Genomic DNA, 288358 nt, shown 5'->3' on the forward strand with positions numbered 1-288358 from the left:
AAGTCAGACTGGAGGGGAGGAAGGAGTGAACGCAAATTCATAAATGAGCATGCTTGGGTATAAACTGCATGCATAGTTCAGGAAGAAAAAGAAGATGGAAGATAGGGTGACCATTTCCAGCAACAGTGGGGTCAAGGTTTATTTTTTAGCATGGGTATAACCACAGAGTGGTTGAAAGAAGTAGTGAAGCAAGAGGTGATGAGAGAGATTTTGAGAAGACAGGTTAAATAGGACATTAATTGGAGTTGTGGATAGATTAAATGAATAAGATAAAAAGTAAGGGGAACAAGAGGAGACGTTGTGGGGTGTTCTTGGGTTAAGAAGGAGTCAGCATCAGAGTTGGTGAGTGCAGAGAAAGATGATAGCTGGACGGGGGAAGAGGAAGATAGCTCATTAGAGGGGGGAGAGCAGGTAAATGAAGAGCATAGGGAGGAAACCCTGGAAGTGAAGTACTCAGCAAAATCAGAAGAAGAAATGGGAGGATAGCAAAAGGTCAGGAGGGAGCTGCGAAAGACCATTGTGAAGAAGATGACATAGTGAGTTCAGAGAAATAGCGTTTCTTGGCCACAAATAGAGATGAATCATAAGCTGAGTGTATAGAAGAAAAAAACAGAATGATCAGAGGGGTACCTCTGAATATCAGTAACGACAAGGGGGCACCTGTTACTGAACAGATGATAGGGGAAGTCTGCACAGCCCCTAAAATACAACAGAGATTGCAATGCCCACACCACTCTCAATCAGCAGGTGCAATAGAGAGACAGAAATGGACCATCAAAAACAGACTGGCCAAGTTTTATACTGAGGCGGATATAAAATGGCCAGATGCCAACCACCTGTACTTTTTAGCATTTGAGCAACAATAAAAAGCAGAACAGCTTTAAGCCCACGTGAGGTTTTTGTGGGCCAGCCCATGCCTCGTCGCTCATGACTACCACTGACTGCATCCTATTTGAATGTTCATCTGACAGACAATACGATGATGGAATATTGCAAAAGGCTAATCAAATGCATTAGGTCTATCCAATCATAGGTCAAAAAAGCATTGCCAAAACAACAGCGGGGCGGGCATGTCACTCAATAGAGCCTGGACACGACACTTGTGAAAGTTCACTAAAGCAAAACATCATTGGCCCTGTGGTGGAAGGAACCCTTCCATGCAAATTTTAACCTCTAATACAGCCTTAAAAGTGTACCTGGGGTACATGGCAACAACTGTAAAAAGGGTGATGCATCAAGAGATAAAGCCCTGGTTGCTACAAATTCATGCTTTATGGCTTTTCTGTTATCTACTGATAGCATTTGAGAATAAATACTTGGAGTCCTGGAACAAAAACACTGGTTTAAATAAGGAAAACTAAGAAGATTGTCTTTAGCTATTAGTCTGACTAATGTTTAGCCATGGCAGAAGTTGTGATGTAAAAGAGACATGGAACTGTGGGTTTCCCACATCATGATATTGCTGAGTAGAGTATTTGTTCGGTTTTATTGCATCTGCAGTGGAGTGTAAGGTGGGCCATGTTCCCCTTCACGTATAGCTCTTCCTAATTGGATGTCAGATGAAGACTATCAAAAGGCAATCTCTTCCCCTACTGTGAAACCACAAGCACTCCCCAGGAAACCCAAACAATTCCTGTTATTGTCACTAACCAAAAGAACCAAACCAAATGTAATGACTCTATGAAGGTCAGGCAATCTCGTACGAGCGATCTTGCTGGCTATTGTGCTAATACTTTGTATGTTTCAAATTATAAAACACATTACGAAAGACTGATAAAATGGTATAGGAATGGTAAGGTTCAGGTAAGTGTTGGGGACATATCACTTCATGTTGTCCTTAGAGAAGTCACATGTCTTAACATCCCTTTCTATGAAACAGTAGACACAGGGGCACGCTGGGCAGGATGTCCATGGGACTGGATTATCCAGAGATGTGTGGCAGATCAAGTGTTGCAGTGAACACAACAGATTAGTGCTCATCACCTCAGAGATAACTCTAATGTGTCTGGTTCCCCTTGTAACTGATTGTCAGCCATGGACTTTAGAACCTCGACAACACCAATGTGTCAGCAAGATGAAACCAGGTCAGATGGTAGTAGTAAGTGGTTGAATATGCTAGGAGGGATTTGTCATGGAATTTCCTTAGATGAAAGAGTCTGTTAGTGCCAACAATAGCTATATTTTGGTTATTGCTAATGGGCCTCATTACGAGTTTGGAGGTAGCCTGCCTGTAATGCAGGCAGGCTACCTCCAAACTTGCAAAAACATCCGGCACCCGCGAATGGGCAATTACCGGGACATGCCGAGTGTGGCAGACCCGGTAATTGCCTATTCGCGGGTGCAAGTAATAACTCCCCATCTCCCCATAGGGCTGAATGGGAATGGGGAGGTTTGTAGCACCGGTACCGTTAATAATGGTACCATCATGTTGTGCTCGCGGGTGCCGGTACGGCCACCAGGTCAGACCTTGTAGAATGGCGGTACGTTAGCAACGGTGCCGGTAGCGATACCGGCGCCGTTGTTGCCTTACCGCCATACTTGTAATGAGGCCCATTGACTTTACATTACAAACTTGCAGTAGGACACACCACATATACTGGCCGGCTAAGCGGAAAAGGTTGGCAGGTCTTGATTATGAAAAACCAATTAACTGAACAACTGTTTTGCCACATCGTTACCTGAACCGACTTAATATAACGAGCCAAATACAGTAGATACCTAATATAGACAGGCTGATACACACTATACAATTTTTGAAACAGAAAGAAATGCCTTTGAAAGTGTGTAATGGACTGCCACCAGCTGCCATGATGATTACATTTATGGTGGTCACTATTTTAGTTTACTGTTGCTTTAGTGGCTGTACTAATGAAGGATCCGTTCATGTGTACACTGGTACTAAGCAACCTGAAACCGTTGAGTATAAAATCTTCTATTTTCATGATGAAAATTCTGTTTATAATGATGAAATAAATATATAGCTTGATGCCCAGCTGAAGTGAAACGTATTGACACTGTACTAAGTGATTAATAAAGATCATCCTGCTTCCAAGAATAAAACATCTCGTTACCTAAAGTATGAGAATGCATCTTCCCACACAGTCTGTCATGCTAAACTAATTCTGTTGCATTACAATGTAGTAAAGTGACTCTTTCTTTTGTTGTACTTTTCAAATTTGTTGTCTGGATTTTGTTTTCTCTTACAATTGGAAGGCGCGCAATGCCACTGAGCAATCACAGCACTGCTTAAAAAAATGTAGCGGATGAGTAATGGCGCAGCTGGGCACTCGTGAGGGGCAGAAACAGGTACAAGCTCACAAGCTAAACAATTACAACCCTACTCTGGTAACAGAACAACAGTCATTCTCTTTTGAGCAATATTGCCACACCTCTTACCTGTCTCTCCCGGGTCCCACTGGTCCGGACTTAAAAGATCACCCAGGGGTTTGCAAAAGGGAGGTGGCGGGTAAAAGCAGGAAGGCAGGGGAGCAGGATGGTAGGATAATTGACAGACGTCCCCAAACTCCACAAAGGTATTTGGAAAAGTTACTTGTCAGACTATATATATCTATATATATATTACACGGCCACGCTAGTTTCCATAGGAAGAGCACTTTTTGGGTGGCTTATAACTTCGCTCCCCCTGGACGAATCTTCACCAAACTTAGCAAAAAAAGTATATGGCCCACTCTGAATTTTTCCGGAACGTTTGGTGAGGTTTGGTCCAGGGGGGGGAAAGTTACAGGGGGGTCCCAAAATGTATTTTTTTCCCATAGACTGAATGGGGGAAAAATATGACGCACCGCTACAGGTCAAACTGCTGGATGGATTTTCACCAAATTTGCGGCAGGTGCAGGGGCTTGGTCTAGAAAGCGTGCTTTTGTAAATTTGGTGACCTTCCGTACAGTACTTTTCATTAAAATGACCAAAAAGTAGGTCTGAAAAAATTTGTGATATTTATGTCCGCTTCGTGGTCACACTTCCCTGTTCGGTCCACGGACAAGATACCGATTGGCTAAGGGGCTGGCGTCATGACCGCGGATACACGACATCTCTGCCAATTGGCTGCAGCAAGACGTGTTCAGCGTCAGATTGTTTGGATGCGCCCGACATCTTGGATCCGCCGATAGCGGAGCGGCAGCCAGAGAAAACATGCTATATTTATAAAACTCTTTTGCTGTGTCATAGAGCGTTGGGAAAGGTTCAGACAGTAAGACTTGGGTGATGAATGTATTTGTTCTAGCGGTCGGTCTTCATGATGTATTTTCTATGGCCACCTTGTACGCAGGGAAAATGAGGGGTCTAATAATGGTAGTATTTTAGTCCATGCAGTGCACAGGGAACTTGTAACTGTAGTAGGGAAACGCGTGTTGTTAGCGAACATTGAAATTGACAACATGCCGTAACGGTATTACTTTTTCCAAAGGATATTGTATTCTTTAGTACGCCGCCATGGATGTGACATGCTACGGTGGTTGTGGCCAGGGCCTAGAGTCTTGGATGCATGGCCGTCGGCCGAAGGCCTTACTTCCAAGACTGTAGGCCCTGGCCACAACCACCGCAGCATTTCGCACCCATGGATACACCCGTAGCATTGCATATCGATTGCCTGGTTGTGGGGAGTGTGTACCGTCTTGGGTGCACGGCCTGTTTCCTGCATCGCTGCTGATCTGTAACCCAGCTGAATCCAAATGATGTGTCCATTTTCTAAGGGATTTATGCCTCGACGCCGATCCGGTGCCGGTCGGGCGAGGAGTTGAGGGGGTGGCTCCACCTGGGCCCTACATGTATCCGCAATTCTTCTACCCTCTCCCCTGACACTAGCTGGCGGCGTGTGCATTACTTGGTCCCAACCTTGGAGCACCGGGACACGGTCATTCTACGGTGGATTGCCCTAACACCCACACCTCTGCCACGTGTCTATAGGGGGTGCCTCTCCCACCTACTGATAGCGCGGCGCACCCATTGGAGCCCCCCCTCAGCCGCCCTGCCATACATTGCTTGGGAGTTGTAACCTCCCCAGATTTGACACCCTCTGCAATAGAGAATGTGATGATCCATTTGGCCTCATACTTGGCTGAGCTATATATTTAGACTTCCCGCGCACAGGGCCTCCTCAATACCTGACTCACTAGCTGGAGTGGCCACAGGGGGCTGTGTTCTCAATTTGCCGGGTTGCTCTCGTCGAGCCTGTAGCAGCCCCTAATGCTACCGGAGCCTGCTCCCTCCATCTTATCATCTTCCCCTCTGGTTCTGGCCATGTCGAGTCGCTCCAAAGGATCTGCTAAAGGGGGTGCCATGGACAAATTTACTAAGGCGGTCCCTCGGCCTGAGGTGGGCCACACGTCGCCCCCACTGGAAGAACTTGACAACGACCCCAACCCTGGGGTGGCGGCGCCAGACCTTACTGCCATGATGGAATCAATGGCTAAAAACTTTGCCTCCTTCCACGAGAAGCTTGACGACATTAATGTGAACGTTGCCTCACTTAAAACCCGTGTTGACCAGGCTGGATCTAGAATTACTGAAGCCGAAAACCGGATCTCCACCAATGAAGATGCGATACATGCACCTCAGGACACTGTGGCCACCTTATCGCGCGACATGAAGAGCGTAAAGGCAAAATGCGATGACTTGGAGTCCCGCTCCCGTAGAAATAACCTGCACATCATTGGGGTCCCTGAAACTGCCCTGATGGGGCGCATGGAGGACGCAGTCGAACAACTACTCAAGGACTTGCTGGGTGATCCGAGCCTCTCCCCTTATTTCACGGTTGAGCAGGCTCACCGGGCCCTTTCCCCGCGACCCAGACAAGGCGATAGCCCCAGGCCCACTATAGCCAAGATTCTTAATTATCGTGACAGGGACCTCATTATTCGCCTGTCACAGGAGAAGGGGGAGCTGCGGCTGGAGTCTCACACTATCAGAATCTTCCCAGACTTTTTGGTGGCGGTGCAGCAGGAGAGACGTCAATTCCTAGGCGTCAAGAAAATGCTCAAGGAATGCAATGTCCCATATGCCATCTTATTCCCTGCACAGCTCAAAATCACCCATAAGGGCAAACTGTACTTTTTCACCGTCCCTGACGAGTCGGTGAAATTCATTGAGATGCAAATACCGCTACAGGGTTCTGGAGACGGCTGTGCTGATGATAATTGATTACGAATGGCACGGATTGTAGACATATTATTGAACTTGTTAACTTAATCTGCAATGCGTTACTGGTAAGGTTGCTCTGTTCACTGAAACGTTCTGGCTCCCGGCAGCGCACACCTGGGCCATGTGTGGGCCACGAAATGTCGGTGTTGGCCATTTCCCTCTCCCCCTACCCGGGTCTGATCGTTCACATCAATTTCCCCTGAATCCTTGGTCGATCTGGGGGGTGGTGGCTGGTTCCGGGGTCGACCGCGCAATCTGTTAACTAAGGTGGTGCGCCCCACTCAGGGCACGCTGGCTCTTGGCTTGCCCATAAGGCTGATTACATTGGGATGATTTACACCGCCCCCCACCATGGGGTTGCGCTTGCTTGGGAGCCGGACGTCTCACTGGGTGCTGTTTGCGCCTGCGATGAATCACGTCTCTGCAGTTTTTACGAGCTACAGCGTTAATGTGCACATCCTTCTTGGCGTGTTAGTGAGGCACTCCACAGAGCTAATCTTGCATTGTTTTGTTGTCCTACTGCAATTTCTGTCTTCCTGTTGTTCAAATGCAGGTCTTTAATCTCTCTGCGATAAGCCCTGTTCCCCATATATGGGACATAGGGGTGAACACTATTTAACTGTTGAAACTGTTTTGGTTTGTTACGGATCCGCAGGGGCTCGTGCGCAGTCCCCGGTTACCCGCTCTGCGGGCGGGCCCTGCGTCATGTGTCCGCAACCACTGTTCGTTTTGCAACAGAGCCATTTGGCCCAAAGCGTGCTAGCGCACGGCAACGGCACACCCCATTGCGATTGCACTGTTTTTTTCAAACCTTTGGTATGTGTTGGCCCCAGTTGGGCCTTTGGGCAGTTTGGGCCAGGTTGGGGATGGCCCAACTGCGCGCAGTTAAGGGTGGGCGATGTTTACACTGCTGATCCATGGTTAGTGGTGAGGGTGGGGGTGGGAAAGGGGTGGTTTTTCAAAAAGGCCCACGAGGTTTCACGGCGCGCATACTGAAGGGCCACATGCCCACTTGCTGTTCCAACTCTGGGAGCTCATACCATCACTGGAGCTGGGATGTTCACTGACTTGACGTCTATGTGTTTAGGAAGAGAATCGCAGTCGCAGAGGAAAGAGCACTTCATATCAATTTCGGGCTCTATCACCCCATCTAGCACAGCAAAGTCCCGAGCAGCAGTGGCACCATAAGAAATCCTGACGCAGCATTGCTCCAAGCGTCTGTGTCAACCTAACCATCTGTGTCCCAGCAAGAAAAATCCATTGAAGCACTTGACCCAGTCACACGTGCAGGTGTGATGATATCTCAGCGGACTAGGACGCCCTTTTGAAGTGTTTTGGTTTTTCAATGAAGAAAAACTAGCTTATCAGTCATTTATCGACGTGCATTGAAGGTTCACCATTTTTAAGGCTGTTTGCCTGAAACTACCCATTCAACATGGTGTTGAGAAGAATAGTGGATGTTTTGATGTTTTAAAGTTTCCCCTGAAGAATGTTCGCCCGAAAGGGGCATTGAAGAACAGAAACATGTTGGGATTATATGTTTTTTATTGACACATTTAGGTTTTTTGTATTGTGTTATGTGATTTCATTTGTGTCTTGGGTACATGGTTATTTTGAAGCCTAGCTTTTTAGACTTTGTTGGTTTTAGTGTTAGCATTTACACTGTGTTAAGTGTGGGTAGTTTTTTATGTTTCAATTTAAATCGTTTTATATGTTTCAATTAAATACTTTGAATAAAACAAGAATGTTTTTTTGAAATTTGGAATGTCGCACACAGTCTATGTTGTCAAGACTTGTAGTGCCTGTAAAAACTTTTCAGAGGGGTCTATTTGATGGGGGAGAGAGAGGGGTGCAAGTAGAGAAAGTGTATCATCTTATCCTTCTTTTATGAAAAAAAACACTGAAATATGGGTACTGTGTGTGTAGATTCCTACCTCTGAAATGGCTACTGTCTTAATGTCCTGGAATATTCGGGGGCTGAGCAATCACACTAAGGCCCGTAAGATCGTGGCCTATGCCAACAGACACAAGTGCAAGATATTGCTTCTACAAGAGACACATTCCAATGGACCCATCCCGAGGGCTGTTGCCCCGTCATGGGGTTCCGCCAGGTTCTTTACCTCCTATTCCACACAATCTAGGGGCGTTCTCACGATGATCCACAAATCAATTAAGTTTGTGCTGCATAAAAGCTACATCGACCCTGAAGGTTGTTATGTCATATTACACTGTACACTGGTCAATAAAGAGTATCTGCTGGTTAACACTTACTGTCCCAACGTAGATTCTCCGGAATTCTTTGACACTGTATCTACCATACTGCTGGGCTTCGTAGGGGTGCAGATTATATGGGGTGGGGGGTCTGAACCTTATTCTGGACACTGTCCTGGACAGAACTGCCACGGCTGCCAGAGTTCTGTCTGGTGCTGCGCACAGGATGCATGGCCACATGCAGTCGCTCAACATCTGTGACGCCTGGAGAACACTTCACCCCCAGCAGCGGGAATGCACCTATTATTCATCTGTACACGATAGCTCATCCAGGATAGATTTGTTCTTGGTCTCTAGGGAGGTCATGGGTAGGGTGGAGGATACATGCATTTTGCCCCGCACACTTTCGGATCACGCTCCAATCACACTATCTTTAGGACTGGGAATTCCCATCCCAACACTCAGCACCTGGCGCTTTATGTCCGAAGCCCTAAAAGACATTGAGCCTGATCACGACTTGGCCGTTACCGCCGGCGGTATTACCGCCGGCGGTAATAGCCCTACCACCGAACTCCCCGGTGCTAATAGCGCCGGATCACAAGTTCGGCGGTAAAGTAATTCCCCATTCCCCATTGAGCCCATTCGGGAATGCCCCATTCCCCATTGGGCTCAATGGGGAAAATGTGCGCTCTTACCGCCGGCGGATTTACAGCCGGCGGTAATAGCGCAACTATTCAGCGGATTTCCCCCCAGCTAAGAGCTGGGGCGAAATCCGCCGAAGTCCTTATTTGGCGGACCCTTGAATCCGGCGGTATTAGCGCTACCGCCGGATTTAAGGGTTACCGCCAAAGTCGTGATCAGGCCCATTGTGTTTAAGTCTGAGATACTAGCTGACATTGAGTCGTTCTTTGAACTTAACTCTCTTCAGGACACGTCCTCCGCGGTTAGATGAGAGGCCTTTAAGGCTTACATTAGGGGTATGTCTATCTCCCGGGAGGCTGGGGTGTTAAAAGCCATTAGAGCCGCCCTTGGGCGATCTGAGGCCAAACTGAAAGGACTGGAGCAATGTTGCTCCACCGGTACTGACCCCACCATTCTTGCCCAAATCTCGGATGAACTCCAAGTATTTAACACACTAGCTACCAGCGAAGTTCATTACTTCAGCCGCCCGCAGGCCACCAGGAAATATGGAGAGGGAGAAAGACCCGGGAAAACGCTTGCGACACTTGTGAGGGGGGAGTTGGGCCGAACGCAGATCATTTCCATCAAAGATCGACATGGTGACACTCAATGGGCGGACCAACAAATACTGGATATATTCACTGAGTTCTATAGATCCCTTTACTCCCAGCCCATAGAGCACACCGAGCAACATATGCGAGAACTCCTCGATCAGATCCCCACTACGGAAATTTCCCCACAGACCCGGGACCACTTGAACGCCCCGTTTACGCTAGACGAGATAGTAACGGCTATCTCAGACTTACCCAAAGGCAAGGCGCCGAGTCCTGATGGGCTCACTGCGGACTTCTACCAAGAGCACATAGCTATTCTGGCCCTCCGACTGTTGGAGGTCTGTAATGAGGCACTCCGTGCCTCCATCCTTCCCCCTTCCATGCGGGAAGTGGTCATCACAGTGCTGCTCAAACCGGGTAAACCTGATGACGAGTGCGGGTCCTATAGACCTCTCTCCCTCATGAATCTCGACACAAAGATCTTTGCTAAGATCATTGCTAATCGCTTCCTGCCTATTATGACGCACTTGGTACAAGAAGACCAAGCAGGCTTTGTTCCTGGCAGGTCCACCTCCCATAATATCAGGAGATTGTTCAATGTAATGTCCCGTATAGATCAAGACGTCCAGGCCGTAGCGGTTACGTTGGACGCTCAGAAGGCCTTTGATATGGTCTCTTGGAAATACATGTGGCTGGTCCTCGAAACAATGGGCATTGGCCCGAACATGATAGGGTTCATCAAACTATTATACACTTCCCCTGTTGCGCGAGTACGAGTTAACTCACTAACATCCGAGATGTTCACGCTATTCAGAGGCACCAGACAGGGTTGCCCCTTCTCCCCGATCCTTTTCGCGTTGGTGATAGAACCAATGGCGGACTTTGTCTGTGCACAACACTCGCGTAAAGGAATAAGACTGGTAGACGATCCTGAAATTATATCTCTGTATGCTGACGATGTCCTACTATACGTCAGAGATCCCACAACCCACCTAGATCCCATACTGAGAGATATCACCCGTGTCGGCACCCACTCCGGATTTACGATTAACTATTCCAAATCGGAGATCTTCCCGCTCACTAAAGCTACCCTACAGCCCACCACCGAATATCCCCTGCGCTGGGCTCCGGAGGGTGTTAGATACCTGGGGGTGCAGATATCCCTCACTAAACCCACCTTGCTTGCCGATAATTACTCAGCTGTAGCACAAACAGTTGAGATCAAAATCTCGCGATGGCGCACTCTTCCGTTATCCGTTGCTGGCCGACTATCTCTTATTAAAATGATTTTGCTCCCCAAACTCTTATACACCTTTTGCAATATACCCATATGGCCTGGGAGGGCATATTTTACTAAATTGCATACGCTTTGTGCACAATTCCTTTGGCACTCCGGTGCAGTGCGCAAGAAGTGGACTGACATGGCACTTTCATACAAACGGGGTGGTATTGCTGCTCCGGACCTAGCACTATACTGGATCGCGGCCCAGGCCCAGCATGCTACTTATTGGTACCCTGGCTCCCCAGTGCGCCCACATGTCAAACTGGAGCGGCTTGCGTCCGCTGGTATCAATTTAATGTCCTTAATACTACATCGACACTATGCACCTGATTCCCCCATCGACCCCATTGCTGCGACTCTGTATGCCTGGTCACGTCTGCTATGCTCGACAAGTGGGCCCTCCCCATATTACAAATGGCTTCCCGTATGGGCCTTCCCTGGCCTGGAGCCCACGCTGGCCATCGCTTTGGCCCGACACTGGGGTGCACTGGGGTATCGGGCGGCATCCGACTTCTATCCTGAAGGCAAATTCATAGATCCCCAAACTTGGAGACCGGGGCACACCAGATCCCCCCTAGAGACTCTTCAATACTACAGGCTGCGCGTCGCGTTCTGCACCATGTGGCCCTCCTTTCCTGATGAGCCCCCAGACAACCCGGCAATAGCATATATCGCTAACTCGGGCGGTGCACGGGGCATCGTCTCTTCATTGTATCAAATCCTACAAGACACCATCCCCACTCCGGCTCTCGGGGTGCGCGACGGATGGGCGGCTGAACTGGGCCTAGAAATACCTGATGAATTGTGGGAGGATATGTGCTGTCACACCCAAAAAGTCTCCCTCAACTTCCGTTTTCGTGCCCTGCAATATAAACTTCTTAACAGGCTCTACTACACTGCACGCAGGACTTCGGGGTTTGCTCGCTCTGAGGTGCACCTCTGCCCGCGTTGCAAGGCAGTGGATGCTGATCACTTACATATGTTCTGGACCTGTAACAAATTGTCCGATTTTTGGGATGGTGTTCTAAATACACTAAGTGCAGTAACTGAAACTGTAATTGACTTTGATCCTTTGGCAGTTCTGTTTGGGGTCTGGAGGACTTACGAAACTAAGCGCCTGAAAAAGTTTCTGAATATATGATTGCCAAAAAATGTATACTCCAGAGCTGGAAGCGCTCCTCCCCACCGGCCTCTCAGAAATGGCTGGGTATGCTCACATGGTCACGGAACTGTGAGGAGGAATACCTGACTATGCCGCCTGCCCATTCTCGCCCCAGGATAATCTGGAGCAAATTTAATACGTATCTTGTTAGGAAAGATTTCTTAATTGTGGGTAATTTTCCTTCCATGTGGCAACCCCTAATCTTTTTGCTGTTGTTTTCACCATGATCTAGACTTTACCAGAGAAGTACAGCCTTCTGCCGCACTCCTCTGGGCTTTCGCTCCATTCTTACGGGGAAACTGACATGCCCTTAAGACAGTCAGTACCGGGAAACGCTGTTTTCCGTAGTTTCTTTATCATGTTGCAGCTTTCGTGCAACATGACACAAGAGGGCACTGTAAGCTATGTTACTGCTCTCTTGGGTCTCTAGTCTTCTACAGGCCCTAGATACTCTGTTTGGTTTGTAAATGATCGGTGCAAGTGAATCACGGACAGGAATAGTGGCAGCAATCGTTTCTTCTGTTTTTGAGCTCCTTTTGGCGTTTTAAGCGCGTTTCTCGCGCTTAGCCCAAAATGGTGGCCTGGCTCCCAAAATGGCCAGGCCACGAGGCTCTTTGTCCTGTCCGCTGACCGTCTTGCCCCCTTCACCTTCCCCAGGTCGAGCCGACCCGGGGCCTTCCTTATTTGGGCATGTACTTTCCTGCGAAACACAGATGCTTTCGCGGGCTTCTACAGGCCTTGTGTGTGCCTCCAGGATGTGGGCTGGGATGTCTGGTCCCAATACACATCCTGGGTGCCAGAGAGTCTAGTGTGGTATGAATGCCTGGGACCACAGTGGTCCGTGATAGGTCCACGTATGGTGTGAGTGTTTGATGAGCGGATCTCTCATTGGGTCTCCTCCGTTTTGGCGCAAAGGGAACCGTGGATAAGAGGGGTCTAGAAACGCCACTACCAGGTCGATCTCCTGAGTTCTCACGAACAAAGGAATACAGGAGCCAAGTATCCTGCAACCACGAGGCTGAACCGAGGAATCGCTGGTGACCCGCTGAAGGACTGCTCCTCTGCACTGCTGTCGCTTTGTGAAACCCTTTCTACCTCTGATCGAACCAGAAGGCCTGTACTGGTACTTCGACCCTTGGAATAGCGGGGACAGCTATTCTCGGCATCTTCACCATCTCCTGCACGTAAGCCTTCGGAAGTGTCTCTGGGCCATCCAGCAGACTGACCAGCCTACCCAGGAGTCTTGCTCTGTAACCGCCGTCAGGTTGTGTTGTATTTCGAGTCCTTGTCACTCTCACACGATTCGTACACTTGGCATTCCCAGGTCTGAAGTGAGTAGTGTACATTTGGCTGAGATACACACGGCCGCTCCGTTGCCCTGCTGTGGAAACAAACTGTGCGGGTTCACTGCGTTTGGGACGCCCTCAACTCAACTCTGCTGCTGCAGAATCTACACGACGACGAGACGTCCCCTGATCCCCTGAACCGGCCAGCACTGAAACTGACGCGCAGAAGCCTGGGTCTGCTTGCATCGGGGACCGGTGAGTAGCATAGCTAGGAACTGGTCGCCCTCCTGCAGGAGCCCATAGCTTTTCCCCGCTGTGTCAAACAGCACACCTTTCCGTACTCGCGCTCTGCTTCTGCCCACAGTGGAGGCTGCGCTTGAGTCGCGGAGCTCTGTTCATATTCTTTTGTGCACCGAACTGAACTGCCTGATTCCCTCGAAGAAACTCCCCTTTTTGCCCGTTAGCACCAGCATGTGCAGGTACTTTTGAGCACAAGGCACCACTCTTCGTAGGGCTTGGACTTCCTTTTAGTTAGGTGCCTCTGAAGGTGGACTGGGCCTAATTATTATTTCGCATTGCCTGTTTTCCTCCCCTTCTAGGTGGACTACACATTTCGTGCGTCTCACTCTTTAGACTCGTTTGTATTTGTATATATATTGTATTGGTTTAGTATGTGTTGGTTTACTAGAGTTTTATTATGATTTCTCACTACGGTCATTGTTGCAAAGGCCTTGGAATAAATGTGTATATATTTTTAATATAACACCTGTTTGGAGTAATTTGGAAGTGTCCTTGCTTTGTGTGCTCATTGCGGGCTTTCAGTCACCCTCACCCCTCTTGAGACCTAGTCTTGACCGCCGCGATCGCTACCCTGATTGATCTGGCTTGTCCAGAGGTTACCCTGTTCCAAGTAATTAGGTTGGCCTTCTGAACCTGTGCGCCTCCAGGACAGAGTTCAGAAATCCGTCTTAACATATCTCAACGACCAAAGTGACAGCACGCCCGGATCTGGCTTGTCTCCAGTCTCCATCCATGCATCGTGATCTCTTTTGTGTCCTTCTTTATTTGGTGATGCTCTGAAACCACTGTTGGAACTAGGATATTGTAATCATTATGATGTTCTATGCTATGCCTGGTTCATATGCTTGTTGCCTTGATGTTTGTGCCTTGTGAACCTCTGCCGACAAAAATTAAAGTTTTTTTTAAAAAAAATGATCAGACGGTTGTGCAGAGTGCGTACAGTCTAGGGTGCATGGCTGAAGGCCATGCACTCTAGAAAAACTTCTAAGCACTGGAGTTATAAACTACTCCACATCCATATATTGAAATGTATGGACATACACCTAAGATTTTAGGCCCTGCCCACAACCACTGCAGCATTTCACAGCTACAGAGACACCCCTAGTATTGAACATCAATCAGGTGGCTGTGGGGAGGGTCTGCAGTCATGAGTGCATGGCTGCAGGCCATGCACTCAACAGCACAGTTATATGTAGTGTACTTACAAGTCACAATGGGTCTAATATGGTGTGGTAGTGCATCACTCAGGCGGCTGTGGGGAGGGGCTGCAGACATGGGTGCATGGCCGAAGGCCATGCCCCCAAAAGCAAATTTGTACATAGTGTACTTAGATGCCCCAATGGATGTCATATGTTGTGGTAGTAGTGTCCAGGATGTAGAGTATTTGAACAAAATAATAAGCACTGCAGTTGTAAGCAACTACGGATTTTATATACTGTATACCCATACATTGATAAATATGTGGCCTCACTCACGTCTGTAGCCTGTGGCTACAAACTACTGCAGCATATCACAGCTATAGGTACACTTGTACTATGCAACATCATTATGAAGGTTGTGGGGAGGGCGTAGCGTTTTGGGAGCATGGCCAAAGGCCATGCTCCCAAAACCAACTTTGTATGTAGTGAAATTACAAGGCACAATGGTTCCGATATGCTGTGGTGTTTCTGCCCAAGACCCAGAGTCTTGTCTGCATGCCCAAAGGCCATGCACCCAAGACTGAAGTCATAAGCAGTGGGGTTATAAGTGAATATGGGTGTGGTGTAATGCGGTAGTTGTGTGCACGTCCCTAGCGTCTAGGCTGCATGGCTGCAGACGATGGTCCCAAAAGTTAAGTTATAAGTAGTTAATTTACAAGGACCATGGTTTTGATATGCAGCGATGGTTGTGGGTAGGAACTATACTCTTTGTACCTTGGTCATAAGGTGTCGGTGGTAGGTTGCACAACCAAGATGCAAGGGCCAGCCTACAGCCACTGCAGCATATTAGTACCATAGATTAGACGTGTAGGTTTGCATGTGTACAAAATGACTGCCAAATACTTACTCCTTATTTTGTTGAGAATCCTTATATGTGTTAAATGCCTTTAGTACTTGGCAGAGGTATCCTTTTTTAATTTCTGTGATAAAAGAAAAAAGTATGTTAGTCTTTGCATTTTATGAAAACTTACTACATTGCATAATAGACATTTTACCTTTTTTTTTACCCTCATATTTAGTTTACAAACCAGTGTACTGTGCATTCTGCTCAGTTTCTGTGTTTGCTTTTCTAATCCTTGGGTCTGGGGAAGGAAAAAAATCCATGCCGTATAAAAAAAAAACTTTATTTGCTATGGTACTAACTACTTCCTTGTTTCCTTTGAGTGTTTCCTTCATCTTTCTGAAAAATGTTATGTTTGTTGCCTTGCTACTGATTTTTAACAACAGTTAGATACCTGTAGGCGTATTCTAACTGTGCTTTTGCTCTTACAGTTCTGTGACATCTATTTATTTGTGTTGTTATTATATCCTCTTGGGCAGTTAGATACCTGTTGGCGTATTCTAACTGTTTGTAGTCTTTTCCATAATTTCTTGGTAGTCTTGAAGTACACATTATTTCTAAAATTTTGACTTTAGGAAGATTAAAAACGCATTTGTAAGATTAGCTGGCAATCTCTGTTTTAGAGTAATGGTGCTATCATTACATTCGAACCATCCACATCTCTTTTTAATGTATGCAGTCTAGTGACCTGCATTGGTTGTAGCTCCTGCATGGTAGATTATACCTACTGTTGTAAAGGTTTTCTTTCCAAGTGACACTTGACCGTGTGTGAATCCAGTCAGTTTGCAGTTGTTTTTGGTACCATCTGCATTATAACATAGAAGCATAAGTATTATGTAGGCACTATGCGGTTGTACCAGTAAAGTGGAGCGATTGTCTGAAATGCAAAAAGTACATAATCTGCCATGGTTTGCATTCTGTACAAGTTGCTGAAATGGAATGGATTCACAATTAGGTATGAAACATACACAAATCGCTCATTTGGGATTTGTTCCTGTATCACATTGTTACAGAGAGTGCATGTATTTATTTATTTATTTTATTTTAATATTTGTATAGCGCACTGCAACCCATGGGCATAGAGGTGCTGAGAAGAATATGAATGCAGGCTTGCTTAAGGGTTACAAGATAGCGGCCCAGTAGAATGAATAAAACAGTTACATCGATTACAGTAGGTTACAAGTCGGGTGCAGTAAGCAGAGACAGTCATAAACTGAGGCGATGGGGGGAGGCAAGTAAGGCAAAAAAGCTCAGTCTTCAAGGCTTTACAGAAGGTTGTGTGTGATTCGATCATCCTGAGTTTGGCAGGGAGGGTGTTCCAATGAGTTGCAGCCAAGGTAGGGAAACTAGAGCCACCGGCTCTAACTCTTTGTGTATGAGGAACAATGAGGCGATTGGCATACACAGACCTGGACGGTCTGGAGGGTGTTTTCTTGGTGATCCTCTGAGCTAAGTAGGTAGGTGCCAATCCATGGATGCATTTGTGTGCAATGGCCAGTGTTTTGAAAAGGATCCTTTCTTTGACGGGCAGCCAATGGACCTGCCTTCTCACCCCAGAGATGTGCTCCCTGCAATCTGTACCAGTTGCGGCCCTCACAGCATTGTTCTGAGCAACTTGAAGTTTTGACAGGTTCTTTTGGGATGTGCCGCAATAGAGTACATTACAGTAGTCTAGCCTAGATCCTATAATGGCCCTTGCAATGGTGATGCAGTTTTCTTGTGACAAGAATGGCCTCACTACATTGGTTAGTTTGGAGTGGTAAGCAGCTGAGGAAGTGATGGCATTAACCTGTCTGTCCATGGTCATGCTAGGTTCCAGGTATATGCCTAGAGTCTTGATGGCTTGGGACACGGTAATGGGGATGTTGTCTATTGTAAATGCGCTGTACTGTGCTGCAAGTTTACTGAGTGTGGCTGTGGATCCAATTAGCAAGAGTTTCGTTTTCTCGCTATTTAGGCACAGCCAGTTTTCAGCCATCCAGGACTGGATTGTGGAGTAGATGCGATTGAGAGTATTCATGTGTGTATGGTAGTCACCAGTCAGAGGGATGAGCATCTGTGTGTCATCAGCATAGTTGGTATATGCGATGCCCATGGCGTCAAGAAGTTGGAACAGTGGCCTAGTGAAGAGGTTGTAGAGAGTTGGTGATATGCAGGACCCTGGAGGGACACTGCATTTGATAGGGCTGGGGGCAGCACTCGAGGAGTCAGAGAACACCTTCATCACTCTCTCTTTGAGGAAGGATGATATCCATTTGCAGGATTTCGGGGAGAATTTGGCAGTGGAGGACAGATCATGACATAGGGTATTGTGACCTACCAAATCGAATGCAGCAGACAGGTCTAGCAGGAGAAGGAGAGCAGGCCTGCTGGCATCTCTTAGGTCATCGATTTAATTTTTGAGATCCAGTAGGGCGGTTTCCACATGTACGATGTCTGGAAGATTTCATTTACAGGTATGCTTTTGTTTTCCAATACCAGTAGTAAGTACATTAGAAATTCTTGTGGATCTTCTTGTGAGTTCATAGTGAATCTCACCATTCCAGCACAGTAGTCCAATTCTTGCCTTATTCCATGAACACTGTATGTGTTGTCAGGATTGTTTGTTGCATTTCTATGAAGCACTAACATTTGAACACACAATTGGTCTGTACTGTGTAAGTAAGTATTGTTAACAATTGGTGGCAATTGAAATAGAGTATTCAGTGTTACATTTGCATAACAATTTACCCCAGTTTTATTTGCAAATTTGAATGGACCAGCTAGTTCTGTATCTGAGTGCATTTTTGAGTTTCTGTTCCTTCTTTGAAGACGTACCTGGTTTACATTCCCTAATAGGTTCTTCTTTGTTTGTGGTAATTGATGAAGCTTTAGCTTCTTTTGTTTTCTTTGAGGGATATGCAGTTGGATTCTGTTGCATTTCTGTTTGATTTAGTTTTCTTTTACCACGTTTCACTTTATCTGGAACAGGATACTGTTTCAGATGCGGGGTGTACAATGAACGCAGTCTATTGTATTCTAGAATGCAAGGAATATCAGCTTTGACTTTACTTGCATCAAAGTTCATTAGCAATAGACCATCAAGTGTACGTAAGCGTGATAATGCTACGTTGCTCATGCCTTCTTTAAAGACTGTGTTTCCTATATCTATCAATGCTTTGTCTAGGGTAAGACCTTGGGGTTTATGAATGGTAATTGCATATGCAAGAGTTAGAGAAAATTGCTCTCTACGTACATACATGTCTTTGAAGAGAAGGAATCGAGCAATTGAGCGTCCTATCATTTTCACTTCTGAAAGTTTATCAAAGCTAATATTGATATACTGAATGTTGCTGTCACATGGGTATGATTGAAAGCCACAACTGTACCCAGTTCTCGATTAACTAGTCATTGCTCGACGTCAAGGTTACGTTTAAGCTTTACTCTACAATTTAAGGATCATTCTAATATTTTTTCCAACCCCGCTGTGTTGGAGATTGAATTTTCTAAACTATTTAGTCTTGTTGTGGCTTCCTCACACATGGGTACTGTGTATGTACCATGTACGTCTAGTATGTCTGTGGCGCTAATTTCAATTATTGGTTGCATTTCTTTATTTAACATTGTTTCATTCAATTTGAAACAGCTGGCAAGAGTTGGCATTAAGGCCATACAATTGACATTTTTGTGCGCAATTTGTTCCATAACATCAGTTACACATGCATTATCGCCATAAAGTGCATGAATGTGCTGGTTTCTCAATACTGCTTGGCTTCTTGGGATAGTACACAAACTCTAATACTTTTTAAGATGTTGGCATAAGTGAGATCTGCAGATTGCTACATGTTCTCTGTTAATTTTCTGTATTGGAAATATTGCCAAAGGTTGACACTTCCTATGCTGACAACAGTTGTACGGCAGAGTTTGTGGCCTACGGTTTTAAAAATAGGTTCACCTTTCACTGGTGTCAATTGTAGAAGATCTCCGAATACGATAATGTGTTTCCCTGCAAAGAGTTCTTCGTTGTTACTTTTAAGTACTTTTTGCATTCTGAGGTGAATCAAAGCCAACATTAGGTTGGAGACCATGCTCACTTCATCTATTTGTAGCATTTTCATTTGTTTTAATAATCTGCATACTTCCATTGCAGCTTCTGGAGAAAGTTTGTAATAGTCCAATTTATTTTGATGCTCTACTGGAAGCAGTAGTAATCGGTGTAAAGTGACACTGCCTATGTTGTAGGCAGCTAAACCTGTGGGGGCCGTTACAACAGCTGACAGTTTGTTGTTTGTCAATTGTTGAAGGAACCTGCTGATGATGTTAATTAAGAATGTGTTTCCTGATCCAGCTTCACCACTCACGTACAGCAGTATAGGTTTGTAATTTTGGCAGGTACATTCTTTATTTTCATGTTGTTCACCATGTACAATTTCTTTTGTTACGTCTTCAAAAATGGTGCGCTGATCTTTGTTAAGTTTTGCTTGTTGTACAGTTAAGTCTTCTGTATCTTCTTGATACTGATACATGGTGTTTTCTACTTCTGCCATAGCTTCTTCTGCCTCATTTGCTATTAGTGTTTGTCCTAGTGGTTCTTGACTTCCTGCTACAGAAGGTTGACTACTGTCGGAAGAGTCCTTATCTAGTCGGGCCTGAAGTTCCTCGTCCTGTTGCTGCTCATTGTGTAACATTGTTTTGTACTGCGTAAAGTTCACATCGGTGATAGCGCTTTCATTTGCTTTAAACGCATCTTCATAGCAGTCATAGTTATCTAGTATGTCTTCCTCTTTTCTCCATGGTTTAAAAAGTTGTAACAGAGACATGTAATATAGTTCTTTCTGTTGAGGAGTTTTTAATGATAATTTTACATGATTAATTAAGCTTCATTTGGTAAGTTTCACTAAGCTCCCTTCACAATCGGTCACTCTATATCTACCTTTGCTTTCATCAGGTTTAATATTATTTTTGTATGCAAAGTTTTGAGCTATGTGGTATAGACACATGCTTTCCAAAGTGCTACTCCTATTCGGATAGTATGTGTCCAGTAAATTGTTTTTTAGAATGTCTTGTCTGTTGGGATCATTTCTGGCAATTGTTTCTATGTCCTCATATGATTTCAGAACTCTTTTTCTAGATTTAGCAGGACCAAGACTTAGCCATACTATGTTGTCTGATTTCCCATACAAAGCAGTGCCGGTTAAATGATCTGCTGGTTCATAGGCGCCACATTCTCTATGAGATAGCATTTTTATGCCTAAGCTGTATAATTTCTGTGATAGTGTTTTGTCTGATCCTAGGTCATCCCAAAGGTCTTGAAGCTCTGTTTTTTCTGCTTTGTTAAGTAGGCTGTAACATATCGTGCAACAGCAGTAGAATTGTCTGCAATGTACTGCACATCTATGATTGCATTCCATAAGAGGGCAGTGATTGCATTGTAATCATTGATATATTTGGATTCTTCTGTTCTTTTTTATGTAATACGTGTTCCTAGGTGATTTACCTTTAACACTATGTCGAACTGAAGACATGAAGTTGTTTACTTCACCTGTTTCTGTAACTGGTCTAGGGAACCCAAAGCGGCATTTGGTTTAGTATTGTTACTCACCGCTCCGAGTAGGCCGAAGCTACAGAGATAATGACCTTGGAGATGTTGGTGGTATAAGATTCCAAACTCAGCCTTCCATCCCAGCTCCCCTGAGTACAAGACTCAGGCTTCCTCAAAGAGGGGCTCTTTTCCGCAATGTACCTCTCTGCTGTTTTAGTTAGAACAGACAGAGATGTCAATTGAATAAAAGAGCGGGGAGAACACACACCGCCAATACCAATGCTGCAAAGGAATACCAAGATATTAGATAGTGTTAATATTGTGCAAGTAATTAGAACAGATGAAATGATGGGACAACTACCTACATAGATATTGGAGTGGAGTTGAATTTCCCCAGGAATGATCTAAATAAAGAATAACACAAATGAGTGGAATTGAACTAATTCAGTATTGGTTCCCACTATAGCTATAGGATTGATAACCACTGACCTGAAATAAGATAGTAGAGTAAGAGGAGTCCAGGATTCTGAAGACAACGACAGGAGAAAATAACAAACAGGGAAGTTAGTACAGGTAAGTAACCCCGAACGGCACGAGGGACGCACTAGTGCCAGGTTGGTGCAGTTCAGGAGGGCGTTCATGTGCACTTAAGAGCAATCACAAGAAAAGTCAGTCAATGTCCCAGAATCCAACAGAAGACAATATCCAAGGAAGGCAATAGGTATGTACCTGAGTACACGAGTATAGCTGAGTAGCTGTTGAGATGATCCGGATAGAAGATGGCAATTGAAGAGCAGAGCGGCAGCTGGGAAGAACCGCCAAAGAAGAGAGCCGTAACCAGTAGCGTTCCGAGTCCAACAACCAGATGAGCACGACAGGAATAAAGGATGAGACAAGTTAATCCAAAAGTCAGGCAAAGGCTCAAAACCAGGAGTTCAGGGAAACGGTACAAAAACCGCATGTAGCTGGTAACGCTAATTAGCAGCAACGAGCCCCTTGGAAGACGGTGGTTTTATAGTCGTAAGAGGGGCGTGGCTTGCTGTATGTCTTCCACGTACAAGACGTGTCAGGTGACCTGGAGTGCGTCGACATTTGTACAGACGCCATGGTAGCTTGTACCTGGACCATAGAGGAGTCTGTAAAGAAGTTGTATTTTGCAAGGATGCCCGCGGGGAAGTCTGAAGTGTAACAGCATCCTCCCCTAAAGACACCGGCAACCCCCTGGCGGAATGGAAGCTCTTCAGAAGAATCGGACAATGCAAATTGGAGAGTGGCTCCCAAGTACGATCCTCAGGCCCATACCCCTTCCAATCCACGAGGTAGAACAACATACCCCTAGACACCCTGCAGTCCAGGATACGCGAGACCTCATATTCCTCCTCACCATCCACCAAGATCGGCGAAGGACGAGTAGGCAGACGGGTCCCAGGGATGAAAGGCTTGATCAAGGAGACGTGAACGACTAGATGTATGTGCCAAGATCGCGGCAGAGAAAGCTTAACTGCCACAGGATTGATGACATCAGTAATGACATAGGGTCCCACAAATTTGGGCAGAAGCGAGCGTTTGCCTCCAATTCGCAAATTGTGTGACGATAACCACACCTTCATGCCACTGCGATAGACTGGAGCAGGTGATCGATGTACATCGGCATACTTCTTGGCACGATCTTGAGCTCGGAGTAAATGACAGCGCACGTCCCGATGAATCTTATCGAGATCTCTGATGCAATCTTTTGCTGCAGGATTAATGGCCGGTAATACCGGATCAAGTGGAAGTGCCCTAGGATGACCACCATACAGGGCAAAAAAGGGAGAAACTCCAGTTGATGTATGCATAGAGTTGTTATATGCAAATTCTGCATAAGGTAAAGAAGTAAACCAAGACTGTTGGTACTGAAGGCATAAACAGCGTAGATACTGTTCGATGGTAGCATTAGTTCTCTCAGTCTGCCCATCCGTTTGAGGATGGTAAGCCGAGGAATACCTGTCCTCAATACCCAAAGAAGCTGTAAGAGCCTTCCCGAATCGTGACGTAAATTGCGTGCTACGATAGGAAACAATAACCGAGGGTAAGCCAAAGAAACGAAACACATTAGTCAAGAACTGTTTAGACAATTCTGGAGCTGCAGGCAAACCCGAACAAGGTATGAACAATGCATATTTAGTAAAGTAATCAACAACTACCCAAATAGTGCCAGAGCCCTGAACGTCAGGAAGTTCCACAATGAAATCCATTGACAGCATCTGCCAAGGTTTGTACGGCACAGGAAGAGATTGCAACAATCCAACTGGTTTGGCTCTAGAAGTTTTACACTGAGTGCATATGGAACAAGTCAAAATGTAATCCTTTACATCACGAACCATGGAAGGCCACCAAGCCCAACGCTGTAAGGTTTCAAGAGTTTTTTGACTTCCTGGATGTGCAGCAATTAAGGAATCGTGAGACCACTGAAGAGCTAATTCTCTAGCTTGACCTGAGTGTATATAGATGCGCCCTTGAATGAATGGCATACCTTGACTGATTTCTAAATTGAGGTCAATGATCTCTTTTGGATGTTTTGAAACCCAATCAAGGATGATTGAACGCCAAGAGGGCTGAACCGAACAACCACAAACAACCTTGTTTGGTAGAAGAGAAAGAGCTTCGAGCTGTTGAGACTGACCATCCGCATGTAAGCATGAGAGAGTATCAGCCGGAACTTGGGCTTTAGCAGGACGGTATGTGATAACGAATTGATATTGTGAAAAGAATAAATGCCACCGTGCCTGTCTAGCCGTAAGACATTTCATAGATTTGAAGGCTAACAGACTGCGGTGATCAGAGTATACAGTTACAAGGTGTTTGGCCCCCAAAAGATGATGCCTCCATTCCAAGAATGTGTCTCTGATGGCTAAAAGTTCGCGTTCTGTGATGGAGTAATTCTTTTCGTAAGCTGTCAATTTACGAGAGAAATAGGCAACAGGATGGATCTCTCCCGAATGCGGACAGGTTTGAGACAATACCGCCCCAATGGCATAACCTGAAGCATCAGCTTCAACAAAAAAAGGAAGCTCAGGATCAGGATGTTTGAGGACAGGAGCGGAAGTGAATGCTGATTTTAATTGATCAAAGGCTCTCTGAGCTTCTGAAGACCATACAAATGGTACTTTGGCACTTGTCAGAGAGGTAAGTGGTGTAGATATTTCAGAAAAGCCATTGATGAAGCGTCTATAGAAGTTTGCAAATCCCAGGAATGATTGTAATGATTTGAGTGAATTGGGCACAGGCCATTCCAGGATCGCACTAACTTTGGATTGACTCATGCGCACACCATTGTTAGTAAGGTCATATCCCAGACATTCCACCTCTGAGGCATGAAATATGCACTTTTCAGCTTTAACAAACAATCTATGTTCTCTCAGACGTTGGAGTACTGTCTTGACATGTTTTTCGTGGTCTTCCTGGTTTTGAGAGTAAATCAAAATGTCATCCAGGTAGACAACAACAAATTGATCAAGAATGTCGTAAAACAGATCATTCATGAAAGCTTAAAAGGTGGCCGGGGCATTACATAAGCCAAAAGGCATGACAAGATACTCAAATAGACCGTAACGTGTTTTAAATGTGGTCTTCCATTCGTCCCTCTCTCTCATGCGGACGAGATTGTAAGCTCCTCTGAGATCAAGCTTAGTGAATATTTTAGAAGAACCCAATTGATCAAGAAGGACAGAAATCAGAGGAAGAGGATACTGTTTTTTTTATGGTTGCTGCATTCAAAGCACGATAATCAATACAAGGACGTAGATCCCCTTCCTTCTTAGGAACAAAGAAAAGTGGTGATGAAATTGGTGATTTGGAAGGACGAATAAATCCCATGGTCAAAGCCTTATCCATGTAATCTTTAAGGACTTCGTCTTCTTTGAGAGTGAGGGAGTATACTCTGCCGGATGGTATTTTTACTCCCGGAATTAGGTCTATTGGGCAATCATAAGCTCTATGTGGGGGTAGAGTCTCCGCCATCCCTTTGTCAAAAACATCTGTGTAATCTGCATATTGAGAAGGTATCACAGAGGTAACGTTTTTAGAGACAGCTCCAATATGCATCGTAGGCGAAACTAGCGCCCTGACTGGACTATCATGTGTAATACCGAGTAATGTAGTACATCGGGTGTTGCACATATTGGAAGGAAACTGAATCTGGGATGTCGACCAGTTGATGGCAGGATTATGAAGTTTCAACCATGGAATGCCCAGAATGACTTTGTAAGCTGGTGCTTTAATGATATCAAATGATATGTCTTCAGTATGGCCTTCATCAGTACTCATATGTAGTGGAACTGTTTGGTGAGTAACCATTCCTGAGACAAGAAGTGAACCATCCACTGCATCAACTGTTTCAGGTATAGTTTTACGAACCAGTGGTATTTTTGACATGGCGGCAAAACATTGATCAAAATAATTACCTGTTGCACCTGAATCGATCACAGCTGTTGTCTGGAATAAAACACCATGATCTAAGGAAAATGTAACTGGTAGGCGGACTAAATGACTCAGATTCTGTAATGTAGAGTCCAAGGGTGAGTTTCCTGACATAGGGACTCTGTCTACTGTCGGGATTTGGCGTTTCCCGCCTTTCTTTTAGGTTTTTTGGTACACTCAGGTAATAAGTCATCAGAGGCCCCACAATACATGCAGAGATTGTGTGATCTACGATATTCTTGTTGAACAGGGGTAAGTTTCCCCCTAACCGCCCCAATCTGCATGGGTGCAAGCGCAGGAGATGACGAAGACGAGGCCTCTGCTGAAACCGTGCTGAATAATGCTGTTTTCTTTTCACCACGTCTTTCGGACTTGCGAGCATCAATCTGAAGGACTAAGTCTAGCAGTTCCCTGAATGCTGCGGGAACTACAGGAACAGTGGAGAGGATGTCCTTTAATTCATCTGAGAGGCCTTGATAGAAGACTGCTGTCTTCTTTTCTTCAGGCCAGTCAGTTTCTGCTGCCAACTGATTGAATCGTGCCAAATAAACCAATAAAGAATTGTTTCCTTGTCGATGTTTTAAAAATTCCAAATCAGTAGCTTGAGTAGTATAACGTGTATCAAATACTTTACTCATCATAACAAGAAGGGCATCACAATTGTAAAGAAAATGACTATTAGATTCAACCAACGGGTTAGCCCACGTGGCTGCGTTGCCTCCCAAATGAGACAAAACAAAAGCCGCTTTGGTTGTAGATGTGGGAAATGAGGCGGGGCGACACAGAAAATGTAATTTGCATTGATTAATGAAGGTTTGGTATTGTATAGGGTCGCCTAGGAAGCGTTCAGGAGGAGCTAGAGGGAACTGGGTGGTAAGCATGATCGGGTTTGATTCCTGCTGTGGAGGTGGAAACCCTGAACCTGATGCTGTAGCTCCAGCACCAGCCATCTGTGACGCTGGTGTGGTAACCAAAGACTGAATGGCGCCCATGCGTTGACGCAGTGCTTCTTGTGTATTGGTCAAGTCGGTACGTAGATCCGTGACAATTTGCACGATTTGATTCAAAGCATCACTGGCCTCTGTGGACATTTTTTAAGGCTGCTAATTCTGTTACTCACCACTCCGAGTAGGCCGAAGATACAGAGATAATGACCTTGGAGATGTTGGTGGTATAAGATTCCAAACTCAGCCTTCCATCCCAGCTCCCCTGAGTACAAGACTCAGGCTTCCTCAAAGAGGGGCTCTTTTCCGCAATGTACCTCTCTGCTGTTTTAGTTAGAACAGACAGAGATGTCAATTGAATAAAAGAGCGGGGAGAACACACACCGCCAATACCAATGCTGCAAAAGAATACCAAGATATTAGATAGTGTTGATATTATGCAAGTAATTAGAACAGATGAAATGATGGGACAACTACCTATATAGATATTGGAGTGGAGTTGAATTTCCCCGGGAATGATCTAAATAAAGAATAACATAAATGAGTGGAATTGAACTAATTCAGGTTCCCACTATAGCTATAGGATTGATAACCATTGACCTGAAATAAGATAGTAGAGTAAGAGGAGTCCAGGATTCTGAAGACAACGACAGGAGAAAATAACAAACAGGGAAGTTAGTACAGGTAAGTAACCCCGAACGGCACGAGGGACGCACTAGTGCCAGGTTGGTGCAGTTCAGGAGGGCGTTCATGTGCACTTAAGAGCAATCACAAGAAAAGTCAGTCAATGTCCCAGAATTCAACAGAAGACAATATCCAAGGAAGGCAATAGGTATGTACCTGAGTACACGAGTATAGCTGAGTAGCTGTTGAGATGATCCAGATAGAAGACGGCAATTGAAGAGCAGAGCGGCAGCTGAGAAGAACCGCCAAAGAAGAGAGCCGTAACCAGTAGCGTTCCGAGTCCAACAACCAGATGAGCACGACAGGAATAAAGGATGAGACAAGGCAATCCAAAAGTCAGGCAAAGGGTCAAAACCAGGAGTTCAGATAAGGATTCGTGTAAGGAAACACGAAGAGGAAACGGTACAAAAAACGTGTGTACCTGGTAACGCTAATTAGCAGCAACGAGCCCCTTGGAAGACGCTGGTTTTATAGTCGTAAGAGGGGCGTGGCTTGCTGTACGTCTTCCACGTACAAGACGTGTCAGGTAACCTGGAGTGCGTCGACGTTTGTACAGACGCCATGGTAGCTTGTACCTGGACCATAGAGGAGCCTATAAAGAAGTTGTATTTTGCAAGGATGCCCGCGGGGAAGTCTGAAGTGTAACAAGTATTTACCTTTGTTTTTGTATTTGCGGCGACAATATTTGCCACATTTGTGTCTTTGAAATTGTAAAATCTGCCCATGCAGCTCACTATGTGTCTGTTGTGAAGGGATTTCACAAGTGACATATTTTTGGATAAACTGCAAAACAGTGCTATCACTGTCGCAATCAAATTTAGGTGCACCCTTGATCCATAAAAGCATGTGAATATGTGATGCTCCTCTCGCTTGATATTCTTTTCTCCAAAAGAAGTGTTGCACTTCTCCAAGGGGAGGAACAGTTTTATTGCAAATAAAGTGTAGCATGACAATGAAAAGATGATGGAAATATCTTGACATATTGACTGGATCTAGAGAGCAAAGTTCTCCTGGTGTTAATATATCTATGTTGCTTTTTTTGCTGTTTGCTATGCGTAGGAACTCATGTAAATCTTCCCATGCATATTCTGCACAACTTAGTGTAACAAACCAAGTCGGTGGTCCAAGGTTTCTGATCATAGAACACACGTCTCCTTGCCGTCGGAACCAGTATTCCTTTGTACCACGCATGTTTGCAAACAAATTTGTTATACTTGATTGTAAAACCTCATCTTTTTCCTGTACTTTTTGTATTAACTGCGTAGCTGACATATTTTGAAAGTGGGTTCCAGATTTAAAAATGTGTGCAACTCTGTAACATAGCGTTGCTAATTCACTTTCATAGAGTAGGTGGAATATGTATTCCACATTTTGTCTAAATCTGGGATCTTGCGAATACATTCGTAATGAGCGGTATTCTGATGCCCCAATATGAGTGGGTCTATCATCGTATCTTCCACCTTTGCCAGCAGGGAATAGCAGTGGAAAAGCACGTGCTTCTATACTTTTTTCCATATACTCATTGGTGAACCTTTGATTTGTCGCATTTAGTAAGTTTCTTATGCATCATCTATGCTTTCATTGGAATGCAATGGATGAATTGTGCACTGGTCCAAAAGAGTGGATACTGTAGCAGGACCCAGAAGTTCAAATTGTCCAGTTTCTGATGGCTCTTGAATTATTTCAGTTGTTTCCCTTAAGCTTTCTTCAATATTTATTTCCTTGTAGTACTCGTTATTGTCTTCTAGATATTGCAATGCTTGTCTAACTGTATGTAAGTCCACCAGTTGTTGCCAAATTTTTTTGTCTTTTCTTGGTACACCATTTACCAAGACTATTAAAGAATGCTCTATTGACGTTGCACTCCTAGAGTGTGTACATTTTCGGTTAGATCTAATGGCAAATAAACTACTTTGCCACAAATGCCATTCACCAATTCAGAGGGAGGTAATTTTGCTGTTTTTGGATGAAGGCGTGTAATTGCTTGAAATGGGAGAACTGTTTGAATTATGATGCTGTCATACAAATTGAGTTGTTGCAGGATTTTTGGTAGTGGGAACAATTCCATATTGTTTGTAATAGCATGTGAAGGAGTGTGGTTGTTGCCTATTTTTGTAGTACAGTAACTGCAACATATTAGGCGTTCAGTTACTTCATATTTGTTAGAGCTAATTCAAACAATTTGGAATCTTCATTGTCTTCTATTTTGTATGTATGCTATGTCCACATTTTTTGTGTTCCTTTTGTAAAACGTTCTGCGGCAACACACACATACATGGTTTGGTACTTCAGCCGATGCCCTTTTAAATTTTAGTATTTCTTTTCTGTATGTGTGTAATAGAAGGTTGCTATGTGCAGATTTGTTGCTACTATGCTCTAAAACTATTGCATTTTGTAAGTGGCTTTCACTTCCAAAAGACTTTCTCTGAATACGGTCAATTTCTTCTTGTAAGTATTTGGGTGTACCATGCAGAAGAGTGTTATTCAAATTGCCTAATTCTGAAGCTGGATTTTTTGCATAGTATATTTTATACACTAGATTTCTTACATTTGAATGATGTACTGATATCCTTTCGATATCATGGAATGTGCTTTTACAAATAGGCCCAGAAATGCAGGCTAATGAATGTCCTTGTAGTCCTGTGTATTTGCGCACTGAACAAATATCCATATTTTGCAGCACTTTCATTTTACTTTTGTCTTTCCCTTTTACATACAGATTGACGAACTGACGTAAAGATTTGAAAGCTTTGTTTGGAATGGTACACATTGATGTGCACGACCATTTGTATACTGGACAGTGTGATTCTGTCAAATTGAGATGTATTTTTGAGTTTTCAGGGGATACTTTTGTAAGCAGTGTTTCTTGTTCCATGATGGTACTATTGATTTTTTCATACCCTCGTCCACTGCTATTGATGGCAATTGTGATTGTTTGATTTTGTTTGTATGCTTCCTCGTTAAAATATGGTTCTGTGGTTGTCGTGTGACTCCATTCACCTCCACACACATTTAAGAAATTATTTTTGTTCACATTCCGTTTATTGCTGAGTTTCTTTTGTAGTTTGGTACTTACCTTTGTTAGTGCTTGCATCCTACTTAACACTAATATAAACAATTTCCTTTTGAGAAGCTTTGCACTGTCCATGAGAGCTGGTAGGATTAACTTTCTACAGTAGGTTTTAAGGGGTGAGGATGATTTTGGTCCTCTTCTTAGTAAATTCTGAAGCATTCTGTGACGAAACATTTTTGCTAAAATACTTTTTTTACTATGGGTTCTTGTTACTATATCAGGATTATTAGGAGCATTGTTAGCTGTACTGGTAGCTGATTTTTTGCCACGCTTTTTGTGTTTTGTGACACATTTTGATGGAGGAGGTAAAGTTTTGGTAGTTGAAGCTTCCTTTGTTTTGCTAAACGACTGCATTAGCTGGTTTGTTCTAACATTCTCTACAAGCTCTACTACAGATGGATACTTAGATTGAACACTTTTATTTTTATTTTCTCTACTTCTGCGTTCCTTTCTACAAAGTTGCTTTTTGTTAGGCATTCTTTGGTGTCTGTTGAAAAAAAGAAGGCATGCTTTGGTCTGTTGTTCAATGTATGTGTGCTGTGTGCATGTTTGCATGAGTCTGATGGGGAAGCTCTTTGTCATGGTGTGTGAACGTGCATTGGACTATGATTTGGTAAGGCTAATTTACTGTTTGTATAGCATTACAATGTGCTTACAATGAGTACAAAGTGGCCTAGTGGTGACGAGAAGCATTATTAGTAAACAAAATGCCATAAACTTGAAACCGCAACTTCGTTTCTAGAACGAACCTTCTAATGATTCTGTATGTTATTTGAGTTCCAAACACACAGGGATTTGTGAACCATTCTGCCTGTTATTCTGTGTTTAATAAATGGGTATTTGTAGGTAGAATGGTTCAGAAATCAATGTTTGCTTTGGTGTACAAATTAGATAAATAACCTAGGCAGCCTCTTTGAGGAATAGTTACAATATAAAATTAGTACTGTGCTTACTTTTTTTTTGCGAAATGACCAGGTTTCTTCAGATATGTCGTTTGCAGTGTAGATGCTGTTGATTCTCAGGAGAGTAGTCTTCACTGCGATCGAAAAAAAAACATTAATTACTTTGTGTGTTTACAGCAGTGATGATACTGCACACATTAATTGTGCATCTTTCGTCAGAGCAGTCTCCTTTCATATCTCAACCCAGTGCACGTGTGCATTTCACTTGACTCTGCTTTTGTATGTTACTTGCGATATGTTACTTGCAAGTCCTTCTGAATTGAGAACAATTTTAAGGTTATGGTAATGCCTTGTTTTTGAAAAGATATACTATCTGTAGGAGAGAGGTTTGTAAGCGATAGGGCATAATAGTAGACGTGAAAAATGTTCTACTTTCAGATTATAAGCACGATGCAGACACATCGGAAGATCCTCAGAGGGAGATGTCACCACAGCAATCGGGAGCACTTATTGTTCTCATACCATCACATTGCAGGTACCATTACTGTAGGCCATACACAGGAGACAACTCTGACATTTTCTAATGCAAAATCGAGTTTAGCCTTAAATAGGCATGCTTGTAACGTATGTATAGGTTATGCGGAAGACAGTAAGAAGGCGTGCGGTTTGTCAATGATAAATCAGACATCTTGCTCTTAAAAGAGGGAGCGTTGGTATGTATTGCATATGCACATTTAGCAGCATTAATTTATTTAAATTACATCATAAGGGTTGCACATGTTCTCGGATTAAAATATGCATATCTGTACTCTACACTCATGCATGTGAGCATGCATGTAGCTGCACGTAGAAATCCGCAACACTTGCACAGTAATTTATGAAGTAGGTGCTTTGCAATGAAATGCAACTTCCAGTCAGAGTCATCGACAGTACATTTGAAGTGCGCAATGTTGATGACAGAGTTACATTTAGCGATGTTCAATGTGATTGGTGGATGGTTGTGTGACTGCTTAGTTGTGTCCAATAAGGGACTCGATTTACTACCGATGTGGAAATGGTAGAAGGACTGGGTAAGAGCTACGTGCCACACGTAGGCGACACTTGTCCGTGGGTAGGGCGTGTCACATACGGGTTTCTACAGCAAATCCTGCATGGAAAGGGGACTGTAGGCATCAGCCAATCAGATGTTCACATTACTCATTATGTGTCAAAAGACTGCGTATACTGAAGATGGCAGAGGTGGAGAGGGTCAGGGTTTTGGTGCTTGGAGACATTTTTGTCCATGGCTTACAACACTATGCCGAGAGTAGGCATGTGGCACACCATTTTGATGTGAGAGGAGTGGAGGTGGTGTGGAGCGCTGACACTGATGCCAATGCTGCGGCAATTCTGCAAGTTTGCAGAGACATGCGTACGATGACCACTCCTCATGTGGTCATTTTGCACTATGTTGCTTGCAATTTGGGCTACATGAGTTCACGTACTTTGTTGGCAGATTTGGGACAGTTGGTTGACGCACTCATGAACATCTTCCCAACAACAAAAGTAATTTTTTCTGGTTTACTCCCTAGAGTAAAATGGGAGAACAATTCTGTTTTCTGTCCAGATCAAAGTATTGGGAGGTGTATCATCAATCGCAGTATGTGTGCTTTCATGTTACGAGCTGGTATGTTTTTCTGCAGCCACGATAACATTGTTCCAAGTAATGCAGATTATTTTCAAGCAGGTGGTTTTGCGCTATCTTCTTTGGGAAATGCCATGTTCTTTTGGAATGTAAGGCTTGCTTTAGAGAAGGTTCTGTAATGGTTGTAGGAGTACAGTAAGCACAGAAAATACAAAAAAAAAAAATAACAGATGTCTGTAAGGCATCTGCCCAAAAAACAAACAAAAAAACGCTCTTTTCAGAGCCCGCCTTAAAGGGGAGAAAGGGGAATAATACTTTAATGTACCGTCGTCACGCTCTGATCCCATACATGTCCGCGGATATGGTGGTAGTTTGCAGGCTGCGCACATCACCAATGGAGATTCTGGGGTGGAGACCGTAGCCTCAAAAGCACTTGGAAAACTCTCCCCCCTGCAGAGTACTGCGTCACAATACATACACACTATTGTCACCTTTGAAAGGTAAGGGTCAACAGCATCGCAAATGGCTTGTGAGGCAGCTGGAGGGAGCCGCTCACCCACAGGAGTGTCTCTTGTGGTGGGAGCATCGGACACGAAGGATGCTGTGGAGGAACTCAATCGACTACGCTCTTCACATGGAACCACCTTGCAAATGTCCGCACTGTGGAACGAAGTGAGGTGTCGCTTCATGGTTGTCGTACCAAAGCTGTACGCACCAGGTCTCCCGCGACTCAGCACCACCTGGCACTGGTTACAGCTCACCAGGTTCACACATGCTTTTGGTACGTTCCCATACACGGAAAACAACCACCACACCCACGACTCCCGGCGAGTGCTTGTAGTGCAGAGTTCCTCCACCTCATTCTCTTCCTCCTCTTCTTCCTCGATCTCTACATCCTCACCCGTATATCTCTCTGCAGGCCTTTGGGGAGGTGGTGGTGGTGGCAGGTTTGGGGGTGGTGCAGAGGCTAATGAAACAACTGCAGCCATGGATGCCATACCGATTACTTTCCTTTTGGTCACTATAGCAGTAAAGGCAGTACACCTCAATCTGCTATAGCTAGAAGGACAATAAAGATGCGCTCAGGGTTGTGGCCATTTACAGGGGTAGACGGGTGCGCCTTGTGACCTTCATCCTCATTGAAAAGCGTTCCGAAAATCTTCACAACATGTCCACAGGTAAGCTATTGTCTGGGATATGTGAAATTATATTTTTAGACTGTACAATAAATTGCCTTGTGTACATAAGTTCCTTTTGTACTGTTGCGGAAGCACACTAACTGCGCAAATTAGTCCACACGCTCAGCGGGTATCAGGTAATAATATCGCCACATATATGGTTGCCGTAAATAATATCGGCGGGAAAATGTTGTGGCGATATTATTTGGGTGACCATATATATGGCGACAGGGGCAAAAAAAAAAAATTGGGGGTTGCGGGGGTGTCCCCCGCATGTTCCATGCAATAATGTCGCCACAAAAAACGACCATTTTTCGGCGATATTTTTGTATGGCGATATTTTTGTGGCGACATTATTACATGGAACCGCTCAGTGCGGTCACATGATGACGTCCTGAACACATCCACGACAGAAATGGGTGTCCGCTGGACAGCAAATGCAGACTAACAAAGTTGCGCATGTGCGCAAGTGTCCTAAGGACAGTGTTCAGGTTCTCAAAGTAATTCAATGTGCGACACAAGTGAGACGGACAGTTAAGGTCAGGCGCGATGTTCGCTGTACTTATGGTTGTACTGCGCATGTGCGTACATGATATGCTCACTGTACGGACAGGTCCACTGTCCTTAGGACACCTCTATTTTGTTTGGCTACGAACTTGCCGGCCACCGCGCCTGTTCTACGGATGCCACCATCTTGCCTGCAGACCATACGGACAGATATACTGTCATTAAAACACTCCTATTTTGCTCATTCACTTCCATCCTGGACACCTGGTGTATTCTACGAACATGTTTTATCTCGTTTGTCAGAGGTACGGCGAGTTATAACGTCCTTAGGACGCCCCTTTCTGTTCATATATGCACAACTTGCACAGATGGTGCCGTCAATCATCAACTCCATCGCACTTGACATTAGTAAGGGCAGGCGCACTGCCTTCACAACATCCACATTCCATTCCTTACGGATGGGTCGAACAGGCGCGCTGTTCGCGAACATTTTAAGTCTTTTAAAAAAAATGTATTCCTCAACCTCTGTAACTACAACTACTATACAAAAACATTCCAAACACACACACACCTTTAATTCCAAAGAAATACTGGGGGAAGCAGATACTGACACAAATAAAGGGGAATTAGGATTCAACACAGGCTGGTTATGAGGGGGAGATTTGTGAGGGGAAGAAGGGATGGATGTTTCATCGAAACGTCTATTTTCTCCTTGAAGGTTTGGGGATGGTTGACTAGGGAATGGAGAAGGGGGACAGGTACAGGTGGGACAGTGGTAACATACTTTCCCTCTCACACAGTCCTCGACAAACTCCCTTAAACTTTTAAAATTCTCATTCAACGTGTCCATTTTCAGCTCAATCCTTTTCATCCTGTCTTCTTCTGTCTCATTTGTTGGCCTTTGTTCTTTTCTTTCCTGGTCTGTAAAAAATAAATATATGTATATAAAATGCCCATAAAATACTGCCCATTACTTTGCATACGCAGAGTGCTGTGTACCATTGCTATCGCTCTCTTCTAACATTTCCCCATGCGTAAAGTACTCTTCCAACCACTCCAAAGTACTCGTCATTTCTGTGTCAAAACAACAGAAAGGAATTATTATTTCTGCACCACATACCGAAAAAAATACACACACTTACAAAAAAATGACCTTCACTTACTATTTTGATGTTCTTTCCCTTCGTCCTACTGCGTCCGTCCACTGTCGGTCCAGGCTGCAGAGTTTCTGTGAAGTAATTACGGTGGAGGCATCCTGTTTTTTATGGTACCATCCATTTCATTCTGCATGGCTATTAAATGCATCTTTTTCATTTCACACGTTCAGGTTTCCTTATTTATTTCTTTATACTTATAATGTCTTCCTGTCCTTTTTCTAAGTTCAACATTTTTTGTGTAAGAAACTAGTACATTTTCAGATACACCCTACCTGTTTGGGTACTGTTGACCTCGTCCGCGCTCAGTCCGTCCCTTTCTAATATCAATAGGGAGGGGGTTCTGTATGTTCTATGATACATGTACATCAAGTACGTGCATTATACTACATTTCTCCCAAAATCACATGCCAAGCACATTCAGCACACCGACTTCATTAACACAATCTTACCATTAAGTTCCCCTTCCAAAAACCTGTAAAATTGACTACAAAAAAAACTTTGTTAAGGGGACGTTATAGTTAAGTTGCCCAACCAAAAACCTGTAAAATTCACTATAAAAAAAACTTTTTTAAGAGGACGTTATGGTTAAGTTGCCCTACCAAAAACCTGTAAAATTCACTACAAAAAAAACTTTGTTAAGGGGACGGTATGGTTAAGTTGCCCTACAAAAAACCTGTGCACTTCAATACAAACCACTTTTCAACCTCCCCCTTGTGCTTCAAAGTAAAACCGAAAAACCCCTGAAGTTCGCCAGTTATGGTACAGTAAGCCACAATACCTGCCATCACCACTATGCGCTGCTAACACTAACACCCAGACCATGCAAGATGGCATCTCAAATGTCATTGATGACATCACTGACGACATCACATGTTTAGCCCCTTTGTTCACGTTCACTGCCATATACATATATGTACATTCAGTAAAAAAACTTTATTAAAGGGATGTTACACATCACAGTGAAACCAAAAAACATTGCACATTACCTAATTATGGTAACCTAAGCAACCATAACTCACACCACCTACGTGCATTGCTAACACTAACACCCAGGACATCAAAGATGAAATCACAAATGTCATTGATGACATCACTGATGACATGACTGATGACATTACATGTCTAGCTCCCTCATTTTTTTTTCACTGACATATCTACGCCAGGTGCCCTTCGCCACTATTAGTCAGGAAGTAAAAAGGTAAAAGGTGCTATATTTGTACTTGTAACCCTGCTTAGATGTTTTTAAAATACTTTCCTTAGGGTAGAATGACATCATATTTTACATATACATAGGATAAGAAGGAATCCTGAAACACAGCATTTTTTTCTGTACATGAAGGTATTAAGGATGGTTATGAACAGGTGCTGTTAAAATAGGAGGTTGTTGTGCTTATGTTACGGTCCCTGTATATGCCTCTATTGGTATGCATTGTGGTCTCTGTGTGTTTTGTGCGTAATAGTACAATTATGCAGTAAGGGAAGCATGCGTAGATGTTTATGTTGCACAGTATGCAAAAATCTGTAATGGAAGCCCATATCAATGTAGGGGTGGCGCGGCGTGAACATTAAATGCACATGTGAAGTCATCATTGATGTCATCAATGACATTTGTGACGTCATCTTTGATGTCCTGGGTGTTAGTGTTGGCAATGCACCTAGGTGGTGTGAGTTATGGTTGCTTAGTTTACCATAATTAGGGAATGTGCAGTGTTCTTTGGTTTCACTGTGATGTGTAACATCCCTTTACTAAAGTTTTTTTACTGAATGTACATATATGTATATGGCAGTGAACGTGAACAAAGGGGCTAAACATGTGATGTCGTCAGTGACGTCATCAATGACATTTGAGATGCCATCTTTCATGGTCTGGGTGTTAGTGTTAGCAGCGCATAGTGGTGATGGCAGGTATTGTGGCTTACTGTACCATAACTGGCGAACTTCAGGGGGTTTTCGGTTTTACTTTGAAGCATAAGGGGGAGGTTGAAAAGTTTTTTGTAGTGAAGTGCACAGGTTTTTTGTAGGGCAACTTAACCATAACGTCCCCTTAACAAAGTTTTTTTTTGTAGTGAATATATATATGTATATATATATATATATATAACAAAAAACCTTGGTTATGGTGCACTTAACTTGCATAGATTTAACGCAACAATACCCTTGAAATCCAGCGAATGTGGGAAGTCATGACCAGCTTAACGCGGCGCATTCGCGTTGATGTCCCCCATAGTGCCATGTCCCCCATAATGCCATTTTGTATGTCATTGTGAATCCCTTCTCTTATAATATCTATGTGCTCATGGGCTTTGCAACGGGAGTACGCTGGGTTAAGCTGGTCATGACTTCCCACATCTGCTGAATTTCAAGGGTTTTGTTGCGTTAAATCTGTGCAAATTAACTGCACCTTAACTAAGGTTTTTTCAGTGAATTTTAAACGTTTTGTTATACCAGTGTGGCGTTCAAGACACCATCAGTCATGCCTGCACGCAGCACGCGAATCGGGAACTACACCTCCCACAATGCTCGCTGCTTGCACAGACACATAATATTAATGTCAACAGCAACAAAACGGGTCTCTCACTGCCCATCAGTGAACGTCGAAGCCAAAGAAACAAACATCACCCTCAACAACGGACAGTGTTAAATCGCTCCCATACCTGCCATGAGCACTTTGGAATACATTACTCACAGCTTTATTCCCAACTTAACAAACCCCTTTCAGCCTCTATCCTCCCCCAACACAGATCCATCAGCCAACACTTGTGACCCTTGTGCTGACCGGCCAGAGAAATCAGAGACTCTGATCACTCTTCCAATGCGCTCCATCCACATCTGCACCCCCTAAGCTACTCACAAGGTATTCCTCACTTCGCACACACGCACCCGCCCTACAGCTAATAGCCTGCAATCCATTTGCACTTTCCAAGAGACTGCCACACCGGATATAAATGACCGCATAGTACCACCCATTCTGCACTTTGTCAAACAGGACTATGGGCCTCATTACAACTACTCCGGTCCAGACTTAACGCTGCCGGTATAACCATACTGGCACCGTTTCCACATGTGTCCAATCATGACCTGCGGACCCGTTAATAGCACCACCATAAACCGCCACCGCGGAGTTTAAAAACAAAAGGACCACACCCAGCCCAACTCAAAACAGAGCCATGCAGGCAGCAGCTCTAGTAGCATTGGGACTCAGCCTACTCAACCAACAGGGAGCACTGCACATGATGGCAGTAATGGTGCAGAGGGGGAGGCGTAGGAGGCGCAGGCACCAACCAGCTAACCCTGTACCCATGGCAAACCCCATTTTCCAGCCGGCAACATCCGGCAGGCAGCCTGCAATACCACGCATCAGGGCCTCACCCTGGAACCTAACCCCAGGACAGATCCACACATTATACCGGCTGGACCGTCCAGCAATCCTGTACATCACCGCCATGATAGAGGACAACATCAGCAGGCACAGAGATACCCCCACTGCCACCCCCCCTCCTGAAGCTAGTATCAGTATTGCATTTTCTTGCCACCGGCACCTATCAACACACCGTTGGTGAGCTGCCCAGCCTATCACAACCCTGTTTCTCCAAAATACTGGTACAGGTACTGAATGCCCTGTTGCGCCATGTGTCTGAACAGATTGCCCTACCCTGTACCCTCCGCCAGGTCATTGCCACCAAGTTGGCCTTCCATGCCATTGCAGGCATGCCAAACTGCATAGGTGCAGTTGACTGCACCCACATCGAGCTGACAGTACCACTTGCAATCGAGATGGTGTTCCGCAATAGGAAACAGTACCACTCACTGAATGTACAGATGATATGTGATGCCACACAAGTGATAACATATTGCTGCGCACGTTTCCCGGGCTCAACACATGACTCAATGGTCCTGTGGAATTCCACATTGCCACGGTACATAGAACGCTATGCTGGACAAAGCACATGGCTATTGGGTGAGTACAGCTGCCAATGCACTGGCCCTCTGCAGGTGTGTGTGTGTGTCCAGGGCAATGAGCAATGTGAGTGTGCTGATGCGACTGCACATGCATCCCGCCCACCCATTAACTGAATAGACAGCACAACCCAAACATCACAAAGCAACACCTGACAGGTTGCCAAAGTGTCCCCGTACACACCCTGCCACATGACACACACAGCCTGAACTGCTGCTGGCACATACATCTGGAGCCACTGCATACCCCCACCCACAAAATGCAGCACTGCCCTCCCAATTCACATGATGCCTGTACATGAGACATCCAGCATTGACAACATCATCACAGTGGACTGACTCTGCCCTGTGTGCACATCACTGCACAATGCCATACTTACAAGCCAATGTCACCCGCAGGCACACCAATGCGTTGGGCAATGTCCAGTTGCCAAAGTCCACTACAATGACCAAAGAACGGTAACACCCACCGGTCCAACCCCTGAATGCCACTTTTTCATGAATGAACAATGACACAAGATTGCACTGCATCTGATGAAGACATGATACAACAAACACTGACATGTGCCCCACATCTACGTCCCATGTAGGTGATGCTGGATATGCACTCACTAGGTAACTGTAGGGTCAACTCATAAACAAGTGGAAGGACTTAAGAGCTAATGATACTTGAAACAAAAGGGATGGCGTCCTGCCACTTACTTTTAAGTCTCTTTACATATACATTTTAGTAAAGGCTCGGTTATTCAGCATGCTTGATATGACAAAAGCCATTTCACTAAGCTAACTGTCATACGTGTTCAACAAGACGAGCAATTAAGCCCTTCAGGGGTGCACTGTAGCTTTTTATTTAGCCAGTGTTAGTGAATGCAGAGAGAATTTTCTGCATTCAGTTTAACAGGAAACTTTTTAGTTTTATAGTGTACATATAAATCAAAGTACATTCATCTTATTTAACAAATGCATCAAAGAAAGAATAGTAAATGCTTGAGAGAAATTAACAAACAAAACATACAAATGCACAATCATTGATGGTTTGCCTAGATGTGCAATGAATGCAAAGAAACATCGTATAGTGTTTAAACACAAGGCAAACAATTATATGAAGTGCTTGGAGTCAAAACCATGTGTCAGAGAAAGGGCATTATTCCTTTCTAAAACTGAGTATGTTGTTGTTGGCTTCTAGAAAAAAGGGACCTAGTCTTTGGTCTTCTTTTTGAACACGTATGACAGTTAGCTTAGTGAAATGGCTTTTGTCATATCAAGCATGCTGAATAACCGAGCCTTTACTAAAATGTATATGTAAAGAGACTTAAAAGTAAGTGGCAGGACGCCATCCCTTTTGTTTCGGATATGCACTCACGCCATGGATGATGACGCCTGTACGGAGGCCAAGGAACAGGCATGAAGAGGCGTACAACAGGGCACACGTCCGCACACGTAGCATGATTGAGAGGACATTTTGGACTACTGAAGGCCCGGTTCCGCTGTCTGCGCAGATCTGGCGGATCACTGCTGTACAGCCCAGTGAAGACGGGTAAAATAACACTTGTGTGTGCCATGCTGCACAATCTGTTCCTGCGCAGGAACGTTCCGATGCCCCAGACGCAGATGATGAAGATGGGGATGGGGATGGAGATGGGGATGGGGTTGGGATGGCTCAACCTCCTCCTGGGGGTCCACTAGATATACAACGAACACAGGATGCACTGATTCGCATTTACTTTTGAGATACTGCACATTCACAGCGTTGCATGGATATAGTGATGACAGTAAATAAATTGTTGAACTGCAAATGAAATGATGAATGTCCACTCATGTTAGTGTTTTTTCAAATGAAGATATATTAATGAAATCCCAACAGGGGTGGAGGTGCAATGGTTAGGGAAGCTGTACACCCGTGCCCACTCACCACCCAAACATACCCACCCCCTACCAGGCCCCAAGACACAAACCCCCTAATGGACCACCCCACCACCCAAACGTACCCACCACCTATCCGGCCCCAAGACACAAACCCCCTAATGGACCACCCCCACCACCCAAACGTACCCACCACCTCACACCCTTCGAGTCCCCATGTGTCCTGCAGTGCCTGACACACATGCTATCATTTCCGTGTGCGCTTAGGCGCTTGTGCATCCTTGCCCGAGGGCCCTGTTAGCCGACTCGAGCCCCTCTGTGGTCTGGCTGAGGTGGAGCTGGATGGAGTGGATGCAGTGGATGGCACTAAAGCTAGGATTGGTGGCAAATGTGCAAGATATGCCTGTTGGCCGATCAACATGGACTCAAGAATCCTCGAAGTGTTGTCATTGCCCTCCCGCACATGGCGTGCTAGAGTGACTATTGTGCTGGCAAAGCGTCCAATGGACCTTGAGAGGTGACGTACAGATGTGCTGTAACACTCCTGCTGCAGCCTGGATTCCTCAAGCTGCCTTTCCACCAGCTGGGTGAGGGTAGCCTGCTGCTCCTCCACCCGCTGCCTGCGGGAATTGAGCTCCGCCATTGAGGGGGTAGGTAACCTCATAGGACTGTGGATTGATGTGGGGCTGAACTGCAGCTCATGGAACAATGCCAAGTCATCCAGGGTGGGCACCTCCCCCTGTGGCCCTGTATCAGACTGCAGTCCCGGGGCACTGTTGTCGCTACATGCTGCCTCCTCTGCTGTGCAGATGCTTTCTGTGGAGGGTTGGATGGGCATGATGTGTGGCACCTGTGTTGCATCAGGCAGGGTGGAGATGGTGGAGATGTTGGTGATGTGGCTGGCACATGTGTGGCAGGTGCTACTGGGGGCAGAGATGCAGAACTGCTGGCAGCATCCTCCTGGGCAGGGGCGCTGGCTTGCACACGTGCGGGAGCGGATTGCCTGGGCTGTTGTGCGGTATCACTGTCACTTGATACGGCTGTGGGGACACAGAGGGCATGCAATTAGTTATGTGGTGGTGCCTTATGGGTGCATCACATGCATCATACAGGTTGATCATTTAATAGTAGCATTTACATGCATATGCTTGTTGCCGGAAATGCATTGTAATGATATGGGTCACCATCTGGATCATGATGGGTCCTTTGGGCCAGTCATGCGCTGCCTGGGGGGGTGGGGGTTGGTAATGGGTCCTTTGGCCCAGTCATGCACTGCCTGGGGGGTTGTTAATGGGTCCTTTGGCCCAGTCATGCACTGCCTGGGGGGGCGGTTGTTAATGGGTCCTTTGGCCCAGTCATGTACTGTCTGGGGGGGGCGGTTGTTAATGGGTCCTTTGGCCCAGTCATGCACTGCCTGGGGGGGGTGTTAATGGGTCCTTTGGCCCAGTCATGCACTGCCTGGGGGGGGTTGTTAATGGGTCCTTTGGCCCAGTCATGCACTGCCTGGGGGCTGGGGTTTTTGTTAAGGGGTCCTTTGGCCCAGTCATGCACTGCCTGGGGGGCGGGAGGGTTGTTAATGGGTCCTTTAGGCCACTCCTGGCCTCAACTTATACTCATATGGCATTCATATTTGCGCACTTACCAGCATCTGCAGGTGGACTCACTCCTGCCTCAGCATCCCCGATCCCATGGATGCCCTCAAGGTGAGGACACTGCTGCAGCGCTCCTCCCATATTTGTAGCCTCAGTGGGGAAGGGGGTCCTCCACCTGTCCCACTGCTGCATTGGCGGTGTGTGGAGATCAGGTTCCGCACCCTCAGCCTGAGGTCATCCCACCGCTTGTGGCAGTCCTTTACGCTCCTCACAGTCACGCCCAAAGCGGTGCACTTGCGTGCTGCTTTTGCCCACACTTCCTTCCTCCGCCCCTGTGTAGCACGCCGTTGATCGGCACTGAACAGCATCTCAGCATGCTCCACTATGTGCTCGACCAGAACAGTTAGCTCCGCCTCACTAAAGCGCTGTTTGCGCTGCCTCTGGGCTGGTATCCTGGCAGACATGCTGGTGGCCCCTTTTGGCTTCTCACAGTGTGGATTCTGCTTGTGCTGACTCTGGATGGCAATGGATTATGCTTTATATGATGGCCGCCTCTCTGTTTCCTGTTTTGGCGATCATGGTATTTCCGGTTCCGTGGCGACGGTGGCGGACACGGTTTTTACGCTAATTGTGGCGCTGCTATGTCCATTTCCGTGGCGGTGGTTACAACGTTTCCACATCCGTGTGGTGCGTGCGACCGACAGCACGTAATCGGCCGGTCTTTCCGCAACCTTGCGGACGCGGAAACTTTGTTACCGCCGCCGGTTGAATCACCGCAGTCCGGACCGGAAAAGGGAGTGAGGTGGCTATGTATGGTTTGGGGGTGTCTTTTGTGGAGCTATTAGAAGGGTGATGGAGGAGTTGTGCATGCTTAAAGTGTTTATTGGCAGATTTTTGTGCAGATTGGAGCGTTTCACCGGGACAAGTATGCATCAGCGATACATAGGGCCTCATTAGCGGTGAAACGCTCCAATCTGCAAAAAAAGCTGCCAATAAACACTTTAAGCATGCACAACTCCTCCATCACCCTTCTAATAGCTCCACAAAAGATACCCCCAAACCATACATAGCCACCTCACTCCCTCTCACTACCCCTCTACCCCAGCTCATCAACACCCACAGCAATCCCAATTCACCAAAAGACACAACTAAGGCTGCACCTCCACCAGACACTAGCCAGCACAACAACCCTCTACCTATTCACTTGACACCTAGCCCATCTCCACACATAGCCACTCCCCTGCAAAACACAAGCCCCAGCCCTCTCACCCCAGCATAGCCACTCTAGCCCTCCTGATGTGTGCCCTCATTAATGCACACTCGCTGCCAGCCCATGCTCTAGACATCCACGACCTTATCACTAAGCATGACCTTGACACCCTAGCCATCACTGAAACTTTGCTTCACGACGCATCTGGCCCTGCACTATCCCTAGCCATCCCTATAGCTTATACTATCTTCAGGAACGACAGACCCACATCCAGAGGTGGTGGTGTCTCTTTGATAGCCAGAGATGTACTTCCCTTAAGAAGGTGCAAACCATCCGTCGAAGGCAATTCGGACATCTTAACACTCAAATTCACACCTTCACCCACCTGCATCATCACTATCCACCTTCTCTACCGACCAACTGGCCCCACTCACAATTTCCAGGCAACCCTTATTAATATCCTCCAGGATAATTTAAAAGCTTCTTCCAAAATCCTTCTGTTAGGTGACCTCAATCTAGGCCTACTTTACCCAAGTGACTTGCAAGCTTCGTCTCTATCCAATGCCCTAGATACCCTAGGCTTCTGCCAGCGTAGCACCAAGCTCACCCACTGCAAAGGACATATGCTAGATTGGATCGCCGACCACAACTGCCAGGTCACCACCAGCACAACGACCCCTTGTCCGTGGTCAGACCACTACATCGTCCACTTCTCCATCCCACAACCCACCACACCTAAAACCACACCTAACCCACTACTGCCAGCCATGACAAGAAGCTCACAACAATTCACCAGAGAAAACATTCTGCCCCTACTAAATACCCCATCCCTAAAGCCCCCTTTCACAGCCAACCCCAATTCAATAGTGGACACCTGTACCTCCATTTTCTCCAATGCAGTGAACACCATAGCCACCCTAGCCTATCAGAAATCCAAAAAAGTCAGACATTCTAACTCCTGGTTCACCCCCAAACTATTAGAACTGTGTTCCCAGAAACAACAAGCCCAGCTAACTTGGCTAAAGGACCCGACCGACTTTCTTAAAAATGACTTCAGTATAATAGCTAGACGCTACAATTCTGCCACTATTGCAGCCAAATCCAATTCTTGCAACTCAAGAATCAGCAACGCAAACTCTGATGTAAAAGAAATCTTTAACATCATCAGAGAACGTGAAGTTCCTGCCCCACCACCCACCTCACTTACTAAACATGCCTCATGGTGCACAGATATCCAGACAACCTTATTAGGTAAAATCGATACCCTAAACGCAAAAAGTATTGCTCAACACACCATTTTCAACACCCACCAACATCTGCTGCATCCCTCGCCCCCTCCCTCCATCCTCCACACAAGTTTGTTTCAGAAATCTCTCTGAAAGTGAATTCCTTAAACTGATTAAAAGCCTTAAACGTTCTAAAGGCGACATCTGCCCTGCAACTGTCATCAAAGACTGCACTGACGTACTAGCACCAGTCATCACTGCCTTTATAAATGCATCCTTCACTAAGAGTATCACCCCAGTCAGCCTCAAAGAATCATGGGGCCTCCCTCTACTAACAAAAAAAACATTTGACCCTGCAATTCCATCTAACTATAGGCCAATAACCATTATCCCTTTTCTATTAGAAATTTTAGACCGAGCAGCCTACCTGCAGGTTCAGCATTTCTTGGAAGACAACCAAATTCTAGGGAAGCGCCAATATGGCTTCCGCCCAGGCCACAGGACTGAATCAGCCCTACTCGACCTAAATAATCAACTTGACAAGATCAGAGATGAAGGAAAGTCTGCCTTGCTCCTCCTCCTAGACCTATCCGTGGATTTGACTTGGTCAACCACCAAATCCTTTGTCACCACCTAACCACACACGCCAATTTCTCTCCACCTGCCACGGCTTGGAGTGCCTCCTTTCTGGAAGGAAGAGTCATGAGGGTCTTCTCAGAGATTGCAAACAAATGGCCCTCTCCCATTACCTGCAGCGTCCCTCAGGGGTCCTGCATCGCCCTTTCCCTCTACAACATATTCACCAGACCTCTGTTCAACATCCTTGACTCATTAGGAATAGCCTACACTAACTATGCTTATGACACTCAGATCTTAATCCCACCATCCGGCAACTAGACAGCTGATTCCACCTCCCTTAACAATGTCTATAAACAGACATACAGGCATGGATGGAGAGCAAACCACCACTGCCATAACAGCGAAAAGATGGAAATCTTAATTGTTGGCCTTCCAAATGCCCTGAAGTCTCCTGACAAACAGTACTCTTCATTCAAGATCGACAATTGCACAATTCCTGTGTCATCCACCGTGAAGACCTTAGGAGTCTACCTTGACGCCTCACTTAGCATGTCCAGGCAAGTAAGCACCATTGCCCCCTCAGCAGCCTACTCTTCCAAGGCCATTAATGCAGCCAGACCCTTCCTCATAAAAAAACCTGCCCCATAATCGCCAGCGCTACCATTGGCTCAAGGATCGACTACTGTAATGTCCCCTTCACAGGAACCTCAGCGAGAAGCATAAACAGATTACAAGTGGTCCAAAACAACGCCTTGAGAGCAGCCCTCCACATCCCTAACAGAGAACATATATCCAAAGCGAGAAGAGAAGCACACTGGCTCCCCATCCAGGAGCGCATTAGTTTTAAAACTCTCTCCATCACGTACAAATGCTTATCCAATACAGCTCCCCCATACCTCAGACAGAGAATCACCAAGGCACACTCTTCCAGACCCACCAGGTCCACCTACACTGACTGCATAGTCATGCCCAAAATCAAAAGATGCACAGCAGGAGGCTCAAGCTTCCCCTACCTTTTGGTGAACCTTTGGAATAACCTCCCCACCTCCCTCCCAGGGACGTCATTTCACCAAAATGCCAGGGGTAGCGGAAGTGACATCACAGTGCCACCCCCCCAAGAGTGACACCACAGGAAGTGATGTCATTTGACCACACCCCCACAGGAAGTGATGTCATTTGACCACACCCACATGACGTGATGTCATTAGACCACGCCCCCACCATGACATCACAGGAAGTGGCCTAATAAAGCATTATCCCTCAGTGCATTAAGGTCAGTCCTATCTGTCAGGGTAATACTTTACATGTGAGAGATTAACAGTTGCAACCTGTTCAAACTCTGCCCCTAAGAAAAAAGGAAACCTGTGGGTCCCAAAAAACTGAAGTTAAGCATGCGTTCAGTGTCATACAGTTTGAAGTTAATTTTGTGGTGTTCCCTGATTAAATGGAAGAGAAAAAGCCATATTTAGTGTTGAAACAACTAGGACAAGGCTGAAATGCATAAATAGATATGGACTAACAGATCAGATCATTAACATATGCTGTACATTTTCAATATGTTGCTTCACGTTCATTTACCTCCCACAGCGGTCACAGATAAGGCTGGATGTCAGCTGCTCAATGGTGGTACTGTTTGCTGGCGTTGAGAACACAGAAAGGAAGGAACCCCCGCACGAAGATGCAGGTCTGAAAATAATAACAAAATATCAGAAAGATTAATTTGTGCAACACCAGACCATATTAATTTTTAATAGAGTTTTAGAGTTCTGGGGCGCACGCATCATGCAAAGACAAACTGGACCACAGAGGCTTTGCACATGACAGACCTAGAGAATGACTTCAGGCCAGGCAAAGATTCATCATTAACCTTCTGTAACTCAGAGGGATGCATGTTATGCACCATTGTCCTAGGATCTCTAGGAACTAGCTCTGTAGGCCGCAGCAGGCCCATGCTGAGTGTGTGGCTCGGGCAAGGAGCAGTTTACATAATGTCGTGTCACAATGTAAAATCCTAGTTAAATGCATTGCAAAATGTATAGGCTGCAGGCCACAAATGACTTGGATTTCATCTGCCTGTGGTTAATTTAAGCAGTTTAATTTGCATAAACTGTTGCTGTAAGCTGGGCTCAGGAGGGCACATGAGCACAGTGGCAAGGGGCACATGGACACAGTGACGAGGGGCACATGGACACTGGCTGGGGTCGGGGGCACATGGAACCGGCGATGACTTATCTTACAGCAGGAAGTAAAAATGCCTCGAATCCCGCCCCAACATGATCTATAAAAGACAAAATGTAACGTTAGTAAAACGAATTTGGTGCTGCCGGCATCAGTGGCTTGCTTACTTTCCCTAATGTAAAGCCGCTGCCGTGCCAGCACTGAATTCATTATACTAACATACTTGCCAACCCTACAGATTTAGGCAGTAGGCTACTGCTTTTTAAGCAGTCCTACCGCCTACAGATTTCAGTGACAGATCCTACTGCTTTTTACAGTGGCAGGTAATGTATGTGACTCTAAGGCAGGCTGCAGGACATAGCATGCAACACATTAGTCTGTCTGTACAGTGGCTGGTAGGTGATTACTTTGATTGGACTCAGAGCAATCCAGTGACCTGACAGCTATGTGACTCTGCCCTGCCTCTGCCCTGCCCTGCACTCTGGCCGGGACAGGCCTTAGTGAACCACTAACAAAGGCAAGTGGCAGAGCGTAACACAATCACACCGCATCTGCCTATCACGTAGTCACTTATTCTGTACTTGAGTTTCTTTCTCCTGACCTTTCTGCCTAAAATGTTCCTCCTTACATATACATTTTAAGTGTGAGTGCGGGACATGCCTAATCGCGCGTCTGGTCCTAGGGGCTCTAGCTAGCAGGGATGGCATGACCAGGCTTCTGCGAGGATGGGCATTTGAGCTCAGCAGAGTGGATAAATGACACACTTTGATGGGGAGACCAGAAAGGGTTACTTAATCTTGGTGGTTCTTACAGGTCCATATTTCTAAAGGAGTAGGTAAAGGCAACTTTTTTTTTGGCAGAGCCAACCTCTGATTTCTGGATGGGCTCATAGGGTTCTGAGTGATCCTAGCAGGTGTTGTGAGTACAGCCAGAAGGAAAATGTCTTATTGCAATGGCAGAATACTGGCCTTTATTGTGGGCAAAGGAATCATGAAAATGCGTTAGAAAATGCTACCGTGCACTGTTGGTGACCTGACGATTTTTTCACGTTACCCTACAAAACCGATTGCCAATTCCATGGCTTTTTGCCAAATCTTTCACAAAATGTGTGCTGTAAAATGTACCATTGTAGTCCTGGATGTGTAGCTCCTTCCTACTAGCCTGGGTTTATGAGGCGCGCTGTGCATTTTTATTGCTGGGGATGCATGGGGTGGTTTGGTGGGGAGTCCCTGAAAGCTGTCACACCGAGACGAGTTTCTGATGGGTTTAATGGATTGGCACATGAGCTGAGGTCTGGAATGCTAGCAGGCTGGAATGCTTCCCAAAATACACAGGACAGGACACCTATCAAGCAGTGGGGGTTGCGGTCCGATGAACTCAAGACAGTTTGCGAAGTCCATTGAGGAAATATACAATGTTGTGTTGTATTTCTCCAGGGTATGCGAGTGCACTGATCGGGAGGTCTTCCATGGGAAATGGGCTTCTTGTGGGAGGCAAGTACCTCCCTGCACACTATGTGTGTTCAGAAAACTTAAAAAAAAGAAATAGCCTAGAGTTTGAACATCTGTAATAGTGAACGTTAATGTAGCATGCAAAGTCAGCATATGCGACGTCTGTAGACACACGGTAACACTATTTAGACTGGTTAGCCTTTCATTTGTGAATCTTGTCACTTGCTGGTGCTAATGTCTTGGGCTGTGCACTCAAAAATCCATCTGTTCTTGTTTCCACTGGAGGAATTAGTCCATGGAAACACGAAACGGCAGGGGGACGGGATTCCGTGCGTTTCCCTTGCAAGTGTCTCTGGAGGCAGGGTATGACACAAGACGTGCACAGAAAGGGCACACATCTGCACCCACAGCACCACACCACTGTGTGGGCATTTGGGGGTGGTCAACAAGTGTTTCAAATGTCTTCACAGGATGGCGCTGCGGTGCTTACAGTTTACACCTGACCATGTTTACATGATCACTGCAATATTATATGTTTCATAATATTCACATCCGTTGCAATGTGCCCATGTGAAGTGTCTTTTGAAAGTACTTCAACTTTGCAATAGGGGGAGAGGAATATGTTCAGCCGTCTGTTCAAGCGTTCTCTCCTATAAAACAAGCTGTTTGCCTTTTCTTGTCAAGATTTTTTTTATAACATACTGGCCGTCAGCACTGGCTCAGTAACAGGAAAAGAGGCAGGGAGAGTAGGACGGGGATTATAGCATCAGAAGAAAAGGGCAGAGAAGGGAGGAAACGGGAGATTACAGAAACAGAGGAAAGGGAGCAGGGGAGGACGGAAGGGAAGGATTGCGGTAACAGACGAATGGGGGATATAGAGGGAAGAGGCAGAGTACAGTAACAGAGGAAAGGGATACGAAAAAAAGGAAGGGAAGATTACAGTCGTAACAGAAAAGTGGGACGCCGCGAACCAGGACAAAGAACTACATGTAGAAAAATAAAGGGGGAGAGAGGAAGAGATGGGAAGGAAGAATGCGCAAGGAGGTTTGTGGAGAAGAATAAAACGGAGAGACGAAGATGGGAGAATGGTGCGTAGGAGGGGGGAGGAGATAAAGAATAAGAGCAAGGAAAGCGGAAGGTTTTCGACACAGATGCAAGAATGACACCTTTCATAGAGCGCTTGTTGCCACAGGTCGTGCCGTTTCGAAGCGCTGTAACTAAGAGGAGCTGTTTTTCATGATAATCTACAGGCGCAGGGAGGATAAAAGGCTGAGTCGTTTTTTAGGTTTCCAGCACCGGACTGGCAGATGGAATACACATTTTACGTTGAGGGCTGGGGGGGGTAATTTACGAGCTTTCAGAAGGAAAATTCAAACAGAAGCCATCAAAAGGGCGGGGTGGGGAGCGAGAAAACAATTAGGAGGACGCGTAAAGGCAGAGTATAGGAAGAAAGGAAAAGGCTGAAAAGAAAAAATAAACACAGTGAAGGAAGATGAGAAGGACACGAAGGTGAGAAAGTGGGGAGGGGGGCAGGGCAGGAAGTACCAGGCCGAGAAACAAACAAAAAGAAACATTATAGGACGGGAATAGAAAACAAATTGAAGAAAAATAAGAAGACGGTGAGGAAGAGAAAAGTAACGAGATAAAACGATAAGAGGGGCGGAGAGACGAGATAAAAACCAACAAGAGAAGCGGGGGAGGGCAGGGGTTTAAGAGGGGCAGAGAACAGAGGGGCAGAGAACTGAGGGGCCGAAACAAAGGACGTGAGAACCAGGGGAGAAGGGAAGACCAGGCGACAGGGAGAGGGGACACGAAATAACCGAGGGGAGAAGCTGGCGGAGGGGGGGGCGGAAGCAAGCAGCAAGTCGGCGGGGAAGGGAGAGAGCCGCGAGGAACAGGACCGGGATAAAGACAGACCCGGTGCAAGACAGAGAGGCCGCTGAACACGGACACAGAATAAGGCACCAGAGCCGGGCTCTGGCCCCCGCGTAATATAGAACACACGGTGGAGTAGAAAGGGAAGAGAGGGGGCGACAGAAGAGCCCCCGGGAACCTCCAGTACCGGCATCTCGTTAATAACAGCACGTGTCTGAGTTTCCCCCAGGTTTCTCTCTAATGGGACGGGGAGGCCGGCAACTCAGAGTCACCTGCGCAGGCAAGACCCAGGCCGAGTTGTGACACACCTCAGCCTGGGCCTTTGGCTAGCGGCGCCGCGGCCGCAGGGGAGTTCAGCACTAGAACCCGCCGCGGCAAGGACGCCGCATTTCCGACCCCACTCACCAGATCCCAACCCAGCAGCACACTACACGTGACGTGACGACCTGAGAGACAAACATACATAAATCTAATAACTTTAACTGACTTACCGTGTTTGTTGTTTGTTGGACAGCGTGAAGCAGGAGCGCCGTGCCACACCACACGTGCTGCTCACAAAATGGAGGAACGCAGCACGCAACGCTTGGTGGCTGAAGCCACGCCCCCCTCCCAGAGGTCGCAAGAGAGTGACAGAGGTCGCTGTCCAATCAGCAGAGGTCGCTCTTGCGACCTCTGGCGACCCCCAAATGACGTCCCACCTCCCTCAGGGCTAGGAAATCATATTGGCTCTTTCGCAAAGCTCTCAAAACCCAGCTCTTCTCCTGACCTATCACACATCCCTCATTCCTGTAAATATCTTCAGCATTCCTATCACCTACATGTATGATACTACTTTCTCTTCTATGCAACGGTTCTTTGTTCTTACTACTGGCGTAATCTGCTAACTGTATGACAAATGTGCTTCCTTGACTTGTACCTGTACCTGCAACAGCGCCTCAATGCCTCAGTGTTGTTTGTGCACTTTATAAATAAAATAAATAAATACATAGTTTATTCAAAGCCACTAGCCATGACCTTCTTCCGTGACCACTGTGCATGTTGCACCAATAGGATTTCTTAAGGGCACACTAGCCGTGGTTTTCTGGCATGGACAGTGGCCACCGCAATCCACCTTTCAGTTTCCTTGGGGCCCACTGATCCTCGGGGCCTCTTTGGCCATGGACAGTGTTCATGATCCACCTATAGGTTTCCTTGCGGGCCACTAGCCACTGCCTTTGGGCGTGGCCATTGTACATGTTGTACCAATAGGTTTCTTTGGGGCCCACTGGCCAGGGCCACTGGCACAAATACCCATTTCCCCTTGCCAAGTAGACGTGATCCCAATAGATGTGCCCCCATTTATTCTTTCCCCAGTTTCCATTACCGGATAATTATCGCAGTAATTACTGCAATAATCTGTTGGCAATTAGGCAATTACCGCAGATTTATTTAGTCTCTTCTTGAGAAAAAACTGCGCCAACATTACTGTGGTAGCTACCTTGGGAAACAGGATTACCATTGTATTACCATGATAATTGTGAAAATGTTCGAACTGCAACTAGCTCCCCAGACGACCCCTAACTCCCCAATGTCACGGGCTATCTTTTTCCCCCCTCGCCACCCTTAGCTGTGATAACATTTCATCCTTTTTCGTCCTCCAAATAGCATTTTTTCCACTTTCCATTTTTGTATTACCCCAGTAATTACTGCAGCAATTGTTCCTATCGAGCAAAAAAAATGGCGGCTTTTCCTTTACTGAAAACCCTTGCTTATGCATTGTGCGATACATATATAGCTATAATTTTGGGAGACCTGGGTACCCCCATCTCTATCAAATATTTTAACTACTGGATGGAATAACCCCAGGCCCCTCTAGGAAACTGAGTCAACGTTTTGTGTCCGAGTTGTTTCATACCTAGTCCAATTCCGTCCAGCGATTGCTGCTGTGCGCTGCGCAGAACTTCGGACTGTTTATCTCTGGGGAAATTAATGGGAATAGACAGGAAACAATGTTTTTTTGGTGTCTTAACAACGTTTTCATTTTTCCCTAAATATCAGTGGGGTCGAGGAGGCGTGAACATCTTTTGGTTTGTAAAATATCAGCCGAATCCATCATGCAAGTCAAAAGATATTAGCAATTCAATGTTTGGGTTTCTTGTGGAACTTGATACTGAACTTAACTATAGTGCAGTGACTGCCACACTATAATACTTTACAACAGGAATGAGATGCGCACAATAACTAGACCTGCCAATAAAAACTCTGACAATGTTACTATCTGGTTTATTGGCCTTTTTTATTTTGGATATATATACAGTCACTAGCATTACCCAGGACATAGCAGGGCAAAGCCACAGCTTAATGTACCCAGATTGCTGTTTTATTTTCATTGCCAAACCACAATCCTTATTATATCGACAGGGAACAACAAGCCACAGAAGGCATGTTTGTATATTTTCTTTCAAGGAAAACACTTTAAATGCTGGAGCGGTAAGGTGAGAACTTAACACAACAAAACCCCTGAAATACAGCTAAAGCCACCTTAATCACGCCAAGATCACAACACTGATGACATCACTAATTACATTACAACAGTAACTGACATTAAGCGTGGGCTTCAGCAATGGTCAGTGTGCATGGCCAAATATATGTTAACACATGAATGGGTATTAGTCATGGCCTTCAGTTATGGACAGTGGTCCACACCTTCACCCATGTGCACTGAATATTTTAAAACACTAACAGGCTACCAACCATAGATGTTGGCCTTTACCAGTGGATACAGCATTCAACAGTGTCCACTGTATATTATATACACTGATCAGGCCCAAGCCATGGACCTTTGCACAATACTGGCCAGTGGCCACAATCTTTGGATGTGCCCACTATATATTGTAACAAATAAATGGGCCAATAACCATGGCCTTTGACCTTGAGCAGTTTGTACATCTTTTGGCCATGTCCACTGTATATTTTTAAATAATAAAATGCAATAAGCAATGGCCTTCAGCCGTGCTTACTGTGTATTATTGACCACTAACAAGCCACTAGATATGGCCTTCGGCCTTGCTATTTGTATATTATATACACTAACCAGCCACTGTATATTCTAATATATTAATGGGCACTAGCTATGGTCTTTAGCCATGGCCACTGGATAGTGATGGGCTACTAGGCATGACTTTTAACCATGCACATTGGTATTTTTGACCACTAACCGACCACTAGCTATGGCCTTTGGTGCTGGCCAGTTACCCCAACCTTTGGCATGACCAAGTACACAACCTAAATTGCTATTACGGTAATGAAAGTTTTCATGGGCTAACTTATAAATGATGTTGTGTCTAATTCCATTATTGATGTAATCCGTTATACACAATGGGGGTCATTCCGAGTAGGGCGGTAAGGGTTAATGGTCACCGGTAACGAGACCGGTGCTGTTGAACGCTTACCGCCCTATTCCGAGTTCCCTTTGCGGGTTGGTACTTAACACCTGCTTTTTGCAGGCGTTAAAAAACCAACCCGCAAAGGGACCTAGGAGCTAATTACGGCACCGTAATTTACGGTGCCGTAATTAGCGCCTTCCCCATTCCTATTAAGGCCCTATGGGGCAAAAATGGGAATGGGGAAGGGCCCATGGTGAATGGGGAATTACCGACCCCGCCAACCTTGGAATGGGGCGGTAATTCCGCCATTCACCATGGCGGAGTCGGAAAAATAACGGCGTCAACCAAGGCGCTAATAGCACCTTGGTTAACGCCAGAGTCGGAATGAGGCCCAATGTAATTAGTGTTGTCATCAGTGATGGCACCAGTGATGTGATTTGTAATGTCAACAGTGTTCTCATACAACATGTAATTAGTGATGTCATCAGTGATGTGGTCTGTGATATCATAATTGTGGTCAAAACTGTGCAACATGGGATGCGAAGTTAAGGTGGCTTTAGCTGAATTTGAGGGGTTTTGTGGTGTTAAGTTCTCACCTTAACATGCCTGCAACTAAAGTTTTTTCCTTGAATTTCAAAGGTTTTGTTACAATGTATTGCTCACCTTAACAACCGTGCATATAAAGTTGTTTCCTTGAATTTCAATGGTTTTCTAATTCCATAGATTTTTAGATTGCTTCCAGACCACTAGCATGGTCTTCGGCTGTGGTCAGTGGGCATGGCCTTGGGCTTAGGCCATGCCCACAGTCCATTTTGAAAACACTACAAGTCCACTAGCCATGGCCTTCGGATTGCAGGCTTTGAGAACTCACAATGGCCCTCATTACGACCCTGGCGGAAAGGGGAAAACGATGGCGGAAATGCAATACCGCCATCGAAAAGCGCTCGGTGCGACTATGACCCGTCACCGCAAAGTACGAAGCCATTAGCGACACCGTAGTGAACGCCAACGCTAACTGCACTAAGCACGCGCGCGCGCACCATGCCAAACCGCAAACACCACCATGGTGCAACGGTACGCCAATTCCGACCCTAGCGGACATGTACCTAACGCCATCAGGCATGGCGGAATGGACCATTCCGCCATGGCGAGAAATACGGCATCGTGAACCAACCGTAAATGGCCCACTGAGTGCCTGTACTCCACTCCCTGGCCACATTGCACAACTCCTGGCAGGCGCAATGTACTCACACCATGCAACCAGTGAAATCTACAATTCACCCATGCATGCCAACGTAGAAATGCATGCAGGTGTTCGAAGCGCCCCGTGAGTGGGCATCCATGTACGGCATTTCACCATAGCCGTACTGATGCAGCACAGGCATGTGAAGGTACAAGACATCAAAATGGAAATCAAGAACACATGACACAAAACAACAGTAGTCCCCCATCGCTTGCCACCAGCGCAAGGCAACATCCAAAACAGCATCCTGAGGGGGATTGCACCAGACCTGTACTCTTGCCAGTAAACAAACCAACCATCAGCAGAAGCATGTACCACACAAGTTGGCAGAGTGACTGAGCAGCCAGGCACATCCCAAGAGGGGCCGATGGGAGCTGCAGGGCACAGATGGCATGAATACAGAAGCTATTCCAATGGACATGACCCCAGTCCCCCTCCAACAAACGCACGCAAACACAGGCACCTGTGACCAGCCACATTCTGAACATCCCATCATACCATCAATCGACCTGGCTGACAGGCACCAGTCGGCCAAAAGCCAATCCCCCGCCCCTGAACAGCACATCATGTAAACAGTCACAATGGCAGCCCCTATCCGTGACCACACTGTGCTACGTAGGCAAAAGCGGCCAGTACTGTACCACACAACTCAACTCAGAAGGCGGAACACAATGCAGATCATCTCGCAATACATACCGCCACAAATCGAAAATCGCCACATCACCTGCAAAGAATAACGCAACACGCCAAATATCGGAATACAATTTAAATGCACATCCAAATGACAAAGGCCTCACAGCAATTTGTAAAATAACACCAAAACATCCATCATCACCGAGGGCTGCATCTGCAATAATTGACCAGCTTCCACTTGTGTGACGCCCTGTACCATCATGGCACACAGGGCCAACATCAACGTTCCAAAAGGCAACATGGAAGCGGCAAGAACCGCAGGTCCGTCCCATGAGGCAGGCACTAGTCCAGCTGAAAGGCCGAAATGTTGCACCTAGCCACCAGAACAGCGTAAGGGCATGTGGCCCATTGGCGATCGTCCCATAAGATCGTAATGCTGCTCCACTGATTCACCCGAAGCAGCAGGTGTCGAGAGTAAAAACCATCTGGAGGAGTGGCGTACAGATGGCATCTGCAATAGGGCAGGAGATACCTGTCACCAAAATGAAACACAAATTAACCGATTGCACTACATGACACATGATGCATCACTATCTTCATTCAACACACCAAATCCACACCCATATGCATGCTAGCCCACTCCAAATGAATATACACACCCCTAAATCAGTATCGATACATAACGAAACCAATCGAGGTTAATACACCATTGGCAACGTCGGTTACTGTGCATGCGTCCGTCAAGATAGAACCCATGACATGGGATTAGTAACGTGCCTAGACACAAGTGTATGAAGGCGCGTCGAGACAGGGAGGATCCGACAAGGGCAGATAGACGTAAGTCCCACTATGGCAGCCTTGCATCACATAGCGCAGGGGAAGGGGATTGAATCAAAAAACACATGTACATGGCAGACCCTAAATGGAATCATCTGTCCATGCATCCATTCATCATTCCCTCATCCCGCAATGAAAACGCATGAACATTCACTCACATAATATGTGAAACTTCCATCGCGTCTGTGCGTAATGCAGTCTGCAAAAACCACTGTGCTCCTGGCCGGATCTGTAGTGTCGTGAAGCTAGATGGACTTGGGAACGTCCTGCCTTATCGTCCACTACGCTATTGCGCATCCCATTCAATTCATGTCATTCATTGCTTGCTCGTTATGGGCCCTGTCCCAAGGACATTCAACAATAGAACGTTACATTTCCAGGCAGACCTGTGGGCGTCTCCTCACCGCTACTTCGCAACCAAAAATCCTGGCCTTCGAATTCCTCACTTGCAACATTACGTCGAAAAGGCTTCTGTGAACGCTTGCATTCACAATTACATCAATGTAGTGCGGCTGTGTGTCATAATGCTAACTGGCTGCAATCACAAATGGGACGCCACGCCCGTCGGTGAAGTACGATACTGTGCTGCATGAGGGTCGGCCATCGATCGAGCCCTACATACCACTGACTCTTCACAGGTATGTAAGCGGCTGCAATCATAGCATGTGTAACAATGGGAGCATAGCATGAAAATCAGTCAAAGTACATCACACTGCCATCGGGATTTGATACATGATTCCAATCCCAAGATGCCATGCGGCCAAATGCAGCCTTACGTGCGGGACGTGCTCGGCCAGAAGGGATTGCATCTGCCACAGATTCATTCAATCAGCACAGGTGGAGGCCATACAGGCCGACAGCACATATATAGCAGACCCAAACCCCTCCCACAACCACTCCCACTCCAAAATGCTACCGGCAGGACTAGCGATGTTGGGCCTGGGGCACCAGATAGCACTGCAAGTGCTACAACTACAAGAAGACGACGAACAACAACAGGTACAACAACCGGGCGCACAGGGGAGACGGAGGAGAAGGAGGAGGAGGAGGGCAAGGCAGGGTCAGCAAGGCCCACAAGCACTGCCACTACCACCACGCAGGCGGCCCGCAATCCCACGCCTCCGAGCTGATCCGTTCAACCTCACTGCTGAGCAGATCCACACCCTCTACCGTTTGGACCGGGACACCATAATCGCCATTGTGGACATGACACATGCTGACCTCGTGAGCATGATAGATAGCCCAACCGCCATCCCACCCCTACTGAAGGTGGTGTCTGTACTCCACTTCCTGGCCACAGGCACCTACCAGCACACAGTGGGACAGTTGCATGGCATTTCACAGCCACTGTTCTCACGGACACTCTCCCAAGTGCACGATGCCCTCCTGAAGCACGCCGACGACCACATCACACTACCACGCACGTACCAGGAGATTACCAACGCAAAGGTGGGATTCCATGCACTTGGCGGCATCCCGGGTTGCATTGGTGCCATCGACTGCACCCATGTTGAATTGGTTGTCCCACATGCCATGGAGGTCCAGTACCGCAACCGGAAACAATTTCATTCAATCAATGTGCAAATGGTGTGTGACTCCAACAAGATCTTTACGCATTGTTGTGCCAGATTTCCAGGATCTACCCATGATTCTATGGTCCTGAGGAACACAAGAATACCACGCTACATGGAGCGACACGCAGGGCACAGATCCTGGCTACTCGGTGAGTCTCATTCCATGCATGACATCGTGGCCCATTTGATGCGTCAATGACCTTGCAGGAGGGGGGGGGGGGCTACTTAGCACTATCATTCCACTGACACCCTTTATTCGTCCCATACAGGTGATGCCGGGTATCCACTGAAGAGATGGCTCCTTACACCAATCCGGAACCCACAGAACCAGCATGAGGAGGACTACAACCATGCCCACTCACGTAGCCGTGTGGTCATTGAACAGGCATTCGGCCTACTGAAGGCTCGTTTCCGCAGCCTCAGCAGGTCTGGCGGGGCACTCATGTACAGCCATGAGAGGGTTTCTAAGATGGTCATGGCATGTGTCATGCTGCACAACATGTGCATACGTAGGAATGTGCCCATGCCCCCTGACGCTGTACTGCATGCACCTGAAGATGATGATGATGAGGGTGGGGATGTGGAGGCACCCCAGGGAGTCCATGAGGCACAGGATGCACGTGCAATCCGACAGAGCATCATAGATGCATGCTTCTAGCAACCACGCATGGTGCCTATTACACGGAAAGGGGACCTGTGGCACTGTGTGTGTGTAGTACAGGCACATAGTGGACTGTACGCCTATGAAGGCCTCGTACGCAAATATCAATGTCCACACATGTCATTGGATGATAATGAAGTGCTGTATTGTTAATGTGATTTGATTCATACACCCTATGGACCCGCCACCCAGTGAAGCCCAACACACCCCCTCCACCCTACTTCCTCCCCCCCCAACACCAGTGTCCAGATATGCATGCTGCCCGTGGGTAGACGCTATTGCAAGCCCCCTCTACGGGTATCAGGGGCACCCCTGCCCGTGGAGCGCAGGTTCCTGCCAGATCTGCGTTGGGGGCTGCCCTGGACGGAACTTGCCACGGATGACGTCTCTGCCTGCTCGCGTCCATGCATGTCTCTGAGGGTTTGTGAGAGCTCCGAGAGCACACGGCGCACAGCAGCAAGTTCAGCACAAACGTCTTTGGACGTCGCATGCAGTTCCCCCCTCAGGCTCTCGGTGCTTTTCTCCATTTGTGCTCTCAGGCTCTCGGTGCTTCTCTCCATTTCTCCCCTGAGGCTCTCACTACTTTTCTCTATTTGTGCCCTGAGTGTCTCGGTGGATGTTTCCATGGCTGCCCTTGAACCCCCGCATTCATTTGCATGGTCCTTGAGTAGCGTGGACGCTTCCTGCTGTTGCTCGATCAGCAGGTCGAGGGACTGTTGCCTCTGCTGGGCCATGGACATTTGCGGTGGTGTGACAGGGGGGCTGCTCAACACATGTTGCCTTGGCACAGGACTTGTGGGGGTTGGCCAGTCGTCGTCTTCAGGGTGCCCCTGCGTGGTTTCGTCATGGTGTAGGGGATGGAACATGCAGGGGGATTGGGAAAGGTCATGGATGGTACCTACGTCGCCAGCACTGTTTTCCGTGTCGGAGCATGCTGGCATGACAGCTGTGTCACCTATGGTGCTGCTACCACCAGAGGCAGTGCCATCAGATACGTTCTTTGGGGGGACCTGTGGTGCTGGGGTTGTGGACTTGCTGGCTGCTGGGGTGCCTGTTGCAGTCCCCTCCAGTGTGCTGGCACTTGATTCCTGCTGCTGCCGTGTCTTGATCCTTGCACCTGAGGTGGAGGCTCTTGGGACGTTGGTCCTGGCCCTCTTTGCAGGCGTGCTGGTAGGGGTGTCCTGCAGCTCGTCGTTGGTATCGGACCCTGTGGTGGAGTAAAGAGGGGCGAGCGTTAGTTATGGGTCTGTCGGATTTGGAATGGCAACGTATCAAATGCATTGGGGTGGTACATGAGGCTGATATGGGACTGGGCCTTGGAGGTGGTCTCATTTTCGTGTGGATTGAGGATGCATTCATTTGGCTGCCTGCAGTTAGGGGGTGCATGCTGCACATGTAGGGGTTGTTTATGGCATCTTGATTCATTTGTTTATTCATTCTGACTTTTAGAGGGCGCTGTCAGGGCAAAGTATGTATTGCACTATGGGGTCACATGGTACTGCACATGTTCGTGGTTTGTGGATTTCGCATTGTTTCTCTTGGCAAACCTACCTGATTCTCCGGATGTCGGCACTCCTTTCTCCATCCCTCCGACTCCCTCTATGCTCTCCATTCCTATGGTGGAGGCGCAGATCTCCTCCCAGGGGGTCAACTTGATGGGCGACTCTGATCCCCCCCCGGTAGCTGTGGCGATGTTCCTGTTCGCAGAAAGTATGCTGCGTACGCGGATCCGCAGGTCGTCCCACCGCTTGCGACATTGCTGTGGCGTGCGGGGTGTTGTCCCCACCGCACTTACGCGCTGTGCCACAAGGGCCCATATGGCCTTCTTGTTGGCAAGGGCCGTCCTGGTCATTTGACTGGAGAAGACGACGGCGGCATTTTCCTGCAGGGTCTCGGTCAGCACGGTCAGTTCCTCTCGGGAGAAGTGGACCTGCCGCTTGCGATCACACGCTTTCTTGGCTACCTTTCCCATATTTATTTTTTTAACTGGGGTTGCTAACGGGTTGGGATGTGTGTCAGGGTCGGATTTTTAATGGTTGTGTTGGGATTCGGATTTTATAGTTGTGCGGCGTGCTGTTTCCCGTTCCGGCCACATGCTTTTACTTCCGTTTCCGTATATTTACGGTGCCCGTAATTTGCGGTGCCCGCTCATTACGGTGCCCGCTCATTACGGTGACCGCTAAGATGGGTGGCGGTATTGCACCTGGTGCAGCGTACGGCGGCGGTAAGGGCCGTTTTGGGGTCATTTCCGCCATCGCAGCCTTTCGGATTCCGCCATGGCGTAATGCTCGTGCCCGATGGGTCGTAATTAGCCGCACTTTGCTCCTTCGTGCAATGGCGGAAACGCTATTTACGCTGTTGCGGTCCGGTCAGTCAATTTCCGCAAGGGTCGTAATGAGGGCCAATGTATTTAGGCATTGTGCAGTGAGATTAAATTATTTGCCATGGACCACACACTTTGGTTAAGCAGCGTGCTCCAAGCCCCGTGTTTTATGGCTGGTCTCTTGGTGACTGTTGTGATACATCGCACAACCCCAACTACCCATATTTAGGTTGCCGGGAAATGGGAACAAAATGACCGGCTGCAAGAATAACATATGCCCAGGTACTTTCTGCACCCATAGCGAAAATCAAAAGCTAGCACCCATGAATATGCGCACAGTACTGCTTAGCTTCAAAGTGAGTAAGGGGCTGGCCCCCTCAAGCCATGTTGCTCTAAGTGGTCTTGTAACTTTGCTTCACTTATTGGGCACCATATTCTGAGGGGGCTGGCCTTTTCCTCACTTTGAAGCTAAGCAGCGTCGGTCCTGGTTACTGCATGGATGTGAGACATGGGTCACCAGTGAAGTTTTACCCCAGATGTCACTGTAGCTGTAAAAATATAAAAGAAATGTATTATGTATAAAAGATTGCAGGCTTTGAAAACTCACTTTACATTATTTGCTGAGGATCACACACTTTGGTTAAGCAGCATGCTACAAGCCCCTTGTTTTATGGCCAGTCTCTTGGTGACTGGTGTCATACATCACACAACCCCAACTACCGCATTTCAGCAGCATATAAAAGGGAAAAAAATGACGAGCTGCAAAATAGGCCCACTTAGTTTTGCCTCATAGCGAAAATCAAAAGCTGGCACCCATGAATATATGCACAGTAATGAACATATACCTGAAAGTGAAATATACAAATGTAGTTCAATAGACCTACTCCTTAGACAAAAGTGCTCAAGACAAAATAGCATTGAACTTTAAAAAAAAGTAATGAACACCAGAAAAATAACCTGAGAGAGGAAATGCTCCAAAGAATAAGATGGCGAATCTAACAGGTGCTCACCTTTTAAATCGAGCAATCTGTCGTGAAATATTCCCAGGAAAACTAAATCCCAATATGAATCAAGTGCTTGTGGTCTTGTGAGTAAGCTTCTGCACTGGGAACATGACAAGTGAGTAAAATCCTAGTAGCCAAATACTTGAGGAAGCTTGCCAGCCTCAAAAAAGCCCTAGGAGTTGCATCCACACTCTGAAGGAAAATGTATGTTGTCCACCCACATGTGTCCTTTACTTGTGCCCTGAAAAGCAGCCACAATTAGGGGAAAATAACTGCACCAGTGTCGAGGATTGCAAACTCCCTTGCCACATCGTGGGCAAATACTCATGACTTACTTGCCCTCTCATCATTTACCCTGCTCACCCCCATATCTGGCTTTGAACTATACTCTGCTTTATAACGATAACTTGAAAATTACACATGCTATAGTGTCACTAAAATATATAAATTCTTATAGAACCATGTTAGGCAAAAAGTGTACAATTGTGGCATTATTCCCCCATCTTGACTGGGAGACTACAAATACCAGAATGCAATTTAGCAAACGGCAAAACAATGGTTTCTGAGTGCAAAACTTTCAAAGACTGACAGTAGCAGGGTTTAAAAAAAATAATGAAGATGCTGTGTGTTGTGCGATATTTAAAACAAGGAAAACACACAACATTTTGACGGTGGAATGTCAACCAACCGTGCATTCACAGGGACAGACTCTGCTTAGCTTCAAAGCGAGGAAGGATCCATCCCCCTCAGGACATGCTGCTCTAAGTAGTCTTGTAAGGTGGAATCCTTTATTAGGCAACATGGTCTGAGAGGGCTGGCCCCTTCTTTGCTTTGAAACTAAGCATGGTCATTCCCTGTAACTGCATGGATGGGAAACCCACTGCAGTTGTAAACACATCTATTTTTTTATTATGTATGAAAGATTGCAGACTTTGAGAACTCACAATGTTTATAGTCAATGCGCAATAAGATTACATTATTTGCAGATGATCACACACTTTGGTTAAGCAGCGTGCTACAAGCCCCTTGTTGTATGGCTGGTCTCTTCATCACTGTTGTGTTACATCGAATGACCCCAACTAACCGCATTTAAGCAGCACAGAAAAGGGTAAAAACGATCAGCTGCAAGAATTTCATATGCCCAGGTACCTTTGCCCCGATAGCGGGAATAAAAAGCTGGCACCGATGAATATGCACACAATAAGTGACCATATATTTTACATTGAAGTATACAAATGTAGTTCAATTGACATTCTCCTTAGAAGAAAGTGTGCAAGACAAAATAGCATTGGACTTTAAAATAAGTAATGCACACCAGAAAAATAACATGAGAGTGGAAATCTTCCAATAAATATGCTGGCAAAGTAAGCAAAGGTGCTCGCCTTTTAAACCCAGCAATCTGTAGTGAAATATTCCCTGGAAAACTAAATCCCAAAATTAAACAAGTGATTGTGGTGTTGTGAGTAAGCGTCTGCCCTGGGAACATGACAACCTGTGTAAAATCCTGGTAGCTAAATACTTGAGCAAGCTTGCCAACCTCAAAAAGAGTTGAGTCTGCCGTCTGAAAAAAAGTTACACTGTCCATCCACATGTGTCCTTTAATGGTGCTGTGAAAAGCAGCCACAATTAGGGGGAAATAACTGCACCAGTGTTCAGGATTACAAACTCTCTTGCCACATTGTGGGAAAATACTCATGACTTACTTACCCTCTCATCATTTACCCTCCTCATGCCGATGTATGGCTGTGAATTGTACTCTGATTTATAGAGTTAAGCTGAAAAGTACACATACCATAGTGTCACTAAAATATGTAAATCCTTATAGAACTATGTTAGGCAAAAAGTGCACAATTGTGGCATTATTCCCACCCTCTTGACTGTAAGACTACAACTACCAGAATACAATTCCGCAAACGGCAAAAAATTGGTCTCTGAGGGCAAAACCTTCAAGAGTTGACAGTAGCATGGTTTAAAAAAATTCTGCAGATCCTTTGTGTTATGAGATATTTAAAACTAAGAAAACACACATAATTCGGGACTGTGGACTATCTCCCATGATGGCAGTAACCGAGACTGACGCTGCTTAATTTCAAAGCGAGGGAGAATACAGCTCCCTTAGGCCATGTTTCTCTTGTAAGGGAGGCTCATTTATTAGGCAACATGGCCTTAGGTGGCTGACCCATTCCTCACTTTGAAGCTAAGCAGTGTTTGTCTCAGTTATGCCTGGATAGGAAACCCACTGTTGCTGTTGTGGGATGCGTTTAAGGCCCTAAACAGAAATCTCTTTCATTTGAAAAACTGCATTGAAACTCTGCACCAAAAACGGCTGTGCTTTGCTTTCCCTGTCACATGCAGGGCAAGCAGTTGAACCCTGCAATCCAAAAACGGCCCTGCATTGCTTTTGTTTCACTTGAATGACATGAAGTTATGCACTGCATCAAAAATGGCCTTATTGTGCTTTTCATTCACATGAGGGGCAAGAATTGCAAGCCTACAACCAGACACAGCTTTTGCTTTCCATTTTACTTGAACATCTACCCTTTAAAACATTGCAAATGAAAAACGGCTTGGCTTTTTCTTCTATTCAGTGTCAACTCAAAGATCCCTGTGGAGGTGGGCCTACCCCTCATTGTCAAACGACCAACAGCAAATGCCAACTCACTAAAAAGGGACAAATGAAAGAATCCAGTGACATACAAGATGGGAGTTCAAACATCAGACGCAGATACTGCTTGCACATGTGGAAATAATAAATAAAGAAATTACTTTAGAAAGCCACTGTGAAAGGACAGCTTTGCTCGCACAGAAATCGCACAGAAATCGCACAGAAATGCCAATAGAAAATGCTGTGGGGAGGGGGTTGACTAAGCAATGTACCTTAAGTTTCCACCCACAAGACTTCGAAAAGGCTCATACCGGAAAAACCTGTTTTTGGGCTGAAGCAGGAATCTTCTTAATTGAAAGCCCTGCTCTCCACTGAAAGTCGCACCTACTAGTGAATGGCCTGCAATGACATGTGATGTACTGAGGGCATTATAATTCCCTGCTCTGCCAAACTTGAAGGCAGGGGCTCAGGGATTTCAACGCAAGCAAGTGTGGCTAAACACTTAACTGGGAGGTGTGACTTCCTCCTGCACCCACTACCAAGGACAACCTGGCAACTTCAAAGAGGGTAATCGAAATCTCTGGTCACTAACTGTGGGGGATAAAACACTCCTCCCCCAGAGGGGGACATCCAAATTGACATAAAAGGACTGAGTCCAATTTAGGCATTTTTGTAACAATTAGAATGAGAAATAATTTCATTTTATGCTATGTTTTTATGTAATTTTCAGGCAGTTTTTAAGAGCTATCGTGCATTTTCCTAGGACTTTGAGGACTGAAATGGCTGGTTAAGACTAGTGTCTGGCTGCTCGGAAGATGTGAGATTTGATGGAAAGATGGAAGGTGAAATTAGGAATATGCTTGATCATTTGCAAAGTCATAACTATTATATATTTTAAGAAAATTACAAAAATGTGTCAAAGGGCCATGCTGCCTCGTACGGAGTTGGCGATCAGCTTACCAAATTCCCTATGACCCCCTGAAAACGCATATCTAATGCATATGTCAGGGGCTAGTAGAAATATGAAGTTATGAGACATAACTGGGTTTTTGTCAAAAAGTGGCCAAGAGAACAAAGAAGGGTAAGAAAATGCCAATAGACAGACAGTGCTCTCTTCCCTTGGACCAATCATGCCAGGGGGGCGGAGAGAGGAATGGTAAACTGTCCTATCCGAGGGGCTAGGGGTAATTATAGAGTACCCGCTCTAGATTGTGATGTGAGTGATGTCATTTGGGCTATATAAGGGGGACTGTACTAGGTCAGGGGACACACAAGAATCCGGGAGACAGGAGAAGGAGGACGGAGAGGAGGCAGCTGAACCATACCAAGGAGAGTGCGTGACCACACCCCTTGCCTAGCTGTCCAGAGTGTCCTGAGATCCAGCTGGCTGTCCAGAATCCCCAAACCAAGGGGAGTGCAGTGACCAGACCCCTTGCCTAGCTGTCCAGAGTGTCCTGAGATCCAGCTGGCTGTCCAGAATCCCAAACCAAGGAGAGTGCAGTGACCAGACCCCTTGCCTAGCTGTCCAGAGGGTCCTGAGATCCAGCTGACTTTCCAGAACCCCAAACCAAGGCTTACTCTGTATGTAGCAAATAATACCAGCCCTAAATTGCATAAACCCTTGCTTTTCGTAGCACTGAAAACCCATTGAAACCCCAATTGAAAACCTCACATTGCTAGTGTATTTCAGTCACCTTCCCATAGAGGAATCTGTGCTTAGCCCGTGTTGTTAACATATTCCCTTTGGTAAACCTCTCAGTGTCTGTGTAAATCCTTAGCATTTTCTGAAGTAAATCAATTAATTCCCCCATTGAAATTCACGATACAGGTTGGTTAAAATTCAAAATTAACCCCCTTGTTCCTAGTGTCTTTCTTTAATAATTATAGTCATTAAAGTATTGCCTCAAAAGACTCAGCCTCCTTGTAACTCAAAATCGAATTTGCCCATGTATTGTGTGCATTACCCTACAAATTCCTATTTGCATCCGTCCCATTGAAAAACCCCAAAATGTAGTCCCATTGAGAGCAAACCCTTTTTCCTACAAGTTTATCTGTCATGTGTCTCTGTCCGTGTCAATGAAAACCGATTTTCCTATTCTGAGCTATACCCCTTCCCTGAGCTACCTCTCATTGTAAATCAAGTGTAAAACGAATTTCCATTTATTGTTTGTATTTTTCCTTTTGCCTTTGCTTTCTCCGCAAGATTTTACTACTTTATTTCCACGTTGCCCTGGTGTGCTGATTAGTAGTCTCTAAGCTTCCCTATCTCCTCAAGTGTACCAACACGAATTTCCTTTTTTTCTGTCCCATAGCAGTTGTGAGTAGCCGTGTTAGTAATAATCAAAATCCGATTCTGCCGTTTTTCTCCAAAAACAGGTTTTTACTTTCTTTGCTGGCCTCCCATCCTGGAGTGGTGGGCTTTACTCAAAATCCAATTTTCTTTCTCTAGCCCTACTCCTTGCCACTGCCTTCCATTCAAAGGAATCAAGTTAGCTAATTTTTGGGGTGAGTGTTGCAGGGGGGAGTGCTGAACCATTGGGGTATCTCTTTCTAAAAATTGCTCTTTTTCTGTCTTGCCATTAAAGATTGTGAGAATTGTAAACAGTATATCTTTTGGTGCAATTGTGTACCACAACAGTAGTGGCTGTAAGATTGTTTGATTTTCCCTTTCCTTCAAATAATAAATTAATACATATCTTATTGATACACACCAGCCTGTTTCCTGGTCCATTGTGACATGCAGTGTTTGTGGAGGTTAGGTTCAAGACGGGTTGGAGGCCTACTCAAGTAAAAGAACCTGTGGTTTATTAAATATAAAAGTGCTTTATTGGACACCACATTCATTGTTGGGGAAGGAGTCCCTGGCTGGAGTGTGCTGTGTAATAAAACTGTGACAAAGTGGGGGCTTGTGCCATGATTGAAGTTAGAGTTTTCACCCATGACAGTGCAACACAGCAGGCTAAACCATTGAAGGTAGTGTTACTTTTAGTGGCTAAAAAGATGGATAACACTGTAAAGGTGCCATCCAAAAAACATGTACTCTTGGTATCAGATCTGTGACTCAAAATAAAATATTGTGACCATAAACTAATCAGGAGCAGGGTGGAGATTTTGTCCTTGCATAGATAACCCACCAGAGGTAGAGCATTCTTCATAATGAGCACTGTGGAAATTAACATGACTAGGCAGCACCTTCTGTCCAAATTATTCATTAGAGGGGAATGGGCAGAACAAAAACCTGAAACCTGGCTATCTAGTATGATGCAACAGGTGACCTCTATAAGTATGGATGTGTGGCAGGACAGTGGCCTGTTACATCAAGCCTTGACTGCATACATATACTTCCACATGATAGTCCTGGAAGAAAAGTACCAAGAAAGTGTAACCTATTTGAAAAATAAGTCTGAGCTTTTAAATCAAACACCGCGTGAGTTAAGGCAGGTAGAGGAGAAAATGCGAGTGAGCCAAATTCCTGAGTTAGAATTTGGAAACCTCAGTAAGCAGCTAAAGGAGGAGTTGGCAGTACAGCAACAAAATAATTCAGAGCAGGAGTCCCAATTATCTGCACTAAAAGAAGAATGACAAGAAAGGGTTGATTCCTTGAAAGAGAGTCAACTAAAATTGAACCAACAAGTGACATACAATAGAATCTGCTTAGAGGACATGGACGCTTTACAAAATCAGATCAATCAATTGGAAGAGGAGAATAGCAAGTTAATCATAAAAGAGGTCCATTCGCGAGCAGATTTTGACCAAGAGCGCCAGAAGTCAAGCGCTATGAAACAGCAGAGAGATAACTTTAGTGAACTGAATTGCACACTGTATCAGGAAAAAGAGGCCCTATGCCAGGAAGTGTGCAAATTAAAAACAGACCTGGAGAGAAGTGAGTCATGCTTTCAGGAACTGAATAATATAATATAAGAGAATGAAAAAGTAATGGGGCACATGAGACAAATAGAATGTGATCTAGAGCAGAGAACACATACCAAAAATGTGCAGAGTTAGGAGATGCATCTCTTGCAACAGAAATGGTCTGAGTACTCCCAGACAATACAAGAAGCACAGAAAGAAAATTAGGCCCTTTGTGATGAGAACAAGGGACTCCAAAGCCAAGTAGTAGCACAAGGGAAGGTCATAGAAGCCAGTCAAGCCTTGATAGCAGAACACAATGCTCAGGCCTTTGCATACTATCAAGAAATAGGGTCTGAGAAAGAGAAATTCGAGAGGTTAGAAAAAGAGTGTGCAAGGTTTAATAAGGACTTGAGGAACCCCGAACAATTAGAGAGTGGCAGGGCAATCCAGAATCATGGTGTAGGGCCCACTCTACCAGGGGCTTCAAGCCAACTTACCACCCTTTATGCGAAAAAAGCGCTGCTAACTTCATGTCCACAGGGTCACCATGAGGCAGTCAGACTCAATTAGGACCAGCATGATTGAGCTGGCAGGCCAGCATCCATTAGAGATTGATGGCATGCATCTCTGTTTAGGTTTTAAAATATTGTGGCCAATGTATCTGACCAGGAAGACTCCTACAAAGTGATAATCAGAGAGTTACACTGGCAGATATATCAACTTCAAAGGAACCACCTGGTCCACTTTGCAGCTAAAAAGGAGTCTGAGTTTAGACCACAAAAGAGCAGCTTGAAAACCTTCACCCAATCAGGGAAGTGGGAGGAGTTCTCCACCAACCCCGGAAGAAGGGAGAAGTCAGATGAGTACTCTCCTGTGCGAAAGAGGGAGCCCAAGGGAAGTGACCCAGCAAGCTCACAATATAACAGGGGAGAAGAGACTAGGCCCTGTCATTCTGGGAGAGACTACCAGGCTCAAAGAATCAAGTAGCACCCAGAGGATAGGGATTGGACCTCAAATAGCAGCAGCTCTGAGTCTGAGGGTGAATGGACTCAGGTGCAGCAGAAAAAGAAAGCTGCCAAACAAAGAAGGATAAATAAAGGCCATTAGAAACTTCATGACCTTGTACCATAAAAATGCCAAGTACTCAGTCTGGGAGCATCTGGATCTACATGACCAGAAGATGACATCATTTGGCATTAAAAGGTGGTCTACCTACAAGGCGGCCACCTTGAAGCACTTCACAGTGCACCGAAACCCCCAGGAGGCTCCCAAGGTGACCTACAACCTGCAGTGCGGAGAGGATCAGGCCCGAGGGAATTTGTCCAGGAATTAAAGCGGGCATTTGCACACAACACTAGGCGGGTGCGCACGAACAGTAGGGAGTTCATCAATACCTATTTCCATGCACTTCCTAAATACATTATGACGCAGCTGGTTAGGGACTTCCACGATGAAAGGACCCTGGACTGAGTAATAGAGAAAGCTACGAGGATCTATGAGGTCCAAAAGGCAGTGGGAAAAAAAGAGCTCCTCCTAAAATCTCAAACCAACCAGCACCCCCGCTGCTGCCAAGGTGGCGGAAGTGAAGGTTACTCCCATTTTGGATCTAGAGATGCGTGGTCGTAAAAGTACACCTCCCACTAACCAACCAAACCAGAGGCAAAGAAGACCCTCTGACCAGTCCCAAGCAGGTGGTAGCCAGGCAGGGTACCCCAAAAATGCATCACCTCACTCTGCCACCTACATCAGCCCGAGGTACAAGGGGAATAGACCTATCTTGGGCGATGTATGGGCTCCCCCGGCTCAGGGGAGTGGATCCAACTAGGTAAGTACGCCCCAGGAAATCTTCCTTTCAACTTCTCTTCCAACCTTCCTCCAAACTTCCCTCAGGAGGGCAGTAATCTTCCACCCTCTAGTTTAATATTCTTCCCCAGGTAACCCCAACACCCAACATTCAGAACAACCCTTCTTTCTCCCCCCGCTTTCAGGAGCCAAAACCCCCAAATCAGGGAGAAGGGAGACCAAGGATGGAGGGCTACCAGGGAAACCCTCCATATCAAAGTTACTCGGGGAGAAGGGACAGTTACCCTTCCCGAGAGCAACAAAGATTTGACCCCAGACCTCTGTATCAGCCAGAGAGGGTGTCACAACTGGAGCGTCAGGTCCAGAGCTTGACCCAAAACCTGAGTCCAATGTTGAGAGCTGCTGAGAACAGCTCAAACCAAGGGTCTGGCACCCCGGAAAAATGACGGAGAGAGAACCCCGACAACCAGCAGGTTCTAGAAGAGGAGGCTCAGGAGGAAGGGGGATGCAAAGCCCTAGAGGAAGCATCCTTCCTCAACCGTGAAAAGCCCCTAGCAACCGCTGAATCTGAACCCAAATCTCCTAGCCCTGAAAAACTGCAATCTAGGGAACAGAGGGTAAGTAGGAGAAACCAAGGGACAAAGAAGATGCATTTTGTGGAGGAAGTCTGTTTCCTCCATTTTGAAGGGGAAGAATCCTTGGAGGATTCTGGGAAGAAAGACATCTCTTTTAAGGATCGGGGGATTCCCCCCAAATAAAAATGGGTCCCAAAAGACCATAACTCAGACTGGGTAGCTATGGGGACTGACGTAGAACCGCCTATCCCTGAACCCCAGAAATGTTATCCTGAGAAATCAGGAATGAATGAGGGATCCTCCCCCCGAGAATCAAGGGAAAAGGGGGATTCACAAACTCCCCTAATATCAGAATGCAAAGTTGGATTTACAGATTCCTGAACTCCGACAGAAACCTGCCCAAGATCCCACAGTGTTGGAGTCCAAAATATGATATGATATGATTTGATAAGGCATTTGTAACGCGCCTATACACAAGTGTTTCAAGGCGCGACGAGGCAGGGGGGGGAACAAGGGGAGACAGACAACGATCATACTAGGCCAGGTGTCATTCAGATCGCGCAAGTGCAAGGGTAGAGGGGAAGGGAAAAGTGCATGGGGGAAAGGGAGAGGGGAAAGTGCAGTACAGGGTTCTGAGCATACAGCATACAGGATAAATAACAAGGGCCAGCTGGTGGCAAGTGCGAGGTAAGTGCAGACAAGTGCTGGGAAGGGGGGCTGTATGGATACAGACACAGTCCCGTAGTGCAGGGGTTGCCGTGGAGGCAGTGCAGGGGAGAGTGGCTGGGCCGAGAACGGTGAATGGCCCAGTTGCAGATTCAGTGCAGTTTCAGTAGTATTAGCAGGGGAGAGGGGGAGAGAAAGCGGAGGCAAAGAGGAAGGTTTTGAGGTGCTTCCGGAACCGGAGGTGGTTCTCCTCAAGTTTCAGGGAGGTAGGAAGGCTGTTCCAGAGGGAGGCCCCTGCAGTGGAAAGAGATCTGCCCCCAACTCGTTGTTTGGAGAAGCGGCTGACCCTGAGGGAAATAAAGAAATGAACTACCCAGCTGGCCCAAAATGCCCATTTCCTTTGCCCCCTGGAGGGGAAAGAAGGTAGGTTTTATGCCCTCGTCCGGGTGCAGGGGCAGTGTGCATTTCTAGCACTGGTGGATACCGGATCCCAAGCCAGCCTCCTGTCTAAAAAGGCATTTGAGCAAATCAATTCAGGAAGGTGGGTGAGTCACCAAATTCCCCCTCACAACTCTTCCTGGATCAATCCAGAACTTCGACGGGAATGACATTCCCGTCGTGGGGACTGCGGATCTGGAGATCAAAATTGGGCGACACTAGGTGAAAAACCCAGTCATAGTCGTTATTACAGAGGGAACCTCCTGTATCTTAGGGAATTGCCTCCTTCAGAGGTTGTTACCACTAATAGACTGCATGAGCAAGATCCTCTGAACCCAGACTAACCGGCCAATCAAATTAAAAAGAGCACCAACTATGTAAGCCTAAATGGCACTCGCCACATGGTTGAGCAGCGGTCTGACAAAACTGAGTTCCATTTAGGAACAAACAAGTCCCTGACATCACTGTAATTGCTGTAGGACAACAAACTGGTGATGGGAACCCGTCTCCATTCCTGAAAATCAGCCTTCCTTCCAGTTCCAAGTGGCATTCCACACTGGAAAGAAATACCCTGAAATTGTATACTGATCCACAATTTGAAAACCCAAATCCCAAAATAAAAAGTGGTGAAAAACCAGATCAAGGCTTGGCCTATATTCAGAAAAAGGGTGAACAGCTGTTCCTCCCCATTCAGGTAAATTAGCGGGGGGAGCCTGTTCTCACCAGAGTAGGCCTGAATACTGAGGAAAGCTTCATCAGTGAAGCGGTATTCAGGAAACTCCCAAAAGATCAGACCACTCCCACCGTTGAGTTGTTTTGCCAGTGGGTATGGGGTCTGGAAATTCCCTATTCCAAACATCTCCTGGTTAGCAGGTGCATGCTAAAAATGTCTATTTGTGGTAAAAGCACAGAGCATAATTGTTGGGTTGTGCAAGATGTCCCCTCTGCCTTCTACTTAGGCAGTGAAATACTCAATCGACTCGCAATTAATTTGGACCTTATTAATTGCCAAGCCTGGTCCCAACTGGAGGGTAACCCCAGGGGCTTCGACAATCCTGAAAAAGCATTGCTGTCAGCTCCATTGCTACCGTAGGCAGTTAAAGTTTAAAAATGGAGAAGAGGTCACCATCCCAGGACTGGCTCGACAATTCACCATCCCCCTAAAAATTAAGAAAGCAGGACTTGTGGCTGGTTGAAGGGCCCGGTGAGGGTAGAGCTCAGGGATCCTCCCAAGAATACCGGTAAGAAACTGGAACCTGGATGGAGAAAATCATATATATATATATATATATATGTCGATATAAAAAACAGAGTAAAATGTCTATAAAAAGTACTGAAACTTGTTTTTTTAATCTTCTATTAGAGAACTAACATCCTTAAATTCCAGCCCGGTAAGGACCCCGGGGACCTGAAAGGGAAGGAAGAAAGATGGTGCCGTGCCACACTATCCAACCCAAAGATGGAAGGGGATACTTTAGTGCCTGCTCCCAAAGGAACGAAGGAAAGGGGGTGCCATGCCATACCCCCAACCCAGAGCTGGAAGGGGATCTGGAGTGCCCACTCCCTGAGGAAGGAAAATTACGGTGAAGGAAACCCCACTCAGCCCTACTCTTCCCCAACAAAAAGTCATGGAAGAGCAGGGGGGATATGTGGGGTGCATTTAAGGCCCTAAACAGAAATCTCTTTCATTTGAAAAACCGCATTGAAACTCTGCACCAAAAACGACTGTGCTTTGCTTTCCCTGTCGCATGAAGGGCAAGCAGTTGAACCCTGCAATCCAAAAACAGCCCTGCATTGCTTTTGTTTCACTTGAATGACATGAAGTTATGCAATGCATCAAAAACAGACTTATTGTGCTTTTCATTCACACGAGGGGCAGGATTTGCAATCCTACAACCAGACACAGCTTTTGCTTTTCATTTCACTTGAACATCTGCCCTTTAAAACAATACAAATGAAAAACGGCTTGGCTTTTTCTTTTATTCAGAGTAACATCAAAGAGCCCTGTGGAAGGGGGCCTACCCCTCATTGTCAATGGACCAACAGCCAATGCCAACTCACTCAAAAGGGACAAATTAAAGAATCCCGTGACATACAAGATGGGAGTTAAAACATCAGATGCAGAAACGGCTTGCACACGTGCAAAAAATAAAATAAAGATATGACTTTAAAAAAGCCACTGTGAAAGGATAGCTTTGCTCGCACTGACATTACAGTGGAAAATGCTTTGTGGAAGAGGTTCACTAAGCAATGCACCTTAAGTTTCCACCCACAAGACTTCAATCACCTTGGAAAAGGCTCACAATACCGCAAAAATTGTTTTGGGCTCAGGCAGGAAACTTCTTAATTGAAAGCCCCGCTCTCCACTGAAAGGCGCACCTACTAGTGAATCAACCTGCACCAGCCTGATTCCTGGTCCATTGTGACACTGGGTGTTTGTGGAGGTTGGGTGCAAGAAGGGTTGGAGGCCTACTCAAATAAAAGAACTTGTGGTTTATTAAAATTAAAAGTGCTTTATTCTACCACACATTCATTGTCGGGGAAGGAGTCCCTGGCTGGAGCGTGCAATGCAATAAAACAGTGACACTGTAGAAATATCTAATTTATTTTTTGATTATTGACTGAGACACTGCAAATACCAGAATGCAATTCAGCAAAAGGCAACAAATGGTCTCTGAGTACAAAACTTTCAAGGACTGACAGTAACATAATTTCAAAATGAATAATGTGGATGCCGTGTGTTATGAGATATTTAAAACTAAGGAAACACTCAACATTCAGGACTGTGGACTGTCTCCCATCCCAAAAAAATGCGTATGCCAATTCAGTCGCCCATCCATGCAGTAATCGGGACTGACCCTGCTTAGCTTCAAAGCGGTACTGACCCTGTTTAGCTTCAAAGCAAGGAAAGGGTCACCCCATTTCTCTAAGTGGTCTTGTAACGTTGGTTCATTTATTGGGCAACATGGCCTGACGAGGCTGGCTCCTTTCTCCCTTTGAAACTAAGCAGAGTCTGTCCTGGTTACTGCATGGGTGGGAGACCTGGATGGCAATTATGCCACTGGCCATGGCCTTCTGGTCAGTGATTTTTCAGCCCAACGACACTATAGCTGTAAACGTTTAAAAATGTAACCACGGGTTCTGAACTACCCTATCCGTAGTCCTTTATAACCTTGAATATCGGCAAAAGGGCTTCCAGCCTCTCACCAAGAGGCTAGCTCCCTCCACTCCCCAGATGTCCTTCTCACCACCCCTGCTCTCTACCTTTCCCCCACAACACACGCTGTTTCTGTGACGTAGTTTGCTTTGAGATGTCAGCTATTCAAGGTCATAACTGGGGCTGCAGAAAGTGTTGTGTTGCAAACTCAGTCCCTAGACCCCCTCCAACTCCCAAATTTCACTTGCTGCCCTGTAGCCTGATGGCATTTGCATGTTTTTTAACCCGCAAATAGCTTTTTTCCTGCGTTTCATTTTTCCATATCTTTGGCTATAGCCACGTTATCCCTCAAATTGAGAGAAAAACAAGATGGTGGTCATTTCATTTCTAAAAGCCTCAGTTTCATGTAAATCCCTGACATATAGCTATCTATTTTTGAGAAGGGTGCCCCCCCTTCTCCATCAAACATTTAAATAACTACTGCACAGAATAACCCCAAACCAAGCATTGGATCGCAAGTCAGTGCTGTGTGCCCAAGTTGTTTCAGACCTGGTCCAAATCTGTCCAGCGGTTTGGGCTGTGTGCTTAGGCAAAAACTGACCTTGTTTGTTACTGTCCTTGTTTGTCTATGGGAAGTAGGCCACACTTTTGGGAAAATATTTTTTTTTGTCTTCTTAATAACTTTTACAATTTTGAACAAATCATTATGAAACGTTGCAGTCTGGGGGCACTTGAGAGTCCGTAATCACTTCTGAAAATGTTGGTCAAATCCGTTACTCGAATCAAAAGCTATTAACGATAGAATTTTGAGGGGTTCCTTCGGTAAGCTGACTCACCTTAACTATAGGGCGGCTATCGCTGCCCTATATAATATATATATATATATATATATATATATATATATATATATATATATATATTAGACACAAGAAGGACTGAAATCCAGTCTGGGGCGCAACGGCACTCCGGCATTGATTGTGCCGAAAAACTCCATCACTACTCATCAAATCCACACGTAGACCGTGAAAAGAACGACGTGTTTCACCCTAAACGGGCTTCGTCTGGTATTTATATACAATATACAATAGGTGTATATACCCAATTTGTACTAGCTGCTGCTGCTGTACAAAAACTAAAATAAAGTGCACAGTACACTTCATATATATAAAAATATAAAACATTATTTTAACATTCAAATGTTATCAGTGTGACCTGGGATTATTTCAATTCCAGTTTCAATAATCCAAAAATGACTTGTGACAGTGGGTGGTGTTGGCAGAGATCCCAAACACTCTTTTAGATGTATCTCTGGAGTGGATTGCTGTAATATGATCAAAAATACAATATGGGCAGAGATCAGGGACAAGGTGGTGGCCGCAGACCAGGTGCAAGGTGACGTGGAGGAAGTGAAGAAGTGATGGAATTACCCGAAGGCCAGGGTCCAGAGCCTAATATTCCTCCACCACCAGGAGTTATCTGCCACTGGTGGAAGTACAATCGAACCGCTGCAACTCACACCCTGGTAAGACATGATTAGTAGCATCCTCCACATGGCCGGGATCGAGGGTGTGGGCACAGTTGAGACTGGAGTCAGCAGCCAGGGGGATCTGGTGAGTACCTTAGTGAAATATGGTCCCATACATGGTCAACCATGCAGGTATTAACAAACACACAGACCGTCATGCATGCATGCAACGTCATCCCCAGCAAGCATACACAATCCATGTGAGGCAGCAGGCCACTATGACATGAGTCAGTAAAGCCATGACACCCTTCACATAACACTGAGGCACGATGGGGAGGGGATGACGTAGCCAAGTATCACCATTGCAATGCAAGTTAGAAGGTACAATGCACATCCACGTTGCACATCACAGCCACCCTATGCCCGCACACTGGTCACCCATGCACAGGCAACACAACCATCATGTAATCATTTGCTAAGCCCATGTCCATGAATGCACATCAGTGGATGTGTGTGCCAGACCCACAAACCCATCAACTGCAACGCTCCTGAATGGACTGTGTGCGACATGGCAGTGTTTGGGTCGGAAACATATATATGGTATGATTTACCCCAATGTGCGCAACTCAGTACATGTATAGGGTGCACCTTGTGTGCATTGAGATTGATGGGAATTGGCCGCATGTCACCCATACAGTCATTCACATTGTGGAAGTCGACAGTCATCAAGTATCTGTCAATGCAATGTCATCAACAATCCACTTATCACTTATGATGTGGCAGTAGGCCATGTACGAAACATGGCCATGCTTTAATGGGCTTGACAGGTGCCTGGATTGCGTTCTGCTGCCTTGCATGGCAGGATGTCCTGTGTCATCTCATGAGTTCATTCTGTGTACTGGGGTGGTTCAGTCAGGGCTCTACGCCTGTTCTGCGCATTTCTGTTGTTGCTTTATGGGACACATTGCTACTCATTGCTACTCATTACGTACCCATGTGTGTAACAGTGATTTCTGTAATCAGATCTGATTACTATTTACTCAAAAGCCAGGTACGCTGTCCTCTGTGTCTGTCTACGTACGCTGGTAGGGTGCTGTTCCGCATTGTCATGGCATCATGTGTGGAACCTGGGTATCGGGCGCAACTGTGGCTGATTGTAAGGTTTCCATCACATGTCATTTCTACATTCATGGAATGGTGCTGTTTCCTTTTCCAGTACGCCTGTCCCATTGCCTGGGCGGTGACCAATGCCACATGTGTGCAATCCACTGCCACTAAGGTGTTGGGAAAATGGGCAATGGTGTAGAAACATGCCGTTGCTGCATGCAGCTGCACCTGGGTGATGGGCATGGACATCCAGGACTTGGTCATGCACCGATGTGGTGCCTGTCTCCTTCCCTGCTGCGGTCTTGCGTGTTGCTGTAGGAGGTTGTGGATCCCATAATCAGCGTCTGCTTGTGGCTGCATGTTGCTTGGATGTATGTGTGGGGAAGGATGTTATACTCCTCCTGAGTGATTATGGTGCCTGTGCCTTGATTTCTGCCACCTAGATGCATTTACCTCCACTTTTCTGGTGGCAGTTACTGTGCAGTGTTTTTTGCTGAATTACTGCTGATTCTTTGAGGTAATTACGCTGATTTTGGACTTGTAATGTGGCGGAAATGGGTTTTTGTGTTTTGGCGGTAATTTCGCCCACAGAATTAGCCCCAGCGCTAATTCCGCCAGGGCAATTACCAGCAATTTTTCTGCAGGCCATGAATTGGCATAGTGGTAAAGTTGGCGGTAACTGAACTAACACCAATTTGACCACTTAGCGCCATACTTGCAATGAGGCACTATGTATTGTATAAAGGGTGTTTTAGCTGTCTTGTGAACTGTGTTTCTCTGTTTTATTTACTCTGTGCATCCTGTACTAGTTTAATGGATGTGTGAACCGAAATAACATATTAATTGAATGATTGGGGAAAAAAAAGTATTTTATGATGGTCTAATTTAGAAACATGGAATTTATTTGCAGATGAAGGTAACATTAGGTCATTCAATCCGCCCATTTTCCTTCTAAGTCTTGACCCTTACTGCACGGCCCTGTGTATCCTCAGCAGAGAGCAACCGCAACCAGGTCAAAAGGCCGCGGGCTACCCGCAGATGCACTGAAAGCGCCCTCGCTCGGATGAGTATCCGCAAAACAGATGGGAATAGTGATGTTTTACACTGAATAGGGATAGGTGTTTCAGATAACAGGATAATTGCACACTCCCTGGATTTAACAATTTTCTCTTTGTTGCTTGTCCTTTCAATTAGAAACACTAATAGGCTCTCTGACACAGACGTCCATTAAAGAGTGTATTATGAATAAAATCGCTTTAATATTTTTTTTTTCATTTTAACTAAAGTATAAAAGAAGGTGGCCTGCAGCAAAATTCTGGAGCAATCTGATCCAGAGAATGAAATCAATCGGCTAGCACCGAAAAAACATGTTGAATAATATGTGTAAAAATCTAGCTGTGAAGATGTTAAATTATGCATGCCTCCCACCTTCTGAAAGGATTCTGCAGGCTCCTTTCTGACAGCAGTGACAGTAGCACGCTAACGCTTTCGCATTCCGTTGCAATGCCTATTGATATGTTTTAGGAGAGAGAGAGAGAGAGAGAGAGAGAGAGAGAGAGAGAGAGAGAGAGAGAGAGAGAGAGAGAGAGAGAGAGAGAGAGAGAGAGAGAGAGAGAGAGAGAGAGAGAGAGAGAGAGAGAGAGAGAGAGAGAGAGAGAGAGAGAGAGAGAGAGAGAGAGAGAGAGAGAGAGAGAGAGAGAGAGAGAGAGAGAGAGAGAGAGAGAGAGAGAGAGAGAGAGAGAGAGAGAGAGAGAGAGAGAGAGAGAGAGAGAGAGAGAGAGAGAGAGAGAGAGACCTAGTCCCGTTGGTGGCCCTCTCAGTCTAAAGTTGTACCCCTGCTCGTCTCCATTTTTATAAAACACTCACTTTCCTCATTTTCGACATTCGTTTTCAACATCCCTTACTACCGAAATGAAGGCGCAATGAAAACACTTGCACCGCCCTAATGTTTGTTTGTACCTTCTACGGGTTCTATGTGATTACAGAGAATGTTTTTCAGTGAAAACAGTAACAGGGAAAAAAAAAGCGTTTTTTTAATTTTGGGTTAGGGATCCCCCTCAAAATCCCAAATATCTCTAATAGCTTAAAATAACCCCATTTCCACCCATTTTACCCTCTTACCCATATCTATTTTTCAAAATGGTCGATTTTTTTCTCTGTTTTTGCTTCTTTGTTATAGCATTCTTTGTAATTGTATTGACTCCGTAGGCCCTGTAAGACAAGGTGGCGCTCTTATAGGAAAGATGGGGATGCAGAAGTTACTCAAACATCGATAATAAGATTGACTCAGGAAGTTGGCAAAAGGTATGCTGTTTTATTAACAAATTATCTAAAACAGGGAGTACAACGGACATTGATGGGTTGTTTCATGGCAAGGTCTCAACGATTTACATAAAAAACATCCTTTTATAGTAAAAATGTGTCATCACTGACGTCACACTACGTGGCAAACTGTAAAAACTTAAACTGGTTTGTGGTAGGTCTATGGGAAACATCTACATATACTTGCTATGCGGTTTGGGGTTGGGAATGGATCTCTACTGTCAGATGGGCAACTAAGCCCACCTCTAGTACAAGTCATGCTCATCGTTGAAATATACACAACGATTCATTGGGTCTGAAACTATAGGGCTCTTTGATACGTAGCCCTCTATAATTGGTTGGCACGCTTGTACCCTTCTGGAATATTCCACTCGCTAGCATATCTCCCCACACAATTAGCCCATCATCAATCATCACTCAACCTGTCTGCCATAGAATTAGCCTTTGAACATGGCCTTGCAGGCCTTACAGCTCCTAGAAATAATAGGGAATATGAGCATGCTCTTATCGTCTGGTCTCTGCTTAGTCGGCTCAAATCTATTTCCATATATGCCATGTGACTAACGACCATGTTTCGAGCTTCTTCTCTGTATTTAATGGTATTAAAACAAATAAAACTTGGCACTCATTGTTTTTTGCTGTACCTTGCCCAGAGCTTGGCTCGTCTCCTGCATTCATTGTAGCTCTTGACAACCAGTTCTCGGCTGCACTGGCCTTTTGACACTGGGCCCGACAAGCCTCCTTGATTCTTTCTTGCTCGTCAGCTACTTTTCTAACTGCACCACACTTTCAGCACCCCTGCTCATGGGATCCCAGTTTGTTAAAACTAGATATGGAATGTCCAGATGCTTTCATGCATACATACCTTGGCGGCACCGCCTGCAATCTATTCACTACGTATAGCCAGCCTTTACGAATACTTGGTATACTTGCGTTACAGCATCTGTACAATTATAAAACAGTTTGCATTTTCTTCCGTGCTCTTTACACGTGTAATCTTCATTTTGCACGTAAAGGTCACTCGATTCTTTACTTCGTCATTGGATTCTATATGATCTCTTTACTTTCTCTTCTGTTATTTCTTCTCGGTGTGTCACTTTACGTCATGTGACGTCGCCAGTCTCCTCTTTCATCCATCTTCTCCCGCTCTTCAGGAATCTTTCCCAAGAGGCTGTCAGCTCTTCGCGGATACATAAAGAAAGGTTTTCCTAACTGGTACTTTGCTTCAAAGGCTGCTCGTGTTATTGTCATCATTACAGGTGTGTCCTTTGTCACTATTTCTGGTTCCCAACATATAGGCAAGTTAGGGGTGGGACTTCTGGTAGGGGCTTTTGGCTCCTCCTCTACAGTATTCTCTATTATCACTGGATAGCCTTCTAAGACTTCTAAGAGATAACCAGACTTCTTTGTGTAATGCACTATTATTTTAACAACACAATAGTCACTGGTCTTGATTCACAGAAGCATTTTATAATGGTGCAATCCCATAGGAAAACGTTCTGTGAATCAAGCCCACTGTTTCCAAAAGCATTTATTTATTTTATTTTATTGTTTGCTTGTAAGGCGCTTATACAATAAGAAAATACAGTTTCAAAGTGCCCACAGGGCAAGGGAAGGAGCAGGAGTGGGACATACATTAAAGTACATTAAACACACAATATATATGAGCAGTGGGGGTAAGGGGAAAACAGGAGGAACATACTATGCCTTGTGAGTATTCACAACATGTAAGTGCAGCAAGGAAGAAGGTAGGGGGTCATTGCTATGGAGTCTGAGCTCATGGGTGAGCCACAGATGAAGTGCTAGGAATGTTGAGTGCTAAACGGCCTGGAGCTGTGAGGGGTGCAAGTGCGAGCTACCAGGGCGGAGGGTGTAAGTGCAAGTGCAGATAGACATGAGCTGGACCAATTGGGTGAGGGAGGTCAGGGCCCTGAGTATGCATAAGGGCCCAGGACAACAATCACAGCTACTGTGGGATTAGCAGGGCGGATAAGAAGGGAAGGAGGAGGTAAAGAGGAGAGACGTAAGGAGCTTCTGGAATTTAAGATCATGCTGCTCAAGGGGAAGAGGGAGGGGGAGGTTGTTCCATCGGAGGGAGCCAGCTGAGGAAAGCGAACAACCACCTGCCCTCTGGTTAGCAAAACGCTTTACACACAGAGAGTTAGTGCCAGAAGAGCGTAGTGGTCTAGAGGTGGAGTATTTAGTAAGAAAACGTTGAAGATAGTGTGGTCCCCAAGCCCAGACCGCCTTGTGGATAATGCAGAGGGATTTCAATTTAATCTGTGCAGCAACCCGGAACCAGTGAAGACTTTTAAGTCCAGAAGCGATGCAGTCCCTGGTCTTAAGGCCAAGGATAAGTCTTGCTGCCCTACTCTGGATTAGCTGGAGGGGCCGCAGAGTGGAAGATAGTAGATTCAGGAGGAGGCTATTGCAATAGTCAAGCCTAGAAAGAACCAGTGATTGGGTCACATTGAGCCTCTGGGGAAAGTGAGAACATTGAGAATTCCTTTCAGCAGGAATAGCTGAAAGTGGGACTTCTTGGCAATATTCTGAGTGTGAGAGAGGAAGGAGAGAAAGGAGCCGACGATGGCTCCAAGGTTTCTAGCTTCAGAAGAGAGTGCAGGGGGTGAGCCCAAAGAGGAAGGCCAGAGTGAAGGGAAGAAGGATGGAGCAAGGGGTCCCGATGGAAAGGATCTCAGTTTTACAGGCGTTGAGGCAGAGATCATTGGCGGTGCACCAGGATTAGATGGCAGATAGGCAGTCAGGGATGATGGAGGGTGCAAGAGGGTCAGCAGGGAGTTCGAAAAAGAAGTGTGTGTCATCTGCGTAACACTGGAAGTTGGTAGAGAAGATGGAGATGAGGCGTGCATGCAGAGCAAGGTAGATGTTAAAGAGCCAGGGGGAGAGGATATAACCCTGGGGGAAAGTGCCCAGGATGACTTGGGAAGAGCAGTCAGTAAGGAAGGGTGTCAGCCAGTCGAGTGCTCGACCATACATACCAAGGGTATCGAGGAGCCTTTGTATGAGGATGGAATGGTAAACTGTGTCGAAGGCAGAGGAGAGATCGAGAAGGAAGGATAAGGACAGCTGGGGAGTTGGGTCGAGAGATGTGAGAAGTTCTTCACAGGTGTTCAGAAGAGCAGTTTCTGTGCCTCTGGATGCTAAGAATCCAGATGGATGGTCGTGGGGAGCACCATCAAGTTCAGTGTGTGAGTTGAGGTGGGGCTAAACCAACTTCTCCAGCAGTTTCCCCAGGAAGCGGGTGATGGAAATAGGGTGGTAGTTGGCAGGGTAGGTAGGATCTGATGAAGGATTTTTCTGGAGTGGGCCCACATGGGAATGCTTAAGAGATAAGGGGATAAAATCCTGTGATGAAAGAGTGATTGCAAAAATCAGCGAGAGCTGGGACAAGAGAGCCAATGGTAACCTTGATGGTCCTGGATGAGCAGGGGGAAATCAAGTTTGAATAAAGTTATGAATGAAGTTTGCAAGCATGCAATGCATTATTAAAATACTGTTTTGCTAAGTAATAAAAAAAACAGGTTCATGTAGTGGAGGTAAGCACTGTAGAGTATACACAGGATGAGGGGCTTTGGGGTGGTGATGACCTCTTCCCAGTGAGCTGTAACTTCACAGAGAGGGGGTTAGTAGCACTCTCCATTTCACGCTTGTGTCTGCACCAGTCCAACCAGTAATAAAAGATAAGCCATGAAAGAAGCAGACATGGGGAATGCCCTGGGGCCCGTGAAGCCAGGCTATGACTTTGGCCTGCAGTATACTAAAACAGCCCTTTTGTTAGGATTTCACAGAGGCAGACCTCTGCGTTTTACAGCTCAAAACAGCACCCTTTCCCGCGTTTTTAGGGACGAGGATACATACAAATCATTTCAAGTGCCACGACGGGAGCTTGGTTCTTTTATGTGTCGGTCACTGAGGTACCAGTGCCCGAAGCCGGACATTCCGAGCAGCGCTTTCAGCACTGGCCGTTTCGGCACGGCGCGTTGGGCGCAGGTCCCTTTTAGGCGCACAGTTTGGCTGCGGCCAGCTGGGAGCAGGAACCTGTGCACCTGGGTAGTGCTGTTTGTTTAAATATATCATCACACAAAGCACCCAAAAATGCAGTGCTTTCGGTTTACATTATATTCAAACAAACACAAGCAGCTCGGTACATGGAGCGGCCCTTTAACCGCACGCTCCATTCACACATCGGCACTCAGCAACCTCTTTGTGCATGAAGTGGTTGATGGAAGTGTGTGGTCTTTGTTTCGCAGGAATCATTTTTCCATTTAAAGGTTCTCTTGTTGGTCACGGGCAACTCAGGCAACTTTGTGAGTGCAAATTCATCTTTTCGTTTCTCTATTTACCTGAGCCATCGCAAAGGGATACCAGCATGCCAAATTGGTAAGAACAGCAAATTCGTAGACACACAAAATAGCTGGTGAATTCTCTGCTCTGGAACTAGGGCAGAGAGGCAGTGGGATTGTCACTTTTGAGTTCACTGGTCCTAAAAATTTAAGTGGGGGGACTCATCAACAAAGGCAATGGGATGTGACGTCGCCAGAAATGAGCATATCAAGGTGAAATATGCACATTTCATTAAACTGGCTTTGCATAACCACTCAAATTGAACAGGACGAATGGCATTTGCCCTTCATAAAATCAACACCCACACAAAACCAAGAGAGTATATTTTCTTCTAATAGTGTTTTTGAAAACTTTAAAGGTGTGCATATTTTAAACTCCAAGAATCAATAAAAAAATGTTTTCCCTGGGACTTGCAGTACCGAAATGGGGCATTTCAACTTTAGTTTGTTATTTTTCATTAGGTTATATACTGTAGTGGTGAGGTGTCCGGCCTGCAAATCTGCAGACTGCGGTTTGGTCCCTGAGTTCAGCTTTAATTCATAAATCCAAAGAGGACATTCAATGTTTCTTATTTTAGCTTCGAGGGACTGGGTCCACCCTCTGAATAAAGTGGGTGGACTCCGCCCCCCCCCGCTTGTACCCTCGACCTGAGCCCTGCATATATCGCACCTTGGGGAGTACCGTATCGGTAGCGTTTGAGTGGGCAAACTCAAGCTGAAGATACCTGGAGCAATCACCTATCAGTAATGGCTGCTTTCCATTCCGCAGTGTGCAAATCTCCACACTTGCCTTGCCCCATGGTTGCGTCCCCCTATTACAGCTGGTGGGCCCCTTTCCCACCATAGATGCACTAGAGTTTACACCAGCAACATTTCTGACCAGCTCGAAGATCTCCAGAAGTGTGTGCACAGCGGTTCGCAGAGAAAATTCCCAGAGGACTTGCCCCTGATTTGAGCTTCTGCATCTGGCAGTTTGGATGACTTTGCAAGGTGCCTGACTCCCATGGGAGAAATTCATGGATTTGCCAGGGCGCTGCCTGGCCTGCCGCAGCCTGCAGGCAGGGGTGGACTGGGAACCAAAAGAGGCCCTGGAAATAATGTTCAAAGTGGCTCCAAAGTACACATTTGCAGTAGGCCCAACCCTTTTCTTATGAGAAAATGTGGAAATAACTCAAAAAGAGGCCCCAAGTGCTGAGGCCTACTGGAAAATCTGCGGCGTTTCCTATAGGCCAGTCCACACCCGCCTGAAAGTGGGACCTTTGGAAGTCAGGGACAAAAATAAACCGCATAGCTCTCAACCATTTATGTTGCAAAGGCGGGCGATTTTATTTTTGGCGGGTGAGAGGCCCATTGAAACGAATGGGCGTGAAGGTGGCTTGGCAGGTGAGTCAGCTGTTTGCAAGGCGGGTGTCACCCGCCAAAAGCATGTGAGTTGAGAGCTATGAAACCGTGATGGCCAGAATTGCATGTTCATGACAATCATCTTCACCAGTATTCTGCAGGGCCGCGAAGAGTTTGTGTATAATAATTTGCATTTTTTATATAACTGCTTTGAATCTTCAGGCATCTGAGCGCTGCTGACCCACAATGTGATGCTCATTTATCGAGTTCGGAAGGATGAAAGGCTCAGGTTAGCCCTCACGTGATTCGAAAACTCATAAAAACAGGTTCTTCCTTGTTCTTTCAAAACCATCAAGGACCACATTGACACCCTTGACCCAGCCTTGCTGAAACCATTCTTTTTCCTCTGGAACCTTCCCCTCTCCCCTGAAACACTCTCTTGTGCACCCTCTTCTCAAGACACCCTCAGCTGACCCCTTCCTTCCAGCTAATTATCATCCGATCTCCATCACTCCTTTCCTGGGCAAACTCCTGGAAAAGCTGGCCATCTCCCAGCTTAATCTTCACACCAAAACTGTCGGCTGTATCCATGACTATCAGTCTGGCTTTGAGCAGCCAGAAGCATGGAAACTGCTCTCTTGAACCTCCGTGAAGACCTGTTCTCTAACCTTGATTCTAACCTCCCCTCTGTCCTCATCCTACTTGATCTCTCCTCTGCCTTTGACACGGCCAACCATGCCATCCTGCTCTACCAGCTCCATCATAACCTGAGTATCACTGATTAGGCTCTGGCCCGGCTGACTTCTTTCCTCTCTGACCGACCCTCCCAGGTCCAGCTTGGGTCCTTCCTGTCCTCTCTCTCTCTCTCCACCTGCAGTGTTGCCCAGGGGTCTAACCTTTCTCCCTGGTTGTTCAACCAATACTTGGCACCTCTAGCCCACCGCATTGCTGCATTCTGTTCCAACTTCTAATGCTATGCGGATGACACCCAGCTTGTTTTCAGGCTCCACTCTGCTGCCTCCTCTCCTTCTTTCATCCCTGTTTGTCTGTCTGCAAACCAAGATTGGTGCACCGCCAATGATCTCTGCCTAAATGCCAGCAAGAAGTAGATCCTCCTTTTCGGCACATCTACTCCTCTCTTTCTCTGCACTCTCTGACTGGCCTCCCTTGCCCCCCCTCCTGCTCCCACCCGTGTGGCTAAGAACCTTGGGTTATCTTTGACTCCCCCCTCTCCTTCTCTCCTCACATCTCTATCGTCTCTAAGAAATCAAATTACCAACTTCACCTCCACAGAGGTATTCTTCCTTTCCTCTCCTTCCCCCAGAAGCTCATTGTCTGTAGAGCTCTGGTCCTCTCTAGGATTGACTGCTGTAACAGCCTCTTTTTAAATCTGCCTGCTTATACTCTCTGTCCTCTCCAACTCATCCAGAACAGGGCTGCAAGTCCTGTCCTTGGCCTCAAGCCCATGGATCTTATCTCTACAGCACTGAAATCCCTCCATTGGCTCCCAGTGGCTGCATGGATCAAATTCAAGACCTGTTGCATTGTCCACAAGGCCTCTTGGGGCCTGGGACCAAAATATCTTCAGCTTTCTCTTCTGAAGTATCTCCCTACTCGAGCTCTTCGCTCTTCCACCTTCAACTCTTTGAGGGTCAATCGCTTTTCCAAGCAAAGATCTGCAGGCAGAGCTCTTTCCTCAGCTGGTGCCTCCTTCCTCTCTGAAACTTGAGCAGAACTATCACAGGTTCCGGAAATTGCTCAAGACTTTCCTCTTTGCTTCTGCCTTCTCTCTTCCTCTTCACTGCTAATCTGTCTAGCATTGCACTGTTTACTTGGCCACCCTCTGAACCTCGGGCCCATGTCCCTGCCCCCCAGTTGCACACCTGCACTGCCACCTGACAACCCCACACTTAAACTGTATCTGTAACCTTACAGTCCCCTTTGCTGCCTGTACTTAACCCTGCACTGCCACCTGCTGGCCGCACTTCCTTTTCTTGATTTGCCATGTGTTTTGTTGATCATATGTCCTGCACTTCTCCCCCTCCCTTCCCCTGGTACTTCTCCCCCTTTCCCCTCCCTGCACTTGCGCAATCTCAATATCACTGGGCCTAGTAAGATCGGTGTCTGTCCCCACTTGTTCCCTTCCCGTGCCTTGTAGCACCTTCAAACACTTGTGTATAGGCGCGCTATAAATAAAATTTAAATATTATATCATATCATGTCAAGGTAAGTAAATACCCAATCCAGCACAGTACCTCAGCACAGAAGAATATTTTGTAGCAGGAGAACTTCAGGATCAGTAGCCAAATACCCAGTCGTTGAATGCCTTCATTAAGAAGACAGACGACAGGACACTTGAATGACATTTGCAGCAATCGTCATGGGGAAGGCTCTAGGCAAGATGATCCTCATGGCTGGATGAGGCTCTGTCGATTTGGAGCCTTTTTCAGGAGCACTGAAGAAGTCAGGATATCGCTGGTCGGATTCTCCTTGTTTGCAAGGTCGAGCACTCTGGCGAGGGGATTTTTCATACATCTGGAGATTTTTCGTACTTCTGGAGATCAAGCAGGATGCCACAAAGTTTCAGCGAAATTCGGAATTCGGAAGACTGTGCACCGCAAAATGGCTTGAGGTCCGAGGGTATTGGGGTAATGCAGCCCCGCAAGGGTGCAGCATGGCGTAAGATGGCTCAAAATGCAGGTCTTCTTGAGTTTTGTGTGTCTATCCAGACTCTAGGTGGGGGTCCTTGTTCCCGGAGCCCCCAGGTTGATTGGAAGGAAGGGCTACAGTAGGCTCCGATTACACAGCAGGCTCTCCGGTCACTGGAAATAGTTTCAGTGTGTGCTTTCTCAAGGTGACTCCTCTCGAGTTGCTGTGATTTTCTGTTTCAACTACTGACTATTTAAGAACATTTTCTAAGAAGAGAGCATCAGAACTTTGAACTGGCCCATTGACTTTTGCTGTCCTGGCTCCCTAAAGGCCTCCTTTTGAACCTATTGTCTTAGGCAGTGCTTGTTCCCTTACACCTTTTAATTGTTGAACACTATTGTTGCTGGGATAAAAGACTGCCTTCATCCCTCTGGGAGAATCTAACAGTTTTGATAGAATACCAGTATGTTCTGATCTAACCCCAACATTTCCCTGTATTATAACTCAATGCTGCAAAGGTGAGAAAAATAAGTGTTATTACTGACCTCAAATGACGTCACTTAGTCTGCAGGAAAATGTATAACGCATGAAAGAATTACTCAACTGGTTTATGGTTCACTTTTTAAAGTGAATCCTAACTTGGGATTAATGTTACTATTAGTTGCTGCTTTTTAAAGAATGCTTTAAATATCTTTGTGTATATATAAATAAATATGTATACTATAACTTTAAGTGTTTGAGTGTTTAATTGGATACCTGTATTTACTTACTTCATTGTACAGCTCTACAGCTTACTTTACCCTCTTAAGATAAGCCTGGCTGCTCCGTCACACTACCAACTTGTGTAGTACAGGCCTGTATTAACAGGTGGGTTACCTAATAACAAGATATACGTTTTATGTAGTCCCACACCAGTTGGACTGCATCAATTTTTACCTAACAGTGATTTTGGATATTCTGATAGCTCTCTTGACGTTAGCCATAAGTCGCTCTACGGTCCCATTAACCTGGGGCCATAATGGTGTAACCTTTTTGTGTTGGAAGCCCATGTACCTTGCAAAGGTCTGAAAGTTATTGCTGGTGAACTGCGGGCCCTTGTCAGACTTAACTATCTTTGGTACTCCGTAGGCTGAGAATATGAGATCTAATACAGGCATCACTTCTGTAGCGGCTGTTGATGGTATGATTTCAGCCTCTGGGTATCTCGAGTGGTTGTAGGATGAGGCATATGTGGCACGTTTTGAAGTGTGCTCTCAATGGTCTTGTCCATGCCAGGGAACAACACTTTCCTTCAGAGCATGCGTTTGGTAGAAACTATCCCTCTGTGACTCTTGTGTGCTATGTCTACCGCTCTCTGGTGTAGGGATAATGGCAGTACTCCTCTGTCCCCTTTGAGGATCAAAGCAGAAGGTGTCACGTGCAGCTCTTCTTTCGATCGGGCCAGTGTTTTGAACAGTGTTGCTTCTAGGGCCTTGTTGTTCGGCATTGTCGCCTCTGTGGGTTTCCATCTGCCATTCTGGATGCAGGTGGCCACAAGGTCTAGGGTCACGTTATCAACAGTGTACTGCATTAGGTCCCTCATGGGAATTGCTTGTGGCATAGCGTGGTGGATAACGTAGTTAATGTATCCATCGGCTCTGTTCCTTAAGGAGTGTGTGTTTCCTAGAGGATGGTGGGATAGGAAATCGGCAGGGTCACTTCTTTTCCTGGCTTATGTAGGATGTCAAATCGGTATTCCCGCAGGCGAAGCCCCATCTTGCTATTCTGGGAGGCATTTGTGATGACAGTTTACCGTACATGGTGACGAGGGCCTGGTGGTCCATGATGACAGTGAACGGCTTGACGTATAAGAAACAATGAAATTGATTGCAGGCCCATACCACTGTGAGTGCCTCTTTTCCAGCCTGCGAGTATCATTGTTCTGCCTCCCTGAGGCTCTTGCTAGTGTAGGACACGATTTTCCACTTTGCATGTTCACAGCCTGAATGTTGTGCTAAATGAGTTTTGATTTGTTAAAAGAGCACTTCTCCTTGTTGAGCACCAGGCTTGAGTCACTGTTATATGATATGATAGTTTATTTATATAGTGCCTATACACAATGGGCCTCATTACGAGGTGGGCGGTAAGGGATTACTGGCACCAGTAAGGGCACCGGTGCCGGTAATCCCTTACCGCCCTACTATGAGTTTCCTTTGAGGCTCCTTCCTTAACGCCTGGTTTTACCATGCATTAAGGACGGGACCCGCAAAGGGATACCGGGGTCAATAACGGTACCGCAATTTGCGGTACCGTTATTGCCGCCTTCCCCCGTCCCATTGAGCCCTTTGGGGGCTCAAATGGAAATGGGGAATGGCTCTGGTCAATGGGGAATTACCGGTCCCGCAGACCTCGGAATGGACCGGTAATTGCTCCATCCACCAGACTAGAGTCGGAACGATTTTGGAGGCAGCTATGACGCTAATAGCGCCATGGCTTCCTCCAACCTCGTAATGAGGCCCAATGTGTTTCAAAGCGCTTCAAGACAAGGGAAGGAACAAGGGAAAATACAATGACATTCTTACAGGCCATGAACAGTAAAGATGTTAATTTAACTATCGTACTCGGCCTGACGACATATCAGATAGTGCAAGAGCTAAGACATAGGTAAGGAAGGGAGGGGAGAGTGGGAAGGAAATGGAAACAGACAGGCGACTACCTTACTAGGCCTGACGACATTTCTCCTAGAGCCCGAGAAAAACAAAAGGTGAGGGGGAGGGGTGCAGAAAGGGAGGGGTGAAACAAAACAAGCGACTATCGTACTAGGCCTGACAACGTTTCAGATAGTGCTGGAGGGAGGGGGGGAACAGTAAGGGGAAGGGAGAGCGACAGACGAGGTTGCTATCATACTAGGTCCAGGGACAATTCAGATAGAGTAAGTGCATAGGAGAAAGTAAGGAGAGGAGGGGAGAAGATAGGAAAAGGGAGAGGGAAGTAGAGAACCGAGTGTAAACAGTCAAAAAGAGTGGAGAAGCAAGAGTGCAGAGTGAATACAACTGCAGAAGTCGGTAGTAACACATAATGTTTCAAGCCAGGGTACAAGATGAAGATGGGATGGGAACAGCATGATTCAGGGCCACCATGAGTGCAAGATGCAAAGGAATTCCAGCATGAGAGCTGAGAAAGGGTAACGCACCGTGAATCAAAAGTCCATAAAAGTAAAATCCAGCATTGGCCAAAAGACGGTGATGGTGAAACCAGAAGGTATCAGGACAGACTCCTGTGTGCGGGAAGGGGGGGGGACAAGGGAACAAGACAGGGGTTCCATAGAGGGTGGGGATGGCCTGTGTGGACAGAGGGTGTAAACACATGTTGGTGCATGCTTACCTGCTGTCTTAGCAGGGGTTCGGGCCCTGGATCCTCCTGGTCTGAACAGGTCCAAACAGGAATTTCCCTTTTCTTTGACTGCCCTTCACTTTGGACGCCGGGCGAAAGACGCCCTTGATCTAAGAGTTAAGAGCAGGAAGGAAGAGGCAGGGCTAAGAAGGTGGGTGGTGCTTAGGCCAGATGACCTAGATCCATTACACTTGCTCCCCAGCTGCAAAGGAAAAGTAGGGAAAAGAGCGGCAAGCAGGAAGGTACCAGGTGGGCGGGGCTTGCTAAGTGGTGAAAAAAGAGCGGCAAGCAGGAAGGCACCAGGTGGGTGGGGCTTGCGAAGTGGTGAAAAAGAGCGGCAAGCAGGAAGGCACCAGGTGGGCGGGGCTTAGGCCAGATGACCTAGATCCACTTACACCTGCTCCCCAGCTACAAAGTAAAAGAGGCTGGAGGGCTCCTTAAGTAGGGAAAAGAGCGGCAAGCAGGAAGGCACCAGGTGAGCAGGGCTTGCTAAGTGGTGAAAAAAGAGCGGCAAGCAGGAAGACACCAGGTGGGCGGGGCTTAGGCCAGATGACCTAAATCCACTTACACCTGCTCCCCAGCTGCAAAGGAAAAGAGGCTGGAGGGCTCCTTAAGTAGGTAAAAGAGCGGCAAGCAGGAAGGCACCAGGTGGGCTTGGCTTGCTAAGTGGTGAAAAAGAGCAGCAAGCAGGAAGGCACCAGGTGAGCGCGGCTTGCTAAGTGGTGAAAAAGAGTGGCAAGCAGGAAGACACCAGGTGGGCAGGGCTTGCTAAGTGGTGAACAAGAGCGGCAAGCAGGAAGGCACCAGGTGGGCAGGGCTTAGGCCAGGTGACCCAGATCCACTTACACCTGCTCCCCAGCTGCAAAGGAAAAGAGGCTGGAGGGCTCCTTAAGTAGGGAAAAGAGTGGCAAGTAGGAAGGCACCTGGTGGGCGGGGCTTGCTTAGTGGTGAAAAAGAGCAGCAGGAAGGAACCAGGTGAGCGGGGCTTGCTAAGTGGTGAAAAAAGAGCGGCAAGCAGGAAGGCACCAGTTGGGCAGGGCTGGCTAAGTGGTGAACAAGAACGGCAAGCAGGAAGGCACCAGGTGGGCGGGGCTTAGTCCAGGTGACCTAGATCCACTTACACATGCTCCCCAGCTGCAAAGGAAAGAGGCTGGAGGGCTCCTTAAGTAGGGAAAAGAGCGGCAAGAAGGAAGGCACTGCATACTTTTAGGATTGTTATGTGGGCTTCCTGCGACTTGCAAAAAATGACGATGTCGTCGCTGTAATTAATATAGTAGGATATATGGCAGATTGTTTTCCAGATTTCCTCCTGAAATATCTCTGCGGCCGACGATATTCATCAGATGCCTAGTAAAGGTTGTGATGTATCGGGAGTCTTCGTTCAGTTCTAACTGATGGTAGCCCTTGTTTAAGTCCAACCTGTGGAAAACATTGGCCCTATTCAGCAAGTGTATCATATCTGTGATACGTGGGGATTGGTGATGCTCCCTCATTATAGCCTGGTTGGGTGTGCAAATATCAACACACAGTCGTATGTGTCCTTCCGGGCCATTTTTCATCACAGGCACGACCGGTGAAACCCAAGGGGTATGGCCAGACGTTGGTTCCATTATGTCTGCCTCAATGAGAGCCAGGAGTTCCTTTTCAGTTTGATGTTGAATGTTGAAAGGTATTCCTCAATAGTGTTGTGTGACGGGTTTCACTTTTTTGTCTATGTGTAGTTAAATCTGGCGTCCTTTTAGTTTCCCGATCCGTTTGAAGTGCTTTGCGGCCAGTGAGACATATTTGTCGGCCATGATGTGATATATTATGTGAATGAGCCCCTCTGGATCACTGCTCTGAAGTTTAGTATGCACTCGCAGGATGCCTCGGTGGTGAGGACATGGATGAGAAAGCGGTCTTGTTTGTCCTTGTGCCGCCACATTGTTGTGAAGGCCCTTAGGCAACAGGAGCGGTTGTTTTGCACCGTAGTGTCATGACGCCTACCCGGCGGGTGGGTCAGGGTGGCTGGGTTCTGCGGGCCCCATCCTGGAGGGATTACCCTCAGTTTTGTATATGGAGGCTGCGTCTTCTCGTGGCCCCCGTTTCCTTGGTTACCAATGCCCCCGACTCACGCAGGCACTGCCGGCCTTGTTCGGCCTTCCGCGCATGCGCTAACCTTTCAGGACACAGAAGCGCGAGCATGTGTTCCGATCCTAGTTGTGGCGACGGTCCGTGCATGCGCAAACTGAAGGTCACAGGCTTGCGTTCCAGGCCTCATTCCCACAACAGCCCCTTATCTGGGTGCTCTATTCAGGAACAAGCCGTGTCTCAACGTGGTTTGGTTCCTGGATCCTCTACTTCACCTCCAGCATTTTTTGCCTGATTCCTGTTGCTGGTTCAGCTCTTGACCCTGTCCCTAGTGGTCCTTGCTTCCCTGGTCCTGGGGGTTGGACTTGGTTCCCTGGTCTCCCTGGACCCTTGCCTTCTTGGTTCCCTGGTCTCCATGGGTCCTTGCTTTCTGGTTCCCCGACCTACCAGGTCCTTGCTTCCCTTTGCTCTCTGGTTTCGCTCAGGTTCCTGCTTCAATTCTCCTGCCTCTGGATCCCACCTGTCTGTCGTCCTCTGCTTGGGGGATTGTTCTTCCTTTCCAGACCCACCTTTCCCGGCCTCCTGTCTGTGCCTGGGTACTGTACCTCAGAAGACGGTTCATCATCACCTCTTGTCTTTGGAGAATGAATTTCGACTACCAGTCCAGCGTACCACGACCAGTCAGAAGTCGGCCTTCCCTGTCAGTGCTTGCACTGTCCTGACGCCATGGTAATCAGGGAAGCACCTATTTGTGGCATTGGGAACCGGTTCCCCTCCAACCTCGTGGTTGTGTGGGTAGGAGTCGGACTGGTTCCTTGCGTTATCTTATCTTCACGTCAACGATCTACCGGACATACTGGCTGCCTCTCCACATCCATCTACAAGAAGCGCAGGTGCGCAACGTGCACGGTACGCTTTCCTTAATACCTAGGCATAAATGTCTACCTGGGCTTCTTTCAGTCTTGGGGCTTGTGCCAGCTTGCGATATTCAGATTCCGGCATCACATAGACAGTCACTCCTGAGTCGAGTAGAAAGTTGAATGTTTGCCCTTGTATGTTGATGGGCAATGTGGGTCTGTGTTCCGAGGCGAGAGGGTTTCGCAGGGCATACAGGTATCCTTTTCTCCTTTGTTCTGTGCTTGACTGAGATTCTGATTCGCTTGTTGATGGCGTGGTCGTTCGCATGTGGTGAACTCGCCATCTTCCTTTTCAGCAGGTATCAGGGGAGGGGGAGGGCTTTGTCCTGGTGTTGTGCCTCTCTCGGTTGCATCTCATCTCTAAGTATCTGTTCTTATCCTCTTGTGAGGGTCACAGGGGTGTCTTGAGTCTGTGCGACCATTGGTCTGACTGATATGGTCTGGATGTCCTGGGGTTGCGGCACATTTGTCTAAAGTGGTCTTCACCCCCGCAAGCTGAGAATATTTGGCTGATGGCCGGGTATGTTCCTTCATGTGGGTGATCAAAGCCACTTCAGAGGCACAGCTGCTTTTCATTCTTAATGTCATGTTTCGTGGTTGGTTGGGTTGAGAGTTTGTTAATTGATTCCTCTTTTATGTCACTCACTGGTGATATGTGAATTTTGCTCATGGAGGAAATCTGGAGGTCCAGCGCCAAGGTCGTCCTTGCTAGAATGAGGATCTCTGCAAGGGTGTGAGATGTCTGTAATAGTGTCATCCGCCGCCGCCGCGATTGGCGGATTCTTCCGCGTTACAGGTGGCGGCACAGGGGTGGTGTGTTTCAGTTCTCTTTCTATGGTCATCATTCTCGGCCATTCTTTGGGTGGTGCCTGACGGGAGTTTAAATACTTCCTCTTTCCCAGCAGATTCCGCGTTGCAACCCGCTTCGGAAGACTCTCTTCCGGGTTTATGCGCTCCCGAGGCTTGGCACTCCTTGTTTTGCTGCAGCCTTTCCTCGCTCCTCTGTCCACCACTTTGCTCTTCTGGTGCTTTCCTTTGAGCGTTTATTCAGTGTTTTTCGTTAGGTCTGGTTCTTTATTTTCTCTGGACCTACCTTTCTCCTTCTTACCTGTTTCTTCCTCCCTTCTCTCCGCCTCCTGGCTGTACTTCCCGGATTTCTCTCTGCCCTCTCTTCCTTTCTTACCAGATTTGGCTCCCTCTTGCGGAGCTACTGGGCGGACTCACCTGTTTCCGGCTAGCCTTCCGGAGGGCCCTTCTGCCAGTGTTGTTTCCTTCATTGCCTCCTTCAGAGGCGCTGCCCGATCTTCAAGCCATCCTGCTCGTTCACTTCCTGCTCAGCCTTCACCGACACCTACGGAGAGGAAAAAGAAGTGAACGCAAGTGCTACGAAGGGTTTTTTCTTCCCGATTGGGTTTTTCCCTTCCTCCGGCTTGATTCCGGAAAAGGGGCCATGGAACTGCTGTTTCCTAGCGGTAACTGTGGCTTCCTTCCGTGACAAGCACTTTCATCCAAGAAAGGAGAAGGATTACCTGGCCAGGCGGAACCTACAGTCTACGAACAACAATTCCGGCAGCTCAGGTGAGGAGAGTGCAGAAGGAGGGAAGGAGGAGGGAACGAAGGGAGCAAAGGGAATCAAATTAGCACAGTTTGCAACGCCAAAGAGTAATAAGATGTCAGCTGAAGAGCAAGTCCAGGAATTATGGAAAGCCTTTCAAGCCATGTCCCAAGAATTACAGGGGGTGAAGACAGAAAACACACTCCTCAAACAAATGGTAACAGCAAGAGAACCCTCACCGCCAGAACTACCACTTATGGCACTTTCCTTAGGCAAATTCGACGGCTCTCCAAAGAAGGTGAAAGAATTTTTGGAAGCGTGCACGGTATACTTCACCTTCAGGCCCTGTACTTTCGTAACGGACCAGGCCAAGGTTGGATTTCTAATTTCTAACATGACTGGAAATGCACTAACTTGGGCTATTCCACTGGTTACTAGCGGCAATACTATTCTTCAGGATTATGTAGGGTTTCGGAACCTACTCAAACAGACCTTTGAACGCCCTGAACTGTCTTTCACGGCCTGTGAAGATCTGCTGGACGTTAGACAGGGAAACTTGGATGTCCTGTCATATATCTCTTCGTTCAAGACTCTGGCAGCCGAAGCAGGATGGCCTGAGACAGCGCAGTAGGGCATTTTCCAGAGGGGTTTAAAGGAAGAGATCAAGGATGAACTGGCCAGATCTCCACGCTCACCCACTTTTGTGGACCTATTAGCTGCCGCTCTTCACATAGATTATCGGCTTCAAGAACGAAAGTTAGAGCGATGCAAACAGAGAGGTTCCGGGTCCTCTTCAGACTCCTTTCTGCACTCTCTCCCTGGTCATTCCTCAGCGACAACCCCAGATGAACCAATGCAGATCGGTGCCACCAGGGCCCCTTTATCCGCGGCAGAGAGAAGGCAAAAAAGAGAGAAGGGTCTGTGCGCGTACTGTGGTTCTGATCAACATCTTCTCAAGGACTGCACTGAACTACCAAGTAGGAGGTCGGGAAACTAACTCCCTCGGCACAAATAGGGACTAGTGTCCGAGGGTTACCAAGCTCTTCTCAACGTCCCTATGTTTCCTTATCCATTTCCTCTCCTGATTTCCGAGAAGACTCCACACTTATGGTACTTCCAGTGATCCTAGACTTAAAGGGAAAACAGGAGGAAACCTTAGCCCTATTGGATTGTGGTGCCGCAGGCAACTTTATTGACACTTTATGGGCCGATAAGCAAGGGCTAAGTCGGATCGCCCGCAAGGAGGGGCAGAAGGTTGAAGGAGTAGATGGGTCCCCTCTGTCTTCAAGCCCTTTGACGCATACCACAGAAGATCTTTCCATGAGAATCAATGAACACTCTGAAATGTTGAGGTTTGACATCATCAGGGCTGCACACTTCCCTATCATCCTGGGCATCACGTGGCTTCGCAAACACAACCCCTGGGTCAATTGGACTGAAAACCAGTTGAGTTTCCGTTCCTCGTTCTGTGCCACGAACTGTCTTCCTGTGGAAGGCAGGGAAGACCTTCAGCCAGTAAAGATCTTCACTAATCACCACATTGGTATCCATGCTCTTCCCAGCTATTGCTCCACCTTTACAGAAGTGTTCCAGGAACAGTTGCATGCCAAACTGCCTCCACATCGGCCCGAGGACTGTGCAATTGATTTGGAACCCAATGCCCTGGTTCCGTTTGGAAGAATGTTTTCCCTCACGCAGACGGAGAAACAGGTGTTGCGTAGGTATTTGGATACCAACATGGAGAACGGACTCATCCAACCTTCGAAGTCCCCGGCTGGAGCTCCTTTATTCTTCATAAAGAAAAGAGACTTGGAAATATGTCAAGTCATGTCCCATCTGTGCTAGGTCTAAATACCAGGCTGGAAAACCTTTGGGTTTACTGAAGCAGGCAGAGGTACCTACTCATCCTTGGGGACATATTTCTACTGACTTCATTGTGAATCTTCCTCCCTCTGAATCCTGTTCTTGCATTATGGTTACTGTGGACTCTTTATCTAAACTGGTGCATTTCTCCCCTCTTCCAGGTCTCCCAACTGCATCCAAAATGGCAGAAGTGTTTGAGAGGGACATCTTTTGTCTCCATGGCCTACCGGTTAATAATATTTCCGATCGCGGTAGTCAGTATGTCTCTAAGTTTTGGTCAGCGCTCTGTCACCGATTGGGAATTGAACAAGCTCTTTCTTCTGGTTACCATCCGCAAACTAACGGACAGACCGAGAGGCTGATGCTACATTGGAACTATACTTGAGGTGTTATGTCACTACTCATCAGGAGAATTGGGTCTCTTTACTTCCTATGGCAGAGTTACTCACCTTTCTTTTGTACGTATGGAGTTCGCCCAAGATCCATCCTGCCTTTGATGCCCAGTTTTACCAACTCCCCAGCAGTTGAAGATGTGTTGCAGAATATCACAGAGACTCATTCCACCACCTTACGCAGCCTGGAAGCTATCAAGAGACGTACCAAAAAGGAGGCGGACAAGCATCGCAGGGATTGTCCGGATTGGAAGCCGGGTGACAGGGTGTGGCTGTCCACAAAATTCTTGCCCAAGTGGGTCTGTCCTTCTAAACTGCCTCCTCGTTTTCTGGGACCTTTTCCCATTCTCTCTAAGATTAATCCAGTGGCTTATCGTCTTCGACTTCCCCCCACTCTCCATCGCATACACCCTGTCTTCCATTCCTCTCTTCTCAAACCATTTTTTCTTGATCCACATCACAGATCAGTGCCTCGTCTTCCTTCCTACCCCAAACCAGACATGAAAGAATATGAGGTCTCTAACATTCGGGACTCCAGATTCTATCGGGGCCGTTTGCAATACCTCATTTCCTGGAAGGGTTACCCTGAGTCAGAGGACTCTTGGGAACCAGCTTCGCAGGTGAATGCCCCTCGGTTGCTTGCCAGATTTCATTGCTTGCACCCGGGGAAACCTGGTGTTCCACGCTCTAAGGGGGGGCATACTGTCATCTGCCGCCGCCACGATTGGCAGATTTTTCCGCATTACAGGTGGCGGCACAGGGGTGGTGTGTTTTAGTCCTCTTTCTATGCCATTCTTGTGGGCGGTGCCTGACAGGAGTTTAAATACTTCCTCTTTCCCAGCAGACTGCGCGTTGCAACCCGCTTCGGAAGACTCTCTTCCGGGTTTATGTGCTCCCGAGGCTTGGCACTTCTTGTCTTGCTGCAGCCTTTCCTCGCTCCTCTGTCCACCACTTCGCTCTTCCGCAAAGTGTTTTTCTGGCGCTTTCCTTTGAGTGTTCTTCAGTGTTTTTCGTTAGGTCCGGTTCTTTATTTTCTCTGGACCTACCTTTCTCCTTCTTACCTGTTTCTTCCTTCCTTCTCTCCGCTCCTGGCTGTACTTCCCGGATTTCTCTCTGCCCTCTCTTCCTTTCTTACCAGATTCGGCTCCCTCTTGTGGAGCTACTGGGCGGACTCACCTGTTTCCGGCTTGCCTTCCGGAGGGCCCTTCAGCCAGTGTTGTTTCCTTCATTGCCTCCTTCAGAGGCGCTGCCCGATCTTCAAGCCATCCTGCTCGTTCACTTCCTGCTCAGCCTTCACCGACACCTACGGAGAGGAAAAAGAAGTGAACTCAAGTGGTACAAAGGTTTTTTTCTTCCCGATTGGGTTTTTCCCTTCCTCCGGCTTGATTCCGGAAAAGGGGCCACGGAACTGCTGTTTCCTAGCGGTAACTGTGGCTTCCTTCCGTGACAAGCACTTTTATCCAAGAAAGGAGAAGGATTACCTGGCCAGGCGGAACCTACAGTCTACGAACAACAATTCCGGCAGCTCAGGTGAGGAGAGTGCAGAAGGAGGGAAGGAGGAGGGAACGAAATGAGCTAAGGGAATCAAATTAGCACAAATAGTTTCCTTTTATGGGGCATTGACTCACAACCAGCGATTACTTGGGATTTACTTGTTTCTTTGTTGTTATAGAGGTGAAATTCACAGTGTTTCACTTTGGACCAGAGGCGCATCATGAACGTATCCATGCTCTCACCTGGGAATTGTGTAGTGGTGTGGAACACGTGTCGTTCATAATCCACGCTCTTGTGGTAACAAAGTGTTCTCCTACTATGCGTCTGAGATCTGGGTAGGTGTATTCAGCGTCTTCTGGAAATTCAAAGATAATGTCCCGCACTTCCGGGCCTGCTGTGAGAGTGAGTAGTCCAATAATGCATTTGTCCTCTTGTGGGCCTACGGCATTCAGGTAAGCGTTGAATTATTTCATCCACCGGGACCATCTGGGACCAAGGTTGGTTGAATCTGCCATGTCGAGCGGCAGTAATGATGGTAGCAGGAATGTATTTCTACTCTGTGGGGCCGACGTGGCAGGCTCCTGGGGCGCTCATCCTGCGGATATAGGACGGTGTGCCGGGCATTTATTACGTGGGACCTGGTGAAGATGGTCTCGTGATAGATAGGCCAGTGGACCTTCGTGGGTGCGTCGGATTTGACCTCCCGTTGGATGTTGTGGGAATTCGCCCTGTAAAGTTGTGAATGGCGGTGGCCACTTTATGTGTTCACTGTGGAGTACTGCGTTCATATGTCCTTGGACCACCCAATCCTTGTATGTGGCTGGGGTCCTTACCTCCAGCTCGTCTGAGGAACCAGCAAGCAAACGCTCAGGCCTGAGTCATGCCAGGCAGCGGGAAGCTTCTCTTCTCACTAGCACGAGCAGGCTGTTTCTACTAGTGAGGCTCCGCCTTCCTTGGGCTCGGCGAGCTTGTGAGCCACAGTGCGGGGCTTGGCTCCAGTGACCGGAGCATGTTGGCACTGGTGCAAGCTGCTAGGGCGGTCACTGGTTGCTGTGCTGGTACTGGTCTTCTGACTCGTTGCCAATGTCATGTCCTAACTGACCAGTGGCGCGTGACCTGAGAGGCGCCTAAATAATGATACGACTGCCGGTGTTCAGTGTCAAACAGGAACTGCTTTTATTACCGCGCTGTTGCCGCTTACAACAACTCGGGTCACTTGACCCTTTGCTTCACGTGCGTGCCCGAGTCACCTGGTGTGGTGGGCGTGAGCATGCTACATCAATGACCGCGTTCTTTGATTTAGAGTAACTTTTACATTATGTGTCTCATTTGATAAATTATAGTTCAATTGTAAAAGAAATGTGCTATGCCAAAATTGGTGATGCGCAGCAGCACAAAATCAGTCCTACAAGGAATCACACAAGAAGGACGCAAATGGTTTATTTGAAATTTTTGAATTTGATTGTTTACAGCGCAAGCTTAGCTGAAGAGCAGCGAAGCACTATGCATGGGAAGGGGTGCCAGCTTTGGGCTTGGCATTTTGCACAATAGCGCAGTACTATTGGTGGAGAGAGGGAAGGATTTTTATTTGTCTTGCAGGTATTGTTGAAAGACCAAACTTTTCAGTGTTTTGTGGAACTGGGGGATGATGGGGGCATTTCAAGTCTCTACTGGGATTGAGTTCTATACGACTGAGGTGTGGCAGCAGAGGACTGTTTGTAAGTCTTCTGTTTACCGGCTAGCTTAAACTCCAACCTTTTGATAGTTTTGTTGTGTGACTCTCCGGATCCCCTAGAGGTGTGGAGTTAAGCTGAAAAGTATACCAGTGTTCCGTTCAAGAAGGCTTCATAGATGATACATGGAATTTTAAATATGATCCCAGCGGTGAGAGGGAGCCAGTGAAGCTTGTGCATTGTAGGAGAGATCTGGTCGAATTTACAGGTGCTTGTGATGTGATGGGCCTACAGTATGGTTGGCTGCCCTCAGGTGGGCAAGGTGTGCAGCTGGAAGCCCAGTAAAAAGGGTGCTTCCCAGTCGATATGTGAGATCACAAAAGCTTATGCCACAGTGTGAAGGTCATTTGGGAGATGTAAGGTTTCATTTCGCAGCATGTAGGGATCTTTAGCCATGTGCTTTCCACATTTTGGACTATGTGCTTTTGTAAGGGAAGCTACTGTCAACAATAAAGCACAGGGATTTGGCTAAGTTTAACAGCTGCAGATTGAGTCCTTCCAGGTGCAAGTTTTCCAGTCATTGTTGCATGAATTGTTTGTTGTTTGGCAGGGGAACCAATGAGGATGAATTTGGTCATGGCAAGGTTTAGTTTGAGGCAGGTGCTTGATAGGCATTTGAGGAGGCGAGTAATGCCCTGGGGGCCACTGACTTTAAGGTACAGCTACGGGTCATCAGCACACTGATGAATGGCTATGTTGGGGTCATTTAGGAGAGTTCACAAAGGTTGCATGTGTAGACTGAAGACAATTGGGTAGAGGATGGAACCTTGGGGGACCCCACATGCACCTGGGAATTGGTTGGATCTAAATGAGCCCATCTGTACATCTGATGCTTGCCTGAGAAATTGGATGCAAACCATTTTAGCATGGTTCCAGAGAAGCCAATCTTGTAGATGAGGAGTTAGAGGACTCTTAGGTGGTCCACTGTGTCGAAGACACCCACAGGTTTTAAGAGGACTAGGAGGCACCAGTCCCAGTATCTGTGATTTGCAGCACATCATCCACCACTTTGATGGTTGCAGTCTTTGTGCAGCATTTGGGGTGATTGACTGGACTGGACTTGTAATCACAGAAGAGGCCAAGCTGTTACATTTTGGGAAGTAGTTGGTCAGAACTACTTCCTCAAAAGGTTTCCTGATAAACGTAAGGCTCATGATGGTCTGTAGTTGGATATGTCCTCTGGGTCAAGCAAGGTTTTTTGAGAAGGTTCGTATGAGACCTGTCTTCAGTGCATCTGGGAATTCCCCTTTGCTGAGGGAGGTATTACTGGCACCAGACTACTATAAAAGTATCATTGTGCAATATGTGGGAATAATAAGGCATAGATGTGGTAGCACTGTGGCAATTGCTGCACAGCCACATAAATATTTTGATTCATGTGCCACCTAGCTAGTGACATTTAGCGATGAAGTCATCTGCAACACATAGAAAAGTCATAGCAACCTTGTAGTCACGTAGCTGCTCCTACACAATGGAAGGGAGCAGACCCCACACAGCGCCAAGTAGTCCAGAAAAGCCAAAAAGTCCAAACGAAAGCAGCAGTTGCAGTCACAAGTGGGACAAACAGGGTTTTGCTCATTTTAGTATTGTCTGTGCCTACTTCTGTGTTCCGCTCCCTTTGAGTCTCATTTCCACTCCCGCCTGGGGTCGCCACATGAGAAGGCTTTGAATCTTTCCTTTTACCTTGTGAACTTTCATGCACACTCAAATTATATGTAAAATTGATAGCCTCTTTTAACCTCGCTCTAATCATCCCTCCATTTGGACATCTTATTCTATATTGTTGTTCATAATACACCAGTGCCTAAGTGGGAATCTTTTGTCTAGCCCCTTCTTTTAACCCAACTCTTGCTGTGTTCCGGCTATACCTGTGCCTCATTTCAGTACACTGTTGGCGTTTAGCCACTTGGGACGCTACTCAGATGTTACGCTCTTATAATGTACTCGAGGTTGGTTGATTGAGTGACAGTTGGTCCCTTGCATGGTTGCCTGATCAATTTCTTTCCGAATGACATCTGTAGCAGAATAGTCAGTCCCGAGTCCCTTGTCTCTGAAATGCCTTTCTTGTAGAGGGCTCTGAGGCTTGTGCTCCCATGCTTTACGTTTTCCATTGTGGTGTTGGGATTCATGATATGATACGGCATTTATAACGCGCCTGTACACAAGGGTTTCTAGGCACGACAAGACAAAGAGGCGAAAAAAAAGCGAGGACAAAAAAACGATCTTACTAGGACTTGTGTAATTCAGATCGAGCAAGTGCAGGGAAGAGGAAGGGGAGAAGTGCTGAGGCAGTGGGGGAGGGGAGAAGTGCAGGAAACTCAAAGTGCAGTCAGCAGGTGGCTAAGTGATGACTTTATGGACTCTAGTAGTTGTGTAATGGTGTAATGGGATTAGCTGCCCTGTACTTTTTAGGTAGCATTATCTTCACCGAGCACCCACTCCTTTGACAGCCTTTGTATTACATGGTGTGACAGGCTTTAAAGTTAGCTATGTTTTTCCTCTAATATCTGTGTATCTTCCTTTATATTCGCTATTCCTTTTTTCTTTGTGTTTTTCAGTCTAACCGTAAAACCTATCTGTTATCTTTTTTTTCTAAAAATTGACTGATTGTTTCTCCCCTCTTCTGATTTCTTATTTTGGAAATGCATTGTTCATGTTGATTGTACCATTGTTATTTTAATTTGTAAAATTCAGTAAAACAAAATACAGTACCATTGGTAATCCATGACATAAACCCTGCCTCCCTCTTTCCTGTCCCAGTAATCAATCTTTTAAAATTTGACTTTCTTTTTTTATTAGCATTTAGTTTATTAAAAGCTTTTTAGCTATTGTACTTTCCAGGTGGTACAAATAATTAAAAAGCTATTTGCGTCCTTAGGAGCAGGTATTCTCCAAAGCAATTTTCAGGAAGTTCACGGATGCATAGTTGACGTTGCGCTCTTCCGCTTGATATATTCTTTCCCACCAACTATCAGCGTCAATATTGCCATTTTTCCCTTTTCCTGGCAAGAGATGTATCGATCTTTGATCCTTTAGACCTGGGCAAAATAAACATATATGTCTCAAGGTTTCATTTTTATATTTGCATAGCCTGCATTCACTTGAGAGGACTTTATTGTATCTTTTTTAAAGTACTTTTAGTATGAAGAATGTTCAGTCTTAATCGCATTAAGTTCCTTGCGAAGTTGTTAGGAAATTTAGTCAAGTATGACCTTCTTACGTGTATGAATTCGCCTGTATTATTCGATAACATGTGAGTTTTTGACTCGGCTGTGTTTTTTCCTGTTATTCTCCATTCATCTGCCAACAATATCTCCTTAACAACTGTAGGATTCCTGCCTAATACTTCTTCAGATGTTCCCAATTCCCAAAGAATAGAGGAACAATCTGATTTCCAATCGGCCAGCATTTGATCATCTTTTAAGTTTTTTCTTTTCTTCAGAATCTCATATTGAGGTGTGCTGGATTCTTGTATGACTTTCCAGTATAGCGAGATTTTGTTCCATGTAATCCTGGCTTTTAGAAAGGTTAACCCCAGTTCGTGGCGAATAACAGCAACTGGGAGTGATTTTGGAAGCTTCAAGAGGTTTTTCCAGAAATAATCTTCACACCATTTCCAGATCTCTTCTCCAGGACCAATGCATGATTCTGCTCCATACATTACAACCAGTGTTACTTTTGATTAAATACATTTATTATCAGGGACAGTGTAAACTTGCCGAATCGTTTATCCAGTACTTTTCCCTGTTAATTGTTCTCCGTCCAAGAATTCTCATTTTTAAACTGATTTATTATTACTCCGAAATATTTCTGCTCTTGCACTGGGTACAGTTTTTTTGTGTCCCAAACCCACAATTATTTGAGGTTTTTTCTGCTGTCTCCAAAGATCGTAATAGCAGATTTAGCAACAGGTCTGATCTAATAAAACAGCATCATCGCATATAGTAACCACCCTACGCTGTTTCCTTTGATTTTTGGCGAAAATGCATTCTGATGTGATAGGTCTTCATTGATGTCTTCCAAAATAAAAGTTAAATTGGGTGGCAGAAAGCGGGCAACCCTGTTTTAACCTTCTGGTTGTCTGTATTTTTCAGGACAAGGTACCCCTCTGGTTTAGTTTAACCTGAATGTTTGTTCCAGAATAAAGTTCTCTGATTATCTCTATCAGGTCAGATGTGCATCCCTTATTTTTCAGTTTTTCCCATAGAAGTGAGCGGTTTATGCTATCAAATGCCTGACTTAAATCTACACTTGCCGTGTATAGTTTCCTCTTTGTAGCTCCTGCCTGTTGTTTCAGCAGGTGTGGAATCAAATGGTTCAGGTTACAGCCCACACTTTTAACAAAGCCTGTTTGTCTTTTGTCTATCGAGTCTGAAGACTCTCTCCAGGCTTGCAGGCATTGTCGAATAACACTCGCGAAAGTTTTTCCCACCACGTCAAGTAACGTAATTTTTCTTTTCAAAAATATTCCCGAGAATAATATTTCACAGAAATCTGCCCATGTCTCAGGGGCTTCCTTCATGAGGGCGTTGGATACACCGTCCGGGCCAGGGGCTCGGGATTTGCTGCTTTCTTTGATCAGACATAGAAGTTCCTCGTTGTCACAATGTACTGCCCATTCACTCTTGTTTGGGTTTAATTTCTCAATCGTATCACTGATATGTTTGGTCTCTGAACAGTTTTTAAAAATGAGTTACACAAACCTTTTCAGATATTTGGGTTAAGCTGCCACGGCTCTACGCTGTCACTTTTGTCTTTGGGTAGTTGCCAAAAATGTCTCCCATTTTTCTCAGTGATGGCTTTCAGCATGATATCAGCGTCTTTCATTTCAGTTATTATTTTATATTCTTTCAGCCAGTTGTTATATTTTTGTTTCCACTTTTTTAGTAACATCTTTACCTCTGCCGGATTGGATCTGGTTAGTATCAGAAGGTCTTTTCTCAATATCTTTTTTTGCAACATTATATTATTGTTGTAGGCATACAGATGTCTAAATTTTGGTTTCATTGGGCCTTTGTGTATTTCTTTAAAGGCCATTAAAGTGTTAGTATAGTCGACAGAGTCTGGCTCCTTATTTAATAGTACCGTGAGGTCTTCTATTAATCTGGCAATTTCTGAAGATTTTAGGCTGACCCGGTTCATTCCTTCTTCAACTTCGATCTTAATGCCCCATTTCCTTTTTGTTTTTTGTTTGTTTTTCTGAATGTCATGATCAAAGGATCATGATCGCTATAGCACACTTTTACTACCTCCATTCTTGTTAGCTCTATCAACAGATTTCGAGAGATAAAACAATAGTCCAGAGTTGCAGACGTGCTTCCATTGGTCCAAGTAAAGGCAGGGGTGCATCGCCCTCAATATTGCCAATCACTAGGTGGAAATCTCTCAATGACATTTCTTCCAACCATTTCAGACCCCTGCAATGTTTTTTCATGTCGTGTGATTTGCATATAGTCTTGTTGTCGCCATCTATAAGGCAGTTAGTATTTAAATCTCCACAGATTATCACTTTGAGATTTGGAGATTCAACTAGCTTGTTGTCAATCATATCAGTCACAGCTGTTAAGAATCTGTCATCTTCCTTTGTGACTGGGTGAAAATAAAAGTTCACTATTAGCAGATTGTCTTCATTTATTTTGTTGTTGTTAGTCTGTATCAAAGTTGTTTGAATATACAGGTTCACGTTTATTGATTATTTAACCTTCCAGTTATTTTTAACTGGAGTTAGAAGTCCTGAAGAAGGTCTTCCATTTGTGCCTCCCTTTGCCGGATTTAGATGTACCATATATCCATCAACCAATGGTGGCTCTTTTAGCCACGTCTCTTGGAGGCAAATAAGGTCGAGATCCGGGAGGATCCATGAGGGTCGTTAAATAGGTGGCTGAATCCCCAGGCATTCATCTGACTGTCTTTTCTGGCTCGAATTCTTTCCAGTCAGCACCAGCGATCGTGCCACCCAATCCCAGGCTTGACTTGGATCTTTTTCTTCTTTATTAGATATCTCCTTTATATTGACTTCATTTGTCTTACTACACTGGAAGGTCACCTTTATGTTTCTCATGGCTTCTTTTTCCTGAGTGTCGTAGTCAGGCGTTCGACTATTTTGCTTTGTATAGGCTGCTCCCTCTCCTGGCAGCTCTGCTTCAGATGAGTACCTAATTCGCCCAAGCCCAGAAATATTCTGCTAATATGCTTAGTCGGTAGAGTATCCTGAGTTTATTCTATTTGGACCAACTTCCTCACTTGCTTTGGATAACTGTATAGGAGTTGGTGTCCGAATTTCCAGAGAGCTGCTTGTTTTCAGACTAAAGCCCAGGGAGCTGAGATCTGCTGTAGGTTCTTTCAAGATTACTGCTGCTATAGCAGAGGACATGATGAGGTTAACTTTGTCATAGATTTTTTTGTCCGAAAAACTCACCACTTTTATGTCTTGGGAAGCTAACACTCAGAGTTTTGGGATGCAGTGGAATAAAATCATCAGATTTGCAAGGTTTAGATTTAGTCCATCTTGAGTTTTTTTTCGATCTTTATATAAAAAAGTGCTCTTTTTGTGTGTGCTTTGGTAATTGCTTCTCGGTTTCATTTATTCCTTTAATGTTTTTGCCTCTTTGGGAACATTTTGCTGGGGTTTTTGGTCTAGGGTTTAAATTGAATTTGACCCCAAGGGATGTAGAGGGAACTTGGTTGCCATTTGTATCCTCCCTTTTTATGGCAACTTTAGCATCTTTGATGAGACTTACACCCTTTCTTTTTTCACTCAACGTGTGAAATCTCTGGTGAAAAAATATCCTTTGCAACATTTTGACTGTGATTAGTGGATGTCTCTCTTTCTGGACTGATTACAACCACTCTCCGGGCTTGATTGATTGAAGTCGCCAGATCATCCCCATATGTTGATACGTCCAGTAAATCCATTATACTTGTGTCATCCTCAACTTGTGCGGTAGAGTTGGAATTTACATTTAGAATGGAGCTGGGTGTCATTGGCACTTTGCTTGCTTTTGCTGTCCTCGCTATTTCGTGTTGCTCCAAGGTTGTCAATTTTTCTTCTACTTCTTTCACTCTTCTCATAAATGTCCTTGAATTGCAAGTTTTGGCTTTTGACCATTATTCTATATTTTGGGATTTTTGTGTTTGGCTGGAAATCATTTTTTTCCCCGTCTTTTGTAGATGGCTTAATTGGATTGAAAATTGAAAACGGATTGGCCCGAGTGGCGTCAGCTGGGCACTCTTTAGTACACAAAATATTATTTGCGTGTCTGTTTTTATTGGGATCTGTATTTTTGTCAGCAGTGTGAACCATAGCACTTACTACCACCTTCTTGGCAGCAAAGCAGGGTGTTTGGGCAATTTATGGTGACATAGCCGTGTCCTCGCAACTTGGTGTTGCCGGTATGGTTGTTTCTCTTTAGTGCATGTTATCCAGACATGTCTCTTCAGCCTTGTTGTCAATTCTCAGCTCTTTTGCTTGAACATCGTTCTTTGTTAGGTTGATTCTTGTGTTATCCACTGTTAGGTTTTTATTACGGAAACTATCGGCAGTGTCTGGGCTCTTGCGTGGATCAACACTTAGCGTTGTCACAATCTCCCGTACACCTTCCAATAACATTCTTTTGTCAGATGTGAAGGGCGTCTATTAGAGATTTTAATATGACGCAATTAAGTTCTCGTTCTCTTCCTCTCTTTTCTCGTGATAATTCTACAAAGCTTTCTATTGCGATTAATTTGGAGTTCATGAGAGCTATGAGAGTAGATTGGCCTTTATAGTTGTCGCTCAACGTTCGGTGGCAAAGTTATTCTAACGGCTGAGATCAGCGACGTTTGTAATGTTTTTTCTCTTTCCAGTTCAGCTGCCTGTCTTAATGTCAAGTTTGTGTCCAGTGTATCCTTTTTATACTTTATGTTATTTCTTTGTGCACTGAGAAAAGGTTGTTCACCAACGTAAGAATACTCAGTGCTATCGACTCACTACTTGTGGACAATTTACTGCAACCTTCAATATTGTTGCAAGCTGTTTTGTTTTGTTTCATAACTTTTTTTGGCACCTGAGAAGATGATGTTTCTCTCCTGAATTTGCTCTGCCTTTTTGAAGGCGTGGATTTCATTTGTGCACCGTTTCTACAGGCAGAGTTGTGACTAACCAAGCTGTCTTCCAATCCTACATTTGGGTCAGAGTTGATGTTCGACACAAGGAAGAGTTTGTTCTCAATTACCGGCATGTGAGAGCCTGTTGACATCTTGCGTTCAGTGGTGCCACAACAACTTCGACTTTTAGTGATATCGATCTGACTAGGGTGTCTCTTCAACCTATCTTCGGTAAGGTCGACACTCAAAACACTGGTGGGTTCATCTGAGGCCCCAGTCACAATCCCTTTGGGCATTTGATTTTGTCTGGAAAGTGTGCAATCTCCTTTTTAATGGTTCATTGAGACATTGGGCCTCATTATGAGTTCGGAGGTAGCCATGCCTTCATTACCGGCATGGCTACCTCTAAACTCATGTCCGGGTCCCGAAAAAAGGGAATTACCGGGCCATTCTGACTTTTGCAGGCCCGGTAATTCCCATTTTCGGCACCCGGTACATCCCCATTCCCATTTGAGCCCCCACAGGGCTCAATGGGAATGGGGAGGATGCTAACAACGGACCCGTTAATGACGTGTCCGTTATTAGCATACTGGTCTGCTTGCGGGTGCCGGTATGCACGTCTGGCCAGACCAGACGTGCATACCCCAACCCGCAAGCAAACTCGTAATGTGGCGGCCCGGTATGAACCCGTTCATACCCGGCGCTAGGGTCGTAATGAGGCCCATTGTCTATTGTCAAAATAAGCAATGGTATTGTTCTGCTTTGTTGCTGACATCAGGGTTGTTGGAAAGCTCTGGTATTTCCAGAGGGATTTCGGCGCACTGCGCAGTCAAGTTGTTTGACATGCCTGGGGGTACACTTTCGCTCACCCCACTTCTGTCAAAGGGGACCCCACTCCAAAAAAGACTCAGACAGTTGGTCAAGTCATTCATTTATTCAATTTCAGCATTCGCGAATGGGCATGACTTCCTGCACATTCAAAAGACTGCGCAGGAGTGAGCTGATAAGCATTAGGTCTGCATGGTTTATATACATTTTCAAATATCATTGGTTCCAATGCACAAAGAAGGAGTTTACATAAGCATAGCAGTTAGTCACGTAATCTTCCTCCCCCCCATCCCTCCTTCGTGCAGAAGAGTTCCTTGTAAACACACTCCTGGGGTGAGCTGATAAGCCTAAAACTGCACAGTCATTACACCCTTCTCGGCATCTCAGGGGCCCTCTTCAGGGAATCCACTTCTGCTGTTCATGACAATCTTGTATCTGTCCTGTCAGGCCTTTACCACCCTCTGACCTTCTCTTCTTCTTGGAATTTGACATCTGTTAACAAGAAAACAAATTTTGCAACACTGCCTAGTCGCACCTAATCTCCCTTTTCTACTCTGGGGCTCTATAGGATTCATCTTGCTACAACATGTGCATGGACTTACTAATTTTTGTATCCACAATTGGCCCCTTTTGCTCATGTTGAGCAAGATTATATGTCAATCTTATTCCAATCCTCCATTTCCTTCAACCACATTATCCGCAAATGCTCCTTTTCCTGATGAGAGGGGGTATCCTGTACCTTGTGGGCTGTCCTGCTACAGCAATCCATACAACCTCCAATAAGCATTGGAGAACATGTATGCACAGGCAGCAAACCAGGGCTAATCCTATCACTACAACTATTGGGGTTAGCAACTTCCAGCCAAGATCTTTCAGTAACTTCACCCACCAACTATCTCCGACCCCCTCCTCATAGTGGATTGCCTCGGCTATCTTATGTAACCTGGATATCGCGGACAACACTCACTTGCATCGGGAATATACATGCAACATTGGGAACCCACCATAGTACAAAACTCTGCCCCTTTTTGCTGTCAACACATCCAACAAGTACCTATTCTGTAATGCAACTAACCGTATGGCCTTCATCTCATATGTAATATTAGTGAGTATATCAGCTGTTTCACTAATCGTGGTCTCCACTGCCTTACTTAGTCTGCGTACCTCTTGGGAGTTCAGGAATATTCCTACAGGGAGTGTCATTGCTTTTACTATGTCAATAAATATATCCAGATCAGTGTCTGATTGGTCAAGCCCTTTCCTCGTCTCTCTCTTATACCTGTGTTTAGCATACATTTCTTTAGGGGTATAAGTCATAGCAGCAGGTATTATCCTTGCAAAATAACATGTTCCCGAAAAGTTCCTGGGAAGCCATAGATAAGCCTTTTTATTACAAACATAAGCATAACCTTCAATCTCACCTATACCCCTACTATACCTAGAAAGATCGTATATTATACCACATCCCAAAATAGTTTCTCCTTTCATTCCCTTGAAACAAATATTCTTCCTTGAGTACTCTCTGGTTACCATCAAGGGGGTTGGAAGGAATTTCCCTACCCTTGCCTGACCTACAAGGTCTCTTAAAGAGTAGGTTATTACCTCCTGTTTCATATTATGAACTATACCTGCTGATATGTCTGACCATTCCATTGTAAAGCACCTGGAAGTATTTGGCATATACTTGTCTAGTGAGAGAACCCTCATCCAAAGCAAAATACACCTGTCAACTTCTGGTACTGCAAAAGCATACATACGTATTCCATCTCCTGCATGGCGGGGAACATGACTACATATCCAACAATTTGACAAATTCAACGCCTTCTGTGTTGCATTCATTAAGCGTATATATGCATTCCTACTATACTCTTCATCTTCATGACCATCATGCTCATGCCTGTCTCTACTATATACATAATTGATATTGGTATCATTTGAGGAGTTTGCAACGGGAAACATATTCTTAAATTCATACATTAAAGGGTGTTCCAGATACCATAAAAAATACACTAAGCCCTGTTACCACCAAGATACCTGCCATACATAAAACAGTCTTTTCCTTCCTTGTACACCCATATTTGTCCACCTTCATCCATGCTTGTGGGTGGGCAGGCAGAGCTAAATCCTGCAGTTCCATCTCACTTATCATTGCTTCTGCCACCTTACCTCAGTTTATGCTGACACTTGCAGGTTAAGTTCCGTGGCTTGGCTGGGTCCTAGCGCCTAGCGTTCTACCCTAGTGAGCAGCCTCTCACTCTTACAGCTTATGTTCCCAACCCTATTTAAAGCTCCAGTGTCCTTGTACCCTAAATGTACAGGGCGCACGAGCGGCCCTTTCACCGATCTGTCCCACGCCTCGTTGTGCCTTGTCCAGGAGGGACGCCGGAGGCCCGTCAAGCAACTGCTCGTTGTCTTCGGCAAGGCTGTGCATTGCTCCTGTCTCCCCATCCCAGTACCCATTTAGTAATCTACTAGATTACCCCTCCCTGGTACTCCATTAGTAATCCATTACATTACATTACCCTCCCCTCCCTCTTCGTCGTCGTGGTACCTCATTAATAATTCATCACATACATTACCTCTGCTTCCTGCATCCTCATCCAGGGACACCATTAGTAATCCATTACATTACTTTCACCTCCCTCTTCTCCATCCCTGTACCCCAAATTCAATCCATTGCATTACACCCTGCCTCCCTTGTCATTGTCCCAGTACTACATTAGTCTTCCATTACATTACCCTTACCTCCCTCTCCCTCGTCCCGTACCCTATTAGTAATCCATTACATTACCCTGCCTCCATTTTTTTCATCTCTGTACCCAATTAGAAATCCTTGACATTACTCCCACCTGCCTCTTCCTCATCCTGGTACTGCATTAGTAATCCATTGAATTACCTACCTCCCTCTCCAATGTGCCAATGCACCATTAGTAATACACTGCATGGACCCCACCTGCCTTTTCCCAGTACCCTACTATCAATCCATTACATTACCCACACCTACCCTTTCCTCATCCTTATACCCAATTAATAATCCATTATATTGCTCCTGCCTCCCTCTTCCTCGTCCCTGTACCCCATTAATAATCTATTCATAATAATTATTCCTGAGTCTCTCTTTTCTTATCCCCAGTCCCCATTAGTAATCCACTGCATTGCCCCATCTCTCTCATCCCAGTACCACATTAGCAATCCATTACATTACCCCTGGCTCCCTCTTCCTAATCCTGGTAAACCATTAATAGTCTGTTACATTACCTCGCCACTCGCTTTCTCAGTAATCCATTAATGTACCTCTGCAATCCATTTTCCTCATCATGGTACCCCATTAATAATACTTGACATTACCCCCTGCCTACCTCTTCCTCATCCTAGTACTCATTAGTAATCCATAAAATTACCCCTGTCTCCCGCTTCCCTGTCACAGAATCCCAAGAGTAATCCATTGCATTAACCCTGCCTCTCTTTTCCTTGACCCGGTACCCCATTAGTAATCCATCACATTACTATTGCCACCCTCTTCCTCATCCTGGCGGTACTACATTAGTCATCCATTGCATTACCTGTGCCCTTCCCATCCTTGTTGTGGTACTCCATCAGTAATCCATTACATTACCACGCCTCCATTTTCCTTCTCACTGCACTGCATTAGTAATGCATGACATTTAGTCACCTCCCTCTTCCTTGTCCTAGTGTCCGTTAGTAATCCATTACATTGCACATTCCTCCTTCTTACCTGTCCTGGTACCGAATTAGTAATCCATTTAATGACCCCTGCCTTCCTCCTCCTCCTCGCACCAGTATCCCATAAGTAATCCATTGAATTGCTCACTCATCCCGGTACCCCATTAGTAATTCATGACACTCCTCCCTTCTATGTTATGGTTCGTTAGGAATCCGTTACATTACCCTCGCTTCCCTCTTCCTCATCGTGTTACCGCATAAAAAATTCATTACATTACCCCCGCTTCCTGCATACTCATCTCAGGACACAATTAGTAATCCATTACATCCGCCCACCTCACTCTTCCTCACCTCGGTACCCTATTAGTAATCCATGTTTACCATGTAAACAGTATGCACAACTTCAGAAATACATTTTTTAATTCATATGGCAGAATACAATCACCAGGTTTCCAAGAAAGGGTTTTCTTAGATCTACCATAAATGGAGGGCGTGAGGTTCTCAGCTTTGATGACTACAATAATTCTTCCGAGCTGGCCCCAACATTTGTTTGGATATCAGAGGATACCACCAAGCAAAGTGATGGGCAGAGCTAGTGTATATTGTTGCTGACCGGGTCAGACCCTGGCCAAGCACCCTCCTCCAATCAACTAACACAACCCAGAGGTTTTGGGATCAAGTAGCCAAAAAAGTAGGATTTCTCCCTCACCAAGGAATTTTATCTCCGGTGTTTAACAAACCTGACTTTTCTGCAGGTCACCCCAGAGTCCTAAGAAATGTGGAGTAAGGAAGTTTGGCTCTGCTCTTTCCATTACTCTCCAGTCTCGAGCCTTCTCTACATGCAAGCTTCATGTTCCTATAATCCAAACTGATCTAATGGGCATGGGTGCTTTTAAACTGTGTCTGGCCCCATGATTTATATTTGGGTGAGGGGTGAAATGTGTTGCTCTTTCTGAGCACACCTGGGCTGCTTTTGACTCAAATGACTAGCCTAAGCCTATATCTGGCATGTACATCAACGTCAAAGGTAGTTATCCTCCTCTCTTTGGTACTGCCTGTGCTGAGCTGAAGGCTTCGGCTTTTCCAGCATTGGAATTACAACCAGAAAACACACTGAGTAAAATCTTTGTGCACTTCTGATTTTACAGTGTGTGTGTGTGCGTTATTGTATTTTGAAACATTGTGTTCCTGGTGTGAAAAACTCTTTCTGAGGAACAGTGGTTCCTAAACTTTGTTTCCCGTGCTTGAGATGTTGGCCGGCAAACTTTCTTAAATTACCCTTTTTTGAGTGACGAAAATTGACTTCTCTTAAAGGCAAACTTTTCTATTTCCCTGCAGGAGCTTTGGGTCTGCTCAGAGGGAGGTTTAGACTCCCTCAATAAGACTCCCTTTAGCATCTCCGTGTGACCTAAGCACTCAGGACTTTTAGGGGTATCCTGCCCTAATGGAGTAGTGGTGTGGGAAGAGCCCAGACCACCTAGGCTGGCAAGTGCTCTGCCTCTATGATTGTCCCCTGTCAAGTGATGGGGTCCAAGGTTCGGTGACCAGGTGATCCATCCCAGGGCCCAACGTTGACTGGCATGGTTTGGCATCTATCCCATAGAGTCACTACCTTGACGGACTATGGAACCATGCAGGGCACTTCATCACAATACAAGAACCCTTGCCATGATCTTTATGTCAAAATGTATGAAGGGATAACATTCTGTAACACCAGCAACCTACAGGATCTTGCCCAGGTTCAGTGATCAGTACAAAGAGAGCCTCCTCTAATGAGTTGAACAGCTCCCCCCTTTCAATACAAAAGTCAAAGAGGTCACACAGTACAGCGGCCAAATAGTCTGTAACTGTTTACAGAACTCAGTGCTGTATCCCCCCAGACCCGGGGCTTTGCCTGGACTGATGGCCTGAACGGCTTTGGAAACATTGCAGCAGGGAATTTGGCATCAAGGCACAGCTTCGCAACCATTCTGTGGCAGGCCATGTCTAAGGTCCCAAAAATGATTCCAAGTTCCTCATGTCAGGTACCCTGTCAAATGTATATAGGCAGTGAAAACAGTCTAAGCAGCCCTTAATTTCCACTGAGTCGGTCACTAAAAGCATTCTCAGCTTTCATCAAGTCCTCGACTAACTCCTGCAACTTTCAACTCTATACCTTATCCAAGAAAGTGATAGGACTAATTAATTTTCCCTCCATAGGCACCTTAAAAGAGTCCCAAAATATGCCCAGTAGAGCATAGCCACAATTCTCACTAAATAGCAATCTACTTCTGTCTGGCACTCTCTCGACTCCTGGCCATCCCTAAAATATAGGAATGTGGGCACAACCTCTTCCTAATTCAAGCTGAACCAATTGTGTCCAGACCTAAGCAAACCCAAGAGGTGGTCTGAGATTGATAAATTTGTTATATTCATGTCCGATATCATGTTCATTACACTATCAGATACTAATAATTAATCACTGCTTGTGTAGGAATCATGAATACCTGCACGAAAAGTAAATGCATGCCCAGTTGTTGAAGGAACTCACCACTCATCATTCAATCCATCGGCCTCTGAAAACTCATGTGACTCAATCCCCTCATCCCATTTTCTGGAAGACCACCTAATAGACTACCATGGCCTTCTTATCCAAATTGAAGTGTCTTCTCAGTTTTAACTGTATGTCCCAAATTCTATTTCAAGCTGTTGCAATTCTCTGAAAAAAAAAACATTTGTGTTGATGTTCAGGCCAAACAAACTGCCGAGAGTCAACAATGTCCTCAGCAATTAATTGGCAAAACACATAGCAGCCTTCTGGGTTCATTATTATGGTTGCACTTTCAATAGTTTGAGCTGCTGAGGTGAGCCCATCTAAATTCATTCTTCCCACTCTGCCGGTTTAATCATTCAGACTTGTTCAGCAACCTTCTATCCATCTAATTATTTTGGGTCTCACTAATATCAAATGTGCCAGCCTAGAGGAAGACCGTGAGGTCATCACACGTTTTACTTAGTGTATCCTACCAATACAGCTGAATATTACTGTTGAGGGGGTATCAACCTCCCCTGCCCCTCCAGCATACCCCCAAGATGATAGATGCCACCCACTGAAGCGGCCTCACTGACCATACCCGGATGACATCACCAAAGTATTCATGAAAAGGCAACATGGCTGGACACACCAGCAGAGACTTTAGCCAGGTGCAAATCAACACAAATTAACTGCTTGCTGATACTGAAAAAGCAATTACCATGAACAGCCATGAAAGCAAAATGGAAGCTGCAGCTGCATTGAAATAAATTGAGAAAGCTTAAAACTGAAACACACAGCAGATCTGACAGAGCAGACAGCATGTCCAGCCCTGCCAGGGACCCTGTGAGAGAGTTTGAGTCAGCGGAAAAGATACAGCACCTACAAGGACCGAAGACTGAAAACCCTCATAAATGCAAGCATAGATTATCACTTTTACGGTCCCTGAACATGTAACCTGGAGCTGGGGAACAAGGCCCATTCAAATAAATAATGTTGTTCCCATCAAACGGAAGACAGAAGATGGAGAAAGTGTCCTTGCTCCGGGCTTGAAAAGTTGGAAGTGGCAACATTAGGGGGAGACAGGCAGTGCTCTGAGATCACCTTCCCCACCCATCATTTTTTGCTCACGTGTTGGTAAATTCGTAAACTGACAAGGCTTGCACTGACCTCCTGGGATTGGTGCCAGGCAGAGCTACTTGATCTGGCCAGACCAATCAGATTATTTATCCCCTACAGACTTTAATTATGCATATACTGTTCACCCAATCCGGATCTTGCTTAGAGCCCAGGAATGTAACTATTGGTTGTGATGTCAGACCTGGTTAAAACCTCACTGCCCACCTGTAATGAGCCGAGGGTGCATTTGGAGCTGTAGAATCCGTGTGCATATCCCTGCTTGGATTAATAAAGCAGCAATTTGTCATATTGCTGTTTTTTCTAACTACACTTCAAGTGGTAGCAGAGGGATGGCTGCTCATGCCTTCGGCAACAAAGTCCACCACTCCCCTGCATTCCTGCCTGCTCCAGAGATCGCAATGTGGGGTTGGCAGGCTGGGGGATTGACAGTGAGTCTGAAGGCTGCAGCAGACTTCGGAGCTGGTGTTAGTATGAGTCCAGGAATCTGACATATACAGGGGGGAGGGAACTGGGGGAACAGCTATGTTTTAGTCAGTTGTTTTGTCAGCAGATTATGGAGTATAACTAAGCTGTATGGGTGTCACGTCTCCGTTCTCCAGATGGTCCTGGTGGCAGATAAATCGCCGGCGCTATGTCTGTGCCCGAAGCATTATTTCTGGGACTCGTAATACTCAAAGTCCTCCCAAGATGGCGGTGATTCACAGACCTATGTTGCTCCAGCCTTCTAAAGTTTCTTGCACAGTGGAGTCTCCACCCCCGGATGGTCAGGTGACCGTATTTCAATCAGGCACACAAACGCTTCCATGCGTCGCTACACTGTTGCCAGACGCTCCGTAAGTTCGTACCTAGGACTCCTCTGTGGAAGCTTCATTATTTCTGTCTACTCCCTTATCTCTGTCTATTATTAATCTTTTGTACATTCACAGAAATCTACCCCTTCAACACGCTTCCCTTCTCAGCTCGCGTTCCAGGGCTCCTCCCGCTTACACTCCTCAGACGCCGGTCCTTCCTCTCCGCGGCGCACTTCTCCTAGCCAAGAATCACTCTTGATCCGAAACGACTTAAAATTCGAGCCGATCAGCAGAAGGAAAGCATATCTCTTAAATCCCGATTCTTCGAACATATCCATAGTTTTCCAAGCATTCAGACCCTTCTCCGGGTCTGTGGAAGAAGAAGCTGGGCTCTCCCACTTTATGCATTTCACGCATCCCCAGACACCAGCCTTCACTCGCGGGAAGATCACCTTACCTGCCGGTCTTGCCTGAGTTGGCCCCTCTACGCACGCCATTCCAGTGATGACATTCCACCCGTCTCCTGACAAGCAGCTTCAGGGTTTTTTACCCCAGAGGGCTTCCCTGGGATTTCTACGGTACCCAGTTCATCCGCTCGTAGGCTGGAGGCAGTAGAGATCCTATGGGGATTCTCACAATCTTCACAAGACATCTGCTGACCAGGTTAGCGATTCTGTGACAGAGTTCCTCTTTGTGGTGTATATTGAAGATATCTGATTGACTTGATAGATAGCGACGCCCCAAAAAAGATATGTACCAATTAGGAACTATTGTCACAGGCACAATGGAACAGCAGATGCAACAATTAATGTACACCATGCAGACCTTGTTGCATGAAGTGCAAGGGGTTAAAAAAAAACGCTCATCTCAGACAACAAGTAGTCAGGGCTAGCACAGAATGACCTCCATCCTCACTACCCACGAGCAAATATGACGGTTCCCCCCATAAGCTAAAGGAGTTTTTGGACAGTTGCACAGTTCAATTCACTTTTAAGGCCAAATATTTCCCGACAGACAAGGACAAGGTAGGGTTCCTTATCTCCCACCTCACAGGTGCCACTCTAACCTGGGCCACACCATTAGTTACATCTGGAAACGCTATTCTAGAATCCTACACTGCGTTTATTAACGCCCTCAAGACCATGTTTAACAGACAAGAGATTTCGATTTCCTCACAAGAACAATTACTTGATTTGCACCAAGGATCTCAAGAATTGTTGCAGTATGTGACCAGGTTTAAACAACTGTCAGCAGAAACTGAATGGCCAGACAGTGCCTTGGTTACTTTATTCCGTAGAGGGCTGACTGAAGAACTACAGGATGAGCTGTCTAAAGTACCTAGACCGGCTAATTTAGCTGATATGATTACGGTAACATTACAAATCGACTACCGTATTCAGGAACGACATATAGAACGTAGAAAGAGTCGGACCACCAGAACTATCAGACCAAGAATGGAAGGAACAAATGTCACTTTCAAAGAGGAATCCTCGGAAGAAGAACCCATGCAACTAGGTTTTACTAGAGGACCATTGTCCCCAGAAGAACGAGAACGGAGACGTTCCGGAGGATTATGTATGTATTGCGGATCATCCAGTCATGTAGTAAAGGACTGTCCAATAACTCCTCCCAGAAGATGGAAAAACAAGAAATCGGGAAACTCCTGCACCCAGCAATAAGGGGAACCTCGGCTTGGGTGAGACGGAATGGTACCCAGAATTTACCTCTGCTTCAGAATACCAGTCATTTAAATACATCTATGATAATTGTTCTTGTAAAACTCTTTCTTGAGGATCACCGAGTTTGCGATGTACCAGCGTTGATTGACAGCGGATCAGCGGTTTGTTTCATTGATGATCAATGGGACAAGGATAAGGGATTAGGATGAATCACCAAGACTTTAGCAGTTCCCGTCCAAGGAGTTGATGGCAGTCCTCTCAGCTCCGGACCTATAAAGGAACAAACTCAACCAATACTCTGTCATATTTCCTCTCATCAAGAAACACTGAGCTTCGACTTGATTAAAGCGGCTCATTTTCCCGTTATTCTTGGATTGCCATGGTTGCGAACACATAACCCTTACATTAACTGGACATAACCCTTACATTAACTGGACAGCTGGTACCCTATTTATGGGATCTGAATATTGTGTCTTCCACTGTTTTCCACAAGAAACAATTCCAGTTCAGGTCTCTTCACAGGAGCTAGAGACCGACTCTCTCACTACTATAGGCAGTCTATGCCATATCCCAGAGTGCCACAGAAAACACCTCTCAGTTTTTGATCATCCACAATATTCTTCTCTTCCACTTCATTGGAGAGACGATTGTCATATTGAATTGTTGCCCGAACATCCCATTCCTTTTGGCCGCATGTATATGCTATCCCAAAGAGAAAAGTAAGTTTTGAAGGAATATCTACAAACTAATTTAGAAAATGGACTTATAACCGAATCAAAATCTCCTGCAGGCGCATCGTTGTTTTTTATCCCAAAGAAATACTCGGACGAGCTATGTCCTTGTATCGATTATAGAGCATTAAATACGATAACCATTCTGGATAAATATCCAATGGCACTCATTCCCGATATTTTAGAAGCAGTCACGGGAGCTAAAATATACACAAAGTTGGATCTTCAAGGTGCTTACCATCTCATTCTAATCGCTCCAAGGGACGAGTGGAAAACCGCTTTCCGGACACCATTCGAACACTACGAATACCATGTTATACCCTTCGGTCTGTCAAATGCCCCTGCAGTATTCCAGCGATTCATGGACCATTTATTCGCTGATGTATTGTTACATTTCGTAGTTGTCTACCTGGACGACATATTGATATACTCCTCAGACAGGGATCAGCAAATTGAGCATGTCAATTTCGTTTTAGAGAGATTACAAGCCAATCGGTTGCATTGCAAGACAGAAAAATGTGTATTTCATCAGCCTCAAGTTACCTACGTAGGTTTTGTGCTTTCCGCCAATGGAATTTCGATGGACCCACAAAAAGTCACAGCTGTGATATATTGGCCTGCTCCTGTTAATGTGAAAGAAATCCAGAGGTTTTGGGGCTTTGCAAACTTTTACCAGAAGTGCACCCCCTGATTTTCAGAGATTGTTCTTCCATTTACCAAACTTTTACGAAAGGATGTACTATTCAACTAGAATTCTCAGGCTCAAGAATCTTTTGACTTGTTAAAAAATCTTTTTACCACGGCTCCCATCCTCTTGACACCAGAGCAATCAAAGAGGTTCATTTTGGAGACCGATGCCTCACATTAAGCAATGGGATCTGTACTCCTCCAGGAAGACTCAGAGGGTACTGAAAGACCTGTAGCATTTCTCTCCAAAACGTTTGGGCCGTCAGAAATAAATTACTCTATCCTGGAAAAGGAGCTTTTGGCCATCAAGCAGTCCTTTGAAGAATGGAGACATCTATTGCTTGGATCACTTCACCCCATCGAGGTTCGCACAGACCAGCAAAACCTTAAAGTGCTACAATATGCCCAAACAGTCAATAGTTGTCAAGCCCGCTGGGCTCACTTCTTCTCTCCTTATAGAATCCTTTTCACGATTTTACCAGGACGACAAAATCTCTGAGCTGATGCATTATCTAGAAGGGATCTCCCCAAAGTTCAATTTAAGACAGACCGAATATTTCCCTAGGCAGTTTTTGTACAAGTCGTTACAGACTTTCTACAGGAGATCCGACAATCCACCATTGACAATCGAGAATTTTGGCAAGGTTTAGTGAGTACCTATCACTTGGTTGAGGAACAGGGTTATTACTTCAAAGATGAAAAGGTCCTAGTCCCTTCTGCAGATCTTAAAAAAAAACTACTTTACATGTGTCATGATTCTAAGGCAGCAGGTCACTGGGGAATACGGAAGACGCTGGATCTCAGACAAAGGCAATTTTGGTGGCCTTCTGTGTCTCTAGATGTACGAGATTATGTGACCGCCTGTATGACCTGTTTACAATCAAAATCTTCACATCAATTTCCTATGGGTCTTCTTTCTCGGATGCCCATCCCTACAAAACCTTGGCAAATTATATCAACAGACTTTATAGTGGATCTACCAACCTCAGAGTATAACACAGCCATCATGGTCACCATAGACTACTTCACTAAAGTGGCACATTTTTCCGCTCTTCCCGGAATTCCCCCCGCATCTCAAATGTCTCGTATTTTTATTTCTGAAATATTCTCTTGTCATCGACTTCCTGAAAGAATTATTTCTGACATGGGATCACAATATGTTTCGCAATTTTGGAAGAAGATGTGTTCCGTACTACAGATCCAAAGGGCCTTAAACTCTAGATTTCATCCACAAACGAATGGTTAGACTGAGCGCCTTAACCAAACACTGGAAGGTTATTTGCGATGTTTGTGTCTGGCGCACAAGATGATTGGTTGGAATTATTACCCTTGGCGGAATTCGCGTACAATAATTCCACTCATGTGGCTCTAAACTCGAGCCCTTTCTAGTGCTCATATGGATATCATCCGTCATTCCTACCTATTGCTCTGACATCAGCTTTGCGATTTCCCGGGGTGGATGCTTTGATTACAAACATTCATAGAAGTCAGAAGTTGGTACAGACAGCCTTATTGGATGCCCAGGAACGTGTCAAACGTTATGCGGACGGAAGACGAAGAGCAGCACCTGCCCTTGCTATTGGAGATCCTGTATGGTTATCTTCTAAATTTCTACCCCGGCATCTGGTGCCTTCCAAGTTATCTCCAAAGTACTTCGGTCCATTCCAAATCTCTCATCTGGTGGGTGATGCTGTTGTGAGACTTCACTTACCTCCCTCTTGGTCCCGTGTCCACCCAGTGTTCCATCTCTCTCAGATAAAACAACATATCTCGGACCGGTTCTCGAGGTCGGCGGTGCCTCGCCACCCCCGGTAGCCATGTCTAAAGGGCCAGAGTTTGAAGTTTCAGGGATCTGTGATTCTCGCTACTGTAGGGGTAGATTACAATATTTGGTCGACTGGAAGGGTTACTCTCCCGCCGACCGATCCTGGGAACCTGCCTCTGGGGTTCATGCCCCCCGGTTGACCTGCCGTTTCTATCGGCTTCATCCAGGCAAGCCGGGGTGTCCGCCTCTGTGGGGGGGGGCATACTGTCACGTCTCTGTTTTCCAGATGGTCCTGGTGGCGGATAAATCGCCGGCACTATGTCTGTGCCCGAAGCATTTTTTTCTGGGACTCGTAATTCTCAGAGTCCTCCCAGATGGCAGTGATTCACAGACCTATGCCGCTCCAGCCTTCTACAGTTTCTCGCAGAGTGGAGTCTCCACCCCCGGACAGTCAGGTGACCGTATTTCAATCAGGAACACAAACGCTTCCATGCGTCGCTACACTGTTTCCAGATGCTCCGTAAGTTCGTACCTGGGACTCCTCTTTGGAAGCTTCATTATTTCTGTCTACTCCCTTGTCTATTATTAATCTTTTGTACATTCACAGAAATCTACCCCTTGAACACGCTTCCCTTCTCGGCTCGAGTTCCAGGGCTCCTCCCGCTTACACTCCTCAGACGCCAGTCCTTCCTCTCCGCAGCCGCACATCTGCTGCCCAAGAATCACTCTTGATCCGAAACGACTTAAAATTCGAGCCGATCAGCAGAAGGAAAGCATATCTCTTAAATCCCGATTCTTCGAACATATCCATAGTTTTCCAAGCATTCAGACCCTTCTCCGGGTCTGTGGAAGAAGAAGCTGGGCTCTCCCGCTTTATGCATTTCACGCATCCCCAGACACCAGCCTTCACTCGCGGGAAGATCACCTTACCTGCCGGTCTTGCCTGAGTTGGCCCCTCTACGCACGCCATTCCAGTGATGACATTCCACCCATCTCCTTACGAGCAGCTTCAGGGTTTTTTACCCCAGAGGGTTTGCCTGGAATTTCTACGGTACCCAGTTCCTCCGCTCATAGGCTGGGGGCAGTAGAGATCCTACAGGGATTCTCACAATCTTCACAAGCCATCTGCTGACCAGGTTAGCGATTCTGTGACAGAGTTCCTCTTTGTGGTGTATATTGAAGATATCTGATTTACTTGATAATGGGGTATAGAAAGTTCTGCTTGATGTTTATGATAAGGTTTTGGTTTCATGTGGAATGTTGTTACATTTTTGTTTTGGTTAGGGAACATTTGGTCTTAAGTGATCAGTTTGGGCAGTGAGCTTGGACGATTGACTTAAAAGTACAGAGGACAACAGGTATGTACATATTGGATTCCCTGTGAGATACATGCTTTAGATTGTTTCATGGACGAGGGTTACCTGTGAGTAGTGTTGGCAGAAATGGATAGCTCTTATCATGGAAGGTGAGTTTCTTTGTTTTTCCTTACGGAGGTAGACCTCTACAGGCGACACAGTAGATAAAAGAGGACCACAAGAATTATTGGAGAATTATTGGAGTTCCCTGTTAGGTAGACAGGAAGGTGGCCACAGATTGTTATTTATGTATTGTTCAGTTTGTCAGTGTGTGAGGGAAGTGTTTAGGCTGACTTGTAGTGAAGGGGAAGCTGTTGACTATTTTATTTGCCTTGCTGTAGGATTTGTGATGCCACAAATGAGGTTGTTGAATAGGACTTAAAGCACTTAGAAGGTGGCAGACTCTATCCCAGTGAAGTGGTGCTTGAATTGACTGGAGGAGCACATGACAGAATTGTATATTGGCCTTTTGGGTCAGAGAACACAAAGAGAGTTTAGGAGATCTGGAAGGGCTGTTGTTATTCTGGGAGAAGTTGGTTTACATGCATGCTAAATGCCACATGCATCGTGATACAGAGTGGAGCATGGATTTGGTGGACAACACATTGAGGTTTTCAAGCTTTGCAAAATGTGACATTATTTGTGTGAATTTGAGAATTATATGAAAAAAAGATGGACTGGCCTAGAATGGAGGTTAAAGCGAAAGTGGGTTGTGGGGTGTACGTGTTGAGAGCATTTAAACAAGTAGTGGGTGTGTTTTTTGTATTTGTCATGTGTGAGTGCAGTTGAAAATGTAGGGTGTGGGGAGGAATGCATAAAATTGGGTGTGTTATGTGTTCAGAAATATGGTAATTGTGTGCATTGATTTTCTTTCTTTCTCACATTCTCTCTTTTTGCTGCAGCAGCTAAGATATGTTGTTTTCTGTCTTTAAATGGACGGCTCAGCTTGAATAGTTTCTTTTTTCAGAGTTTTGAAGATTATACTCCTGCCAACAGTCATTGCCAATGACCAGCAGTGAAGTCGGGGAAGAAACCAGGTAGGCAAAGCTGCCTTTAGTTAGCATGGAAGGCGATGGGGCATTCAGCAGATTTCTGTTTTAACCTATATCTTGGACAAAATGAAATAAAATGAAGTACGGAAATTGTGTTAAGCATCGTGGTAGGCAATTGAAGTGTGATAAATGGAGCAAACACCCAAAGAAGCAATGGCTTTTTAAGACTGACAGGAGTCTTCAAGAAGCAGCACATGTAGGAATTGTGAATGTTCATTTCCATTAAATGACGAAAAAGGGCACTGTGACTTTGTGCATTGGGGAAAAAGGTAATGGAATTTAGGCATTGTAAAGTGCAAAGTAACAGAGGCACGGCTTGTTTGAAGGGATTTGAGGTAACTAGAGAGATGACATAGAGGCGCAGAAAGGGGAAACTATGGTAAAGTGGGATTTTTGGATGACTGGAGCGTAGTGTGGCGGGTCTTATGAGATGTGACGTGGGGAGCAGAAGAGGCATGGGGTGTGCAGTGAGTTAAGTAAGGAAAGAGTTAACATAATTTAGTGATTGTGATTTGAGGCGCATAATACACGAGATTGCACATTTATATTTGGATAATGAAAAACATATTTCTTTTTTTTTTTAATTACATTTTAACACAAGCATATGTTTATGTTTTAGATTTTTCTTTCTTTTTTTTGGAACAATTTATCAGTGCAATAGTTGTTGCATTTGTAAAGCTCTGCCTTACAGAATGTATTGACAAAGCATTAGTTTGCGTTTGCGGTTTAAACATTTACTTTTTGCAGCGCTTTTGGCCCACTTAAGGGTGAGCATCACTTTTCTCTGCATGTAAGACTGCATAGGAGAATGGGTGTGCCCATAAATAACATATACATATAAGGGTATGTAGGTATGTGAACAGTGTATGGTGGCTGGAACATGGAGACCTTTTTCGGTTCAACAATTTATTTGGGTTACCTCTGCAGCTCTGCTGCTTTGAAGTTGACACTGTACCAGAGGTTTGTAAAGCATTCTTTCAGGCACTGCATAGAAACACTTTAGGGGGACACTTTGTGCCTATATTATTTAGTTTTTGCAAGCGCTTTTAATTAGCAATAAGTGGACTACTTTAAGGTATATAAGGCAGGCACACGAAGCAAAAGGGAGCAACGCTTTGTGATTTATGGGGAGGGATAACACTGGAAGTTTCAAATGCATTTTGCGACCATGGGCTGGCAAAGGAATGTTTCCACACACACATAGTGATGCAGGAATTTTCAAGGAGCAAGATAGGGCTGTGATGACACAGAAAGGAAACATTATGGGAATTACGAAGCCACAAATATAAAACAGACATATTTTAGCTGCGCAGCGAGCGAAATGTGGGAGGAAACTTACAACACATTTTTCAATCATGCAAGGACGAAAAGACCACAAAAGACAAAAGGAAGTTGGCAAGACTTGGGAGGGGGGATACACCCTTCACAGTACAGTGCATAATCACATGAACAGTAGGCACCAGATCACAGTGTTCGGCGCATGCGCCTCAAATTTAACACACATCACAGACAAATAAGGCCACTGCAGGCACCAAGGTAATGCAGATACACACACACAGACAGGAGGGGGTGCGGATCATGTTGAGGGGGGACCCATTTCAGGGGAGCATAGTGATTTCTATTTGAATCATTTATGTTAGCATTTTATAGCCAGAGTAGACACACAAGTACACCATTACAATGGGAGGTGATTCCACATGAAAAGCACACACAGCAAATATGACTGGCAGAAATGAAGGGCACATTATCGCGATACTAACAGCAGTTTAAGTGAAAGAAAGGGCACAAACAGAGAGGGTGAAATTGACAAAGACCTGCATGGGAGCTGCAGAGGTGCGATTGTGATGGGGGCAGAGTGACTTCACTCACACGAGATAAGGATGAGGGGGTGAAGTGGAAAAGAGAGACAGCTCTTAATGAAGTGGGAGGAGGACCCATTAGATAGCAAGGGGCGTGTTTATACCAGGGTAATGGGTATTTAATGTAAGTTTACCATGTTGAGTAAAAACAAAACCAGAGAAGGGGAGGATATGACATTAAAATGAATTATGCTGCGAGCTGATAGCAGTCACCATATTTACACATTAAAGTGAACTAGTTAGGAGGCACATTGCAGTGCTCAAAGGGACCAGAGCAGTGTCACATGGGTTTTTGTTTCCTGTCAAGTTTTCTTTTTGGCTGAGAGGGAAAGGGGGCAACTGTATCAGACAATATTATGGCAACAAGGGCATAGTAACGCTCAAGTAAATGAAATGACACAAGATAAAGACTAGGAAGGAGGGGCTGCAGAAGGAAACACAATGTGAAAATATAGGAATGCCCAGCCAGTAATGAATGAGCGTATTAAGGTAAGTAACGCATTTTGGATATTATTAAGGGAATTGTGAATGTTTCAAGGGTCTTTATTTTGTATAGCGCCATTGGGCAAAGTAGCAATGTAAAGAGAAGGAGCAACGTTTGAGGTAGGTACTTGTAAAAAGTAAGCGGATAGAGATGGCAGGTAAGTGTTGGGGGAGGGGAAAGGAATTTGGGAAGCCTCATATTGATTTGTAGTGGAGGGGAAGGAGCAAAAGGCAACAGGTGGAAGGTGAGGGGGTTGTAGAAAGGTTTTTAGTGGAAAGCTTCTTTTTGTACAGGACAAGAGGCACAGATGAAGCATGGAACCTGGAATGTGACCTTCAACAAGAAGAAGAGTATCCTTTTTATGAGGTGTACACAACATAAGGGAATACATGTGTTCTATGATTTGAAATCCAATGTTTATATGAAATGTTCTTCATGATTTAAAATGTAATGTGTATATGAAATGTTGGTGATTTGAAATGCAATGTTTATATGAAAGGTTTTTCATGATCTGAATTCTAATGTTTATATGAGATGTGTAACCCTATATCGAAAGGAAGCAGACATGCATGTGCAAAAGATGCTAGGCAAACTTGTGTACACATATCTCACACCTGCATGCACTCACCCATGACCTGCGCTTGTCTCAGTGTCAAGCAAGGGTAGGGAGGTAGCAGCAAGGGTTAACAGGAACACCACAGCACAAGGAAGATGGGCAAGGGGAGAAATGCCAAGAAAGAGACAGCTCATGCAGGCCTGCCAACAAACAAACAAGAGAGAGGGGGTAACTCGGGGCAAACTGCTGGAAGAATCAAGCAAGATAAGTAACCATCAATATGAAAGCCCAAATGATGGGATAGGCCAGGTCAAGGATAATATAAAATCTAATAATCTTTATTGTTCACATATTAAATCACATAACATATGGTGCTGAAACCATGGTACAGCATAAAAACAGACAATAAATATGGAATATGTACAGATAAAGTGCTTGTCGCCCACCTGAGCTCCCTGCAATGCAGGATGAGTACAAAGTGCAAAGTGCAATCACCCCCCAAGAGAAAAGAAAGGAGAAACAGTCTTGCGGGAGGGTCAAAGCAAATTGAAAGAAAGGGGGGAAGAGAGGGATGGGGAGCATTAAGGTAAAGAGAAGGCAATCTTGATAGGGTCGTAATCGTGACCCTGTCTCAAACTGCATGCACAGTCCAAAAATCAATTCTAAAACTGGCTGCCAACAAACAGCAATCCCAAAGATAAGTACAGCGTAATGGAAACAGTAAAGCATCTTGGACATTACAAGTAGGAAATCACCATTACATTGGCCCAGGGTTCAGAAATTGCCAACTCATCACATGAAGGAATAATACAGCAAAAAGGCGAAGGCACCACACGCAGAATAAAAGAGAGCTCATCAAAAGGGGAGTACCGCTCTGTCCATTACTTTTTTGTAACTTTATGTCCTCATTTGGTTTCTACAGGACAGTTTAATTCAACCAAAGGATGTGCCCAAGAAGAGAAGAGCAGAAGTGGCAATGGTTGGAAAAGGACTATGTTATTGCCTTATGTTGTGTTTCTTTTGTCTCTCTCTGTCCCTCATTCATGTGGTTAAGAAGGAACAAATGGGGCAGTTAATGCCCTAGAGAAATTAGGAGAGCACCAACATAATGAATGACATCTGGAATAGTAATGGAATGGTTAGTAGGCCTCAAAGATGTGAAGTAGATAACAAGGAATAGATAAATAAAAGGAAATAGTTGCAAGCATTTAGGAAATGATAGAACGTGATAATGAAAATGTTTATACATTTTTGGAAACTCACCAAGTTTTCTCAGAGTTTTAGGCTCAAAGGAACTTTCACGGGCACACCAGAGTGATGCCTGCCAGCAGGTGACCAATGCAAACGAGCCGATGAGCAAACGAAGAAGGCCTATCACCAGGAGGGCCTGTGGGACCCAGTCTAATGCCCAGATGTCACGAACTGGGACATAAGAAAAGGCCTCTGATTGTGTGCTCCCCAGCCACTCTGTTTCCTTAACTATTAACATTCTCCCCATGCAGAGACTGTCCTACTACCTGGTATTTGGACTTAAGCTTCTTAGAGATGGAGCAATTCATTGTAAACATGGTGCCCAAGCAAAGGACAAAGCAGACAGGAACATGAAAAAGAACTCTGCGGAGAGAAACAAGTGAATTTGGGGGTGGCAACTGTTAAAAGGAAAAGAGGTAAACATGTTTTTATTTCAAATGGAATCATGGGTCAACTGGGAATGGTGGAGGGTCATTTACTTGGCCTTCCTGGCTCGTGGTGGCAATGGTCACCCGCTGTGCATCGAATAAATACAATTTTGGGTAGCTGGGAGATTACACATTTGCAACCTGTTGAATTGCACCGCTGGAAAAGATTGTGGCTTTGATTGTGTTGTACTCTGCTGTCTCTACTTCTGTCCTCTCTTAGGGCAGTAACAGGGAAACATTAACCTACTAATTTTCTGTATTTAAAAGAAAAGTAGTGCCTTTACCCCTTACTAATATAAAGACATTAAGTAGCTTCAGTGGAACATTATTGTTGATTTAAAAGAGAAAAAAAAAGAAAAATATATGTATATATACATATATATGTATATATGTATATATACATATATGAGTGCTAGTATGACCAATTTGGCCCACACCACTAACGATATATAGTACCAGCACATGACCAATGTGGGGAGGGAGGTTTTAGGGAAGGGCTGCCATGTGAACTCCCCCACTTCCCAGGCCATGAGCAACTACAAGATTTCTATGGCGGTTACAGAGGAAGCAGGCTACACTACGGTGAAAGACACAGGAGAAATGACCGCATGAGGATAAATATATGAAAGCATGGACAATGATAGAGGATTGCTCCAATGCAGATGACTTGACAATACATACCAAAAGGCCCAAACAAAGGAAGTGCAACACAAGGGGTGCTGCAGTGCCTCAATAGTGCAAGAACAGAAGTGGGAGGACTGCCTGAATGTGCAAGAAACACCGCTTATGCAAATATGGACAGGAGTTTGCAAGGGAAGAACGAGTTGAAGGCTGTAGGGATGCAGAAGACAAGCACTCCTGGCAGTTCCAGTGGATATGGTGCAGAGAGAAAAGGATGGGTACCAAACCGAGGGGCAAGAAGTTCAAGCTGCATAACTAGGTAGAAAACAAGGTAGGCCACTGCCCAGAATCCCAAAAGAATCACACCCTCATGTTGACAGAATGAAGATTCAGTAAACAGTGGAGAGAAAAGAGGCCACAGACGCATTCCAAGGGTACATGGCACGAGAAGAGCAACAATATCCGCAGACCAACACTGGGCAGGAAGCTCACATACATGTGCCATCCAAATGAAGAAGAAAACGTACCATAATGCCACCGACCACACCAGCCTTGATGGTGCCCCAGAAAGACAAAGAAGTGAATGGATTCTCCGAACTGGACACAAGCGGAGGAAGAAGAGGGCACTGAAGCTGAGCAAGGTGAAGAAGAGGAAATGACCTGGAACACAAACCAACCCGGAAGGAGATGAAGTGACCTGAAGGGGGGTGACGAAGGTGTGAGAAAACAAGACACCCATCTGTGGCGAGGGGCTTTGAGTTTGTGGTCCAGGCTTTTTGGCTGGACCAGAGGGAAGACTGTTGAGGGTGTCTCGACCCCCGCAGCATACCCCCAAAATGACAGATGCCACCCACTGAAGCAGCCTCACAGACTATACCCGGATGACATTACAAAAGTAATCATCAAAAGGCGACATGGCTGAACACACGCGCAGAGACATTAGCCAGGCGCAAAACAAAACACATGAACTGCTTGCTGATACCAAAAAAGCAATTACCATGAACAGCCATTGAGGCAAAATAGAAGCCACAGCTGTATTGAAATGAATAGGGAAAGCTTAAAACTGAAATGCAAAGTAGATCTGACAGGGCAGGCAGCATGTCCAGCCCTGGCAAGGACCCTAGGAGAGAGTAGTTCAATTCAGCAGCAAAGATACAGCACCTATAAGGACAGAAACCCAAAATCCCTCATAAATGCAGCCAGAGAAAATCACTTTTACAGTCCCTGAACATGTGACCTGGAGCTGGGGAACAAGGCCCATTCAGACAGAAAAGGTTGTTCCCATCAAACTGAAGACAGACGATGGAGAAAGTGTCCTGGCTCCGGCCTTTAGAAGTTAGAAGTAGCAACATTAGGGGGAGACAGGCAGTGCTCTGAGGTCACCTTCCCCACCCATCATTGTTTGCTCACATGCTGGTAAATTTCCAAAACTGACAAGGCTTGCACTGACCTCCACAGGATGGTGCCAGCCCGAACTACCGGATCTGGCCAAACCAATCATATTATTTGTCCCCTATATACTGTAATTCACCCAACCCAAATCTTGTTTAGAGCCCAGGAATGTAACTTTTGGCTGTGATGTCAGACCTATTTGAAACCTCACGGCCCGCCTGTAATGAGCTGAGAGTGCATTTGGAGCTGTAGGATCCGTGTGCATAACCCTGCTTGGATTATTAAAGCAGCAATTTATCACATTTATGGACTCCTCCGTTCTTGGGCATGAGGGGATTTCCCTCAAGCCAAACTCTAACTAAACTTCATTACTTACTATTTCTGACGTGCGCAGTTGGATCAAGCTTCTTTGCTCCAAACACTTCACATTTGTTTATGTATACAGTTAACTGTCCCATAACATGTTTGTTTATTACAGTTGACTTTGATACCCTTAGAAAATGCATTTGTTATAACAGATATTCATAACCATTTATGGTACAAATACAGTAACTTATGGTATAGAAATAATCTATATATATATTTGTGAAAGTGTTTTTGTATGTTCGAGGTGGCCTGAAATGTTGGCCCAAGGTCGGCATACCAGTCTGGGGTGTACTGGCAATAGTGAAATTTGACCAACCGCACCTATTCACCCTGCACAAGGAGGGGAAGATATTATCTTATGTTATGTAGATTTACAGAGTGCACGGTGGCAGAGGCATCATGGCACTAGAGAGGGAGAAGCCAAACACAGAACAACACAATATGGTCATGAAGCAAGCAGCTCAAAACAGATATGTTTTGCGCGGCTGTCCACCCAAGTCAGTCGAAATGAAGGCACACACAGTATGCCCGCCGCCGTGGACCGCAGGGGGCGGTTAGGAACATAGCGCTCAAATTTGACACACAGATACTCTGCGCCCTGATCATGTAAGGTGCAATGTACAATGCATAGGCAGGACAGGGGATACATGGGACCCATATGGGGTACAAGTTGCCATCCTAGTGGCCAAATTCTGGGGGCATTGTAATCAGGCTACCAACCCCTTGTGCTATCAGTATAGGTGGTTTTGGGAGATTGGCGTTTTTGCACTTGTTGGCTCGAGCCCCACAACAGTTGGTGGTCTATACATTTTGCTAGAGGTCGGCATACAAGTCTGGGTGTACTGGGGAAAGTGAAATCTGACCATCCCTGGGTCTGGCCCTGTGCTATCAGTATAGGCGATTTCGAGAGATTGCAAATTCTGTGACTTTTCCAAAAATAGAAAGTTAGGACACAAGGTTGGCATACCTGCCTGGGGCAATAGTGGCAATAGTGAAATTTGACCAACCCCACCCATTCACCCTGCACTGGGCGGGGTCCAGCTCTGTGCTATCAGTATAGGTGATTTTGGGAGATTGCCAATTTTAGATTTTTCAAAAATAGTAAGTTATGACACAATAAAACATACACAAGGCTATACCAGACACCCACGTGCATGTCAGCTACAGTCCCGGGCAACAACGGGTGGTACCGCTAGTAACCTATAGACCAGAAATGTGTAAATAATACACCTGAGAGTAGTGTATATATAACACACCTCCCTCTCTATAAACAAGGAGAGCAAATTTATTTCTTAATTCACCATAGGCCTTATGGCTATTCTGCCTTTATTCCATGTGCGGCCATCACTTAGTATTACTGCATCATCTAATACTTTGTCTAGTCTTAATGGCCCATAGAATTTGCTCTCACCCTTTAAAACGCCACCTCGTCTGCAAAGGCAGACCTGATCTCCATTCTCCACTGTCGTGAGTCCGGCATTAAACTTTTTATCATGTATTCTTTTTGTATCTTTATTTTTCAACCTTAATCTTTCTCTCAAACCCTCTTCATGCCATTCTACAAATTGCATCCTTCCCAATCACGAAGAACACACTGTGGCGGCGGCCTTCCTTCTCCTTAGAACTTCAAATAGGACTATACCTGTGGTTGCATGGGGTATTCAGGAAAGATCCTCACAATCAAGAGGGTATTTTATTGAGTGCGCTATATTTGTGAATGAGGTACAGCAAACTGTTACAATTTCATATGTATCCAGTATAGTTAAATGTGAATGGATATGTTACTTAGTGTTACCTTTTGGTTAAACTAATACATATTAGCTTTGCATGCCCGTAGAAAGACACATGCTAAAACCACCAAATGAAATATAAATGCAGTTCAGACATAATGTGCTATGGAGTGCCCAGAAGCAGGCATTGAGGAATTTGTATTATGGGTATGCAAGAAAGGGGGCCTGTACTGAATAATTCACTGCAAAGGAAACATAGTATTTATTAAACATGCATGCACACAGAGAAAACAAAACATACACAGGGGATTTATGAATCTACATGTAGTGGGATTTTTATAAACAGATTAAAACACATCAGTTGGAGGTTAACTTTTGAGAAACTGGTTCTGTGGAGTTTCAGAGGCCACAGGATGGATAAATAGTAACTACACACTTTTCTATGGTCAGCTCAGCTCAAGGAGCCGGCCATGGTTTTTATGGTCTGATAAGTACCGCAGAAGGCAGATGTAATCTCCTGCTATTTGTTCTGACAGCAGTAAACCATGGGGTGAATCAATGCCCGAGGTTAAAGTGATTGAAACCCAGGAGTTTCAATGGTGTTTCCAGATGTGCTGTGTGGCAGTGAAATGGCAGTTATTTAGATTACAATGTTCCAATGGAGGCCAGTGCATCGGCGGATGAGACAGTTATCGCTAATTCAAAGACAACCTGTTTACTCAGCCTTCTTCATATAACTTGAACCATGCGCAATTAAGAGTTAAGTTTAAAAGGGCTTAGGCCAGTTATTACTAGTAATGAATTATGTTTCCATAAAGTGTAACTGGTATATGATGTCATGATCTACAATGGCCAAATCCTAAAAAGAGGTGTGTTCTACATATGAGCTGAAGATGGTAGTTAAGATAACAGCTACCAATGAGAATGTAGAAGTTGGTGAAAGATAGGATTTCTTTGAAGAGGGTTTGTCCAATCACATGTGGGGTGGATTGCAATGAAGTATCTGGGAGTGTTTTAACTGTTGCACACAAGAACATAAGGTGTCAACTGATGTGATGTATTGAGACTTGGGTTAGTTTGGTTCCTCAACACCATCAGACTGCTCCCCGGACAATTTAACAATAAACTTGCTTTAATTACAAAACGTGCACTCATTCCTCAGGCGGCGGGCCTGCTTGGGTTGAGCTAATTAGGGGCTCTCCCCCACAAAATTGGTGGCCACAAAGGGACCCCAGGCTTTCCGAGATTTTGGGGGTCTTCTGTCCGCACCACTCTGTTGGGCGGACCAGTCTTCCTTGCACAGTGAAAGAGAGATCTGTGGATGCAATATTGGTTAAATGTTGTCTGCTCCCTGGAGGCATGGTGCTGTGGCCCAGCTGTGCAGGACGACTTGACAGAGCACCACATTGGAGCGGTACGGGTTCACGTCAGTGCACCTTTGGGGGATTAAGCAAGAGCAGAAATAGGGGTAAAAAAAGGGTTGTTTCATTGATTATTGATTTAAGTGGTTTGGTAGAGGTAGACTTGGAGTGCATGTGCGAAGTTAATCGAGGTTAGAGGATTGAAAGGATGAGTTCTGTGAGTGAGTGAACTGTCTTATGTTGTAAGTCCTTTGTATATATTATTTACCTATTTTGGTATTTTAGAGGTGTGAGGTGGTATCCTACCCGGTTTATAGTCATAATGTCGACAACAAAAATGTCGACAGTCAAAAAGTCGAAAAAAAAATGTCGATAAAAAAAATGTCGACTTTTTTTTTCAATGCATTTTTTTTTCGAAATGGGGGGGTTCCCCCCCCAGCCCCCCTTTTTTTTAATTTTTTTTATTTTTCCCTTTTTTTTTACTCCCGAACCCCTAAAATAAATATATAATTAAAAAAAACGAAAGTCGACATTTTTTTTTTCGACATTATTTTGTCGACATTTTTGTCTGTCGACATTTATTTTTCGACATTATGACTCCCCACCATCCTACCCAGCACGCTTATTGTGAGGTTTGTCTTGTTACCTTTCAGTTTGCTTGTCTGTTTGGCTGGATCCCTCACCTGAAGGTGGGGTGGCATCTTGTGGTAAGTCCAACCATAGATAACTTTCTGAAGTATACCTTTGGCAGTCTCCATTGTGTATTGGAGGTGCGGGCATAGCCCTCGCCTCGATTTTCTTGGTTAGTCAAAGTAGTGAAGGGGAAACTTCCTGTACCCAGGAAAAGACGGTTCTGTAGTAGAGAAAGCCGTACTCGTAATGAAGAGAGCAAGAGCAGCAGTGCTGTAGTGAAAGGCATTGCGCTTCTCCTATACTTGAGTAAGGGAGACATCTTAGAGATATTGGCCGGCAAGTGTTTTTGATAAGATGCTGTCTTTTGTGTGAGAGTGAAAAGTAGAATTAAAGCAAGTAGCTGAGCGAGGTAATTGCGATAGAAATAAGTATGGTGAGTAATTGTGGGGAACGACTAAGAAACTGGAGAGGTGTAAAAAGGAGGTTCTTTGGGTGGCCATTTTTTGTGCCGTGGATTCGGCTTGGTATTGTTTTTGTGAAATTATCTTGCATACATTGGGTTGGAATATGGAGACTGTTGAATTATTTGTGTCAGGTACTTCCTGGCTATAAGGATAACATTCAAAACTACCATAGAGAATGGCTGCGGGAATCTAAGAGTAGAATGATACATTCTTGGCCTTTCGAGGGAACCTATGATACAGGGACATTGGAGAACTTGTACATTTTCTTGACTACAAGGCAAAAGGGCTCGAAACTAGAGAAGTGGTTAAATATCTTAGAGTTATGGGGGATGGTTGCGAGACGGACACAGGTGATGCCTCCATCAGCTGCTATGTCTGTGAAGTGGGATCTCAAGGGAAGTGGAAGGGTAACTCAATCAATTTTCGAGAAATTTGAGCCCTAATGGGGGAGTAGTCAGATGAGCTTTGGAGGAGATTGGGGTATCCAGGAGTTCAGTTAAGATACAAATGCCCACGATGGAGCAGCTTTTATTAATTGCAGGGCACAGGTATTAGGGGCCTTGCCGATTATGTATCCCGATACGCCACGAAATCTTGCATTAAGGAAGGTGAGTTCCCCTTGTCAGGCAGAATGATGGACACACAGGGATTCCCTGGGGCTATCTTGTCTGAATGCTAGAGTGGCACAGAGTGCTGTGCATCGATTCAACCTTATCGCTGAGCGACATCTCTGATGAGTGATTGTTCGAAGGCACCAAAGACACAAGGATGATGTGGAGCTTCTAAAGAGTGTTGGAGAAGTGCAAATAAAATAAATATTCGGTACGATATTACCATGGTTAAGCGGGACTCCATGTTTAGGCAGGCGAATGAAGGGATTTACGAGAACATTATGGGGTTGTTGAAGCAGGGCATAATACAACCTACCAGAAGGTGTTTCACCTGCTAGTCCCCGGAGATATGTCATCCAGGTGGCCAGGACATGGCCATCGCTTTTGGATCCATTTCCCACGGTTGGATCAGTGCTCACAATCACTGGTCCATTCAAAAGTGCAGCCTTTTTTTGCATAGGGCCCTAATGTTTCTGCATTTATCAGAAACGTTGTTTACAAATGTTGCGTAATATTCATCCACCCCTAAAAGTGACATTACCTCATGTTTATCTTTTGGTGGTGACATTTTTAAGATGACTTTAACTAATCCCTCCCTGGGTGATATTCATTCACAAGATAAGCAGTGCCCAAGGTCATCAATTTGAGGAGTCCTAGAACAGCATTTGGATTTCTGTAGGTTTAGACCTGCCATGTTAAGCTTGTCCGGGACCTTCTTTAACTTTAGGTCATGGTCACTGATCATGGTAACTGGAACAGGAGATGAACAGGAATGGGAATCAGATGTCGAACAGGGAAAGCAGGGTGTAGTTACCTTACCTCCCACTCCAGTAGCAGTGATAGAGAGCACTCCATGGAGCCATAGGACGTGCCAAGCTACTCGCAAGGCTGTAGCAAGTAGTAAGGAAGGAGATGGGGGAAGCCCCACAAAAAATGGGTGTAACTCAGTTTCCGTTTCTCCAGAAGGGTCTGTGAAAGGCATATTATTTCCCGTGGTCAGACATGGACCGGAATAACTGAATGAAGACACTCCCTTCACTCACTGCAGGGGTGGGGAAGTGCATTTATGCATTAGAGAAACACACTACCGGTGTGATGTTCTCCATAGCAGACATGAAGAGGTTATTCATATAAACTTTTCCACCGTGGACTTTTCCGTGATGGAAAAATCACACAGATCCAAGCATTCAGGTTTTTTTGTAAACAATTGGACATTTTTGTTTCGGGGTGAAGTAACAGTGGCGATAGAACCAGGAACCATGTGATTGATTGCCAAGCTCATGTCACACTGCTGGTATCACCCCAAAAGGCATTCCCCTCTGTAAGCCACATACACCCTATCTTCGGTGGTTTCTTGCATTCTGACGTTGCCAAAAAACATGCTAACATGGTGATTCTTGAGCAACCATAAGCAACGGCCTTAATATGAGACGGTTTCAGATGGTTTCAGACTTATATTGGAGAATTTGGTTTGCCAAGTGTCCCTATTAATAATAGTGTAGTCAGACCATGAAACAATGAAGCATTTTTACAGCTACCCCATCAATCAGCACCACCGAATGAAGTTTTTCATCTAGTTTTGTGGAAGGACCCACTTGTCACCCGACCAACTCAAGCCACAGGATCCATCATCAGAAGTGTTTTCCTCTAGGCATTCTTCTCAGCATTCTCATGAATCTCCTTTACAATCTGTTGACACATATTCTGGCAGCATTTAGTGAAATTACCCTTTTTCCACATTTGCTACACTGTGCTCTGTGACCGGGACATTCGAGGTTGTTGGCTAGGTGAGAATAACTGTCACATCTATAACATTTTCTGGGGCCTGAGGAGGATGAGGCTCTGTTGTTGCCCTTTTTGTGGTCCACTTTCTCCTCCCGTTCATCCTGTTTAGAATGAGGCTCCTTTTTTGCAGGTTTCTTAGGTTTGCGCGAGGCTACCACATTAATGGTTTCTTTACATTCCTTTGCATCTAGCTCGTTGACACATGCCAACCTGTGTTCTAACCTTTTGGCAATTTCTAATGCATCATCTAGATTTGGGTCACCCCTTGCCCAGATTTTTTCCCTGATTTTTGCTTCCCTTACCTTCAAGATAATTTGGTCACAATGGCGCTCATCATAGGATGAGCCAAAGTTACACTTGTGAGCAAGCTCTCTAAGAGCAGTAATGAAACATTGAATTGCCTCATTTTTAGCACGGTCCGTGGTACTGAAATGATAGCACTGTAGAATAATGGTGACTTTCCTCTCATGTTTGTCTAGCTTTTTCCAAATTACATCAGGTCCATACCTTCACCAGATGATTGAGAGGTTGGAGCCAGATCAGGGAGACTCTTTAGAATGCGTCTGCCTTCTTAGCCCAAAGCAGTGCGTTAACAGAGCCCTGCGCCTCCCCATGTTAAAATAAGGACCATGGATGGCAGTAACATAATCAATAACACATCCCTTCATGTGTCCCAGGGGACCCCAGGTTCACCAGGCGCCTGAGGAACGTGTGGGGGTAAGTTAGACATGGTTGGGTTACCCTTTGCACTTTACACAATAAGGGAGACAACATTAGATGAATCCGGAGAACAGAGGGGTAGATACTGGGCCACTCAATAGTGCGGGGGGCAATAGAATGCACATGTTTATGAAAACCCCGGCAAATGGTGCAGAACATAACCTGGTAATTAAGGGAAACAATGTATTTCAGTCAAGATCCACGACAACAGATATGATATAACATGAACATAATGCAATATAAGGCAATCAAGATAAGAGGTCTGGAGTAAGTGGAGTTCAATTGTAGAATCACTATGGAGAGAATCAGATGTGCGCAACCTGCAGGAAGTGGAAGATGCGATGGTTCAGCAGGGAAGATTGCTTACCGGTGGGTAAAGTTTGTTGAAGTCCACAACACTTAAGAGGGAAGGTGGTGCCTCCAGGTACCCAAATGTCCTTGCTGCGCAGGGGTAAGTGATGTGGAGAGGTAGGGTATTGCCTCCGGGGACCTAGAAGTTCTTGCGGAAGAGAGGCACCTCTGGGCACCTAGATGTCCCTGCTGGGCAGTGGCAAGATGTGTGGTGAAAGGAAACGTGGATCACCGTTGATGTTTTGTGTGCAAAGATTGGCTCTGACGAAGTGCTACGACAACTGTCTATCGTAGAATTGCGTTGTGTTAGGAAAGGGGCTCATTTGGCAGGGCAACGGGCGGGGAGCCAGCGTAGGAGCACTGCTTGGTAGGAAGGCTTGTCAGAGGTGCATGTTGTGTGCAGGGCTATGCAAGAAGCATAGTGGGCTGGGTAACCAGTCTAACCAATAAAAGGACGTGGCGTAGGAAAGCGGCATGTTGTGGTGCACTTCAGGTGATCTACGGAAGAGGTCCTTTCCTTAAACCTGGGCTCCGGCAAGGCACTTCAGCCTTCAGCCAGCACTTCAGCCTCTCGTACCAAAGCCAATGGAAAGGCACAATATGTCAGAGCAAGCCTAGGAGCAGCGCAGGTCAGGCAGAAAGCCAGAGAAAACGATCTGGGGGGCAAAGTGTGGAAAATGGCAGAAGGGTGAGGCAGAACCAAGCACAGCAAAGCAGGCGAATCAGCAGGAGAGCGTCCCAGTGTTCAGCTCGTCGCCATTCTGAAGCAAATGATGTCCAGAGATCCAGGTACGTTTTCTGTAAGTATTTATTCATTAAAAAAAAGGCCTCCTGTCCAGGATGGATCTTTCTTCTGACCAGGTTGTCAGCCTTATATACACACTGCTTGAGAATCTTTGTAGGTTCTAGGTTACTCAGGTAACCCAATAACATGTTGTTCTTCCACTGACCACCTGAGTGGCAACTAAATAAACAAATACAACTTTGAATGTTAGACTCTCCGTTCTGGGCGTGCTTGCCTAGTCTCAGCCCCTAAGTTCTGGGTTTCTAGGGTAGGGGGCTGTGCGTTCTCAATTGCCTGTGGCAAATTGTGGAACACTCTGCCCTTTGCACTCAGGCTTATTCAAAACCACCTGGAATTTAGACGTTCATTGAAGACACTTCTCTTCTAGGTCTAGGTATTGTGAAGTCTTTCTATGTGCCTCCAAGTGACAAAATTCCCATTGGGTGAATGTGCGATATACAAATTCAGCTAATATAACATAACAATGTAGCAAACACCATAACATGTTTATGTACACAGTCAACTGTCCTACAACATGTTTGTTTATTACAGTAGAAAATGCACTTCTCATAAAAGATAATCATAACCATATATGGGACAAATAGAATAATTTATGGTATAGAAATAATAACCTATATAGCAGCAATGTGTAAATAACACACCCGAGAGAAGTGTACATATAAAAAAAACCTTGAAATTCACTGAAAAAACCTTAGCTAAGGTGCAGTTTAATTGCACAGATTTAACGTAAGAATACCTTTGAAATTCAGAGCATGTGGGAAGTCATGGCAGCTTAACTTGGCACGTTCACATTGCAAAGCCAGTGGAGTAACTTTGCTGAAAATGTTGGGTGAGACATGACATCTAATGAAAATGTGCCCCAGCCAAATGAATGGGGACAAAACGGTGTGCCATGAAAGTTGGGGGGGGCAAACACCCCTGTTCCCCCCTAAAATGACGCCCATGTGCAAAGCCCATGAGCACATACATATTATAAGAGAAGGGATTCACAATGACATATAAAATGGCATTATGGGTGACATAGCGCTATGGGGGACTTCAAGGGGAGCGCACCGAGTTAAGCTGGTCATTAATCCTCACATCTGCTGAATTTCAAGGGTTTTGTTGTGTTAAATCTACTCAACTTAACTGCACTTTCACTTTGGCTGTGGCCACTATACATGTTCCCCCAATACGTTTGTTTTGGACCCACTAGGTCTTTCGGAAAACACTTCGGCCCCAGTCACCATGGCCTTCGGCCGTGTCTACTTCCCATATTGCTCAATTTGGTTCCATAAAGTAACCCAGTATCCATACCCTTTGGCCACACCCATTACTCTCACCTCACTGTAGCTATAAGATTTAAATTTTTTTATTGATCCAATTATATTTGTTTTATTATTTATTAAGTACATTTCCATTTACAAGAACCGTTTTACACTATGGTCAATACATTTTTTAAACATTAACATACAATGGGCCTCATCACGAGTTTGGCGGTAGCCCTTAAATCCGGCCGTAGCACTGTTACCGCCGGATTTAAGGGTCTGCCAAATCACGGCTTCGGCTGATTTCCCCCCAGCTCTTTGCTGGGGGGAAATCTGCCGAGATTTTGCCAATTTTCGGCACGTTTACCACTGGTGGGAAATCTGCCGGAGGTAAAAGCGCAAAATTTCCCAATTGAGCCCAATGGGGAATTCCCGAATGGGCTCGATGGGGGATGGGGATTTCCCATTCCGCCAAACCCGTGATCCGGCGCTAATAGCACCGGTGGGTTTGGCATTAGGGCTAATAACGCCAGCGCTTTTAGCACCAGCATTACCGCCCAACTCGTGATGAGGCCCAATGTGTAGAAATCAGTTTCAGTATAAGAAATGTATACAAGAAGTTCAAACACAGACATAGTTAGGATCCCAATAAAACCTAAGTAAAACCATTTCAGTTCCAAATTGACAGAAAATTAATTTCCAAGTAACCAGAGTGTTCTTCAAAAGTGTCCCTCAATAAATTACCAATCACTTCAGTGCTTTTAGCCGTCCCAAACCAAACTCAGATCATATTCCCCCTGCTTCATTAATTTATTAAGTGCAGAAAATACATCTCCCAATAAGTTGCCTAAGGCTAATATGAGAGATTGATTAGAAGTTAGCATTAATCTACCCCATAAACAGTTATTCAAGAACTGAGTGGTTGAATGAATAAAAGGAAACCAGATATACGATCTTCTCATTAAAAAAAGCAGGACATTCCAATACGCCATAAAAAGGGATTGCAACGATGCCGGCCCACACGAGTGACATTCGCAGAGTTCCTTCGATAAGCCTACATTAGGACCAATCACATCCAGGGTTGGTAAACAATTAAAACTAAATCTAAGATGGCGTTCCCTAGATTTCTGAGAAGGACATTTCCATAAGTACAATCTCGGTTTGTCAATGGGAAGGTAGAAATTATTTTTTTCTTTAAACAAAACCCATCTCCCCAGATCCTCGAAATCCATATGCATATCCCAGTGTTTTATTTTTTTTTCAGTACATAATCTGAATCTAAAAGATCAAGATCAATCATTTTATAAAAGGTCAAACATCTCCTATGAAATTGAGTTGATAAAAGTCTAGGGCTCGACTTCATTGACAATAACTAATAAAGGTAAAAACCTAGGGCCTCATTACGAGAATGGAGGTAATGAAAAAAGGAAGGTGGAATGCTAATAGCGGCATCGTTAACAGGTCCGGGTCATTACGACCCGCCAACCCGCCAACACCGGCACCGCCCGTACCGTGCCCCCTCATACTGGCATGGGCGCATACACGCGCCCCTTCGGGGAGCAAATGCCGGTAATTGGAGGACATCACAACCCACACGGGCATGAAAATACCGGCATCCCGAAGGCGGTAATTAGGGGCTGCATGATGGCGGTCATACAGACATCGCGGACCAACCGTACACAGCAATCAGCAATCAAGGCAACTGCCAGAGGTGCACACAATCACCACAGGTGGACTCTATGGAGTCTAGCCCAGTATAAAAGGAGTACACCCACACACCACATCCCTTCCTGCACCAAAATGCTACCACTAGCTGTTGCAATCACGGTGCTGGAGGACATGCCTATACTGATACAAGTACAGCAACAACAGCAACTACAACAACAACTACAGCAGCAACAACAGGCAGCACAGAGGAGACACAGGAGGAGAAGGAGGGTGAGACTGGCCCAGCAATTACCACCAGTGCAGCCAGTAGTTCCTCGTAGGCAGCCGCCAATCCCTCGCATCAGACCCAGTCAATTCAATCTAACCCCTGAGCAGATCCACACCCTGTACCGGTTGGACCGGGACACCATCACCACCATAGTGGACATGATACATAATGACATTGTCAGCTTGATAGAAATACGCACTGCAATCCCCCTGCTACTAAAGGTGGTGTCGGTGTGCCACTTCCTGGCCACAGGCACCTACCAGCACACAGTGGGCCAGCTGCATGGCATTTCGCAACCACTATTTTCATGCTTGCTGAACCAAGTGCTGGATGCCCTCTTGAAGCACGCTAGCACCCACATATCCCTACCACAGACTTCCCAGGAGATAGCCGACACCAAAGTAGGCTTCCATGCACTGGCAGGCATGCCCAATTGTGTCGGTGCCCTGGATTGCACCCATGTAGAATTGGTAGTCCCCCATGCCATAGAGGCAGTGTACCGCAATCGCAAGCAATACCACTCCATCAATGTGCAGATGGTATGTGACTCCAGCAAGATTATCACGCATTGCTGCGCAAGATTTCCCGGATCAACACATGATGCCATGGTGCTGCGTAACTCCACGGTACTCCGTCACATGGAGCGACATGCTGGACCATGTGCCTGACTGCTTGGTGAGTTGCCTGAGTGGGCCATGGCAGTGCATTGGGTTAGGGATGTTTTGCGATGCATACCCCACCTGGGTGGGAATGGGGGGATGCATACCCCACCTGGGTGGGAATGGGGGGATACATACACCACCTGGGTGGGAATGGGGGGATACATACACCACCTGGGTGGGAATGGGGGGATGCATACACCACATTGGTGGGAATGGGGGGATGCATACCCCACCTGGGTGGGAATGGGGGGGATGCATACACCACCTGGGTGGGAATGGGGGGATGCATACCCCACCTGGGTGGGAATGGTGGGGGTGGATGCATACCCCACCTGGGTGGGAATGGACGGTGATTAGAGAATACACGCAGAGCTAATGACACCTGACCTTAACCTCCCATTTCCAACATGACACATCATTGGCACACATCTGACCATTAATGCATATCAATGGCCACATGTAAGATGCACGACCTGACCACCATGTGTATGTCAAGCAATGCATGAATAAACAGGATCGCTACTGTGCCAATTTGGCTAGTGTGACCATGAACAGTGTAGAATAAGCAGCATACTTGGGAGGGTAAACATTGTCGTACAACCACAGTACATCCGCCTCAGCATGCATCATCTCACCCTGCATCATCTATTGAACACCATCCAGACTACCACACCTCAAAGCAGTATAGTATGCATCTAGATAACATTCGTGCATACGTATAGGGACATGTGCATGTCCACACCAAATAGCTGCCGGCATGACTGTGCTTCCTGAAAGTGGCAGCTCAGAGTGACACACACCTATTTGTATTTGCTTGCAGGTGATGGAGGATATCCCTTGAGGCCGTGGCTACTTACCCCTGTGCAGAACCCGCAGAACAGCCATGAAGAGGAGTACAATTGGGTTCACGCCCGTACCCGTGTTATGATTGAACAGACGTTTGGCCTGTTGAAGATGCGGTTCCGCTGCCTAAGCAGGTCGGTGGAGAACTCCTTTATGGGCCTGAGAATGTGGCAAAGATCACCATGGCATGTGTCATGCTGCACAACATGTGCGTCCAGAGAAATGTACCACTGCCACCTGACATTGACATGCATACACCGGGTGAGGATGATGAGGATGGAGAAGGAGGTGAAGCAGCACCCCTGCCAGTACGTCATGCACAGGATGGCCATGTAGTACGCCAATCGCTGATTCACGGATATTTCTGAACCACAGGGACTATGATAGACATGTGTCAGTGACACACTGGGTCCATGTGGACATGCTCACAGGGAATGTTGGGATTTGGGCACTGAACACTGTCATACATTAAATGGATATACACGAAATGAACAATGTCCAGGCATTCAATGTTTTTTCTCACAACGGGTGTATTGGTTCGAACTGCTAATATGTGACAACCCTCCTAATCCCCCAGTGAACTTCCAAACACCCCCAGTAAACTACAAACCCCCCCAGTGAACTCCCAAACCCCCCAAGTAAACTACAAACCCCCCAGTTAACTCCTCAGATGCTCCCATTCACCCCCAACACAATGTGAGCCACTCCCATTGTCCTCCCACACTATTTGCAGGACTTCTTGCTTTGTGGGAGCAGCATTTCAGTTTTCCTCGCACTCCTTCTGGTAGGACGCACAGGGCTGGTGGGGACAGAGGAAGCAGGTGTGGTGGCTGATGAGGAGTCGGTGGGGATTTCCACGCCGGCTGCAAGTCGTGGCTGCTGCATGTGCAGCAGGATTGATGTTAGTAGCTGGGTGATAGCCCCCAGACAGTCCCTCATCAGCGCTGCCGAGGCATTGACTGCGGCTGTGTTGGCTGTAATGGCGGCTGTGGTCCCGCTAGAGCTGGGGCTATCTGGTGTCCTCACCATCCGCTATGTATTAGCTCTGGAGCTCCAACATCGACTCCTGTCGTGCCTCCACCCTCACCAGCCGTGACTCAAGGCTGTTGGTGGGAGCAGGAGTGGTGGGTGGTGCTGTCACGCAGGCTGCATCTTCAGTGCTGTCCTCGGGGAAGGGGCTCAGGTCAGAGTCATGTAGGCAGGGATCAGCACTGCTGTAGGTGGGTGAGGGCTGAGTTTGGGGCGGGGGGTTGACACGGGGCTTGGGGTGCCTGGACAAGCAACATCCATGACTTCTTCCTGATCCACATTGTCCTCAAAGTCATCTTCAGTGGTGGCCAGTGCTTCTAGGGCCTCCCCTTCCACTGGTGTGCGCGAGGGCAGCTGGGTGTCGACGGTGTCAGGCGCACTGGCTGTAGGGGTGGGCTGCGAGGCTGACCCAGAGGCGGTGGTGTCAGTTGCCCTTTTCTGTGACCGGGACGTGGATGGTGTCTTGTGACACCTCGTGGTGGTGTCTTGGCTGGCATCTTCTCCATTGGTGCTTGGGGGGTAGAAGAGATGCTGGGCATCATTGATGGTGTTACATGCCAGATGCATACTATGGTGCTGTGCAGTATTTAATTAATCATGCATTCATGTCTTACGGGTGTGTCACACAGGGTAGTCTGAGGGGGCATTTTGGCATTTGCTGCATGGCAAGTGGCATGCTGTTGTATTGGGGTTTGTGTGATGTATTACCCGGGCACGGTCCATGTGTGTTGGCTGTGTGTTGATTATGGGATTGGCACTAAGCATGCATTTCTGTCTGGCAGGGTTTGGCCCTCCATCTGGACTTGAACATGTTCATGTGGGTGTTGGGACATGCATTGCCTTGCCTAGACTCTCTTCCTCATCACTTGCTCTAAGTCATGGTTTCCACTACAGGGATCTGCAGGGTCAATCAACTCCTTTTGGTGACGTTGCCACACCCATCTCCATCTCCCCAAATCCCTCGATGGACTCAGGATTTATAAAGGTGCTTGCCGTCTCCTCCCAGGTGGTCAGTTTGGCTGGAGAGTGTGGACCCCCGCCTGTGGCCATGTCCTCCCTCATGTTGCTCGCAAGGTTGTTGCGGACCCTGATGCGGAGGTCATCCCACCTCTTCCTGCAATCCTTGACATTCCGTGGGGTGGTTCCAACAGCAGAGACCTTGCGGGCTACCTCCTGCCAGATGTCCTTCTTCCGCTGCTGCACCTCACGCTTCAAGTTCTGTGATTTGATCACGTCAGCATGTGCGGCAAGGGTGTCCGCAAGCATGTTTAATTCAGCGTCTGAAAAGCGCTGTTTCCGCAGGCGGGGGGTGGTCTTACGGGTTGCCTTAGACATTGTGAAAGTATTGCCACTGAGCTCTCCAGGAAACGACTGGTGGTTTGGGAGGATTGCAATGGATTGTGTTTTTAAAGATGGCCGCCAGCGCATTTCCCGTTCCGGCGCGATGACATTACCAGTCGTAATACCAGACATCACTACTTCCAGGTCTGGTATTACGAGCCCGTTATTAGCATGTTCTTATTACCGGGTCGGTATTAAGGGGTTTCTCCTAGGTGGTGGCGGTATCGGCGGGTGCCGTGTTGGCACTATCGGGGGGATGGAGGGCCTTTAGCGGCATGCCGGTATGGCCATTACCGCTCGTACCTCCATGCCGGTAATGACCCCGTTTTTACTGCGCTACTCGTAATAAGGCCCCTAGTGTTGGTTTTGCAGAGTGCATATGTTTGTTTAGATGAGAGACACTTTGCTTGGCATACTATACCCACCATGAAGTTAGTCAAAATTCCGATCTAATTACACTGATTGGGTCTGAGTTTGGAAAAGCCATGGTGGATCTCCAGATTGTGTCTTCCAGGCGATCCAGACATTTCCTGTTTTTCATTGTAACCAGTTCACAGCATACATAACAATTGAAGGGACTTTCAGCCATTTAATCTCTATTAAGGAAAGTAAAGAATAAGCACATTATTTGCATTTCACCACCTTCATCAGAGAAATACGGGAACCATTCTCTCTTTAAGATTTTTCAATTGTGTTTTTGCAGCTATAATGCAACCCAAATAGCTCAATGAGTTAACTTTCATAATTGGAATGTTGTTCAATTTGCAAACATATGTTTTCGTTTTTTGTTTATTTTTTTTAACTCTCTCTTTTAAAAAAACGTTTTTCCACAACAACAGTTATATTAGCAAATGAACGCGGTTATTCGTAGGTGCCTGCAAATAACTGCAGTTGTCCGTAAAAAGTGTGCAAATTCCAAAACCCTTCTCTGCCAGGCACTCACCAAGTGCCCCCCTCCTCTTGCCATGTGCCCCCCCACCACTCCCCTCAAGTCCTTTCTCCCTCCTTAGCCCTCTCCCATTCCCCCAACACTCATCGTTTTGTATGCAGGGATATCATTTAGTGGTCACCAGGGGTCGCAACTGTGACCCCTGAGTTCTCCCTTGCTACCCTTGTGGTCTCCCTTGCCACCCCTAAAAAATGCAAGCTCCTGGGCTGTGGCCAGTGCCATGTGGCTCTTTGCTTTTGGAGTGGCTGGCTTTCTTGTTCAGGCCTCTTAAAAAATCAAAAAGACAAAAAAAGAACAGGTGTTCCACAAGTCTAACACTTTCAGAAGTGACCCTAAGTAAGAAAGAATAGGAATACCAAATCATTTTTCTTTCTGGAATTCTATACAATAATTGCTAGACTCATTAAAGGTTCATTTCAGGCACATTTCAGGGGGTGAGTAACTGATTTAGTCTGTTCTTAACACATCAACTCAGCCTTTCATCCTTCTGTGGTCGATAAATGAGTATTAGCACAGGTTGGGTGATATTGTATGTATATTTGTTCTATATAAAGCGCTTATGCGTAAGTGCTATGTAATAACACATAATTTTAATTTTGCCATGCACGTTTGCTTGCATTCACAGTAATTTGGTAATATGGGCCTATACACAATGATCTTAACGATACGTTGGTGATCCATTCTTGTATGAAATGTATATCACATTGTAGTGATATCATGACCACATTTTTCGTACTGTACTTAGGAACAATCCTATGTGATGCCTCTTCCTGTTTTGTCAAGGGGTGAAAGGTTGTGTACCATCGCTTCCTGTGATATCACTTCGGAATGGGGTCAAATGACATCACTTCTTGTGATGTCATCAGAGGTCAAAGGTCATGTGATGTCATCTCCTCTACCCAGGGCATTTTGGTGAAATTACATCCCTGTTCGTGTGGCGCTCATTGGTTCCCTTTTGTTTTTTCTATTATAGCCATGGGTATCCCACCGAATAACTGCGACTATGCAAAGACATTCAAGCTTTGAACTTGGTTTCCAGCCGCCTGCCCAACTCCCCAATTTCACATGGTGTCCTCTTTCCACCTTCTTACTTCTAGCCTGATGCCATTGCATCCTTTTTCCTCCTACAAATGGCCTTTTTTTTCCACTTTTCGTTTTCGGCTTGCCGTGGCTATTCATGTTATAAGGCAGTTATCTCTCGCCGCAAACAAAATAAATTGTCTCTTTCCTGCAAAGCACATGGGAGACATAGTTATAATTTTTGGACAAGGTGGCGCCCCCTTCTCCTTCAAATATTTTAACAACTACTGGATGGAATAACTCCAGACCCCTACTGGAAATTGAGCCCACGCTTTGTGCTGAAGTTATTTTGTACCTGGTCAAATGCCATCCAGTGGTTTTTACTGAGCCCCGCGCAGAGATTTTGACTTTTTCCTGTATGGGAAAATGAATGGGGAGTAGGCCAAAACAGCGGTTTATTGCTTTCTTAATGGCATTTTCATTTTTTAAATAATCTTTCTGAAAATGTCCATACTGGAGGGTGGCAAACCTTTTGTTTGCAAAATGTCAGCCAAACCCGCCATGCGAGTCAAAGGTAAATAGCAATTCAATATTCTGGTTTCCAGTGTCCCTGGATACTCAACTTAACTAAAGTGTGCCAACTGACGCACTATAATATATATTTATGTCATGGCAGAACTTAGATGATCCAATTTATTGCTACAAAACTGATTAAATTCAACGGCTGTGGGACGTTATGACCGTCTTACCTTGGCGCCCCCTTTGATGTCTCCCATTATGTCATTTTGCCTCTCCTTGTTAACCCTGCTGTGATGTCATATATGTGCTAATGGGCTGAATAACAGGGGGAGTCTCTGGGTTTAGATGGTCGTAACTTAACACACACAGAATTTCATGGGTTTTGCTGCAATAAATTGGATCATCTTTACTAAAAAAAATCACTGAGTTTCAAGGGCTTTGTTATGCTATTTCTTCTTCAGGGCTCACTGTACATGTTGCAGCAATTATTAATTATTTATCAAAACGACTGAAAGCCAATGCTTACGGCACAAATCCCACTCCCTGGTAAGAACCCAGATCCAACTGTGCCGCACCTCTGTCCAGGCATCATGTTTCTAAGGACCCACTGGCCGTGCTCATTGTACATATTGAACCAATTTGGGCAAAAAGACTTTGGCCGAAGCTCAATGGTCCATAGGCCATTGGTCTGAGTTCCCCCTTTGGTTCCCCTTCCATTTATTCTGCCAATAAATGATTGCGCTAACAATGCATGGGTACAATGATGTCTTCCATTTCTATGCTAATCATTCCCAATCATGATTCCCAATCACCATTCCTACAGTAATACATCAAATGCCGAAAACACACAACAATTTAAATATCATCCCCATCCCCACTGATACTCCCAACGTGTCCCCTTCTCTTTTTTTAGGTCCCCCACTCCCTCTTATGTAAATCCTCCCTTACACTTACCCATTACCCACTTCCACTCTCCAGTTTGAGTGAGTGAAGCATCTTTTCAGAGGGTCTTGTGACATTGCATCTGCTTCCTGTGAGAATCCCATGGGATTTCCCCAGTAAGACAAAGGTCTTGTGGCACAAACCAGCTCCCCAACCCACACCTTACTCTCCAACTAAATATGTGGCCCTCTATGTCACGCCTGACCTTTGGTGTATGTAACCACCCATTTCCCTCCTGCAAATATAATTTTGAGCACTTTTCTTTTTCGGCTTCCCTTAGGATTACTACTGGAATTGCTGCGTCGAGCAAAATAAAGGCTGTTTTTCATGTCGGAAAAGCCTCACTGCTGCAATACGCCAGGGGAGATATATATATATAAAGGTTTTTGGGATCCAGGGACATTCCCTGTGGGAAGTTTTAAAAACTACTGGATGGTTTTACACCAAACCAACAAAAAGCATATCTGTGATGCGTTTCCGTCCAGTGTTTTTTTTGCGCTACACATGTTCAACAGAATCACCTTATTCTCTTTGGGAAAATTAATGGGAGTAGGCCAAAAACGGATCTTTTTGTTTTCTTGATAACTATTGTACTGTTTAACGAATTTCCCCTGAAATTTCCAGTTTGAAGGGGCTTGGGCCAAAGATTTGCTTTGGAAATATGTCCTGCTTATCAAAACGTTTTTAGCAATACAATTTTCGGTCAAATCAAGGCAAACAGCTTTAAACTTCATTATACAGTATACATAGATACACATTGATCAATGTGATTGCACAAAGAACTATTTACAGATACAGTTGCTCATAAAGCAATCACTAACCATAATAAACATATACATACCGACAAACAAACCAACCAATTTCTAACTAAAAAAACAACATTTTAATCATCAAGTTATTGTTATGGTTTTAAAATAAAATAAAAAAATAGCCTATTGTATTTGTTCTTATTTTTTTTCTGGAGAATTCAAATGACACACTATATTATTACATGTTAATTTTCACACTAGATATAAAATAAATCGTACTGTTCTAATTTTCACATCAAAAAGCCTCCTGGTTTCAGGGTACAGTGAGTACAGACAATCTGAGAGAAAGGTTTACTCATGGCCAATAAATACAGGGTACAACTTCCAATCATCAAAACAATGTGTGTTACTCAGATTTGCTCCACAGTGGAAGTTCATAGTGCATAGTAGACACCATTTAGCAGCACACCAACAACCTAAGTCTTAACTTAGCATTAAGGACTATATGTATGTACAATACCTCGCATGGTCTCCATACAAGGAGGGACAGATACTTTCTCTGGATGACTGGGCAATTTAGAAGTTACAACTGTATTAATGTTTTTGTCTTAAAGTACCGACTTAAACCTCTGTAAAGCTATAGTTTCACAGTGGCAACATAGGAGATCATTCACTCGCTTTAATATCTGTTACTTAAGTGAGTATTTTTAGACAGGCAGGTATCAACGACTACTTTATCTTATGAGATCCACTTTATCTTAACATGTTCTTGAATTAATGGATAGAGGTGAAATGTATTTTAAAAAGACTTAGTAAAGGCTCTATCTTGTCCCGGAATGAGATACTATGATAACTAAGGGTTTGATCATTCGAGATATAAAACCGTATTTAAATCTTGCTTGTATAAATTCTGACTATATTCAAGTTTCAACGTACTATCTTATTTAAGAAGTCATTTCTTTCTTCATTGTATACTTCCTGGTCAGTGTTCCCAAGTGGGAGAAATTGAGCATGGGTGATTATTAGCTGTAAAGTCCTCATGTCAATTACAAAATGTTCATGTGATCATAATGCAATGGAGCACCCAATTAACGTGCTTCCATGGAATGTCTTGAACAAGGGAGACGACACTAGGTGGAATAGAACACAATCGACAACCCCATGAGGACAGAAATGAGCAGTCATGCCCACACTAACAACAACATTACCCACTCAGAAAGGACATTAGGTACGGGTGTAACTCGCAAGTAAAATCAATCCAAAAAGCTAGGTTACAGCAAAGACAAACTGGGATAAAAGGGCTGACCGAATACCAATTTGGAAACACGAAAATAACTAAGTTAGCATAATGACAGAGAGATGAGACAGCCATATCGTGCTGAAACTTAAATAAATAAATAAATAAATCACGGAAAGGAAACAACCTTCTCTAAATCATGAAGGAGACTCAATAGAAATATGCATATCGTCTAACAACAAGGATACTAACCAACCCAAAAAACTACTAAAAACCTCACTATTTCTCACACAGCTTTCAGACTCTAACCTAACACAACCACAACTCTTAAAGCCGCAGCAACCCACACGCACTTCACCACACTGCAACAACAACCACACCACACAGACCCCCAAACAACAGCACACAACGGACTCAGAACCGAATAACACACCAATATGCTCAGCGAACTGTGTTAGCCGAACTGAAGCGGCCAACAGTACTTCACAGCTCCCTTGCTCTTCTCCAAACTTTGCCCTAGTAACACGCCAAACCTACCCCCCTTTGTTGCAGATCCGCAAGAGCACCGGGGGACCACTCCGGTGGTTATAGTGCACGGTACAAACATCCTTTAACATTAACATTAACCTGACAAGTTTGATGCCTGCTGACTGAGCGTGACTATGCTATGTTTAACATGATAAGCAAAGATGAGGACACAGGCCTCTCCAAATGGAACATAGTGCACTGTTGCCCCTATGTATCTCAGTAGAACATCTAATTGTTTGTTCAGTCTATTCTGGATAAGTGCTAGGTTATATGCAGGTGGTGATGTGCTGGAGGAGGAGGTGACAATTTATACTCTGGAGATGGAGGAGCATCCATCAGTACAAGGTCAGAGGATTCCATCATCTCACCACCACTACCCCTTCCACCACTAGTACCAAGAACACCAGCATCACTGCCACTACCACCATTATCGCCATGGCCACCACCACCACCTCTGCACTACCAGAATCACCAGCCACCAGCAAGGCCAGATACAGTCGGTCATTGCTGTGTCCCAACACCAAAGCAGGTGTGAATAATGACCTGGCAATAATACGAACTATAACTGGCTCCACTGGATGTGTCTGATGCACATTTTATTTTCCTGTGGCTTCTCCTGTGTACTAGTGACGTCAGCAGGTACCTGTATATGCCTCCTTGTGGCACTGTGATGCAGGTGTGATTCTACTGATCATGATCACCTTGACAAAAAGTTGATGATAATGGACCAAACTCTGGTGAGGAAGCTGGCATGGCAGGAGCTATGATGAAAGTAGAGGAACCTCAGATCTTTACAAATGTTAGAAATATGTCTGGGTGCAACTAACTCAGACATACAAATGAGTACCCATCCCCTTGCAACTATGAATATACCATTGTGAAATTGAAAAGTATGTTTTTTTATTTATACATCTTTTTCTATGGCTCTGATTTGTTAAATATATATATAGCAACTTCTCTCTGAACCTCTTGCATTGATTTTGGTGCAGCTGATTACCCAAACCTAGTATTATAATGTCATACAGTGCTCGTATTAGATGCTTAGCAAACGGCATTAGCTATCAAATTCATTTCGACGATAGTGGTTTAGCATTTGCCTCTCATCTTCTCCAACATGTTCCTTTACCTTTTGTAATTCTTGGAAATGTCTCTTGGAGCACACATTTAGAGATTTAGGTGTTCTAGGTTGTGACACTGAAGTGATAGCAATCCTGTCTTAGTGCTTGTTTAATTTATTCTTGTCATTAATGGTAAAAGAATAGGACAGGGGTCTGCAACATTTGTCTCTCCAGACGTTTTGGACTACAACTCCCATAAGCCTGAGCCAGTATAGCCAATGGAAAGGGTCCCCAAATACAGTCAGGTAAACCCTCCAGGGCTGTCCTTCCCCACAGATAACCTAGAGACTCTAGTGGAACCTTCGGCACTGGCTCCCCGCAGAAAGAGCCTCAAGGATGCAGAAAGGTCGGGAACTGACAACCAATCCGAAGAATAGACAACCCACATATAATACAGGAAGAAGAGGTCTCTAATGGGGATATCATGATAGCAGATAAGGGTGACAGTATCGTATCTCATTATCCTCCATCACCAAACCACTCCCAGGTATGTTACTCCTGCAGAGAGTATGGACACCCCAGGGGGCAATGCCCATTAAATTCACCCATGTCTCTCCCAAAAGCATCAGTACAAAAACTGAAATCCGACATGTGAAGTAAGGAACAAAATACCAGGCAGTTCTATACCAATATCCTCCATATCCAAGCAGAGGAGATGATACATTCTGGGAAGAATATCACTAGAGGGAAGAGAAAGAAAAATACCAACTCTATATACAGGGAATAGTACCATGTACCGAATCCCCGCCACCCTTCAAAGAAAGAAAATATGGGCCTAATTAGATAGTGGAAGCATTCTGTGTGCCATAAAATTGGAGCTACTTCCCAGAGGGTAGAAGAAGAAAGAGTTGGCTGTATCCAGGGGCGCTGCTAGGGGGGGGGGCTAAGGGGGCTATAGCCCCTGATCTTTTGGTTGTAGCCCCTGATAGAATCTCAGGAGCTACAGCCAAAAGACTAGCTAGCCCCCAGTCCCAACAGTTCCAACATCAGAATTAGCCATGGGTCTTTTCCAGACCTAGCAACTCCCCTGGCTGTATCCATGGCTCTGTGGAAAGGTACCCACAGACAAAAATTCCTCTGGCCTACAGTGACTGTAATTCCCAATTTACCAACTCAATTGGTCAGAGGCAGCAAAGTGCCACACTTTAATCAATGGGTGTCCCAAATGGCAAAGATAGGGATGAGGGCATAGAGATAGGAGGAGCCTGTTAAAACCCTGATCAAACCAACCTCCATCAAAACCCAAGACACCCTGCCACTCGCTTCAGAAGGGGAAGCTACCATCACAAGTGGAAGGGTATGGGATGAATCCCATCATGCCATCCCTTCTTCCCTAGGGGAAGCCCCTTCTCATGAGGGCAGGGAAGTGAGTACTCAGCAGGTGAATCTCATGGGGTAGGGAAACCCCCTATGAGATTAGTATTGACTGGGGAAGAACTCACCCTTATCACTGCACTGTATAAAGGTGCTCTGCAATATAAACGAGATAAAGTCAGTAGTAAATTAGTTTCCCTATCTAGAACTATCCTCAGGCAGTGAGTAAATATGACAATTTACCCCTGTGCCAATAAAGTTGCTAGTTACATTGGGTAATAGAAGTTTCTCAGCTATTCTCCAAATACTGTGAGGAATTAACAATTAACCTTAGCATCTTTGCCAAGCATAGACCTCTTACTACCATGCACATATACTAGTATAAACAACAAACTAAAATGGCACCCGCGTGCTGAGACACGCTGGTTATCGTTATGACACATCTTCCTACTCTTTTCAAACCAACACTTTCCCTAGTGTTCCTATATGTTTAAGTCAGACTATTAGTATAGGAAATAGTAGGTTGAGAAAGAGTGTCGACTCCTCAAGGGAAGTGCATTTCTTAAGTACTGGGACGAAGAAGAGGTGCAGAGCCATACTGAAGGCCCTGCAGAATCAGAGAGTGTGGTCTAGTTGCCTCAAACAAGATATGTGGCAACTGGAATAAAAAATGAAAGAAGGACAACTTAACGTGTCAGACCCTCCGTGGAGGAACCAGGAATTGTAAAAGGAGCTGGGGGAATGGAGAAACGTCCCTGACAGCTCTGACATGGTTGGACCAAGGAAGGAGGCAGGGACCAGGGAGGCCAGCCAACTTTGAGAGCCGGGGCACGTGGAGAGCTGGAAACGTGCAGTCCAGGAGCTTCCAGAGCCCATGGCGAGAACGTGAGAAGCCTGAGATGGGAGAAGAACCCCACAGCCAACAACAGGTCACTGGTAAGCACCCTGGTCTGGATTGCCTGGTTGGTTGGTGGGAACCCCGAAGTGCAGAAAAGTCACAAAGGACAGGCCTGGGACCTGCACTCAATAACGAGCAGCCTCCTAAGCCATCTTCCTTGTGATGGTACCTGGAAGGGTAGTGAACCAGGCCTGCCAAAACTCTGAGAAGAGGAAAGACGGGTCTGGGATCCGCACCCAAAAAAGCAGAATCTCTTAAATCATCTTCTTCCTTGCAGTACCTGGCATGGTAGTGAACCAGGTCTGCCCACAGCTGAGAGAGAAACAAATACGGGTCTAGGAACCACACCCATGAAATTGAGAAAACAAAAAAGGAAATAAATAGTGCAATGTTCATGGTTTAAAAAATAGGACAGAAAATGAGACTACTCCTATATTATGATGTAGCGTAGTCAGCAAATACTCTTGCAGTTATAAGTATTTGGCATGCACCTGCAGAAATCAAGATAAGCGCTATATATGAGGGCAAGGAACTGCTCCCTATTAAATTGTTATCCAGCATTCCCATATCTGATGCTTTTATGGGGCTACCCTGCCTTCCTGTTAAAACCTGATATATCTTCAAAATGGCTCCCCAGACTTACGAAGCCATTCGCCTTAACACCACAGAATACTGAGCCAGCAAGATCTCCCCCTCACGCCTGCGACTTTCGATTAAAGCGAAACCAGTACCTGAAGGGCAAATGCTTTTAGATTTTGCCTCAAGATCCCAGGGCAGGTCTCCGATAGTTTTATGAGACTGTTAATGTAATTCAGCTTAAGAAATGGAACATGAAGGGCGATGAGTGTAATATTAAATCGTTGAATTAAATGTGCTGGTAATGGCTTAGGAGGGTGTAATTATACGTTATTAAGCATGCATCTAATTCCCTCCAGCTGTGCTTGTTATAACCACTCCCCCCGTGCATGGGTGACCTGCTCCTGGTTTCATCTGAGAACCGTATTGAGTCTGCTAAGTAGTTTCGTAGGAGTTTATCAACGCAATAGGATTGTATATTGTTAGTGCAATACACATTGTAAGTGCCAAACAGTATTAATGGAGCTGTTGCAAACGACTGAAAAGAAAGGGCACAATTATTGTGTGCCATGAAACACATTTGTAATAATGCGCGTGGTTTTGTAAATATGATTAGGAGTTGGACTACAGCCTAAAAATCACTGTTGATATCTGCATCATTTACCATCAGCCAAACTGTGGTAATAATGACTATCACTGGATTCCAACTCATGCACAGGTGCACCCTATGATACGCAATGGGCAGTCATGTGCCTAAAAAATAGGAAGATACCACGACAAAGCTACGGTGTGTTGGAGTGTTTAACCCGCACATGCATGGGTACAGGAGGAGAAAAGGCAATTGGTGCCTGGGTGGAAGAGTAGGCGATCCACTGTCCAGAGGATGAGGCCATCGTGTACATTGGTAAGGAAATGCTCATCTAATATTCAGTGAATGCACCATCAACTCCACCCTAAGGCTTGTAGAAGTTGAAATGTAGGGGTGAATAAATGTGTACTTATTGCCATAACCTCGGGAGGATAGCTCATTGGCAATGTGCTTGCCTTGGAGGCAAGACGACACAGAGCAACACAGGTTCGATCCTGCTCTGCGCTTAGAAACCTCTGGGTATTAAGTGCGTTATAAATAACCTCTCATATCATAACCCCTGCCCTCGAAGTGGTTGCTCTGCTATATGTTTGCTCCACAGGCCCCTTGAAACACATGGAGTAAATGCTGCAAAAAGACGGTATCCAGTCATTGCATTGAATGCAATTTTTTCAAAGGTAAAGGTTTTACTTTAATTATAATGGGTTCTAAGGGGTAAAAAAACGGGGGTTGGGAAAAAAAATAAAAATCAATGCATTCAATGCTTTTTTTCGTTGCATTTTTTAGATGCTTAGGCATTCGATTCTTTAGCATTCGATGGAATCACTATAAACCCTGTTAAACATGTCCCAGACCACTTTCTAAGTCCTGCTGACCTTGGTATTGGATGCCCTGTTGCTCCATACCCATAGGCACATTTCTCTGCCCGCCACCCAGGCTATCATTTGATGTGGCATTTATAACGCGCCGGCACACAAGTGTTTCTAGGCTCGACAAGACTACGAGGGGGAAACAAGGGAGGACAAAATAACGATCTTACTAGGCCTTGTGTCATTCAGATCGCGCAAGCGCAAGTGCCGCCAAGGCGTATCCTAATACAGCCACACCCAGGGCGTGTACCCGCGCTCGCTTGCCCCGTGCAGTGGATGCCCTTGATAGTTAGTCACATGCCTAAGGTCCCAAGCAAGGGACAAGCTCTGCTAGAATCCGAGGAAGTAGCACACAGTCAACATGCAGATGTCATGCAATGCAAGCCTCTGTATCGCCCAATGTTCTAGCCAGTCACCAGGACCTTCCCATGACTCCATGGTCCTGGGTGACAGCTGCCTAATTAGAAGCATGAAGTTGATCATGGAAGTGTCTGCTATGTGTGACTTAACCTCTGAAACGTAACAGACGATAGACATGCAGGAGACTTGGAATACAACCGCCCGCAATACCCACTGTTGTGGCTATATTTAGCTGTCAGCCAGTCAGTTCACGGATCCTTAAAGGGCACAGTTCCAGCATGTAGCCTTCTTTTCCATGTTGCATGTAGCTACAGCCTCCCTGTCTATGGCATAGGTCACTCCACTGTGTCCATGGCATTGGCAGCCTGATGCATAGCCGTCGTCTGCTGCCTTGCCGAGTCTTCCTAAACACTCTGGTGTGCATGAGTAGCCTGCACATGGCACACAAGGGCTTGATGTGCATTTGCAGAGGTGAAGGGTGTGTTTGTACAAAGTCCCACTTGGACACCAACCACTGTCATTTCCCCATGTACTCTTCCATACAAGACAAGTAAATCCTATATGCCCTTGTAACTATGAGCTGAATACCCAGTCACACAAGCAGTCCACTTTGCTGTTTCTTGCTCACAACTTATAATTAATAAAGCCTCCCTCTATATGTCTCTTTTCTGATTCATACTGAACAATGTGTTAGGCAAGAGGCATAACACCTCATTCAGTCTAATCTTTCAGGGCATGTTCACGGGGTGTCAGTCTCCAACAATCTCCCCCTCTACATCCGTCTGAGGGGAAGTTCCTGTGGACAACATACCTTAGGTACATTTCACGCCACGTTGTATGATTTGCATAAAACACTAGCTACATTAGGTTAATAAGCAACCATATTAGGGCACAATGATGCTGCAAGGCTGATTACGCAGTATTATCTCTCGCTAAGCGGCGCGGACGTACTCCGTAAACGTTTTCTTCTATAACTGCCTTAAGACCCTCTGCTCTACCTGAATCAACGGGTTTCTTTAAAGCTGCAGATTAATCAGGCCCTTCTGTTAACCCTAAAGTTATCCCCTGTACAAGTGACAGATTCTTCTTGGGAGAAGGGTGCGTCTAATGTCAGAGTAAGATATGGACTTGAGTGGGCACCGCAAGTCTAGTTTGGTTCTGACTTCTTTGTAGCTGGTAGATGGTATTATAGTGTCTAATGTTTATTTGGTCCTGGAGCCAGAAAGGCCCCACCAGAACAGTGGGTGCAAAAAGTATCCAGAAAAGTTGTCTTTCTTGGAATGTCCTAGACGTCTGGAAAGACCCAATGTGAATATATCACTCTGGTTTGTTGATATATTTATATGTTTTTTTAAAAACATTATTGTGACATAATTAATTCGTAATTCACTTTTTCATACTTGTACATACAGTATTTTACAAAAGCATGGTTTTGTATTAAAAGAAGTATTTGTATTTTATTAGAGACATAGGTTTTCGTAGGATGTCCAATGCCTTTCAGTCCTAAAGACCATTTTCAGGGATCAAGTTCTAAAAAAAGAACAAGTCTCCAAGTCTCCACTTCTCAAACAAATGAAGATCAAATACAGATTATTCTGGCACTGGCCCGTCCGTTTTACCCTTCACCACGTTTGAAACATTGAACACAGAATGCTACAAACTTTATTAAGTTATGCAATTTAGCTGTATTTATTCAGATTTCAAGGATGGGGAAATTGTAAAAAGCCCTTTACAGAGTCAAACTTACCCTATCAATCATTGGGTGTATAAAATTAATAAACATGATTGTGCTGTCCTACTTTGACTTTTACTGTAAGCCATGCTCTGTTCATCTCTGAGCGTATATTCACTGTATAAGGAGCACCCACACCCCACAAAGAGGTCTTGTGGCACTAAAGAATACAGTGAATGGGACATGCTCCATCCAAATGCCAGCAATGAAACAGGAACTGGTTGGTTTGAAGGTGTTTTCTGAAGATCCTTAGATAATGTCTTAAGGCTGGTGAGAGATAAAGGGGCTTCTAGAAGGCAGATTCCTGCTCCCAGAAAACGTCTGCCACATACTCTACAAAGGATGTAGGCAGAATGTATGGGTTTGGAGTTGCAGAACATAGACATCTGCAGTTTGTATAGCTCTTAAGCATGTTTTGGATGGCTATAGGGTCTTTGTCATGAATGGCTTTATGAACAGGCACCCAGATTTAAAAGTAGTAATTTCCACTGGGAGTCAGTGCAGTCTTCTGGGTGCTTGAGAAATGTTGATATATTTTGGATAAGCAGCACGCGATTTATAGATTTTGAATACAATAGTTAAAGAGTGACCTGAATGAGAAATTGTTAGGCACATTCATTAATGGGATCAGTTTCAAATCAATCCCAGAAACTTTGTGCAACTTTGTACTCAGTAGCGGACTACCTGGACGGTACTCCTACAGGACCACCTCCACGCGCCGCCACACCAAATCCAACCACTGCAATAAAGGTTGTTCCTTTCTTAGCAAGTAGTAGGCTGTCTTCCTACATCTCATCTTCCTCAACCAATACTATAACCACACAGTCTACTTCTGTGGGAGGGTTTGCTTTTATTAAGATTAAAAATATATCATTCATTGCAATTTTATGAAATGTATTCAGAACGGGTCAGCGTGTTTTTTGCAGCTTTGTCCTTTATCAAGAACAACATACTATAGTATCATATTAAATAATTAAGAAACATTTTATTTATGAAGAAGCAAGCATTCAATTTAGTGTGTCGTGCTAGGCATCAACACAAATGTTTTGCTTTCCATAGTAACTATCCAGTAAAATAAAAAGTGGCTTGTTATACAAGCAAACATTGTCCAAATTACTGAAAAAAAGTACAATTAGGTTGATAAGTGGTGTTCAAAAGGAGTATGTCTGTATGCGGCTACCATGGTACAATTGACATTGAAAAAGGACTAATTTAAATTCTCTCAAGTCAGATATTGAGAACAGACTCATTCACCAAGCTACATGACATATATCATATAGCTTGTGACTTAAAATAGAAAACAGTCTTATCTTACTTTGCACGTTGAAGTAAATAAAGGACTACGTGTGACGAAATATCTACTGCTTTGAGTACGATGCTTGTTAGTGAATTCTAACCTCCTAACCAGCCTCACACCACTACTAAACCAGCAGTGACCTCAGTGATGAAGGTGAAACAGGGCCTAAATGAATGATATACCTGTTTCACCTCTTTAAGGTAGCATGGACCGAGGGAAGGCTATACTCTTCAAGAAGAATGTGAGCCAGCAGGGATGCATCCAAGCAACAACAGTGCTGTGTTTGCACAAAATATAGGGTATGTCTAATCAACGTCTAAAATACAAGCACACTATTAAAAACACAAACAGCTCAACAGTAAAGAAATGCACAGGATATGCAGATATTTGGATGAGAGGGGCACTTTGCATCCAAGAGGGTTTGTAAGCAATTGTCTTGGTAGCAAAGTTCAAGTTCAAATACATGTTTCTTAAAAAGGTGTAGAGTGGGTTCTTAATTGTCACTAGGGCCCTTAAACCAAGAAGGACAGATCTGTCGAGGTATATCTTTAAATCGTCTTCTGGGGGCTCGTCAGCATCAATCCGGGCTTCTGAGCACTTTCTGTAGTGTCAAGACTGTTGAGTAAGTTTGACAAGAGGTAAAAACTGTGCACTTCAATAAGTGGCAGCCGGTTTGAGACGCAAATGAAGCTTGGAAACAGCCAATGCATAGATTCTCCGAGTTGGACAGCTTGTGGGTGTCTGTCTGGATGCTTTCATTCAACTGTAGCAGTGCGCTCGTTTGACTTGGTCCAACAAAGCAGTGCGATTTGATAGTGGTGATCGGATCGAAGACATTGGAGAACAGGCAAGCGAGGATGAGTTGACAGCTGGAAGGGGATGAAACAATTCAAACAGTGTTCAATATCAAATGAAGCTCAGAAGGGTCTTGTAGTGGCTTGAAAACAAATTGAAAGGTTGAATCGACTTGAAAGCAGCCAGAAGCTGCTCCTTTTCATTCTGTATTGCTGTGGGACCCTGTCCAGGGTGTCGGAGGAAAGGTGTGTCCTTTGTCTGAACTTCCCAGCCAGGATGGGCGCCAGAAAATACTTGTAGGGGTGCAATCTTTAAAGGGCAGAGTGCTGGGTGCCAGTGTTTCAGCCACAGTCACACTTTCCAGCAGCAGGTCACTCCTTATCGTCACTCCAATGGCAGGGGAACGTAGACAGACTGATATTCGAATAGGGTTTCGGCAAAATCCTTCTTCCTCTTGAGTCAAAGGAAGATTTTGCTAAGCAGGCATCATCCCTGTATCTCGTTATTTTGTGACAGCAGATTGGTCCAAAGCAACCCTCCTGTTAGGGGCCAATCGTAGCAGCTGTAACAAGAGTTTTGCCGTCTTATGTCAACTCTCAAAGTGTCTTGTCTGCTGGAATTTGGGAGGGGGCACATGAAGAAGTGAGGTCTAAACATTTTCAAGATGGCTGGACTCTTTCTCTAAGCTCCACTGCACTTAATAATAAACTTGCCCCTCTCACTTCTGACTGATCAGAGAAACCCCTGTAACTATCCCATTAGCGTGACTAACCCGTATGTCCTGTTCCTCTGATAATTGTCAAGTCTTCACAGCAGGAAACAAAAGAGAGCCTCCAAGGCTGGGCCCAGAAACCTGATGTAGGTGAAAGCAGCCCAAGAAAATAAAACATAAAGCTCTGACAGTTGCAGGAGTCATTGGAAATCAGCTGATAATCAAGTGATTGGCTATGGCAATCGTGACTGTATTTTCCCAAACACCACTACATCAAACCATATATAGCTTTATGTTTACATGTTACCAAATAACTGTTACCTGCCCGTAGGGAGGCACACTTACACGTGTCATTTGAATCATGCGCACCCACTGTTAAGGGTCGCCCATGGCTGTTGGAATAGTTTAGATTCCAGCATGCTGTTTCAGGAATGTACACGTTACTCTGGGGCTGCCAAAACATCTAGCAGTTTTTGGAATGCTAGTAGAGAGGATCCAGCCAAGAGCACATATGCTTCCTATACTTTTTTTTCTTATCTTCAAATAGTCCTTTCTCTCTTCTTCATATACGCACTAATACATGTAGCTACATGCATAAATGTTAGTATCATTGTCTAAAACAAAACCACATGGCATACTGGAACTAACAGTGAAAACATTAAAAAAAACAAATTTCAAAGGATAAGTTGGTATTCTATATAATTGTCACCGACCCGTTACGAATGGCTGAATGGCTGAATGGCTGAATGTCATAATGCAAATATATGGCAGCAGGAGGAATACATGGGGGCGGGGGGAGGGGAAGGGGCAAGTGCTTTTCATAACTTTGGTGTTCTTCATTTTAGCAATTATAATGTATATTATAATTGTATAACTGGTTATCTATAACGCACTTATTACCCAGAGGTTTCTAAGCGCAGACTGGAGACCGAGCCTGTGTTGCTCGTGTTGTCTTGCTTCCAGGGGGAGCGCGTTGCCCCAGAGCTATCCTCTCAAAACCAATGAATTGTATACATCTCAGTACGGATGTATGTGCCAATAAAAGAAACTATTTGTTGTTGCTGAAGCCTTTGCTTATTGCAGGGATACATTGTATGCATAGTTTTCTCCTCATCTCAGGTGTAATGTTCGATTGTCTACCATGGAATCCTGTTTAACATGCACAGTCCCACATGATCATGTATCTCATGTTGGTTCTTTTGCATGCCGTTCTTGCTATCGTGTTGCCAATTCATGAAAGAAGTATGTTTGTCGGGCATTAGTGTACTGAAACTCATTTGTGCCAATGTTGGCGTTATTGCATTTCACATTTATAAAGACCTGCTGGTACATTATGCAACCAAGTATAAAGGTATTGCTTGGGAGGATGTGGGTGGCTTGGTGGCATGATTTTCTTCTTTCACGCAGTGCAGAATAACATTTTGTATTCATATAATTGAATGTATCTGCCGATGTATGTATATATGGAAGTGGGTCTATGCTGCACTGATGAGCACTAATAAGGGTGAAACCTGTCTGCAGTTGTCTGCATCCCTGAGAACTGCCTGTCTTGGGTTGAAAACGATATGTATAGAATAGCACTGCCATATGAGTCAAAGACAGGTTCCTGTAGTGGAAGTCTTGCATTTGAGCTTCTATGCATAGCCCCAATGCTAGGGTTTGCTACTGGGAGGCCCTGCGGCGTGGCTGAACTGGCGTATTCTAGTTTGACATTTCAAGGGGAAGGTTTTCTTTTTCAAGCCTTTATAAACCCACCATAACTTTGCTGGGGTTTGCTTACCAAACCCTAATGCTCCAACCACAAGGATGTCAGGCTGTACTGCTGCACATGATGATCCTTAATATGGGGGAAATATGTGAGCAGTTATCTGTAGCCTCGGGATGGGTGTTGGTAAGAAGCCCTGTTCACCCGGGCGCTGGAATACTGATACTGAGGGTTGTGAAGTGACATGCATTGTCAGGTAATAACTGAGCAGTCTTGCCACTTGTTTCACAGATATGACAGTGATTTGTTACACATTTAAAGCTGACACGTGTTTTGACCCCACATGGGTGATGCTCCGGTGGGTGCGATTTGGCAGAAAGGGCTTTTAATGTGTATTTTCATGTGAATGTGTAACAGGATGCTTAAAGAAAATGTAATGTCTTGAGTTGTTGCTCAAGGAGCTCCAAATATGTTCTGGATTAAAAACTGGCAAGAAATGTCATCACAGCATATCTATACGAGGTATACATTTCTTTGGGTTTGAACATGTTTTTTCAATAATAAAATGGATGCACACTATTCCATGTCATGTCATAATATCTATACAGGTCTTGATACAGAGCAAATATGTGAAACATGTATCAGACAGTTCTGAAGCCAACTCATGAAATACAAAAAACGACTTTATTGCAAGCTTTTATCCCTAATATAACGAGTGATAGGAACAGCTTCACTGCTGAACCAAGCTATACATTTTGTTCAATGTAAAATCGTCAGAACTGTTTAGAAAATGATCATACTTCGTATCGTCCCATGACACATTTAGAAAAAGTTACTTATTCAGATGTACACATAGGTTTTACTTAAATATAACCACTATCACCAAACTAAGCATGCAGCCCTGGCCCACTTAAAGTCTTGGGCATCAGCAGGCATCCCAGCTTTCCCAGTTGAAAGCAGGAAGAGGAAGTCAGAGACAGAGATAAATGGAGACAGAGAGGATTGCTTATCCAGACCGGCCTCTGCATCCTTACAAATACAGGATGCGCACACACATACAGTGCAGGGAACGGGCTGGAACAAGATGCAGCTGCGCTCAGCAAAACATGTCTTGCTGGTGCGCCACTCCGTCCCCCAATTCCAGCAGCCATCACATGACTCTCATAGAGCAGACCGCATATAGCAGTGGTCTTCAAACTCCTATGACCTGGGCCCCCTCTGATCAAAATTTGGGCAGGCCGGGCCCCACTCAAAAATGCCAAATGGACAGTATGTACAAATGCTATCAACTATTGCGTGCCGTCACTGCACCCTACTCTCAGTATAGTCCCTTGGCTCCCCCACCTGCTCCCATCACAGTCTCTGGGCTCTTTCATCCCACTCCTACCCAGTCCCTGAGCTCTCCCCACCCCATCACAGACCCTGGGCTCTCCCCACCCTGCTACCACCACTATCTCATAGCTCCCGCCCATCCTGCTCCCACCACAGTCCCTGTGCTCCCTCCACCCCGTTCCCAACACAGTCCGAGGGCCAGTGGCGACTGGTGAATTTGTTAAGTGAAGGGACATATTTCCCCCCAAAAAGCCACAGCGACCGAGCACAGTGAGGGAGCCTGAACCAATCAACGGTGATTTGGGGGGCTTTCCTCCTGTAGATTCTTTTAAAATAATGTTTTAAAATGTTGCATTGTAGAGCATACGTTAAAACAAAATGGGTAAAAAGCCGAACAGTTTGCAATTGGTGCTGGGGGGCCCAGTGGGCAGGCATGACATTTTGTATACCATCCCTGCCCCTTGGGCCCCACTGGGCCTCACACAATCAACAGGATTATGTGTGTATGCAAGGCACTGGGGTGCCAAAGGGGAAGGCCTGGTATTTTTGACTGGACATCTATGATGGATATCCAGTAAAAAAAATACCATCACTGTCCCCTGGGCTCCACAGCGCCTCAGAAGGAGAGCTGATATTAGCAGGTGGGTAGGGGGATTGTGCAACAAAGGCATTTATACAATGCCTCTGTTGGGTAACCCTCCTTCCCCCCTCCACTCCCCACTTGCCACCACAAGCCGCTCAATGGACCAAAACAAACACACGCACACACATTCACACAACAATCACTCTATCATTCGCACGAGCACCCATCACCATACACTCACTCATAACACAAGCATGCACGCATCCATGCACGCATCCATGCACACATTTTAACAAAAATTAAATGAACATACACATACCTTCTGCAGGGGCCTGCGTGCGGGTTCTGAAACGCCCCGCTCCAGGCAGCTCTGACCATAAGCACGAGTAGGCGCAGGAGCTCCCCCTCGCACATACAGACATGCAGTGCCCCAGGCAGCATTTCCAATGAGCTATGCCAGGCGGGCGAAGCAAAACGCCCCCAGCCTTGCATGGCTCAGTGAGCATGTGCGTCTGGGTGACTCAACTGAATTGTCAAAGGGAAACAATGTTTGCCTTTGACATTTCAGCCAGCCCAGGAGCACTGCCTCAGATGGAAAAAGCAGCTGAGGGAGTGCTCAGTGTTTCACTGGGCTGGCTACTTGGCTCCTCCATAATGACCACTGGGTGGACGCCTCCTCGTCATTATGGATGAGCTGCCAGGCTCGGATTGGCCTAAAATGCAATGCTGTACCAAATTGCTAGTGTGGGCCAGTCAAAATAGTGACTTTTTTCTTTCCACTTCATTCACAGCCCACAGTTTGAAGATCTCTGGCTTCTTCTAAAAGCAGTCCAGGTTTTTGAAGACTGAGCACTGCAGGCAGAAACTATCAAAGCCTCACATACAGTGTTGCACCTGTCCAGTTCTATATGTCCTGCAATTTACAGACATTTGTATATTAGGGTGCATTTTATGACTAATCAAAACAGAAGAGTCCATTATTCACTTAAAAGGACTTAATAATGAATCACTATAAGACATGTTTAACATTTAAAATTGTGAACATTATGATGTTCCCATAATGCTCTTTGCTTTTATGCAAATCACTGGGATTGGGTTTTATGAAGATATACTGTGTTGTGCAACATTGCCGGCGTCCCGCCCCCCTCCTTCCCACAGCCCCGTCCCTCCAAAGAGGTGACAGTACCTCCAGTACATTGTTTCCATTTCCAGCACTGCACATACTACTACCGACTGTACCAAAGCGTTTTGCAAATTTTATTTGCAAAATTTGCCAATGTGTCCCAAAGATGGCCCCACATGTCAACTTTCATTTGTGTAGTGCATTAAAGAGTCTCGGCATAGATTGAATATCATCAGGGAATGCCTGTTGGGACAGGAGGAGAGCTCTGTGGCAATGTGTGGGTCTTGGAAGCAAGACGACGCTGAGCAAATACCTGTTCAAATCCCAGACCTGTGCTTGAAAAAAACAAAGAAAACGAGTGTGTTATAGATAACCTGCCCTTCCACAAGGGGGGCCAGGGGGAACGCGAAGCGTTTCCCCCCGGGGAGTTTTTTGGCGCTGCAAACGGCCAGCGAGTGGCCGTGGGGTGCAGAGCGCCCGCTCCCGAGCCTTCCCTGAAGCTAGCTGGGCCTTTGGTGCGGAATAGTGTAGGTGAAGAGGGTTAGTTAGTATTTTGGGGGTGGCGCAGGCAGTTAGGAGTTATTTAGAAGTTTAAAAAAAAAAAAAAACTTTGTTTTGGCGAAGTTCGCCCAGTGGGGAGTAGCGTAAATAAGCTACCCCCTCCCCCCCTCCTTACCTGAGCTACCGGGGGAGTCCGTGCACGGTGGGGCGGCGGGATCGTGGGGGCGGGTTTGTCTTCAGTTGCGCAGTCTTCGGTCTTCGGGGGAACGGGGTTGTGTTGCGAGAGACGGGATTTTCTCCTCTTCAGTCCCATTTAGGGCTTCTTCCTCCGTCGCACGGGTGGGGGAGGAGTGCAGGCTTGGCGGGGGCTGCACATCAGGTGTTTCTGTTGGGGAGCTGCGGACACTCTCCATTTCTCTCTCCCCACGGCGCCGGGTTTAGCAGAGCCCAGGCGGCCCGGTCTTGTGGGGAATATACGGCGCGGTGACAGCCTCCTGTCAGAGGGGGCAGGGCAGGCGCCTTAAAGGGGCCGCGCTGTTTTTGCTGGGCTGCCAGTAGTGCGGTGCAGCTAGTGGGCCACCAGGGGGCAGGGCGGGCGGTGCTATAGTGGGCTACCTGTTTTGGAGGGTTTTGTTTAAAAAAAAAAAAAAAAAAAAGGGTATAGGTTTAAGGGAATTAGGTGTGATTATCAGCAGCAGTAGCAGGGGGCTCCTGGGTGGTGTGCATTTAGCAGGGGAGGAGGGAGAGGTAGGAGAGGGGGGTTTTTCTTTGGGAGAGGGGTATTTTTTAGGTGGGGGGCAAATATAAATAAATAAATAAATAAATAAATTTTTGTTTTTCTACAAAAAAAAAAAGAGAAATTTCTATTTTGGGGTTATTTAACCCCTTTGTGTTATTAGGGTTATAGGGCATTTTCTGCTGGTTTTTCCCTCGGCTAGTAGTAATTTTCCACGGGTAGGTAACGGCTCGGGGGCATATTGAGCTAGTGAGCGTCGGGGTGAAGTTAGTGCGCTCTCTGAGTAGTAGTGCACGATGGTGGGCCAAGGAGTTAGCAAGAAGGGGCTGGTTGATGATAGGGCTCTTAGGGAGGCCCTGGAAATCATCAGCAGGGCATCGAAGGCCCAGTTGGAGGGGGCGGTGGGGGAGGTCACGGGTGAGGGGGAGATAAGGGGCGGTAGACCGCAGCGTAGAGCGGCAGCTGATTGGGTGCTTGCGGCAGTTTTGGCTTGCACCCCTACGGCGGGGAGGGGGGAGGTTTGGGAATCCAGGGGCAGGAAAATGAGGAGGGAGATAGACAGAAAGGCGGACGGGGGAGCAAGGATGTCGGGTGGGCAGCCAGGGAGGGAGGAAGGGAATAATAGCCCGAGGGAAGAGGGGAATGCTCAAGAGGGAGGGGCTCAAGGGAACGACAGGGGGGGCAGGTATGGGGCACAAAAGGGGGTGTCAGGGCAGAGGGGAAGAGGGGGTAAATACCTGCAGAAGAGTGCAGAGGGGAGAAGGAGGGAGAGGTCCCCTTCAATTGAGGAGGGTAGGGTGGGGCGCGGAACGGCCCCCCGGGTAGGAGGAGTGCGGGCGGAGGGCGCTGCGCAGCCCCCGCTGTTCAGGTGGAGGTTGAGGGTTTAAGTACGGCCCCTCCTCGGTCAACGCAAGCAGAGCCTAGAGGGCGCAGCACAGCCCCTAGCAATGAGGATTACAGGGTGGAGGTCAGAACGCCTCGCCCGAGAGAAGAGGACCAGGCAGGGGATCCCACAACCCCGCCGAGAAGACGTCAAAGGAGTGGCGGGGCGGACGCCCCGGGCTCGCAAGAAGATCATCAACTCATCTCGGGCATGAGCTCGCATCCACAATGGTATTTAAGGGGTGATGAAGTTGGTTGGGAGGAATATATGGGGCAATGGGAATTGGGAGAGTACAGGGCGGAAAGGGAAAGGGGGGAGGAGAGAAGAAGTGCAAGGTGGGATAGGGAAAGGGAAGTGCAGGGTGGACGGGGTGAAAGGGGTCAAGGGAACTATTGGCTGGGTGAGTGTGCTGACATGTTTTGTCCCCGCAGCAGGAGCCCTCTAAGAATGGAGAGGAGGAGCACCGGTGTGGACGCCAGGCCGCAGGTGGCAGGTGTGGAAAGAGGTGAGCGGGAAAGGGAATGGTCATCTGCATGGCAGAGAGGGGTTACAAATAGGTGGATAAGGGATGAACGGGCTGGTTTTCAAGGTGTAACGAAAGAAGTTGGTGTGCAGGCCATTGGAGCCGAGGGGGTTGAAAAGAGCATTTGCTCAGTGGAGGTCCAAACGGACAAAGTGGTGGAGCCATTGGGGCTCGAAGTGCAAGCTGGTTAAGATAAAGAGTTGGAAGTGAAAGGAAAGGAGAAGAAATTGCCATACATGGGGATAACAAAACCATTGGGGGCGCACTTGATGGCAGCGACCAGGGAAAAGATCCAGGCAGGGGAATTTGTGGATGTCTTCAAATTGCTCCATAGAGCGAAGGAGGGGTCTAAGGAGGAAGAGAGGGAACTGGCTTCACGCCCGAGGGTCCCGGTGACCATTGAGAATTGGACGTCGGCGTTTATCATTTATGCCAGTGTGTATTGCGAAAAATTCCCGGAGCGTTGCGTGGCCCTGCTTAAATATATGGATGTAATAAGGAAGGCTTTTACGAGCTTTGGGGGCTTTGCCTGGGTAAGGTATGATGAGGAATTTAGAGCGAGAATGGCAGAGGACAGTCAGGCGGTCTGGGGGGAGAAAGATATGGATCTTTGGCTGCAATGGATGGCCCCAACGAGGCCTGCCCCGACATTACATACAGCAAGTGGGCTGCAAGTGCCTTTCCGGCCCTTTCTTGGTCGCCCCGCCCATGAGAGGGCAGGGGGAGGAGGCAGGGGCCAGTACTCAGCAGCATGCTGGGGGTACAATAAGGATAGCTGCGCAAGGACCATGTGCAGGTTCAAGCACGAGTGTAGCAAGTGCGGGGGAAAACACCCTCTCACGCAGTGTTTCCAACAAGGAGACAGGGGGAGGGGGGGAGGTGCAGGAAAAGGGGTTGGGGGGAAAAGCTTTTACTCCAATTAAAGTGGGTGTGTTGGAAAAATTGTTGCAATTTTATCCGGATAGGGAAGGGGCTAAGATTTTAAGTGAGGGGTTTTCTCAGGGGTTCAGATTAGGTTACCAGGGTCCAAGGGTACGGCGGTGGGCGGAAAATTTGAAGTCGGCGAGAGAAAATGCGGAGGTGGTAAGACAAAAATTGACCAAGGAAATAGCGGCAGGAAGGATAGTGGGCCCATTTGATGACGTACCGGGTGACTTAGTGATATCCCCATTGGGGGGTGGTGCCCAAGAAAGCTCCGGGGGAGTTCAGACTGATTCATCATTTGTCATGGCCGGAGGGTATGTCAGTTAATGATTTCATTGCCCCGGAAGAATGTGGGGTTGTGTATGCGAGTGTTGACCAGGCGGTTGAGCTAATAAGGAAGGAAGGGCAAGGGGCCTTCATGGCCAAGTGCGATATCAAGGCGGCGTTTAGATTATTGCCGGTGCACCCAGAGGATTTTTGGTTGTTAGGTTTGCAGTTTGAGGACCGTATATACATAGACAAAGCATTGCCAATGGGGTGTGCAATTTCCTGTGCTTTGTTTGAACGGTTCAGCTCTTTTCTACAGTGGGTCTTCTCATTTAGCTCGGGGTGGGAGAGTGTGCTGCACTATCTGGATGATTTTCTGTTCATCAGCGGGGCAAAAAGAGAGGAGGATTGCAGAGGAATGCTAAAGTTGTTTCAAGACTTGATGGAGGAGCTGGGGGTACCATTAGCCGAAGACAAAACAGAAGGGCCGGCAGTGGTGTTAACATTTCTAGGAATTGAACTGGATTCAGTGGCCATGACCTCACGCTTGCCGCACGACAAGGTGAGCAAATTGGTGGTACTGTTGGAAAAAGCGGTGGGGGCCAAGAAAATGATGCTGGTGGAGATGCAGAGATTGGTTGGGCATCTGAATTTTGCATGTAAGGTGGTGGCCCCGGGGCGGACGTTTTGCAGGAACATGGCAAGGGCCATGGCGGGAGCGAAGTGCCCACATCACCGGATAAGAGTATCGGGGGCAGTGAGGGAGGATTGCAGGATTTGGCTGCGCTTCTTGGAGAGTTTCAATGGAGTGTCAATGTGGTTGCAGGGAGACCCGGTGACATGGGAAGTTCAGATACTCTCGGATGCAGCGGGGGCCGGTGGTTTTGGAGTGTTTTGGGGGGGGGAAATGGTGTGCGGAAAAGTGGCCAGAGAGATGGTTGAAGGAAGGGAGGAGTATAGCATTTCTTGAATTTTTTCCATTACTAGTAGCATTGGAGTTGTGGGGGAAGGAGTTGCGAAACAAGAAGGTGAATTTCAATGTAGACAACAAATGCGTGGTCCATGTGGTAAACAGGCAGTCAGCGAGGGATCAGAGGGTGGCAAGGCTGATGAGAGAATTTGTCCTGCGTTGCATGGAATGGAATGTGGTGTTTAAGGCAACACATGTGCCAGGGAAGGATAATGGCATCGCTGATGCATTATCTCGTTTTCAATGGCAGAGATTCCGTGGATTGGCTCCGGATGCAGATCAGGAGGGGCAGCAGATCCCAGAGGAGCTGTGGAAGATAGGAAGCTGAGAGCGCTTGCTCTGGTGGAGGGTTCATTGGCCGCGGCATCTAAGAAGTCATACAGGAGGGACTGGGAGGATTTTATTGGAGGAGGAGCTTGTAGTTGGAAGGGTAGATGGGATGCGGAAGAGCGGAGGAGGGATGATGTCATGAATTTCCTGCTGAGGTGCATGGACAGGGGCTGGTCAAGGGCAACGATAACAGGAAACCTAGCAGGGATTTCCTTTTACGGAAAATGGTTTTGGGGTTTTCAACCAAGTGGGGGGGAGATGGCGAGTAGGATGTTGGAAGGATGGGCAAGGGAGAGTAAGAGGGACAAGGATAAGAGGAGGCCGATATCGGCTGAATTGCTGCAGAGGTTAATTGAGGTTTTGGCGGGAGTTTGCTGGTCGGTATGGGAAGGGGAACTGTTTGCGGCTTGTTTTACATGGTTATTTTTTGGGGCCTTCAGGGTTTCTGAGTTGGTCACGGGAAAAAGGGGGGGTAGGGGGTCTGCAGTGGGAAGATGTGCAAATTACAGAAGAAGGTTTAGACATCAAGATTAAAAGGTCCAAGACGGATCAGAAGGGAAGGGGCTCTTGGATCCTGCTGGGTCGAGGGAGCGAGGTTTTATGCCCAGTTCAGGCAGGTAAGGTGTGGAAGGAGCGCTGTGGGGTTAATTCAAGTTTGGTTTTCCAGCATTCGGATGGAGCGCCGGTTACAGCAGCACAGGTGCTAGGGTTATTGCGAAAGGCGCTGGACACGGTAGGGGAAAAGGCGGAGGAGTTCGGGACTCATTCTTTTAGGATGGGCGCAGCATCTGAGGGTAGCAGACTGGGTTTTTCGGAGGATAGAGTGAAAAGTTTGGGGCGTTGGAGGTCGGGAAAATACAAGGGTTACGTCAGGGATTTTGGGAAAGGGAATTGTTGAAGAAAGATGGTGGAGGACTTTGTGGGCAAGTTGTTGTTGTTTGTAATAAGTTGACTTGTCAGTAATTTTTGTAATTTCTGTTTCAGATGCTGCGCAAAGAAAGGGGGAGTTGGCACAAGTTTGGATTGTTGGACATTCAATTGTGAAGTGGGCCGGTAAAGAGGCGGAGAAAAGGGTGTTTGGAAGGCAGTTGGGGTGCAGTTACAAGGAAGTGGTGGTGAGGTGGCACGGTTTGGGGGGCCTGCGGTGGGATCAGCTGCTGCCCATATTGGCAGGAATGAGGGAACGCTATGGAGTTCCACGGGTGGTGATGCTGCATGCTGGGGAGAATGACCTGGTTAGGGATACGGGGGTGGCTCTGCTAAGGAAAATGAAGAGGGACTTAGGGTGGATTAGGGATATGTGGCCTCAAGCGGTGGTGGTGTGGACTAAGTTGTTGCCGAGAAGAGTGTGGAGGGGAGCAAGAAATGAGGGAGCAATAGAGCGGGCCAGGAAGGGGATAAACAGGGAAATGGAGAAATTTTGTGCGTCAGTGGCGGTGAGGGTCATGGACCATAAGGAAATAACATATGAGGGTTTTCTTATCTTTAGAGAGGATGGGGTACACTTGTCCGTGTACGGGAATAGTCACTACCTGGCGGACTTGGGTTCTTGGCTGGGAGACTGGGTGAACAGTTTGAGGTAGAAAAGTGGGGGGGGGGGTTGGGGCAGAAAGAACTCCTCGGGGGAGGGTTTTTCTGGTGCCGGGGGCATGGCCCCTTTTGATGTGGGGGGAGGGAAGCACAATGGGGGAATGACACGGGAAAGGAGGGGGTGGCGCTGTTTGCACAAGCAGGTCACCCCGGGGGAACAGGTATTGAGCCTGGAGGGGCATGGCCCCTGGGAGAAAGCGGGACGCCTGGAAAAGGGGCAAGGATACGGTAGGATCCAAGGGATCTTTAGGGAGGAAATTGGTTATTTAATTATTTAATGGTTGGGGGGAAAATGAAAATGTTTAAGTTATTTAATTGATTGTTCAAATATCTATTTAGCTGTTAGGCCATGGAGCCAGTTAAGCGTTTTGATTGTAAGCTTTGGCCTGTCACATTAAAGCGACCTTTTCCACTTTTAAATGAGTCTGGGTTTTTGTGCAGTAAGCCAAAAGGGGGGCCCTGGGGGAAACGCAGAGCGTTTCCCCCCGGGTAGTATTTTGGCGCTGCACACGGCCAGCGAGTGGCCGTGGGGTGCAGAGCGCCCCTCCAGGGGTACTTAAGGGCTCAGGGAAGGTTCGGGAGGCAGGCGACGGTTAGGACTTGGTGATTGTCCTGCCCTCCCACCCCTTCATTTTGTTTAGGGTGATGTCAGTTATGGAATAGGGGGGGGGCATTTTTCATGGGATTATGCGGGGGGGGGGTTTCTGGACGTCGGGGGGGGTTTTATGGTTTTGGGGGTCTGTTAGGAGGGTAGGGATGGTAGTTTTGTGTGACAGGTCAGGGCATCGTAAAAAAGGTGTGTGTAATATATGTTGCTGATGTGGCAGGTCAGGCTGGCTGCAGGTCACAGGAAGGGGGAGTTTGGTGTAGAGGGGAGTTTAAAAGGGGTTGAAGTGGGTCGGGGCGCCGGGGGCATGGCCCCTTTTGATGTGGGGGGAGGGAAGCACAATGGGGGAATGACACGGGAAAGGAGGGGGTGGCGCTGTTTGCACAAGCAGGTCACCCCGGGGGAACAGGTATTGAGCCTGGAGGGGCATGGCCCCTGGGAGAAAGCGGGACGCCTGGAAAAGGGGCAAGGATACGGTAGGATCCAAGGGATCATTAGGGAGGAAATTGGTTATTTAATTATTTAATGGTTGGGGGAAAATGAAAATGTTTAAGTTATTTAATTGATTGTTCAAATATCTATTTAGCTTGTTAGGCCATGGAGCCAGTTAAGCGTTTTGATTGTAAGCTTTGGCCTGTCACATTAAAGCGACCTTTTCCACTTTTAAATGAGTCTGGGTTTTTGTGCAGTAAGCCAAAAAGAAACTGGTGCCTACACCCCCAAGCAGGTCTGTCTCTTAATAACAGCACACTATTCGCTGGGGTTGTAAAACTGTGAAGAACGTTGGTCAGGCTGTGGCTCCTTACATAGCTTTGCGTCTTTCTAGGAGGCAGTATTACAGAAAATCTGCGTCTGCAGAAGGCCCAAATTGCCCTGGCGCACAACACATGCTCTTTCAATGTTTTTTCACACAAGGGCAACGTTTGCCCTGTTACTTATAGAGTTTCCTATTAGAACTACGGAAAACATTGTCCTGGTGCATGGATGCATTAAACAAATACGTTTTTGTATGAGGGCAAGGTTTCCTCTAGTGCCAATACCGAGCAAAATTGCACCTGCGCCAGTGCAAACATTTTGTATTACGGGCCCAGTTGTAGCAGAGATGATCCAGGTGAGAGGTTTACTGTTGTAAATACACACAAAGTATTGAACCCTACTGATATATTTCAGCAAAATAATAGTCCTGGAGCCAAGGCACTGTGACACAGCCCTGGTCCCTAATGCTAAGCAGCTTGAAATTGTGATTTTTGATGCCTGTCACGCGGCAAGAGCACACCTGCCTTCTGAGGGATCTGAGGAGGCTGGTGGCAATATGATTGGTCCATGCAGGCCGCAGCTGCTCTCCCAGTGGTGTGTAATAAGCATCATCTGGCAGGGTTCACTTCAATCAATGCAGGCAGAAGCTTGCGCCACTCAGGAAGACGTTGCGCGCTGCAGGAGTAGCTGTACCATCACCTTGCGGACAGGTTGAAGGCAGATGAGCCTCACAATGTGGCTGCTAGGTGGAGTGGCATGAAGAGGTGGTTCAGCTGCCTTGCAAGAGCTCGTATAATGAGGGAACATGAGAAGATCCCTCCGCACCTGAGAAGAGTAGGCTGCGATGGCACTTGACTCCTTTTCTGCTAATTGCGGTCTACAAAAAATCTCTACACCATCCATGACGGTTACGACAGCTCCTGTCATGTGTATAACTACACACAGACAACAGTGAAGAGGTCTCAGCACTATGTAACTCGATCCAAAGTGCGGCCACTTGAGCCGGTTCCTGCAAACTGCATTTCACTGGATTGCCCAAGGCAAGACAAATCTCAATTCTTAACCATTATGACTTTGCATTAAATGTATTTATTCATTTATTGTTTATTTGTATAGAGCCTATACGCAGAAGAGTGTTTCAAAGTGCTCAAGGGGTGGGGGGCAGTGGGAGAAACAACAGTCATACAGAGGCCTTGAATTTCTGAATGATAACAAGCCTGCACAAAAAGCAGGGAAGTGCAGAACAAAGTGCAAGTGAAACGTATTTGTAAATAACCCTTTCTTCTCTAACGACAGTGCTTAGTTTTTTCAAGTGCCTTACATAAATGGGTTAAAAAGGGATGGGGACAGGGAGAGGAACAGACAGCTACTATACAATGATACATACACTGATATAGTGGCCCGGACCTAAAACAATGGAAGGGTGCTGGTTGGATGGGGGGATGGAGGGGGGAACAGGATGTTAGACTAGTGGGGATTACTAAGATCCAGGATATGAGGTTAAGGTATGAGGAGGGGGGTAGAACAGGAGGAAGGAATACATTGACAGTACTAGAGGATAGAAGAGGAGGGTAGGGTGGAAAGGGAGGGGAGAAAAAAGATGGCCGGAAAGAGGTAGAAGGGTATAGGTAGGATAAGGTGCAACACATGAGGCGGACAGGCAAGACGCAGTTCGAGCTATGAAGGGAAAGGCGACATCAGATGGGCAGATGAAACAACATAAACATTGGAATTGTGACATCAGCAGGTGAATTAATGAGGCAGATGGGCAGTCTTTAAAAATGCATTACGTACCGCACAGCATTTAGTATCGCCAAGTGCAACAATGCGCAACAGGGCACATCAAAATCTCAAATGATGAGACTGAATCACATGAAGCATATGAGCACATTTGAATCCGTTTTTATGGAGGGGCAAGGAATAAAACGTGAAACAGATGAGGAACAGGAAAATAGTGGGAGTCCAGATGCGAGGGAGTGAAAGGTTCGAATGGCTCAGGTCTGGGCAGGGGTTAGAACGATGATAGTGGAGGAACTGACCTGCGTAGAGGTTAAGCATACCTCGACCTCCATGTCCACATAGAGAGGGTAGGAATGGGCCCTCAGACCCGGCCAGGCAACAGACAGGGCCTTGATAGTGGGCCTTGGAGAGGGAGCCAGCGTTCACCTGCCGGCTTCGGATTGGCCACTTTTAGGAGACGAAACGCCAATCACGTGGCAGCAGGGGGAAGTGCTGTGAGGAATCGATTTTTCGGCCGCCATGTTTGAGGATATTCCAACAAAGAAAGAATATGGCCAAACATGTGCATTTGATCCCACGTCATGCATTTAAAGCACAAAAATATGGTTTGATGTAAAGCGGTGGTGCAGCAATGCGTGCAGCGATGAAACAGGCGAATTATAACCGTTCCTCCTTAATCAAAGATGCAAATCAATATTTTTCAGATGTTTTTAAAGTACATGTGTTTATTAATGGTCAAAAGTGTGAATCACACTAATATGGGTTTCACTCCTCATGGTGCTCATGGTGCTTTATCAAGGCAAAAAGGAAGGACATTTTTGTAATGAAATCAAAACGTGATTTATGTGGTTATTTCGTCCCACCTGTGATACTGAAACATCACTGATACAAACCAGCCAATAAAGCCCTCGCCAAGCTCCATGTAGTCCATAACCGTGTGAACTGGCTTATTTTTGGCATAGAAGTCCCTTCGTTTGCCCCAGGCCGTTGGAAAGATCATTATTCAAACCTCGATGGGCCTGGTTCACAAAGCTCTGCACTGGTGCAAATCAGGAGGAGCGTGTAGCTCATATATGCATCTTGCTACCTGACACCTGATTCCCAAACTCTACAACTAGAGCCAATGCGAAGATGTCTGGAGCATTTCTGCGATGTCCTTGAGCAAATCTCTGTGATTCTCATTTACTCATGAGCATCTCGGAGATGCTCCAGACCTTTACAGACAACTCTTTTTTCAGGCTTTGAGAATCAAGTACAAACTTGGAGATGCAAGTCAGTGGTGATTACAGGCATCTCATAATGTGTTCCACTGCAAGCCTTTGTGAATCAGGCCGAATGTATAGGACACAACCCATCACATGGTCTGAGCTTGGATTACACATCCAGGGTATGTTGCTGCAAGCTCACCCATCCGCCTGAGGCCTGCCACTCTGCTCACCAACCCTGAGACCGAAAGAGGTGATTGAACAGTAGAACAGTGGATGCACATGGATCAAATGATCCCATTCCCGCCTCACACCTGAGAACTGAAAAATAGGTATTGAAGTTTGCCATTTTCTGAAACATCCTTCACTTGTATCCCAAGACATTCATCGCCACCTCATTGCCGTTTGCTAGTAACTTACAGCCGACTACTAATAGCTCTCTATCGTATTTGATAGCACCAGGCACATGCATTTGGTGAACACACAGTAATCCATATTTCGTACCTATGCATGGTGCACCACTCACCTGCACGAGAAACAGAGTGTGTTCGGCCATGTTGCCACCTGAGTGCCTATATATTCTTGGCATTCCCATTGAAGCCCAGACTGATATCCTTAATATAATACACATAGCCATTTCCTGGGTTCATGTGATTATTGACACTGTCTGCTCTCATCCCTTATATGGTCCAGAAATCAAAATGAAAACCAGGATAATAAGTATTAGTACCCCGGAGGGGGGTTATGGTGGCCTCCCAGCCAATGAGGGGGCTTAGAGTGAGGGCTTTACCACATGGTACAGCCCCTGCTCTGAACCTCCTCAGAGCAGGCAACACCATCGTGCCCCTCGACTTGCTTCCTTTATGCTTCCCATGTGCCTCCCACGTCCTATCCACTCACTCACACCCACCTTTTCCACACATTCACCCCCCTACTCCCTTCTCACTTAGCTTCCACCTCCTTGTTGGTTGCTGGTGGTGGGAACAGTAGTGTTCCCGATGCAGCTCCGACGTCCGAATGGCCGCCATGGAAAGCGAAAAGGGACTACGTGAAGTCCCTTCACCCTAATCCATGGCGTCCATCTTTTATTTATATTTTAAGTTGTGAAATGACGAACCTATCGTTTCACAACTTAAATGCTGTTAGCATGCCGGTACAACGTGTCAGGACACTAATAGCAATAAACTCCATGCTGGGGGGGGTCATTAAGGCATCAGGTAATGCCCCAGGCTTTCGTTAAGGCCCTTGCTTTGCTGGGGCCTGTACCTATGGCCCGGGGGCATTACCTGACGTGGTAATGGCCCCCCAGACCGGGGTTTATTGCTTAAGTCATATTAAAATAGCATTATTAAAGAAAGATATTAAACACAGCCCATACTCTATCGGATGGTTGTTGACTGATCAAATGGCTCAATAAGTTACGTGCTCACTGTGAATATTTGTATTTGACTTGAAGTCACAGGTTAAAATTCCAGCAGGGCGGACTCCACCCTTCACTCATCCCAAGTCTATAGATTGAGTACCAGTAAACTGGCGAATAATAAAAGGTATTGCAGCGCTTTGAAGAAGGGATCAAAATCAGAGGCCTATTCACCAGCAAGGTGAGGCCAATCACTGTGCTGGTGAGCCGGTCTCTGCTCTGATGCAGGAAATCAGAGGCCTGCTCGCTTTGATCTGATTCATCCAAAATCAAAGGCTCACTGAAAAGCACATTTATGCTAGTGAGTGGGCATCTGATTTGGGGGTATTCCCTCCCCCCCGTACCTCCAAAGCAGAGGTTGATGAGTGGGCCTCTAATTTTGGGTCACGGGGAAGAGGATCATTTGTTTCACACATTCCATTATACACAATCATTCACACACCCATACACATTCACTCTCCCACTCACACACGGTGCCATGCACACATGCACATTGTTTTTTCTTACCTGTAGACCCAGACCAGAATCCACTCCTCCAGTCCCATCATGCATCTTCGTCTCTGCGCTGCATTGACAGTAACCAGGATTCTGGGATCTGCTTTCTGGTTCCTGGACATGCGTGCAGGATCCAGAGCCCCCCCTCCCTGGAGTACGCCCAGCAGCTCTGAATGTGCGGGGTGGCGCAGGTATGCCCCCTCACACATTCAGAGCTGCAGTACCCAAGCCTGCATCCACAATGAGCCAGGCAAGGCTGGGGAAGCAAAAGGTCTAGCGTTGCATGGCCCATTGGACATGCGTGCTGCAGTACAAACTGTCAAAGGGCAACCACGTTTCTCTGTGACAGTTCAGGTCACAGCTAGCTTTTAGCAGCAGAGGGAGCGCTCAGTGTTTTCACTGGGCTGGTTTGGCGACTTGCCCAAAATGGGTGGTTCAAGCCAGCCCTGAGCATTCTTAGTGGCCCATCATTGGCCATTTATGTGGCCTCCAGGAGAAACAGAGCAAGAAAGAAGACAAAGACAAAGCTGCTAAGATGACCTGAGATGCAGGGGACAAGTAGAATGGGAGACAAGTGTCAGAACTCATAGGATAGTTATCCACAAGATGGCCGGGAACCCGGGAACCCCAAGAAGTTAAAGGTTTAAAAAAAGGTTACCCCACAGGTAGGTATTAATCGAGAGTTGATTGACGCTGTGAGATTTGTTACTACAGTTTCCAGAATGCAGCGTTTATTTTAGGAGTTGTGGTAACAAATCTCACATCATTACCAATATAGAAAGGAGAATTGAATAAAGTGCATAGTGCTGCATCCTCCTGTAGTAAGAAATCCCAAAACATCACAAGCACAGAAAAGAGAATTGAAGCATCTGGGAAGTGTAGAAAGAAATCCCAATGGCCATTAGCTCTGAAAACAGAAGTACCAAGGGGGAAAGCAGTGCATTTTGCGAATTATACTAAGAGATCCTAAAGCATCTTTCAGAAGGGAAGAGACGCAAACCCAATACAGAAAAACTGCATTCTGGGATTTGTAGTGAGAAGCATTGATTTTTATGCAGGTAGAAAAAAGAATATATTCTTGTAGAATCCACCTCCATTTACCACCTTTACAAAGCGATACATTGGAGCTCATGTTCCAATGACCTGTAACGTGAATGAAAAGCGTAAAAGCCTTGAGTAAGGCTTTAACACCTTCCATTCATGCCACGGCTCATTTTCAATCATTTGTATGGCCGAGTGGAGGGACGGAATGCAACTTGTATTTCCAACACCTTCCTTCCCCTCCACCATACAAATGCTGCAGCAATTTCACTGGCATGTATTTTCATGCCAACATAAATGCTGGAGATCCCCATAAAGCAAGCCGACCCCGTCGGGCAGGGTTTAATTTCAATTGTGAACACTGCTTACCATGCACACATGGTAAGCAGTGTTTACAATTACAATTAAAGCCTGTCCGCCACGCAAGCATGCCAGGCACCGTTTACTCACTTTGCACAGCGGAGTGCAAAAGTGCAGAGCATAAGGCGGTATAAATGAGCATGTACGCCACCTTTTGCCCTGCACCCCTCCCCTCCCCCCCCTCCCCGCTGCTCCCCCCCCCGCCGTGCAAATGATAACAAATTTGGCGGCGTGGACCTGGCTAAGCCTGAGTGCAAACGTACTACCAGGTCCCTGCCGTCAAATTACAACAAGGAGGAACATGAGCTCTATTGTAAATGCTGTCTGCAAAGTGATACGTGTTAACATTGGCGGTTTCCTGTACAGAATTAACACTTTTAATACAATGACCCCCACTGTGACAAACCCCATTACCTTCTCTGCAACTGTTCAGCCATCAAGAAACGTGTACTGTGTACAATGATTTAAAGCGTAACTCTGACAAAATCTAAGTATTCAAAGTTACTGCACTTAGACCATGGTGCTAAATGGTAATATTTAGTGAGAACTAATTTTGCGTAATATCATTGTGTACCATTGACTTAACCTATGTTTTTCATTGGAAATACTGTTATGTACCGCAACGTTTTGTGCTGGAAGCATCCACCATGGTTGGGAATTCAGCCCGTGGTAAATCTGCCATATTATGGTTGGCAGTGTTAACCCCCATTCATGGAGTCAAAAGAACCCCATGAGAGGCTGGAAGCATCCACCCTGGTTGGGAATTCAGCCCGTGGTAAATCTGCCATATTATGGTTGGCAGTGTTAACCCCCATTCATTGAGTCAATAGGACTCCATGAGAGGCTGGAAGCATCCACCACGGTTGGGAATTCAGCCCCTGGAAAATCTTCCTTTTTTGGAGGTAAAGTGGAGGCAAAACCTCCAACCAAAAGTTGGAAATTTTGCCTCCTCTTTACATCCAAACTCAGAATCTGCCTTTGGGGTAAAGTATTGGTAATGAGGTGATAACAGATCAACTGCCACTTTACTATAATTGTTTCTGCACCACCAGACTAGTAATGAGTCCCATTTTATGACTTTTGTTTCCCTTTTTTTGTCGAACATGTGAAGTTGATTTTACTGAGAGTAGTAAACCTGAATAGAACCAACATAGAATATTAGAACCTGGAAGTTGAGATCTGTCAGCCTTCCAGCCAATAATGGAGCTTGGAAGGTGGGCATTGCCTGTTGGTATTGTCGCCTTTGTGGCCCCCTAAGCAGCAGCAGGCAGCTTTCTATTTCTTGGGGCCGAACATTATTCTTTGCCCCCACCTCCAAATGACCCCACCCACTACCCCTCATCCTCCCCCCAAGCACCCAATCACCTTGCTTTCTTCTCCCAGCTAAGCGACCGGCTCACCTCCCCACCCCCGTCCCAACTCCAATTGCCTCCATGGAAATAGAGTAGACTAAGAGTAGTTTCCTTCTCTGTTTTCCGTGGCAGCCATTTTCTTCTCTTTTTTTTTTACTTTTAAAAATGGCTAGTGTGCCATTTGTCAAGAAAAATAAAACCAATAAGCACACTGTAAATTATGCCTAGGCGTTAATAGCCATAACAGCCCTGCTGGGGGCATTACCATCAGGTAATGGGCCCCAGACCCTCGTTAATTCCCTTGCTTCCCTCTGCCTTGTAACTTGGGCTCAGACCAGTACCAGTCGGCAATGCCCTCACCTCGGGCGACATTGCTTAAATAATCACCTAGAAGGGATTACGTGAGTTGTGTCTTTTTAAAGTAGTTAAACTGCGTAGTTGCATGACAAGCACCTGAATAGAATTCCTAGCGTAATTTATTTTACCGAATGTACTCAGATTACAAGTAATTTGTTACTGAAACATTTCCTTTTACACTTTTATTGGTGCATTCTATTCTGTCCCTGGCCCCTTAGTGCTGGTACATGATTGACCAACCACAGACACTTTCGCAAGTTCGACAATTCCTTCACTGTTATCAAATATAAAAACAGGATCTTCTGGTGCTCCTCCCAATCATCTCCAAGCTCCAAGTGTCAGAATCGCATCCAGGGAAGACATGCGAAGAGAAGAGCAGTCATTATTTACGAGAGGGGGATAGTTGGGGAGCAAGCCGGGTAGGGTTTAGAGAAGTGGCGAGTAGGAGGGCACCCCCGGCACAATATCCAGGCTAGACCCATAACTGCAGAGGTATCAGCCTGCTTTAATGTGTCCACGGGACACAAGGCTGAGATGCTGGAGTGCCACTGTTAAGCATACAGCCGGGTCCGTCCATCTTGCAATGACCAGTCACTTAAGGAAAATGAAGATTCTGCTTCTTTCAATGACCCATGCAGGACTAGATGTAGGCTGCATACATTTTAATTGCCACTTTCACAGAACAACAGGCGAGCTCACAAAAGTGGAAAAGGGAGGCCTCTGGTGGGGAACTCTATGAGACAGGACACCATCTCCTCCAGCCATTCCCATGACTGCGAGAAAGTACAAATAGAGCATTCTAGCAGGATGACCGCTAAAACCAGTGGTTGGAATTGGCAGGAGACGTTGGAAGTGTCCTATACTTTTTAAAATTAAGTTTTATTTAATAAAGTAAACGTTCCGGAATGGTTTTGTTCTCAAATAAAAGTGTAGGAAGAAGTTGAAACTTGCACTTCAGCAGGAGCATTTCTTTAGGGGTTTGGATGGCACATTGGAGGGAGCATGGTGATGGGGTTTGTGGGGAGCGGGGAAAGGGCAGCAGGAAACGTAATTCCAATACTTTGTTTCATACACTTCGACCACTGCCTAAGACAGGCTGCCAAAACTCATTGACCTTCAGTCTTTAGTGTAGTTTGTGTCCATGCTACGACCACAATTAGTTACTAGGTCTATGGCATTGATTGATTGGCTCCCTCCTCTGGAACAGCCTCCCCCTTTCTCTCCACCTTGAGCTGGATCTCCTCAAATTACAGAAGCTCCTCAAGACTTTCCTTTTCACCTTGTCCTTCCTCCAGCCTCGCCACTCCCTTGCTAAACATCACAGTCGCTGAGATTGGTGACCAGGGCCCTCATGTATCCTTCGGGGACCTGGTCTCCCCCCCAATCGCTGTCAGCCTTTCGCCCACTCCCAGCACTTTCCTTTGGGTGCCCTCTGACCCGTGCTGTTTCAAAGGCCGGCACTTATTAGGGGCAGTTGAACACTCTCATCAAGGGATCTCTGCCAGACACTTAACGACTGCTTGCAACTTACTTCCTAACACTACCAGTTGAACTCCTAGCACTTAGCCTTTCCTCCGTCCCTTCTTCCCTTTCTGCACTTGCACGCTCTGAATGCTCACAAGGCCTAGTAGGATCACCTCTTTCTTTCTCTTTTTTATTAGTATATTTGCCTTTCGTTCCCATGATCCCTACCTGCTTCCCTGTGGGTGCTTTGAAACACAATTTACTTGATGTATGAGCTTTTACAAATGCAGCAAAAAATAAAACAAATAGATACATTCCCAGCAGGAGGTGGTACAGGGGAATTATTGTAATTCCACCACAGATTAAAGATTGGCCGCGCTTTCTGGGGTAAACTTGGCAAGTATTGTTCACACCTGGTCTTCTCTTCACTGAGTGGCCGACTGAGGTTTCCACAATCAGAAGGAGAATGAAGATTACCCCTCCTAATAGCGCAGGGAGCCTTGATTCTATTAAAGACAAGGAGGCGAGCATTTTGCTTCAACTTCTATTTATTCCTGTCTTCAGCAGTTTCAACAAATTAAACGTTTCCAACTTTTGAAAAATCTTTTTTGTTAAATATATTTAACAAACTACTTTTCCCTTCAAAATTAAGTCCTTTCTGTAGTCCATTTTGTGCCCTGGCACGTGGTTATAGTCCTTCTTTCCTCCTCTTCTTTGAATACTCTGAACTGCACTCCAACTTCAAAACCTCTGTAACTGAAGTCTCAACTTGTAGACCCATCAAGTCTCGTCCCTTCTGCTGGGCTGCCCTGTTTTCTCTCTCTGCTTGAGATCGGACAATCTTGCCGATCTCCTTAACCTGCGTTCACGCTAGCTTGGCTCCATTGCTATTCTGGTCATCTCCTATCAAGATGCAAAAAAATGCATTAGGGAGGTGGATATATCAACCCAATTCCACATTGGAATCAAATATTTAGCACACATTGTATATTTCATCTCTCCCCTGTATCTCGGGCGGGAAAGTAGTGCTCGCCTCTTTGTCTTTAATACAATCAAGACTCCCTGCGCTATTAGCAGGGGTAATCTTCATTCTATGTCACGACCGAAGGCAAGCATTATGCTTGTTCAAAGCTTCTCATCACTTTTGCTGCTATGGATTGCATAGGCTTAAAGTTAAACATTCTAAATGTATTATCGCTGGCCCAGTGGGCCGCTTGCAGAATCTCTTGTAAGCTCACTCCTTGCACCAGCGCTTTCGATGCCATAGCTCCCCTCACATAATGCTCTCCATATCTGGACTGGACATATCTACCCCTGCTAGCTGGATCACTTTGCGCACCCATCTGGCTATGGTAGCCGTCGCTACTGCTTTATGTGGTTTCCTACGCTCTATTAGCAATTGAGTTGCTCCTACTGCTCGCATCCCTGCTATCCTACTTTCGTACTCTCTTATGCATGCTGCTACGCACCACTTGGGGTGGTTGTGCAGGTAGGGATAGGATACCGATGTGGAGCAAGTCTTTGTCCTCCTGGTGCAGTGAAGGTGACCCTTTCATGCCGTATGCTTTTCTGTTCACATCTAGAGCTTTAACGACTACTACTCTTCTGCATGAGACCAAACATAGTAGCATAGCTAGCTTCCCTGACAACTGTTTCAGGGACAGATACTTGTTCGCCAGCCAGCTGGCGAGGAGTCTCAGTACTACTGACCCAAAGGTGTACGTATGTTGGTTCCAGCGGTTTCCTAAACGAACTTCCTTAATGAGTCTTATCACTGTCACGTTCTCTCCTACGGGCATACCATCGATGGGCAAGTGTCCCGCTGAGATGGTGGATCTGTACACCCCTATAGTCCTAAACACCTTCCCATCTTGCAGCCCTTCCTCTAGGAAGTTCAGTACCGCCACTTTAGGGGCAGAAACGGGATGAAAACTTTTCCCTTTGCACCATTGCAACCATTTATTCCAAGCTGCATCGTAGCTCCGTCGAGTGGACGGAGCCCACAATTCCGCGATGAGTTGAGCAGCTTGTGCTGAAATGCCCGGGAGCACCCAGCATCTCCTGCTTTCATGCATGCCATTAGAGGGAAAGTCCCTTTCACTCTCAGAGGATGAAATGACCCACCTGGGTCCGTGAGCAGGTGTTCTCCTGCTGGTAGTATTCTCGGGAGGTCTGTCAATAGTTCCATCGGAGTTGGGAACCATACTTGTGATTTCCATATCGGTGCCACTACGACCAGACTCGATACCTCCCTGCAAGCTTTAGCTAGCACTCCGCTCATCATTATGAATGGGGGAAAAGCATAATGCAAGTTCCCCCTCCAGTCTTGAAGGAAAGCATCTGCTCCTGTTGCTGTCGGGTCTAACCTCTAGCTGAAATATCTGCTCTTCTGTGCGTTCAACCTGGATGTGAATAGGTCTGTGTGGAATGGTCCCCACAAATGTTCTATTCACTGGAATAATTGTACATCTTGCTTTGAGTCGCTGGAACCTGACGAATGTCTGGCGTTCCAGTCTGCTACTACTTTGAGCGTTCCTGGAAGATATTCTGCTGTCACTGAGGTTCCTGATTGGAGACAATAGTGCCGGAAGTCCTCGGATAGCTCCGCTAGGACTCTCAACTTTGTTCCTCCTAGCTGGTTGATATACCTGACTGCTGAGATGTTGTCCATCTTCAGCAGAATGCTTGAGTTAACCTTGTCCTTCGTGAAGGCCTTGATCATGAAGGACCCCACCAACAGCTCTAGATAGTTTATGTGCAGCCAGAGCTCTTCTGCGCTCCATCTTACTCCTGTTTGTAGTTGCCCTCAGCGGGGCTCCCGGGCCCACCCTGCTGTCATCTGACTCTATTATCAGGTCGGGTCAGTCTCCGGCTAAGGCTTTGTTATTCCATGCATCCATATTCTGCAGCCATCATCTTAGCTCTGTTCTCGATTCTGGATCTAGTGGAATTGGTTGGTGATATTTTAACTCTTTTTGTAGGTTTCTTATCTTTAGTCTCTGCAGGGCCCGATAATGTAAGGGCCCTGGTAATATCACCTGAATTGATGCTGCTGAAAGCCCTACTACTCTCACTAGTGTCCTCAGCGATATAGCGCTCTTGTCGAGGCAGCTCCTGATCTCTCTTTTGATGTCCTCACTTTCCTGGCTGGTAACTGCAGCGTCGCTGCCTTGGTGTCTATGATGAACACAGAGGAAGTCTATTCTCTTCCTGAGGCTCGTGTCTGATTTGTCCAGATACACTAGGAATCCCAGCGATGAGAGAAGCTTCTCTACCCATCCTGTCTGGTATGGAAGCATCTCTCTATTGCTCGCTTGCAGCCAAATATCGTCCAGGTAGATAATCATGCAGATCCCTTTCTCCCTGATCGCTGCTATTGGTCTCATGAGCTGCGTGAAGGCCCATGGTCCAGATGCTAGCCCACAGGGCATTGTTGTGAATTGTCAATATCGCTCCTCCCAGGATAATGCTAGAAAGGGTTGATATTGTTCCTGAACTGGTATTGTGAGATATGCGTCTTTAAGGTTGATCCTTGTGAGCCAGTCGTTCTGCCGTAGTGTGTCTCGCAGCTGGTGGATTCCCTCCATCTTGAAGTGCTGATACATCACCCAGCTGTTGATGTCGTTCAAATTTATTACAGGCCTTACTTTCTCTTTCCTGTAAACCAGGAACATATTGCTTATACATCTTGGTGCTGTGGTGCATGGCTCTCTTCTGTGTTAGGTGCTGAACTCCACTGTGTAAGCCTATTCTCTCTGACTGGGCCATGTGTATTGGGGGGATTTGGCTCTGGTGGGGTTTGTGTATGAATTCTAACTGTAGCCCTTTGGCTGTCTGCAGCACCGAGGCGTCGCTGGACAGGGTGCGCCAGTGTTGCCAGAATTGCTTCGTTCTCCCCCTACCGGTGGATATGTAATATGGCTCACCTGTGGGGAAGTTTTGTTCTCTTTCCGGTCCCCTTCCTCTGCGTCCTCTCAGGAAGCAGCTTCTCATGGGGAAGAAGGTGTCTTATTGTTTATTGTCCCAGTAATGGGCTCTGTTAGCTTGAGGTCTTCTGTTTCCTTGATAGTGCCGGGCGCTCGACCTCAAAAGTGCCCGGTCCCGGTAAAAACTCTGCTTGGTAATATCTTCCTAATGGAAGCTTGTGCCTTCACTAGTGAGGTAAATGTCCCCACAAATCTCCCCATCTCTTTTCTGAAAGTTTCGCTGAATAGGAGACCTTGGGCTGCTTCGCCTGCCTCATACGAGGCTAGATCCCCTAACTTGGAATCAATTTTCAATAGGAGCCCTCTTCTCCGCGCTGAGGAGATAGCGTAGTTTGCGTTGCCCAGCGGGCACACTGCTCTCTGTGCCGAGTTCGCCAACACGTGTGGGTCTACTTGTTCTCCTGTGTCTCAGGACCGCTCTGCTAGGTCCATGGTTTTTCTCCAGAGGCCCTGCTAGGTCGAGGACTTTCTCCTGGCAGCTCTTCCAGGACCTGTCTATTCCCTTCCGGGGGTCTCTGGACATCTTGGATACAAAGGCTAGCATTTTGGGATCCAGTTCCGGCACTTCTGCTACTTTTTTCCAGGCAACTCCGATCTTGGGCACTCCGCTCTCATGGGTTGCCTTGCTTCATTTTCTAGCACCTTGCTCAGCCTCTGGGTCATATATTTGGCTACTCCCGGCAATGGTTGCCAGTCCGAAGACTTTGGGTTTCTTATGTTCTCTGGTTCGAACATATCTGAAATTTCTATGCTCTCTTCTATGTTGTTTTCTTTTCTTAGCTTCTTTGCTGGGGGTGGTTGTTCACCCTCTTTCATTCTGTCCTCTTCTTCGTGTGAAGAGTGAGGGGTCTCTGGTGACTCTTCTTCCTTCATTTCCCATTTTGTCTTCCCCTGGGTTAGGGGTCGTGAGGCTTGGCAATGCCGTCTTGTGCATAAATGCTTCTTTAAGCTTTTTGATGGCGTTGAGAAGCCTTTAGGGCCTCAATACCGTAAGGTTGACCCGGGGGGTCAGAAGAGGCCTTTCTCTTCCAGGTCTCAGTACACCCCTGAGGGTCTCCTAGGGTACCCTTCGTGGACGTGCTTTCTTTTTCATCGGTGCTCTTATGTTTTTGGCTTAGTAAATACACTATTGTCACCAGTCTTTCCTGTAGGGGCCTCACCCCGTGGGCCACTCCCTCCACTAGTGAGTTCCCTAGAACCTCTCTGAAGCTGTGGGCCAGGTCCTCTGCCTGCTTCTCCTCACTCCACTCAAACTCTGACATTTTCTTCACTGTGGGTGCTTGTGCCTTTTTTACCTGGACGCAGGTTGCGTGGCACGTCCACTGCTACACTGTGGGGTCTTGTTTTGTGGCCTGCACCGTCTGGCTTATCTTTCAGGTGCTCTCTGCAGTCTTGGGAGTGTTTATCATACAGACTCTGCTACTGGTCAGTGATTGTTCTGGTCGCGTGCTGTTGGTACTTTGCCTCATTATTATTATATATATTATGCAACCTCTCCCCTGGTGAGAGAGTTTTATTGTGGGATTAGCCGTGTGTGGTGTCAGTGCTTCTTTCTTTGCTATTTTTGGACGAACACTGTCCCTCTGAGTGTCTCCGTCTCTTAACATGTGATTGAGGCCAAGTGTTATGAGTATATGGCTCCGCCCCCCCCAAGGGTGGGGCCGCTACTCGTTAGATCTCGCCAATAAGCTCACGCTGCTGATCCATGTGACATAATCTCTCTGGTGACGCCCGGGCCCATGTGTTGTGGCGGTAGCTCAGCTCCCTGTGGGTGGGGGCTGGTGTACTCTCTTGGCTCTGCCTCCCTAGTGGAGGGGGCCTTTGCTCTATTATCAGAGTGCTGGCAGGTCCCTGAGCATGCCCATAGTACCGCAAGGGACTGCGTCGCCTCCATTCCTCTTTTATGTGGTTTCTATCTCGTTAGATATCGGTCTCGCTTTATGTAATTTCGTTCCTAACGCCCTTGCATTATGGTACTCTTGTTGTACGTGCTCAGACATTTAAAAACATTAACCTACGCACTTTCTGCTGTGAGAAAAAAGGGTACTTATCTGCTTGAAGAGCAGGAAAAGAAGAGGACGAAGGAAGTAACAGGAAGGTATATAGCCACGTGACCGGGCCGAAATGGACCAAGAAAGGACTTGATTTTGAAGGGAAATGAAGTTTGTTAAAAAAAATAATTTTAAAGTTGGAAATGTTTCATTTGTTGAAACTGCTGAAGACAGGAATGAATAGAAGTTGAAACATAATGCTCTCCTCCGGTCTTGACATAGAATTCAATGCCTTCCAGTAGGAGGTGAGAGGCTGAGGAAAGAGCTTGGGGACAGCCTGCTGCCCATCTCAGAATTTGTATAGTTCTCAACTTGTGCAGCAGCCTTCAATTGGAAGTGACCAGAGAATGCACACCGGCCCTCTCCATTCAAGTGTGCTGCCAGCCTTTCCTGTATCATGGCCAATAGGACAGTGATAATGAAAGTGATGCATTAGCTTTCACCAAAGTGCTTTACATAGAACATATTTTCATACAATATCACCCAAACAAAGTTGGCACTCATTTATCGACCTCGGAAGGATGAGAGGCTGAGGGATTTGAACCTGTAGATCGCAGCAGCAAGCACTCAATTTGCTGAGCTAATTTACCAGCGGTGCTTCCCAACCCACCTGTAGTGACGCAAAACTCCACACATTGTGTCTGATGTCACAAGGGAGTAAAAAGAAAGGCATGTTGCATGAACAGGAGCCAGCGCTTTTGAGGAGCGTGAGCCTAACAGGCAGGATGATTCAGAGCAGTGTTTATGTGAAAAATACTTAACAACTGTGAATAAAATTAAGCAATTCAAGCAAACAACTTGAACGTGTGGGAGAGCGTTATTTACATGTTTAATGAAGTGCTAACTCCACAAGTGGAAACGAGGGACGGAATCTTTGAGAAATCCAAAACAAAGCAAGCCATTCAAGCAGAGGAAACGGCTATGAGGAAAAAACAACCAAAACGAATTGACAATACAAAAGGCTGCAGCGACCGCACCTGCAGAATTTCTACTAAACCCAGGTATGCCATTAATACCCTGGAAGCAATGGCTGTACACATTACCCAGGTATGCCATCAATACCCTGGAAGCAATGGCTGTGCACATTACCCAGGTATGCCATCAATACCCTGGAAGCAATGGCTGTACACATTACCCAGGTATGCCATCAATACCCTGGAAGCAATGACTGTACACATCACCCTGCTAAACCCAGGTATGCCATCAATAACCTGGAAGCAATGGCTGTACACATTCTGCTAAACCCAGGTATGCCATCAATACCCTGGAAGCAATGGCTGTACCTATTACCCAGGAATGCCATCAATACCCTGGGAGCAATGGCTGTATACATTCTGCTAAACCCAGGTATGCCATCAATACCCTGGAAGCAATGGCTGTACCCATTACCCAGGTATGCCATCAATACCCTGGGCGCAATGGCTGTACCCATTCTGCTAAACCCAGGTATACCATCAATACCCTGGAAGCAATGGCTGTACACATTACCCAGGTATCCAATCAGTACCCTGGAAGCAATTGCTGTACACATTCTGCTAAACCCAGGTATGCCATCAATACCCTGGAAGCAATGGCTGTAAACATTCTGCTAAACCCAGGTATGCCATCAATACCCTGGAAGCAATTGCTGTACACATTACCCAGGTATCCCATCAGTACCCTGGAAGCAATTGCTGTACACATTCTGCTAAACCCAGGTATGCCATCATTACCCATAGGTGCATCAGGGAGGCCAGAAAAAAGAGGGGAAAAGAAAGCTGCAGTATTTTTTTTAAAAACATTTATTTTCAAAAAGTTCACCTCATAGAAACATATGTACAATAATATAACATCATGTAATAATCATAACAGAACCAACAAAACTATATACATCTGAAAAACTCACCTCCCCCCCAGGAGTCACAAAACAATCAATAAACAGGTCTAATACAGTAAAAGAAATGTACCCCAAATCTTGTTAAATAATGCATTTTTCTTTTCTCTCCGATACAGCACTCTCTCCATATCCGCTAGAGAATGCATCTCTGCAATCCATTCCTCAATAGTAATAGGGTTAGATGCTTTCCAATGTCTCAAAATTAATTTCTTCCCCACCATTGCCCCTCGAAAGATCCATTTCCTCTGAGAAGTAGTCAGGTCGTCCAACAAATCCCCACTACCCAGCACTATGGTCTTAAAATCCATATGAACCTTCTCCTCAAGAATCATTTCACAGATCTGGTCGAACTCAAACCTCAAACCTCTCACCCTCGAGCACTCCCACAACATATGCTCAAAGGTGCCCACCTCGTGTAAACATGCCCAACATTCAGAGCTGTCACTCATTCCCCTTTTCATCATTCTCTCAGGTGTCCAGTATGTTCTATTCGAATCTTTATTTGACGCAACCTATCAGTAAGACTCAAAGAACACAGCTTCACATTCTCACAAATACGCGTCCAATCATCCTCTGTAATATCTTCACCAATTCTCCGATTCCAATCCAATCTCAAAGCATCATTCGCCCAATAGTTCGACACAACCAGTCTATAAACATAGCTGACTAGGCCACATCCACTCACCTCAGGCACCCAACCAAGCATATCTATATGGATTCTCTTTTCCAAATCCACATCCCCCACCGCCCTCCTGATCGTCCGATAGTCTGCCAAACAAAACGTAGGAATTTCAAACTTCAACCGTATCTCCCTAGCCATCATCCAATTCAAACCATTGAATAGATCACTGATCCACTGCACCCCAGCTAGGTACAAATCCTGCCAGAACAAAGTTTTCCCTTCATGTGTAATACTCGGATTCAGCCAAATTGAAGCACTCGGATCTCTTAATGCATTTAAACCCAAACACTCACACAAGGCCACCCACGAGTTCCTTAAACTCCTAGTCAGTGGGCCTTCCATCTTTGCTCGAAGTGGCTTACTGGTCAACATAGCCCTAGGCGACAAAGGGCCTACATGGCTAGACTCTGCACATATCCAATCCTCATGTTCCGATTTGAGAAAATCAAATATATTCCGCGACATAAAAGCCAGATGGTATCCTTTGAAATTAGGGACTCCCAGCCCACCCTTAGACAAAGGCAATTGCAATTTGCTAGTCTTCAGACGAGGTGGTTTATTAGCCCACAAAAAGTCCTGAATGAGTCTATCCAACTCACGCCAAAAATGCTTCTCAATGTCTAATGGGATCATATTCAGAACAAAGTTTACTCGAGGAGTCAACACCATTTTCAAAGCATTCACCTTCCCCCAGAGGCAAAGGTGCAACAAACACCATCTTTCCAAATCCGATTTGAAAGTAGTGCACACCATCATCATATTTTCTCTCACAAAATCAGCAACATTAGACAAAATCCAAACCCCCAAGTACAATAGTTTATCAGCACACCACTTGAATCCCAACCGGCTAATAAATTGTTTGTCACACAACGGCACCAATGGTAAAACCTCCGATTTCGCCCAATTGATCTTGTATCCAGAGCACTGGTGAAAGGCTTCGAGAATGTTCATTGAACCGGCACCGACTCACCAAGGTTCTTGAGGAGAAATAACAAGTCATCAGCGTATAACCACATTTTTTGTTGCATCCCCCAACAACTAATGCTTTGTAAACCCTCCTCATTTCTCAATGCTATAGCCAAAGGTTCAATACTAAGTACGAATAACAAAGGAGACAGTGGGCAACCTTGTCTCGTGCCACGTTCTAATTTAAAAGGTGTTGACCTCTGACCATTAGTTTTGACATCAGCTGTAGGCCTAGTATACAGCAGTTTAATCCAAGAACAGAACTGAATCCCAAAACCCATCTTTTCCAATACTTTAAACATAAATTGCCAGTCAACTCTATGGAATGCCTTTTCGGCATCAAGTGATAGGACAGCTGAGTCTTCAGACAACTCCGACGCCTTCGTAATAGTACATAGCAGTTTCCGCATGTTACTGGACGTCATCCTACCTTTAACAAAACCCGATTGATTCTGATCTATCAGCCCCGGCAAAAGATTTTCCAATCGCAGAGCTAGAATCTTGGCCAGAATCTTATTGTCCACATTGATCAAACTAATCGGTCTGTAGTTGGACGCCAGTGTTTCATCCCTGTTTTTCTTCAGAAAGACAGAGATAGGTGCATGTCTAGTAGTGTCTGGAAGTATACCCCTAGCCTTGGAGGTCTTATACATGTCCGTCAAAAGTGTCAACGCTGAATTAGGCAACCACCTATAGAATTCTACTGGCAGTCCATCAGGCCCTGGAGACCTACCAACATTCAATTTTGAAATCGCTAGCTTGACTTCATCCACCGAGATATCTTCCTCCAGTAAAGTAGCCTCCTCCCCTGAAATTTCTGGGACCTGAATTCCTTCCAGGAAGTCTCATTATCCACATCAATATGGGATTCATTCTTATATAAATCCACATAAAACTTTCTGAATACATCATTTATACCATCTGGAGTGAATGTAACCTGACCATCAGAATCAGTAACAGACATGATCGAGCGCTCAGACTCTCTTAGCCTCAATATATACGCCAACCAGCGGTCACATTTCTCCCCATGTTCAAAATAAGAGCATTTTTGGTGGAAATACTTCTTATCTATCCTATTAGATATTAACTCCCTCAACTCTCTTTTCAGCCTGTTTAACTCGGGAAGCAATTCCACTCTCGTAGGATCCACCATCGGAACCCCTGACAAACCCCTAATCCTCAGTTCCAGTACATTCTGTGTATTGTCCCATTTTCTTTTCAAACCACTCGCCAGACTAATAAACAAACCTCGAACTGTGCACTTAAATGCCTCCCAAATCGTGTCAGATCCAACTTCTCCAGTACAATTCTCCTCTACAAAATAGTCTATTTCGGTCGCAATTTTGTCCATCTCATCTAGATTGTCCAACAATATGGCATTTAGTCTCCAAGTGTTTTGTCTATACATACTATAACTCCAATTCAAATCCACTGAAACATTAGCATGGTCAGTCAGCACGATATTACCTATACTACTTGTTTTGTAGTTTTGCAACATATCTCCTGCCATCAATACCATGTCAATTCTGGAATATGTAGCATGTGCACCGGAATAAAAAGTATATTCCCTCATTGAAGGATTTTCTATCCTCCAACAGTCTTTCAGATTATGTTCCTCTAGCAGATCCTTCAATGCCCGAGACTGCATGTTTATCCTTCTGCAATGTCTAGTAATGCTCCTATCCAAAGCTGAATCCATGGTTGTGACCTGGTTTATAACAGCTCCCATTACAATTTCCTTGCCAGGGTTCAGCTTTGGGGTGTGCCGAGAGAATGTATATTGCTCAGATGTTTATAGTGGCATTTGTTTAAGTTGCCTGTTTGATGCGAGAGGTTGACATGCGCATTTCACTTTGGAGTTCCTTCTGTGGAGGATGAGTCTTTGGGGTGTCTGCAGGTGTAGATGCGCCATAGAGCACGTTTTCCACTATATGTTTGTTCTCGTTGCTTATAACATTGCAGTTGACCTTTTATTGCATTCCCTGGGTGTCCACACCCAAGATTATGTTACTAGTGGTGCATAAACATTACAAAAAGTCACATCCTTGCCTTGAATATTAGTTAAAATAGCAACCATTCTACCCTCCTTGTCACATATTTCTCTGACAAACTTGATCAGTGCATGTTTCCTTATAAGAATAACCACACCCCTAGACCTTGACTCAAAAGATGAGCCATAAACCCTCCCAACCCAACCTTTCTTCAAACCATCCAAATCTGCTTTCAAAAGGTGTGTCTCCTGGAGAAAATAAGCATCCCCTTTTAAGTCATTCAGATAGGCCAAAACTTTCCGTTTTTTCTGTACATTGTTCAGACCATTCACATTCCACGAGATAGCTCCCAGTTGATCCCCCATTTTCAAACACAGATGATCCCCCCCAAACCAATTCAAAGGGGACCCCCTCAACAGACCCTCAAATGTATTTGTGACCCCAACCGAAACCCCTAATCCCCCCTTCTGAAACAGATGCAAAACAACAAGAACAGCGTATAGAAAAAAATTCTAAAACACATTCCATGAAGTCCAACATCCTGGACTCCTCTCCTAAATAACTTGAACTCCCCAATAAGTCCCCTTTAGCCCAAAAACAGGAAACCATAAATGAACTCGGTTAATTTAACATTTAAAACTTAATATCCACTGCAACTACATCACAGTAAATCCAAAACCATACGAAGTTTCAGTTCCACCACCACATCCCAACCCACACAGATACACAGACTGTCTCCCCCACAAGACCTCTCAAATATCTTTAGACGTAGCCCCAACGGTGTTCAATGGCACATATCGAACGTCGAAACAGCACAACACAACTGAAATCTTAAGTATTCAAAATTCTCGACGAGCAGGCTAACACCATACATTTCCCATTGACTGTAGCATAACATCTGTGCATGAAATGTGTTCCTGCATGCCCCACACATGATCCCAATCCATCCCCAGGCTCAGTACAATACATGTGGTGCCGCCCAGTGTGTGAAACACAATGCAAAGAATAAGTAACAGAGTTCTCCAACCAAAATTAAACGTGTGAAAGTCTTTGTGGTGTTGGTATAATTACAAAGGCATTGAGCAGAAAACCATTGAACGTAAGGCTCTACTCTATATTACGCTTACACCCCAGAATAAGCGTTTCCTTCCATATTTTCCATATTGTGTGCACTCTTCAAATGTGCCTTTCTTCTGCATGTATTGCTTCCAGCATTCTGTGCGCAAAGGACGGAGGCACGTGCATGGCAAACAGCCTTTGTTAAGCATTTTACCAATATACCTGAATTGGACGTTATTTAAAGAGTATGAAGGTGTCATTTATTCACCCAGGGAATGCAATAAAAGGTCAACTGCAATGTTATAAGCAACGAGAACAAACATATAGTGGAAAACGTGCTCTATGGCGCATCTACACCTGCAGACACCCCAAAGACTCATCCTCCACAGAAGGAACTCCAAAGTGAAATGCGCATGTCAACCTCTTGCATCAAACAGGCAACTTAAACAAATGCCACTATAAACATCTGAGCAATATACATTCTCTCGGCACATCCCAAAGCTGAACCCTGGCAAGGAAATTGTAATGGGAGCTGTTATAAACCAGGTCACAACCACATTCAGGAGCCACCAATGCAGGCAGCTGTGGACATGCCAGTGAGAGAGCATAGGTGCAAACACAAAGCACACAAGGGAGCAACAATATAGTGTGGAAAGAGGCCAGAATTAATCTGGAAAGTGCAGCAAAATGCAAAAGAAAAGTAAAACATGTCCAAACTAAAGAGAAAGAGCAGCATTGTACTCAGAAGATTGTGAGAGGAACCAAAGCATAACAAAACATCACATATTTGAATGTAAAGAAACATTACCCCTTCATGAGCATTCTACCTTTGAGCATTACCCTCTCATCTAAGTTCTCATTCCTCCCACAGAGCACTCCATTACTCACCAACCAGATTTGCGCTACACCAATATCTATGCATAACGTACAAGGAGATTGTACATTAAAAAAAAAACAGCAGTAATATGAAAACAGAGAACACACTGTCTTCTAACTAGATAATAATAGTCTTTTGTTCATAACTGTCACGTGAAGGAGAACGAAGAAAAAAACACATACAGTCAATAACCAATTTGCTCTAGTTCTGTTTATGGATGCCCTGCTGTAGTATAGAGTGACATAAAAGAGGCCACTTCTGCAAAGCTCCAATAGGCCAGCTCAAGCACTGCCTCACAACTCCGAGAGCCGTGAAAACGCTACGTGATATAGCCGCCCAATGCCCAATACCCAGCTGACATGAATAGGCCAGCCGGGGTACAGCAAGTAAGTCATGCTGGCACCACAACAGATGGACTGTGTTGTATGCAGGGAGGAGGTCGAGGGATGTCAAGGGGGAGACGTCCAATGCACAATTTATGACTGTGTTCCAAACGTGCTGTGGAGAGGAAGCCGTGGATGACACCCGCTGAAACACTATCATGTTTCATGTAGGCAGCAGGAGCCGCGTAGCGCTCAATCCACAACAGTCATTGACCCGATCTCACCTGAGGTACTCCATGACAGACGAGCAGCTCCAAGCCCCGTACCATGATATGCGGTGGCGCCGCCACTCCCCCTCGTATTTCCTGTTCCGGATCAGCTGACAGAGCACATGATGCCACAGCCGATGCAGGTCCTTTCCTCCAAACACTCCAATCATCGCGCTGCACATCCTGGAACATGACGGTGAGAACGCATCATTTAAATAGTAAGCGTTCAACCGAATAATGCAATTGGCGCCATTTTCTAGCATTGTATTCACAGTGGCAAACAATTACATATATTAAAAAGTCCAAAAAACACCAAAATAACATTGTACCTCCCAGTGCAGCCCTAGGAACACACACAGAAATGACATCATGTGGCAAATTAATTATCCATCATCCCAGAAGGAGTATCCGTGCTGCTTTTAACCATTTACGGGCTTCATTAGGATCAGTGGTGATCTTCTCTCCCTCAGGAAACATTAAACTTACCAGTTAGCCCTGTTGAGGATGGCCTTCACCCCCAAAGACCTTGCCAGATCTTTTGGTTCCTTAAAGGACTTCCTGATCTCCACCTTTGGGTAATCGGGGTAGATAGAAATCTGCTTCTGCTTGTAATAGATCATTTCAAGATGTCTCGTTGCTTTCAAAACTTATTCCTTGATCCTGGTGCACATAAAGGAGATCAGGACTTGCCTAGCTTTACTTTGAGGGCCCAATTTCTTGCCAATCCTGAAAGTATTGTCAATGTCCATTAATGTAATCTGTCCATATTTGACTGAGCTCTTCAAAACATCCAGTAATTTTTGGGTCAAATCCTAATTTTCTTCTTCCTCCAAACCAATGATCCTAATGTTTCTGCATCTAATCTTCAAATCCAGCTCCAATGTTTTAGCTCTCCCTTTATGGAAGTCATCTTTCAAATTATTGTAGGCCCTGAAGCTCCCCAAAATTTCTGATGACATGGAGGCATTACTGCTTTCTAAAACCGAAGCACGGCTATCAACTTTGAGCCACCTTCATAGCTAAGCCTTCCATAGATGCTTTGACATCTGTCACATCCTGAGGAACTTTACCCAAGTCTTGAGCCACCTTTAGAAGTAGAGAGTAAATATCCTGTGGACTTGGCACTTCTGCCATGTCAGTAGCGGATTTGGTCTTCTTTGGTACAGGGTTATCAGCAGTTTCAATTTTCTTTTTGGATTTCATTATCCTCAATAATCCATGTAAAGGAGAGGGCCAGGAGCTGCTGGTTTATGCTGCTGCCTCTGCTGCCTGCATTCCGGAACCTCCCAAGAAAGCTGCAGTATTAATAAACGCACTGGGAATAGGACACTGTATATTTCAAACACTATGGACAGAAAAAAAAAATGTTTGCTCAAATGTTAAAAGTCCTCATGAAGAGGACCTTAAAAGAATGAGCAAGAAAATTGAGAGCAAAGGGAACGAGATGGGACTACCCAATAAGAGAGGAAGCTGGGATCAAATGAGCCTGGGTATGACTTGCTCATAGCACGGACGGAGCTAGCAAAAAATACCTTTTTGGAGAAACATTACCGCCATGTTGACAGACTGCTTGGTAGTTGGCGACGATAGTGCTAATATGCAAGACAAAATGCTACAACGCAAGAACCCTGCCCTGGAAGGAATATTGACGGTAGCACATAATGTGGAAGAGAGAGTTTGCTCTACAGGCAAGAATAACGCATAGATAAACGGACAGAGTGAATGTTGTCAAGAGGAACGCAACAGGAAAAGACAAACCTAACAGAAGCTGAGAAGATCACGAAAAGAGAAATACAGAAACCCTTTCATACGGGGACACGCATGAAATCAGGTTCAAAGAAGGACGGGTGGACTGGGAACCAAAAGTGGCCCTGGAAATGTTTTTTTAAAGTGTCCTCATATTTCATTGTGAAAGCGACCCCAACTCCTCTATGTAGAGTTTGGATGATTGCCCCACAAGAAAATATTGAGGAAATGGGTATTTTGAGTGAATCTTAAAGCACACAAGTCCCAATATAGGGATTACAAAGTAGTTAAACATCTCAACAAATTGAATGACATTTTTAATAATGGAAGCTTTATATCAAACTCCTTACTTCAAATGAATGGGGGGATTAGGAGAGATGGGAGGAAGAGGGAGGGTACTTAGGAGAGAGGGTCAGAGGATCATAAAAGCAGGGTACCAACACAAGAGAGGCTCACGGTGTAGAGACCCAACGGTAAATCTTCAGAGTTCCCTGTAGGCCAGTCCACCGCTGCACAGAAGGACCATGAAAGTCATGCCTTTTCTGGTCACTGCTCAAGAAGTACCCCAAACTCTGAGAAACAATCTACAAAAAGAAGCAATAAAAACAGGTGTACAAGCTATACAATGGATGAGCCCCATAGTTGTATTGAGATGAAATGGCACAAGAAAATTGAGAATGTGCATGTTTATTTGCATTTATTTATTTATTTGCATACATACATACATACATACAGGGAAATAAGCTCTTTTGGTCACAAAGGAGTGTGCAAAAGGTAACATAGCAGCTAAACGGGAGGCATCGGGCCTCTTGTAATGGGGCGAGTTTGAGTGTTATAATGACCTGATTTGACAAGGGGTATTTTTGACAGATTCTGGGAACAATATGGTGCACCAACTTAGGACAAGTGTCAGGGGGTCGGTAGTCTAGCCAGCTAAGCATGAGCTGTGACCTAGGGCTATTAAGTTCTAGTGTGCTGGGGAAAAGAGAGGGAAGAGTCTGGTAAGCATAGAGGGAAGGTGTTAGTAAGGCTGGAGAGACAGTGGCATAACACAAAATGGGGGGGGCCCTCCTGCAAGCGCTGCTGAGGGCCCCCTCCGTCGCCACTGGGACCCCCCGCTGGTTAAGGGCAGAGTGAGGCCGCCTGCACCACAGGGGATGTGGAGGCCCCTGTTCACACCAGTGTGGAAAGGTGAGTCAAGAGGATAGCTCAGAAGTGAGGGAGTGATCTTTCAATTTTCTATTGACTACATCCATGTGGATAGGGTTTCGAATTGCAGAGGGGAAGGAGATCCAAGTAAGCAGAGCATGAAGATTGACAGAGCAGAAGCCAGAGGAAGCACGGGGTGGGTGAGGTGCCATAAGGGTGGTGGAGCGAAGGCTGAGAGAGGGTTTATAGGGGTTGATAGATGAGGATGGATACAGCGGTGCCTCACCATGGATGGATCTATGCACTAGTAGGAGAAATTTGAAATTGGCCCTGTTTTGCATAGTTAGCCAGCCACAGTGCTGTCAATAGGAGGAAGTAGGGGTGGAGCAAGGCTGATCAAAGAGAGTCCTGGTAGAGAGTGGCATAGATGTGAGGGTACCGAATCAAGAAGAAGTGAGTGATAATGTTCCACTAACTAACATCACAGAAAGGATGATACCACTACAAGGAGTAAGGCAGTTTTAAAAACCAGCATTTATCATCCGGTGGAATTGCACGCTCAATCAAAACAACTGCATTACTGACACCATTTGGCCCATATCATTACACCAGAATGTGGTTTGGACTTTGTTAACCAGGGACGGTGTTTCATAGAATCATGTCCTAAAGACTACATGGAATTAAGAAGCTAAAATACTTTGAAGGTGACATTCGAATTCCCAGAACTACTGAAAAAGAGCAAAACAAGTCATTAAACAAAGTGTCGCGGAGATTCAGTGAAAAGGGATTCCACCTATAAAAGAAAAGAGTGCGCTTAACAATGGAAATATGTATTTTTGGGGTTACTCCATTACAGCAAAATGAATAGCACCGAAGGTAGTCTAAAGCATTCAACAAGCACCATGACCCAAGAACAAAGAACAATTATAGTTGTTCTTGAGAATGGCAGATTATAAGGCCAAGTTTGTGAGTGATTTCTCCACAAAAACTAAATTCTTTAGAAAACTATTAAACCTATCCAACATATGAATACAACATTTGACTGGGAACCATTTGAATAGACAGACCAGTGTGAAAAGGCCTTCAACCAAATTGAGAGGGAAATAACGGGAGTCCAAAACATAAAGACGTTCAATAAAGCGTGTGACACAATAATTGCAGTGGACGCCAGTGTATATGGGATAGGAGTGGCACTAAAGCAAACAGAAGGAAAATGATGTACACAGTTGCAGTTTCCTTGAAGACGTTGACAGAGACAGAATTCTACTATTCTGTTATAGAAAGAGAGATGCTGGCATGCACTGGGCCAGTGAATCATTTCAGGACGACTTCATAGGGAAAAAGAGTCAAGCCCCTGCTGCACATACTAGGACAAATAAAATGCAGGGAACTGCACAGTAGACTAGGTAGATGAGTATCTACGGTGCAGGAATACAATTTCCAAAGGAAACACATTCAAGGCTGGCAAAAAATGTCAGGACAATTACTTAACAATGCTTCCAATAGAGAAGGACACACATTTCACATACCTACAAGAAGAATGAGTAGTTGTAACAGTGACGGACAGAAACGCATCAAAGAGATCAAGCTGTCACATGGGAAGAAGGACATGAAAACTTAGGAGCGACCTGACTCTTCAGAAAGTAATAGATTTCACAAGGAAAGGATGGTCTGTAGAAAGGTTGCAACCTAAAGATCTGCAGAGTTCCTGGAAAATATCCTCGGAAATACATATGCTTGAAGGAATAGTCATGAGAAGTGATCTTATGATTCCTTTTGACAATCATTAGAACTCAATTGATCCAATTGGGACATGAAGATCACACAAGAATAACATTGGCTAAAAGGAGAATAAGAGAACTGTACTGGTGGCAACAAACGAGGCCCAAGATAGAAAGGCAAGTAGGTAACTGGGAGGTATGCTTACAAGGTGATAAAAGACTTAATCAATATAACCCTAGCAGGGATATCATACCATTCAGGTAATGTTGCGGGGCATAAGTTACAAACCTGAGCGAAGCATGGGCTTTAACGTCAGTGCCGGGCATTACCTAACCAGTAATGGCCCCATGCAAGGTTTATATTGCTATTAGTATCTACCGGTGTACTAATAGTGTATTTTTCTGGAGTTGAGAAATGCATGTTAACCGTTTCTCAAACCAAGAAGAAAAAAAAAAGATGGCTGCCATGGATTAGGTAGATGGAAACTACACCTAGTCTTTTCTCCCTTTCTATGGTGGCTGTTCTTGAGTCGGAGAGACGTCAGGAGCACTGCTGGTCCCGGCGAGAGACAAGGAAGCTCAAGGTAAGTCAGGCAGGGTGGGGGCATTGGGTATGTGGTAAAGGAGGGTGGGGGAATGGGAAGAAAACACGGGGTAGAGTGTACTTGCCTGATTCCCAGTGAATGGAGATGGCTGCCTCCCCTTTGAGAAGGCTCGGAGCGGGGTCTATACCATGCAGTATAGACTCTGTTCGGAGCCTCCTCATTGGCTGGGAGTACTGTATTAATAAACATTAAACCAGTGCCTATCACCAATTTGGATTGGCAAGAAGGACCATGGGCTCAAGTTCAGATTCACTTCATAGGACCAATGGACTACATGCCAGAAGCCCAAAACCACAATTGTAGTTGATTCCAAAGGGATCGAAATCAAGTTCATGAGAGATCACTACCAATGCAACATTAACATTTTTTTAAGATATATTTAGGAGGAAAGGAACTCCCAATGTATAGCTATTGATAACTGAGTGCAGTTTACATCAGAAGAGATGAAAGCCTTTCTCAAGCTAAATTATATTAATGATGTGAAGAACAGAGGTTTGGCGTTATATCACCCACAAAGTAATGCCGAAATTATGAGAATCAATTGATTTGTCGAAGGCATAATATAAGCAGCGTTCTACAGTGGACTTGACTGTGAAGAGGTAGTTCAAAAACGCACAGGAGCTCACTGAACCATTCCAAACAGCGTTACAGGAATCTCTCCATTTTTGCTGCCTAAAAGACGAACTAGCGCCCAATTTCATCTGGATGCATTATAAGGAAGGTTAAGAGGAAACACAAACTGAGGTAGAAAATGCTTAAAATGAAAGTGAAGAAAATAAAAAAGGGAGAAAAGGAATTCATGATGCAGGGAAACTGGTAAAAACTCATGATCTGCAGCAAGGACATTTGGTAAAGGAGGAATTACCACGTGAGGAGAAAGTAACATTATCTTGCCACAGCAGACAAATGCAAATTCGCAAGGCGAACAAGCAGTGTGGTCAAACTATGGGTGGGAGAAAATAGAAGTTGGAAAAAAGTGCTAGCAAAGAAAAGTATAAGAAGATAATATACAACTCATTATAGAGAGAGAGACAAAAGGACAGAGAAAATGGACAAGAGATAACATGTGTTAATGGTTAAGGGCTTTTGAAATCAAGGATTCTTTTTTTAAATTTATTTTATTCGGTTTACAAAAGAAAACCTTTAAAAGAAAAACAAGAAAAAAGAAGAATGAAACCATCGCAGTTACATTGTTCCGTACAAACCCACACCACTTGTCGTTGGTGTTCAACTCAACAGTTCCTTACTGGTGTGGGGTTCGGTTCAGCCAAGTTGAGTTTTAGGTCTTTCAAAAACAGAACTAGACCAAACAGGACTTTGCGATCGGAACCGTCAAACATAGCTTTCCACCAATCATTGGCTGAATAAGTTCGACGGGCCTCAAAGAGAGGTCCGAACAATTTTGTTCGTAGTGAGCGGAACTTTGGGCAAAACAAGATCAAGTGTTTTAAATTCTCTAAAGAATGTTCACAGAAACGACAAATAAGATCAGAGGTTTCTTTGGATGCCCAAGTGCTTGTTCGATCTTCAGTCAAAAAAAGGTTTAAACAAAAATGCAAATATAAGAGTCTCGAGATCTGGTCTGGAGATTGTGTCAAATATGATTGTAATTTGTCCAGCTCTCTTGCTTCGGGTGGTGCATCTTTTATAAGTCGAGAACATGTTCTGTCGACGCAGGTTTGATGCCAGTCCGAGCTACATAATTTTGATTTTGCCTTATCGGGATTTTCAAGTAAAGTTGCAATCTTTATGTTGTTTGCCTCAAGGATTTCTGTACATGTTTGATTCTGAGCAGGAACAATTGAAAAAAACACAGCAGAAGATCACCCAACAGGTGAACTAGGAGACGAAATAACAGCAGTGGACAATTTGAATTCCAGAAGACCAACTAGGTCATGGAGGGTTTTGGAAAGATTAAAAGACCATTGAGCTCCTTTTCTAATGAGTCGTCACACAAATGTATGGCGTAAAAGCTATGCATATGTATTTTAAAGCATGCATTAAAGTCACCATTCAGTTTTGTTAATTGTTTTGGCAGAGAGGCATGGAACCCAAATTGCATTTCCGCTGCTTCCCTTCCCCGCCGCCATACAAATCTCCCAGCATTTGCGCGGGCATGCATTTTCATGCCGGTGCAAATCATGCATTTTCATGCCGGTGCAAATGCTGGGGATCTCTATGGAGCCTGCCAGGTTTATGACCCCACTGGGTCTTGGCACCCTCTCACCCATAATGGAGGAACCAGCCCAGTGAAATACGAGCACTCCCTCAGCTGTTTTTTTCAGCTGAGTGTGTGCTCTTAACTGTCAATGGGAAACACCATTTTCCTTTATCAGTTAATGTTCCCTAGCCATGTAAACTCAATCAGCCATTCAAGGCTGGGGGCGTTTGCTTCCCCAGCCTTGCATGGCTTATTGGAAATGCTGGCTGGGGAACTGCATGTCTGGATGTGCAAGGGGGAGCTGCTGCGACTCCTTGCACAGACAGACAGAGCAGGCTGGAGTGGAGCATCACGTCACCCAACGCTCAGGCCCCTCTATGCATGAGCAGAAACCCGGAAGCTTCCTTATTCCTGTTCATGCTAGCAGAGGGCTGAGCGCCGGTGAGCAATAACCTGCCGCAGAAGGTACGTTTGTTTATGTTCTGTTTTCTTAATTGAAATTATGTGTATGGATGCGTGCATGCTTGTGCTGTGAGGTGAATTAATGTATGATGATGGATGCTGGTGTGAATGAGAGCGTGATTGCTGTGTGCATGTTGTGTAAATGGGTGTGTTTGTATGATCTTTTATTTATTATTCAAATATGTGTATGGATGCGCGTATACTTGTGTAATGAGTAAGTGCATTATGGGTGCTCGTGTGAACGAGACAGAGTGCTTGCAGTGTGTATGTTGTCTAAATGTATGCATTTGAATGTTCACTTATTTATTTAAATAAGTTTATGGATGCGTGTATGCTTGTGTTATGAGTGAGTGCATGATGGATGCTCATGTGAATGAGACAGAGAGTGCTTGCTGTGTTTATATTGTGTAAATGTGTGTGTTTGTATGTTCATTTATTTAATATTTAAATATGTGTAATGGATGCATGTATGCTTTTGTTATGAGTGAGTGCATGATTGGTGCTCGTGTGAATGAGACAGAGTGCTTGCTGTGTGCATGTTGTGTAAATGTGTGTGTTTGTATGTTATTTTATGTATTATTTAAATATGTGTATGGATGCATGTATGCTTGTGTTATGAGTGAGTGCATGATGGGTACTCGTGACTGCGAATGAGACAGCAAGTGCTTGATATGTGTATGTTGTGTAAGTGTGTGTGTGTGTGTGTGTGTGTGTTTGTGCTGGTCAGAGATGATTTTGGCGAGTGGAGACAGGAGGTTTGTATAACAAAGGCTTTTTTAAAATACCTTTGTTGCACAACCCCCGTCCCACTGGCCAAAATCAGCTCGCCGTGTGAGGTGCTGTGGGGCCCAGGAGACATGGATGGTATTTTCTGAGTGGATATCTATGATAGATGTCTAGGAAAAAATACTATACCTGCCCCCTGTCCCCCAGTAACTTGCATTCACAGGAAATCACTTTGATATTGTGTGTGTGTGTGTGTGTGTTTGGGGCTGTGGGGCACAGGGGACGGGCATGATATTTTTTACTGGACATCTATCATAGATGTACAGTAAAAAATACCATCCCCGCCCCCTGGATCCTCAGTGCCTGGCATTCACACATAACCATATTGATTGTGTGTGTGTGTGTGTGCGAGGAACTCGGGACCCAGGGGACAGCCGTGTCATTTCTTTTACTGGGCATCCATGATAGATGTTGTAATTTGTGTGCGAAAATGAGCTGAAACATTGCGCCGGTGCGCAGCCATTTTGGACATTCACTTCCAAACCGCAATAAAAGTCTACGTTTCTGTGAGCTCAGTTAGAAGGCAGACATGAGTTCTGCAATGGTTGCAAAATCATATTATGAAGCTGATGGGCTTAATGTGAAGGCTAGTTGTTGTATTGTTCGCTCAAGGACAAACTGACAGGGGAGTCAGAGATGTACAGGTGCATTGATAAGGGGTCCTGGCAACGAGCGCGCAAGAGACAAGCTTGGTTTTTCCCCTACTGTCTGGATTTTTCCACTCTTTGCCTCCCATGCTTGATCTCGGTCCTTAGGCCGGAGGCAGTTTGCAACTTATGAGGGGCAGGGACTTGTTCCCCTTAAGAAGAGAGGTATCCATCTGAGCAAACAGAGAATTGGAACCCCGGGTGATGAAGTCTCGATGAGAGGAAGGACGCTCCGCTCCAGACGCCATTAGTTCGTGTGACCTCTCTGCCTACTTGCCTCGGGCCTGGGTAGTGTTGTTGTGGCTGAGATGAAGTTGTCTCCTGCAACTGTACTAACGGTGATGTACATCTTTTGTAGCTTTCCCTGTTTGCGTGCTGTATAACCAATTGTATTCATCCCATAGTTATCTGTGTGCTTTTGGATTATGAATAAAGGGGCCTGTAAAGAGTCCATTATATTTCAACCCTTGGTCTAAATGTGCTTTATTGTCTTCCTGAGTCCAAGATCTTTTGGTCCGTGTAATAGGGTGTGTATGTCTGAGGTTATTACACGTGTACGAAAAGCAAAACAGATGTCCATTAAAAAAAAACGTGCCTTACCCCAGTGCCCCCAGTGCCTCGCATACACACAATCACATTCATCGTGTGTGTGTGTGTGTGTATGGCACTGGCGCCCAGGGGGCAGGCATGGCATTTTTGACTGGGTATGCCAAGTAAAGAATGCCAGCCCAGTCCGCTGGAATTTCTAGCGCCTCGCATGCAATGTCAAGCCTTACCCCTAAACCCCCAGCACCTCACATGTTCACACAATTGATTGATTATCTGTGCATGTGAGGCGCTGGAGGGCAAGGAGGAAGGAATGCCATTTTTAATGGGCATCTGATAGGTGGCCAGTAAAAAAATACCATGACTGGGCACCCAGCATCTCGCATGCACACAATTAATGTGTGCCTGTGAGGCGCTTGGCCTCAGGGGGCCTGCATGGCAGTTTTTCATTGGCATCTATGCCCAATAAAAATGCCATGACTGTACGCTCAGACCCTAGCTCCTGACACGCATCTGCCCCCTAGGCCACACAGAGGCTCACAATCACACATAATCACATTAATCATTAATGTGATTATGTCTCACTGCAAGGCGCTGGCACACTATGGAGTAGGCATGGCATTTATTTTACTGTGCATGGTTGATAAAACAAGCATGATAAGTGTTACTATGTATGTAGACTTGCATTTTAATTCAGTCAGTCTAGCCATTTCTTATTGTGGTCTGACATTTTGATTGGGCAGTTTTGGTAATGCAAGCATGATCAGTGGTATTATTCTTTCTGTGGCATAACATTTTGTATTGGGAATCTTTAATAAACCAAGCATGATAAGTGTTAATACGTAGCTAGTCTGCCATTTCAATGCAGCCAGTTTAGCCGTTTCATTTTGTGGTATGACATTTTACAATGGGCATTTTGGTCAAGCAAGCATGATAAGTGTTATTACAAAGCAAGACTGGCATTTTTTATGCAATCAGTCTAGCCATTTCTTACTGAGGCATGACATTTTGAATTGGACATCTTTGATAAAGCAAGCAGAATCAGTGGTATTATTATAACTGTGGCATGGCATTTTGTATTAGATATCTTTGGTAAAACAAGCACAGGTGTTATTATGTAGCTAGACCTGCATTTCAATGCAGCCAGTCTAGTCATTCCTTATTGTGGTATGACATTTTGTGTTGGGCATCTTTGATAAAGCAAGCATGATAAGTTTTATTGTGTAGCTCGACTGGCATTTTAGTACAGCCAGTTTGGACATGTTTCCATACTTTCGCATGCATTTTTTAAGGTAAAAGCCAACCGCAGTATGTTCTTACGTGGGGATACTGCCATATATTGGACATGTTTTATTATAGTATCATTACTGGAATTATTCACAAAACAATCATGAGTATGTTCTTATATGGAAATAATAGGGTATAATGGTGCAGTCAGCATGGAAATGTATGGGCACATCCAGTGTCAAAATGTTTTATATTGGCACATATTGTGGAAAAAGGTCATGAAAATGTGTTGGAGAAATGCTCCTGTGCACTGTTGGTAACTTGCATCTATTGGATTTTTTTCATGAAATACCCTACAAACCTAATAGCAATATTTTTTGTTTTGTCCCCAATTCGGCAAAAAAGTGTGCTCTAAATTGCACCATTTTCAACAATTATTTAACAAAAAATTCTCAGGGAAGAACTCCCCATATGCTCGGTCGCTTAGGCATATCTGGACAAAAATGTAAGCCCCGCCAGTTAAAAAAGTCCCCAGCCACCACTGGCGCCTGCAGAAAGCAGGAGGATTCCATGGATAACCATTGTAAACACTGCCTGACATGCTTGCTTGGAAAGCAGTATTTACAATTACAATTGAAGGCTGGCTGGCAGCGTTTACCCATTTTGAAAGGCGGAGTGCAAAGTGCAGGGCAAAAGGCGGCATACATGCTTGTATGCCGCCTTTTGTTCTACACATTTACACTCCACCGTGAAAATGACCAAAATTTGGCAGTGGGGAGTCGCTTATGTGTATGTATACGCATAACGGCTCCCTGCCACCAAATTTCGGGGAACACCAAAATGAGCCCCTATGTATTGAACTAAACTTTGCTTATATTTACACAGGGGGATAATGTAGTGATCCAAGATACCATGTACTAGAGAGTGTCCAACATCGCGGGGGAGGAACAGAAACAAAAGGGGAGAGTGCACTTTTGGAGTGTGCACCTAGCATGTAGGACGGTTCAGGACAGTGCTCTTACATGTAGAATACTTACCAATTATAGATAAAAGTAATTAGTATCTGGCGAGGGACATGAGATTGTATCAAGCAATCTCATTGGTCCTCACCGAGTCCTTGCCTACCCTGACAAAGCCTTCCTCCCAGTCGCATTCACTGTTCAAATGGTCGCCATGGAAAGGGAGAAGAGACTAGGTGTAGTTCCTGCTCCGCTTTCCCTTGGAGCCAGCTTCTTTGTTTAACTATTTTAATCCCTTTTTAATGTCTGCCATGGAAAGGGAGAAGGGACTATGTGGTATTGTGGGGTGATGTCAGGCCCCACACGCTGGCGCACACATACGCATCCAGCACTCATACAGAGAGACACGCCGGAGACGTGTTGCTGCTATGGTCTCCGGCGCGAACTCCCAGAACTATTCAGAACGCGCATGCGCGAGCCTCGTTGTGGGCCGCGCATGCGCAATACCGTGTATTAACTACGCAACATCCCTCCTTTTTCCCCAAACAATGAACATTAATTAACAGTGTAACTTAACAACGTATTCTTCAAACAGAAACGTTCCAACACGACCTTGATTACGAGGCAAGGTCCATAATAAAGTCTTGGAACCTCTGCGGCGGCTTGCGCCCCGCCCGGCTCGGGTACCTGCGTGCCTCGGCCTGAGGCACCTCTTGTGTCCCTTGAGTCTCGGGCAGTCCATCGTGTCTCAGGGGCGGTCCATCGCTTGGCTCAGGTGCCAGAGTGTCGACTTCATCCGTTTCGGCAGATCCCACGCGCTTGAAAAACGAGATGTTCCTGGTGACAGTTCCATGTGCGTTGGCAGCTGTGACCATCGAGTCGTTTACGTGCGTCACCCCCAGGGGCTGTGTTTCGTAGGTTAACGATAACTTCCCTCCTGCTCTCCTGTTTCGCACCAGCACGGTATCCCCCACTGCAATCGTCCTCTCCGAGAGCTTCCTCCTGATCGTCTCATTTTCGTTCCGCGCCGCCCTCTCCGTTCGCACGTGACCATTTTCAATCTCCCCCGGCTGGCGGCCTTCCATTTCCAGCAGGAGCCCTCTTGGTACACGCTTGAAGAGTGCTTCGGCTGGGGCGACCCCGGTTGATTGATGTGGGGTTGAGCGATACTCTCGAAGGAAGTCAAATAAGTTGCGTCGGAGGTCTGCGCCTCCATCTGCTGATATGCGGAATACTTTGTTGAGCGTTCGCATGAAGCGCTCTACCTCCCCATTTGCCCTCGGCCAGAGAGGTGTGATTTTCCTATGGCGTATTCCCCTCTCTTCACAATATTGAGCAAAACGTTGCTCCCGAAATGGTGCCCCATTGTCTGAGCATATCTCCACCGGAAATCCATGCGTGGCGAACATTTTCTCCAGCGCCATGATGGTGTGGTCACTCGCCGTCGATTCCACCAGTTCAACCTCCGGATAGCGGGACCACTGGTCTGTCACCACTAGAAAATAGAGCCCTCGGCCGGTGGATCCAAAATCGGCATTGACCGTCCCCCATGGCTGGTCACTTCTCTCCATGGTTTGGATTGGCGGGGCCCTCTCCACCGGGTGTGCTGCTTGGCAGGGGATGCACCTTCTCACAAACTCCTCCACTCTACTTTCCAGGTCGGGGAACCAGACCGTGAGCCTCAGTCTTGCTTTCATCTTGGCCATCCCTTGGTGCCCATTGTGTGCGAGCTGCAGAACCTTGTCAATCAGTGTTCTCGGGATGACAATCTGGTGACCCCTTAGCAGGAGGCCATCCTCGGCTACCGAGAGCTCATGGCGCGCCTTCCAGAGGGCCTGCAGGTCTTTCTGAGCCCCTGCGTTCCTTCAGGAGTTGTCATGGAGGACCTCTCGCCATTCTCCATTTGCCATTGCAAGCTTGATCTTTGTGAACGTCTCGTCCTTGTTGGAGTCTTCAGCGATCTCATGGCAGGATAGGGCAATGGGCAGCGCCGATTCGACCGCGAGATGTATCGCTTCAATACCCTCTGCCACTTCCACTGTGTCCTTTGGCCTCCCCACACCTGGATGGCGGGACAGGTAGTCTGCCGGGTTGTCAGGGCCTGGTCGATACAGCAGTTTGACCCCGTACTCCATTAACGACAGCATCCATCTCTCTATTCTAGGTGGTGGTTTGGATGAGGTTCCGGACAAGATCGGCATGAGAGGCTTGTGGTCTGTTACCACGACGACCGGTTTTCCCAAAATGTATATCCGGAAATGCCTGCACCCCCATAGGATGGCCAGAGCTTCCCGTTCAATCTGAGAGTACCATCTCTCCGTCTCTGTTAGCGCTTTGCTGGCATATGCGATGGGCCTCATGGTTCCTTGATTGTCGGCCTGCATGAGGACAGCCCCCAGTCCTACGGGGCTGGCATCGACTACAATTTCAGACTCCCAATCCGGATTAAAGTATGCCATCGTTTCTTGTTCCGATAGGGCATTTTTGATGTTGTCGAAAGCCCTCTGTTCTTTATCCCCCCAGTTCCAGGCGATGTTGTTTCTGGTGAGCGCTCTCAGGGGTTCCGACAGGGAGGCTAGATCGCGGATCAAACGACCACAATACGTCACCATACCCAGGAAGCTTCTGATTTCAGATGGTGAGGTTGGCGGGGTCGCTTCCCGGATGTGTTTCACCTTTTCGGGATCAGGTGAGATGCCCCCCGCGTGGAAGACGAACCCGAAAAATTCCATCCTGTCCCTCAGGAACTCACACTTCTCTTTGTGCAGTGTCAACCCTAGGTCGCGCAGCCTCACCAGTGTGCTTTCCAGGCGCTTTAGGTGTTCAGCCTCGGAACGGGCAAAGACCAGAATGTCATCCGGCATGTTTATCACGCCCTTGAGTCCAGACAGGGCTCCCCTGATGGTATTCCGGAAGACCTCTGCCGCGGAAGAGATACCAAAACTGAGTCTTTTATATTGGTATAACCCCTTGTGAGTCGTAAACGTTGTAATGTATCTTGACTCGGGGTGGAGCTCTAACTGATGGTACCCGGATCTCAAATCCAGTTTTGAGAACACTTTCGCCCCTTGAAGCTCCCCAATGATGTCGTCCAGGGTGGGTGTTATGTGGCGCTCTCTTTTGATCGCTAGGTTGGGAAGCCTCATGTCCACGCAGATGCGTACCGCACCCGGCTGCTTGGGCTTTGGGGCTACCACGATCGGGGAGACCCACGGGGTGGGGCCCTCTACCTTCTCAATGATGTCCTTGTCTATCAGGGATTGTAGCTAGCGTTCCACCTGTGTCCTCAGATGAAAGGGACGCGGCGGTGTTTGAGAGCCGTTGGTCTCACAGACCCATCAATGTGGAGGCGTATTGGGTCAGCCTTTAGTTTCCCTATGCCTCTGAATATCGTCTCAAAACGACTCAACACATTTTCCAAGTCAGTGTGATAGACCGCAAATGAGAAGTGTACAATGTCCAATGCCTCAGCTGCAGCACAACTCAGAAGGGAATTCGGGCTCACATCTGTGACAAAGAACCTCGCTCTTATTCGATTTTGTCCGTGAGTGACTGGGGCCACGAATACTCCTTGGATGGGGAGCGGTGTGTGTCCTCCGAAAGCGTATATACGTGCTGTGGACTCGGCCAGGCTTGGTGGACCAGGGTGTGCGTTGTAGTGTTCCGTCACCAACACACAGACGGACGCTCCAGTGTCTATCCAGACTGGTGTGGGTGTTTCCCCAATGTTAACTGTGCACTTGGGTTGTCGTCTTCTGCCGGGGCCTTCAGCTATACTTGAGATGAAGAAGATTTCATCTTCCTCCTCCTCCTCCTCGGCGATGTTTAGGTCCTGCATTCCTTGTTCAATGGATGATACACCCCTAACTCTCCGAGTGCTGCCTCTGCCAACCCTTTCGGGCCCTCTCGACACTGCGACAGGTGCTGTTGCTCTGCACATCCTAGCATAATGTCCTGGTGTGTTACACCGGCCACAGGTTCTCGATTTGGCTGGACAGTCACCCATGTGTGGCAGGTCGTACCCACAATATTGGCACAAGGGAGCGTTGCTATGCCCCATGGGGCTATCACCTCCTCTTGATGTCCACCTTGACTTTCCTAGGGTAGTGCGGCCGATTGCAAAAGCCTCACCTTCCTTTCTCCCATGCGTGACTGCATCCATTTTCGCACCCCTCGCGTCAGCCAGCTCATAAGCCCTCCCTGTGTCCAGGATCTGTTGTAGGGTCAAACCAGGCTCCCTCAATACCTGCCTCCTCAGTTTACCGGAGCTGCAGCCCTGCAACAACTGGTTCCGAACCATCTCCTCTTCATTTCCCCATCTACAGGAGCTTGCCAGAACTCTGAGTCGCGCACAAAATTGATCCAATGACTCTTCCTCTCGTTGTCTTTCCACACTCATGACGAACCTGTAAAAGTCTACATTTGCCATTGGCAGAAAGTGATCTCGGAGCGCTTGCTTCACCGCAGCATATGTCGCAGCCGGAATGTTCAAAGAGTCATATATCTTGTGAACCTCGGCCCCTGTCGAGTACACCATGATTGCGATCCTTTCTTCGTCCTCCGTGATCCCCGAGGCCGTGAAGAACATCTCCAACCTCTTCACCCATAGGAGCCATTTAGGCCCCAACTTGGAAGGAGGGCCCGTGGTATCGAATTCGGGCATCGGGGCTAGTGTGCTGTTCACCCTGCGAGGGATGGGGGCAGGGGCGCCATCCTGTTCCTCTTCCTCCCCCATTTTGCTGCATGGTACTCACAGGTATGCGTTGAACTTCTTTGAAGATAGGGCTCCGGATCACCCTTGGCGCGATACTTTCCCCAGTACCACTCTTCTTTCCTTCCGTCAAAGTGCCACAACCTTGCACCTGCACAGGCTGTGGAGGGTCCAAAAATTAAGGTTTTTCTGTGCAAATCGCAGGTGGCGCATGAGCACCCTCACGGGCTGCAACCACTGCGTTCCGCGCACAATCCAAGATGGTCACCGGCCACACGTGTGGGCCCGTGCCGACACGGAGCAGCGTTCTCCTCCCTGGACGCTACCGGAGCGGAGGACTGCTCCCGCGCCATCCTCGTCGCTAGTGTGGTATTGAGGGTCGATGTCAGGCCCCACACGCTGGCGCACACACACGCATCCAGCACTCATACAGAGAGACACGCCGGAGACGTGTTGCTGCTATGGTCTCCGGCGCGAACTGCCAGCCGGGACCGTCTTTATTCAGAACGCGCATGCGCGAGCCTCGTTGTGGGCCGCACATGCGCAATACCGCGTATTAACTACGCAACAGACTTCATACAGTCCATTCTCCCTGGCCCATGGTCGCCATTTTATTTTTTCAGTTGCTAAACACAGAAGGCATCTCGTAACTTGAAAAAGGACATTTTTAGTACACCAGTCTTACGGCTGGGATACTAATAGCAATCAGCCCCTCACTGGGGTGCAATGATCACTTCTGGTAATGCCCAAGGGCCTGCGTTAAGACCCTGGCTTCGCTCAGGGCAGTGACTATGGGCCCGAGGGCATTACCTAAAGCGGTGATGGCCCTCAGCTCAGGGCTTATTGCTTAAATAATTAAAGCAAACAACGTGAAAGTATTAAAGACCTTAACTCCAGACCAGACTGGATGTCATTTGAGGGTCGCCATGGGTCCCAGCTGCAACCCTCTGCTGACTCCCCTGCTACCCTTGCCACTGCCTCTGCAGTCCCTGGTCAAGGATTGCAGAGGGAGTTTAAAAACTTAAGTAAAGCGAGTTCTTACAGTCCACTTTAATTTTGGAAATAATACTGTGAAGTTCGGCTTTGTTTAATGTTCTCTATTTGCAAAGGTGCAGATGGAGATGAGTGTTTGTCTGTTTATGCTGCAGACCCAGAGTTTCTTAATTAGGGTCAGTTTAAATGCTTTATGTTTCTTCGGCCTATCATTTTGTGTAAAAAACTCCATGTTTGGATATTACTGTGGGATGCACATTTAAGGGAAATCGTTTGTGTTATAGCTTAGTGAGTTAACTGCTTACTGCTGGGATCTATGTTTGCTCTGCAGGTCACGTGTTTGCATGCTAACAAGGTTTACTCAACCTTTCATCCTTTTGAGGCGGACAAATGAGTATTAATTTCAGTTGCTGGGTAACATTGCATTTTATATAAGAGTGTTTTATGTAAAGTGCTTTGGTGAAAGTGATATATAGGAGGAATTCTATCATAGGCTCAGAATAATGTCAGAGGTGCGGATTCTCAAAGCTTTTTGTGGTGCAAGTGATGAGCTGCACTAGGAGCAACCCAATCCACAACGGACATCTGAATGAGCCCAACTGTCAATGTTCAACCCTTTGCACATTTGCATAAATCAGGGGGCGTTTTTGCACTAAACATGAGAGTCATCCCCTGCATCTGCACCTGCTGGGGGTCAGAAATTACTCTGTCATGACTTGTGCCTCCTCCTGCACTGTATTACAAGTAGAAATATCACTGAAATACTGCCAAGCTGAAAAGTGGTGGCCATTCCTCCAAAAACACAGGGCAGTTACCTCCACCTAGAAGGTGGAGGTAAATACCTACAGGTGATGGAAAGCAAGTCACAGGTGCACCCAATCCACTCCGGAGCAGTACACAAGTCCCGCACGTGGCCCAAACACACATCCAAGCAACATGCAAACACAACCAGACGTGAACTATGGGATCCACAGCCAGGTACCCAACAGGGAAGGAGACAGGTACCACAAAGATGCAGGACATAACATGATAAGTCATTTATAACATGCCTGTACAAAAGTATTCCTAGGCGTGACAAAACAAGGAGGGGGAAACAGAGGGAGGACAAACAACGATCTTACTAGGCCAGTTCCCCAATAGCATTGCAGGACTGGATTACACACGTAAGGCATTAGTGCCTACCGAGGCACTGGAGCAGGCATATTGGAAGAGGAAACCGTGTCATTCCATGAACATTCACATAACACATGATGCCGATCTCATCAACAGCCACTGCTGTGCGTGATTCCCAGTTGCCACACACGATGATATGATACTGAGGAACAGCACCCTTCCAGCTTACATGAACACAGCCAGAGCACAGCGTACCTGGCTTGCCAGTAAGTAGTCAATCTGACAATGATATGGCACAGAGGCACAAATGGAGACCGGAATGAGACCAGAGCTGAGCAAACTACAAGTCACATAATACATGATCAAGAATCCAATGATTAGGCCATGGCCCATGACTGACTTCCTGCAGTACACATAGTGACCTGAGGTAACTCTAAAGGACATCATGGCATGCATGGAAGCAGGAACACAATTATAAATATCAAGCAAGGCCCCTGTCTAATTCAAGATGCCATTCCCAGCCATGCATGGTTATAGAGCAGTAAATGGCCTAGCGCCATCGCCATAGTGTCAACTTCAGGGTGATGTCAGCACATACAATAACACATGTTTTATGATGCTGGGCACACTATGACTGAAAGTGCACCTCGTAGGCTAATGCCCCTCCACCCCAATTGATGCACGGTGCATCACCCACATGCATAGAGGAGCACCCAAAGGCCACCTGCACATTAGGACAGTACATATGTACCTCGAAAGACAAACAGCCATGTACACCACTGTACATCCTGTTTGTTGTAGGTGACTCAGGCTATTTGTAGTTACCCTGGTTGATGACACCTGTGAGGAACCCTGGTACACCACAAGAGACAGCCTATAATGATGCACACAGGAGAATCCGGGCATGCATTGAGCGCACATTCTGACTGCTAAAGGCAAGATTCTGGTACTTCCACCAGACAGGTGGTGCACTCATGTACAGCCCTGTGAAAGTTCAAAAAAATCATCCTGATATGCGTAATGCTGCACAACATGTACATACGACAGAATATTCAAATGTATCCAGATGAGGACTATTCCTCCCTAGGCTCGGATGATGAAGGCATTGCAGATTACAACAGGGAACCTCAGGGAATACATGTGGAGGTGAGAGAAGGACGCATTGTCCGCCTGGAACTCATGAACAAATATTTTGGATTCCACACATATGCACCTCTCATGCTACTATCATCCACTGAATCCATATACATCCCTTCCATTGAATAAACACCGGAAACTTTTATTGGACTTGACAGTGATTTTATCCATATGTAAACACCCACATACCCAACACCATCACCCTTCACTCTCATCCCAAACACCATCCTCCTCCCCACACCCTCATCCCCACCACATCCCCCTCCCACACCCTCATCCCCAACACTATCCCACTGCCCTCATCCCCAACACCATCCGTCTCCCCACACCCTCATCCCCAACACAATCCCCCCCACACCCTCATCCCCAACACCATCCCCTTCTGCACACCCTGTGGTATCCAGTCTGTCTCATGTAAGAGTCCACTACCTCTTCCTCCCTCTTTGTGTGGGTGTAGGAGCATGACTTGTGCCTCGCTGGGAGCACCTTGGCTGCATGCTGGCCACTAACCCCTTTGGTGACTCTGAGGTGCTGCATGGTCATGTGAGGCTGAGATTTTCTCAGCCAGCTCCCTCACCCTCTGACCGACTATGGTGTTACTGGCACTAGGTTTGTCAGCACGCCGGCACAGACGGTCCAGGGAAGCGGCTACTCGCCTGGAGGCACCCAGAAACGCATCACCTGCAACTGTTTCAATTGTTCCTGGATGATATGATACATTGCCTCCTGACGCTGCTCAATTTGGGTGAGGCGCTCCCAGGTGGCATTCAATGTGGGACCCTGCACTAGTCCAGGAGTTGAAGGGACATTTTTCTTACTGCCAGATGCCCAGCTTGCTTTGAGTGCATGAATAGATGACAAGGCAGAGAGGGGGGACTCCATGGGTGATACAATCGTGATCGTGATACAATCGTGTTGAAGGTTCTGTGCTTGGTCTTTAAATCCATCCATGGCCTATCTCTGGCATATTTGATTTAAAAAATCCAAATTCATTGCCCAAACCGATCACTTCGATCTGTGGGATATGGCCTTTTGGTGGTCCTTTTCATCAAAACTACAACATGGGGTGATAGTCATTTCTCCTCTTTTGGCCCTCGATCTTGGGATTCTCTACCAATGGACCTGCAATAGATTGAATCTTTATCTGTCTTCAGGAAGAAACTTAAAACGTATCTTCTTCTGTAATTTCGTTTTACTAATTAACTCAAGCAACAAGTTACAGTTTAGTGAAGCCTATGACTAGTTGTTAATTATCATCTGCACCCAGATGCAGTTTCTGCACGGACCCTACAAGGTAAGCACCTTAAAAATGCCAACATCAAATCATTAAACAATGCGTACATGGCATTGGATACCCTTACTGAGGCATGTGAGGCTATAATTCACATGTCATGGCAGCGATTAGACATGTGAGGCTCTCCCTTACACATGGTGACCATAACAGGTGTATGTGTCATTAACTGACATTGGGTGGCATTGCTAAACATTTGGGGATGCACCTGGCATATGACAGAAGTAATTGGGTATACAAAGAAGTAACAAATATATTTTGACTGGACCTAGGCTGTAAGGCTATATCAGATGTAAAATGGCAGTATCCACATATAGAGCCTACATTTGGCATACTGTATTATGGCAGCACCTAAAAAAGTGGGGCTTTACTAAACACATGATTACTAGACCTGACATGTGAAGCTTTAATTGGTATAAAATGGCAGTATATGTCGATATGAGGCTGTAGGGGTATATAGATGACAGTACCCCTGGCCTTTGTTGGTTCTGCTGGGTCTACCCCTGCCACAACCTGCCTCCCTTCATGATATATCAAGGCAGCACCCTAGGTAAACATGTGGTTGGTATCTAAAAAAGTAGCATGTCTGCTATAGTACGAGTTTCGTAATTTATTAAAAGAAACCTTATGTAGGTATTTTACACTCGCCAGTCACTTTCGGTGAAGTCATTAGGGTTACATATCATGTGATATTATTTCATGTGATGTCAACAGGGTCAAAGATCATATGACCTCAATCCCTGTTGGGCCATTGGGTGTGTAATGTCACTACCACTACCTATGGGATTTTGGTGAAATGACACTCCTGACATCAGCCTATGCAGGTTGGTTAGATTCACAGTCGGCTCATTTACCTGATGCAGTGGGAGACAATTGCCAAAGAATTAAAGAATAAACGATTTTGATTGTGCTTACCCCCATTTCATTGGAACAGGCCAATGGGACAGTCAGTCAGAGAGGGCGGTAAGAGTCGGCACTCTGTTTACAGCTAGATCTCATACAGAATTCAAATATTTCTAAGTGTTTGGGATATCCTTGAACACACTTGGCAAGTGCAGGTGAGTTGCCTCACAGTGCACCTGACTTTCGTGTTCCAAAAATGTCTTCTCTGTTACTTTGTGAAAATATTGACTTTAGGTCACTGTCACTAGGAACATTCTAATTTTGTGGTGAGAGTAGAGGCTTGCATTTTAAACATTACCAAGGAAACACTACCACTACTACAACAACTAATAATAATAATAATAACAATAATGTAATCACATTCTCATACAGCTCTTCTTGTCAGATTCTTCTCACATCTAAGAATTAGAATAATGTGATGTTCCTATCCCCATTAAATGGTACCTATTTTTTAAACATAGGAAGGATGAAAAGATGAGTCATCGCTGAAGGGATACAAAGGTCTGGCAGCCAGTGACACATAGTTGAGATACATTACCTTTACAACATTAAGAGAAGTTTAGTGTGTTGGTTTTAAAAATGTGTTGTTCAAATTGACATGTACACCAGTCTGTTTAATTGGGATAACTTCTAACTAACTACCTCACACAACATCTTTGAGTGTGGCGCAAAGGTTAACATGTCAATGAGCCTCATTACAATTGTGCCGGTCCGTAATCAATGTTGCCGGTAAGCCTACCGGCACTGTTGTTTCTGGACCGGCTCACTACAACTATGCAGGCGGGTGCCGTCCTGCCCACCAGGGTCAGACCTGCTGGGCGGGACGGCACCCGGCTGCAGAGTTTTCACGGGAGCACAGGCATGGTTGTTAGCGGTGCCAGTGTTCCCATGTCCCCGTTCCCGGAATGGGAACTAACAAAATTACCGGTGCCTAACTTCCCGGCCACCAGACTTGGAATAGCCCGGTGGCACTGGGAAGTCAGGTGCCAGTAATTTTGTATGGGTCTGGCGGCAGCCCGCCGGTAGCACCACGAGGGTTACTTCCTGACCCCTAATGAGGCCCATTATCTGCTTAATGCATGGCAGTATGTAGCTTGCTCACCAAGAGGCTTGTAAATATTGGATGAAAGACGTTATACCAGATTCAGTAACTGTTCTGCAGTCAGTGAGTGGACCTGCTCTATTTTCTAAGCAAATTCCAAGTCCAAGTTCATAAGTCTATCCAGCGGGAGTCCTTTGTTCCTGAACAGATGAATTCCCCTAAATTTTGAAATGTTTGCAGAGCACCCAATTGATTGGGTCTAATAGCGCTATTGCTGGGGATGCTACCCTTTAATATTACTGTCTAATGCCCTCTAACATTTTCAGAATTCCCATGACTTGCTTTATTGGGTCTTCTCTTTCCCTGAAACATTGATCACCCGAGAATCTACGTTCATTACCAGAGATGTGTACATGTCTCGCGTCTGTCGCTACCACCTCTTCAATATTCGTAAAGTCCCCTTCCATGCTACTAAACTTTTAATCTCTTCCCTTATCTTCTCTCGCCTCTTCTATTGCTCCTCTTTATTCTATGGACTACCTGCTTCTCATCTTGCCCCCTCGAATCTATCTACCATTCAGCTGTCCGTACCCTCTGTCTCCTTGCCCCTCATGACTCCATTTCTTCTTCACTTTCCTTTCTTGGCTGGCTTCCCTTTCACTCCCAACTTAAATTTCATTTCCTCTGTCTAGTCTTTAAATCTCTCCATAATATTGCTCCCACTTATCTCTCCTCTCTCCTCTCTTTCTACACTCCTTCCCGCTCCCTTCGTTCAGCTGACCACTTCCTGCTCACCGCCCCTCCTTCCCCAAGTGTCTCCTCCTGTTTTCGCTCCTGTCAGCTCCTAGCCCCCCTGCACTGGAACTCCTTACCTCTCTCAATCCACGCTATGCCTACCTTTTCCTCCTTTCGCATTTCTATGAAATCTCTCCTTCTCCATTCCCCGCCATGAAACCTTCCCCTCCTCTTATTCTCTTTCCTTCCCTCAAATCTTCCCTATGATCCTCTCTCTTCCCTCCCCCTTGCCTTTACCCTCCCTCATTTTCACACTATACCCCTTCTGTTTCCCTCCTCCTTCCCTTCCTCACCCCTTCCCTCTCCCCTCACAGTTTAATTGCTCTACTTGCTGTTTTATTGGTTTGATTCATGATTGTAAATTGCTTCTATTGTTATAATGTTCTATGTATTCTGTTGTTATAATGTAAAGCGCTTTGGATTAAAGTGCTATATACACACAATAAATACAATACAATACAATAGAATTTGATCTTGTATTTACAAAAAATCTGAAGAACCCATTGGTCCAGTGGTGTAATTCAACACTTTGAGGTGAACACAGCTATCCTTCACTGAGCTTTCTTTTTAGGGAGGAACTTGGACAAAGGCCTAGCTGCATCTTGATGATTGCTTAGGGTTTTCAGGGCGTATCTTTTCTGCATCACTATGGGTTCTGCATCTGCTTGGAATCTGATGAAGGATGCTTTCTTGTGCTCACCAACCTGAGACTGGAGCAATGTTCGTAAAACATGACTGGGAAAACTGCCCGTTCACCCAGCTCTGCTAAAGAGCATCACCTCATATGATTCTTCCGATTGAACATGATTAATTTGATCACATATATTGTCACACGCTTCACTATCCTTACTCCAAAGAAAGATCTGGAAATGGATTCCTATGAAAACTGCCTTGGTTATGCACATGCAAAATGCCAGGCGGATTCCATAGGAATCCACTTTTGAACATTGTCATTAAAGCGAAATCTACAGGCAGTGTTTACTTACTTTTTCACAAGATGGAGAGTAAAATGAAGGAAATGATGAAAACTAGCCAGGCCCATTGATTTCAAAATCCACCCCTTCTAGAGGTTTTTCCATGGTTGGTTGGTTGGTTTGGACACCTGCAGAGGTCAGTGCCTTTCTGACAGTCTTTCCCAGTTGAATGAGGGAACCTAACATTTTAGCTCTGGTTCTATGTCTGGGGTACCATATACTATCCCACCCAATACAGAGCTACAGCATTCTATTTGCAGACATATTTCCATGTGAAATAAATGCCATATGAGCCACAACCCAACATATTTGGTGAATTGAACCATGGGCCCCAGGACTGGATAAAGAATGTAGTGGAAGTCTGGAGGATCACACTTATATAACCTGCTATGGATCCGTGACTAGTATTGTATCAGTGCCTTCTTTGCCCAAAGAGGACTAAATGGGTATTGAATCCCACTGGATAACCTCTATAAACCCTACCATAGTCTTCTTTGCCATTTTCATAATCCACCAATTACAGAAACAGACATAAATCGGGGGCGTGGGGGAAGTGGGAGGGGTTGATTTATTCTCCTCCTGTAGAACGCCAGTGTGTGCTGTAAGTGATACCTGTACTTTTAACAATCATTCGCTATACTTAACGGGCTTACATTTTAACAACGATGCTGCCTTTTGGTTACAGGTGATTGTATATGTCCGGTCTTCTATGGTGCTAGGCCACCTACTTGTTTTAGAAAATTTTCCTCAATTATGTAAGGATTCCTCTGTCGGATTGAAAGGTGTCCTGGACTGAGGAGCTGTGCGCACTGCGCCCAGCCTCTTAGACTCTACATATATGTGTATTGCCGCCCTGACAAACGGAATGACGAGGGAGTCGATTTGGTCTGACAAAGTGCAGTGGAGCCTGGAAATACCATTTTGATGTATAGGCCCTTAACAAATGCTCAATAAATAATGTGGTTTCCCCGCCAAGCATGGACAGAAACCAATTGAAGTAGGTTTACCTCTTCATTAAATATGTCACCAGCGACCCCGTGCTCCCTCCTTCTCTCCTGTCTCTCTTCAACTACCTCTGCCTGCTCCACGCTCAGTCACATTCCACATTCCATTCATGCACCCAACATTCACACATCCACACAGGAGCAGGGCACGAGACAAGCACAAGGACACTACATACCCCACTCCCACCCCAACCAAACACAAAACAACAAAGCAAAACAATAACCATAACCCAAGGTACAACAGCGTGCAAAACATAAAATTGGAATTTGTTAAATAATTGAAAAGGAAACCAGTGCGTCGATTCAACACATGACATAGGGTCTCATTACGAATGTTGCAGTAAGGAAACAACGGGGCCGGTAGTGCTACCGGTGCCGTTGTTGCCATGCCGCAACATTTCGAGGTTGCTCGCGGGGGCCGATCTGCAGCCTGGTCAGACCAGGCATGCAGAGCAGCACCCGTGAGCAGACCAGGATGGTAGCAGCGGTACTGTTATGAATGGTACCGCTCCTACCATCCTCCCCATTCCCATTGAAGCCTATGGGGGCTCAAATGGGAATTGGGACTAACTGGGTCCGGGTCCCACAAAAGGGAATTACCGGGCCCTCCAAGGTCGGAATGGCCTGATAAGTTCCCTTTTGCGGGACCCGGGCGAGGACCCAGACTCGAGTTTGGAGGTAGCCATGCCCTTATTGAGGGCATGGCTACCTCCAAACTCGTAATGAGGCCCATAGTCCTTGGACCAAATAGGAGGTTTTCTCATCTTCCCTATTAACATAACTGGGTCTTCAGAACCACTGGGAATATTCCTCCCACTGTCATCTACTCCACCCATGCTCACCGGTTTCGCACTCATGACACTGTTGCCTTCAACAATTTTATCTGAGTGCTCAATCCCACCTTTGTCATCATACATGTTTTCCCACATACACCGGCCTTGTCTTGAACCATCTCATCTCTACTTGCTCATACGATCCATCTTCCAAATGCATCCATCCTATATCCTAACCGCATTCGTAAAAATGTCCTTTATCATAAATGGCTTTGAAAATTAGACTCACCCTTACTTGTCAACCAACCCTTCTTAATACTCACCAAATCACTAGGCTTTAAACATTCTCCAATTTGACTCCATCAAGCTCACTTATCTCAGCTTTACCGTCCCTAAATGTCTCAGGCCTGTTGACCCATACCGGATTTATTACTGTGTTCAGCTCTCTTCCCCTCATAATCATAAAGGGAGACTTTCTTGTGTCACTTCGGACAGATGTCCTGATATTCCACAACTTCTCCTCAATGGCTGTCTCAGCCGCCAAATTATTACGAATCACTTGTTCCACAATTTCAACCAATACTCTGTTACACCTCCGACGTTGGTCTGAAGATGATCATTTGCTGAAAACCTCCATTCAACGCCCACAGACCAGGATTAATTAATCATTTCACCACTTCTAAATTGCACGCTGTGTTCACTAATCATCCATTTGGGATACTCTTCCCCTCTAAACACAAGCTCGAAAAACTTAATCAAATCACTCGTGCTAAAATTGTTCAACAGTTTAGCCTCAATACATTTGGAGCAGTAGTCTACCATTCCAATAAGAAACCTTTTCCTCTCCCTAGGTTACCATATGGGGCAACAATTTCCATACCTAATTGTTCCCATGTTTCTTACAGCCTGCGTATAACTACTAGCTCAGATGTGTGTACCTTACAACTCTTGTCTGAGATTTGGCAGGGCAAAAACACTTTACAAATCTTTCCACCTTGACGTCCATACCTGGCCACCAGTACTTTGACCTGACATTCCCCTTAGTAACTGTCGACCTTAGATTAACCTGGTGCGCTCTTGCAGAGTCCCTCTCTCATACTTTTTGACGTGATGAACATGTCCCCTCCAGAAAGTAGATCACCCTCGACAAAGCACTGCTCCCTGACTTTCCACAATGGTAGACTGCGTTCATCTAACGCTCGCTTACATGCCATCCTCTGATCATGTAGGCCATAACTCTGCTCAACTTCATCTGCCTGAAGCTCTTCAATCTACTTTTCCTTCATAATGACATCCAATACCACTGCAACTACATTAACCTCTTAATCTTGACTTCCACTTCCAGTCTTTAAAGCCAGTCTCGATAGAAAATCAGCTACTGTGTTCTTTACCCCAAGCACATATTTAACGTCCAAATCATAGTCAACTACGCGCATGATACCCAGATCCTCCTCACCCTCACTGGCAACTACAATACGGATTCCATGACCCTGGACAACCTACATAACGCCATCCAAGCCTGGATGGCAGACAATGGACTACGCCTCAACTCTGACAAAACCGAACTCCTCCTGGTAGGTTCCCCCAACACGCTAAAAAATCTTGACTCCCAATTCAGCCACTTCACAATCGACTCCATCAAAATACTTGTCTCAGACTCAGTCAAGACTCTTGGAGTTTATCTGGATTCCAACTTATCCATGGACAGACAAGTTAACGCAATTGCCTCCTCAGCCGCATATCATGCTAAACTGATCAACGCAGTGAGGCCCTTTCTCTCCAAAGAGAACTGCACTAACATAGCCAGAGCCATCACAGGCTCCAGGCTAGATTACTGCAATGTACTCTTTCTAGGAACATAAAAAAAAATCTGGAGAGGCTACAAGTCATACAGAATAGTTCTCTCTGAGCAGCCCAAGGCATTGCTAAAAGAGAACACATCTCTGAGGCCAGAAAACTAGCCCACTGGCTCCCAATAAAGGAAAGAATCATTTTAAAGCTCTGACACTGACCCACAAGTGCATTCACTGCACTGCTCCTGATTATCTCTCACAAAGGATCCACCCCGTCTCCTCTACAAGGCCAACCAGATCACCCTATACCAACATGCTCTATGTCCCACTAGTTAAAAAAGTCAGAGCGGATGGATCCAGCTTCCCATTTCTCGCACCCCCACGCTGGAATGCCCTACCTCCCACAATCCGAGGTGAGGCCTCCCTCATCGCTTTCCGTAAAGCTATAAAAACCATCCTCTTCACCTAAGCTCCCTGGCACCAGCATAAATACTAAACTGCATAAGTTGCGAAGACCAACTGCATAAGCTGTAAAGACCAACTGCATAAATTGTAATGATAGAATTATGTTTGTAGTGTTTTAGTAATCTGCCAATGACTGCTACCACGCATGTACCCCTGTAACTAAGCTCTTGCAAGTAACAGCGCCTCAATGCTCTTGGGCTGTTTGCGCGCTATATGAATATAAATAAAATAAAACATTTTTTAAAAAAATAAATAAAATAGTCATGTAACCTTATACTCAATTTCCCTAGTCTGAGAGTCACCTTAAACATACCCTTCACTGTCAGGATTTCCATCAATGGCTCAAATAAGAAGGGGTGAGTCAAACACCTATCTTTCCCTAGCCTAACACGGATGTCCCTGCCTAACAAACTAAGGCTAAATAATAATGACCTACTGTCCAAAAAGTATCTAACCCTCACACTAATATATATAACAAAATTATAGAAGGTTTGTTTGGCTGGCTTAAGGTCCACAAAATAGCGTATCAAATCATACTCAAAAGCTTTAGAAAGTACTCCTTGTGACCATGGTTGGACTTCCTTCATTTGGATCAATTCTGGAATTCAGGAATATCTTGAGCCAAGTTCAGATTCAAGAACGTTTTGTGCAATGACAAAGTTCCAAAGGCTTGTTCATAAATCAAAGCACCTGTTATTGTTCCACAGTCTCTTGCTTGACAAAACAAAAGAAATGTCCTCAAAACACAAGTTCATAACCCAGGACAAATATTCATTTCTCAAGGCCAAGCAATTGTTAGCACATCATTCTTCTTCTTCAAAAGAAACACTTAAGTCGGGATAGCTTAATGTGAGAAGTCAGCAATGCGAGGCAGACAACTGTTGGATGATTGTTCAAAACATGACATTTTATTAAAGAAAAAAATGATATCAAACACCTCACTATCCCTACTCTGCTGAGGATTTCTCTGCCTAACAAAACTAAAGGGAAACACTCTAACACAAGATGTCTGGCCCTCACACTAAATCATTCCATCCAGAGTAAATGTATGGCAATACAAATAACAGTAACATTCAGTTTCTTGATAACCTCTGAAGAACTTGGGCGAGACCCCTTCCCCAGAAATCAATGTGAATTCAACTCCAAAGTTTAACAAAAGAATCAAGGAAGTCCCTGTAGGTATGATAGTCTCAGATCAGTTCTTAATGTATCAATGTCAAGGTAAAGGCTTGTTACCCAAAGTTCCAACAATAGCAAATCTTTTCTTCTTGGTGAAATATGGACATTGAAATTCAGTTTAATATAGTATGAATCCATTTAAAATCTGTTTAAAACAGTGTAAAAATGCAGATGAAGGGATTCTACCACTGAAAGGTGTTCTGATGATATCCTGTAGCCCTTCGTCGAATATAACAAGAAAGTCACACAAAGCAATAATTCAGGATGCCCCAACAGCAGGGTTTTCGGGTCACCTACACAAAAGTCATTGCTGCCATTTCATGACTTCTAGTTCATTGCAGCAAGGCTTTCTACCAAGCATTCTTCAGAGGGGATCCAGTTCTCCAACTCATGAGATCTACAACACAAATCAGGCTTTGGCATCAGAAGGGACCATTAGGGCAGTGGTCGAAGGTCCATGTTCACATGGCATTCTGTTGTTTTCCTAGGTCTATGGGTCAGATGTCATCTTAGGTCTTTCATATATCATCTTCTTTAGAGTCAAAACCGGAAACACCAGATTTCATCACAATACCTCCCATATTGGAGGTGCTCATGGTGGAGTGACAATGGTAGATGATGGTGGCCAATCTCCAGATGGGATTGCAGTGTAATTCCCTTCCCTGGTAACATTATGTAATATTTTTTTCAATGCTCTCCTGGAAATGATCCCACAGACGTTGGCAAGCACAGTACTACCTTTAGGAAATCTGGAGGGGGCACATTGTGCCTTCTTCCGAATGGTTATTGTATTGTATTGTAGTTGTCATTTATATAGCACTTTTTACCATTATTATAGTCTCAATGCACTTGTGGTGGGAACGCCCTCGGGGACCGAAGTCCACAGTGTTGAAGGTCACGGAACAGGATTAGAATGCATGTGTGCATTTGGCCAAATAAGGCTTAGCTGGGCTGGTCAGGATCTGTTAGAGAGCAGCCCATGCGATGAGTCATGTGGATGGGTGTCGAGAAGAGTCAGGAGATGGCGTGAGTGCTACAGACTCGCTATGTGTCCAGCATGCCCAACTTTATGGTAGGCATTCGCTGCATACTGATGTCAGAGGTTTAGAGGCGTAGTCTGGTGTAAGTAGGTGGAACAATTATGTGACCAGTGAGACCGCATTTGTCATAGTCTTTGCTGTATTTTGATGAGTGTGGATAGCCCTTCCTTCAGCCAGTGTCCAGCAGAGTGGTGTGTGTTATACGTACCGAACAATTTGAGTGGAGATTTGTTGTATGTGCGCCCAATCAGGTAGTGGCTTCCTCTATCGATTCATGTGGCTGCGATAACACTGTTAGTGACAGCGACAGTCTATGCTTCACAAACTGGAACTTTAGGAGTGCAGGCTATACTTACAGGCTCTTCCAGGTGGAGAACCTGGAAAGACTTCCCTGGTATCGTGCGTGCACAAAACCTTCGCAATTATTACCTTTACCATGGGAGGTCAACCTTATAGTTCATCCAGGCGCGATACCTGCCTATGCCTCAAGTCCTTCCAGTACGATTCCAAACTAGTTCTTGATTGCCTTCACAGATCAGTAAATGCAAAACCCCCACCTGGCCTTCTGGCGCGAGACATGGCCATGGTGCACAATTCCTCCCATGACATTGTCCCACAATAGCTTCCAATCTATCTGAGTGCTGTGATGCTGTTGTTCTATCTCAACTGCTTTGACTGCGAATTGCCTGTTTTTCCCTTATGTGTCAGGTGCCGTAACAAATCGATCCTGTGACATTTCATAGTGTGAAAAAAGACGAGATGAAGTCTTGTGTTGCCAGCTGGTGGTGCTTATGGAGACCAAGGTTGTTTGATAGTGTGTGATGTCTGGGCTGCTGCGATAACGGCCGGTGTCGCCACATACTGCGAGGTTGGGACCGAAACCTGGTGGTAAATGTTCATGTGCTCAGATTGGGAGTTGGAAGGTTAGGAATGGTTTTTATGATAATGAGGCAAATAGCAAGTTTTTGAGGACTTTTCTGAAGGAAAGGTAGTCCTCGGTGCAGCAGATGTGGAGAGGAAGAGCGTTCCAGATGGTGGTAGCTTGGATAGAGAAGGCTGAGCCGCCAACTCTAGTGGAGTGGTAAGGGGGAATAGGAGGAGAGCCGAGCCTGATCTGAGCTTTCTGGGGGGTTGATAGTGGATGATTTTCTTCTGTAGGAACTCTGGTCCTGAATTATAGAGCACTCGATGCGTGATGCACATGGCTTTGAAGGTCGCTTTAAGCTGACAGGGAGCCAGTGTAGTGTTCTGAGGGCGGGGGTGATATGTTCTCTGGGCAAGAGGGTAAGGAGCAGTCTTGCTGCTAAATTTGGATTCGCTGGAGTTTCCTGAGCTGACATGCTGGGACGCCGAGATAGAGGAACTTGGCGTAATATAGGCGGGAGGTGATGATGGCCAGTATTACGCAGACTCTTTGAGGATAGGAGAGATAGGGAACGATTTGCTTTCAGATGCGTAAGTGGCAAGTTCTGGATACAGAGTTCATGTGTTTTGAGAGAGATAGGTCTGTGTTCATGGTGACTCCAAGATTTACACACACACACACACACACACACACACACACACACACACACACACTTATCTTCTCTGCAAGCCTGAATCTTCCTTCTTCCCGGCCGCTGTCAAGATGGGTTTATCAGCCCCTGCACACACTCATGTGCATTGTGGGGTGGAGTTCGAGCTCGTCTGTCTTCTGCAGCCTTCGATATGTGGCCTCTATTGCCACAATCAATAAATCGCTGGCAATAGACAGCATACCCAGTCTCCCACCATATTCCAGGCATGCTGTCCAATGAAAACACAGATGTGAGGTCATTGCTCAGGTACCAGAAGTCAGAAGAAGTTACTCTTTGTCCTTTAGTCTAGTATTCACCCTTTAACAAACATTAAACATGCAAGAAAAAACAGACATTGGCTTTCCCCAAAACGACGTGGGAGTTACAAATAACAACCAAGCCAGTCGCCTGGGATCAGGGATGGCAACATGAAGGCAGATGGATCAAGAAGAAACAAGGAAGCTCCTCCAAATGAAAGACGTTGGTGGGAGTCTGTTTTGCTCTGAAAAACATTGTTTCTGTCAATTCTGAGAAAAATAATAAACAGGCAATGACAAAGCCGAGAGTTTTTTGAGTGAGCATGGAAGCATGGAATAGCCATTTGCAAGGCACTGACATAATGGCACTACCTGGCCATAAGATGGCAACTGCTGGAAAATGGTGTGAGTACTTAGGCAAATAATAGTAGCACCTAGCAAACTCCTAACCAATGCCTATGCACAAATAAAATCTATTGACTTTGCCAAAGCTTGTTTTAACAGGGCTTTAATTCAAGAAACAGATGCGAGGATAAACGTATTAGTCATACATTAATTCGCTGAATGCACACTTTGTTAAGGCATGTTTATTACACCGGTAGCACATTTAGACCTACAATTAAGCCATAGGGCCTCATTACAAGGTTGCCGGTTTCCTGGCATCATTACCACCAGGATTCTGGCAACCTGTATTACTGTTACCGGCACTTGGTCCGGCGGAATTACTGCTGTATTGTAAGTGCCGGTAAGGGTAGTTGATCCCTATTCCATGGAGTCCCATAGGATTCCATGGGGGGATTTGCCGGTATTAGTGGCACTGGTAATACTGGAACCAGTAATACTGGCAATTTTTGCTGGTGGGGTGCCAGAATTAGCTCCAGCTCCTAGCTGGAGGTAATTCCGGCCACCCTACTGGCAAATTTGGACTTTGCCTGTGCGGTAACGTGCTGGTAAACGGAATTACCAGCATGTTATTACTGCACCGGCAAACTCGGGCCCATTAACTCTCAGAAAACTGCTTTAAAACAACATGGGCGGGCAGTGGCGGCTGGTGAAGTTTTTAATTGGGAGGACATAAAATATTTGCCACAGATATGTGCGAGTGACAGAGCATAGCTGGGGAGCCCGAACCAACCAAGGGACATTTGGTGGGGTTCTCCCCCGAGAACATTTTTTGCATTAAGGTTAAAATGGTGCATTACACAGCACACTTTTTGTGAAAAATTAGATCCAAATCCAGACTGTTTGCTATAGGTTTTGTAGGGTAACTCATGAAAAAATCCAATAGATGCAAATCACCAACAGTACATAGGAGCCTTTTCCAAAGCATTTATTTCCATGATGCCTTTCCCAACATTATATGTCAATATAAAAAGTATGTTCACGCTGCCTGTGCCCATACATTTCCATGCTGGCTACACCTACATATGCCAGTACTCCCATATATGAACATAGTCATGTATGTATACCAGTAAGGATGCTACAAGAAAACATGTCCAAGCTGGTTCTGCCGATATATGCCAGTACTGGCATGTAAGAACATGCTTGTGTTTGTTTTGCCATTAAAAATTGCATATCACAATAACAAAACTTGTCTGACAAGTAATAACACTTATCATGTTTGCTTTATCCTAGGTGCCCAGAAACACATTTCATGCCTCGCAATGTATTATAGCTAGACTTGGTGCACCAAAATTCCACTCTAGCCACGTAATAACATTTAGAGTGCTTGCTTTATCAAAGATGTCCAGTAAAAATGTCATGCCACAGTAAGAAATGGCTAGACTGGCTTCACCAAAGTTCCAGTCTAGCCATGCAATAACACTTATCATGCTTGCTTTATCATTGACCCCAGAATAAGATACCCATCCCCTCCCCTCACTCCCACTCTCCTGCCTCCCCCAAATCAGCTTCCTGACTGGCAACCAACACAAGCACACAAGCATGCACTTGTTAATTCAAACACGCATTCGGGCTGCATTCACTCACTCATTCAAACACACATTCACGCAGCATTCACTCGCTCATTCAAACAGCAGTCGCTTGCTCATTCACACATACATCCATACACCATACACTTGCTCCTTCACTCGCTCATTCAAGCACACATTCATGCAGCATTCACTTGCTCATTCAAACATCATACACTTGTTCATTCAGACACGCATACATACACAACAACCTAAACATAGTCATTGTACACATAACTTGAGCACCGGTCCAGATGCTGCTCCAGCCGCACCCTCAACGCCACCTCCAGTGACAAAGGCCATGCAGCGCCTTTGCAAAAGAACAGAAACCAGGAAGCACCAGAGTGCTTCTGGCACATGTGCGCAGGAGCCAGGGCGCCATTTTGCCAGTGCCACATCGAGTCTGGCTTTGTGTGGATGAGCAGGAGCACCCCTTTGCACATTCAGGCAGGCAGTTCCCCAACCTGCATATCCAATGGGCCATGAAAGGCTGGTGAAGTAAAATGCCCCAGCCTTGCATGAGCCATTGGGCGTGCACGCTGGGGAACATAAACTGTCAAAGTGAAATCACATTTGCCTTTGATAGTTTAACCCGCTGCTCATCCACAATGGCAGAGGGTTCTGGCATGTCCATCACGATTAGCCACCGCTGCAGGCTGGTCCTAAACATCACAATGTTTGATATTAGCATTGCTAGAGCTATCTCAAGTAGATCCGAGGTGGATGTGTTTGAGGCCTGGAGGTTTTGGTAATGGATGGGAATGGCCAAAGGTTTAGCATGTCCAGGGGCGGTAATTGGGTGGGCAAATAACCAAACACCACCCACAAGTTGTTTCCTCCTCATATCTCCTCCTATCTGTACTCAAATGCAATAGTTCTGGCTTAAAGGTGCCACAAAAGGGCCACCTAATTGCCAACATTAAAAATGGAATAGGCAAGAAAACTGTGATTATATATTTTCAGTGAAAAATCCTTAGTTAAGGTGCAGTTATGTTGTGCAGATTTAATGCAACAAAACCCTTGAAATTAATTGGATGTGGGAAGCCATGACCAGCTTAAATTTGCACGCTTCAGTTGCAGTCCCTCCAATGCACTTAAAAATGTTAAATGTTAATTGTCCTTAATCTATGCATGTCCACTTATGTATTATTCCTGGCGACTGTTTCATTTACTACCCTCCACAACCTGGTCAGAATGTCCCTCAAGCTCACCCCATGGTAAGAAGCTCACTGCTTCCCGTCAAATCTCATTATCTATTGTACGTTCTTTTGTGATCAAAAGAGCATTGTTCCTCCTGTATATAAATAAATAAAATATGTGAAAATAACCCTTGTTATGAGAAAATGTTCGAGCTCTGAACTTGGTCCCCAAACCCCCCAAAACGCCAATTTCTAATTGTGTCCTTTCCCTCCTCTAGCCTGATGCCATTTTGTCCTTTTTTTCTCCTCCAAATTTGATTTTTCCCATGTTTCATTTCCGGCTAACCACGGCTATTTCCAAAATAACCCTGGTTATCTCTTGCATTGAACAAAAAAAGAAAATGGCAGCTTTTTCATTTCAGAAAAGCCTCTCTGGTGCAAAGCACCATAGGAGGTATAGCTATAATTTTGGGAGAACGGGGTACCTCCTTCCCCCTCAAATATTTTAACAACTACTGGACGGAAAAACCCCAGAACCCTACCGGAAATTGAGTCAATGCTTTGTACTCAAGATGTTTCATACCTGGTCCAATTCCGTCCATTGGTTTTTGCTATGTGCTGCGCAGAAATGTGGCCTTTTTCTCAATGGGGAAATGAATGGGGGTAGGCCCAAAACAACATTTTTTTGCTTTCTTAATAATCTTTTTTTTTTGTGAATCTTTCCCAAAATGTCCAATCTGGGAGGGTCCTGGGGGGCGTGTCAAACATTTTGTTTGCAAAATATCAGCCAAATTCATCACGCGAGTAAAAAGTTATTAGCAATCGTTACATTTTCACGTTTCCTATGGAACTTGATACTCAGCTATAGTGAGGCGACCAGATTCAAGGCCCTGGAGGATTTCGTATTTCAGATTGGATGATGTATTGAGCAGCATTTCATCTCCTCAGCTGCAGCACAGATTCCAGAAGCAGTCAATGCGCAAGCAAACTGACCATCTCCCTGCTATACTACAGTCTCTGAAGGATTGGTTTGAAAGAGGTCTGGCCATCTCAGGGCTCAGTAGATAACAGTTAAAGCGGTTAGTGAGTTTTGGGCAAAGGTGTCAGAAATAAATTACTCTTAGGATTTTTTCCATTTCCAAACCTTCTTAGTAGATAAACGTGGAATACTGGGAATTGCTTCTAGTATTGCAGGCCGGTAAGATTCTCTCCTTCAAGACAGTTGACTCCATTGGCATAATATTATTGACGTGAGAGCAGTTTCCATGGTGGCCATCATACAGCCAGACGATTTGGGGAAATAAGGTACCGCTTGTGTAAGGGCCCTTTTTAATGTGCACATCCTGAAATTTTGTGCTGTGATGCACCCAGATGTTATAGCAACACTCTGTTGCAATGCCACTATTCGCCAGAGATGGGGCTCCCAGCCCATTTAACCCGACCCATGTTCAGAAAAGCGGTACACCCCCTTTTGGCGCGGGCGTTTCGCCGCGGTCCGGTTCGGCGCGGCCAGTTGGCCGCGCCCATTTCGGCGCGGGAGCCTTTCTGGCACCGCCGATTTGGCGCGAGGGACGTTTGGAGGTGGCTGACATTGCAGCCACATCTAAACTTCCTCACGCCAAATTTAAAAGCATAATTATTTTCAAATGCAGCACGTTGACAGGAACTGTGCCTGACAACGTGTTGCATTTGAAAATAATTTGGGGTCAAGTGACTGGCGTGAAGTGTGGTATTTTTTATTGTGATTTGCCCAAATGCTTTATAATAATTTTCTTTATATTAGACTGTTCAATTATGCGAGTTAAATATGCAACTTTTGCTGACACAAGAACAAGGCCAGTTTGGTCTTGTGGTTAAGTTCCAAACCTCATAATATTGCAGGCCTTGGTTCGTGGCTGGGCTGAAGCTTTTAATTTTATTCTATTTGAAAAAAAAATAATGTGATATTTTGCAAATAGAATAAAATTAAAAGCTTTAGCCCAGCCACGAACCATGGCCTGCAAGCAAGATTGTGAGGCTTGGAACTTATCCACAAGACCAAACTGGCCTTGTGCCTGGGCAGTAAAAGTTTTATATTTAAGTCCCATGATTGAACAATTGATAAAGAAAAAAAAATAACAAAGTATTCGGGCAATTCACAATAAAAAATACTCTAAAGCATGTGCTTTAAAATAAATACTGTAAAAAAATACTGTAACGCCCTCCCCCCACCAAAACATCATTTGCGCAAATCACATAAAAAAATACTGTAACACCCACCCCGTGCCAAAACATCCCCGCGGACAAACGTCGCAGCGCCGAATTGGGCGCGCCAAAATGGGCACGCCCATGTGGCTCCCGCGCCGAATCAATCGCGGCGAATCGGCCCGCGCCGAACTGGCCGCGCCTAATCGTCCTGCTCCGCAGAAAAGAGCTACAGTTGGTTTCCTGGATGTCTGGATAACAGTTCTCATGGATCTACAGAGAACCACAAGGCTTTCTGCAGATGATTGGTCATTTGATCCACTTTTTACCCTATTTCTTAACGCAAACCATCTATGAAGGTCTACCACTTTATTTTACCACAGAGAGCGAGGGGAGTCCTCCACAACCTTCCCTTCCACCCCAGCCCCTCACTTCTATCTATATAACCCAAACTTACTGTTTGTGGTAGAAAAGCTGGTAAACAATGAAGTGAAACTCCAGCCGGTAAAGTTACCATTCAGCAAAACTGGGGTATACCCAAACTCCATTGCCCACAGAAGTTCAAGTCAGTTTGACAAGCGGTGGCAGCACCCTAGACAGAAGGCTGGAGAGTTCCTTCAGCTGAGCCACGGCCAAGGCCAATCTTCATAACCTTGAAAGACATTATGGATTCGGTGGGAGGATAGCTCACGGGCAATGCGTTTATCTTGACAGCCAGACAACCCAAAGCATCACAGGTTCGAATCCTAGCTCTGCGCTACACTCTCTCCCCTGTATTAAGCTGGTGAAAGATGAATTCATTAATTCAATTAACTGTGGAAGGTCCCAGCACCCACAGCTCACCAGCAAGATTGCTTTATCCATTTGTAAAGTAAATGTGTGACTTGTGCTAATATATATACTGCCGGCATTGAGCAAATGTATTGGGTCTAAGGCACTCCTTGGTTTGGCTGAAGTCAACTATCTATGCTATTTCTCAAAGTGAGGGAAATGGAAGATGGCTGCAGTGCTTGATTTGCTTACTGATAACCTTCAACCGCCCAAGTCTTACCCTTCCTCCCTCTAAAGCTGTGATGGGCTTCCATCTGAAATCCTTGCCTGAGAACCACAGGGCTAGGTTATGTGCCACTTTCGCATGGGGGACCTAGACAATAAAGCCATAATGGTTCCTCTTGGGAGATGTATCACCTCAAAGTTAAGTGCAGTGGCGAGCAAAGTGGGACTAGAAGTAATACAGATTACCTATAAGCAGGGGAGTTGCTAGGTCTGGAAAAGACCCGGGGCTAAGCTGATGTCGGAACTGTTTGGACTGGGGGCTAGCTAGTCTTTTGGCTGTAGCTCCTGAGATTCTATCCGGGGCTACAACCAACAGATCAGGGGCTATAGCCCCCTTAGCCACCCCCCTAGCAACGCCCCTGCCTATAAGTAATGACCATTCGTGTACTTATTTAGCGTTTGGTGCCAGATTGCTCCCGTTTTAAGCTCTACGATACGAGGTGCTGACACATTGCCCCCGTTTATCGACTGCAAGAGGGCGAAGGGCGAAGAGGTCCTGGGCGAGCATTTAACACGTGAGCCAGCCACCCGGAACCAAGGCCGCACTTTGTTGACGTGTAGAAGAAAGCACGATCAAGCAAGCTAAATGTCAGGAAAAAGAACACGGGTACTTTGCTGTCAGGGGAAAAGCGAGTGGAGAGGCCCATTCTGGAGACCTGGCGCACTAATTATTCATTCCACTCTCGAGGTGGACGTTTTCGCAGCTGTGTGGGAGTGATAATTGAAGATTTATAATGCTAGCCCCGGGTCTTGTCACAAAATGAATATTTTGTTTTATGATAATCGAACCTCTGAATAGGCATGACTTTTTTTTACCTGACACCTTTCTCCCAAAGCTCATTATTAAAAAGTTGGCCGGCAAAATGGAGTAATAATACGAACAGCGGGGAGCAATGTGTGAAAACAAACGCAGGCTGACTGTAAAGACACCCCCTTCACTTTTTAAAATGAGCTGCACTATATCTGGTTGCTTCACAATGGGTGCAATTGCGTATGGCGCCAAACGCACAGGCGTGGTTAGTCTTGAGGTGTGCCTGAGCACTTCAGTCCCAGACTAATAGGGCCTGTATGCAGTTGCCGCCCAGTTACCGCCACTGCGTATTGCTTTGCAAGGCCAAAAGCCGACACGTACATCTTTACAAAACGCCAGTATCACAAACACACACGCGCATCCCGACTCTCACGCACACATCAATAATTGTTCAATATGACTAACTCCACCATGGGAAGGTAACCGGGGCCCAGAAAGATACACGAAGGATATGCGAGGCCCTGGAGGCAACTCCCAGAAAAGCCGAGCTGCAGCCCAGGGGGATCCGGCACCCAACAACACTAAGGGCTTGATTCACAGAGCGTTTTCCGTTGGGGTTGCAGCACTATAAAGCGCTTCTGTGACTAATACCCTAAATCCTCTGGTCCAACTCAGAGCACCAAGACTCTCCTGTTCAAATGGACTGGATAACTGGCACCCCCTTGCATACCCCCCCCCACCCTGCAACTACCAAGATGACAGCAAAGAACCTAGACATAATTGGGCCTCATTACTAATCAGGCGTTAAGGGGTTAACGGTGCCGTAAACGGCGCCGACCCTTAACGCCTGATTCCGAGGTCCCTTTACGCCATGGTGAGTTTAACGCCTGCTTTTTGCAGGCGTTAAAATCCATGGCGCTAAGGGACCATGGTGCTAATTACACCACTGTAATTTACGGTAACTTACCGCCTGGGTCGTAATGAGGCCCAGTGTCTAGTTAGCAAATCCCATCTTCAGCTACCGCATGCTGAGGAAGTTTCCTCCTGCCTGGAAATAGCTCCAATATTGGAACTGTCTAACACTCTGATGGTCTCTAAATTGATGCACAGGCCTGAGTAAAGTACTAACCAGGCAAATCAGTCTAATTCAAAACTGCACTTCCTGTAGGATCCCTGGACCTAAAGGGAAGGCCCTAGACCACAGCTGGATTCAGGGCTCCAAGATGGTTTTCCTTCAAACTCTCCTAGTTCAATTCAAAATCCTATATCAAACACACCAGGCATTCTGGACCCAAACATATCAGAAAATGACTCGTACCGTCCCAAACTAATGTCACTACAGGGCCCTCAGACCACAGCTTCCTCGCCCCTCTCAAGTTCCAAGACATAAAAACAGGGGAAAACCTTCTCAGTCTATACATCCACTAACTGGACTGAGCTGCCCAAGTTTCTGAGACTAGAAAATAGGTATATAAGATTCAATAGGAGCCTAAAAAACATGATTAAAACATAATTCCCAGACACCAGCTGACCTCCCTGAAGACAACTCTCCCCCAGCCTGCACACCACCTTTAATGTACTGTGTGTAATTCCCCTCTCTCGTGAAACCTCAGAAGACTCTGGAAATCTACTCAGATCTGTAACAGCATAGTCCATGTTCCCCTCGAAGTAATTAGCATTTGGCAAGGAAGGCACCACACTCCCCGGACATCTCTGTGTCCATATAGTCTATAATCATTTACGATCTGACACATACCACTTGGCGAGATCTGGATCTGTTATTGTTCTGTTTAGGACTGCTCTTTTTGGGCCCTCTCCTCCTCCATACTGGTTTTAGGTTCTTTGTGAACTATGTTAAATGCACAGTAATATTATTTTATTTTTATTTATTTGCATTTGTATAGCGCACTTTCATCCCAGGGGCATCGAGGCACTGTTACAAGTAGTTGTAGGGTTATTGATTCAGATACTAAAACAGGTGACCAGAGGTCTCTTGGTTACACAGATACAGGGCCTCATTACGACCCAGGCGCTAATGGGTTAACGGCGCCGTAAAAGGCTGCGGCGCCGTTAACCTATTAGCGCCTAATTACGAGGTCCCTTTGCGGGACCCGACCTTAACGGCTGGTGCAGACCAGCCGTTAAAGTAGGGACCCGAAAAGGGACCGTGGTGCTAATTACGGTGCCGCAATTTGCGGCACCGTACTTAGCGCCTTCCCCATTCCCATTGAGCCCTATGACGCAAAAATGGGAATGGGGAAGAGCCATGGAGGAAGGGGGAATTACCGCCCCGCCAACCTTGTAATGGGGTGGTAGTTCCCCCTTTCTCCATGGCAGAGTCGGTAACTTACCGGCATGGACCATGGGGCTCTTAGCACCATGGTCTTCCGCCAGGGTCGTAATGAGGCCCACAGTCATAAATACATGTGATGCATGATATGCATTATGCAGTTTACAGAACGAAGTCAGGTACATTTCATACAAAGAGCTTGGTTTTAATGGCTTTGCGGAAGGCTTGGTGGGACTCAATCATTCTTACGTGAGGTGGCAGTGCGTTCCAGTGAATGGCAGGCCGATTGGGAAAGCTGGACCCACCGGCACGCACCTTACACGTTTTGGGCGTATTGTTTGTACCCTGCACTATCTGTCCTGCCCATGCTTTCCATTATCCTCCCGTTTGTGTCATGTGTTCTCTCCCTGTAGGCACAGTTGAATGGCTTATTTATGATTTTGTGCAACACAAAAAAATATAACAAATAAGCCATGACATAATGCACCTAACCGGTCTCAAGAACATTCAGACATTAAATCAAGAAGGAAGGAAGGATTCCAAGATGGTTGTCATACAGGGAGCACCGTAACCGATGCTCTCCCAACCCTCAGAACCAAAAGTGTGATTATATAAGTCTAATTCACCCTCCCCATGTGACTTGCGGGTCCAAGGAAGTGGCCACACAGGAAGGGACAACAGGCAATCCTCTGATACCTATGTGGAGGCAAGATAAAGGCAGATCCTGATGCGATTCAGGGAGAAGTGGCCAGCGTCAGAGCAGCCCACGGCACCACAAAGGTATGAGCGGACCTCAAAGCAGCAAGCCGGACTGACGGTGAGCGGCGCAAAGGCTGTAGACAAGACTGCAGAGGCCAGGCACCCGAAGAAAAATTGAGGGAGTGACAGGAGAGGAGCGGAAGCCTTCTGGACTAGACGGGGGGGGGGAAAGGCGCGAGTGTTCTACAAATGCCTCCAGCCCGCAGAGATATGTCGGAGGAAGACATACAAGAAGCAGGATAAGGCAAGGCTGCCCTGATGGGGAAGAGAGCAAGGAGCGAGATAATACCGGCACAGAGGAGAAATCAGTACAACTCTCCCCAGCCTAAAAGACAAGTTCAGCCCACCAGATAATTGCAGTGCAACGTCGCAGCACCCATAAGCTGCAAGAGAGGATAAGTAAGGGCTCACATGAGGCCAAGCAACATCCATAGAGGTCTGACCGCCTCCTCACAGCACTGCTGGAGCCCCTCCCTACCCCTGAAAAAAAATCTGGGGGAACCCATTAGGCAAAGAATAATCCGAAACAAACCTTGGGGAGAAGAGGGCTGACTAGTCCCTTGGCAAAGATGTCCAAAGATAGGGCGAAGGACTCCACGTCGGCCGCGAAACCCACAAAAAAAACCAAGAGGCCAGACTCCAGAAGATGTGTTGGCATGAAATGAACGCCCCCCCACCAAACAAAAACATCCAGGAAAATAGAGACCATGGGGATGCTCAAACGCTTGGAACTCAAGAACAGGTAGTGACCCACTCAGTTCTTAAAAAATTCTTTATGGATTTTGGTGACAAAATCATGGGCACAGTCCAAAAACAAATGGACAAATTGAGAGAGGACCTGGCAGAGGCATTGCAGGATATCAAGAGGGACGTAAGCAAAATGGAGGAAAGAGTGGATACCAGTGAGAGGGCCTTTCAAGATCTAGCGGAGGACTCTAGGAAGACGGACATGCTGATGGAGCAACTGGCGAATGCGACACATAGGCCCTCATTCCGAGTTTGGAGGTAGCCATGGCGCTATTTGCGCCATGGTTGCCTCCAAACCGAGTCTGTGTCCGGTCTGGGTGAATGAGGACTTACTGGGACATTCCAACCTGTTTGGACCCAGTAAGTCCCATTCATCCAACCATTCCGCATTCCCATTCGAGCCCCCATAGGGCTCAATGGGAATTGGGAAGGCCTAATTACGCCCTAATAGCAGCCCCGTACTTAGCGCCCTGGTCCCTTAGCGGGACTCGTAAAGAATGTGTGGTCCGACCACAAGTCCTTTGCGGTTCCTGCTAAGGGACCTCGGAATTGTGCGGTAAGGGATTACCGGCACCGGTCTCCTTACCGGTGCTTGGTATCCCTTACCACCCAACTCGGAATGAGGCCCATAATCTTGAGCTGCAAACTGAGGACCTGTAAAATAGGTCCAGGAGATCCAACATTCGTATTAAATGCCTGAAAGAGGAGGTACTGGACAAGGACGTAAAGAAAGCAGTGACCAACATCTTCACTTGCCTCCTGGAAATGGAGAATGCGTTGGACGTACAGATGGATAGAATGCACAGAGTGGGTCCACACAGAACTGAGCCGGGAGCAACGCCAAGAGATGCCCTGGCAGTACTACATGATTATACCATGAAAGAAAAAATTCTGGCAGCGGCAAAAAAGGCAACCCAGATAACTTATTGAAATCTTGCTACTTCAGGACCTGTCCGAAAAGACCCTCATCAGAAGAAAGCAAATGGAACCCATCACTAGGGTCCTCTGAGACAAAGACAAAGACATCCGGTACCGATGGACCTTCCCCTTCGGGATGGTCTTTGAGTAGCAAGGGAAACAGCAAAGGATCGGCTTATATGAATAAGCAGCACGACTCCTCGGTATTGAAGATGAGGAACAACCAGGGAATGAACCCACAGCAAGCAGCCAGAATAAACCACAGAGTTGGGAATGGTCCACAACAAGGCCAAAGAGAAATAAGAAGGGGAGGTACCAAACGCATTTGAAAGGCCTATCCACCTGAAGATGACGGGCGAGACACTGCATATCCGTAAGAAACATATACTGGGGAAATGCATAATGAGGCACAAGGAGCAAACTGAAAATAGGGAAGCCTTTGGAAGGCGATCATTAACAGATAGTCTAAGGGTTTCGAGGGGTGGAGTGGAGATGGATCTTGGAATGGGTCTGAGAAAACCCGCTGACGCACTCACTGCGGGCAGCAGGGGGCTCAATCCTCAAAGAAGCGTCGCAAGAGGGGCTCAAGAAGCCGATTGGGCACACACAGTGCAGGTGGGGAAGGGTCAAGAGGGAGAGGGGGATAAAAGAGGGGAGGGGGTACAGGAGGGGGGAGGAGGGGAGCAGGTAAGGGGGAGGGAGTCCAGATGTGAAACAAGAAAGAGATCAGCTAACGCTATAACAATCCCTGGAAATGGCTAACACAAGGGGCTATCCATAATTTGAGCTATCCAAAATATTTCAGTAAATATCCACAGGCTGAACACCCCAGCAAAAAGGAAAAAGATGGAGGGATATCTTAGGAGGGAGGGACCAGACATTGTCACCCTACAGGAGACCCAGGTGCAGCTTAGGGTCAGAGACAGTGTGGGAATACGTGGTTTCCGCCAAGTCTATCAAGCAAATGATAAGACTAAAAAAGGAGGAGTAATGATAGCTCAGCAAAACAATATAGACCTCACAGTCATGGATATCGAGAGAGAGAAGCCCAAGGGAGATACCTAGCACTAAACCTGAAAGGGAGAGGGGAGGGATACAAGATAGCTACACTATATGCCCCCAACACAAACTGAGGTTTGTAGAAATCCGTCTTGTCCCGTAGACTGATTTCTCCAAGCCTCAGTTTCCAAACTAAAACTAGAGAAATTTGCAAATGCCCCCATAATACTCACCAGCGACTTCAACATGGCATGGGACCCAGGGAAAGACAGGAGTAGACAGTACTCAGGGGCACAGGGTAAACCCTCAAAGGAATAGGTGGAAAAAATTGAGAGGATGGCGGCAGTCGACTTATGGAGGGAACGGGAAGGGAATAGGGAACGGTACACCTTCTTTTCCCAAGTACATCGCTCTTCGTCTAGGATTGACTACATCTGGTCATCACTATCACTACTAGGCAGGGTCACAGATATGGACGTAGGTACAATGATTCTGTCAGACCATGCACCAATAAAGCTGGCTCTTAAGAGGAACGGGGGCCCACCAGGGATGTGGAAATGGCAATACCCTGCATACTTGGCCAAAGATGACATGCTGAGCGCAGAGATTAGGGAAGAGATCACAGAATCTTTCAGTAATAACAGTGACAAAGACACCTCCCAACAAAAAAGGTGGTATGCATTTAAGGCAACGATAAGAGGAAGGATGAGACAGAGAACTCAGGATGGTTCAAAAAGACCTAGAGGACAAACTAAAAAAGGTAATGAACCGGATGGGGGTGGGAGCAAACAGGGACACAAGAAGGGCATATAAGGCAATAAAGGGATAGTTAGATCTAATACAAGCTAGAGCAGTGGAATGCTCCCTGTTTTTCCCTAAGCAAAAGTATTATGCTGAGGCGAATAAAGCCAATCGATTGTTAGCTAGGATGCTCCCCAAGGGAAGCCAATGAAGCCAGCAGTCAACATACCCAACAAAACTGTGAGTGTGGCATGGGTGGGGTGTAGAGCAATTACTCTACTCCAGAAAGACCCCGTCACTGTAACGCTCACCTGATTCCCACGGAGGCGCAGGTCTGGCTTCGAGTGCTGATGCTTCTTCAATGGTGAAGCGCAGGACCCTGTAGATGGACAGGAAGGGCCCTCTACTCTGGCTTCTCCGGCTCACAGGAATATTCCCCTGTGCGTGAAAAGGGAGTATTACCTATTGACTGAGTTATGCTCAAGCCTCCCACTCTCTTCCAACCCTCCACGATACCCTTCCACGATTCCCCGTGAAGTCTCACCTTAGGGTCAGGGAGGATGAGCTCTCCATCCTGCTTCTGATGCAGGGGCGCGTTGAAACCCAGTTACTTCACTGGATTGAGGATTGATGGGAGTTCAGGTAAGCTTGACTATTTAGGTAAGGCTCTGTAATAGTTCTGTTGCAAGTTCAAAAGTCCAAGCTTAATAATAATGTTCATTGTCTTTTTGCAGCAAGCGCTAATGCTTATGTCTTTTTTCCCCTTAGGGGCCGGGGTTCGGAATGCCGGAGATATGGCACCGACCCGAAGTGAAACGTGCAGTTCCAGTTCCAGTAAATGGCAGGTTAGTTCTGGATGAGCGCTCGGAACTGTCTTTGCATACGCTCATTCAATGTCTTTGTCTTTTTTCCCCATAGGGGCCGGGGTCCGGAAAATGCCTGGAAGTGGCAAGACCCGAAATGAAATGGGAATGACCCAACAGGTAAGTCTTATTCCCTTCCTTCTCTCACCTCTTATTTTTGTCTTTTTCTCTAGGCTCTGGGAAGTGGCTGTGTATCCGGATGATCGCTGCTGAAGATGGAGGTACCCAGGAAAGGTGAGTGAAATGCAGCGCTGCAGCGATCGTAACGAAATGCTTTTAAAAATGATGTCTTCCTTTTCAGGATCGTCGGTGTGAAGTCTCCGTGGTGCAGATTTAGCTGGTAAGGTCTCTTGTCTCCCTTTGCAGGTGACCCAGGATGCTGACAGGCGTGGCTGAAGTCCAGATGCAGGAGCTGACACGGTGAGCGTCCAGCTGCGAGGAGCAGAACAACGCGAAGCGTGAGTTGCTGATCGGGTGTGGTTTAAATAGCTTTGGAAGAAGTTCCAAGTGTGTATCCTTCCTCCGATCAGGTATGTATCCTTCCCCAACCACACCCGGGTGGAAAGTAGTCCCACAGGTAAAGTAGTTCCATTCAGGCCTCAAGAGGGCCTGGATGTGGCAGCATGGTCTGCATCAGGTAAGTGCACAGTAAAACACTTGAACATATGTCTACCTTTATGAGCCTGGCGCCTAAGGCGCCAGGACAGAGGTCCAACATGAGCCTGGCGCCTAAGGCGCCAGGACTGCGTCCAAAGGGCCCCAGCCTGGGCCCGCTGGCACTTCCCTGGGGGAAGTGATGCCTGCCTCTGGGGTTGCTGGGTTGGACCTGGCTCCTTGGAGGTAGGCATCATGACAGTACCCCCCCCTCAAGGCCCCTCCCAAGGTTCTTCCCTCCGGGGGTTTGGGCTTGTTCGGAAATCTCCGGTGAAACCTTTGTACTAATCGAGGTGCGTGGACATGGTTACTAGGCTGCCACGATCTCTCTTGAGGTCCATATCCCTTCCAGTCAACAAGATAGAAGAGTTTCGACTTTACCACCTTGGAATCTAAAATGTCTTTAACTTCGAATTCTAATTCCCCTTCAATTTGAACTGGATCTGGAGGCTTGGACAATCGGGTTGCTGGTTGTACTGGCTTCAAAAGTGATGCATGAACAACTGGATGAATACGCATGTTGGACGGTAGACCCAGTTTAAAGGCCACTGGGTTGATTATAGCTTTGATGGGATAAGGTCCTATGAATCTGGGATTGAAGGTTCGCGGGCCCTTGAGGGGTAAATGTTTAGTTGCTAGCCATACCTGGTCTCCTACTTGGTAAGGAGGAGTTTTACTTCGGTGCAAATCAGCGTTTTCTTTATACCTTTTCTTGGCTTGCTGTAAATGAGTTGCAGCTTCTTTGAAGGCTCGGGTTATTGTGGAATGCAGATGATTTACTGCGGGCATTTCCAGGGTCAGAGATGGATCTAGGTCAGAGAGCCGAGGATGGTGACCATACAAAGTATAAAAGGGGGTTTGTCCGGTTCCAGAATGCACTGAATTGTTGTATGCATATTCTGCGATCCAAAGGATGTCTTTCCAATTTAACTCGGATTGGTGTAACATGCACCGAAGATATTGCTCGAGAGTCTGATTGGTTCTCTCGGTTTGTCCGTCGGTCTGGGGATGGTGGCTGGTGGATAACCGCACATCTATTTGTGCTAGTTGGTAACACTTCTTCCAAAAATGTGAGATAAATTGACTTCCACGATCCGAGACTAATATGGAAGGGAAACCATGTATGCGAACTATATTCTCCAGGAATTCCTTGGCCAAGGTGGAAGCTGAAGGCAAACCCTTTAAAGGGATAAAGTGGGCCATTTTGGAGAATAGGTCCACAATTACAAGGATTGTGTTGTAACCAGCACAAGGAGGCAGATATGTTATAAAGTCCATTGACAGGGTGTGCCATGGTGCTGGTGGAATATCCAAGGGTTGAAGTAGGCCCGCTGGCCTTTTCTTTTGAGCCTTGTTTTGGGCGCAAATTCCACAAGACAGTACAAAAGACTTTATGGGCCTCATTACGACCCTGGCGGTAAGGGGTTAGCGCCAGCGTTAGCTGCGCCGACCCCTTACCGCCAATCACGAGTTCCCTTTCCGCCATGGCGGATTTTACACCTGCTTCTAGCGGGTGTAAAAAACCATGGCGGTAAGGGAACTTGATGTTAATTACGCCACCGTAATTTACGGTGGCGTAATTAACGCCTTCCCCACTCCCATTATGCCCTATGGGGCAAAAATGGGAATGGGGAAGGGTAAATGGGGATTGGGGACTTACCGCCCCGCCGACCTCGGAATGGGGCGGTAAGTCCGCCAACCACCATGGCGTAAACGTAGTTTACGCCATGGTGGTAAAGTCACGGCCCAGGCGGTAACTTACCGCCTGGGTCGTAATGAGGCCCTATGTCTTTTCTCCAAGAAGGCCACCAGAAGTGGTGTTTGATTTTTTCCTCCGTTTTAGTGATACCAGGGTGTCCTTCCATTAAAGATTCATGATGATGGGCAATAACAAGTTCTTGCAATTCTTTACTTGGCAGAAACAACCGCTCCTGGAAGTAGGGTAAGTCATCCTTAACGGTGTAATGAGGACCCTTCTGACTTCATTCCAGTAAGGTTGAAGAGTCTAGAAGTTGTTTTACTTGGGTTTGGATATCCTCAATAGTTTGCAATGAAGTTAAGCCTAAGATTCTTTGCTCAGGTATGATGGGCACAGGTTCTAAACTCGAATTAGGTTCTTCCATGCCAATCCGGGATAAGGCGTCCGGTTTTCCATTCTTGCAGCCAGGGCGATAGGTAATTACAAAATCAAATTCCGCGAAGAATAGAGCCCATTGGAGTTGTCGTGAAGATTGAGCTTTGGCCGTCTTTAAATACTGTAAGTTTCTGTGGTCCGTAATTACGGTGATGGTGTGTCTTGCCCCGAGAAGGTAGTGACGCCAAGCCTTGAAAGCAGATTTGATGGCCAGTAACTCTTTATCGGTAATTGCGTAGTTGATTTCAGGAGGAGAACATTTTCTGGACCAAAAGGCCACTGGGTGTAGTTGGTTAGTTTTTGGGTCTCTTTGCGACAGGACAGCTCCCATGGCCGAACTGGATGCATCGGTTTCCACTATGTACGGGAGATCTGGGTGCGGGTGCTTCAATACAGGTGCAGAGGTGAATTTGGTTTTCAGGTCCTGGAAGGCTTGTTCAGCCTCAAGAGTCCATTTGAAGCGTTTGTTTTTCTTTAGGAGAGCGGTGATGGGTTGGACTGTTCGGGAAAATTCCGGGATGAATCTTCGATAGAAATTGGCAAAGCCGAGCATGCTCTGAACTCCCTTCACCGAGCTTGGAGATTGCCATTTGAGGATGGCGTCCACCTTTCGCGAGTCCATTCGGACTCCTTGAGGTGTCAGGATGAATCCGAGAAACTCAACTTCTGTGGTATGAAAAACGCATTTTTCGAGTTTTGCAAATAGTCTGTGCTGGCGCAGTTTCTCAAGAACTGCCCTAACATGTTTTCTGTGATCAGATTCTGAAGAAGAGTACACCAGGATGTTGTCAATGTAAACAATGACACAGACATCGATAAGTTCCCGAAGAACATCATTCATAAAGTACTGAAAGGCGGCAGGTGCATTGCACAAACCGAAGGGCATCACCTGATATTCGAAGAGCCCAAATTTGGTGCGGAATGCAGTCTTCCATTCGTCGCCTTCTTTTATGCGCACCAGGTGATAAGCTCCTCGGAGATCTAACTTGGTGTACACACAAGCGTCTTTCACCTGGTCGATAAGCTCAGGGATCAAGGGCAGAGGATAACGATTCTTAATCGTTATTTGATTTAGGGCGCGATAGTCTATAAACGTTCTAAGGTCGCCTTCTTTTTTTGGCACGAAGAACAGAGCTGAAGAGACAGGAGACTTGGACGGGCGAATAAAACCATTGGCTAGGTACTGATCTAAATACTGACGCAAATGCAGGTTCTCAGGTTCCGTAAGAGCATAAATCCTACTACAAGGTAGTTGAGCATTGGGTACCAGATCGATTTGGCAATCATAAGACCGATGGGGAGGTAACGTGTTAGCCTGTTCTTTCTGAAAAACGTCTTGGAATTCTTGGTATTCTGACGGTAGTTGTACAGGGGTGGAAGTTGCTGAGGCTAGACCCATAGCTGGATTTCTTGGATAACAAGTTGGTTCACAATCAGGAAAACTTATCTTCTTTGCTCGCCAGTCAATTCTGGGATTATGTGTTTCTAACCAAGGAATTCCAAGAATTACTTGAAATTGTGGGGCCTTGATCACATCAAACACGATTGCTTCCCGATGTCCATCCTGACCCACCAGTGTCACTTCAACAGTGGAATGCGTTACAGGCCCTGAGGCTATTTCGGTTCCATCTACTGTAGTAATGACATCTTGGGTTACTTTCGGGCGGAGAGGAAGCTTAATCCTGGAAGCCAATTCACGGTCTATTTAATTTCCAATAGCTCCACTGTCGATGTATGCTTTTATAGCATGCAACTGATGAGGCTGTTTTGGGTCCACGAGCACCATTGGCATGACAAAATGCGAGGTCAAAGAGTTAGTTTTCAAGCTCGGCAAGCGGACCCCTACGCTTGCCGGGCTAGGTCGTTTCCCGAATCAGGTGTCACTAATTCGTTATCAGTAGCTCCAACCACCTTCTTAAGTGGTTTAACTGGACAATTTCGAAGAAAGTGACCGGAAGTCCCGCAATACAGACAAAGTTGCATTTGCCGCCTTCTCTCTCGTTCTTTCCGCGTTAATGGTCCTTTAACATCACCGATTTGCATAGGTTCAGATTCGTCGGTACTCTTGGAGTTAGCGTGGGTTTTGATCGGTGCTCGGTTTTCATACTTGAACCGATCTGCTTTTCTATTTTGAAGTCTGTGATCAAGTTGAACCACCAAGTCAATGTAGTCTGCGCAGACCTGGGGTGGGTTTACTATCTGAGCTAGAACATCCTTAAGCTCTCTGCGCAGGCCTCGATGAAACAATGTGATCCTTTTGCTTTCTGGCCATCCAGTTTCCACTGTTAAAGGTGGCTATGTAGGACAGAAGATCCTGATTACCTTGTCGTAAGGATAGCAGTTCGTTATCAAGGGCCTGTCCTTGAGAGTGTCGAGCGAACAATCTTTCCATGCTGGCCTGGAAGCCCTGAAAATCCTGGAGAATGGGATCATCCTGATTTACCAATGGAATAGACCAATCGGCAGCACTGCCACTGAGGTAAGATAGTATAAAGGCTACCTTGGTCTGGTCATTAGGGAAGGCTCCGGGTCTGCACAGAAAGTGTAAACGACATTGGTTCATAAAGACGGCATATTTCTTGGGATCCCCCGCAAAACGTTCAGGCCAGGCCAAAGGCATGTGTCCAGGTAGATTAATTTGTACCGGGTTACTCAAACCCATTGATGTGGAAATGTCTCCGGAATTAGGTAAATGAGTGTGCCCTGCCTGGGCCTGTAATAACCTTTTGGCTAGGTCATCTGTTCTTTCCTTGGATAAGATCAGTTCTCTTTTGAGAGCGTTAGTCTCCTGGCGGGCTGAGTGCACCTCTGCCCGTAATTCCCCCAAAAGCTGGGCCAGCTGGTCAGTCTCGGAAGTCTCCATAGCGCCCGGGTGGGAAATTGTGGGTAGGCTTTGCGTTCTGTAACGCTCACCTGATTCCCACGGAGGCGCAGGTCTGGCTTTGAGTGCTGATGCTTCTTCAATGGTGAAGCGCAGGACCCTGTAGATGGACAGGAAGGGCCCTCTACTCTGGCTTCTCCGGCTCGCAGGAATATTCCCCTGTGCGTGAAAAGGGAGTATTACCTACTGACTGAGTTATGCTCAAGCCTCCCACTCTCTTCCAACCCTCCACGATACCCTTCCACGATTCCCCGTGAAGTCTCACCTTAGGGTCAGGAAGGATGAGCTCTCCATCCTGCTTCTGATGCAGGGGCGCGTTGAAACCCAGTTACTTCACTGGATTGAGGATTGATGGGAGTTCAGGTAAGCTTGACTATTCAGGTAAGGCTCTGTAATAGTTCTGTTGCAAGTTCAAAAGTCCAAGCTTAATAATAATGTTCATTGTCTTTTTGCAGCAAGCGCTAATGCTTATGTCTTTTTTCCCCTTAGGGGCCGGGGTTCGGAATGCCGGAGATATGGCGCCGACCCGAAGTGAAACGTGCAGTTCCAGTTCCAGTAAATGGCAGGTTAGTTCTGGATGAGCGCTCGGGAACTGTCTTTGCATACGCTCATTCAATGTCTTTGTCTTTTTTCCCCATAGGAGCCGGGGTCCGGAAAATGCCTGGAAGTGGCAAGACCCGAAATGAAATGGGAATGACCCAACAGGTAAGTCTTATTCCCTTCCTTCTCTCACCTCTTATTCTTGTCTTTTTCTCTAGGCTCTGGGAAGTGGCTGTGTATCCGGATGATCGCTGCTGAAGATAGAGGCACCCAGGAAAGGTGAGTGAAATGCAGCGCTGCAGCGATCGTAACGAAATGCTTTTAAAAATGATGTCTTCCTTTTCAGGATCGTCGGTGTGATGTCTCCGTGGTGCAGATTTAGCTGGTAAGGTCTCTTGTCTCCCTTTGCAGGTGACCCAGGATGCTGACAGGCATGGCTGAAGTCCAGATGCAGGAGCTGACACGGTGAGCGTCCAGCTGCGAGGAGCAGAACAACGCGAAGCGTGAGTTGCTGATCGGGTGTGGTTTAAATAGCTTTGGAAGAAGTTCCAAGTGTGTATCCTTCCTCCGATCAGGTATGTATCCTTCCCCGACCACACCCGGGTGGAAAGTAGTCCCACAGGTAAAGTAGTTCCATTCAGGCCTCAAGAGGGCCTGGATGTGGCAGCATGGTCTGCATCAGGTAAGTACACAGTAAAACACTTGAACATATGTCTAGCTTTATGAGCCTGGCGCCTTAGGCGCCAGGACTGCGTCCAAAGGGCCCCAGCTTGGGCCCGCTGACACTCCCCTGGGGGAAATGATGCCTGTCTCTGGGATTGCTGGGTTGGACCTGGCTCCTTGGAGGTAGGCATCATGACAGTCACTCTACCTTACCTTTCCATAATGTAGACTGCCATAAACTTACACATTGCATACTTAAAGAGATTTGTGACCACCAGCTTGTATCTATTCATGGCTGGGCTGTAAATGTTGCGTTGCATTACACACTAACTTACTTGCCAATGTTAGCTAGTCCCACACCCAGAGAGAACTGTGAAGATTGGCCTGCGTCGCATCTAGATTGAAATGTGAATGTTAGCATGCGCCACAATTAGATGGATTCATGATTACTAGCCTGCCTCACACCTAGATATGATCTTGAAGATTAGCAAGTGCCACACTCGGATGGAATAGTGAATGATAACAAGCATCACACCTAGACATAATTGCAAGGACAGCAATGCCAATTAACCGATCCACTAACAATTTCACCCCTCTGCATACACCTCTCAAACTCTAACCAAACACAGCAATCCGCACAAACTTCACTACACTGCAACAACAAAATAAACCACACATAGACTCTCACAACAACACACGACGACTACCGACCGTAAAACACCCCAGGCCCATTCAAAGGACCCACCGGGCTGAGGCTGCCAACAGTACATCACTGCTCTCTTGCACTTTTCTAGCGTATTCCAACTAACTCACCCCCCTTCCCTTTTCAGAGCAGCCAGAGTACCAGGGGACCACTCCAGTGGTGATAGTGCGCAGCGCAATTGTCCTTATTAACTTAACCGTACCCCAGAATTGCGTATGATAGCATGTCCCACACTTAGTCAGAATTGTAAATGGCAGCATGTCCCATCAAATTCAATTTAGAAGGCACTCCCAACATCACTGAATGTCCCTAATAGCGTCACTGTGCTAAAGTTGAATCTAGAAAGTGTGCCTAATAGTGTCACTGTGCCAAAGTTTGAACTTAGAAAGTATGCCTAATAGCGTAACTGTGGTATAGTTGAATTTAGAAAATGTGCTTAATAGCGTCACTGTGCTAAAGTTGAATATAAAAATGTGCCTAATAGCGTCACTATTCTAAAGTTGAATCTACAAAGTGTGCCTAATAGCGTAACTGAGGTATAGTTGAATTTAGCTAATGTGCTTAATAGCGTCTCTGTAGTATAGTCACTGTGGTAAAGTTGAATCTAGAAAATGTGCCTAATAGCGTAACTGTGGTATTGATGAACTTAGAAATTGTGCCTAAATGTACGCCCCCTGTCCTGCTCTCATGCTTGATCACAGGCGCTTTACTGATAATCACCAAATCAAATTACTACGCTTACTCTCTCCTATACACCATCATTCAACTAGAACACAGCTGTACTATGACCCATTCAGTTTAGCTGTTCTCATAATTAACATGACCCCACGAACTCCACATCATTCTATTAAAACACAGCTAGCTGAGCACATTCCGGCTAGCTTAAGCGTCTCTTCAGGCCTAACGCAGCCAGAACTCAGTCTGGGTGTCCACCCTTCAGACTGAACACATCCAACTGATTTCCTCAGCACCACACCTACCGCTAAGAAGCAGCTTTCATGCAACAACCACACCAGCTGCACACATATCCGGTGTGCCAACGCACTATACCACACTCTCTCTCTCTACTGACAGAACTGCGGTTCACGAGGGCGTTCAGCCTACCAGCGCTTTGAGATTATACCAATGATACATAAGGCGCTATATAAATATAAATGCCAAGTAACATAACATAACTTAACATGCTCAGGAAAGAGGAGAAGGCAAAAACAATATTGAAGATAAACATGGAAGGAGGGCATGAGCACACACTCAAGAGATATCTCCCAGGAATTCACTAGATTCTACTCCCATCTATACGGTTCGGAATGGTCCGGGGAGGAACAACAACAGGGATACCATGAAGGTATGACCCTATTGTAAATAGGGGAGGATGAAAGGGAAGCTCTGAAACAAGATATTGTGATTGAAGAGGTACAAAAAGCCATAACATCAATGCCCCTAACTAAATCCCTGGGCCCAGATGGATTAAACCAGAATTCTATAGATCCTTTAGGGAAGACAGAATCCCACACCTAGTCGTGCTATTCAATGAATTTGCGAGAACAGAGAAAATGACTCCCTCCATGGAAGAGGCAAAAGCGGTGCATCTCTCAAAGCCAGGTAAGGACCCATCCATCTGCGCTTCACATAGACTGAGGTTTCATAAAGGGTAGACAGACAAGCGACAATGCAAGGAGGATCGCGCACCTCATAGAAAAGGTTAAAAAGAAGAATATCCCCTCCCTACTCATAGCCACGGATGCCGAAAAGGCTTTCGATAGGGTGGAGTGGCAGTCTTTGTTCCTCAGGTCAGTTTGCTGCAAAATGTAACTACTGACTTCAAATGTAGTCCTAATCTTTCTTGCCCTTCAACCACTCTGAACTAAACCCTTGTGTATTACTATCCCTAGGTTGCGCTGGTTGCTCCGCTTATCTAGGGTGAGGGGATAGTACAGAGAGGAATTGCCCTATCGCTAGACTATTATACACGCCGTGAGATATGACTCATATGGTTTTTCTAAAAGGCACATGACATATTTATCGTAGCATGGGTCGTCTGCCTTCCAAATGAATTCATGTATTTTTTATTAGGCTCTTTGTTTGGCAGATATTATAAAAATAAGATTCAGTAAAAATATTGTCAGTTTTGTGTATTATGGATGGAGCAACACAAAAACTGAGAATATGTAATGTCAGAGAAATCTGGACAGAATATCTCTACATATATTGGATGCAACCCCAACTATTGCACAGCAAGCGTTTCTTTCACTAAGCTTGATCTGTGTTTAGTTCGTAGAAACTACGATCTATATTCTTCCTAAAGATTTTGGAAGAATCTTTAGTTATTACCAACCTCTTGCCACCTGAATGGTCAGTTTTTTAGCGAGGTCGGGTAAAGCCTACAGGTTTCAGTGGATTGTTCTCAGTGAACCTCTTTCTTCAGGGCTACCTACAGCATGTTTTGCTCTGCTGTTTCTGTGGTGTTTTCAAGCAGAGAATACATTTTCCATCTAGTGCCCCACCCGCAGAGAAAATATAATGGGATATGTCGTATGGAGAGAGATACATGACATATTTTAATGTTACTGCCAATGTCTCTCTATTGTCTTTGACACATCAGTGTATATAACTAGAGGAGGTTAAGGTTACTTACCCTGCTCATTCTAATTTCCAAGTTCAATTTCTTTTAGCTGCTATTGGAGCAGGTCAGGTCTATTCTTCTGTAGGATGCCTTATTTGTCAGCATTCCATAATACCTACGGAGTTCATAAAGTCATGGTGAACTCCTAGGCTATTAGCAAGAAAATACATCTTGATTCATTCATGACTTATTGTGCCCAGTGTTACTTCTTTTTTTGTTCTTGAGACGCCGTGTTTCTTAGGACACGGTTCTCATCTCTCTCACATACATATGTGTCTATTCACAGGGTAGTTCATACAATTAAAACAATAGTATTCTGTGTAGATGCAGGAGTTTGCATCTCGCTGTCATACGTAGCACTCCTTCTCGAATGCGTGATTGTGCACGGGTGCTCGGGTGCTACGTGACTCTAGATGGTATCTTGCCTTTTTACCTTATCTGTTTGCATCTCAGGGCCCCGAAGTCTTCAAATCCTGTGCGGAGCGGTCTGTAGTTCTAAACGCGACCGTTCGGCCTGGTTGTTAATCTTTCCTACTCTTTCGTTTTTCATGTTGGGTGTGCATGCGCCGAACCACGGCTCCCTGTGGATGCCGTTCTCAATGTTTTCTCTAAGCGTCATCCTGGAATGATAATGGCGCTCAGTGTGCATAATGGCCAAGTGTGGTTTCGGGGCTATGTGCACGTACGTTGTTTCCTCGCACATTGCTATAACATATTATTGTGTTAGTCTGTTAATCTTGATGCAACTTGAGAAATGTTCGCATCACTGATGTTTCTTGCACTAACACATGCCTAATGTATACATGAAATGTCACACATTTTACCGTTAATCTGTTAATATTGATGCTACTTAAGGGATGTTGGCATTCCTGAGATGTCTTATAGTGAGACAGGCCAGATGTATACATACGATGTCACATGATTCCATGGTGTTTATATCTGTAGATGTTATCTTGATATTCAGCATAACTCAATCAATGGGTAGGTGAAAAATGCAAAAGGGAAAGCGGCTGTATTGGTTTATAGCTAATGGATAACCACAAGCAACTTATATCTCTGAGTGTATTGGAGCATGGGTGTGACCGTTTGGTCTTCCCATTATCTCACTGGGATTATAAACAGACGTCTGTGTTAGGTATCCCTGGCATATTATGTTCTACTTGTAAGGTTCATAATGTTGCCAGGGTTTGCCAACTGGTTGGTTCATTTAGACCCAGAGTTGTTCTCTTCTGTAGATAAAATTGTAGAGATTGCAGCCTCTTTTAGGGATGGCGATCCTCTCTATAATTGTCCAATTCAAATCATTTGGTCCATGTTGTTTAGTTAAAAAATACTCAACCATGGGTGCTGTCATCTTTTTAGGAGATCCGCCATTCTCATCTTGACGGGTCGTGTGGTCATGCCTACATACTTTTTGTGACAAGGGCAGGTGATCAGATAGATAACGTTACTATTGCAATTGGTGAGACATTTTTGATTCCAGGGATAGTGCCACCCTAAATCAATGGTCACAGATTTTTTAGTTGTGGCACATGCACTACAGCCACCACATGGCGTGTGCCCCGTTGGTGGTATCTGGTTCCAAAGGGTGTTGGGCGTCAAATCCGGTTCTTTGTACGTATGGATAAGAACGTCCCTTAGGTTACGCCTTCTTTTCATTGTGAACCTTGGTGTTTCTAGAGTGACATCTCCTACGTTGAGGATCGGCCAGAGCTTGATGATTTCTTTTTTAATTTGATTTGTCAATGGCGAGAAACTAAATACCGCCGTGATCTTGTTGTTTGATTCATTCCGTTTACCATGGCTCTCTAAGGTGATATCTCGCGGGATGTTATTCACTCCTTTCCGTGCTTGCTTTATTAGATATTTGGGGTAGCCCTGATTGAGTAATTTAGTCGTCAAATGATTTGATTGCCTCTCATAATCCCCAAGGGTTGAGCAGTTTCTCCTGTACCTCAAGAACTGTCCGAATGGCAGGTTGTTCCTGAGGCTGGCAGGGTGGTAGCTGTCAAAGGTTAGGAGTGAGTTCCTGTCCGTGGATTTGTTAAATACGGTACTTGCAATCTCTTCATTCCGGATTTCCAAGTTTAGATCCAGGAAGTTAATCGATGTGCGAGTGTGTGTTTCCGTAAAGGTTAAAAACCTATTCTGTTCATTCAGCCATAACATGAACACTGCCAGCACTTCTTCATTGCCCTTGAATATCATTAGGACGTCATCTATATATCTAGACCATAATTCGATCTTTCCGGTCCATGGATTAGTCTCACTGTAGATCTTTTTTTCTTCAAACTCAGCAATGTATAAATTGGCCAAACTTGGCGCAAAGATTGCGCCCATCGCGGCTCCTGATGTTTGTTCATAAAAAGAATCTTCATACAGGAAGTAGTTTTTGGTAAGGGCTATTTCCGCCAGTTGCATGAGCAATGTAATGTGTGTTCGTATAGGTGGATCGGTCTGTCTGAGTATCTTTTCTACCATTTTCTATGTTGCCATCTGTGGTATCCTGAGCGCACTCAGCGCCATTATCTTTCCAAGATGGCGCTTAGAGAAAACATTGATAACGGCATTCGCAGGGAGCCATGGTTCGGCGCATGCACACGCGACATGAAAAATGAAAGAGTAGGAAAGATTATCAACCCGGCAGAACGGTCGCGTTTAGAACTACAGACCACTCCGCACAGGATTTGCAGACGGCCGGCCCTGAGATGAAAACAGATAAGGTAAGAAGGCAAGATACCATCTAGAGTTACGTAGCGCCTGTGCACCCGTGCACAATCGCACATTTGAGTGCTAAGTATGACCGCGCGATGCAAACTATTGCATCTACACAGAATACTATCATTTTATTTGTATGAACTACCCTGTGAATAGACACATATGTATGTGAGACAGATGCGAACCGTGTCCTAATGAACAAGGTGTCACACGCACAAAAAAAGAAGTAACACTGGATACAATAAGTCATGAATGAATCAAGATGTATTTTCTTGCTAATAGCCTAGGAGTTCACCATGACCTTATGAACTCCGTAGGTATTATGGAATGCTGACAAATAAGGCATCCTACAGAAGAATAGACCTCACCTGCTCCAATAGCAGCTAAAAGAAATTGAACTTGTTATATTCTTTGATCTGTCAAAGACAATAGGGACACATTGGCAGTAACATTAAACTATGTCATGTATCTCTCTCCACACCCCGTACCCCATTATATTTTCTCTGCAGGTGGGGCACTATATGGAAAACGCATTCTCTGCTTGAAAACAACACAGAAACGGCATAGCAAAACATGCTGTAGACAGCCCTGAAGAAAGAGGTTCACTGAGAACAATCCACTGAAACCGGTAGGCTTTACCCGACCTCGCTAAAAAACTGACCATTCAGGTGGCAAGAGGTCAGTAATAACTAAAGATTCTTCCAAAATCTTTAGGCAGAATATAGATCGTAGTTTCTACGAACTAAACACAGATCAAGCTTAGTGAAAGAAACGCTTGCTGTGCAATAGTTGGGGTTGCATCCAATATATGTAGAGATATTCTGTCCAGATTTCTCTGACATTACATATTCTCAGTTTTTGTGTTGCTCCATCCATAATACACAAAACTGACAAGATTTTTACTGAATCTTATTTTCAGAATATCTGCCAAACAAAGAAGCCTAATAAAAAATACATAAATTCATTTGGAAGGCAGACGACACATGCTACGATAAATATGTCATGTGCCTTTTAGAAAAACCATATGAGTCATATCTCACGGCGTGTATAATAGTCTAGCGATAGGGCAAGTCCTCTCTGTACTATCCCCTCACCCTATGTAAGCGGAGCAACCAGCGCAACCTAGGGATAGTAATACACAAGGGTTTTGTTTCGAGTGGTTGAAGGGCAAGAAAGATTAGGACTACATTTGAAGTCAGTAGTTACATTTTGCAGCAAACTGACCTGAGATTTTGTTGCGTGAAAATCTGAATGAGGAAGTGTCAAGGTATGAAACCCTAAACAGTCCAAGATGTGTGTGTTTTAGTGTTTGTTCCTCATCATGAAAAGATGGGCTTTGGCAAGAAGTTTACATTTAAGGCCAAAGCCAATTACCAGAACCCGTTGTTACGTTTAGCGATAAATGGCCAGCTGTCAGATCCCATAAAGGTCCGGAGGGGCACAAAACAAGGATGTCCGCTTTCGCCATTGTTGTATGTGACTAATTTGGAGCCCCTACTGGCAGCAGTGAGGACCATTAAGGAAATAGAGTGGATACCATTCGGGGAAAGGGATCATAAAATAGCTGCATTTGCAGACAACATGTTAATAATCGTCCAGAACCCGGTATTCTCGTTTAAGGCCATGGAGGGAGAGCTCCAGAGGTTCAAACAGGTAGCAGGACTTAAGATAAACACCCATAAATCTGAAATATTAAACCTTACGACACCTCTCGACAAGTAGAGGGAATTTAGGAAGGAGCTCCCCTACCTGTGGGTAAACACTGCCATAAAATATTTGGGGTTTAACCTCATGAACGCAATGGAGACGTCCTACTCAGCTAATAACTCACCACTACTGGAAATACTAAAAATAAGCTGGTTGACGGGGGCTGGGGCCCACTATCTATCATATGAATGGGGAGAATCGATGTGTTGAAAATGGTAATTCTTCCCCGACTATTATATTATTTTATGACCCCCCCCCCACCCACACAAGTCCCTCCCTCCTTCTTTGGAACCCTCAAGAAATATACAGGAGGGAGGTTTATTTGGAACCACAAAAAACTAAGATTGGCGACAAGGGTGATGATGATGCCAAGGAACAGAGGGGAATGGGTGAACTGGACTTTGAAGTATACTTCCTAGCGGCACAGGCAAGAGTGATTAGTGACTGGCTAATGGATTGGGCAGTGGTGGGGGTGAACCTGGTGGAGGTCCTCTGGAAGCCAAAGGAAGATATACTCCCTAATGTGTACCGCAGTAGGATAGCTTCCGAAGTAGGGGAATCATGGGAAAAATTAATTAGGCGAGCCCACTTCACCACCTATCCATCCCCGTTTACGCCCATATTTGGTCACCCGCAGTTCTCCCCAGGGTTCAGTGGAAAGAGATTCCGTAAATGGCAGCACGGAGGATATCATAACATTTGGGATATGTTTGAGGGAAGGAAATTAAATCATTCACCCAATGTAAAGAGGACTTCCGGGTGGAGGAAGGCGAGAGATACAGGTATGCCCAACTAAGACACTGGGTGATGCAACTGCCAATGAGATGGAGCGACACAAGCTCTGACCCCATTTGAGAAATATTTGGTGACAGTCACTGGGAATGAACGTTTAGTGGGGACAATCTACTCTATAGCAAAACAAGGGGAGAAACCAGGGAGAGGATATGTATGGTGAATTGTGAAGAGGCTACAGGACATCAGATTGATGAAGGAGACTGGACAAAGCTGTGGAGATATATCCTAAAACTCACGAGGTCTCTCCAGATCCAGGAACTCTGGGTGAAACTCATGCTGCAATGACACTTAACCCCAGTTAAGGTTCATTGAATGTACAAGTCACTATCCAATCTGTTTTGGAGGGAATGCAGGATGGTGGGAACCTGGAGTCACATTTGGTGGGAAGACCCGCACATTCAGGCATTCTGGGGAACAATTCAGGAAGCAATAAAGGAGTCTCTGGGGGTGAAGGCAGGGGGTAGTAAGGCGAAGGCGATGTTGGGAATAGTAATCTGTTGGGAAGATCTACCAATGAATACCTAACGTAAGGTTTATGCGATTTGAATGATGGCAGGAGCACTAGTGGTGGCTCAAAAATGGAAAACTAGAGACCCGCCAATGGAGCATGATTGGGTGGGGGAGAATATGGAACATTGCAGCCCTGGAATGGGTATCCTATTTGCTACAAGGGGACCACCAAGGCTTTGTGACAGATTGGGCCTTGGTATTGGGGTTTCTCCGGAGAGGGGCTATGGGTTGCCTGGTGCCCAAAACGAATGAGGATTTTGGGATTAATCTAAAAACATGAACAATAAGGAACCACGTGATCTTGAGGTACCACCCCTCAGGAGTGAGAGATCTCAATGCTGTGAGGGAACCGGACAGGCCCAGGAAGACTCTGATCAGAGAGGGATGTGGAAGGGGTACATTTCTAGACCAGGACTGGACCAAGGTGGAGGGTGTGGAGGGGGCCAAGGGGTGAAAAAAGAACATCCAGGCAGTTAGGTCTAAGAAAATGCTCTTGGAGAAAATATAGGCCAATGCTTGCCCTCATTTGAGAGTGCTCTTACCTCCATCTAGGGTTCCTGTTTCTAGAGCCTTGCCATGTATGGTTACTCAAGGCTATGAGAAGGAGTAGTGGATAGCAACACTTGGGAAAGCATGCCAGCCATTAGGTTGCACAGAATGCAGGCTTTATTTACAGATGAAAGCCTGCGCTATGCCCATCTCCTCATCCACCGTTTGGCCACCAGGCCTGCTTTTCAGGTCATTTTCACCACTTCTTCCCTCTAACTTCGCGCATCCTTACCTCATCACCTCCCAGGCCTAGCTCCAAGTTCTGGTCTCATGCCTGCATCTCACAGTACATGGCATGGAAATGGGCTTTGCTCAGAGTTCACACTTCTATTTCTATGGCAGCTATGTTTTTTGCAGGGTGTTAATTGCCCCAATACCCAGTTCTGGCATTCATCCACTCCTGCTAATGTCCACTCTCCCACTACTAATAAAGACTGTGGGCCTGATTTACAAAAGCATTTTTACAATGGTGCAATCCCATTGAAACATGTTTTTTTTAAATCAGGTCCTGTGCATTTTGCAAATCCCACAGATGTGGACATATTCTTCCTCTAACATGACTATTGTGCAATATCCCACTACTACAAACAATGGTGTACTGTAAATACTAATAAGGGTGTATTTTCCCACTATTACTAATGTTGACATTTACCCTGCTACACACAGAGATAAGAAGAAATAACAATTGGCTTACTACCAGGGACAAAATCATCCTTAAATCAGCCTTACTTCCACACAAATGCCTAAATAATGCCGCTCCCCCGCTATCTCGTAGACAGATTCAAGCGACAATCTTCCAATCGCCCAACAAGGTTAGTCAACTCCTTCCATCCATACCCAGATTTAAACGTTCCAAATGGGAGGATGTAGCTTCCCAGTCAAAGCTGCTCAGCTGTGGAACTCCCTCCCCCCAGACCTAAGGGTTGACCAATCATACCCTCACTTCAGACTTAATATCACTAACTGGATCAAAGAAAATGATTGTTAAACTGTCCCCCCACATACATAGCACAGTCTCTTCGACCACTGCCTACTCAGCCTCCTTTGTATATTAGACTCTTATACCACCTATCGTGACTGCCTGTACTATCCCTTCTCATCCCTAGGTATATACTCCGGTCATATTAGGCTCACTTTGTACTTTTGTCCTCCTCATGTTAATTTGTTATTGTTCACACTTGTAATTATCTGCACAGTACTGCAACTAAGCTTATGTCATCCTCATTTCCCTGTCTGTTTTGTACCATCTCCTCTCATCCTGATGTATATACTCTTGGATCACTGTAAATGTGTACTTGCACGCTGTATTCTTATTTGATACTGTTTATTTTTGTAATTACTTGTACAGAACTGTAACCAAGCTGAAAACTTTCCCTATTGCTTCCTGCGCCCTGATACCCTTGGGTCTAGTGCTCTTTATAAATAATAAAACAAACAAACAAACGTGCTTTCACCAAAAACTAAAAAGGTGCATTCTTCTACTCTCACAAAGTAGGGTGCACTGCCCTACTATAAACGGAGTTGTATTCTCCCCAGACTACAAACAATGCCACCATTTTACACTACTACTGTGGTGCTCTCTCGTACTACCATAAATGATGGTACATTCTCCCAGTGCTACAACAGATGTCTCATTTTTCCACTACTACTAACTAGTGTGCACCCTTCCACCACTAAAAAGGAGTGTGCATTCTCCAAATACTACACAATAAGGTGCGTTTGAACACTATCATTAACAATGTTGCACTCTCCCACTACTAAAAACAAAGGTATATTTTCCAAATACTTCTAAGGAATTGGGTGCTTCTCAGGGTTGTTTATTTGAATGTCAGTATTCAGATTACCTGGTAAGTGTGTTCTGAGATGCCGCCAAAAGGGAATAACACAGCATTGTAAATAAAATACCACACAAATATGAAATTATGAGCTAGAGCGCACCAGGTCCGGTTTTGACTGACTGTTTATGGGTCCCAGTCTAAGAACAATATCAGGCAGTCTTGTGCATTTAGGGCTCACCACTATACCACTAAAAACCTCAACAAGCTCACTGCAAAATACCACCAACAGATTTATGGTGCGTTGGCCGGGAAACAGTAATTACTAGGCGTGGCCTTGCATCATAAGGACCCTCATATTGTGCCCTCATTCTCAGATATAGAGCTGTGAGGAAACTGGTAGCAACTATGCTGTGTGCACATTGATGTTTGGTATTGTGTTATTGCCACTAATCCCACCATGCCTGAGATAGAAGCTGCACTTTCTGAATTATCGGCTTATCTCAAAACAAAACTCTTTGCTCTTGCAAACTGTTTGTCTGAAAACATAGTAATATGGAAAGACAGGATTACAATGACACATCCCAGAATGCACCATGTAGCACCTTAAACATTTTGAAATATATCAAAGCTTTGATGAAGCCATTCAAAAAAGGAGGGGGGCAGCTCTATCAAATAACATCTAGAGGTGGTATATGATATATTTAAAAAACTCCAGATCTCTAAGGAACAATATGGGAGGCACTTTCACCTCACTTTACATGCCGCTTCTGTCAGTGTTATCCGTGGCCTAAATGACCAGGAAAATTTGTCGTGGGTGGATTTGCAAAAGACATTAGAAAGCAATTCTTGCCCTATCAGTCTATACAGCAAGCCAATAAAGCTGATTATATCATGTCTACACAACCAACTGAACACCCTCGCCAATTCTTTCAAAACGTAAAAAGGGCATTCTCACATTTTGATATGACCTTTAACCCTCAGTCAACAGAATTCAAGACTGAGTATATCTATGGGCTCCCAAAATAAATTGTCTCTCAGCTAATCTGCGAATTTAACAGGGAAAACCCATTTGAATGGATACATGAACAGGCAACCAAGATATATGAGGTAATATTTAACAAGAAAGAAGAGGGAACTAAAAGTAAAGAAACAAAATCAAAGACTAAGGAATCCACACTATCTATTCTAGAGGTAAAATCTGTAAAGATGCTACTAGAATCTGCACAAACTCAGGCAAGGAATGACACACAACACAGTCAAAGGGGTGTGGCTCCACAGAGGACACCACCCCAAGCATCTGTGTTCCAATCCATAGATCGCAGTGACAGAAGTTCTTAGAATAGTCCTAGGTATCTTGGTAGTGCTCCTAGGGTGGGGTTTCACCATGATATGCCAGTTCTAAATACCAACAGAACAAAAATGACAATGGTCCATACCAGGGATTAGGGGCCCAGAGTAGATTTGACCCTAACACCGTGGTTTATGGCCATCAAGAAGGACCAAGGTATGTGGATAGATTAATGGAAAATGGAAACCAGCATAGGGAACAGTTCTTACCACATGAAAGACAATGGGCCTCATTACAACCCAGACGCAAAGCGAAAAACGATGGCGGTAAAGGATTACCGCCATCGTTTTCCGCTAGGTCCGATTAAGACCCGTGACCGTTAACTACGATGCCATTAGCGGCATCGTAGTTAACGCTGCCGCTAACTGCACCAAGGACGCGCGCACGCGAGCCCCCACACCGTAGTTACCGGCATGGCGGAAAGATACGCGAATGCCGACCCAAGCGGACATGCACCTAACGCCATCACCCAGCCCGTTAAGTACCTTACCGCCATGCCGGTAATTACGCCATCGCGAACCAACCGTAAAGGGCCTTGTGCAGTGAATCCAGCTGCCACAGGTGCACAGAATCAGCACAGGTGGAGGCAATACAGACTCAGGAAGTACAAAAAGAGCACACCCAACCCCTTCCCAGACCCAGTCACACTCCACAATGATACCAATAGGACTAGCAATGTTGGGGCTGGAGGACCTGATAGCAATGCAAGTGCTACAACTACAACTACAACAACAACAACAACAACAACAACAAGCTGCACAGAGAAGACGCAGGAGGAGAAGGAGGGCAAGGCAGGCCCAGCAAGGCCAACCAGCACAGCCAGTACCACCACGCAGGCAGCCCACAATCCCACGCATCAGAGCCAGTCCATTTAACCTCACTGCTGAGCAGATCCACACCCTGTACAGTTTGGACCGGGACACCATCACCGCCATCGTGGACATGACGCACAACGACATTGTCAGCAAGATAGAAACACCAACTGCCATCCCACCCCTACTGAAGGTAGTGTCTGTACTCCACTTCCTGGCCACAGGCACCTACCAGCACACAGTGGGGCACTTGCATGGTATTTCACAACCATTATTCTCACGTACACTGATCCAAGTGCTCGATGCCCTCCTCAAGCACACAGACGACCACATCTCATTACCACGGTCTGCCCAGGAGATTGCAAACACCAAAGTGGGTTTCCATGCACTAGCCGGCATACCTGGTTGCATTGGTGCCATCGACTGCACCCATGTGGAATTGGTGGTCCCACATGCCATGGAGGTACCGTACCGCAACCGTAAACAATTTCACTCAATCAACGTGCAGATGGTCTGTGACTCCAACAGGATCCTCACACATTGTTGTGCACGATTCCCCGGATCAACCCATGATTCAATGGTCCTGAGGAACTCCACAATACCACGCTACATGGAGCGACATGCATGCCCAAGATCCTGGCTACTCAGTGAGTCTCACATCATGACCTTGGTATGGCAGAAAGGGGAGGGGGATGATGCATACTCCACCTGGCAGAAAGGGTGGGGGGATGATGCATACTCCACCTGGCAGAGAGGGGGGGATGATGCATACTCCACCTGGCAGAGAGGGGGGGTGATGCATACTCCACCTGGCAGAAAGGGGGGGGAGGGTGATGCATACTCCACCTGGCAGAAAGGGGGGGGATGATGCATACTCCACCTGGCAGAAAGGGGGGTGGGTGATGCATACTCCACCTGGCAGAAAGGGGGGGGGATGATGCATACTCCACCTGGCAGAAAGGGGTGGGGGATGATGCATACTCCACCTGGCTGTGACTAGCAGAGACGATCATACCCTAAAGCAGCACTAACGTAATCTCACACCTGTAGACATTATGCCTGACCGAAGCAGCCCCACCATGTCAAAGAAGGTGTGTTCCAACCATGACACAACCATCTGCAAGTGCATTGTACCAATTTGGACCATTGACTCCAACGAAATGCACCTACATGCACGTCACTATACACCATCTACTGAAAGGCGTGTCCCACATGACAGCGCACAAAGGAGGCACATGACGGACAGAAACACCACAACGCCACAGCACAGACAGCAAGGCCCACTAAATGTCCCTATCAACATCCGGATAGTTCACTGGGGTCATAATGATGCAGACAGCAATGTAGCAATCATGTGAGCATTGACATCACAGGACACGTGCCAGGTCACCTGAACATACGGCATGGACGGACACAGTGGATGGGCACTCACAAGTCACTCGACCACCCTGCATACATGGTTTGTTGGCATGCAAAACTGTCCATGAGATCCATGGACATATACCGTTTGCATAGCGTGAATCCATCAGCGCAACTGAAAGTGGTCCAAAGTAACAGTTCAATGTGCATGTTGGCACGTCATGTTGGGAATTAGATGTAATGACTGACACATACATTGTTTCCTACATACAGGTGATGCTGGCTATCCCCTGAAGAGGTGGCTCCTTACACCAGTCCGGAACCCACAGAACCAGCATGAGGTGGACTTCAACCGTGCCCATGCACGTACCCGTGTGGTGATTGAGCAGACATTTGGCCTACTGAAGGCACGGTTTCGCTGCCTCAGCAGGTCTGGCGGGGCACTCCTTTACTGTCATGAGAAGGTTGCAAAGATTGTCATGGCATGTGTGATGCTACACAATATGTGTGTCAGACGGAATGTTCCACTGCCCCCTGACGCAGAACTGCAACCACCTGACGATGAGGATGATGAGGGTGGGGATGGGGCAGCACCTCAAGGAGGCAGCGATGCACAGGAGGGCCGTGAAATGCGTCAGAATATCATTGACCAATGCTTCTAGCACACACGGCTGGTGTGTGTAACATGGAGACGGCACTTGGGGCACTGTGTGTGTCTGGGACATGCACACTGTGGACTGTACACCAATAAAGCACACATACGCAATGAGCAATGTCCACACATTTGATTTGTGCAAATCAAAAAACTGTATTATCAATGTGCATAGGTCAGAAACACCCTATCCCCCCTCCCCCTCCCCTCTGAACTCCCCAACACACCCTATCCCCCCTCCCCCCTGAAAACCCCAACACACCCTATCCCCCCTCCCCCTGAACTTCCCAACACACCCTATCCCCCCTCTCTCTCCCCCCTGAACTCCCCAACACACCCTATCCCACTCCCCCTCCCCCCTGAACTCCCCAACACACCCAATCCCCCCTCGCCCTCCCCCCTGAACTCCCTGCAAGGTGTGACGGTGACCGTGGTGAAGGGCTGGGTAATGTTCCATTGGTGCACTGGACGGCCACTATTGGCAGCCCCCTCTCCCGGCACCTGGGGCCCCCCTGCCTGTGCTCCTCAGGTTCCTGGATGACCTGCGGACTGGGCTGGCTGGGGCAGAACTTGCTGCGGAGGAGGTACTGGCCTGCTTGCTACGCCGTGTGTCCATGATTGTCTGTATGAGTTCACTTATCATGTTCCGCACCGCGGCTAGTTCTGCACAAATGTCCTTGCTTGCTGATTGGATGGCTGCCTTGATGTTCTCAGCACATCTCTCCATGCCTGCACTTGCGCCTCCACAATCAGCAACATGCTGTGTCAGTAGTGAGGACAATTGTTGTTGCCTCGTTGATATTTCGTCCAGCGATTGCTGGAAATCAGGGGCAATGGAGGTTGCAATTGGCGGCCCAATTGGACTACTCCCCTCCTCCCCGACTCCCACTGTGCTGGGAGTGGCTGGCTATGTCTCTCCAAGGGCTAGCCCCTGTGTGTCGTCTCCGTGCAGGCTACATTGGGACAGGTGTGGGGAGTGAAGGTGGGCGTTGGGGGAACCTTCAGTGTCATCCACCATATTCCCCACGTCGCTGTCGGAGCATGCAGCGACGGCAGCAGTCTCCCCAATGGTACTGCTCCCCGCAGACACATTGCCCTCAGTGGGCAGCAGTTGTTGTGTGTCTCCCGTGGGTGCTATCATGGCACTTTCGTCGGGGGTCATAGCTGCCCTGGGCTGTCTTTCGACAGGCATTTTGGCCTGGTGTGGTTTGGGCATGGGCCCAGCAGAGGTGGTGGGTTGTTGTGCTCTTCCCTCTGTCCTGGGCTTCTTGGCTGGGTTGGTGCCACTCTCGTCCCTGCCGGTGTCCGATTGTGAGCCTGTGGTGGAGCAGAGGAGGGAATGTGTTATTGATGGGTCAGCGAACATTGAGCAGGCATGAAGATTGCCATGGTTTTGAAGGATAGATGGTGGACTTTGTAGGCTGTGACATACAGGTTGTCTCCCTTTTGGGTGGGTTGAGCATGCAGAAATGTGTGTGTCTGCTGTGGACTGTGCATGCTGCATGTGTGCAGGGTGTGGGTCTCCTGCTGATGTGTTGTGTTTCCCATATGGGGCGACATTGTGATTCCCATGTAAGTGTAATTCAGGGTGTTTTGCATGGCTGAATTGGAGGCACCTACCTGTGTCTCCTGATGTCGGGGCTCCTCTCTCCATTCCACCAACGCCCTCAATGCACTATGCCAATCGTCGAGGCACAAATCTCCTCCCATGGCTGCATCTTGATTGGGGAGTCTGCTCCCCCGCCAGTTGCCAGGGCCAGGTTTCGATTGGCTGACAGTATGCTCCTTACTCGGAGCCAGAGGTCATCCCACCTTTTGGGGCACTGTTTGGAGGTGCGTGGGGTGGTACCTATGGCACTGACCCGTTGTGCCACAAGTTCCCATATTTCCTTTTTGCGGGCTATGGCTGCTCTTGTCATTTCTGGCGAGAAGACGATGTCCGCCTTTTCCTGCAGCGTTTCTGCCAACATCGTTAGTTCTTCCTGACTGAAGCGGTCCTGCCGCTGCCGATCGCAGGCTTTCTTCAGAACTTTGGCCATGTTTAGGTGGGGAAATGGGTGGGTGATGGGTTTTACAAGGTCTGTGGGTCAAATGTGGTGTGGTTGGGTAGGATGGGAATGGATTGTGTTTTCAAAGATGGCCGCCGTGCTCTTTCCCGTTCCGCCGCTATGACGCTACTTCCGGTTCCACTTATTTACGTTGACCGCTAATTACGGTGACCGCTAATTACAGTCACCGCAATGATGGGTGGCGGTAGTGCACCTTGCGCGGCGTACAATGCCGGTAAGGGCCGTTTTGGGGTCATTTACGCCATGGCGTAGTTTACATTACCGCCATGGCGTAATGCTTGTGCACGATGGGTCGTAATGTGCCGCACTTTACGGCATCGGACCAAGGCGTTAACGCTAATTACGCCATGCCGGTAATGTTGGATACTTACCGCCTGGGTTGTAATGAGGGCCAATATATGAATTATGTACCTAGCCAATATAGTCAGTCCCCACTGCAGGTTGACCATGGTCAAAGGATAGTCACCCCACGTTCCCCACCTCCTGTGTCACTGGAATTCTGTTATGATTTATCAATGACTTTTCAGATTAAGACATGCAGAATGGTAACTGGAAGATTGGAAGGTTCACTGAACCCTTACCTGCAAAGAAGGAAGTAGGAGGGAAGATTAATGGGGAGCCTTCCCAGTGCCACCAATGACCCCGAGGGTTAGGACAAGGGCAAAGGTAAAGCTGGGGAAACCCTCCTTGGTAAGAAAACCGAAACGTGAAGATCAATGGATGTCGGGAAGTCCAGTGTGTTTCTTGATGCGTTCTGCAGACGTTGTGCTGTCTTGAAGGTTGTCTAGCCCGGACATAAGAAGACATAGAAACAGGAATTTAATATAGACTTGAGATAATTGTTACATGATAACAGGGCATGGATTCAAAGGACGTACCACGGACAGAGACTCTCACACTGTGAAACGATGGGTGGTGCATATGTTGCGCTATCCAGACTTCTTAGGTTTCAATAGTATTACAGATATTTGCAAATGAGCAGTGTTGAATGTCACACTGTGAAATGTTCTTGGATTCCCAATTTAAACAATGTTCCGCAAATGACAGTGTTAACTGTCACACAGCGAAATGTTCTTGGAATCCCAATTTAAATAATGTTCAGCAAATGAGGAGTGTTAAATGTCACAGTATGCGTGGGGATGTAGACCCCGAGTATAAACGCTCCGCTGGGAGCAGAGTATGAGTTGCGGGCGAGAACCCGAGAAGGGGGAATCAGAAAGAAAACAGTTCTGTGGGTGAGATATAATGCACGGAAATGGGTGGTGTGAGTGCTCCGATATCTCGGCTACGCTGAAGGGCAGCGCAAGGTAAAGAGCAGGAAGAAAGATAGGGAAGGGGGAGTTAGGAAGAAAGGTTAGGAGGGAGCACTTACTTCTCACGGTGATCTGAAGGAAACTAGAAGTCAGATTCGAAGTAACGCACTGCCTGAAGTTGAACAGTGGTTTAAAAAGGAGGAGTGGAAGCAGCCATATTGGAATAGACTAGACCTGTACGGGCGACAGAAAAGGGTAGAGCAATGGAGCCGCCATGATGGTGCGAGGTGAGTTTGGGGTTATCTACCGATTTTCCACTTTCTCCATAGGGAATACCTAGGTATGACAAATTCAGAGCAAACCCAAACAGAAATCAATCTCCAGACCAAAAATTGATGAATTCAGAGACATAGGGCCTCATTACAAGATTGGAGGTAGCCATGATGCTATTAGCGCCATGGCTACCCCCATACCACATACCGGGTCTGGGTTCCCTGAATGGGGAAATACCGGGCCATTCCAACCTTGGAGGGCCCGGTATTTCCCCGTTCAGGGAACCCAGTCCCGGTACTTCCCCATTCCCAGTTGAGCCCCCGTAGGGCTCAATGGGAATGGGGAGCATGCTAATAACGGGCCCGTTAATAACGGCCCGTTGTTAGCATGCTGGTCCTTTAGCGGCTCCCACTAAGGGCGCCTGGAAAAAACAGCTGCCCCTAGCGGGACCCGCTAAAGGACCTTGTAATGCGGCAGTAAGGGGTTAACGGCACTGGCACCATTACTGGCGCTGTTAACCTTTTACCGCCAACCTCAGAATGAGGCCCATAGACAGGTTTCAGTGCTTAGAGACTCATGTTAAAATGCTGTCTGAGCAAATAGGGAAACGATGATCAGTTCAAAAACAACAACCAAATGAAGGCACAGAAGGTCATAGGAGTGACCTTGTGCATAGCGAAAACAAGTGACTAGTTAGTCATTTTTGTGATGATGTGAACACAGATGCCCATTAATCACCTTTGAATAAAAACACTGAGTTGTCTAACGAGTTAAAACCAATAAAACAAATGAATGAAAGTGAGAAATGGAACAGTAATGGAGACAAAAAGGGAGTGTGGTTTAACTTAGATTTGAACCAGACCACTCAGGTGTGTAGAAATGAGGAGCAGGAAATGAGCAGGAAATAAGAAATTAACAGGAAACACCGAAAGCAATAGATGGCAATTTAAAAAGAATATGCAATATGAAGAAGAAACACAAAATGAAGAGTCAGGATCAGCAGGTAGTTTACCCTTACTTGCTAACCAAAATGACGTTTATACCCCACAAAAGTGAAAATTCCACAAAAAGCAGATTTGTACAGTCACCTGAGGAATATTCTGAACCACAGTTATTCCAAGAGACAGAAATTACAGGTAACGTGCAAAATACAGTTAAGTATCACACAATTAAGGCTGACATTCTGTCATCGGACACTTGTGAAACTACACAGGGAGTAGGTTACAGAGCGGAGGTAAGTGGAAAGGACCCACACAATGGAGAAAGAACGATGAAGGAATGGGAATTGAACACCAGTGGCCCCCAGTCAGATGGGCAGTCAGTGGCTACACTTCAAATAGGTGCTGAGTGCAGGAGAATAGACAAATAAATTCAAAAGGAAATGGGGACAAAAGGGTTGGAGGGGTAAAATGTCATTTAATCTGCTACTTTGCCCAGCAAAAAGTCAAGCTGGTCTGAGAAAGGCAAGTCCTGAGATCAGTAACAATTCACACTTTCTATGCATACTAGAATATTTTGAGGATAGAAATTATGCTCCTATCAATGTTGAAGAGAAAAATAATAAGTTTGCAATGATTGACACAAGGGCCCAAGCAACATTAATGTCTTGGGAACTGATGCAGAGCATCAATGAGGAAAGATCTTCACAAACCGGTGTAAACGTGAGGAAAAATGAAGGCCCTGTGCACCATTTCAATGGGGAAGAAATACCTATCGAAGGTGTCACTGAGGTTGAGATAAAGATAGGAAAGCATAGGATGAGAGAGGGAGTGTTGGTCACACCCATTAAAGAAATATCCTTCCTTATAGGGACACATTGCCTGAGGAGGATATCACCCCTCACTGGTGGGGTAAATGCACTGAGTCAGCACTTTATGACACTTAGTACTTTTTTGTCAGCATCTATGCACTGAGTTAGCACTTTATCAATAATTAGAGAGAAATATAGCCATGACCCAAATGAAAAACAGGTATAATATGGGAAGTCGGCTTGCTATGATGATGTTGATTTAGTACCCTTTATTGAGGGTCATTCACATAGGAAACCTCTCTCATATATATAAATTATACATTGCTTATTCATGCAATATTACATTGGAATGTTTGTAGAACTACCAGATGTTTGTATACATTTTAGGATGAATATTTAGTCTACTTTTATGAAACTGTGTGTATTATATTAATAAGATATGAATATATAATGATTATTACTACCGGGCTTACCCTCTCCTTCACCAATAAGAGTCTATCGCATATACATGAAATGTGCTTGTTGTTCCATGTGACTAATTCCCTTGGCCTTTTGATCTTTCACTTTCCCCAGGTCCACGATGAGGGGGGACACCCATCCTTATGGTATAATATGGCCATTGGCTAACATCCATCCGTTGGTATCTGACCCTACCCTGCACTACATCCCTGCCATGATCATGTATAGAACTAAGACATAGGAAGGGAACTGAAAGAAAGGGAGAGAGGGACAAATACCGGCCTTTACAGGTCCCTGCTTCTGCCCTGTATTTTCCTTCACCGAATCTTTATAAAGCTATTTAGTCATGTATTAAAGGACTGCTAGTCAGGGGTGACGAAATCCAGTACAGGCCCCAGGTAATAAGAAAATAGAACATTCTGGGCTCCCTGATATGTCCACCTATCCACTCCAGCTGCCCAGCTGCTGATGATCACTGAACAGCAGGTAGTTGGTGTAGGAGAGGTGGGGGAGATAAGAGTGCATGCATGAAGGATTGGTAAAAGGGCCAAACAAAAGCTGCATACTACTAGCCCTCCATCCACATCTCCAAAATATAACCTCCACACTTGGCGCCGGGCTCACCTCCCCACACAGCATAGAAATAGATGACATAATGTGTCCCATTCTTTTAAAAATGCTTGGGTTTGTCAGCCCGGCAGGAAGCGGATGCTGCGGGGCGGGGGAGAGGTGGCAGGTAACGGGGTTGGGAAGCTGGGCATGGGGACGAGGGACTTGCAGGAATGGAATTCTCGAAATGTTTAACCACAGGGAGAAAGCGATGGCAATAGACAAGGGACTTCATGTGCTGTGGGCAAGACGGGAGTAGTGACGCCTGTCAGAGGGGGGAGAGGAGGACAGGTGTGAAGAGATGTTCGAGACTGGACTTGTACAAGTGGCGGAGTAATTAACTCTGTCAATACCGGGCAGAGGAAGTGCCTAAAGGGGTTAGTCCTGGGGTACGTGGCACCCTAAACATGATTAAGATGTTGACAGCAGGCTACAGACATGTAGCTCTCACATCTTTGCCCAGAATGTCATTATGGCACATGCTTGGTAATAGTGATAACAGTTGACAATCTGGGGGCCTGTGTGCGCACCAAGAATGCGTTCCCTATTAAGGATTGCGATAGGGGCAGCCTTGGTTCATGTGGGCACCTAGCAATAACTATAAGGGCGGGATTGCGGCATTTATTTTGAGTGGTAGTCTTCAGAGCAATTGTCAGCGTTGTGTTTTTGGGGGGCTCATGTTGCTTGACAACTACCCGTGAACATTGATTCCAGGGCAGAGAATAACCAATGTCATAGTTTTGAGGCATGTTGACACGCAGAATTTTGAGTTCAAAAAGTGTTATTGTATTTTCAACAGAGATGACAGTAGACATTAGATATGACACCGGGAATTTTGAAGTGTGTGACAACCACAGTAATGTGTCGATTCAGGGTGAAGTACACCTTTTGATTTTTATGGGCTTTATATGTGTAGCTATTTTGTTATCCCGGCGATGCTTATCAAAATTTGGAGTCTATAGGGCTGTTGGGACTATTATACAGAATGTGTGTGTAAGGGGGGGGGATTAGGTTGCCTAGGATGTGGCTACATTGCAATGATCAGCATTGTCCGTCCGGACTAGTGGGACAGGGTTTAATTGTGACAATATGTGCTATGAGTAGCTCCTAGCCATGGGCTATATTGCAGCTTTCTGTTTGTTGCCACCCTGACAATGCTTGGACCAGCCATCTTCAAATCGTGGGACTGCACCGGTCCTTGCCCGTCTCCGGCACCATTTATGGGGCCCGAGGATGTCCGTTAGGACGGGCGTTGAAGCGGACCTCTTTCAAATTGGAGGATGGTGACTGCTTTTAATAGTAAAGAAAAGGAAATCTGGCATTTGAAGATGTGTGCGAGAGCCGGCATCCAACGTTGCTTTTATTCAAGTGTGGCTTGGCAGAAACATGTTCTGGGACCCACATGCTTGGATCAATGGGTAAGGCAGACTGGGTAGAGCTTTAGGATGTTGTGAGCTCTCGGGCAATACATTGATACCCTGGGGAGTGGACTAAAGGTTTGATGAAATGTTGGCAACCACAGGAAGAAAAGTAACTTGTTTCACCAGGCTATAGCAAATAGTTTCGCAATAGTTCCAGATACATTCAGCAACATAACCTGCAGAAAAAAGAATTGATTTCTTAAGCATTGGAATGTATACAAGTCCCGTTCAGTTGAGTAGACTGGCCTTTATTTTCAGAGTACTGCCAGAACAATACTACAGAAGTACAAACTACACATGGCCTGAATTTCGCACAAATTATATTCAATCTGTCCTAGCTTCTATAGTGACTTTGTTAGCCGAATTCATCTTTTCTTTTGGATGAACGCATGCTCTTATATACAGCACATGCTTTTGAATAAACGTTCATGCCCACAGTACCTTGATCCGTGACGCTGTACAGGGGCGGATTCCAGGAATTGCTACCAGGTGGCGGTGAGCCATGTGTGGCTTAGTTGAAATGCCCTATTCGCCTGTGCCTATAGCACTTTTTAAAGATGCCTGCGAATTGGCAACTGGGCATGCTCACAGCCCCATATTGGGGGACAGCCTTTGCTTTTTAAAAGTCAGCATGACTTTCAGAAAAAGAGAACCACCCTATGACCCCAAAGAAATGAATGATTGTTCAGCTGTTGTATTCTCTGTAGTGCCCAACGCTATCTGCAATTACTATATATGGTTTATAGTTAGAATTAGGTGGGTGGTTTTTTTTTGAAAAATTAAACGCACCAATCTGTGCTCTTTGAGCATTTTACCCTTGTATGGAGCCGTCATTCTTATGTTCCCAAAAAACGTTAATTTTATATAAAGCAAGGAGACCCCAGCCCCCATTGGTGCCATTTGTCTCCTCACCTTTCTTACAAGTGTGTATCGAAAGATTAAAATAGTTAATATCCTCTACAGTTTTGATGATGTACTTTTCTCTGTGAGACAAGAGTATCATTATATTTTTTATAACTGTAATATAGGTCTTGGAAGTGATCCTGAAACCAATGATGTTTTCCAAATTTAACAGGAGTGTGGGAGCCCCACTACTGAGAACTAACATGGTTCAAATAACCTAGTCTATGGAATTTCTTCCACTGCAGCGTCTTCAACCGCGCGCTGCTCACTGACCTATCAGTCTGGTCCGATGGCACCCATAGGGCAGTACAGCACTGAAACGCTAGACAATTCTCCCTTGAACAGAGTACCTTCCACAACCCCTGACCTGTGTTTCAGTCATTTTGGGCCTCTGTGGATTACCTCAGGTTACTTGGAGCCCCTCTACTGAGAGCGTACATGGTTCAAGTAACACGTTCTATGGAATTTCTTCTCTGGAGGGTCTACAACCCCATTTTTATATCACCAACCCTTTCCTAACAAGGCCAAACCATGTTGGGTTGCTTATGGTACTCTTGTTCAGAGGAGAGCAGCCTAGCACTTCATTGCTCAGCTGCTCTTGCTGGTGGGACCAGACTGATAGGCAAATGGTGTTCCTCCTCTGTAAGGGTGCAGTGAGCTAAATCGCGGTTGTAGACCCTCCTGAGTGGAAGAAATTCCATATAATAAAACAATGTCCATTCTCAGTGGAGTGATGGGTAGAGCGCAAGTGCTAGATTGATGTATGATATGCCGAGCACAACTAGTATAGTGTTACCCTTTTATTTTGAATATAATATTGTATACGTTGCATGTTTGTTCTGTTGGTGGATGATTCTTCTTGGTTGTTCCTGTTTTATAGCACTTGCAAATTTAAATATTGTTGCATGCTAGTCTTATTTGCAAGCTTGTCGTGGTTGTTGTGGAGTTATACGTTGACCAAAAAGCAATACATCAGATAAATCAATCAATGGGGCTTGATTGGAGACCACTAGGTGGCCTGGACCAAGATGGCTGCGTGAATCAGAGCTCTGACAGATCCCCAGTCAGGGATTATGATAGTGGACCGCTGACCCCTGATCTCGGCTTGCATCTGGAGTGTCTGGACCCCTGTCCATGCTGGGCTCCAGATTGTTGATTTTTGGAGTGCAGGGGATCCGGGCCAACATATAACGACCCGTGCAGTGGTAGAGCAGATGCTGGAGTAGGAAGTGCCCAGATGTTGCACTGGGGGTGGTGATTGTTGTGGATGCGGAACCCCTGAAACAAGCGGAACGGTAGCCCACAAGTCAGCATTGTAGGACCTGGGCCGGAATGCTCTGATGCCGAGGACCTCCAGGGGAGCTGAGTAGGAGACACTAGGCAAGGCTTGTCGAAGAGAGCACCATTGGAGATGCCCCCCCACTACCCAGGTGGTTCGATCAGCAACCCAGTGTTGTGGAAGACTCAACCTTGTGCCGGCATAGGCACTCTGTATCGGTGGAGGGAGAAGGCGGTGACCCATGGAAAGGTCCCAGTAGTCCAGAGGGCTGTGCCTTCATTGCTGTCATCCCCTGTCCTCGAACACCCGATTGTTGTGTGGTGGAAAATGCAGAGGGCAAGCGAGAGGTAATGTGAAGGACCCTCAGGTTGTGTGGACCAGTACTGCTGGCTCCTGGGGAAGTCTGTACTCAACCAGTGTCTAGGTGTAGAAGAGGGGGGCATGAAGTGGTGTGATGTCTTGATTGAATCGTTTGTAGGGTTCTGTGGGGCTCTTTCACAGCAAGCTGGATGGGAGGAGCACAGGAGGAGGCCCATTGTCCTTACCCACTAAAGCTGAAATTCAAGGCATTCTGCAGGAAATCAAGGGGTTTAGGGGGGACATTCAAACCTCCATTTCTGATCAGAGGGGCAGTGGCTTCAATGGAAAATAAAGTGCAGAGTATGGAGAACAATCATGAATGTAGATCTGTTAGAGATGAGATATGACGATATGTTGTTGGACTTGGAAACCAAAGAGGAAGAAGTCCGGCTGAAGTCGGATGATTTGTAAAACAGAGAGGAGGAACAATGAGGCTCCTCTGCCTTAAGGAACAGAGAGAGGAAACTGCTGTAGAGGTGAAAAAAAGATCAAGGCAATTGCAAACATCCTTTTTCGAAGAGGGTGGTAAAGAGGTAAAACTAGACAGAGCGCATTAGGGTTGAGGTGGTTGGGGCAAAGGTCTCAGGTCAGTGGTGGTCCACTTTTACCATTATCTGGAAAAGGCTGTAGTGGACTGAGCTAAATACCTCCCAGATATCCAGTATGAGGGTGACACGATAACATTTACTAGGATTTATCTAGTCTCTTGCTAATCAGACAGCGAGACTGTCCTCCGTTTACGATGCACCTGAATGTAAAGCGGAGTAGATAACGGCGAACGTATCCGTTTGCCTTAATTTTTGATGTTCGGGGTGGACTGTCGGATCACTGCAGGGATGGTAGCGACGTAGGTCCCTTATGGAAGAAGCGCAGTATGAGGGGAATTTACCCCCCCCAACACCCTTGCTGGGGAGGGAGTGGAGGTTTGCAGTCCAAGAGGTCTACCTCCACTTAAAAGGGGTCATGGGGAAGAGCGTTTCAGAGGCTGGGTATGCCCACAGCGGTGAAGTCACGTTGGGATATGGACAGGGTGATTGTAGTTTGAGATTGAGGGAGGGGGGGGTTGTGTTTTATTAGGTGGAGGGTGCTTCACCTAGTGGCCCATTTGTTGATGGGTGTCAGGAAGGGGAGTATTGGTGATGCTTGAGGGGTGGGGGTTACAATGTAGATGGAATGAGGCAGGTTGGGTCTGGTCACATCATTGAGGAGTACTTTCTATGAGGGGATTGTTGTGAGAATATGTTTGGTCTACATTGGTGGGGGTATCACAAATGGGGAGGGGTTAGTCACTTCCTTGTAGGGACATTAAATGTAAAAGGTTTGAATTCACCTACCATGCTGGCTCTTGTTGCCATGGAATTTCAGAGGTTGGGTCTGGACATTGTGGTATTGGAGGAAACAAGACTTATAGCTGGGGAAGAATGGCACATTCAGGGTGTGCTACTTAGACAGTTCTATTGGGCCCCATAATCGAAAAAGGGGGAGGAGGCTTGCGTTGTTTCGCAAGAAATTGCAGCTGGGTGACAAGGGCTGTGGTGTGTCCTGGTGGTATAGCAGAGGTCAGTCAGTATGGAGCTGACTAAAGTATACTGCCCAAATCAGGGACAGGGAGCCTTTTCTAATGGCATCTTGGCCCTGATTCTGAAGGAGGCACAGGACACGCTAATGATGGGCGATTTCAACTTGGGGGCTGACCCGGAATTGGATAGGTTGGCCCTGCGGGAGGGAGGCTTTCGGCTTGTGTCAAGGATGTCTAGAAATTGCAGTTCGAGAAACATGTTTTAACGAAAAAGGAGATAAGGTTGTCTTGATGCTGGCAGCTATGCATGGGGCACACAGGGTGGAGAGGTGCGTGGGGGGACTGGTGGTGCGGTTGAGTTCCTCACCGGAGGAGGTGGACAGAGTTTTGAGGCTTTGTATGATGTTCCCGGCAGTAGTGAGCGGGTGGTGGATAATGGGAAGGTGGAACAGTACGTAAGTAAAATCCCTCTTCGCATGTTAAGTCTGGAGATGGTTCTCTAGATAGATGCTCTATTCACCTCGGAAGAGATTCAGAAGGCCATGGCTAGAAAGCCTGTGGATTAGGCGCCAGGGGACAATCGTTTCACAATTGGTTTTTATAAGAAGTTGTCTGTACACTTGGGCCCATTTCTTGTGAAATAATTTTCACATGCTGGATCCCAAAATGTGTCTGTCATACAGGCTGATCTCGCTGCTTAATGTGGATGCAAAGATTTTTACTAGAACACTCGCTTTAGGGTTTGAGCAAGCTACGCCCCAGTTGGTCCACCCAGATCAAGTTGGGTTCATCCAATGCAGGAGGTGGACACAATGCGCAAAATGTTGAATTTGATGGATTTGGCGAGGGGGGTGGAGGGAACTCAATGCTCCTCACCTAAGACACAGAGAAGACGTTTGGGGTTGGTTTGGAGTTTCTGTAGGCAGTTCTGGGAAAATTTGGTTTTGGTAGTAAGGTTCTCAATGGGATATGGGCGATATGCAGGGAACTGAGTGAGAGTTGTATTAACTGGGAAGATCTCGCAACATTTCGTGTTGCAGGGGTGGGTGAGGCAGGCCTGTCTGTTTTCTCCTGCCGCTCGCTCTTTCTCCGAAACTGCTTGAGGAAAAGATAAAGATCTCGTCCCAGATGGTTTGTGGGTAGGTGATCAGGCATTTCAAATTAGGAATCTTTGTGGATAATATCTTGCTCCGCTTGACGAATCCCTGTAGATCTGTCCCAGCTGTGTTTGAGAGCATTGCGAACTATGGTCCCTGTCTGGGTTTATAATAAACAGTTTCTTTTCGTTTTCGATGGGGACTCATAGGGATGTTGCTGCCTTGGAGCCGTTGGCTCTGGAGATCTGCATTGATTGCCTTAAATACTTGCGTGTTGTAGAAACGGAGTCATTTGAGGAACTGCTTAATGCGCTGAAAATGAACCTTCTTGCCAGGTCCTTTTCGTTTATTATAGATGTTGCTGATAAGGGTACCGAGTCGAGGATGGGGGAGGCAAAGGGGCAGATGATGCTTTTCATCTGGCAGGGTAAGAAGCAGAGAGTTGCTTACGATACGTTGATACTTCCTAAAGAAATGGAACGGGTTGGATTTCCGGATTTGGGTACTTATTACACGGCTGTGCAGTTCAGGGCGTCGACTCTTAATCTATGGATGGGTTGTCAAAAACAGTGGGTGTATTTGGCGAAATTCGGTTGTGACCTGTTACGGTGGCTGAACGGCTATAGGCCCTGATAGGAAAGATTCTGCGGCGGGTCAGGAATAATGCATTTTAGGGGTGATGAGGGACATTTGGAGACACCATCCTCAGATGAAAATGGGTCACTACGTGGCAGTCTCGGATGAGTCACTTATGGATTCCACCAGTGTGGGACGAACTGCCGGACCAGCTGAAATTTCAGGAATGGTACGAGGTGGGCCTGGAAATGATTGGTCAGTTGCAGGAATTACATTTCTATACTGGATTTGTGAACTTCTGTAGGTATTGGTAAGCTTTTCGTTTCTCATATTTTGAAGCTGTGTATTGACTGCAGAGAAATGAAAGAACTTGTCGCCTCAGTGCTACATATACCCAGAGCACACCGTTTCTTCACCAAGTGGAAAAGGTCACTCACCAATGTCTGCCAAGTGCACGTTTTGAGCCCTGTTGGTAGCTATGTGTAAGGTACAGGTACTGGCATTATATTTCTGCTTCGATAGCCCTAGTAATGCCTTGAATGTCAAACTGGTCATGCATTCCTGCAAGTGTCTCCTGTTTATGGGACTGCCTCAGCAACTTTCTTCTCACTTGGCTTGGTAGGAAGAAAAGAGATCGCCTCGTGTCTATCCCTTTAGCAGCCATTGCAAAACAGGTGCAGGAGGGGAAAGGGGTCAGAACCGTCGCAGGTAAGATCTTCTTGTCGAGCGGTTTGCTTTTAGTTCCACAGCACTGCCAATACAATACCGCGGGTCGCAAGGCGGGTGTCTTTAAAACACGAGGACTTGCTTTCTCATGAAAACTGTCCCTAGTGGGGTTTAGTTAAGAAGCTGAGAGTATCTCGTTTTGCAATGCTTTGGCATTGTGCGTTCCTGGCCATATTGTTGGCCACGCAATCATGTTAAGGCCATTTGTATGATGGATCGAAAAGCTGTTCTACTTATTAGATATTTGATATTTTGCCCCTCTGGATTTTTTTGTTTACTCCAGAATTAACCATAAGCCATGAAAACTACCCTGTTCACCTAACCAACACCATATGTCCAAGTTCTCATGAATAACATGTATGATGTATTATGTTGTATGATACCACCTACAGCCGATCACAGGTCCCTGCCTTACTGTAACCCAAGGCACAACCTGTACCCAGTGTAACTAAGTCTCCCTACAAGTAACAGCGCCACAATGCCCCTGGGCTATCTGCGCGCTATATAAATGTAATAAATAAATAAATAAATAACATTTTTAGGTTACTTTAGTTCTATGCTGACACTTGTGGGAGATCAGAAATGCTTGGCATGAAGGCTATAGTTTTGTCTCACTAGTAATGGGTAAAGTGATGATGGTACTTGTTGGTCCTGTATGCGCCCTTGTAATAGCTGTAATGAGAGAAGGGTATTTTGTTTTAAAGGAGAATATTTGCATTGGGTACAATGAGGGATGGGGATAGATGCATAGCCCTCTAGACGTGATATGAATGTTGGTTTTTGCCAAACTGTGAGTGCCACCGAGATCAAACCAGGCCTCTTTTATGGATGGTGCCCCCCTCGGGCATTCCATGGCCTTGTTCATAGAACCCTTTTGCTTTCTAGTGGGGGAAATAAGTATAGTATTCCCCAACCGGAAAAGTGGCTTGTAGACCCACAAGTCAGCACTACCTCATAACTGGTTACAAATGAAGATTTCTTCTGAATATATTCGTGCTAGGTACCCCCTTGATCTTTGTGCTTAGAGACGTTGCGTATCACAAATGACGGTTAACAGAGAATCGTCCTTCTGCCCATCATTACGATGCAGGGATTGTACCGGGATCCTCCAGACATCAGCCACATAGTCCGGAAGGAAGATAGGAAACCCCTTTTTGAAACACGTCAATAGCCCACAAGCATCCACCCCATTGTTTTCAAGGCAAACCACATTTCTAGTTTCTGGGTACAGGGGTTTGGGACATCCTCATACGAGGCCAGAGGTAGGACAGTCCCAGATAAAATCCCAAGACTTTAGCGTCAATAGTGCAACAGACCAAATCAAAATCGAAGAATTCAGAACACAGCGACCAATAATTGTGGATGTTTTAAACAGCTTACCTACAGTAAAGGCATAAGACTGTGGAGATATGGAACCTCCCCCTCACATAATACCCTTGCAGACCACATGACATGAGTCCAAGATGGCTGCCTTGATTTGTAAAGCCCTCATCCTAAGTGCTGATCTCGCAAGTGTCAAAACCACTCAGAGCACTGCAAGGACCACATGACACCCCTCCAGAAAACAGGGAGGGGCAGGCTCCAGGTTTCAGGACTGTATTTGAGGCTGTGTATCCTCAGTCAGGGTGAGGGCAAGTTGGAGTAAAGAGGGGCTTGGGATAGCTGTCACAGAGGAAGAAGGAAAAGGGAGGAATGCTGGTGAGATGCTGCTTACCGGTTATGGAAAGAACAGGAGCGGGAAGGAAAGTGAAGGACACAGGGAGATGCTTCTGGAAGAGGGGGAAAAGGGCAGAAGAGTGGAGGAAGGTGGAAGAAGC

The sequence above is a fragment of the Ambystoma mexicanum genome, chromosome 2q (genome assembly GCF_040938575.1).
Source record: "Ambystoma mexicanum isolate Mex_15411 chromosome 2q, UKY_AmexF1_1, whole genome shotgun sequence".
NCBI classification, from domain to species: Eukaryota; Metazoa; Chordata; class Amphibia; order Caudata; family Ambystomatidae; genus Ambystoma; species Ambystoma mexicanum.